This window comes from Zalophus californianus, chromosome 10 (genome assembly GCF_009762305.2).
Source record: "Zalophus californianus isolate mZalCal1 chromosome 10, mZalCal1.pri.v2, whole genome shotgun sequence".
NCBI lineage: Eukaryota > Metazoa > Chordata > Mammalia > Carnivora > Otariidae > Zalophus > Zalophus californianus.
The window spans coordinates 56527878-56763855 of NC_045604.1; the positions used below are offsets into that span (position 1 = coordinate 56527878).

At 35.4% G+C, this 235978-nt stretch overlaps 1 protein-coding gene and 1 pseudogene across 3 annotated transcripts; both read left to right on the forward strand.

Moving 5' to 3' along the window:
• The first annotated feature begins 9259 nt into the window (after nucleotides 1-9259).
• Nucleotides 9260-10445, forward strand: LOC113932592 (annotated as a pseudogene).
• Nucleotides 10446-18716: 8271 nt separating this feature from the next.
• On the forward strand, nucleotides 18717-224470 carry KIFAP3 (kinesin associated protein 3). 3 transcript variants are annotated; one of them, XM_027612528.1, is made up of 20 exons: nucleotides 18717-18818; nucleotides 62101-62232; nucleotides 73624-73778; nucleotides 75780-75835; nucleotides 76377-76518; nucleotides 84369-84468; nucleotides 85499-85623; nucleotides 87628-87726; nucleotides 115205-115383; nucleotides 126227-126389; nucleotides 152278-152378; nucleotides 163731-163839; nucleotides 165101-165213; nucleotides 165759-165924; nucleotides 166527-166652; nucleotides 170097-170195; nucleotides 175522-175607; nucleotides 188912-189101; nucleotides 194817-194916; nucleotides 224022-224470. In XM_027612528.1, exons 1-20 carry the CDS (start codon nucleotides 18739-18741, stop codon nucleotides 224128-224130), a joined length of 2430 nt encoding a protein of 809 aa, XP_027468329.1. In that variant the 5' UTR covers nucleotides 18717-18738; the 3' UTR covers nucleotides 224131-224470. The 3 variants fall into 3 exon arrangements, with proteins under 3 accessions (XP_027468329.1, XP_027468330.1, XP_027468331.1); XM_027612529.1 differs by lacking the exon at nucleotides 18717-18818 and adding an exon at nucleotides 38214-38503; XM_027612530.1 differs by lacking the exon at nucleotides 18717-18818 and adding an exon at nucleotides 38268-38355.
• Nucleotides 224471-235978: the final 11508 nt, after the last annotated feature.

Sequence of the window (235978 nt, forward strand, 5' to 3'; positions counted from 1 at the left end):
ACTCATACAGGAATTCAGTAAGTGGCAGGATATAAAATCAATGCACAGAAATCAGTGGCATTCCTATACACCAACAACAAGACAGAAGAAGGAGAAATTAAGGAGTCGATCCCATTTACAATTGCATGCAAAACCATAAGATACCTAGGAATAAATCTAACCAATGAGGCAAAGAATCTGTACTGAGAAAATTATAAAATACTTATGAAAGAAATTGAGGAAGACACAAAGAAATGGAAAAACGTTCCATGCTCATGGTTTGGAAGAACAAATATTGTGAAGATGTCAATGCTGCCTAGAGCAATCTACACATTTAATGCAATCCCTATCAAAATACCATCCACTTTTTTCAAAGAAACGGACCAAATAATTCTAAAATTTGTATGGAACCAGAAAAGACCCTGAATAGCCAGAGGAATGTTGAAAAAGAAAAGCAAAGCTCGTGGCATCACAATTCTGGACTTCCAGCTCTATTACAAAGCTGTCATCATCAAGATGGTATGGTACTGGCACAAAAACAGACACATAGATCAATGGAACAGATTAGAGAGCCCAGAAATGGACTCTCAACTCTATGGTCAACTAATCTTCGACAAAGCAGGAGAGAATGTCCAATGGAAAAAAGACAGTCTCTTCAACAAATGGTGCTGGGAAAATTGGACAGCCCCGTGCAGAAGAATGAAACTGGACCATTTCCTTACACCACACACAAAAATAGACTCCAAATGGTTGAAAGACCTAAATGTGAGATAGGAGTCCATCAAAATCCTAAAGGAGAACACAGGCAGCAACCTCTTTGACCTCAGCCACAGCAACTTCTTCCTAGAAACATCACCAAAGGCAAGGGAAGCAAGGGCAAAAATGAACTATTGGAACTTCATCAAGATAAGAAGCTTTTGCACAGCAAAAGAAACAGTCCACAAAACCAAAAGACAACCGACAGAATGGGAGAAGATCTTTGCCAATGACATATCAGATAAAGGGCTAGTATCCAAAATCTATAAAGAACTTATGAAACTCAGCACTCAAAGAATAAATGATCCAATCAAGAAATGGGCAGAAGACAGGAACAGATATTTTTCCAAAGAAGACATCCAAATGGCCAAAAAACACATGAAAAAAGTGCTCAACATCACTCGGGATCAGGGAAATCCAAATCAAAACCTCAATGAGATATCACCTCACACCAGTCAGAATGGCTAAATTTAACAAGTCAGGAAATGGCAGATGTTGGCGGGGATGCGGAGAAAGGGGAACCCTCCTACACGGTTGGTGGGAACGCAAGCTGGTGCAGCCTCTCTGGAAAACAGTATGGAGGTTCCTCAAAAAGTTGAAAATAGAGTTACCCTATGACCCAGCAACTGCACTACTGGATATTTACTCCAAAGATACAAATGTAGGGATCCAAAGGGGTACGTGCACCCCGATGTTTATAGCAGCAATGTCCACAATAGCCAAACTATGGAAAGAGCCAAGATGTCCATTGACAGATGAATGGATAAAGAAGATGTGGTATATATTTACAATAGAATATTATGAAGCCATCAAAAGAAATGAAATCTTGCCATTTGCAACGACGTGGATGGAACTGGAGGGTGTTATGCTGAGCGAAATCAGTCAATCAGAGAAAGAAATGTATCATATGATCTCACTGATATGAGGAATTCTTAATCTCAGGAAACAAACTGAGGGTGATAGACATTGGGGAGGGTATGTGCTATGGTGAGCGCTGTGAATTGTGTAAGACTGTTGAATCACAGACCTGTACCTCTGAAACAAATAATACATTATATGTTAAAAAAAAGAAAAAGAAAATAGTAGGAAGGGAAAAATGAAGGGAGCGAAATCGGAGGGAGAGATGAGCCATGAGCGACTATGGACTCTGAAAAACAAACTGAGGGTTCTAGGAGGGGAAGGGGGTGGGGGAATCGGTTAGCCTGGTGGTGGGTATTAAAGAGGGCATGTACTGAATGGAGCACTGTGTGTTATATGGAAAGAATGAATCATGGAACACTACTTCAAAAACTAATGATGTAATGTATGGTGATTAACATAACAAAATTTGAAAATCCCAGAAGGGTTTTTATATATAAATTTATAAGCTGATTATAACATGTATATGAAAATCCAATGACATTAGATTTGTCAAACAATCTTTAAGACAACAAAACTGGAGAACTCATACTACTCAATTTTAAAACTTTTTTTGCCACTAACAGTGCAAGAGTTCCTTTTTCTCCACATCCTTGCCAACACTTATTGTTTCTTGTGTTTTTTATTTTAGCCATTCTGACCGGTATAAGGTGATATCTCATTATAGTTTTGATTTGCATTTCCCTGATGATGAGTAATGTAAGCGTCTTTTCATGAGTATATTGGCCATCTGGATTCTCCTTTGGAGAATGTCTGTTCATTTCTTTTCCTCACTTTTTAATTGGATTATTATTTGAGGGGGGTATTGAGTGTGTAAGTTCTTTATGTATTTTGGATACTATCCCTTTATCAAATATGTCCTGTGCAAATATCTTCTCCCATTTAGCATGTTGCTCCTTAGTTTATTGATTGTTTCCTTCACTATGCAGAAGCTTTTTATTTTGATATAGTCCCAATAGTTTATTTTTGCTTTTATTTCTCTTGCCTCAGGAGACATATCTGGAAAGAATGTTGCTACAACCAATGTCAGAGACATTACTGCCTGTGCTCTCTTCTAGGATTTTTATGGTTTCAGTTCTCGCATTCAGGAACTAGGCACTTATGCTGAGCACTGGTGGATGATGTATGGAATTGTTGAATCACTATATTGTACACCTGAAACTAATATAACACTTTTGTTAACTGTACTGGAATTAAAATAAAATAATAATTAAAAAGAATATATATATTCAATTACTTAATGTATGTGTAGATAAACAATTTACTACTAAAATGAAACAGGGCTGGTCATAAATTCTATTACAATTTGTTTTAATAGGTGTAGACACTGAGAAATAGTTCTCATGGTATGGGAATGGAAGTTTTATTACACTATATCTATATATTTATTTATAGTTATTATTGTTTATGTCAAAAATCCTATATGACCTACTGCCAAAAATTATTTTAATTATATATCAGCTAGTATTTTTTTAATCTTCTTTCTATTTTATTGAAAGCAAAGAAGTGGAAATTTTATTTGCAGATGCAGCTGTTACCCATAGCAACCATTTACTCAATATCATATTAATATTTCAAATTGTCCTATTGATTGGAGCCATGGATATTTTTTACCCTCCAGAAAACTGAATCATAATATTATCCTAAATAGGATATCTAGGTTGGAAAGTGAGAAGAAGACAACTGCATAAAGGAAGGTAGGAAAGGTGCTTTGTCAGGCAGATGAGTTTTGAGAACAAGTACATATCAGAGTCAAAGATCTGAACATCTATTCCTTTGATTTTTTTCAGATTTTTTTTCCTGAGAAGTTCTTCACATACCACCCAGAGTTCATGTATTCTAGTTTGAAGAGTAGAATAAAAGGTGAAAAGCCTCAGAATCCAGACCCAACTTGAAAAAGTAGTAACAAAATTTTGCATTTGCATAGGAAGTTTAGTTTATAAAATGTGTTTATATTCATTATTTCAATTCACTCTTTCAGCAATAACGTGAGATAAGTAAGACAAAAATACAGAACAACAATAACAACAAAAAAAACCTTAAAACGTGGCTTTAGATAGTCTCTTTAAAAATGTCTTTGGCTCAATTGGTTTATGTCTGCTTTCGGCTCAGGTCATGATCCTGAGGTCCCAGGACTGAGCCCCGTGTCGGGCTCCCTTCTCAGTGGAGAGTCTGCTTCTCTCTTTCTCCCCCTGCCCCTTCCCCATCTCATGCTTTCTCTATCTCTCTCTCTCTGTCTCTGTCTCTGTCTCAAATGGATAGATAAAATCTTTAAAAAATATTTTTTAATGTTTTAGCAACAATGTTTAAAGATTTGTCCATTTATTTCTTCTCTATATTTGGATAATATTATCCAATGACCTTCACACAAACAGACGTTGGAAGAAATATATATAGTGACATTTCACTACTTCCACATTGCAGTTCCATTCAGGCCTAACCTACATACCCATATAAAAATACTCATCCACTGGGGCTCCTGGGTGGTTCAGTCCATTAAGCATCTGCCTGTGGCTCAGGTCATGATCTCAGGGTCCTGGGATTGAGCCCCACATCAGGCTCTCTGCTCAGCTGGGAGTCTGCTTCTCCTTCTCACTCTCCCTCTGTGCTCTCTCTCTCTTTCTCTCTCAAATAAATAAATAAAATATTTTTTAAAAGTATTCATCTACAAGTAAAGCTAACATAATAGAAAAACAGATCTCAAGATTAATGTCATCAGGTACACTTAACTCAGAATTTTCCTACACTAGGCAGCTTTCCTGACTTCTTACTAAATGTATTAAAACTATGTCTGAAAGTAAAAAATTGTCCAATAACTAAATTTGAGGATGAATATCAATCTACACAGTAAATCTAATTTTCTTCAATGAAGTTCCTGCCTCTCATGAATGCTTATTGGTACTTGTATCATGATTTGCTTGACAAAGCCTTAATTTTATGAAGTCATATATAGTACTTTCACAAGGAGTTGTGATAAGAGTATGATGGATAACTAAACTCACATTTTAAATCCCTACAGAAAAATGAAAAGATTCAGGAATGATTTACTTCAATCTTCTCTGTATTGAGAAATACTAGTTAGAAATGATAAGTGTTGTGAGCATCGATAGCATTATATAAAGGCAGACGTTAAAATATTATCTATGAAATAAATTAAACTTGCCCTAGACTGGCACTGATTTCATTTTTAAGATGTTGTGTTAGACCATATGGCTGAGATCATCACATGTAATTTAACTCTTCAGCACCATGGCCAGCATCTACTTTGCCTATAAGCTTCTGCATAAGCTAGCAATGAATATCAGAGGTATCATTTATTTTCAGAGGTTAAGGAATCCTTAGGTCAACCAATCAACCATCCATTTAATCCCTCAATTTTCTCTACTGCCATTGAGACTCTGGCTTGGATGATCAGCATCAAGCTATGGTTATAGTAATATGTACAATTCACTTTGCTAATACAATTAATATAAACAAAAAACCAAGACTAATGCAGTTCTTTAGCTCAAAAAGAAGTATCTGTTCTAAATATATAACCTGACTTTAGTGTCCAGCATATGCTGGTTCATTAATTTACTGACTTTATTTATTACTCCAAGCCTCCATTGAGGCAAACTGCTATAGGATGCTAGGAACTGAAATGGGCTAAGAAGGAAAAAAAACAAGTATGTGGAAGATACAATCCTTTATCTTAAAGAATTCATACCCAATGGGTGATACAGACAAGGATACAGAAAGCTATAGCATTGTAATAAATTCTATAATCTAGATAAGAGTGCTGGGAGAGAAGGAGGAGCAATTCATTTTATTTTGAGAATCAATAACTATTATCCCAGGAGAAGTGGCACTGAAAGATGAGTCCGAATTTTGAAAAGAGATAAGCAAGAGAAGAGAAATCCAGAGAAAGCAAACTACTGAGCTAAGTTGTAGAGTAGTGAAAATACACAGTGTTTTGGTGCTTTAGTAACAGTCTGATGTGACTTGAAAAGAGAATATGTGGTGGGTAGACTGAGAAGATAATGAGAAGCCAGATTGGAAACATCTTCAAATGGCATACTAATGTGCACAAATCCAATTACTATGCTGGGCGTTTAGTTTACAGAGCTGGGGCAGAAATCTGTGTGGTAATTAACCAGTAGCCTAAAGAGTAAACATTGAATAGATCAAGAAATCAAAATGTCAAATTCCTGCTGGACACACCACAGAAATTTTAGTTAGCTCAATTAAAAGGAAACTTTAATTATTTTTAGCCAGAATTTCTGCAAATTGGATTTGGTCATATGGAAAGTTTGGTCATGTGGGAAGAATTCACAGTGAATTAATTTGTGAAGTTCCAAAGTTACTTAAATGTAGCAGCAAAAAGCAACCAGAGGTAGTGGCTTACTTAGCATAATTTAACCAGAACTAGAAAGTCTCATGCCCACCAGATAGACTTCCCCTATTCAGGTGTCTTGGTTCCTAAAATTACAAAATTCATTCTTTTGTTATATTCCTTATTAACAACTTAGTGTTAACTACTATAAGACATAATCTCTCAATTCTCTCAATGAAAGAAGCCTGCTGGAAAACCATGAAGACAAGGGGACTATGCACTAAAAGTTAGGAAAGGAGATTATAGCAGAAGAATGCCAGAAACAAACTTCACATTCTGCCTAGTGTCAGCCCTGAAAGTATATTTGGTATATAAAATATAGTATGCATCAAATTTCAATAAAGTTAATAAACATTGACTGAGTACCTACTGTGTGTCAGGAACACTGGAATAAAATCAATAAAGCATGTTTCCTTTCTTTGAAGAGATTTCACTCAATTGGAAAAAATATATGGTAGAGAAAATTTCAATATATGTGGCTTGGGCAATTGTACATGGAAGAGGCAATAGTAAAGCTGGTTCTTAAAGAGTGGCTCTTTAAAAGAATGAGAATGAGAAGGATATTCTAAGTAGAGAAAACAACATAAGCAAATTCACACCTGTGAAACAGCATCCTTCGTTTGTATAGAGAACAATACACAGGGTGGGTGGTTTTTTTTTTTTTCCTGTATTATAAATACCTAGATAGGTAGTTTGAATGCAGGAGATCCTGAAACATGGAAAACTTCAGATTACTCTTTGTTTGCTAATGACAAATATTTTGTTATGGTGATCCTTACATTTTGAGCTGCAAATTTGTTGGTCAATACTTCTACTGAAGCAAACTAAACATTACACCTATTTATTTAAATATCACACAGGGTTATATATGATATGCTGAGTTTAGCTATTCTGTAGGTAAATGAGGATGTAATATGTCTGTGTTTAGAAAGAAAGGTTTATTAGCAAATAGAAAATTAGTTAGAGGTGAGGGAACCTTTTAGAAGGCAGTTCTACTTGCTGAAGTTGGTTCCATTTCACTATTAAAAACTGTTTCTTTTGCCCTCAGCACTTTGCACTTTCTCTTCCCTCTGTAGTCTCTGTGCCCTGATATCCCCTCTATGGTGAGTTCAGCCCAGCACTTTCCCAGGTAGTGAAAATTCATTGCCCACTAGACTATAAAACCAATGAGGGTGGGGACTGGGCCAATCTCATTCACCATCAAATTCCTATAACATGGCACATAAAAAGTTCTCAATAAATGCTTGTTAAATGGATGAATGAATTCAGAAGTTTAAGAGAGAGAATCATCATGATTCAGTGATCAATTACCTGTGAGAGATGTGAAAGTAGAAGGAATGAAAAGCAATTCCATTAACTGAGAAAAGTAATCCAGATGAGAGAATTCTTAAAGAAGAAAATACATGTTTTGCTTCAGGCATGATGACAACTAGGAATAAAGCAGAAAGAAGGTGAGAACAAAGAGAAATTTAGGGGTAAATCAAAGGAAGTGTGTGTAATAACTGGTGGCAGGACCTAGGAAATTTTTTTTCAAAGGATCCATGATTTAGGAACCAGGATGGACTGAATGACTAACTTGAAGTGCTAGGGAGTGGCCTGAGCAGGAAATTTTACCCTGATTTGGATTTTTTACCTAATACTCACCAAAAGGAATTTGTGTTTCTTTGGGAAAAGAGTCTAAGACACAAAGTCTAATGGACCTGGAAGAGACAGGGTGGAAATTACTAAAAAAGGGTCCCAAATTCCAGACGGAACAAAACTGGCTTCTATAATCATGATGTGTAATTGTAAATGGCCTGTCCATATTCAGCTAGAATTCTGGGATTTTCATGATGGAGTGTGAAGCTAGGTTAACAATATGATGAACAAGATGATTTCCTCTGAAATATTCTTAAAAATCCCATTTTAGAGAGAAAGAGAATTTAACACCATAAACTATTTCATCCTGTGTGTAGTAGCAATGGAAAGAACCAGCCGCAAAAATGTGAAGTCTTTCTAGTGGACAATATCCAACACTAAAAAGCAGAAAATTTAACTCCAAAATCTCAGATGATATAAATTTGCTTCTTGTTCTACTATCTCAATTTAATAAATACACAGAATAAAATTGTTTAGTTAAAATTTAAATTTTGAACACTTAACATGGTTCAGCCCTTTGGTAGGCTTTGGAAAGAAATTCTGAGGGGCGCCTGGGTGGCTCAGTCGTTAAGCAGACGCTTTAGCTCAGGTCCTGGGATCAAGCCCCACTTTGGGCTCCCTGCTCAGTGGGAAGCCTGCTTCTCCCTCTCCCACTCCCCCTGCTTGTGTTTCTGCTCTCGCTGTCTCTCTCTCTCTCAAATAAATAAATAAAATCTTAAAAAAAAAGAAAGAAAGAAATTCTGGGCAGTATTATCCTCCTTTTCTTTTCCTTTTTTTTTTTATTATGTCATGTTAGTCACCATACAATATATCATTAGTTTTTGATGTAGTGTTCCATGATTCATTGTTTGTGTATAACACCCAGTGCTCCATGCAGAACGTGCCCTCTTTAATACCCATCACCGGGCTAACCCATCCTCCAACCCCCCTCTCCTCTAAAACCCTCAGTTTGTTTCTCAGAGTCCATAGTCTCTCATGATTCATCTCCTCCTCTGATTCCCGCCCCCTTATTTTTCCCTTCCTTCGCCTAATGTCCTCCATGCTATTCCTTATGTTCCACAAATAAGTGAAACCACATGATAATTGACTTTCTCTGCTTGACTTATTTCACTTAGCATGATGCCCTCCATTCCATCCATGTCAGTGCAAATGGTAGGTATTCATCCTTTCTGATGGCTGAGTAATATTCCATTGTATATATGGACCACATCTTCTTTATCCATTCATCTGTTGAAGGGCATCTCGGCTCTTTCCACAGTTTGGCTGTTGTGGACATTGGCCCTTCTATTCACTACATCTGTATTTTTGGGGTGTCCTCCTTTTCAAATATAAAGTAATTGTTCTAGTAACTTGGTTTGTGTCCCCTTAGATTCATATGTTGAAGCCCCAACCCCCAGTATATCTGTATTTGGAGATGAGGCCTCTAGGAAAGTGATTAGGTTAAGTGAGGTCATAGGGTGGGGCCATGATCTGGTGAAATTGGTCTCCTTATAAGAACAGATGCCAGAGGAACTTTCCAGAACTCTTGGTGTGCCCAGCAATGTGCTCCTCCCTGCTCCCCCACACTGGCCTCAGCCCTCTCACTGGCTGTAGAAAATGGTGAAAGAAACCACTTAATATGATGTTTTGGGGGTCAAACCCAATGCCACGCAGGAAGAATTGAAAAAGGCCTATAGGAAACTGGCCTTGAAGTACCACCCTGATAAGAATCCAAATGAAGGAGAGAAGTTTAAACAGATTTATCAAGCTTATGAAATGTTCTCTGATACAAAGAAAAGGGAGTTGTATGACAAAGGAGGAAAACAGGCAATTAAAGAAGGTGGAGCTGGTGGTGGTTTGACTCCCCCATGGATATCTTTGATATGTTTTTTGGTGGAGGAGGAAGCATCAGCTCTCAGTAACCTTAGAAGATTTATATAATGGTGTAACAAGAAAACTAGCTCTGTAAAAGAATGTGATATGTAATAAATGTGAAGGCCGAGGTGGTAAGAAAGGAGCAAATATTGTCCCAATTGCCAAGGTACTGGAATGCAAACAAGAATTCATCAGATAGGACCTGGAATGGTTCAGCAAATTCAATCTGTGTGCATGGGGAACAGATCAGTCCCAAAGATAGATATAAAAGCTGCAGTGGAAAGAAGCCAGTTTGAGAGAAGATTCTAGAAGTTCATATTGACAAAGGCATATGGCCAGAAGATAACATTCCATGGTGAAGGAGACCAAGAACCAGGACTGGAACCAGGAGATATTATCATTGTTTTAGATCAGAAGGACCATGCTGTTTTTACTGGGTGAGGAGAAGACCTTTTCTCGCGTGTGGACCCACAGCTAGTTGAACCACTGTGCGGCTTTCAAAAGCCAGTGTCTACTCTTGGCGACCGAACCATCATCATCACCTCTCATCCAGGACAAATTGCCAAGCATGGAGAGGAGATATCAAGTGTGTGTGCTAAATGAAGGCATGCCCATTTATCATAGACCACATGAGAAGAGTCTCCTAATCATCGAATTTAAGCTAAACTTTCCTGAGAATGGCTTTCTTTCTCTTGATAAACTCTCTTTGCTGGAAAAACTCCTACCTGAGAGGAAGGAAGTAGAAAAGACTGATGAAATGGACCAGGAAGAACTCGTGGACTTTAATCCAAATCAGGAAAGATGTCGCCATTACAATGGGGAAGACTATGAGGATGAGGAACATCATCCCAGGGGTGGTGTTCATGTCAGACCTCTTAATGGGGCCAGTGAATAACACTGCTGGCATTTTATATGCAGTAGTGAGTGAGTGAAGGACTATAATGATAGCTCACTACTTGCCCTTGTTTTTGTTTTAATATTCAACTATAGTAGTGTTTTAAAAGTTAAATGAAGAATAAACTAAAAAAAAAGAACAGATGCCAGAGAACTCCTTGTCTTTCTCTTTCTTTCCATATGAATGGGAAGACCATATGATTTCTCTCTCATTCTCTCTCTCAAATAAATAAATAAAATCTTTAAAACAAATAAAAGGTGGGGGGCGCCTGGGTGGCTCAGTTGGTTAAGGGACTGCCTTCAGCTCAGGTCATGATCCTGGAGTCCCGGGATCAAGTCCCACATCCAGCTCCCTGCTCAGCAGGTAGTCTGCTTCTCCCTCTGACCCTCCCCCCATCATGCTCTCTCTCTCAAATAAATAAATAAAATCTTTTTTTTAAAAAAAAAGAAAGACCATATGAAGGTTCAGTGAGAGGTGGTTGTTTACAAGCCAGGAAGAGTCCTCACTAGGAACCAACCCTACCTGACCTTGATCTGGGATTTCTAGCCTCTAGAACTGTGAGAAAATAAATCTCTGTTGTTGAAGTCACCCCACCTGTGGTTTTTGTTATGGATGTCCAAGCAGCCTAACATAGCTTGTAAGTCATAGACTTAGCACATATGCTCAAGTCCTCTGTCCAAATTTCAAGCACATGAAATAGAAAAAGACAACAAATGATAAAATGTTCAACTAAATATAATCAAATGCAAGGAAGAGGGTAATATTGGAGATTTCACAGAAGATTGAAGGACAGGTACAACTTTGACTAGGTAGTCAAAAGATGGTTGGGTGGGGATAGTGGAGAAAATTATAAGAAATAGCAGAAACAAGCCTGGACAATTGGGCAGAAGGCTCTTTACTTCATGGGAGAACTGGGATCTGAAGTTGGGATTAGTGCAGCAAGTGAGGCTAGTTGTGGTTAGAGATAAAGCAGAGCCTAGGGCAGGTGCAGCCGAGAAGCACATCACAACTAAACTCATCTCTACCCCTGAGGGAGAAGTGGAGATTGGGTTATGCCTGGCAGGATGGAGCACCTTTACCCCAAAAGCCAGGGGCAGGCTGATGTCTAATTGCCTGTTAGTTCAAGGAACTCCTCTGGGATAGGAGTTTTATAAGAGGGCACCTCCTCAGAAGAAGGGTGGTAGCCTACACCAAAAAGCAGTAGCTAGGGTCCAGAGTCAGAAAGCTCTTTAATAATAGGAAAAAGGGGGCTAGAGACAGGCCAAGAGTCTACAACAGGAATGGGTGCCAAAGGGTATGAAAATGTCCCCCGAATTTGTTTAGATCAGGTATGGCGAGGCCACAGATCAGAAAACTGCTATTGAAAAGATAGTTTATTATCTACAGTTCTCAAGAGAAAGGGGCACTCCATGGCTTGCCAGGCCACAAAATGAAGCACTTGGGTCAGTTAGGAGGCAGAAGGAGAAAAGAGAAAATAACGGACCAGAGCCTTTATTTTTGTTTTAAGGGAAGGAATGAGCGAGACAGAGTAAGAACACTGCATAAGTTTAGGATTGGATAGTCTGAAAAATTTCTGCGGACTCTGGGCTATACAGGTGGTCCCTGGTTGTCTGGTACTTGCCCCTAGGGTGATTTAGGGTGGGGATACTACTGGCTTGGTATGTGAAATTTGAAAAAAGGAGAGGATTGGAGGGATGGGCTCTGATTGGTTGATTTGCATATCATAGGTGTGCTCACAGGCAAGATGTTTGCTATCTTGATGGAACCTTGGGAGGGGCAGTCCCTCTCTGGGTCCCCAAGCTGCCCAAGATGTCAAATATAGAAAATAGAAAATATGATTAATATCTAAAACATTATTTAAAATATGTAGAATGAAAAAGTAAACTGAAAGATAATAAGGAGTCAAGAAGCAACATGAACCTGATATCTGGATCTTGAAACACTTGATTTAGCCACTTGGATTCAGATATTTAGATAGATGATAGATAGATGATGATGATAGATAGATTGATAGATGATAGATAGATAAATAGATAAATAGACAGATAGATGATAGATAGATGATGGCGTTTTTTTCCCTTTTGTCTTAGAGAGTCCAGAGCATTACCAAGCATTAGACAGTTTCTCAGTACCCAGCATTATCAAGGGGCTTTAAATATACATTTACCTTCTGCTGCTAGCTGCGTGATCTTGGGCAAATAAATTTACCTCTTTGGGCTTCAGATTCCTTACCTATAAAAAGAGCACCTGTAGGGGCGCCTGGGTAGCTCAGTCGTTAAGCGTCTGCCTTTGGCTCAGGTCATGATCCTGGGCTCCTGGGATCAAGCCCCACATCGGGTTCCCTGCTCCGCGGGAAGCCTGCTTCTCCCTCCCCCACTCTCCCTGCTTGTGTTCCTGCTCTCTGTGTCTCTCTCTGTCAAATAAATAAATAAAATCTTTAAAAAAGGGGGGGGCACCTGTTATAAGTTCTAGAAAGATGGTAGTGGCAGCATGATTTGGGGGGTTCCTTCCAAATTACATTAAAAAGACAGCATCTCGATAGCAAAAACCAAAATCCAACAAAACTAGGAAACTAGGTACAACACAAGCCTCAACATACAAGCAGGTAGAGACAAATTACCAATAGCCACTAGATTTGTGTGTCATTGGCATCTGTGTGGGGAAAGAGCAGGGGGAAATAGCAAGCCATTTGATGATGTTCAGAATAAGAGAACCAAAAAACACCCAACAGATAATATCTGAAAAGTACAACAGGTCAATTTGAGAAGAGTGGCAGACATTGAGATGGGTATGGTTTACTCCAGCAACATGTGAGTATAAAGCACCTGCTGTAAGCTCTATAAAGGTGAAGCAGGGGCACCTGGGTGGCTTGGTTGGTTGAGCATCTGGCCCATGTCGTCCGGCTCCCTGCTCATTGGGGAGTCTGCTTCTCCCTCTCCCTCTGCCTCTCTCCCTTCTTGTGCTCTCTCTGTCTCTTTTTCTCTCAAATAAATAAATAAACATCTTAAAAAGAAAAAAAAGGTGAAGCAGTTTACTGTCTGGGAACTCTCAAACCTGACCCATCAGGGCACGGGGCTCCACACTGAGGAGAAATTACTGGGACTGGAAGCATTTAGCAAGAAAGAGACTAGAGAGGTAAAGGAAAGAAGATACAGATAAAAGTGGGGAAGGCAAACAGAGCTAGGAAATCCCAGAAAGCAAAGTGCAATATTTTTTAACACTGATGCTAACTGCAGAAGAGCAAGGTCTATGAAGTTAGAAACACTACTACTTTCTAAACATTCAGGAAAACTAATTTCAAAGAAAATAAAATAAATGTATCGAGGTCGAATTCCAAACAATTACACTAGAAAGACATGAAAAAGAAAGAGATCAAAACCGCAACTTACTATTTCAAAAAACCCCAACTATATTAATGACATAAAACATGAAATAACAACACAATCAAAATTAGAAAAGTCAGAAATAAGTTGATACAACTCAAAAAGAGAATTAGAAGTTTAAAATCCTAGAATACACGAGTAATAAATGTGAGAAATAATGTATTAATAACAGAAAATCAAAAGAGGAAAACATTAAATTACAAGATGAAGAAAGATAAAAAAGAATTTGAGAAAAAATGACAAATATTGAAGAGAGGCAAAGAAGAGATGAGTCCCTGAAAATGAAAACCCAAACAAGAGAACAAAATAAATTTTAAAAACTATAATTCAAGATAATGTTCCTGATATTTTTTAAAAAGAATGTGAAACTACATATTGAAAGAGCACACCATATAACTGATGCTATCATACAGAATATCCGACATCAACATATTTGAGTAAAATTATTGAACTTTATAAAAAAGAAAAAAATATTTGGCTTTTTAGGCAAAAAAAAAAAATGTGACTTATACAGGAAAGGAAATTAGATTAACACATTTTCACAACCCTTCATGCAAGAAGAAAATAAGAGCAACATATTGAAGATATTGAAGGAAAGAAAATGTGAGCCAAGGATTTTATATCCAGTAATACTGAACTTCAAGTAAAAAGCACAGACAACTGTTATCAACAGGAAAAGCCTCTAGGAATATTGTTCCCATGAGCACTTCCTAAGAAATATACTTGAGCATAAGTTTCAGACAACCAAAATGACTAGAGAGACATTGAACAAACACTGGTAGCATCAAGCACTGGTGGTTACTGACATCAGGAAGAAGTGAAAACCAGGTGCTGTGTTCCCTGAGTAAATAGTCCAACACCATTTATTATGTTGCCAAAGGAGTCAAACACAAGTCTGATCAAGCTCTGGATTTAGCTGCCAATTAGCACAAAATATATTTTTTCAGGATGAAGATAATAAACTCCATTATAAGCATGCATTCAGCAAATCTGGAATGTGGAAAACCTACAGGTAAAATTCTGCTGACTCTTCAATAGGTATAATGTAAGGCAAAGAAAGGGATAGAATAGAAATCTGTAAATTGATAGAGACTTAAGAGACATATCAAGTTTTAAGAATGGGCAAAATCAAACTATAGTGTCTAGGGATACGCAAACAAGGATGTGACTGCGATCACAGTTAGCATAATGATGACTTTTGGAGGCAAGAAAGGGGCTGATGTTGGGAAGAGCTTCTGGGGGGCTGGAAAAGTTCTCCAACTTGATCTGAATACATGGGTGTTTGCCATCTAATAACTCACTAGGCTTTGCATCTGACTTGTGTCTTTGTCTATATCTGTGTTACTTTATAATAAAAAGGTAAAGATAAAACAGGAAAATTTTACACAAATAATCTGGGTTCTGCTCACTTGTACTATCTCTATTTCCTCATCTATAAAATATAAGTATCCCTCTTATAATTTTGTTTCTGTTGGTACCTAGCCCATAGTATGCCCTCAATAAATACTCATCCCCCTGCGGTGCCTGGGTGTCTCAGTCGGTTAAACGTCAGGGTCCTGGGATCCAGTCCTGAATGGAGCCCCACAAGGAGCCCCACATTGGGCTTCCTGCTCAACGGGGAGCCTGCATCTCCCTCTCCTTCTGCCCCTCCCCCTCCTCCTCCACTCTCTCTCTCAAATAAATAAAATCTTTGAAAAAATAAAATACTCATCCTTTCCTCCATATGACTACATAGAGTTTTTTCTGCAATAAGACAAATTATCTTTCAGCCAGAAGAAACCAATAGAGCAGAAACAAAATAAATGTATACTAAGGTAGAAGTAAATAAAAGACAATCACCCAATCTTCCCCTTCTTGACTACTGTCTCCATGAGGGAATAGTATTATTTATGAGAAAAAAATGCAGAAGCCCCAATTTCTATATAGTCTTCACCCTAATAGCCTACATGCAAAAAATTAAATGCAGAACTTATTACTTTATGACAAAAAACCAGTAAGTTTCCATTTATTTGGTGATTTCTCTCCTTGTCTATATGTAGTCATTCCCAAAACTCATTTATTGAGCACTTCCTATGGCCTGTTTAGTTTTTTCTTTGCTCCAAGTAAATTGACCAGCAAAATGAAAAAGAATAAGTGTTCCTTAGGTGATATTTGAGTTTCCAGTTCAGGTTTTTCATATTTGTTCCATTTTAATGATATTATAAACTCAAATGTATAGGCAACAGAATAACCTTAGAATCAATCCTGGCTCCAAATCTCAAGATCTACAAGCAAAAGTTATTCTGGTAACCATGAAGATATTTTAATAAAGTAAAAAAAAAAAAAACACCAATCTTGCTAAAAATATTTAAGTTGTTCAGGTTTCCTTAGTTCAGATGGAGGAATATCCATCAGCCTGTCCCCTTGGTTATGGGGGGAGATTATTTCATAGAGTTCAGTGAGGATAAGACAGAGCAGGGACTAGAGTCAGTTCCTCTCAACCTTGACTACAAAACCAAGTATTCTTTGGCTGCCTCCACAAAGAAAACAACCACTACCACCACCTAAAATTCTATGTAGTTGAGTAGCATATCTTGCATGCTTACCACAGAGATTGGAGAAGACGGGGCCAAACCAGTCTGCTCCAAGGTAAACCCCAGTGCTGAACTTTCATTGACCTTTTCCCTCATTATAATACTAAATATCACACCCAAGACCCATGGGCTTGGTTTGGTTTCAAGGGCCTGGTTCAGTATCAAGGAAGTGATTGAAAGAGAAATATACATCACCACACCCAAGGAGAACAATTTAGAAAAGTAGAGAAGCAGCATTTTCTTTACTTTGTTTTTACTTTGTTTTGTTTTTGTCGTGGCATACTAACACCTTTTATTCAGAGAATGTTGGCATCCTCAACTGACTCATTTGGAAAGAAAAAGAAGTTCACATGCCAATGAGGGGGAGACGCAGGAAGAAGACTGATTTGAGAAAAATATTTTACAACTTGTCAAGTTTGGAATAGGAGCATCTTATTTTTCACCTCTTCCTCTTTGAAAGAAATAAATTGGGCAACGTGGACAAGGTGTTGAAGGGTGAGCTAACATGCAATGAGTTTTAAATCTGTTCTGTCACTAACATGCTCAGGAAAGAATTTTACTTCATTGCAACCATTTCTCAGGGTTATTGATATATCTACTCTCTTCCTTGATATAGCAAAGACTACATTGAAGAGAGATGGATTTGGTGGGAAATGCCCCAAATTGGATACAAGTCTGTTTCTGATGTGCAGTGACTTTTATGACACATGTGCTATCTACACACGAAAAGAAAGAAAAGAAGGATAGAAGGGAGAAAAAAAATGGAAGGAAGAGTGGGTGTGAAGAGAAGGGAACAGAAATGAAAGAAAAGAAAAATTGAAATTCAAAGTTTTAAAGTCAAATAACATGTGATTGAATTTCAGCCCCTACTTGTGGGATTATGTCACCCATTTCGACCCTAGGAGCACAAATTCATTTCACACCCAACTTCAAAGTTGTTATTATTGTTAACTGGTTGTTGCTAGGAACTGGTCTGGAATGAACTGACAAGCTCTGATTCTGTTCTTAATGACCTGGAGGGTATGTCACACTTATGCTATGGCAATGCCTTTCTTAGAGAGGTGAAGAAGAGAGGTGTTTGGTAGTAGTTGTCATATGCTTTCCAGGTCTAAAAATTTTCTAATTCTGTCTACTAAGAATAGACAGACTACTGTCTGAGGAAACATCTGGTTGCTAATATAGCCATTGCCTGCATTTACCCGTCCGGACTACTACCATTAGCTCTGAATTGTGTGCCTGGAACACATAATATGTATCAAACATTACTGAAGGAGAGATTGGATTCACTTAATATCTCCAACTCAAATGAAATTTCTATCATTGTGAGAGATTATGAATTGAAGCAATAAACTGAAAAGGGATAGTGTGGCATCTTCTTACAAGAATAAAATTAATAGGTAAGACAGTTTAAAATAACATGACCCTTAAGAAAAGAAAAACTTGACGTGGGATATAGGTGTGTGGGAAATATGACTGAGACCCCAATTACTTGTTCTTTGATTGCCTATTCATAGACTTTGAACTCCTTTCAGGTAGGTCTGTATTTCATTCTTTTAATAGCCTTAATTCTTAGATGAATGCCTTATGTGGGATAGGCATTAAATGTCTGACTAAGGATTCCATAGTCATCTTGGTTTCTACAGAGATACATTGTAGCTTTACCATAGAACGTGTTACTTTGAATTTCATTTATTCACCTCTGTGTATCCCTTCTAGATTTAGATACAATTCTTCAAGTCAAGAACTATGTCTATTCATTTTTTGCATACTCGAGTCTAAAGCAATGTCTGCTCATAAATTTTGGTTAAATTAATAAATACAACTAATCTGGATGAATAAATTTAGAACCTCTACCTCCCTCACTGTACCATGTGCATCTCTCCAGAAGCATAACAACAGCTACGCTCTCTTGCAGAGAATTTCCAATTGAACATGAATGTCCATATTTGCATATACAAATTCGCAAACACAGGGGTTTTGTGTGTGAATGAATGTGTATGGATACATGTATGACTAAATATGCACATCTTCCACTTATACTGTATTGAGTATTCATTTGACTGCATGTCTATAAGAATCACCAGGTTGACACACAAGTATTTTCTCAAAGTATGGTTCAGGCTGTAAGAGAAGCTAAGGAGAAGAAAAGCGGAGAGATTCATTATTTATTGTCCTAGTGGGTCACCTACCTCCTTGTCCTGACACTTGGAGCAACCCAATGATGTCATAGTTGTTGTTTGATGTCATACTGGTTGAAAACAGAGGTTACTACTTTAAGAAGAGGATGTATTTTAAAGGGCCCTTTTAACTAAAATCTCCTTTACCTTAAGATGTGTATCGTGAGCTCAAGTTAATTTGAAAAGTGAGAAGATGACTGCATTAATAGCCAGTGGATGTGGACTCTTTGGACCACAGTGGCCATTTGATGATATCCCAAAGGCAGTCACAAGGTAAGAAATGATTTCCTACAGATTCTTGAAGCCATATCAAGAAATTTAAAAGCAATATATTTGGAAAATAAAAATATAATTCTTACACCTCTGTTCTATGTTGCTGTGTGCTAAAGTATAGAATAATTGATATTGCCAAAAGTAATAAATTTCAACATGACTTTCCTATATTCAGACAGTTCTGTGGCTCCCCATGCCTGCAGAAAATATCCAAATATCATATTCTCTTATACCAGACTTTCCATGATCTTTCCCTGATGGTTTTTCCAAAGTTATTTTTACTGCTCTCATTCAAACCTAATTCTCTAAACATCTCAAACTACTTGCAGTTACTTAAAGATACCGTAATGTTTCAAGATTTTGTGTCTTTTTATGTACTATTGTCTTTTCCTAGAATATCCCAATTATGCTCTCTGCTAAGAAAATTTTTATTCATCCTTTGTGAGCCCTACCCTGAACTCTACCCAAGAGGATGAATAGATTACTCCCTTCTATATGCCAACATTCCACATGTCTCATGGTGCCATTATGACATGGATTAATATGTTCAATAGTTATTTGCTTACATACCTAGTGACTATTTTATGTGCTCCTTGAAGGTTGTCATTATATGATACAGCATCAGTTACCATTTATTAGTTATGACTATGTGCCAAGCACTATGATTAGAAATGTAACTGGAAATCCATGATTTTATACCTTTTTAATCACTCTTATTGGAAAAGAGAGAAGTATAAACAAATTATGTCCATAATGTACAGTAAATGCAGTAGGAGAACAGAGAAGGCATTTTACTAAGTCTGGAGTTTAGAAAAAGCTTCCAAGAAAACGAGTTTTGCTTATAGAGGCAAACTGTAGTATTAACAAGCAGGCTTTCCAAAGCAGTGCAGCCTGACTGTTAATAGCTCCAAAGCCCTCCAGAAACCATCCTTGGAATGCTGATGTATCACTGGGGTTATTTGTATTTAAATGGTTCTTTCATAGAGGGGTTTATGTATCTTTGTATTCCTTTGTGTTGAATTATAAGACCAAAAAGTAGCAATTACTTTTCTCTATACTTTTAAGCTCCTCACTGCAACTAGTACAATATCCAAAATGCTGTTGAACAAATCTAAGGGTGAAGTTGAAATCATAATGCTTTTCACATAACTTTACAGTCTACAAGATTTTCACAAATATTAATTAATTTTCTACTCACTCCAATCTTTTATATTTGGGGTATTTATCCCAATTTTTCTAAATTAAGAAGACACAGCTTAAGTGATTTCTTCAGAGTCACATGATTAACATATGGCTTTCAAACACCTAGTTTACCTAATAACAATTACTAACATTTATGTCATGATCACCCTGGTATAAATTTATGTATGCTACCTTATTTAACATTACAATAACTCTAAGACATATAAACTATTCTTATTCTTATTTTAATGGATGAAAAAATTGAAACATATAATTTTTAGCTTGCCCAAGGTCAAAGAGTAAATAAATGGTGGATCAGATACTCTACACCCAGTTCTGACTCCAGAATTTAGGCTCTTACCCATCACGGCAAGTTCCATATGCTGAATGGGATTGGTTTCTTCATTCGAAAAATTTATAATCAATTTGGGAGGGGGTTGGAATAAGAGGGGAATGTTAAATTAATACATATAAAAGTATCTAAAGACATCTGAAATCTCTCTATCTTTGGAATTATGTAATTTAATGATGTTATATCTAAATATGAATTTCTCATTTCCTTGTTTGTTATGCCTTTTAAAAACAACTAAATTGAGAAATAATTTATATACAATAAAACAAAGGCATTTTAAGTATACAGTTTGATGAATTTTGACAAGTGTGTTCACATGTATAAATAACCATTACCCCAAATTCTTCCCATCCTGATTACAGCCTGTGTGTCTCCTATGCCTGGCATAAGCAACCACTTGTCAGCCTCCCATCATAATATTTTTTTGGTTTTTGTGGGTTTTTTTGATTTTGTATTCAAGAATTTCTTTTACATGGAATCAAACCATATGTTTCTTTTATCATAATGCTTTTAGATTCATTCATGTTGCTATATATATCAGCAATTTGGTTTTTTAATGCTGAGTAGTACCCATTGTGTGGATATCCCACCATTTGTATCAATTGACATCTTAATGGACATTTGGGTTGTTCCCAATTTTATATTATTATGCAAGCAGCGGTGAACATTTGTAGACACCAATTTTTGTAGAAATATGTTTTCATATCTCTTGGGTAAATATCTAGAAGCGGAATTACTGAGTTATGTGGTAAATGTATGCTTAGTTGTTGGAGAAACTGCCAAATTGTTTTCCAAAATGGTTGTGCCATTTTGCATTCTCACAAGCAATGTAGAGCTCTAGTTGCTCCATATTCTTGTGAACATTTGGTATTGTCTGATGTTTTAATATTAGCCATTACAGTGGGTGTTTTGGTAGGCAAAATAGTACTCTCCCCTTCCCCCCCCCCGTCAAATGCCCACACCTTAATCCCTAGAACTTGTAAATATATTACCTTATACACAAAAAGGGACTTAATAGGTATGACTAAAGTCAAGGACTTATCTTAACATAGACAGTCTATCCTGGATTATCCAGGTGGGCCCACATGAATCCTTAAAATTCCTTTGGAAAACCTTTCCTGGCAGTGGTCTTAGAAAGGGTGATGATGGAAGGAGGTCTACTAAAATGGCAGGATGAGAAGGACTTGGCTACCATTGCTGGCTTTAAAGATGGAGAACAGAGGCTGTGAGTAAAGGAATGTGGATGGCCTCTAGCAGCTGAAAAAGACAAGGACACTGATTCTCCTCTAGAGCCTCCAGAAAGTAATAAAGCTGGGCTGACAACCATGAAAATATATAGTTATGAATATATATGCGCCCAACATGAAAGCACCTAAATATAGAAAACAAGCAAATATTGACAGAACTTGAAGGAGAAATAGACAGCAATACAATAATAGTAGGAAATATCAATATCCCACTTTCCTTTTTTTTTTTTTTTTGAGAGAGGGAGAGATGGGGGTGGTGAAGGGCATAGGGAGAGGGAGAGAGAGAATCTCAAGAAGGATCCATGCCCAGTTAAGAGCCCAACATGGGGCTCGATATCATGACTCTGAGGTCACAACCCGAGCTGAAATCAAGAGTCAGACGCTTAACTGACTGAGCCACCCAGGCGCCCCAATACCCCAGTTTCAGTAATGGATGTAAAATCCAGACAGAATCGATAGGGAAACAGTAGACTTGAACAACACTGTAGACCAAATGGGCCTAACAGATATATATATATAGAACATTCAATCTGACAACAGCAGAGAACACATTCTTCTCAACTGCACATGGAACATTCTCTAAGATAGATCACGTTAGGTCACAAAACAAGTCTTAATAAACTTAAGACTGAAATCATATATAGTATCCTCACAGTATAATGAAACTAGAAATCAACAGCAGAAAGAAAACTGGAAAATTCACAAATCTGTGGAGATTAACATAATCCTGAACCCCCGATGGGTCAAGTAAAAAATCAAAAAAATCTTGAAACAAATGAAAATGGAAACACAATATACTAAATGTATGGGATATAGCAAAAGCAGTAAGAATGCAATTTATAGTCATAAATGCCTGCATCAAGAAAAAAGAATGTTCTCAAACAACTTAACTTTATATGTCAATTAACTAGAAATAGGAGAACAGAAGGAGAAATTAACAAAGATCAGAGCAGAAATAAAAACTAGAAAAACAAAATCAGTAAAACTGAGTTGATTTTTGAAAAGCTATCCTAAGATTGAGTCAATAACCCAAAACCTCCCAACAAACATAAGCCAAAGATCAGATGACTTCATGGTGAATTCTACCAAATATTTAAAAGATAATTAACACCAGTCCTTCTCAAACTATTCCACAAAAAAAAATAAAAAATTAAAGAGGAAGGAACACTCATTTTATGAGGCCAGTATTATCCTGATGCTAAAGCAGATGAGCACATTACAAGAAAACTACTGGCCAATACACCTGATGCATATAGACACAAAAATTCTCAGAAAAACACTAGCAAACTGAATTCAAATGCACATTTGAACTGGATCATACAACCACAATCAAGTGAATTTTATCCCTGGGATGCAAGGATGGTTCAACATACCCAAATCAATAAATATGATAAATCATATTAATAGAATGAAAGATAAAAATCACATGATCATTTCAACATATGCAGAAAAAGCATTTCACAAAATTCAACATCCCTTCATGATAAAAAGTTTCAACAAACTAGGAATGGAAGGAAATTGTTTTAACATAATTAATTTCATCTATGAAAAACCCACTGCCAACATCATACTTAACAGTGAAAAACTTAAAGCTTTTACTCTAAGATCAGGGACAAGGCAAGGCTGCCCATTCTTGTCACTTTTAGTCAACATAGTCCTGGAAGTACCAACCAGATCAATTAGGCGAGAAAAAGAAAGGGCATCCAAATCAGAGAAAGAGAAAATAATTTGTTTGCACGTGACATGATGGTATATATAGAAAATGCTAAACACTCCACAAAATCTGTTAGAACTAGTAAACAAATTCAATAAAGTTGTAGGATACAAAGTCAACATAAAAATTAATTGCATTTCAATATGCTAACAATTAATTATCTGAAAAAGAAATGAAGGAAACAATCCTATTTGCAATTAAGCACAAGAATAAAATGCTTAGAAATAAACTCAACTAGGGGCACCTGGGTGGCTCAGCCAGTTGAGCATCTGACTCTTGGTTTCAGCTCAGGTCATGATCTCTTGGGTCATGAGACAGAGCCCCATGTGGGATTCTGTGCTCAGCAGGCAGTGTGCTTGAGATTCTCTCCATCTGCTCCTCCCCCCACTCGTGTGTGCTCGCTCTCTTCCTCTAAAATAAGTAAATAAATCTTTTAAAAAAAAGGGAAATAAACTGGTCTTTGGGGGGGCAGAGCAAGATGGCGGAAGAGTGGAGACCTGGATTTCATCTGGTCTCAGGAATTCAGCTGAATAGGGATCAAACCATTCTGAACACCTACGAACTCAACAGGAGATCAAAGATAAGGAGAGTAACAACACTCTGAACAGAACAGCGACCACTTTCTGGAAGGTAGGACGTGCGGAGAAGTGAATCCGAGGCGATATTCGGGAGGAGAGACAGTGGGGGAGGGGGCCTCCATCAGCCTCTTCTGGCAAGTGATAGAGCCGCGGAGCACAAAATCAGAACATTTAGAAGTTGGCTCCGCTGAGGGACGTCGCTCCACTGGCTAAGCGAGGGGTGGAACCCTCGCGGGACAGTTTGGTCTCAGGACCCTCGGGGTCACAGAATGACCAGGGCAGAGCTCCCAGGTATCGGAGCAGGGAAGCTGGCTGCGGAGACCGAGCCGAGGCGCGGGCTCTCAGCTCGGGGTTGCCATAAACTGTGATCCGCGGCCCAGTCGGGCCACTGTTCCTCCAGCAGGGACCCAACAAGCAGCAGAGCCAGGGAGACTCCCCTTCCTCCCCTGGGAGGAGCGGCGCGGAAGCGCACTGCAGGGATCTGCTGGGTTTGGAGACTCCACACGGGGTCGGGTGCCAGACATAGAAACGCTCAATCACAGGCCCAGTGAGCACAGAGTGCGGCCGGAGCCCGGGGAGTTGGGAGTGACTGGTTTTCTCTGGGGGCGCACTGAGAAGCGGGCCCCGAGTTCTCAGCTCCTCTGGGCAGAGATTGGGAGGCCACCATTTTCACCCTGGTCCTCCAAAGCTGTACGGAGAGCTTCCAGGGAACAAAAGCTCCTGAGAGCAAACCAGAGCAGCTTGCTTAGCCTGGACCGACAAGGGCAGGGCAATTCTGCCTCCGGCAAAGACATTTGGAAACCACGGCAACAGGCCCCTCCCCCAGAAGATCAGCACGAAGAGCCAGCAAGCCAAGACCAAGTTTACCGATCAAGGAGAACAGGAGAACTCCAGCGCTAGGGGAATACTGCACATAGAATTCATGGCTTTTTTACCATAATTCATTAGTTTTTCAAAGTTAATTTTTTTAACTGTTTTTTTTTGAATTTTTCTTTTACCCTTTTTCAAACAACATCTTATCAATCCCTTTCAAAAAAAATATTTTTTATTTTTCATTTTTAGAGTCATATTTTTATCCCTTCATAGTAGTTACCCTTATTTTTGGCATATATATATAAGTTCTTCTCTCTTTAAAATTTTGAGATACAGTTTCTTCTAACAGATCAAAATATACCCTAAATCACTAGTGTATGGCTTTGTTCTATTCTCCTGCCTGATCACATTCTCACCCTTTATTTTTCTTTTTTTCTTTTTTCTTTTTCTTTTTAAATCTTCTTTCTTTTTAAAAACAACTTCTTATCTTATCAATTCCTTTTATAAAATCTTTTATAATTTTCATCTTTACATCAATTCCTTTTATAAAATCTTTTATAATTTTCATCTTTACATTTTTATCTGCCATCCCTTCATTGTATCAACCCTTATTTTGTACATATATAAGTCTTTCTTCCATTAAAATTTTAGCAGGCACTTTCTTCTAACAGACCAAAATATGCCCAAAAGCTAGTGTGTGGCACTGATCTATGCACTAGCCTGATCATATTTGATCATATTCTGTTTTTTTTTGTTTTGTTCTGTTTTTATTTGTGTTTATCTTTTTCTTTTTCCTTTTTTTTTTTCTCTTCTTTCTTTCCCTTTCTTGTCCCCTGGTTTCAGGTCTTTTCTGATTTGTATAGAGTATATTTGCTGGAGACGTTGTTAACCTGTTAGCATTCTGTTCTCTCATTCATCTCTTCTCCTCTGGACAAAATGACAAGACGAAAAAAATCACCTCAGCAAAAAGAACAAGAGGTAGTACAGTCTGCCAGGGACCTACTCAATACGGACATTAGTACGATGTCGGACCTAGAGTTCAGAATCATGACTTTAAAGATACTAACTGGGCTTGAAAAAAGCGTGGAAGTTATTAGAGAAACCCTTTCTGGAGAAATAAAAGAACTAAAATCTAACCAAGTCGAAATCAAAAAGGATATTAATGAGGTGCAATCAAAAATGGGGGCATTAACTGCTAGGATAAATGAGGCAGAAGAGAGAATCAGCGATATAGAAGACCAAATGATGGAAAATAAAGAGGCTGAGAAAAAGAGAGATAAACAACTACAGGATCACGAGGGCAGAATTCGAGAGATAAGCGATACGATAAGATGAAACAACATTAGAATAATTGGGATCCCAGAAGAAGAAGAAAGAGAGAGAGGGACAGAAGGTATATTGGAGCAAATAATAGCAGAGAACTTCCGTAATGTAGGGAAGGAAACAGGCATCAAAAGCCAGGAGGCAGAGAACCCCTCTCAAAATCAATAAAAATAGGTCAACACCCCGACATCTAATAGTAAAACTTACGAGTCTCAGAGACAAAGAGAAAATCCTGAAAGCAGCTCAGGAGAAGAGATATGTAACCTACAATGGTAGAAACATTAGGTTGGCAACAGACCTATCCACAGAGAACTGGCAGGCCAGAAAGGACTGGCATGATATCTTCAGAGCACTAAACGAGAAAAATATGCAGCCAAGAATACTATATCCAGCTAGGCTGTCATTGAAAATAGAAGGAGAGATAAAAAGCTTCCAGGACAAACAAAAACTAAAGGAATTTGCAAACACAAAACCAGCCCTATAAGAAATATTGAAAGAGGTCCACTAAGCAAAAAGAGAGCCTAAAAGCAGCATAGATCAGAAAGGAACACAGACAATATACAGTCACAGTCACCTTACAGGCAATACAATGGCACTAAATTCATAGCTTTCAATAGTTACCCCGAATGTAAATGGGCTCAATGCCCCAATCAAAAGACACAGGCTATCAGATTGGATTAAAAAACAAGACCCATCAATATGCTGTCTGCAGGAGACTCCTTTTAGACCCAAAGACACCCCCAGATAGAAACTGACGGGGTGGAAAACCATTTACCATGCTAATGGACACCAAAAGAAAGCTGGGGTGGCAATCCTCATATCAGACAAATTAGATTTTAAAACAAAAACTGTAATAAGAGATGAAGAAGGACACTATATCCTACTTAAAGGGTCTCTCCAACAAGAAGATCTAACAATTGTAAATATCTATGCCCCTAACGTGGGAGCAGCCAATTATATAAGGCAATTAATAACAAAAGCAAAGAAACACACTGACAACAATACAATAATAGTGGGGGACTTTAACACCCCCCTGACTGAAATGGACAGATCATCTAAGCAAAAGATCAACAAGGAAATAAAGACTTTAAATGACACACTGGACCAAATGGACTTCACAGACATATTCAGAACATTCCATCCCAAAGCAACAGAATACACATTCTTACCTAGTGCCCATGGAACATTCTCCAGAATTGATCACATCCTAGGTCACAAATCAGGTCTCAACCGGTACCAAAAGATTGGGATTATTCCCTGCATATTTTCAGACCACAATGCTTTGAAACTAGAACTCAATCACAAGAGGAAAGTCGGAAAGAACTCAAATACATGGAGGCTAAAAGCATCCTACTAAAGAATGAATGGGTCAACCAGGAAATTAAAGAAGAATTTAAAAATTCATGGAAACCAATGAAAATGAAAACACAACTGTTCAAAATCTTTGGGATACAGCAAAGGCAGTCCTGAGAGGAAAATATATAGCAATACAAGACTTTCTCAAGAAACAAGAAAGGTCTCAAATATACAACCTAACCCTACACCTAAAGGAGCTGGAGAAAGAACAGCAAATAAAGCCTAAACCCAGTAGGAGAAGAGAAATATTAAAGATCAGAGCAGAAATCAATGAAATAGAAACCAAAAGAACAGTAGAACAGATCAATGAAACTAGGAGCTGGTTCTTTGAAAGAATTCACAAGATTGATAAACCCCTGGCCAGACTTATTATAAAAAAAAAAGAGAAAGGACCCAAATCAACAAAATCATGAATGAAAGAGGAGAGATCACAACCAACACCAAAGAAATACAAACAATTATAAGAACATATTATGAGCAACTCTATGCCAGCAAATTAGATAACCTGGAAGAAATGGGTGCATTCCTAGAGATGTATCAACTACCAAAATTGAACCAGGAAGAAATAGAAAACCTGAACAGACCTATAACCATTAAGGAAATTGAAGCAGTCATCAAAAATCTCCCAAGAAACAAAAGCCCAGGGCCAGATGGCTTCCCAGGGGAATTCTATCAGACATTTAAAGAAGAATAAATACCTATTCTCCTGAAACTGTTCCAAAAAATAGAAATGGAAGGAAAACTTCCAAACTCATTTTATGAGGCCACCATTACCTTGATCCTAAAACCAGACAAAGACGCCACCCAAAAGGAGAATTACAGACCAATATCCTTGATGAACATGGATGCAAAACTTCTCACCAAAATACTAGCCAATAGGATCCAACAGTACATTCAAAGGATTATTCACCACGACCAAGTGGGATTTATCCCTGGGCTGCAAGGATGGTTCAACATCCGCAAATCAATCAACGTGATACAATACATTAACAAAAGAAAGAACAAGAGTCATATGATTCTCTCAATAGATGCAGAAAAAGCATTTGACAAAGTACAGCATCCTTTCTTGATCAAAACTCTTCAGAGTAAAGGGACAGAGAGTACATACCTCAATATCATAAAAGCCATCTATGAAAAACCTACAGCGAATATCATTCTCAATGGGGAAAAGCTGAGAGCTTTTCCCCTAAGGTCAGGAACGCGACAGGGATGTCCACTCTCACCACTGCTATTCAACATAGTATTAGAAGTCCTAGTCACAGCAATCAGACAACAAAAAGAAATGAAAGGCATCCAAATCGGCAAAGAGGAAGTCAAACTCTCACTCTTTGCAGATGATATGATACTGTATGTGGAAAACCCAAAAGACTCCACCCCAAAACTGCTAGAACTCATACAGGAATTCAGTCAAGTAGCAGGATGTAAAATCAATGCACAGAAATCAGTGGTATTCCTATACACCAACAACAAGACAGAAGAGAGAAAAATCAAGGAGTCGATCCCATTTACAATTGCACCCAAAACCATAAGATACCTAGGAATAAATTTAACCAAAGGGGCAAAGGATCTGTACTCAGAAAACTATAAAATACTCATGAAAGAAATTGAAGAAGACACAAAGAAATGGAAAAATGTTCCATGCTCATGGATTGGAAGAACAAACATTGTGAAGATGTCAATGCTACCTAGAACAATCTACACATTCAATGCAATTCCCATCAAAATACCATCCACCTTTTTCAAAGAAATGGAACAAATAATCCAAAAATTTGTATGGAACCAGAAGAGACCCCGAATAGCCAGAGGAATGTTGAAAAAGAAAAGCAAAGCTGGCGGCATCACAATTCCAGACTTCCAGCTCTACTGCAAAGCTGTCATCATCAAGACAGTATGGTACTGGCACAGAAACAGACACATAGATCAATGGGACAGAATCGAGAGCCCAGAAATGGACCCTCAACTCTATGGTCCACTGATCTTTGACAAAGCAGGAGAGAATGTCCAATGGAAAAAAGACAGTCTCTTCAACAAATGATGTTGGGAAAATTGGACAGCCACATGCAGAAGAATGAAACTGGACCATTTCCTTACACCACACACAAAAATAGACTCCAAATGGTTGAAAGACCTAAACGTGAGACAGGAGTCCATCAAAATCCTCAAGGAGAACACAGGCAGCAACCTCTTCGACCTCAGCCACAGCAACTTCTTCCTAGCAACATCGCCAAAGGCAAGGAAGCCAGGGCAAAAATGAACTATTGGGATTTCATCAAGATAAAAAGCTTTTGCATAGCAAAAGAAACAGTCCACAAAACCAAAAGACAACCGACAGAATGGGAGAAAATATTTGCAAATGACATATCAGATAAAGGGCTAGTATCCAAAATCTATAAAGAACTTATGAAACTCAACACTCAAAGAACAGATGATCCAATCAAGAAATGGGCAGAAGACAGGAACAGACATTTTTCCAAAGAAGACATCCAAATGGCCAACAGACACATGAAAAAGTGCTCAACATCGCTCTGCATCAGGGAAATCCAAATCAAAAACTCAATGAGATACCACCTCACACCGGTCAGAATGGCTAAAATTAACAAGTCAGGAAACGACAGACGTTGGCCTGGATGTGGAGAAAGGGGAACCCTCCTACACTGTTGGTGGGAACGCAAGCTGGTGCAGCCACTCTGGGAAACAGTATGGAGGTTCCTCAAACAGTTGAAAATAGAGCTACCATACGATCCAGCAACTGCACTACTGGGTATTTACCCCAAAGATACAAATGTAGGGATCCGAAGGGGTACGTGCACCCCAATGTTTATAGCAGCAATGTCCACAATAGCCAAAGTGTGGAAAGAGCCAAGATGTCCATCGACAGATGAATGGATAAAGAAGATGTGATATATATACACAATGGAATATTATGCAGCCATCAAAAGGAATGAGATCTTGCCAGTTGCAACGACGTGGATGGAACTGGAGGGTGTTATGCTGAGTGAAATAAATCAATCAGAGGAAGACATGTATCATATGACCTCACTGATATGAGGAATTCTTAATCTTAGGAAACAAATTGAGTGTTGCTGGAGTGGTGGGAGGTGGGAGGGATTGGGTGGCTGGGTGATAGACATTGGGGAGGGTATGTGCTATGGTGAGCACTGTGAATTGTACAAGACTGATGAATCACAGATCTGTACTTCTGAAACAAATAATGCAATATATGTTAAGAAAAAAAAGAAGAAGATAGCAGGAGGGGAAGAATGAAGGGGAGTTAGTCGGAGGGGGAGACGAACCATTAGAGATGATGGACTCTGAAAAACAAACTGAAGGTTCTAGAGGGGAGGGGGTTGGGGGGATGGGTTAGCCTGGTGATGGGTATTAAAGGGCACATTCTGCATGGAGCACTGGGTGTTATGCACAAACACTGAATCATGGAACACTACATCAAAAACTAATGATGTAATGTATGGTGATTAACATAACAATAAAAAATTATTAAAAAAAAAACAAAAACAAACAAACAAACAAAAGACTTTTCAAGAGTACCAGAATCACATAATCAGAAAATTTGTGCATGTATGTAGCATTGTATCATGAGAGGGCAGATTAGAGATTATGTTGATCTTGTGAATGTCTGAAAAATATTGACATCAGAGTTAAAATTTGTTCTCTTGAAGTAGTTGCTTGTAAAAATAGAACATACGAATCTGACACCACATGATTTGTGAAATTTAATACCAGGAGATCTTAAATTGTTAATGTTTATGTATCTGTTAATATTTTAAAACCTTTTCTAAATGTTGATTTTTAACACCACCTCATTTACTTAGAACACACAGGGAGAAGGCCAATCTGAGTTAGTGAGAATCCTGAAAAATGGATACGTGTGACTTTGTGTATACTTATTTAAACACTTAAGTATATACACAATAAGTGCTACCAAAACAGCTTTTAAAAAATCCTGCTGAGGGGCACCTGGATGGCTGTCAGTTGAGAGTCTGACTCTTGATTTCAGCTCAAGTCATGATCTCAGGGTTGTGGGATCTTTCTCTGTGAAATAAATAAATAAAATCTTAAAAAAAAAAAAGGAAATAAACTTAGTACGTAAAAGACTTCTACTCTGAACACTATATAGCATTGATAAATTAGAATAAAGAAGACATAAGTAAATGGAAAGACATCCTGTGTTCATGGATTGGAAGAATATTGTCAAAATGTTTGTACTATCCAAAGTGATTTTACAGATTCAACACAACCATATCAAAAGTCCAATGATATTTTTTATAGAAACATAATGACATAATTAAATGAGTTGGTAAAAATTCCTTCATTCTCTATTTTCTGCATGAATATATAATTTGACATCATTTCCTAGGTAGAATTCATCAGTGATGCTGTGTCTGGAGTCTTCTTTGTGGGAAAAACTGCAATTAGGCATTTGATTTCTTTAAGAGATATGTAAGTCAGACTGAGAAAGACAAATGCCATATTTGTCTTTCTCATGCTTATTTTACTTATAATACCCTTTAATTTCATCCATGTTGTCACAAGTGGCAAGATCTCATTCTTTTTAATTCTTTTTAACAGCTGCATAATGTTCCATAATATTCCATTATATACACACACACACACACAGAGCATTACCATTTTCTATTTCCTCTTGTCTCAGTTTTAGTAATAAGCATCTTTCAAGATATTTGTCCATTTGAAGTTGTTAAATTTATCAGTATAAAATTATTTGCAGTATTTCCTTATTATCATTTTTATGTATACCTGTAAAATCTCAGTGATGTCCTTTCATTTCATAAATCAATAATTTCTCTACATCTCTATCTATCTGTTGCTATCTCTCTGATCAGTTTGATCAATCCAGCAAAAACATAAAAAGTGAACAAAATATTTGGGCAGAGACTTCAAAAATGGTATATATATACGAATGGTAAATAAGAACATGAAAAGATGCTCATATCATTAATCACCATGGAAATACAAATTAAATCAAATGAGATAGCCCTGCACAGGTTAAGATAACTAAAGTAAACAAACAAACCAAAAACACTTGACAATACTAAAGTGCTGGTGAGAATGTGGATCAATCTAAACTCCTACATTGTTAGTGGGAATGCATAACAGCACAGTCACTTTGGAAAAGAGTCTGGCAGTTTTATAGAATCATTCATGTATTTACCATAAACTGAGCAATCTTATTCCTAGGTGTTTGTACAGGAGAGAAGAGAACTTTGGTTCACACAGAAACCTGTATGTAAGTATTTATAGTGCTTTTTGTAGTGTGGTACATTCATACATAGAATATTACCTAACAATAAAACAGGAATAAGTTACTGAAAAAAAAAAAAAGGAATGCATTACTGAAACACAACATGGATGACTTTCAAATGTATTATCTAAGTGAAAGAAATCAGGCATAAAAAGCTACATCATGTATGATTATATTAAGACAACATTCTGGAAAAGGAAAAGTTAAAGGAACGGAAAACAGATCAGTATTTACCAGAGCATGGGGTTAGGGGAATTGGGTGATTCCTAAGGAACACAAAGGAATTTGAAGGGATGATGGGATTGCTTTATATTTTGATTATGTAGTGGTTACACGACTTACACACTAATCAAAACTCATAGAACTGCACACCAAAAAGAATGCATTTTATTGTAAGTTACATTGAAAAATGTTGAAAAGTTATCATACTGTATGTAATCACATGCAATTTGCTCTTTTCATTCAGTGTAATGTTTCTAATATTCATCCATGTGGTTTGTGTAGTTCTAGTTCATAAACTTTCTCTGCTGCTTAATATTGTATAGTACAAGTAATTCAGATGTATTTAACCATTTTGTGAAAATACTTTGGAGTTCTTTTTCAGTTTTTCTTTTTCTATTATTCACAATACTGCTCTGGTAAGTCTGGAACAAACCTTAATGTGCACATGGGCTTGAATTTTCTGAGGTATATACATATAGGAGTAGAATTGCAGAGAGTTAGGGTTATGTGCCTGTCCAACTTTGCAAAATAATACAAGACATTTTATTCGCAAGGGTAGTCACAATGCACTCACACCTGAAATGTTTACCAAGCAATTTCCAGGGCTTTACACTTTCACCAGCACTGGGTGTATTCAGACTTCTTAATTTTTGCAACCTGGCCAGTGTAAAATAGTATCTTTTTATGGTCTTAATTGGCATCTTCCTGGTTACTATTGAGGTTGAGCACTTTTCATGTTTTGTTTACTTTCTTGCTATTCCTATTTCCTCTTTTTCTTCTTTGTCCATTTCACTGGGTTTTCTGTCTTTTCCTTTTTGATTCATAGAGGATCTTTTTTTTTAAACATTTTATCCATTTATTCATGAAAGACACAGAGAGAGAGAGGCAAAGGGAGAAGCAGGCTCCCCACGGAGCAGGGAGCCCAACGCGAAACTCGATCCCAGGGCGCTGGGATCATGACCTGAGCCAAAAGCAGACGCTTAACTGACTGAGCCACTCAGGCGCCCGATTCATAGGGGATCTTAAAATAATCTTAATTAAATCTTGCGATTTAAATGTTGTTCCTAATGTGGATCTATCACCTTTGTGTTCATCGAGATTTCGGTCTGGACCTCTTGGAGAAGAAGCCCAAGTGGCTAGCCAGTTCATTGCAGACGTCATTGAAAATTTACAGATAATTCAGGAAGAAGACACGCATTTCTCCAGGAAAGCTTTCTTGGTTTCTGTATTGTGATATCATTTGCCTTGATTATGATGGGAACATCTTGGATGTTTTGTTAGCAGCTTTAAAAAATGTACAGGGGAAATCTTGCCATTTGCAACAATGTGGATGGAACTAGAGGGTTTAATGCTAAGTGAAATAAGTCAATCAGAAAGATAATAATAATATGATTTCACTGATATGTGAAATTTGCTTTGTTAGCAGCTTTAAAAAAATGTACAGGGGAAATCTTGCCATTTGCAACAATGTGGATGGAACTAGAGGGTTTAATGCTAAGTGAAATAAGTCAATCAGAAAGATAATAATAATATGATTTCACTGATATGTGAAATTTAGGAAACAAGGCAGAGGATCATAGGGGAAGAGAGGAAAAAAATGAAACAAAAGAGAGAGAGAGAGAGACAAACCATAAGAGAGACTCTTAATCATAGGAAACAAACTGAGGGTTGCTGGAAGGGAGGGATGTGGAAGGATGGGGTAACAGGGTGATGGACACTGGGGAGGGTATGTGTTGTAATGAGCACTGGGTATTATATAAAACTGATGAATCACAGACCTGTACCCCTGAAACAAACAATACATTATATGTTAATTAATTGAATTTAAATAAAAAATTATTTTAAAAAATAAAAATAAAAAATGTACTGCTGCCAGAAGTTACTATAATGAAGAAACTGGTTTAGCAGAAGTTAATTTAAAGAAGAAAAGCTATTTGAATATTAGAACTCATCAGTTTTTTTACTTCTTCGTGTCTCGTAACTGTTCAGTTCATACAGTCCTGAAGTTTAGCTCTAGTCTGCCCACTTCCACCTGGTTTTTATGTGATGGAAATAGGTGTATCATTTTTTTAATTTATCTTTTCACTTTCTTTGTGGTGTCTTGTTGATAATCATAAGTTATTCATTTTAATGCAGTGAATTTATCAATATCTTATTTTGAGTGCTTTCTGTATCTTGTTTTAAAATGTGTCCTTAACTGGAGGTCAAAAAGATAATTTATATTGCTTCTGAATGTTTTTAAAGCTTTGTTTTTTACATTTAAGTGTTCACTGGATATGGAATTAGTTTTTGCATGTGGTATGAGGTAAGGATCCAATTTAATTTTTTACATATGCATAACAAATTGCCTCAAAATTATTCATTGACAATACATTTCTTTCCATAATGATCTGAAAATTCACTTGTGTCATATTTCAAGTTTACATATATGCGTAAGTCTGGTTCTCTTTTTTGTTCCATTGGTTCTATTCCTATGCCAATACTATACCTTGTAATTATTATTCTCATAATGTATCTTGATATCCAATTTGGAATATTCTCCATTTTTCAGGATCATCTTTATTTAGTACTGGATGTGAGAGCTAACAGCTTGGTTAGATTCAGATTAATTTTTGGCAAAAATACTTACTGATTGACCTTTTGTGCTTTCTATTGCATATACTGTTAGGTATGCCACTACTAATGATGCTATCTGCTTATTTGTTTATCATACTGACAGCCAGATTTCTCCATTGTAAAGTAACATTTTTTCCCTTTGGAATTATCAGGTAATCTATGGGGTGAAACTTTGCCACATTTCAAATCACTTTGTAATAAATCAATGAGGTGTAGATGAATCCATTATTTATTGGGGCTTGCAAAATAGTAGCTGTCTATAATTATTGTTCTCTGTTACTAGCAGGCATTTTATGTACAGAAAAGATTTCCTCTATCAAGAGGAGGTAAATTATAGTTCTTTTCCCTGGATTAGGAATAACCTGGATCAAATGCTTAATTCTTCCCTTTAATTACTGATTTTTGGAGTAAGGATTTAAGGTAGTGGTTGCCTTCAATGAAAGTGAGGGTTTTTCTGTTTTTCTATCCATTGTTGCATAACATCATAGATCCCTGGATTATGTGTTAAATCAACCACAGTGATAATTCCCTTTTTAAAAGGATTTATTTATTTAACTGAGAGAGAGTGTGGGCACACAGTGGGGGAGGGGCAGAGGGAAAGAGAGAATCTCAAGCTGAGCAGATAGTCCGACACAGGGCTTGATCTCATGACCCTGAGGTCACGACCTGACCCAAAATCAAGAGTCAGATGCTTAACCAACTGAGCCACCCAAGTGCCCCAGTAATTATCCCTTTTGATGTAAATTATCACAAAATTGACCAGTGTCATTTGGACCCAATCCCATTGTCATCGAGTGTTTCTTTACTTTCAAGCATAAAATGCCCAGGTTCATTTGTACTTGTCCTGTTACGGACTGACAGCTCCTCTAGTTCAGTCCCAGTTTCAGTTTATCTCCTTATTGTTCTAATATTCAGCTATATCTTCCTTTATATACTTTGGGCATTTCCTCTAGATTTTTGTTGTTTTTCCAAGCTCAGGTATGCATTTTTTTTTTTTAGCTCTAACGATTTATTTAGTGCCAACTACGGGCCAGATGCTGTTCTAAGGGTACAGAGGTTAACACAGCAAAATAATCTTTGATCTCAAGAAACTTACTTGGCAAGAATGCTTGTTATATTAGCTATGCATTTTAATGGATATTGTGATCTGGCAATTTTAGATACTGTGAAGGTCTTAAGGTAATCTAGTTATGAGTGATAATTTGTAAAATTTCATATCATTTATTTATTTATTTATTTTTATTTTTTTAAAGATTTTATTTATTTATGAGAGAGAGAGAGAGAGAGAGAGAGAGACAGCGAGAGAGGGAACACAAGCAGGAGGAGTGGGGGAGGGAGAAGCAGGCTTTCTGCTGAGCAGGGAGCCTGACATGGGGCTGGATCCCGGAACCCCGGGATCATGACCTGAGACAAAGACAGTCGCTTAACCAACTGAGCCACCCAGGCGCCCCCATATCATTTTTCAGAATGAATATTTGGAAAAAACAGAAAACAGGAAGTTCTGTTAGGAAAGAATTGCAGTATTCTAGGTATGAGGTGGTGAGATGAATAGAAGTGAGAATGGAGAAGAAAAGCTGGATTGCAGGAGTATCTTGAAGGAAGAAATGATAGAACTTTGTAACAGTTTAATAAGAGGGCATGACAGGGAGGAAGATGTTAAATTAGTTCCAAATATTCTTCCCTGAAAGACTGAGAGAATGACTACAACACTGACAGAAATAGTGTAGCTGATGTGAATGGGTAGACAGATAAAAAGAATACCTCTTGGCAGGTATGGACTGTGTCTCTATATTTAACATTCCATGCACTGCACTGCACTTGAAAAAAACAATGAAAACAACTACAGAGACATGGCCCAAGGTGACTGAAAATATAGAACTAAAAGGGAGTGAGTGAGGGACAAGATTACAGGTGAGGGAAGGGAGTAGAGGTGTTTTCTTTGTAATCCTAGAGCCTGGTTTGGTGTTTGGCACAAAGCTGACCCTCATTTAATATTTACTGAATAAATCAACGTAAGGCATTTGCATAGATGTGATAGTTGAGCCCATGAGCACAGAACTGAAAGCAGAGGATATTTACTTGCAAAGGTTCAAAACCAGCTCTTCTTTCCTGTGGCCTGCATTGCCAACAGTTGCCTGCCTCAGAGGAAACAATTCCAAACGTACCTTGAGTTAGGGATAATTAGGGTAGGAGTTGGCATTTCAGGAGCTAGTTTGTATCTATGTGTGAATAGACCTGGGGGGGGGGGCGGGGATGGAGCAGTGCATTCTAGAAGTAGAAATCACAGATTTGCCCTGAATCAAAAGTGATATTAATTGTATTCATTTTAAATGAGGGTCAGACCATCTCCACAAATTAAGAGCTTCTCAGTGCAATCAGTGCAGTTCCTTTTCCACCACGCCTCCAAACACAAATCTCACTTTACAGGTTATCAGACGAGGGCTGAGCTGCTCTACAGCATTCACTAATTAAAAAGTTAATGGATTCCCTTTCTCTTATTTTAAGCTAAGACCTGCTACTCCAATTCGGCTGACTGGGATGACTCTTCCAATTTCCATCCTCAAGGGGGCGGTGATCAAGAAGCCATTTCTTGACCACACATGCGGAAATCTGCCGCAAAAACCTTCACGTTCTGCTCCTGGGTGCGTCAGATTAATCCCAGGGGTCAGCATCTCACACTGAGCCTGCGCATAAGGCACGGCGGAGCGGGCGCATGCGCCTTGCGGCGGGGCTTGCGGAGGCGGCTCTGGGCGGGTCCGGGTCCCTCCAGTGTTTTGGGGCCTAGGTGCTGTGGGAGGAGCCGGCGGCCTCACCGTGGTAACCGCAGCGCCGCCCCGCCGCCGCCCCGCCTTGCAGGTCTCTGGACTGTCATCGCCTTTGGGTGTGGGGATACTTTGGCCACCGTCCGCGGAGATAGCTCCGCCGGCTTTCTCAGATACCCCCATCCTCCCCACGCTGCCGTCGCCGCCGCCATGCAAGGGGAGGACGCCAGATACCTCAAAAGGTGACCACTCCCCAAGGCTCGGTCCTTCCTTCCTTCCCGGGCCCCGAAGATATTCTTAGAGGTCCTTGGATTGGCTTTGAGATGTCACTGGGCAAAGCTAGAAGCCTAGAGGAGGGGTGGAAGACGGGGAGAAGTGACGGAAAGGAAAGGGGAAAGGTGCATTGGGAAAAGAAGACAGGGCCTTCGCGGGGGGGGGGGGGGGGGGGGGGACGAGGCTCTCCAGCCTCTTACCTGGCTCAGCGGGACCCTGACAGCATTAAAGATGGTTTCCTTGCTACGTACATCACATTGTTCACGGGAGAAGGGCGAAGGACCGAGTAAACCGCGTCTTCCTCCCTTCCAAGCCCCCACTTGGACTCTCCATTTTTCCTTAGTAGAGTAAATCCCTTGGGAGCCCGGGAATGAAGTCTTCTGGTGCCTCTGCTGTCTGTCTCCTGTTTGGGGTTCGCTGCCATGGGATTTTTGAAACGATGAAGAGAGAAGTGGCTTTTAATTTATGGGAGGCTGGGCTGAGATTCGTTCCTTCCAGCGTATTTCTGCTCTCCTCAACTATTTTCATCCATTTGATTGCCATGTATACAGTATAATTTTTGTAGGAGGTTCATAATTATCAAGAGGTCTGTCCAGGAGCTTGTCGTGGAACGGGCCATAATATATTTAGCTTAAAAATATTTGTAGTACCAATTACTCTTTAAAGAAAATTGTATCTGTTGGGATTATTTGACTCCTGTCAAATACAAGATCATCCCTGATGAAAAGGATACCTGTCACTGGACCAAGAGTTATCAGTGATCCAATAGAAAACAGTCTTAATTAGGACTCTCCATTTTTAGTTAAGTCACTGTTACTGATAGGTTAAAGTACACAGGGAGAGTCACATATATTTTTTTGGACACAGTTTCCTTATTTGAATATGGGGCAAATATTACTTTATGAGAGATATGCCAAAAATACTGAAAATATTTTTAAAAGATAAAACATGCATGTAATGTGGCATTATTTCAAGTCGTAATATACTTTTACTGAATATGTTCATCCTGGCTTGGCACGGCCTTAATCATCACAGAAAGAGCTAACCGTTAATCGATTCTTTTAAAAGGGATTCAAACAACTGTAAGATCAGTCAGCCAACCAACTGCACTGTCTTTGCAGGTCTGAGGCGTTTATTGCCTGCGTTTCTCATTGTATATGAATATATCTGAAACTGTCACCCAGGTTTTATCAGTAAAATTTTTATAGCAATGTGTAGTCATGACTAGTATATAGTATTTGTTTCCTCACTGAATTTTGCTTACATTGATATTTTAAAGTATCTTGATTGAAAATTTTATGACAGGGGACACCTGGGTGGCTCAGTCCGTTAGGCGGCTGCCTTCGGCTCGGGTCATGATCCCAGATCCTGGGATCGAGTCCTGCATCAGGCTCCTTGCTCAGCAGGGAGCCTGCTTCTCCCTCTGCCTGCCATTCCCCCTGCTTGTGCTTTTGCTCACTCTCACCTGCGCTCTCTCCCTCTAGCAAATAAATAAAATCTTTTTTAAAAATATTTTACGACAGAAGAAAATAACAAATTATTTATCTTTCCACTTTAGATTCCAGATTATTCTAGACAAAGAGCCACTATTATACCATCAGCTTATTTTCGTGTAATATAGGTGTGCCAAAAGATAGTTTTTATTAGGATTCTTGTACCTGTATGGACCCTTAGGCATAATTCTCAACCTATTGCTTATTTTTAAAGCCATGTTATCTAGAGTTAAAAATAAAACCAAACAAGTCACTGTGATGTTTGAAGTAAAATAAGGTCAGAATTTGGAAAGGTTCAAACATGCTATCTTCAGTTTTATCTAATTTGACAATATAAATAACAAAAAGTTTGTATTGCTTGTTGCTGGTATATAATCATACAGGCCTGATGGATTATGATGTCTGGCAGAACCTTCCATTTTAATTGTTGGTTCTTAGATAATGATTATGTGTATTCCTTTTGTAATATTTTTACTTTTAGATTTCGTTTTCAACAGGACGGCAACATGTTTTCAATCTAATAGATTCACTCTAATTTGAAGTAGCTGATTTCAGTGGTTTCATTGTAGTTATCACTGAGGAATCTCTAATCTGTTTATGTTCAAATGTGTAGTAGATTATAGAATCAAATCCAGTTTCATTTTTTGTTCTACCAGTTTTTGATTCAGTAGCGCTTAATGAATACTTACAAAATACCTAGTATATGCCTACCATTGTTCTGGTCACTGGGGAAATGATTAAATGGACATAGTTCATGTCCTCAATCAGATATATACAAACATAGACAATTATTTGTGATTTTGGGTTTTTTAGCCTCCTCTTAAAACTCTCCAATGGCTTTCCATTGCTTTTAGAGTTAGAGCACCTACCTTTTCAGCTTTCTCTCTCTCTGCTTCCCTCCCACCCCCAATAATTTTCATACCTCAGCCTTACAGAAATAACTTCTTTTAGATCTCTGTGTTTCAGTGTTAGGTTCCAAATGCCCTTCTCATTGTCTGGAACTTGCCCTGTTATGCACCTAGCTAACTCCTCATTTTTCCTATTTTTGCTTAAATGTCACTTTTTCCAAAAAGTCTTTCCTGAGCTGCCATTTTCTCATCCCACAATCCACAATCCAGGTCAGACACACCTGCTAGGTTCTCATGATACCAAATACCTTGTCTTTACCCACTCTTACTAGTATATTGTTATTGTTTGTTTTCCTTCCGGTCTATAAAATCCAAAAGGCTAAGGAGCTATATATCTTACTTCTCATTGTATCCTCAGCACACAGCACAGTGCTTGGAACATAAGTACTCACTAAATAGTTATTAAATGAAGTGAAAATAAGGCTACAAAGAAAAATGGGCCAAATCATACAGGAATTAGGAGCCATAGTAAAAAGTTGAGAATTGTTAAAGCAGTGGGGAACCATGGAAGGATTTTAAGAGTAAATGGCATTCATTCATTCATTCATTCATTCAATAGTTATTTGAAATTCTATCATGTAAAAGTCACTCAGCTGAGTGACTAAAAGTATTGGATGAATGATACATACTTTTTCTGCTTTATGGTGCTTATAATGTAGCAAGGAATACAGACTTTAATATACAATCAGAAGTAATTATTGTATTTATGATAAGTGCTATAAATATATGATAAACAAAATCAATACATGGCCTTTGTGTAAAGCTTTTTTTTGTATACTATATAATGTTTTCAACATCCATCTATGTTTTAGCATTCATTAGTACTTCATTCCATTTAATAGCTGAATGATAATTGATTGTGCGGATATAGCACATTTTGATTATCCATTCACCTACTGATGGACATTTAGAGTGTTTCTATCTATTTGCTACTGTGAGTAAAGCTGCTTTGAATGTTCCTGTACTAGTTTTTGTTTCAATACCTTTTTTCATTCTCTGGTATATCCCTAGTTGTTGCAGGGTATTGTACTAATTCTATATTTAACTTATTGAGGAACCACCAAACTGTTTTTCACGGTGACTGCACCATGTTACATTCCCCCCAGCAGTGTATGAGAGCTCCAATTTTTGAATCACCAACAGTTGTTATTTATTTTTTTAAATTATGGCCATTCAGTTGATGTGAAGTAGTATCTTATTGTGGTTTTGATTTGCATTTCTCTAGTTACTAGTGACATTGAGCAATTTTTCATATACTTCTTGGCCTTTGTCTATCTTCTTCGGAGAAAAGAGTTCTTTATATGTTCTAGATACTACTCTTATCAGAAAAATGGTTTGCAAATATTTTGTCCCATTCTGTGGTTGTTTTTTTCATTCTCTTCATAGTATCCTTCCTTATGCAAAAGTTTTAAATCTTGAAGTCCAATTTAATTTTTTCTTTAGTTGTTTTTGATGCCATTATTTAAGAAACCATTAGCCAAATAGTTAATTTCTGCTTTTGTTTCCCTTGCCTCAGGAGACCTATCTAGAAAGATGTTGCTAAAGCTGACGTCAGAGAAATTATTGGATATCCACACATAAAGGAATGAAATTGGACCTTTACTTCATACCACATAATTAACTCTAAGATTCTTATGGTTTCATGTCTCACATTTAGGTCCTTAATCCACTTTGAGTTTATTTTTGTGTATAGTGTAAGAGAGTGGTCCAGTTTCATTCTTTTGCATGTAGCAAAATAAAAAGCTTTTGCACAGCAAAGGAAACAGTCAACAAAACTAAAAGACAATCTACTGAATCAGAGAACATATTTGCAATCAACATATCTGAAAAAGGGTTAGTATCCAAAATATATAAAGAACTTATACAACTCAATACCAAAAAAACAAATATTCAAATTAAAAAACAGACAGAAGACGTGAACAGACATTCTCTAAAGAAGATATACAGATGGCCAAAAGACACATGAAAAGATGCTCAACATCACTCATTGTCAGGGAAATGCAAATCAAAACTACAATGAGATATCACTTCACACCTGTCAGAATGGCTAAAATCAAAATCATAAGAAGCAAGTGTTGGCCAGGATGTGGAGAAAAAGGAACGAATCTTTATGCATTGTTGTTGAGAATGCAAACTTGTGGTGTCACTATGGAAGACTGTGGAGGTTCCTCAAAAAGTTAAAAATAGAACTACCCTATGATCTAGTAATTGCACTACTAGGTATTGATCAAAAAAATACAGAAACACTAATTCAAAGGGATAGATAACCCTGTGTTTATTGCAGCATTATTTATAATAACCAAATTATGGAAGCAGTTCCAGTGTCCATCAACAGGTGAATGAATAAAGGAGAGGTGGTGTGTACATATATACATACATGATGAAATATCATTCACCCACCAAAAAGAATGAAATCTTGCCATTTGCAACAACATGGATGGATCTGGAGAGAGTCCCTCTCTCTCTCTTCACTTATGCTAAGTGAAGTAAGTCAGTCAGAGAAAGACAAATACCATATGATTTCTGTCATATGTGGAACTTAAAAAACAAACAAATGGAAAAAAGAGAGACAAACTGAGAAACAAACACTTAAATACAGAGAACAAACTGATGGTTACCAGAGGAGAGGTGGGTGAGGGGATGGGTGGAATAGCTGCTGGGGATTAAAGAGTGCACTTGTGATGAGCACCGGGTGATGTATAGAACTGTTGAATCATTATATTGTATACCTGAAACTAATATAACACTGTATGTTAACTATGCAGATATTAAAATTTAAAAATTAATAAAAAGAAACCATCGTCACATCCAAAGCCATGAAGATTTGCCTCTATGTTTTCTAAGAGTTTTATCATTTTAGCTCTAAAATTTTTTTTGATCCATCTTAAGTTAATTATGTGGTATAAAGTAAGGGTCCAATTTCATTCTTTTGCATGTGGATATCTGGTTGTCCTGGCAACATCTGTTAAAGGGATCAATCTTTCCCCAGTGAAAGATCTTGCTACCTTTGTTGAAAATAAATTGATGGTAGATGTAAGGGCTTACTTCTGGACTCAGTTCTATTCCTTTGATCTATATGTCTATTTTTATGCTAGTACTTCACTGTTTTGATTTCTGTAACTTTAGTATATTTTGAAATTGGAAAGTGTGTCTTCCAATTTTCTTTTTCAAGATTGTTTTGGCTACTGAGGGTCCCTTGTGTTTCCATATGAATTTTCAGATCCCTTTCCCATTTCTGTAAAAGAGGCCTTTGGGATTTTGATAGGGATTGTATTGAATCTGTAGATCACTCTGGGGAATATTGCCACCTTAACACTATTAAGTCATCCAATCTATGAACAAGGGGTGTCTGCCCATTTATTTCTTATCAGTTTCTTCAACAACATTTTGTAGTTTTCACTGTATAAGTGCTGCACCTCTCTGCTTAAATTTATTAGTATTTTTAGTCTTTTTTAAAAAAGATTTATTTATTTGAGAGAGAGAGAGAGCACGCACGCACACAAGTGGGAGGGTCAGAGGGAGAAGGAGAGAGAATCTCACTGGATGTGGGGCTCCATCTCCAGACCATGAGATCACAACCTGAGCCAAAACCAAGAGTTGAACGCTTAACCAACTGTGCCACTCAGGCGCCCCTTAGTATTTTTTTCTTTTTGATTGTAAGTGGAATTGTTTTCTTAACTTTCTTTTTGGAATTTTCATTACTAGTATATAGAAATACAACTGATTTTCTGTGTGCTGATAGTGTATTCTGTAACTGCTGAATTTATTAGCTTTAACAGTTCTCAACATATGAGATCATATCATCTGCAGATAGAGATAGTATTCTCCTTTTCCAATATGGATGCTATTATTTTTTTTCCATACCTCAGTGCTCTGGCTTGAACTTCCAGTACTATGTTGAATAGAAGTGGGTAAAAGTGGGCATACTTGTCTTATTCCTATTCTTAAGAGAAAGCTTTTATCTTTTACCATTGAGTATAATATTAGCTGTAGGTTTTTCATATATGCCTTTTATCATATTGACTTTGTCGTTTTAATTTCCTTGTATTCCTAATTTATTAAATGTTTTTATTTGAAAGCGTGTTAGGTTTTGTCAAATCCTTTTTCTGCATCAATTGGAATAATCATGCACTTTTTTTCTGTGTTAATGTGGTGTGTTACATTGATTGATTATCATTATGTATAACTTCCTTGCATTCCTAGCATAGAACCTACTTGGTCATTGCTTGTAATCCTTTTAATATACTGCTGGGTACTGTTTGCTAGTATTTTGAGGACTTTTGCATCTATATTCATAAAAGATAGAACTATCCCTTTATAAAGGGTATTTATAAAAGAGTCTATTTTTGTAGGTTTTTGTCTCACTTTGGTATCAGAGTAATGTTGACCTCATGGAATGAGTTAGGAAGTATTCCTTCCTTATCTAGTTTTTGGAGGAGTTTGAGAAGGATTGATGTTAATTTTTCTTTGCATATTTGGTAGAACTTACCAATGAAGCCATCTGATCCTGGACTTTTCTTTTTTGGGAAGTTTTTAACCACTTATTCAATCTCATTACTTATGTAGATCTAGTCAGAATTTCTGTTTCTTTTGAAATTATGAGTTAATCATGTAGTTTGTGTATTTCTGGGAATTTGTCCATTTCTTCTAGGTTATCTAGCTGTTGGCTTCCAATTGTTTATAGTATTCTTTTTAACTGTGTAGGTCAGTAGTAGTGTCCCACTTAAATTTCCAATTCTAGTAATTTGAGTCCTCTCTTTTTTCTTAATTTAACTAGAGGTTTGCCAATTTTGGGGTTTTCAAGCAACTTTGGATTTTATTTTTTCTTTTGTTTATCTATTTTTTTTAAGATTTATTTATTTTAGAAGGAGAGGGAGACAGCCCAAGGGGAGGAGCAATGGGAGAGGATGAGAGGGAATCTTAGGCAGGCTCCTGACATGGGGCTTCATCTCATGACCCTGAAATTAGGACCTGAGCCAGAACCAAGAGTTGGATGCTTAACTGACTGAGCCATTCAGGCACCCCTCTATTCTCTATTTCTTTTATCTTTATTATTTCCTACCTTCTACAAGCTTGGGATTTAGTTAATTCTTTTTCTGGTTCCTGAAGGTGTAAAATCAGGTAATTGATTTGAAATGTTTATTGAACTATAATTGACATATTAGTTTCAGGTGCATATCTAATGATTTGTATGTAGTCATATATATTGTGAAATGATCGCAATAAGTCTAGTTAACATCCATTACCGTAATGTTTTTTCTTGTGATGAAAACTTTTAAGATTTAGTCTCTTAGCAATTTCCAAGCATACAGTACAACGTTATTAACTATAGTCACAATGCTGTACATTATATCCCCAGGACTTACTTATTTTATAGCTGGAAATTTGTACCTTTTGACTACCGTCACCTGTTTTTCCCACCTGCCACTCCCTTCCTTTGGCAACTACCAATCTATTCTGTGTTATCTGTGAGTTTGAGTTTGTTGTGTTCTTAGATTCCACATAAAAGTGAGATCATACAGAATTTCTCTCTCTCTGACTTACTTCACATAGCATAATGCCGTCAAGGTCCATCCATGTTGTCACAAATGGCAATATTTTGCACATATACACACATACATACACCTCATTTTCTTTATCCACTTATCCATCGATGGACACTTAGGTTGCCTCTATGTATTGGCTATTGTAAATAATGCTGCAGTGAACATGGGGGTGTGTATATCTTTTTGACTTAGTGTTGTTTCCTTCGGATAAATACTCAGAAGTGGATTTGCTGGATCATATGGTAGTTCTATGTTTAATTTCTTGAGAAGACTCTATATGGTTTTCCACAGTGGCTGCATTGATTTAAATCCCCACCAGCAGTGTACAAGGGTTCCTTTTTCTCCACATCCTTACCAACACTTGCTGTTTCTTGTCTTTTTGATAATAGCCATTCTAATAGGTCTGAGGTGATATCTCATGTGGTTTTGATTTGCATTTCACTGATGACTAGAGATTTTGAGCATCTAGAAATTTTGAGCATTTTTTCATGTACCTTTTGGCCATCTGTATGTCTTCTTTGGAAAAATGCCTTTTCAGATCCTCTACTGATTTTTTAATCAGATTGGATATTTGATTTTTTTTTTTTTTTTTTTTTTTGCTGTTGAACTCTATGAGGTCTTTATATACTTTGGCTATTAACCCATTATCAGATATATTATTGGCAAATATATCCCCACATTTAACATGTCACCTTTTCATTTTGTTTCATTTTGTTTCTTTTAGTGGGATTTTTAGTTTGATTTAGGCTCACTTATTTATTTATTATTTTGTTGCCTTTGCTTTTGGTATCAAATAAAAAAAAATTGCCAAGACCTATGGCAAGAAGCTTACTGCCTATATTTTCTTCTAGGAGTTTTATGGTTTTAGACCTTAGGTTCAACTCTTTAATCCATTTTGAATTAATTTTTGTATATGGTGTAAGATAATGGTCCAGTTTCATTCTTTTGCATATAGCTGTCCAATTTTCCAAACACCATTTATTGAAGAAACTATCTTTTCTCTGTTGTATATTCTTGGTTCCTTTGCTGTAAATTAATTGGCCATGTATGTGTGGGTTTATTTCTGGGCTCTGTATTCTGTTGATATGCAAATGTCTGTTTTTATGCAAATACCAGACTGTTTTGATTACTGTAACTTTGTAGTATAGTTTGAAACCAGAAAATGTGGGGCACCTGGGTGACTCAGTCTGTTAAGCATCTGCCTTAGGCTCAGGTCATAATCCTGGGACCCTGAGATCAAGCCCCACATCAGGCTGTCTGCTCAGTGGGGAGTCTGCTTCTTCCTCTGCCTCTGTCACTCCCCCTACTTGTATTCTCTCTCTCTGTGTGTGTCAAATAAATAGATAAAATCTTAAAAAAAAAGAAAAAGAAAAAGAAACAGGAAATGTGATGCCTCTAGCTTTGTTGTTCTTTCTCAGAATTGCTTTGGTTATTCAGGGTCTTTTGTGGTTCCACACATTTTAGGATTATTTGTTCAATTTCTGTGAAAAATGCCATTGGGATTTTGATCAGGATTGTGTTGAATTTGTAGATTTCTTTGGGTGATTTCTAGATTACTGACATTTTATCAGTATTCTTCCAGTCCATAAGCACAGAGTGTCTTTTCATTATTTGTATTGTGTTCAGTTTCTTTCATCAGTATTTTACAGTTTTCAGTGTATAGGTCTTTTACCTTCTTGGTTAAACTTATTTCTAGATATGTTATTCTTTTTGATGTAATAGTAAATGGGGTTATTTTCTTAATTGCTCTTAAGAGGGTCATCATTAATGTATGGAAATGCAACTGAAATTTAATATTGGTTTTTGTAACCTGCAACTTTCTTGAATTTATTAGTTTTGTTTGTTTTGTTGACAGATTTTAAAGTCATTGTATATTTTTTTAAATTTTAGAAGTACACATTAACTTTCCCTTAGCACCTATAAAACAAAAATTACAGCACTAACACAGCCTTAACAAATAACAGCTTTTAACAATGTATTTTATTTTCCTTTTTAAGGTTAAGTTCATTTAAATTGTAAAATGCAACCCCAGGCTGATATAAAGAAGACTGGTAACCTGGCTGGAGGAAATTTTATGCCAAAGAGTAGATCTTTTAGCCAGAAAGAGGAGATACAGAGGTAATGAAGCGATTTTTAAAAGGAAGTGATAGGAAAGGAAGGAGCAAAGAAATGTAGCAACATGTCTGGAACTAGAATTACTGCTGTGGGCTGCAAAACCTCAATTAAACCAAATATCTAATAGTTTTTTGTGGAGTCTTTAGAATTTTCTCTATAATAATATGTCATCTGCAAATAGTGACAGTTTTACTTCTTGCTTTCTGATTTGGATGCTGTTACTTCTTTTTCTTGACAAATTACTCTGGCTTGGCTTCTAGCACTATGTTGAATAGAAGTGGTGAGAGTGGGCATCCCTGCCTTGTTCCTGATCTTTGAGGAAAAGTTTTTAGCTTTTCACTGTTGAGTATGATATTAACTGTGTGTTTATCGTATACAGCCTTTATTATGTTGTGGTACATTCCCTGTATATTCATTTTGGTGACAGTTTTTATTGTAAATGGATGCTGAATGTTGTCAAATGCTTTCTGCATTTATTGAAGATAATCATATGACTTTTACACTTCACTCTGTTAATGTAGTATATCATATTGATTGATTTGCATTTATTGAACCATCCTTACATCCCTCAAATAAATCCCACTTGATCATGATGTATGATGCTTTTAGTGTAAACTTGAATTTTGTTTGCTAGTATTTTGTTGAAGATTTTTGCATTTATGTTCCTTAGAGGTATTAGCCTATAATTTTCTTGTGGTGTCTTTGTCTGGTTTTGGTGTCAAGGTAATGCTGGCATCATAAAATGAGTTTGTAAGTATTCCCTCCTGTTCTGTTTTTTGGAAGAGTTTGAGAATGATTGGTAGTAATTCTTTGAATGTTTAGTAGCATTAACCAGTGAAGCTGTTTGGTCTGCACTTTTGTTTGTTGGGACATTTTTGATTACTGATTCAATCACTTACTAGTAATTGGTCTGTTCAGAGTTTCTGTTTCTTTATGATTCAGTCTTGGTAGGTTGAATGTTTTTTAGGATTTTGCCCACTTCTTCTATGTTGTTAAATTTTGTAACGTGTCTTTTAAAACCAGTGTTTCCCTACTGATTTTCTGTCCGGATGATCTATCCATTTATGAAAGTGGGGTATTAAAGTCCCTTACTACTATTGTATTGCTGTTTATTTCTCCCTTTAGGTCTGCTAATATTTTCTTTATATATTTAGATGATCCTATGTTGGGTGCATAAATATTTACAGATTTTATATCCTCTTATTGGATTGACCCCATTATTATTATGTAATAACCTTCTTTTTCTCTTATTATAATCTTTTTTAAAAGATTTTTTTTTTTATTTGAGAGAGAGAGTGAGAGAGAGAGCAAGCACTAGTGGGGGGGCAGAGGGAAAGGGAGAAGCAGACTCCCTGCTGAGCAGGGAGACTGATGTGGGGCTCGATCCCAGGACCCTGAGATCATGACCTGAGCTGAAGGCAGACACTTAACCCACTGAGCCACCCGGGCGCCCCTTCATTCTTTTTTTCTTTTTGCTTCTCTGATTGGGTGAGTTCCACTGCTCTGTCTTTGAATTCACTGATCCTTTCTTCTGCTTCACCTAGTCTGCTGTTGAACCCCCCTCTATTGTTTTTTTCAGTTCAGTTATTTTTATTCTTCAGCTCTGTGACTTCTATTTGGTACTTTCTTATATTTACTGTCTCTGTTGAAATTCTCACTTTTTTCATCCATTCTTCTGAGCTCAGTAAACATCATGATGACCAATACTTTGAATTCTTTATCAGCTAGAGCGAGCATTTATCTCCATTTTATAAGGTCTTATTTTATGGTCTTGTTCCTTTGGAACATATTCCTCTGTTTCTTCATTTTTCTTTGAATCTCTGTGCCTCGTGTAGGAGATGAATCTTGTCATTTAACCCTGTCCTAAATCCTGATTGTCTCTCAAATCTTTGTGATTATACAAGCAGTTGATTAGAAATAATCAACTGTGATTATTTCTAGTGACTCTCAGTAGTTTAGGGTATGCCAAGACCTGTCAATGTCCTAAAGGGGAGGATTCAGTCAGCATGTAGATTCAGGCTGATTGAAAGCCGGTCAGGCAACACCTTTTAAAGTATGCCAATACACCTCTTTCAGGGGAAAGACTGGGAGATGGGTGTTTCTACTCCCTCTGTGCTGATACCTAGAGCAATAAGCCAGTTAAGAACTGATTCTTTGCTGACATCCCTTTGAACTCATGAACACAAGCCCTGCTGGCCACCAGAACCAGGCAACCACGGGGCATCCCCTGGGTGGTAGCCACAAAAACCAGAGCACCAGACAAATATACAAGCTTCTCTCCAGGAGATACCGGCACTCTGGAGCATAGCAGAAGGAGAATGTGAAGATAGCAGCTGCCCTCCCAGATCCCTGATGAGGATTGCAACCAGCCTTCAGCTGTTTGTTTATTTAGAAGCCTGTCCTTCAGGCCACAGCTCTGAAGATAAGCTAATAGACCTCTTTCACAGATAGGTTGGGTACCTCAGTCTTCTGCCTCTCTGCTGTGCCCTGGGGCTGGTAGTGAGTTAAGAACTCTTTCTCCATTTGTTACAGTGCTGTGGGACCTGAATGTGTAAGCCTGGATGACCATCAGAGCCAAGTGATCTAGAGGTGACCCCCTAGGTGGCATCTGCAGAAATCAGGGCACCAATCAATGGTACATGTTCTTTTCTGAGAGATACTGGTTAGCTGGAGCAAAGCAGAGGGAGAATGCAAAGATGGTACCCACTGGCCTCTGTCTTTGGAAAGTATTTCATTAGGCCCATACATGTATATTAAATTAGATGCCTGCTCCACAGGTTGACTTTTTAAGATAAGCAAATAAGTCTGTTTCACAGAAATTCTGGGCACTTGTCATCTGCCTCTGCACTGGGCTTTGGGGTGAGTCCTTACACATCAGCCCTTTAAGAACTGTTTCTCTGTTCACTATAGCCTTATGGGTCTCATGGACACAAGCCCTGTTGGCTTACAATGCTAGATATATTAGGGCTCATCTCCCAGGTGCAGGTATTAAAATTTGAGGTGTTAGGTGTGGGGTTCAAACCCTTTGCTCCTCAGGCTGAAGCTCAGATTTGTGAGTTCCCTCCTGATTGTGGGTCACTGTGGCAGGGATGGGATTTGTGGTGAGATTGTATCTCAGCTTCTCCTTCCCATTTCAGTGTGGATTTTTTTTTCATTCACTTAATGTGTAGGAGTCACACAGCTAATTTTTAGGGTTTTTTCCCAGAGGAAAGTTTTTTCTATGTAGCTACAGATTTGATGTGTCTGTGGGAGGATTTTGAGTTCAGAATCCTCCTATGCTACCATCTTGAATGGAAACTTGTAATAAATCCTTTTGACAGCAATACTTTTTTAAAAAGTACCTGTTTAATGAAAGATTAATGAATTTTTGTTTTTCTAGAAAATTGATCAATGTATAATGTAATGTGAGCATTTTTTCTTTTAAGGATCATAATGATATCAACTGCATAAAGTCTAGAAACATCAGGGTATACTTCAGAAATTATTAATTAAGAACATTGTACCCCAGGATGACAATTACCACATGGAGTTATAGAAAGTGTATTTTATGTCACTCTGTGAAGCATAGACTTCACATTGACATAAAAAATGATTTTTCTAAATTAATTTAGCATATTTTAGGTTCTAGTTTTTTATGCATATAAAAAAATAAAGCAGAGCTGTTACTGAGAAGGCTCCATTAGTTGAAAAAATTTAGTTAAAAGATAGCCATTTTGATATGTCATAAGATGCTCCAAATAGATAATCAGTTAATTCTAATAATCAGTTATATTTTTTTTAAATCTAATACATGGGTTCCAGGTAAAGCATTTGGAAGCTCATTCTCTTGATATTTAAACATCTGACGTCATTATGAATTCCATGTTAAATACAGTTTGAAAGTTCAGCATTTAAGGTAAAATTATTCATTTTGTGGTGATAATTCAAATATATATTTGGTGAGGCACATTGTTGTGGTAAAATCTTCACACTAAATCAACCATCAACAGCAGATATGTACTTGTTATAGGTGCGTTCAGACATAATTCATAACAGTATCCAAATAAGCAGGACTATTTTACCAACTAAAATAGAATTTGAAGCCTTGGTTGTCAATGTTGAAATATTTGTATCATACATAGAGTAACTGAGTTACAAAATGTTTTGAGCCTTTATAGAAGTACTTTGTAAATCAGCAAAGTGTGGTTTTGAATGTTTTGTAAATGAATCCTGTAAATTTTTTCAATATCAGTTAGAAATAATCAAGGTGTTCAACAAATGGAGAATCTGGAATGTATGAATTTCTAAAGGCAAAGCATTGTCTTATAAAGTGACTATATAGTAAATTTTAAATATATGTTACTATATAATATAATATGACCTTAGTTGTACTATATGTATTTTATATATTCAGTCACAGTGCCAGGGAGAATGGGAGGGGTTTATCCATCTATAATTTCCATCAGCCCCCACGTTGATATAAACAATAACTTGTGTTACTCTCATGGAAAGTGCTATTCAATGTAGTTTCAGCCCTACCAGGTTGCTACCCTTATGCCTTTCCTATAAAGAAATTCTAGAGCTGCCACTCTTATTTATATGTGGATAGAAAAATATCTGAATGTATATGTGCTAAATTTATAACAGCTTGTTTCTTCTAGGTTTTTGAGTTTCTTTCTTTCTTTGTAATTTCTGTGTAATACTTTTCCTATAAAAACATAATCTGCTTTAGTGATAAAGAAAATTTAAAAAATTTGACGAACTTACTACTGTCTCAAAACACACGGGCACATAAAAGCAAACAAAAACTGGAAAGGAGTGGTGAGATTCTTTGATCTATTTGATTTCTTTGGGAAAGGCAAGATATCAGACCAGAAGACAACAATTATGCTTTTATCTCACTTCTTAATGTGCGGAAGACCTACTGTGAAAGTGGTGGTTGGAGATTCCTCTTAGGATCTGCACTTACATTTTATCCTTCTGGTTCTCTTCATTGAATTGGATACAGCGGTTACCCCCTTCTGTATAGGAAATTCAAGAGTGGGATTGCTCTCCATCTCATCAGGAAGCAAATAACTAGTTTACTTTACAATTAAGATAGTTTGTGTTGTGCTTCCTATATAGTACTTCTTTTTTTTTTTTTAAGCTCTTCTTAGTTCTTTTGAGTCCCATGATTTCTTTAGTTTTTGATTGCTACCCTCAACTTATATACATTTATCTTACCTTTTGGACTCTGTAACATCATGTTTAGTATATTTGTGTTTATCTTATTTCCTAATTATTTTTACTGGCCTGCCTCGTTTCTAGTTGCTTTCATTCCTTACAAGCTCTGTTCTGTACATCTTACTGTCAGTTTAGTTGCTGACCTACCTACACTCTAGCATTGTTGTATTTGATTTCCCGCCCTGTCTCTGTATTTGACTCTTAGTCATGACCTATACAGATTCCATGTTCTTGCATTTTTTGTTTTCATAAAGAATTCTGATGAAAAGATCATTTTAATTATTACATTGAAATATGAATAATAAGCCATTTATTTCTTTTTTGTGTCACTTTAGTGAGGCGACTAGGATTTTTTTTTACTTTATGATGTTATGATAACCACCATACATCATTAGTTTTTCACATAGTGTTCCATGATTCATTGTTTGCATATAACACCCAGTACTCCATTCAATACATGCCCTCTTTAATACCCATCACCAGGCTAACCCATCCCCTGACCTCCCTCCCCTCTAGAACCCTCAGTTTATTTCTTGGAGTCCATAGTCTCTCATGGTTCGTCTCCCCCACCGATATCCCCCCGTTCCTTTCTCCCTTCCTACTATCTTTTTCTTTTTTTCTTTTTTTACCATATAATGTATTATTTGTTTCAGAGCTACAGGTCTGTGATTCAACAGTCTTACACAATTCACAGCAATCACCATAGCACATATCCTCCCCAATGTCTATCACCCAGCCACCCCATCCCTCCCAACCCCCACCACTCCTGCAACCCTCAAGTTTGTTTTCTGAGATAAGGAATTCCTCATATCAGTGATCATGTGAAACATGTCTTTCATTGATTGACTTATTTAACCCAGCATAATACCCTCCAGTTCCATCCACGTTGTTGCAAATGGCAAGATTTCATTCCTTTTGATGGCTGCGTAATATCCCATTGTACATATATACCAAATCTTCTTTATCCATTCATCTGTCAATGGACATCTTGGCTCTTTCCATATTTTGGCTATTGTGAACATTGCTACTATAAACATTGGGGTGCATATACCCCTTTGGATCCCTACATTTGTAGCTTTGGGGTAAATACCCAGTAGTGCAATTGCTGGGTCATCTGGGAGCTCTATTTTCAATTTTTTGAGGAACCTCCATACTGTTTTCCAGAGTGGCTGCACCAGCTTGCGTTCCCACCAACAGTGTAGGAGGGTTCCCCACTTTCCGCATCCGTGCCAACATCTGTCGTTTCCTGACTTGTTAATTAGGCCATTCTGACTGGTGTGAGGTGATACCTCATTGTGGTTTTGATTTGGATTTCCCTGATGCAGAGCGATGTTGAGCACTTTTTCATGTGTCTGTTGGCCATTTGGATGTCTTCTTTGGAAAAATGTCTCTTCCTGTCTTCTGCCCATTTCTTGATTGGATCATTTGTTCTTTGGGTGTTGAGTTTCATAAGTTCTTTATAGATTTTGGAAACTAGCCCTTTATCTGATATGTCATTTGCAAATATCTTCTCCCATTCTGTAGGTTGTCTTTTGGTTTTGTGGACTGTTTCTTTTGCTGTGCAAAAGCTTCTTATGTTGATGAAGTCCCAATAGTTCATTTTTAGTTCATTTTTCCCCTTGCTTCCCTTGCCTTTGACGATATTTCTAGGAAGAAGTTGCTGCGGCTGAGGTCGAAGAGGTTGCTGCCTGTGTTCTCCTTTAGGATTTTGATGGACTCCTGTTTCACATTTAGGTCTTTCAACCATTTGGAGTCTATTTTTGTGTGTAGTGTAAGGAAATGGTCCAGTTTCATTCTTCTGCATGTGGCTGTCCAATTTTCCCAACACCATTTGTTGAAGAGACTGTCTTTTTTCCATTGGACATTCTCTCCTGCTTTGTCGAAGATTAGTTGACCATAGAGTTGAGGGTCCACTTCTGGGCTTTCTAATCTGTTCCATTGATCTATGTGTCGGTTTTTGTGCCAGGACCATACTGTCTCGACGATTACAGCTTTGTCTTGAAGTCCGGAATTGTGATGCCACCAGCTTTGCTTTTCTTTTTCAACATTCCTCTGGCTATTCAGAGTCTTTTCTGGTTCCACATTTCTTCACAAAATGTGTTCTTCCAATCCATGAGCGTGGAACGTTTTTCCATTTCTTTGTGTCTTCCTCAATTTCTTTCATGAGTATTTTATAGTTTTCTGAGTACAGATTCTTTGCCTCTTTGATTAAATTTAATCCTAGGTATATTATGCTTTTGGGTGCAATTGTGAATGGGTTCGACTCCTTAATTTCTCTTTCTTCTGTCTTGTTGGTATAGAAATGCCACTAATTTCTGTGCATTGATTTTCTATCCTGCCACTTCACTGAATTCCTGTATGAGTTCCAGCAGTTTCAGGGTGGAGTCTTTTGGGTTTTCCACATAAGTATCATATCATCTGCAAAGAGTGAGAGTTTGACTTATTTGCCGATTCAGATGCCTTTTATTTCTTTTTGTTGTCTGACTGCATGGCTAGGCCTTCTAATACTATGTTGAATAGCAGTGGTGATAGTGGACATCCCTGCCGTGTTCCTGACCTTAGGGGGAAAACTCTCAGTTTTTCCCCATTGAGAATGATATTCGCTGTGGGATTTTCATAGATGGCTTTTATGATCTTGAGGTATGTACTCTCTATCCCTATACTCTGAAGAGTTTTGATCAAGAAAGAATGCTGTACTTTGTCAAATGCTTTTTCTGCATCTATTGAGAGGATCATATGGTTCTTGTTCTTTCCTTTATTAATGTATTGTATCACATGGATTGCTTTGCAGATGTGGAACCAACCTTGCAGCCCAGGGATAAATCCCACTTGGTCGTGGTGAATAATCCTTTTAATGTACTGTTGGATCCTATTGGCTAGTATTTTGGTGAGAATTTTTGCACCCATGTTCATCAAGGATATTGGTCTGTACTCCTTTTGGATGGGGTCTTTGTCTGGTTTGGGGATCAAGGTAATGGTGGCCTCATAAAACGAGTTTGGAAGTTTTCCTTCCATTTCTATTTTTTGGAACAGTTTCAGGACAATAGGTATTAATTCTTCTTGAAATGTTTGGTAGAATTCTCCTGAGAAGGCATCTGGCCCTGGGCTCTTGTTTGTTGGGAGGTTTTTGATGACTGCTTCAATTTCCTTAGTGGTTATAGGTCTGTTCAGGTTTCCTATTTCTTCCTGGTTCAGTTTTGGTAGTTGATATATCTCTAGGAATGCATCCATTTCTTCCAGATTATCTAATTTGCTGGCATAGAGTTCCTAATAATACGTTCTTATAGGTGTTTGTATTTCATTGGTGTTGATTGTGATCTCTCCTCTTTCATTCACGATTTTGTTGATTTGGGTCATTTCTCTTGTCTTTTTGATAAGTCTGGCCAGGGGTTTGTCAATCTTGTTAATTCTTTCAAAGAACCAGCTCTTAGTTTCGTTGATCTGTTCTACTGTTCTTTTGGTTTCTATTTCATGGATTTCTGCTTGATCTTTATTATATCTCTTCTCCTGCTGGGTTTAGGCTTTATTTCCTGTTCTTTCTCCAGCTCCTCTAGGTGTAAGGTTAAGTTGTGTATTTGAGACCTTTGTTGTTTCTTGAGAAAGACTTGCATTGCTATATACGTTCCTCTTAGGACTGCCTTTGCTGCATCCCAAAGATTTTGAACAGTTGTGTTTTCATTTTAATTGGTTTCCGTGGATTTTTTAAAATCTCCTTTAATTTCCTGGTTGACACATTCATTCTTTAGTAGGATGCTCTTTAACCTCCATGTATCTGAGTTCTGACTTTCCTCTTGTGATTGAGTTCTAGTTTCAAAGCACCTTGGTCTGAAAATATGCAGGGACTGATCCCAATCTTTTGGTACCAGTTGAGACCTGATTTGCGACCTAGGACGTGATCTATTCTGGAGAATGTTTCATGGACACTAGAGAAGAATGTGTATTCTGTTGCTTTGGGATGGAATGTTCTGAATATATCTGTGAAGTGCATTTGGTCCAGTGTGTCATTTAAAGTCTTTATTTCCTTGTTGATCTTTTGCTTAGATGATCTGTCCATTTCAGTGAGGGGGGTGTTAACGTGCCCCACTATTATTGTATTGTTGTTGATGTGTTTCTTTGCTTTTGTTATTAATTGCCTTATGTAATTAGCTGCTCCCATCTTCGGGGCATAGATATTTACAATTGTTAGATCTTCTTGTTGGAGAGACCCTTTAAGTTTTAAACCAAAACACAGTCTTTGGTTTAAAATCTAATTTGTCTGATATAAGGATTGCCACCCCGGCTTTCTTTTGGTGTCCATTAGCATGGTAAATGGTTTTCCACCCCCTCACTTTCAATCTGGGAGTGTCTTTGGGTCTAAAATGAGTCTCTTGCAGACAGCATATCGATGGGTCTTGTGTTTTTTAATCCAATCTGATAGCCTGTGTCTTTTGATTGGGGCATTTAGCCCATTTACATTCGGGGCAACTATTGAAAGATATGAATTTAGTGCCATTGTATTGCCTGTAAGGTGACTGTTACTGTCTATTGTCTGTGTTCCTTTCTGGTCTCTGTTGCTTTTAGGCTCTCTCTTTTCTTAAAGGACCCCTTTCAATATTTCTTGTAGGGCTGGTTTTGTGTTTGCAAATTCCTTTAGTTTTTGTTTGTCCTGGAATCTTTTCATCTCTCCTTCTATTGTCCTTGACAGCCTAGCTGGTTATAGTATTCAAGTCTGCATATTTTTCTCATTTAGTGCTCTGAGTATATCATGCCAGTCCTTACTGGCCTGCCAGGTCTCTGTGGATAGGTCTGTTGTCTATCTAATGTTTCCAGCATTGTAAGATACAGATCTCTTTTCCTGAGCTGCTTTCAGTATTTTCTCTTTGTCTCTGAGACTCGTAAATTTTACTATTAGATGTTGACCTATTTTTATTGATTTTGAGGGGGTTCTCTGTGTCTCCTGGATTTTGATGCCTGTTTCCTTCCCCACATTAGTGAAGTTCTCTGCTATAATTTGCTCCAATATGCCTCTGCCCCTCTCTCTCTTTCTTCTTCTTCTGGGATCCCAATTATTCTAATATTGTTTCATCTATGGTATCACTTATCTCTCAAATTCTGCCCTTGTGATCCAGTAGTTGTTTATCTCTTTTACTTAGCTTCTTGATTTTCCATCATTTCGTCTTCTATATCACTAATTCTCTCTTCTGCCTCATTTATCCTAGCAGTTAGAGCCTCCATTTTTTATTGCACCTCATTAATAGCCTCTTTGATTTCGACTTCATTAGATTTTAGTTCTTTTATTTCTCCAGAAATTGTTTCTCTAGTATGTTCCATGCTTTCTTCAAGCCCAGGGAGTATCTTTAAAATCATCTCTCTGAACTCTAGTTCTGACTTCTTACTAATGTACATATTGATTAGGTCCCTGGCATTTGGTACTGCCTCTTGTTCTTTTTTTTGAGGTGATTTTTTTTCCATCTTGTCATTTTGTCCAGACGAGAATAGATGAATGAGAGAACAAAATGCTAACAGGCTAAAGACAACCCCTGAAAAATATACACTAAACAAATCAGAAGAGACCTGAAACCAGGGGAAAAGAAATGGAAAGAAAGATAAAAGAAAAAGATTAAAAAAAACAAACAAACAGAATATGATCAGATATGATCAGGCTGGTGCATCGATCAGTGCCACACACTAGATTTTGGGTGTATCTTGGTTTGTTAGAAGAAAGTGCCTCCCAAAATTTTTAGAGAAAAACTTATATATGTACAAAAATAAGGGTAATTATGATGAAGGGATGGATTATGACTATAAAGATGAAAATTATAAAATATTTTATAAAAGGAATTGATAAGTTGGTTGAAAAAAGAAAGAAGAGGAATTTTTAAAAAAGGGAGAGAATGTGATCAGGCTGGAGACTAGAACAAAGCCATACACTAGAGATTTAGGGTATATTTTGGTCTGTTATAGGAAACTGTATCCCCAAATTGTAAAGAGAGAACAACATATATATATACCAAAAACAAGGTTAACTACTATGAAGGGATAGAATATGACTCTAAAAATGAAAAATAAAATAGATTTTTATAAAAGGGATTGATATGATTGGTTGAAAAAGGGAAAAGTATTCAAAAAAGAAGGAAAAGAAAATTTAAAAAATTAACTTGGAAAGAATAAAGAATCAGGGGGAAAAGCCATGAATTGTCTGTGCTGTATTCCCCTAGTGGTGGAGTTCTGTCGTTCTCATTGATTGGTAAACTTGGTCTTGGCTGGCTGTTCTTGCTGATCTTCTGGGGGAGGGGTCTGTTGCTGTGGTTTTCAAATGTATTTGCTGGAGACAGAATTGCCCCGCCCTTGCTGGGTTCCGGGCTAAGTAATCTGCTCGGGTTTGCTCTTGGGAGCTTTTGTTCCCTGCAAGCTTTCCGTACAGTTTTGGAGGACAAGAGTGAAAATGGCACCCTCTCAATCTCCGGCCAGAGGAGCTGAGAACTCGGGGCCCCACTCCTCAGTGAGCCCCCAGAGAAAAGCAGTCAATCACTCCTCTCTCCCTGGTCTCCGGCCGCACTCCATGCTCACCTGGCCTGTGACTGAGCGTTTCTATCTCTTTCACATGACCCCGTTTGTAAGCTCCAAACCCAGCAGATCCCAGCAGTGCACTCCCGCGCAGCTCCTCCCGGGGGAGGATGGAGAGTCTCCCCGGATCTGCCACTTGTGGGGTCCCTGCTGGAAGAGCAGTGGTTGGACTGTGTCACGGATCATGGTTTATGGCAACCCTGAGCCTGAGAGCCCACTCCTCAGGTCTGTCTCTGCAGCTGGCTTCCCTGCTCTGATACCTGGGCACTCTGCTGCACTCAGGCACCCCCAGTCTTCCTGTGACCCCGAGGGTCCCGAGACCACACTGTCCCAGCGAGGGTTCCACATGGCGACGTCCCTCAGCATAGCAGACTTCTAAAAGTTCCAATTTTGTGCTCTGCTCTCTATCACTTGCCAGTAGCGGCTGACAGAGGCCCCCTCCCCCGCCATCCATCTTCCCAAATATCGTGTAGGATTCACTTATCTGCACGTCCTACCTTCCAGAAAGTGGTCGCTTTTCTGTTCAGAGCATTGCTGCTATTCTTTTCTTCGATCTCCTGTTGTGTTTGTAGGTGTTCAGAATGGTTTGATCCCTATCTAGCTGAATTCCTGGGACCAGACAAAATGTAGGCCTCCTACTCCTCTGCCATCTTGCTCTTCCTTTCCAAGCCACTTATTTCTAATGGAAGGAAAAGCTTTGAGTTTCTGATTATTGGAATCAGTTTAGGACATTGTTATATTTATGTTCCTTCTCGTCAGTCTAAGATGCCCACTAGCCAACTGTGTGACCACAGTGAGAAATTTATCTTGTTTCTATTGCTTCATCTCTTTGAGTACAACTTGTTTTGTCACCTGCTAATGTGGCCACATGACAAGTAGTGGTTAATTTGTCATTGGTTTACAATAATTAAACATTCATTGTATAACTAGGAGTGTGGGAGGATAACGTATATAGGAACTTTCTATGGGAATTACTAGTGATGCTATAATTTGAGATGCATAACTAAAACATAACCCTTAAATTTTTTTTGTTATGTAACATGAATGTGATTTTGAAGAATGATTAGGTACTAATGCCACAATTTACACAGTTATATAAGATGATACATGATAAATATTGTAGTTTAGATAATTTCTTCATGTCATTCTGTGATACATGTAACAGGCTAATTGTTAGGCAGATTGATTTTTTTTTTAATATAAATTTTGGGGGTGTGCCCGGATGGCTCAGTCGGTTAAGCCTCCAACTCTTGATCTTGACTCAGGTCTCCATCTCAGGGTCGTTGAGTTCAAGCCCCGCAATGGGCTCCATGCAGGGCATGGAGCCTACTTAAAAATAAATGAATACATACATACATACAAACAATAGAATACAATAAATAAAATATGAAACAAAATAAATTTGGGGGTAGCTATCTTTTTTTTTGAATTGCTGATTTTTGTTTGAGGTTACTCTCTCCAAAACATCTTGTTTATTTTATTGATTTGCTTTTATGCATGATTCTTTGTGTAAATGTATTTTTTCCCAGGTATAGCTATTTATTAAGGTACTTTCTGTAAAACTGAGAATTATAAGTATAGTACAGAGTTTACAGAGTTGGAGAAAAAGATTTATTTCTTGGTCCAAGTCAAAAGAAAATCTAATTTAAATGTATGTGTTAATCTAACCCACATGCTTTTGGAACTAGAAACTAGATAAAAACCATGAATATTTTGTGAACTTTTAATATATGTCTATTTTTATTTTATATTATAGGAAAGTTAAAGGAGGAAATATTGATGTACATCCATCAGAAAAAGCACTCATTGTTCAGTATGAAGTAGAAGCTACCATTCTTGGAGAAATGGGTGATCCCATGTTGGGAGAACGAAAGGAATGCCAAAAGATGTAAGTTTTCTTCATTTGTGTATGTTTTGAAAGTAGTGAACCTTATACAAACTGTAGAAATTTGATGTTATTTATATTGCATAGATGATAGAGGTTACGGCATTCTTCTAGATATACTTCATCATAGTGAAGCAGAGACTGTATTGAACTATAAGTACAGAATCTGTTTATTCCAGAGAAGATCAGATTTACATAAGTATAATGGGAACTTCTGAAAAATATCATTTCTAATTTATCCCATTTAGAAAAGGCATATAATAGAATATAAACTACTACAACTTGTGAAATCAGTAATAAAAGATATGTTTATATGAGACTTTTAGCTTAATTTAGGAAATTTCTATTTTAGGAGATCCCTGTCTGTATTCTTTTTTCCCTGGAATTGTAGAAAATAGTATGAGTTCCAGAATTCCCACATGGGGCATGTACTTTGAATTCATCCCTTAAGAGTCTAGCCTTGTGAAAGATGTTAGTATAAAATGAGCATTTTCTGACTCAATGAATTGAGTTTACATTTCCTGACATCCTACACACTTTCCTTCCTGTTTTTGCAATACTTTCAGGAGCGCCTTGGAAAATGGCCTTTCTCATTAGCCTATAGTTGTGCTGGTGATTGTTTTGCCCTCTTTCCATAATGTTGTAGAAGTAGAGAAGGTCTGAGATCACCTAGTATTCTCTCCTAACTTTTTTCTCTCCCTCCATTAAAAAAAAAACTTGATTTGGGAACTAAGTAAAAAGAATTTTAACTAGTTAAAAAAAGTGTTAGTGTGTCCTGGTGGCGTAGCACACTGAAAAGCACTGTATTTTAAATATATAGCAGTGGTTCTCAATTGGTTGTGATTTTTTTTCCCCCAGAGAACATTTGGTAATGCCTGGGGACATTTTTGGTTTTTGTAACTGGAGGGATCCTATTGGCAGTCTAGTGGATAGAGGCCAGGGTGCTGCTAAACATCCCACAATGCACAGGATAGCCACCTACAAGCAAAAAATAATTTGGCTCCAAATTTTAATAGTGCTGCAATGGGGAAACTTTGGTGTATAGCAACCTGGAAAGACAAGCTGCCTAATATCTTAGAAAGATCCCTAATCTGTCTTTTTTTTGTGTATTAGGAGACTAAATTATATAGATAATTCATTAAAATAACCAAGTCCTTGGATAATTCACTAAATTGAAGAAAAATAGACATATGCTCACACACACATACTTACACTGTATCTTCTTAGACTTTTTCTCTTCCATTAATGTGTTTTTGATTTCTGCCTGAGTTTTGTACATTTTGAGAACATGTGAAAATCTCTTGAGATCTTATTAATTTTATTTCCAAGAAAAAGCTAGCAGATCAGAGTCTTTGCCTTTAGAATCTCAAATATCCACATTCAGGTGAGAGATTTCACTTTTAGTTCTTAAGAATGCAGTTAGTAGTGTCATTCAGCTAGAATTAAATGAGAATGTTGTTATTGCTTGGAAATCCATGGACTTTTTAGACAAAGGATACATTCACCTGAGAGCCAACCACTTGGAAAGAGTTACTACCAGCTGTGGCTAGAGTATGTGGATTTAAACTTCAGTAAAGGAAAAACCTGAGTAATTCAACCTTGTGATACTCAACTGCACAAGGTTTGGAGAGGAATCGTTGAAGGAGCAAAAGGAGAGTGTGGTTTGTTGATAGTTCGAGGTGTTAACAATGGCAGCTGCTGGGGATGAGGGTTTTGGGAAGGACACTCAATGTAGGCTGAGATAGATATGAAGTGAAAATTGTCATTAAATTGGGGTAGTCAGTGCTATGGCCCAAGTCTAGAAGACTTGTACTATATTTCATTTTCCCTTATTAGGCAAAGAAATATTTAAGCCCATCTTCAACAGAGTCCCAGTTTTCTGAAGATTTCTTTATGAGATACTGATGATTATGGTCCAGAAATACTAGGAGTATTTTTCTTGTGAGTTTTTGGTCTTCTTAATAGGTATGGACTGCCTAATGAAGGTTCTGATTTTTGACTATGGGTATAATCAGTAAGTATATAGCTGACGTTTTCTAAAAGTTCTAGCCCTATTTCTTCTTTGTCTTTTTTTTTGTTTAAGATTCTATTTATTTATTTGAAAGAGAGCGAGAGAGGGAAAGAAAGCACAGAGGGAGAGGGAGAAGCAGACTCCACGCTGAGCCGGGAGCCTGATGCAGGATTCAATCCCAGGACACCGAGATCATGACCTGAGCTGAAGGCAGACGCTTAACCAACTGAGCCACGCAGGCACCCTCTTCTTTGTCTTTTATAAGAAGGGAAGGATTTAGGAGAGAGACCTACATACTGAAGAAGAAAATCTCGTACCTTGGATGGAAAGAAGATGAATCAGATTGTTTATATATATGTTGGTGGAAAATAGATCTGAAAAACGATAGAGCTGGGGAGCAAGATGGCGGAGGTGTAGGAGACCTAAATTTCGTTTGGTCCCAGGAATTCAGCTAGATAGGGATCAGACCATTCCGAACACCTACGAACACAACAGGAGATCAAAGAAAAGAATAGCAGCAACTCTCTGAACAGAAAAATGACCACTTTCTGGAAGGTAGGACATGCAGAGAAGTGAATCCGAGGCGATATTTGGGAAGATAGATGGCGGGGGAGGGGACCTCCTTCAGCTGCTACCGGCAAGTGATAGAGAGCAGAGCACAAAATTGGAACTTTTAGAAGTCCGCTATCCTGAGGGATGTCGCTCCAGTGGCTAAGCAGGGGGTGGAACCCTACTGGGACAGTGTGGTCTCGGGACCCTCGGGGTCACAGGAAGACCCGGGGTGTCTGAGTGCGGCAGAGCTCCCAGGTATCCGAGCGGAGAAGCTGGCTGCAAATATGGAGCCGAGGAGTGGACTCTCAGCTTGGGATTGCCATAAACTGTGATCCATGGCACAGTTGGGCCACTGCTCCTCCAGCAGGGACCCCACAAGCAGCAGATCCGGAGAGACCCCCCCCCTTCCTCCCCCAGGAGGAGGGGCTTGGGAGCACACCGAAGGGATCTGCTGGGTTTGTAGACTCCAAACGGGGTCGTGTGCCAGAGATAGAAACGCTCGGTCACAACCCAGGTGAGTACAGAGTGTGGCCGGCAATCGGGGAGACGGGAGTGATTGACTGCTTTTCTCTGGGGGCTCACTGAGGAGTGGGGCCCCAAGTTCTCGGCTCCTCTGGGCAGAGATTGGGAGGCCGCCATTTTCACTCTTGTCCTCCAAAGCTATACAGAAAGCTTGCAGGGAACAAAAGCTCCCAAGACAAAACCAGACCAGATTGCTTAGCCTGGGCCCTGGCAAGGGTGGGGCAATTCTGCTTCCGGCAAAGACATTTGAGAACCACTGACAGGCCCCTCCCCCAGAAGATCAGCAAGAACCTTCAGCCAAGACCAATGTTATCGGTCAATGAGAATGGCCGAACTCCAGTGCTAGGGGAATACTGCACATGGAATTCATGGCTTTTTTCCCATGATTCTTTAGTCTTTTAAAGTTTTTTTTTTAATTTTTTTTCCTTTCCTTTTCTTTTTTTTTGACTATTTCTTTTTCCCTTTTTCAGCCAACATCTTATCAATCCCATTAAAAAAAAACTTTTTTATTTTTCATTTTTAGAGTCATATTCTAGCCCTTCATAGTAGTCAACCTTATTTTTATTATACATATATAAGTTCTCTCTAAATTTTGGGACACAGTTTCTTCTAACAGACCAAAATATACCCTAAATCTCTAGTGTATGGCTTTGTTCTTGTCTCCTGCCTGATCACATTCTCTCCCGCTTTTTTTTTTTAATCCTCTTTCTTTTTTCAAACAACGTTTTATTAATTCCTTTTATAAAATATTTTATAATTTTCATCTTTACAGTCATAATCCATCCTTTCATTGTATTTACCCTTATTTTTGTACATATATAACTTTTTCTTTCTTTAAAATTTTGGGAGGCACTTTCTTCTAACAGACCAAAATATGCCCAAAATCTAGTGTGTGGCACTGATCTATGCACCAGCCTGATCATATTCGATCATATTCTGTTTTTTTGTTTGTTTGTTTTTATCTTTTTTTTTCTTCTTTCTTTCTTTTCCTTTCTTTTCCCCCAGTTTCAGGTCTCTTCTGATTTGTTTAGTGTGTATTTTTCTGGGGTATTCGTTACCCTGTTAGCATTTTGTTCTCTCATTCATCTATTCTCATCTGGACAAAATGACAAGATGGAAAAAATCACCTCAAAAAAAAAAAAAAAAAAACAAGAGGCAGTAACGACTGCCAGGGACCTACTCAATACAGACATTAGTACAATGTCGGAACTAGAGTTCTGAATGATGATTTTAAAGATACTTGCTGGGCTTGAAAAAAGCATGGAAGTTATTAGAGAAACCTTTTTTGGAGAAATAAAAGAACTAAAATCTAACCAAGTAGAAATCAAAAAGGCTATTAATGAGGTGCAATCAAAAATGGAGGCTCTAACTGCAGGATAAATGAGGCAGAAGAGAGAATTAGTGATTTAGATGACCAAATGATGGAAAATAAAGAAGCTGAGAAAAAGAGAGATAAACAACTACTGTATCATCAGGGCAGAATTCGAGAGATAAATGATACCATAAGACAAAACAATATTAGAATAATTGGGATCCGAGAAGAAGAAGAAAGTGAGAGGGGGCAGAGGTATATTGGAGCAAATTATAGTAGATTTCATGAAGGAAACAGGCATCAAAATCCAGGAGGCATAGAGAACCTCCCTCAAAATCAATAAAAATAGGTCAACACCCCAACATCTAATAGTAACACTTACGAGTCTCAGAGACAAAGAGAAAATCCTGAAAGCATCTCGGGACAAGAGATCTGTAACCTACAATGGTAGAAACTTTAGATTGAAAACAGACCTATCCATAGAGACCTGGCAGGCCAGAAAGGACTGGCATGATATATTCAGAGCATTAATGAGAAAAATATGCAGCCAAGAATACTATATCCAGCTAGGCTGTCATGGACAATAGAAGGAGAGATAAAAAGCTTCCAGGACAAACAAAAACTAAAGGAATTTGCAAACACGAAACCAGCCCTACGAGAAATATTGAAAGGGGTCCTCTAAGAAAAGAGAGAGCCTAAAAGCAACATAGACCAGAAAGGAACACAGACAATATACAGTAACAGTCACCTGATAGGCAATACAATGGCACTAAATTCATATCTTTCAATAGTTACCCCGAATGTAAATGGGCTCAATGCCCCAATCAAAAGACACAGGCTATCAGATTGGATTAAAAAACAACACCCATCAATATGCTGTCTGCAAGAGACTCATTTTAAACCCAAAGACAGCTCCAGTTTGAAAGTGAGGGGGTGGAAAACCATTTACCATGCTAATGGACACCAAAAGAAAGCTGGGGTGGCAATCCTCATATCAGACAAATTAGATTTTAAGCCAAAGACTGTAAAAGAGATGAGGAAGGACACTATATCCTACTTAAAGGGTCTCTCCAACAAGAAGATCTAACAATTGTAAATATCTATGCCCCTAACATGGGAGCAGCCAATGACATAAGGCAATTAATAACAAAAGCAAAGAAACACATCAACAACAGTACAATAATAGTGGGGGACTTTAACACCCCTCTCACTGAAATGGACAGATCATCTAAGCCAAAGGTCAACAAGGAAATAAAGACTTATATGACACACTGGACCAAATGGACTTCACAGATATATTCAGAACATTCCATCCCAAAGCAACAGAATACACATTCTTCTCTAGTGCCCATGGAACATTCTCCAGAATAGATCACATCCTAGGTCACAAATCAGGTCTCAACTGGTACCAAAAGATTGGGATCAGTCCCTGCATATTTTCAGACCACAGTGCTTTGAAACTAGAACTCAGTCACAAGAGGAAAGTCGGAAAGAACTCAAATACATGGAAGCTAAAGAGCATCCTACTAAAGAATGAATGGGTCAACCAGGAACTTAAGGAATTAAAAAAATTCATGGAAACCAATGAAAATGAAAACACAACTGTTCAAAATCTTTGGGATGCAGCAAAGGCAGTCCTAAGAGGAAAGTATATAGCAGTACAAGCCTTTCTCAAGAAAAAAGAAAGGTCTCAAATACACAACGTATCCCTATACCTAAAGGAGCTGGAGAAGAATGGCATATAATGCCTAAACCCAGGAGGAAAAGAGAAATAATAAAGATCAGAGCAGAAATCCATGAAATAGAAATCAAAAGAACAGTAGAACAGATCAATGAAACTAGGAGCTGGTTCTTTGAATTAATAAGATTGATAAACCCCTGGCCAGACTTATCAAAAAGAAAAATGACCCAAATAAATAAAATGATGATTGAAAAAGGAGAGATCACAACCAACACCAAAGAAATTTAAACAGTTATAAGAACATATTATGGGGCGCCTGGGTGGCTCAGTTGGTTAAGCGACTGCCTTCGGCTCAGGTCATGATCCTGGAGTCCCAGGATCGAGTCCTGCATCGGGCTCCCTGCTCAGCAGGGAGTCTGCTTCTCCCTCTGACCCTCTTCCCTCTCGTGCTCTCTATCTCTCATTCTCTCTCTCTCTCAAATAAATAAATAAAATCTTTAAGAAAAAAACATTATGAGCAACTATATGCCAGCAAATTAGATAATCTGGAGGAAATGGATGGATTCCAAGAGATGTATAAACTACCAAAACTGAACCAGGAAGAAATGGGAAACCTGAACAGACCTATAACCACTAAGGAAATTGAAGCAGTCATCAAAAATCTCCCAATAAACAAGAGCCCAGGGCCAGATGGCTTCCCAGGGAAATTCTGCCATACATTTCAAGAAGAATTAATACCTATTCTTCTGAAACTGTTCCAAAAAATAGAAATGGAAGGTAAACTTCCAAACTCATTTTATGAGGCCACCATTACCTTGATCCCCAAACCAGACAAAGACCCCATCCAAAAGGAGAATTACAGATCAATATCCTTGATGAACATGGATGCAAAAATTCTCACCAAAATACTAGCCCATAGGATCCAACAGTACCATTAAATGGATTATTCACCATGACCAAGTGGTATTTATCCCTGGGCTGCAAGGTTGGTTCCACATCCACAAATCAATCCATGTGATATAATACATTAATAAAAGAAAGAACAAGAACCATATGATCCTCTCAATAGATGCAGAAAAAGCATTTGACAAAGTACAGCATCCTTTCTTGATCAAAACTTTTCAGAGTGTTGGGATAGAGGGTATATACCTCAAGATCATAAAAGCCAACTATGAAAACTCACAGCAAATATCATTCACAATGGGGAAAAACTGAGAGCTTTCCCCCTAAGGTCAGGAACACGGCAGAGATGTCCACTATCACAACTGCTATTCAACATAGTATTTGAAGTCCTAGCCACAACAGTCAGACAACAAAAAGAAAAGGCATCCGAATAGGCAAAGAAGACGTCAAACTCTCACTCTTTGTAGATGATATACTTTATGTGGAAAACCCAAAAGACTCCACCCCGAAAGTGCTGGAACTCATACAGGAATTCAGTGAAGTGGCAGGATAGAAAATCAATGCACAGAAATCAGTGGCATTTCTATGCCAACAATAAGAAAGAAGAAAGAGAAATTAAGGTCAACCCCATTTACAATTGCACCCAAAACCATAAGGAATAAATCTAACCAAAGAGGCAAAGAATCTGTACTCAGAAAACTATAAAATACTCATGAAAGAAATTGAGGAAGACACAAAGAAATGGAAAAACGTTCCATGCTCATGGATTGGAAGAACAGATATTCTGAGGATGTCAATGCTACCCAGAGCAATCTACACATTCAGTGCAATCCCTATCAAAATAGCATCAACTTTTTTCAAAGAAATGGAGCAAATAATCTTAAAATTTGTATGGAACCAGAGAAGACCCCTAATAGCCAGAGGAATGTTGAAAAAGAAAAGCAACGCTGGTGGCATCACAATTCCGGACTTCCAGCTCTATTACAAAGCTGTAATCGTTGAGACAGTATGGTCCTGGCACAAAAACCGACACATAGATCAATGGAACAGAATAGAGAGCCCAGAAGTGGACCCTCAACTCTATGGTCAACTAATCTTCGACAAAGCAGGAGAGAATGTCCAATAGGCAAAAGACATTCTCTTCAAATGGTGTTGGGAAAATTGGACAGCCACATGCAGAAGAATGAAACTGGACCATTTCCTTACACCACACACAAAATTAGACTCAGAATGGTTGAAAGACCTAAACGTGAGACAGGAGTCCATCAAAATTCTAAAGGAGAACACAAGCAGCAGCCTCTTCGACCTCAGCCACAGCAACTTCTTCCTAGAAATATCACCAAAGGTGAGGGAAGCAAGGGCAAAAATGAACTAAAAAAGAACTGTTGAGGCTTCCTCAAGATAAAAAGCTTTTGCACAGCAAAAGAAAGTCAACAAAACCAAAAGACAACCGACAGAATAGGAGAAGATATTTGCAAATGACGCATCAGATAAAGGGCTAGTATCCACAATCTATAAAGAACTTATGAAACTCAACACCCAAAGAACAAATGATCCAATCAAGAAATGGGCAGAAGACATGAACAGACATTTTTCCAAGGAAGACATCTCAATGGCCAACAGACACATGAAAATGTGCTCAACATCGCTCTGCATCAGGGAAATCCAAATCAAAACCACAATGAGATATCACTTCACACCAGTCAGAATGGCTAAAATTAACACGTCAGGAAATGACAGATGTTGGCGGGGGTGCAGAGAAAGGGTAACCCTCTTACACTTTTGGTAGGAATGCAAGCTGGTGAAGCCACTTCGGAAAACAGTATGGAGGTTCCTCAAAAAGTTGAAAATAGAGCTCCCAGACGACCCAGCAATTGCACTACTGGGTATTTACCCCAAAGCTACAAATGTAGGGATCTGAAGGGGTACGTGCACCCCAATGTTTATAGCAGCAATGTCCACAATAGCGAAGCTATGGAAAGAGCCAAGATTTCCATCGACAGATGAATGGATAAAGCAGATGTGTTGTGTATATATATATATATATATATATATATACACACACACACACACACACACATATACAATGTAATATTATGCAGCCATCAAAAGGAATGAAATCTTGCCATTTGCAATGACATGGATGGAACTGGAGTGTATCCTGCTGGGTGAAATAAGTCAATCAGAGAAAGATGTATCATATGATCTCACTGATATGAGGAATTCTTTATCTCAGGAAACAAACTGAGTGTTGCGGGAGTGGTGGGAGGTGGGAGGGTTGGGGTGGCTGGGTGATAGACATTGGGGAGGGTATGTGCTATGGTGAGCGCTGTGAATTGTGTAAGACTGTTGAATCACAGACCTGTACCTCTGAAACAAATAATACATTATATGTTAAAAAAAAAAGGTAGTAGGAAGGGAGAAATGAAGGGGGGGAATCGGTGGGGGAGACGAACCATGAGAGACTCTGTACTCTGAGAAACAAACTGAGGGTTCTAGAGGGGAGGGGGTTGGGGGGATAGGTTAGCCTGGTGATGTGTATTAAAGAGGGCATGTACTGAATGGAGCACTGGGTGTTATATGCAAACAATGAATCATGGAACACTACATCAAAAACTAATGATGTCATGTGTGGTGTTTAACATAATTTTAAAAGAAAGGATAGACAAATCTATTATATTTAGATACCATTGCACATCTGTTAGATAAAATCCAAAATATTGACAGCAAGTGCTGGTGAGGATATAGAGCAGTAGAAACTCATTCATTGCTACTGGGAATATAAAATGATAGTTTGGAAGACAGTTTGGCAATTTCTTACAAAGGTAGACATAGGCTTTCCATATAATCTAGCAGTTGTGTTCCAATAATATGAACTCAAATGAATTGAAAACAATATCCACACAAAAACTGGTACATGAATGTTTATAGAAAATTTATGATTGTCAGAAATTGGAAGCACCCCAGATATCCTTCAACAGGTACATGGGTAAACAAATTGTGGTGCATTCATATAACCAGGTATGATTCAGCACTAAAAAGAAATCAACTATCAAGCTATGAAAACACATTTGAGGTACCTTACTGTAATAATGCATGTAAGTGAAAGAAGCCAGACTGGAAAAGCTACATACTATATGATTCCAACTATGTGACATTCTAGAAAAGGCAAAACTAAAGTAGAAAATTAGAGGCTGTCAGGAATCCAAGGGGTGCAGGAGGGGAGAATGGGTGACATACTGGGCAGTTTTAGGACAGTAAAACTATTTTGTATGATAATATAAAGGTAGATACATTTCATATGCATTTTTCAAAGCCCAGAGAACTATACAACAGAAAGAGTGAACCCTAATGTAAATTGTGAACTTCAGTTAGTGATAATGTATCAGTATTGGTTCATCAGTTGTAACAAAGGCACCATGTAATGCCTTCTTTATGTGCAGCTAAAATTACACAAAAATAAAATAGTTTAAAAGATTTAAAAGGTAGGAACATAAAGAAAAAGATGGACCAAGTATTGCTAGGTTTTTGCAAACATTAGAAGCCACTCTAGCAAATTTATGCGTAAAAAGAATTTATTAAAGGCTATTAGGTGACTTGTAGAATACCAGGAGGACCAGATCTGGAGATGACTGTTTAGCTAGGAATAATATGTAAATCACTATGCTGCATTTATTTCAGGAGATCATCCCTATCTGAATAATGATTTCACAGGTATTGAATATAAGACATTTTTTTTGAGATCTCTGTCCCTACTGCCTCTAATCTAATACCTTGATGTCTCTTCAAAAATTGTCCATCTTCACCAGAAAAAGAATTCCACACATTGTCTACTTTCTTATGTTTCTCTTTTTGAATATATGCCTTGCATGGGTGCATCTGCTTGTAAGAGTCTTTTGCCTCCAGTTGAGTTTCACCCTGAACCTAATTTTATGTCTTCATGGCTCTCCCTGGTACCACGAATTCATGTACATTTGTAATGGTTTTCATCAGAACAACTGAATCTGAATATACTGATATTATGTGTTGACCCTATTTAAAAAAAAAATGATTGTGAATATGGTCAAGAGAGTTACTCATTTTTGGCAGTATGGATTCTCACATCCAACAGTGACTAAAGACTTTATATATATTGTCAGAAAGACTGTTTTAAACCAAGATCCCTGAATACGCTGTCCTTGCCTAGAAGAGTCAGATGTAGATTTTAATATTCTTTTGTTATCTGATTTGTCCAGTTCAAAGAAATCATTTCTTTGCATATTTTAAGCCTAATTATATCTAATACTTTATTATATTTTACTGAAAGAGTCTGTGTCAGGTACATTTAACTGCATTATAAACTATTTAAAATAAGTATTGTGTAAGTTATCACTTTGATATTACCTGAGTTGGAAAATTCTGATATGCTTACAGCATTCGTCTTAAGAGTCTCAATGCCAACACAGATATAGCTTCCCTGGCACGGAAGGTGGTTGAAGAATGTAAACTTATTCATCCCTCAAAATTAAATGAGGTAGAACAGCTGTTGTACTATCTACAGAACCGCCGTGATTCATTGTCAGGAAAAGGTAAGTAGAATTCTTCACTTTTTAATGCATAACCAGAGTTGTTTAACTATAGTTTGTGCTTTTTATTTTTGAATGGTGGGGGTTTTTTTTATTTTATTTTGTTTTGCCAGTATTATAAATGAGAAAGTGAATGAAAAAATAAATCTATTAGTTTCCTGTGTACAAGGCTCTATATTAGATGCTTCCACACAAAATGATCTGTTTCTATTTCATACTGTGGTATGTGTGTATGTTTGTGTATGTGTACACATGTGCTGAAATCAGGAATGAAGAGCAAATGTCTGTCATACTGACTCTAGAATAATAAAAGAAGAGAATTGGGGCAGAAAAATCCATTTTCTCTACCCCAACTAGATTTATATTTTCTAAATTTCTTCTTGACACTTAATTTATAATTTGAATTGATTACTCAGGTATTTAAATGTTAAGATATGTGTTATATATTTTAGACTATCCTTTAGGATAGTTTTATGACTCTTTCTTAGGAAAATATTGCTCTTTCATTCTTAATGTCTTCCTTGTTGCCATTCTCCTAGCTTCAATTTCCTCATAAAGAACCAAGCCATTAAAATATTAGAGCTAAGCAATTGATTATTTTTAGAAGTTATCATCAAATAATCTAAACCAAAAATGAAACAAAATAAAAATACAGACATTTCAATGGAAAATCATCTAAGATTATTGAATGCTATATTCTACTTCATAGTACTAATTAAGTTTACATGTCTTTCACCATTGTGAGTTCTAAAATATGGTGCCTTTGAAATAATTTATAAGTGTTTAAGATTATACTAAGTAGAAAAAAGTAAGAGAAAATTTGGACATTTTTCAAATTATTTCAGTCTTTTCTCTATCCACAGCAAATAAAATGCCTTGTGTCTAATACATTTTTTTTTAGTTAACCCTGAATATAATATCTAATGTGATCAATATGTATTTTTGAATTAATTAAGTGATTATAAATTTATTTGAAAGCAAAAATAAGCAGTTTGAACTTGATTGCATCCAACTACATCACTGGCATTCAATGTATAATTGTTAATTATTCATAATAAGTGGTATAAGGAAAAATTATTAAATGTTTCATGATAGAATATTCTGGTTAAGATCTTTGTAAATGAGGGAGATAACTTCTTCAATAAGTTAAATAAGTTCAAAGTGAGCAAAGTAAATCCTGTACTCTAATAAGATGTGTGTATACTTATTTTGAGTTGTACAGTGTAGTTAAAATTGATCTTTCCTAATGCCTAATTAATATAATCTTGAATGCATTTATATTAAAATTACTAATAAAACCCTTTAACTGAGTTTTCAAGGTAAATTAGTCTTCTCACTTTCTTTCCCCCAAATTAAAGGAATATGAGGAAATTTTCATGTCAAAATATATGGATAAATCCATTAAAATCAATCTGTTTATATAGATAATGTTTGAAGACATAAATGAAATAGTTACTATGTTAAATACACACTTATTTTTAAAAAACTGTTCCATTTTTCTTTTTTAACTTTTTTACGTGGTATTCACTATTTCAAAGCCAAAAACCTTGCCCCCTAAAAGTGATTGAAACAAAACAGTAATACTTTATTTTTGTGATTCGTTACCTTAAGTGATTTTTTATTTCAGTTTTTATATTAATCAACCCATTAATGTATCTTTTCCTCCTCCCACCTTAAATGTGAATTAGGAAGGGACTATTTTGCTGCTTGTTGGCAAGTCTGGCTATTTACATACCCAAGAAGTTAATGTAGGAGGAAACGAAGTTATGACTTTGGGATCATTTATAGATTTTATTCATTTATATCCTTGATATCCTCATTAGAACAGATGGATTATAGATGAACATTTTTTATTTTTTTATTTCTTGGAAAAAAGATGATTTCATAAACTTCAGTTTTAAGATCCCCAGCTCAGCCATAATTAAACTCAGCTGCTGAAAATAAAAATTACCCAGAAACTCTAAAAACCTAGTTCTTCTCATAAAAAACAAAATCTTTTTACAGAAAAAAAAGAAAAATCAAGCAAGCCTAAAGATCCACCTCCTTTTGAAGGAATGGAGGTAAGACTATATTCTGATCTACTAGAGAACTGATTGATTATAAGGTTGTTGCCTTTTCCCATCAATAATTCATACCATAACATTAAATAGATAGGGATATTTTAAAAATTATTCAACTTAGAAGTACCTAGAAAAGGTAGATATTCAGTATTTCATACAGGGAAAAGTTAGTGGTATTTTTTTAGATATAATTTATTTTGATAAGTAAGTTTTGAAATGTTTTAAATATTCTTATTGCCTTATGTTTTGAAATATTGTTTAACCTATTGAAGTAGATATAAATTATTTGCATTAAACTTAAGATATTTTATATTAATAGGCCAATTTTAGAGTTTATGGACTTCCTATTTTCATATGGTTTATAACTACTTTTGTATTGGAGTCCTAGCACCCAAAGGTCTAATTTTCCCCTCTACAAAAGGATGGCTACTATGAGTCTTTAGAAAATTTGTCTGTTATTAAAAGGGCAAAATGTCATTCTTTTAACAGTGGCTTTGTTAAATATTGTTCTTTTGGAGTACTTCCTTTTCCTTTCTTTCAGATTGATGAAGTTGCTAACATTAATGATATGGATGAATACATTGAGTTACTATATGAAGATATTCCTGACAAAGTTCGGGGTTCTGCTTTGATCCTGCAGCTTGCCCGAAATCCTGATAACTTGGAAGAACTACTATTGAATGGTGATTTATATCTATAAATATTAAAAATAGAAAAATTGTTGTATAATATGGTTTTTAAGGAGAAAGCTAAAATTATACCAAAGTTAGGAATGCATTTGTTTCCCAGAACTTTGTTACCTTCTTATGAAAAATTTTTAACTTAAGAGCATAACATTTAGGGCGCCTGGGTGGCTCAGTCGTTAAGCGTCTGCCTTCGGCTCAGGTCATGGTCCCAGGGTCCTGGGATCAAGCCCCGCAACAGGATCCCTGCTCTGCGGGAAGCCTGCTTCTCCCTCTCCCACTCCCCCTGCTTGTGTTCCCTCTCTCACTATGTCTCTCTCTGTCAAATAAATAATAAAATCTTTAAAAAAAAAAAGAGCATAACATTTAAATATTCTCTGAAGAATTCAGAAATCATTTAAACAACAAAAATAAAGCATTAATGATACTGTATCTTTTTGTTCTTCTCTCTGGAAGACTTTTATCCTTTCAGTTAGGATACAATATCAAACTTCTGACATTTGCACACATGTATATGCTTTTATTAAATTGGTTAGAGTTCCAAAATTAGTTTTTTTCAGTAGCGCAGCAAAAATATGTATTAATCTTTATAAGTTTATTTTGATTGAATTTGATGCTCTCCTTTCATTAGATGTGCTAGGTAATAAAGAAAAAGGAGATACAATGCTCTTAAAATCTTTTCTTCTCAGTAATACATTATGGAATTACTTTAAGTTCACAGTTTTCTGACTGTACTTCTGCCAAAAATAAAATATGGAAGATGTCATTATTATCTGATTTTCCATCACATGATAAACAATACCTTTTTTTTTGTTTTCATAATTCTTCTATGGAGGCTGCACAGTACACACCTATACTTTGTAGCTTGGAAAATATATACAAAGAATTGTCCAGGAAGTCCTAGGATGTTACTAGTGTTCTATGTAGGAAATTTGTACATTTTAAGTTAAAATTACACAACTCATATATTTTTTAAAAAGATTTAGAATATTATAGATGAAACCCCCTTTGACCATTACTCTATAATCTGAGTTTGGAGTGCATTCATTCTTCTAGATCCTTTTCATATATACCTTTATATATATAAAATATATATATATGAATTTTTTATAGAGTATTACTTTGTAAGAATTTTTATATTAATAATATCATACTACTTTTTTGTTAATTTTTTCCATGTAATAATGTTTTGAGATTACATGCAGATAGAAACATATAATGTAATTAGTTTTTTTTTTTTAAGATTGTATTTATTTATTTGAGAGATAGAGATAGCGAGAGAGCACAAGTGGGGAGGAGAGGGAGAAGCAGGCTCCCCGCTGAGCAGGGAGGCTGACATGGGGCTCGATCCCAGGACTCTCAGATCATGACCTGAGCCAAATGCAGACCCTTAAGCAACTGAGCCACCCAGGTGCCCCATAATGTAATTATTTTTAAACAATTTTGATTATTGCTTTTTATGAAGCTTTATATAGCTTTAGCCATTCCTCTACTGATCGGTCATTCGCTTGTTTACAAATTTTTCAGTAGGGAATATTGCTTCAGTGAATATCTTTGTACATATCTTCTTCCTTTTTTTTTTTTTTTTAATAGACATAAAGCCATTTATTTAAAGCATGGATCCAGGATACTTACTGACACTTGTGTTCCCGCAGCAGGGACCAGAATCCTATTGCATTTTAACTGAACAGAAGTGATTTTGTGTTTATTTTTCTTATGACTAAATTCCATGAATCCCTTAGCCTATTTAATTTATTGAGTTTACTTTTTTTCCCATTAATTAACATATATTATTTGTTTCAGGGTACAGGTCTATGATTCATCAGTCTTCTATAACACCCAGTGCTCATTACAACACATACCCTTCCCAGTGTCTATCACCCAGTTACCCCATCCTCCCACCCCTCTCCCCTGCAGCAACCCTCAGTTTGTTTCCTAAGATTAAGAGTCTCTTACGGTTTGTCTCCCTCTCTGGTTTCGTCACAAGCAAGGAGTTCTTTACAGTGTGTACACAGAAACAGAGGTCACACAGAAATACAGGTCATAACATTTTAAGGGATTTTGCCAAACTGTCTTCCGAAATGGTTGTACTGCTCTGTCCCCAGACCAATGGAATGTGAAAGCCATCAAACTTTAAATTTTTTGACATTGTATTATGGTAATGAACAAGTTCTCTTTGTTTTAAGTTGCATTTGCCTGATTTCTAATGAATTTACTTTTTTCCTCATGTCACTAGACTTTTGGAATTTCTACCCTGTTTTGAAGTTTGTATTCCTTTGTATTCGTGTGTGTGTGTGTGTGTGTGTGTGAGAGAGACTATACGTATATTTGCATTTTGCATAAATATATGTATAGTCTTTATATCCTTTTTTACATGTATAATTTAGTATATAAATTTATATCATTTATATCCTTTTTCTTTTATGTGCTTAGAGATAGTTTCTCTCAATCTTTTCTCTTTTTTGTATCATATCTTTTTCCATCTGTTTACTTTCACCCTATTTGTGCCTTTGAATCTAAAATGTTTGTATTAAAAAAATAAAAATAAAAAATATAAAATAGTTTATATTGTAGAAAGTATATAGTTGGATCATGCTTTTTCTTTAATCCATTCTGCCAGTCTCTCTCTTTTGATTGGAGTGTTTAGTCTATTTACCATTAATGTAATTACTCATAAAGTGGGATTGTTATTTAACACTTTGTATTTGTTTTCTACATCTTTTATCATTTTTGTTCTTTTAGCCCCTTATTACTGCCTTCTTTTATGTAAAATGGATATTTTTTAGTATACCGTTTTAATCCTTTTGCTGTTCTTTTATTATGTTTTCCTGAGTGTTTGCCCTAGAATTACAGTTACCATCTTAAATTAAAATCTAGTTCAAATTAATAGTAATTTAATTTGAATAGTATGTAAAAACTTTGCTCCAATATACCTTTATTCCCTCTCCAGTCCTTTGGACTATTTTGGTAATACAAAGTACATCATTACATTATTTGCCTGTCAGCACAGTAATATAATTATTGATGTATGAGTTTTTTTAATCAGATAGAAGAGTACAGTCAGAAATATGTTTATACCATCTTTTTATTTATATGGTTATCTTTGCCTTTGCTCTTTATTTCTTTGTGTGGATTTAAGTTCTTCTCTGGTATTTTTTCATTTAAGCCTGAGGATTCTCTTTAGTATTCTCATAGGGAAGATTTAATATCAACAAATTCTTTAAATTTTTGTTTACCTAGGAATAGGAATGACTTAATTTTTCTTTGGTGTTTGAATGGGTAGTTTTGCTGGATGTAGAATTCTTGTTTGACAGTCTTTCTTTTAGTACTTTGACTATACCATCCCATTGTCTTCATGTCTTCATGGTTTCTGATATGAAATTGGCTGTTAATCTTCTTAAGGATCCTGTATAACTATTGAGCTGCTTTCTTGCTGCTTTCAACATTTTCTTTGCCTTTGGCTTTTGCCAGTGTGACTATGATGTGTTTAGGTGTCGATATTTTTTAGTTTGTCTTGCTTGGAGTTCATGGAACTCCTTGGACCTGCAGATTAATGTTTTTCATCAAACTTGGGAAGTTTTGGGCATTATTTTGTTAAATATTCATTTAGCTCCTTTCCTTTCCTCTTGGGACTCCCATGTTAATATGCTTGTTTGGTGCCCCATTGGTCTTTGAGGCTCTTATTTTTCATTCTTTTTTCTTTCAGTTCCTTAGACTGGATAATCTTAATTGACCTACCTTTTAATTTGTCAGTTCTTTCTTTTTCTAGTTCACATCTGCTATTAAGACCTTCTAATGAATTTTTCATTTCAGATGTACTTTGTAACTCCAGAATTTATATTTGGTTCATATTTTTTAATTTGTATCTCCTTATTGATATTATTTGTTTGATGAGACATCATTCTCCTACCTTCCCATACTTTTCTTTAGATCTTTAGATATGGTCTCCTTTAGTTCATTGAATGTATTTACAATAGCTAGTTTAAAGTCTTTGTTTCATAAGTTCAACATCTGAGCTTCCTCATGGACAATTCCTATTGACTCCTGTGTTTACTGAGTACAGGACATAGCATCCTGTTTTCTCGCATGTCTTTTAGTTTTTATTGTTGTTGAAATAATATTGGGGCACTCCCTCCAGGGCTTATTTTTACTGTTGGTTTAATGAGTTTCTTGGATTAATTCTGAAAAATCTGTATTCTTTGTGCCGCCACTGAAGCTTTCTAATTCAGTTAGTTTAGTGTTTAATGATTGGATAGAGGTTTTTTAAATGCCTGGCCCTAAGTGTCCCAACCTTTGCTGAGGGGCTGTGTGTGTGTGTGTGTCTGTTGGAGCATGTTTTCAGTATTTAAGCAGGTAGTTTACAAGATCTTAGCCTTTATTTTTTTTAACTTTTTTTTACTTATTTAATTAATCTCTACACCCAACGTGAGGCTCAAACTCATGACCCTGAGATCAAGAGTCTCATGCTCTACTGACTGAGCCTGCCAGAAACTCCCAAGGTCTTAGCCCTTAATTCCTGCTGGTACATTGCCTCAAGATTGGCCAGAGATGAGAGAGTAGGTCTTTCTTAGGTCTTTCCCGGGCATTAGCACATTTCTGCACTTGTACATGGCCTTCTGGTTTCCCAGGAATATATTGGAGCTTTTCAAAGACCTTGTAAATATCTCATTCCCGGTTTTTCCTTTTAAGGTTGTTTGATTAGACTCTTGTTAACCCCAACTGGCAAGGCTACCACCTGCAGTTGCAATGTTGCCACCAGTGGTTTTCAACAAATGCCCTGGGTATAAACCTGTACAAAGCAATTTCTGAGTCAGGTCAAATAAATGCAAACCCTGGGAATGGAGCTTTCCAGCAAATATCCAGATGGGTCACATAGTGACAGCTCACTGAAGTGGGGGTTTTCAGGAGTGCCGCATTGTTCCGCTTCCTCCAGTTGGCTGCTATGCTGCTGTTTTTCACAGACACTAAAATTGTGATGCTGTTGGTTTTCAAGGCTTCCACAAAGTTATACAGAGGGGATAGAATTAGGGCAAGTTGAAACATTTTCTCTTACTAAGATTCAGCCATATTCTTATTGTTGTGAGATGTAGTTAATTGCCAGGGTTCTAAAAAAGTTGATGACAGTTTTTTCCAGTGTTTTAATTCACTTGTGGAGGAATGGATTTTTGGAGGTCCTTACTTTGGTTGTTTCAGAAATGCTTGGCTCTGGAATTCATTTTTGTTGAAAGTAGGAGGTAGAGATGTAAATTTGTTGGATAGTCATAGCCAGTTAGTGAATACTCCTTCTTCCCCCAAAGATTTGAAATGCCTTTTCTGTTAAATGCCTGGCATTCTATTATTCAATACATACTTCTTGAAAGATTGTGCCAAGTACTGTTCTGATATATTCATAGGTATGTTTTAATGCTTTATTTTCTTTTCTGTTGATCTATTTGATAATTTCCATGCTATGTTTTGTTTTGTATTTTGACTAGAGTTTTAGAATAGGTAGAAGTGTTCCAACTTTTTTTTTCCAACTTGTTTTTTTTTTAAATAGGTGTTGCTGGTCTTTACATTTTTTGAATGTATTATTTTGAGATCACTTTATCATATAAATTATATCATAAAAATTATAATGGAATTTTAATTATGATTATATTTAACTTATAAATTCATTTGGGGGTTATATTTTGACCTTCAGTAAACTTCATAATTTTCTTTTGGCTATTTCTTAATAACCTATGTACAAATCCTACAGCTGTGTTTTTATTGAGACACTTTTCTATTTTATACTAAAGGAGAAAAATGAAATAAAATTTGGAAAATAGGTCACTAGCCATCTACCTAAATTCATGACATTATAGTACATCATCTTCCAAAGCACAGTGGACTCTTGAACAATGGAGAGGGTGGTTTAGAGGTACACCCCCACAGTCAAAAAATACATATGTAATTTTTGACTCTCCAGAAACTTAACTATGAATAGTACAGTAATAGGACAAGGCACCACATCTCTCCTTGTCCCCACTCAAAGTTAACAAAGCTGGATCCTAGAGTGGTGCCTGTTCCTTGCTTCCATACCCAAGAATATGGGAAATCTTTTTATACATGAAATCTGAGGGAAAGCAGAACACCTTTACCTGTCTCTCTAGATTGCTTGTTCCATAAGACCCCCTTTATGAAGTTCTAATGCAGTTTCTGCTTATAGGAGATGCTGTCAAGTGGTGAACTGCCAGTTAGTTCCCTGGAGGTATTAGCTCCCCACTTCGGAGAGCTTTCAGCACCATGGACAGTGCCCGCCTTGCTGTCAACTCTACAGCCCAGGTTCCTGCTTGGTGCTCTTGGCTCCAGTTTTCTGGACTTGTTACCCTGGGGATGGGGAGGTGGGAGGACTGGGAGAGGTTACGGCAGGTTATTCTGTGGTCCTTGGCCAGTTTTAGCCCGTGACTGGCCCTGCCCCACCACCTCGCTGAGAATCTCTCCCCAGAGCCGGTTCCTTTGCACTTCTCAGTTCAAGACCTCAGTGGTATTGAGTAGGGTGAGGAGTGCCAGGAGCAGGCAAGAGCCCTACTGTTCCAGGCTTCACTGCATCTTTCCTTTGCCTTCCCTTCTAGTCATTTTGGCAACTTCTACCTTACTTTTCAATCATAATATAAAATACATATTTATTGAAAAAAATCCCCATATAAATGGACCCACACAGTTCAAGCCAGTGTGTTCAAGGGTCACCTGTATATTCTAAGAAATACTGTTCCCCCTGGATTATAGTGGTGAAGTGCCTTTAGTAATACTGGATAAACAAAGTTAACCAGATTCTTTATTAAGTAGAACTTTGTGGAGCCTTTACATATTAATGTATATTGCCTACCTATTTACTTCACTCCAGAATAGTTTTGTTCAAAGCATATGTGAGTATAAATAACATTATGAAATGATATTATAGGATGTTTTTTAGTTTGAAAAATTCCTCACTAAGATTAATAATACTTGTTTCATAATCTGAATGGCCACAGAGCACAAATAAATTGAATACTTTCATTACCATAACAATTACTAATAATGCAGTCCATGAAGTACAGTAGATTCTGAGTGCCTATTATAGAAAGTTGAATTATGATCTCTGTATAACACACAGATATTTTCTTTAATGCTTTAATATTTTAAGAATCAGTAAGCCATGTAACAATTCTAATTTGAAACCAGTCTCATTATGTTTACTTAGCATATGGTAATTCTCATTAATCAGTTCATTAAATTTTTCCCTTTCTCAAGATAAAAATCTAGCAGAGATGTTTATTCTACCCTGAAGCTAATTTTGTGAAAGATTTTTTGTTTTATTTATGTCTGTTGGCGTTAATTTAACATAATATTAAAATAGATTTATTTTTGTGTGTATAAGCTTTATTTGGTTATTAATTTGCTTCAGTGGGGCTAGTGTTAGCCTGTTAAACAGCTCATTATTTTTTTAGACTTATTCTAGTTTTTTCCTTCTTCACAAACATATTAAATCAGATGTTAAAAAACAAAAAATGGCACTGCAGTAGCAAGATTACAAGTGGAAATACAAATCAAGAAAGAAATGGTCTTTTTATTTTGTCACCCATAATGTACTTATTATGTTACTTTATCTAAATCATATTTTACTTTCTGTTTATAGTTAGAGACTTAAAGTTACATGTTATGGGTTTTTAAGTAAAAGTTGTATTTCAGTTTTAAAAATAGCTTTCTGTGTTGGAAAGAAGCACCCTCCTTTTTTGTCCCAGTTCTATCTTAGCTTTGTTATTTATCAATAAGTAGGCGTTTAAAACCAATCACCCTTTATACCACAGGCAAGGTGAATGATCATTTTTACATGTTCCTTTTTTCTTTAGAAACTGCCCTTGGTGCATTAGCAAGAGTCCTAAGGGAAGACTGGAAACAAAGTGTTGAGTTAGCTACAAATATAATTTACATCTTTTTTTGCTTTTCCAGGTAAGTATAAAAATAAGGAAATAAAAGTAAAAGTCTATCTCTGTTTCACTCTGTCAATAGTTTGATTGTGGATTACTGGTTTGCTCAGTCTTCCTGTGTGTCTGCCCATGCTCTGACTCTGAACTCTTACTCTCTTTCCCATTCTCTGTCCTTTCTATTGTTCTGTCCTTCATTCAGTCTCTATTGACCCATGCATGTACATGGATACACAGAGAGTGAGATAGTAAATTGGTTTAGATTTTAAGAGTGTGGACTCTGGAAATAGACTGGATTTGAATTCAAGTACTGCTATTTACTACTTGTGTGTTCTTGATTACATTAATTCTGTGCCTCAGTTTCCTCATCTGTAAACTGGATAGTAACACTGTTTTTGGATAATTTTTAGAATAAAGCATGACCCAGAGTAAGTGCCAGTATATATGCATATATACATGTGTATGTATATGTATATATATATAACTTATGTATCCATATATGCTATTTATATACATATATTCTTTAGAAAGATATTTATTGAGACATTTTGAAAAGTCTAGCCAATTCCCAGAGAACTGCCTCTGTTCTAAAAATGTGCCAGCATTAGCAAGTAGGTATTTATTGAATAAATACTCGGATGAATGAATTGTGTAGGAAACATATGCAAAAACCTGATTACTAATATTTTACTGGCTTATTCTCTGGTAATCCATTTTATTTAATATCAGTATTATTATGTTATTAGTTTTGTTTTACAGCAGTCTGAAAGTTTATTTTTGAGAGTATCTGCATAGTTAAAATAGTGGTTGATTACAAAAAATGCATTTTATTTCCTTTCTAACTTAAAAATTTTATTTCAGGTAACGGTAATATATATAAAGTATATATCTTATAATTTCAGGTCTTCATAGTATACCCTGGGTGTATTCATTTATTGAAATATATATATCAAATTTATTTTCTACATTAATAATACATGTGTTTACCCAAAATAACTTTCCTGAATCTACAAAACATAATGCTTCAAATACATACTAAAATCTCTTCTTTAAAGCTTTTCTCAGTTTCATGGACTTATCACTCACTATAAAATTGGAGCTCTATGTATGAATATCATTGATCATGAGTTAAAAAGACATGAGCTGTGGCAAGAAGAACTCTCTAAGAAGAAGAAAGCTGATATCCTTTGAGAGTGGCATTTCACTACAGTGTTATTGCTAATGAGCTTTGGATGGGTGGGATAGTTTTGGGTTTTTTTTCCATTTATGTTATTTGGAAAAATAAAAGAGTGTTGAACGTTAAGATGAAGAGTGAGACTATCAGAATGAATATAGTTTGACATATACTTTTTATCTCTTTGATTAGTTGATAAGATAGAAGGAGCAGTAATAGTGGTCCTAGATAATTGAACTGGTGAGTGCTTAAGTGGCTATATCAATATATTCCCTAAGATCCTTTGGTTAGCTGAAGTCTGGCTCACCGCTGTTGTTTATGTAGTTCTGTCTATGTCATAAGGTGACTGATTGGAATAGGTGTGAATTTGGTGAACATAGTTTTAAATTCTATTTTGCTAATTAAGTGCAAAAATTCTTTTCTTAATACATATACATTTGAGATGCCTACAGAATGATAGAACCTATGAAAAGAATCTTAAAAAATGATCCATTTTAACCTATCCTTCAATACAGGAATCTTTTCTGCAGCTTCCCTTACAAATTGGTTATTTACTCTCTTTGACAGTGTCACTGCTTATTGATTTAGTTCATCCTGTGGTTTGACATCCTATTTATTGTGTTCTTTTGCTTAGTGTACTAAAATGCCTTGTCAATAACTTCTGTCCCTTGAATCTAATCTTGCATGCTAAAGCAATATAGACTAAGGGTAGTCCCTTAAACATCACTTTTCTTGTATTTGAAGATATTTATCATATTGCTTCTACAGAGTAATTTTTCTACATTGAAGGCCCTTCCTTTTTCATAAGGCTTATTCAGCAAACATACTGGTAATTTTCCTTTGAACCCAGTATATGTCGATCTCTTTTAAAAAGTAAAAATAGTATTCCTGTTGTGCAGAGTATCATATGTTTATTACCTCTCCATCATGGAATCCCCAAGATACTCTAAAAATATACCCTAACACACACACAAGTTTTGACTTTTCTTTGTTAGGATCTTTCCAGATTTAGAAATTTTCTATTTGTGCTATGAGCTTTGGACATCTAGATTGGTGTTGACTTAAACTCTGTGGACAATTCAATAATCCTGGAGACTTTAGATCATTTCTGGAGTCATAAGTCTCCTAAATATACCCAAAATTCATTAAATAGGAGGGATATGGAGAGAACTACTAACAGAACTTTTAGCAATCATTATATTTTGTGATTGTTGGGTGACAGGAACTGATATTTTAGGACATAGCACATTCCTATAAGTATCAGATACCAATGATCATAAGATGAATCATTATTGATGAACCACTAAGAATGGAAAAAAAATGCTTCAATTAAACTATGACATATCATGGATTATAAGACATACTGAAATGCAGGAGATTCCTTGTGTTTTGATACAAGTAGCAGTCAACAAAGAGGAAGTTTTTAAGTGCTTTGGGGATCCTAAGGTCAGACTGAAATAATTGATTATTTTTGCAGGTGTCCAGGGGATTATTTGGGACCATACGATGTAATTTAAAATTTTTGGTGGCCTCTAACTTTGGGATATTTCTCTTTTGATATCAAGTCTGAAGAAGGTACTAAAGAGCTTTAGATCTAATCAACATTCTTTGAATATTCTGGGCATCTGTCTGAGGTGAAATTTAGTATTCTTATTAACTAAAACACTCTCTAAGGCAGTAATCCTTTTGGTTCATGGATCCACTTGTTAATATGTTGAAAGAGACTTGTGTACATATGTAAGATATTTGCATAAAATTTCTGGGGATTCATGTATTTGGTAACAACCCAAACATATGTTCACCCAAGGTCTCCAAGCATATCCTTGAGCCTTTGGTTAAGAAGTTCTAACAATTATTGTGCAGAGATGAATATTTTAGTTTTAAACTACTGGTTAGAGAAAACTAGATAATACTGCACATAAAATATAATAGTACTGTTCTTCATAGTATTTTTCAGTAGGTTTTCTTTGCTTCTGTAAATATGGATGATCCTTAACTTAAGTTGCTTACTTGATGAAGACCCTGAAAACCAAACCTTGAAAAAAGATTATGAAAAAACCTTTAAAAAATACCAGGGGCTTGTGGTAAAACAAGAACAGCTCTTACGAGGTATGATTTCCTAAGGAATGAGAAACACAACAAAGTGCTTACACTACATTAATTTTGTTCAGTTTTTTTTTTTTTCAGATCGGTAAAGCTAATATCAGAATAGTTGAAAAGTCTCTAAATTTTAATATGCTGTAAATTCTTTTATTTTTAGCTTGGGTAATAATGTTTTAAGTTTCATTCCACTATTTTTCCACCAAAAGGCCCTATTCAGCTTTTAAATGTGTATATACTTGTAATTTACTTACTCGGAATTTTTTAATCCAGTGTTTGTCCTTTTCAGTAATGACAATCTGATCCCTCGAACACTAATATTAACTAATATTAGTTATAACATAATAGTATTAATATCTTATTTAACTTATTTTGTTGCCTTCCTAGGAAATTGTTATAAAATTTTTCAAAATATTTCTCTTGATTAATAAAAAATAGTCTCTTCTTTCTGAGGTTTATAGAGAGATCTAACAATTCAATAGTGTGGTTTCATAGTCATTGTATAAGATGCAAAGTCTTATGAAGGTTAGTGAGAATGTGGGGATTTTAAGTGTGCATTCCACTCCTGCTTTGTAGTTTACTATTAATTTTTTTCCAGTTTTGTTGAGATATAATTGACATATAACACTGTGTTAGGTTTAAGGTATACAATGTGATGATTTGGTGCACACATATATTGCAAAATGTTTGCCACAATAAGGTTAGTTAACATGTCCTTCACCTCACATAATTGCCATTTTGTTGTTGTTGTTATGATGAGAACATTTAGTATCTATTCTCATAGCAGCATTCAAATATACAATACAGTATTGTTAACTGTAGTCACATGGTGTACATTAATTAGATCCCTGCAACTTATTCATCTTATGACTGAAAGTTTGTACCTGTTGACCAAGGTCTTCCCCTTTCCCCCACAACCCAGCCTCTGGTAGGCATCAGTCTACTTTGTTTTTAGGAGTACAATGTTTTTAGATTCCACATATTAAGTGAAAACATACAATATTTGTCTTCCTCTGTCTGATTTCACTGAAAATAATGCCCTCAAGGTCCATCTGTGTTGTCACAAATGGCAGAATATCCTCCTTTTTTATGAAAGAATAATATTTTGGGGTGTGTGTTTGTGTGTGTGTATGTGCATGTGCCACATCTTTATCTATGCATCCATCAATGGACAGTTAGGCTGCTTGATGTCCTGGCTATTGTGAATAATGCCTCAGTGAGCACAGGAATGTAGATACCTCTTTGAGATCATGATTTCATTTCCTTTTACCCAGAAATGGTGTTGCTGGATCATATGGTAGTTTTATTTTTAAGTTTTTGAGAAACCTCCATACTGTTTTCCATAGTGGCTGCACCAATTTACATTCCTACCAAGAGTGCAGTTTAAATTCCTACCAATTTACATTCTTCTTACTCCACATCCTTGCCAGCATTTATCTCTTGTCTTTTTAATAATAGCCATTCTGACAGGTATGAGGTGATCTGTCATTGTGGTATTGATTTGCATTTCCCTGATGATTAGTGATGTTGGGTACCTTTTCATTTACCTATTGGTAATTTGTATATCTTCTTTGGGAAAATGTCTATTCAAATCCTTTGTCCATTTTTAAATCAGATTTTTGTTGTTGTTACTAAGTTGTATGAGTTTCTTACACTTTTGGGGCATGAACCCCTAATCAGATACCTGATTTGCAGATATTTTCTCCCATTCTGTAGGTTGCCTTTTCACTTGGTTGATTGTTTCTTTTGCTGTACAAAAGCTTTTTTAGTTTTATGTAGTCTCACTTGTTGATGACAACTTTTGTTGCTTGTGCTTTTGGTGTCATTTCCAAAAAATCATTGCCAAGACTAATGTCAAGGATAAATCCCTTTATTTTCTTCTAAGAGTTTTACATTTTCAAGTCCTTAATCCTAAGGATTATTTTATTTCAGTCCTTTTTCTTTTTTCCTTTGTAAGTCCAGTTAATTTTTGTGAGTGGTATTAGGGGTCTAATTTCATTTTTTTTTTTATGTGAGTATTCAGTTCTCCCAGCACCCTTTATTTTGAAGAAACTATCCTTTCCCCTGTTGAGTATTCTTGGCTCTCTTGTCAAATATTCATTGACCTCTATATGTGGATTTATTGAGCTCTCAATTGTTTCATTGATCTATTATGTCTGTTTTTATGCTAACACCATACTGTTTGATTACTATAGCTTTGTAACATATTTTAAAAACAGAAAGTATAATGCCTCCAGCTTTATACTTTTTCAAGATTGCTTTGGCTATTTTGAGTCATTTATGGTTTCATGTAAATTTTTGTATTTTTTTTTCTATTTCTGTGAAAAATGACACTGGAATTTTGAGAGAGGACATGGCTCTATAGATGTCTTCGGGTAGTATGGACATTTTAATGATAGTAACTCATCCCATCCTTGAAGCACACTGTATCTTTACATTTATTTGTGTCTTCAAATTTCTTTGATCAGTATATAGATCCTTCACTTCTTTGGTTAAATTTATTCCTAGGTATATTATTGTTTTTGATGCTATTGTAAATGAGATTGTTTTATTTCCTTATAGTTGTTAGTGTATAGGAGGAGTACAACTGATTTTTGTGTATTGATTTTTTTATCCTGAAACTTTATTGAATTCATTCTAATAGTGTTTTAGTAGTCTTAAAGATTTTCTATATAAGATTATATCTTCAGCAAACAGAGACAATTTCATGTCTTCCTTTCTAATTTGTATACCTTTATTTCTTTTTCTTGCCTAAATTCTCTGGCTAGTTCTTCCAGTATTATATTGAATAAAGGTGTCAAGAGTGAGCATTCCTGCCTTTTTGCTAATCTTAGAGTAAAAACTTTCAGTTTTTCACTGTTGATTTTGATGTTGATAGTGGGATTTTCATGTTAACTACTTTCTATTCCTAGGATTTTAATATGGAAGGATGTTGAATTTTGTCAAGTGCTTTTTCTGCATCTATGCATATGATTTTTGTCTTTTATTCTATTAATGTGATGTATCGTATTTTTTGATTTGTGTATGCTGAACCATCTGTGCATCCCAGGGATAAATCCTACTTGGTCGTGGTATGTGTGATCCTTTTAATGTGCTATGCATTCAGTTTGCTGGTATTTTATTGAGAATTTTTATATCTCTATTCATCAGGGATACTGGTCTATAGTTTTTTGTTTTATGTTTTTCCTTGTAGTGTCCTTATCTAGCTTTGTATCAGGGTAACTCTTCGATTTTTGGCGAGTTTGAGAAGGATTGGCATTAATTCTTTAAATGTTTGGTAGGAGTAGCCTGTGAAGCCATCTGGTCCTAGGCTTTTCTTTTTTCAAGGTTTGTGGTTATTGATTCAGCCTGCTGACTCATTATTGGTCTATTCAGATTTTCTTCATGATTCAGTCTTGATAGGTTATATGTTTCTAGAAATTTATTCTTTTTTCTAGGATGTCCATCTGGCTTGTAATTGTTTATATTAGTCTCTTAAGATTGTTTGTATTTCTGTTGTATTGGTTGTTATGTCTCCACTTTAGTTTGTAATTTCATTTCAATCCTTTTTCTTTTTTCCCCTGTAAGTCCATTAAAAGTTTGTTAACATTGTTCATCTTTTTAAAGACCCCAACTCTTAGTTTTGCTGATCTTCTCTATTGTTTTTCTGTCCTCTATTTCATTTATTTCTGCTTTGATCTTTGTGATTTCCTTCATTCAACTACTTTGGGCTTCATTTGTTCTTTTCTAGTTCCTTCAGGTGTGAAGTTAGGTTGCTTGAGATTTTTTATTTTCTCTTTTTCCTTTTTGTTTTTTCTTAATATTAGTATTTATGGCTATACACATCTCTCTTAACACTGCTCTTGCTGCATACTTTAAGTTTTGGTATGTTGTGTCTCATTATTGTTAGTTTCGAGGTAGTTTTTTATTTCCTTTTTGATTGCACTTTTGACCCATTGGTTATTCTAGAGTGTATTGTTTAATGTCCACATATTTGTGAATCTTCCAGCTTTCCTTTGGTTATTGATTTGTAGTTTTAAGACATCGTGTTTGGAAAAGATCCTTGGTATGATATCAATTTTTTTTAATTTGACATGACTATTTTGTGACCTATCTTAGAGATTGTTCCGTGTGTACTTGAGAAGAATGTGTTCTCTGCTGTTATTGGATGGAATGTTCTGTTTATGTCTCTTAGGTCCATTTGTTCTAAAGTCTAGTTCATGTCTTTTTCCTTATTGATTTCTGCCTGGATGATATATTCACTGTTAAAAGTACAGTATTGAAGTTCCCTACTATTATTATATAGATGTCTGTTACTCCTTTCAGATCTGTTAGTATTTGCTTAATATATTTAGGTGCACCAATATTGGGTGCCATATATATTCACGATTGTTATATCTGCTTGATGAATGACCCTTTACCATTATAAATGACCTTCTTTGTCTCCTGTTACAGTTTTTAAGTCTGTTTTGTCTGAGTATAGATCAGTATAGTACCAAAGTATAGCTACCATTTTTTGTTTCTCTCTTTTGGTTTCCTTTTGCATGGAACATCTTTTTTCATCCCTTCACTTTGAACATATGTGTGCCCTATCATATATCATGTTACTAATTAGCATTCTTTCATTTCAGCTTGAAGAATTCCTTTAGCATTTCTTTTAAGGCAGATCTAATGGTGATGAACTCCCTCAGCTTTTATTTGAGAAAGTATTTTGCTTTCATTTCTGAAGGACAACTTTGTTGTGTAAAGTATATTTGGTTGGCTTTTTTTTTCTTTCAGCACTTTGAATATATCATCCCACTTATTCCTGGCCTGTAAGGTTTCTGCTGAGGAATCTCCTTATAGTCTTATGTGAGTTCCCTTGTAGGAGATAATTTTTTTTTCTTCCTGCTTTTAAAATTCTTTCTTGGGGTGCCTGGGTGGTTTAGTGGGTCAAGCATCTGACTCTTGGTTTTGGGCTCCACACTTAGCGGGGAGTCTCCTTGAGATTCTCTCCTTCTGCCCCTACCCCCACTCATGTGTGCTCTCTCTCTCTCATAAATAAGTCTTTAAAAAAGAAATAAAAATCTCTCTTTGTCTTTGATTTTACATGATTTTGTTATAATGTGTCTTGTAGAACAGCGTTCTACATGTAGATTGAAATTTTGGGGTGAATTATTAATTTCATGAGGTCCACATCTCTCCCCAGACCTGGGACATTCTCAGCCATTATTTCTTTAAATTTTCTGCCCCTTTCTTTCTAGTCTCATTCTGCGATTCCAGTGATATGTAGATTGCTTTCTTTAATGCACAAGCTTGAGGTTAGCCTCTCCTACTGTGCACCTGCATTTCCACTGCCTGTGACAACACCATGGAACCTGAGGAATGCACACTTACAGCATAATTAGAGATTCATTCATCTTATATCCGTAGTTCATTTGTTTTTATTATTGATGGTATTTCATTGTATTCATCTATTAAGGGTTATCTGGGATGTTTCCAGTTTTTCTCAATTAAAAATAAAGTCACTGAGCATTAATGTGCGAGTCTTCATATGGGCATTTGCTTTCTGTTCTTTTAAAAAAATACTTTGTCGTGGAGCACTGGGTGTTATGCACAAACAATGAATCATGGAACACTACATCAAAAACTAATGATGTAATGTATGGTGATTAACATAACAATAAAAAATTTAAAGAAAAAAATTACATAATAGAATTCTTTGTGAGGGTTGGAATAAAGTATTTGAAAATCACATTACATTTTCATGTACAATAAAATAGAAAACTGTTTCTTAAAAGATGCACTTAATACTACATGAATAATATTCCTCTCGGTTTATTTGTCTTGTAAATGTGGATTTCTTTGTTTAAGGGAAATTCTGTCTGTATGTGTACAGCTAAACCCATGAAGCCACCCATATCAGACGTATAATCATATCCCCAAAATGCAATGCCTGTGAGATCTTTTATTTACACCTTAATGGTTGGTTATGTTTTTTCAATAAACATTTTATTGAATTATACATTCAAAAATATAAAAAATAAATTAAAAAAATAAAAAAATACTTTGTGATGGAATGCTGAGATCATATGGTAGGTGTATGTTTAACTTTTTAAGAAACTGTGAAATGGTTTTCTGCATGGTTGTACTATTGTACCTTCTCATAATCAGTATATGAGAGTTCTAGTTGTTTCACATCTTCTCCAACATTTGATATGGCCAATTGTATTACTTTTAGCCATTTTAAAATGTATGCAGTAGTATCATATTGTGGTCTTAACTTTCATTTTCCTAGTGTCTAATTATATTGAATATCTCTTCATGTGTTTATCTGTCATTTTTATATCTTTTGTTATATTATCTATTAAATCTTTTGTTTATTTATTTTAATTGGATTGCCTTCTTACTGAATTTTGAGAGTTGTTTTTTTTTTTATTTTTATTTTTTTTTTTTTTTTTTTTATCATTTTTTGGAGAGCAGTATTTAAAATTTTTATGTAGTACAATTGATTTCATATTTCCTGAATTACAATTTTGGTATTATATCTAAGAAATTCTTTTCTAACTAAAGTTTGCAAAGATTTTCTCCTCTGTTTTCTACAAGTTTTATTAGTCTTAGGTTTTATAGTTAAGTCTATAATAAATTTTGAGTTAATTTTTGTATATGGTGTGAAGAATGGATCAAAGTTCTTTTTTATTCTTTTTGCTTATGCATGTCCAATTATCCAAGCATTATTTATTGAAAACACTATCCTTTTACCTTTATCTATTGGATTGTTTTATATGTTTTATAAAAATCTTTTATCCATGTATGTGCATTTCATTTCTGTACTCTAATTTCTGTTGTCCACCACATTTGTAACTCTTGAAACCAGTAGGACAATGTCTTCAGTATTGTGGCTTTATAGAAAAATCTTAAAAATGAAGTAGTATTAAGACTCCCAACTTTTTTTTTCAAGGTGTTCTAGATATTCTAGGTATTTTACATTTTCGTATTATTTTATAATCATTCATTTCTATAAAATTCTGAGGTATTGAGTCAGATTACATTGAATATATATATCAGTTTGGGAAGAATTGATACCCGAACAATATTGAGTCTTTTGACCCAAGGAAAGGATCTCTCTTTCCATTTATTTAGATTGTTTAATATCTCATAGTGGTGTTTTATATTTTTTCAGGTTTTTCACATCTTGTCAGTTTTATCCCTATCCCTAAGTGTTTCATATTTTTATTGCTAACTCTGAACACTTTTTAAAAAAATCTCAGTTGATTATTTGTTGCTTGTATACAGAAATATAATTGTTTTTTATATTGGTTTTGAATTCTTCAACCTTGGTAAATTCATTTATTAATTAGTTCTAGTAACTTTCTTTTAAAGATTTCATCATATTTTCCACATAGATGAACATGTTATCTATAAATAAAGATAATTTCATCTTTTCAAATCAGGAAACCTTTTAATTATTATTTAGTTTGTTTATATGGTGAATTGCATTGATTGGTTTTTCAAATGTTAAATAAACCTTGGGCTTCTGTATTAAAATCCCTCATATTATCCTTTTTATATATCAGTGGATTAAATTTCCTAACTTTCTTTTGCCTCTGTGTTCATAAGGTATATTGTGTGTAGTTTTCTTTTGTTGTAAAATTTTCATGATAATGGTGGTTTCATAGGTTGACTTGGAATATATTCCATCCTATTTAACTTTCTGGAGACCGTGTGCAGAGTTGGTATTATTTCTTCTTTAAATGTTGGACAAGATATTCCAGTGAAGCCACCTGAACTCTTATTTTCTTTGTGGGAAGAGTTTAAACTGCAAATTCAATTTCTTTAATAGGTACTGTTCACATTCCCTATTTCTTCGTGAATGAGCTCAAGTAGCTTGAATCTTTAAAGGAATTTCTACATTTCAGGTTGTTCTATATTTAATATTCCCTTATTATCTATCTTATTAATACCTATAGAATCTATAGTGATATAACCTCTCTCAACCCATAAATTGGCAAGTTATACCTTTCTTTTTCTCCTGAGCATACTAATTGGAGGGTTATCATTATTTTTTATCTCAAGAACCAATTTTTGGTTTAATTGATTTTCTGTATATTTGTATTTTATATTTCGTTGATTTCTCTGCAGATTTTTATTATTTACTGAACTTACTTTGGGTTCGGTTTGCTCTTTTTGTAGTTTCTTAAGGTGGAAGTAGGATTATTTATTCAAGACCTTTTTTCTCCTATATTAAAGGTGTTTAGGGCTATAAATTTCTCTTTAAGCACTGTTTTAGGGATATCCCATAGATTTTGATATATCCTGTTTTTATTTTCATTTTTATTCTGTCCAAAACACCATTAAATTCCCCTTTTATTTCTTCTTTGACCCATAGGTTATTTAGAAAGGAGTTATTTTATTTCTGAATATTTGGGGATTTCTCAGTAATATAATCCCATTACTGTTAGAGAATTTTTATTGTTATGTTAATCACCATATATTACATCATTAGTTTTTGGTGCAGTGTTCCATGATTCATTGTTTGTTCATAACACCCAGTGCTCCATGCAGAACGTGCCCTCCTCAATACCCATCACCAGGCTAACCCATCCCCCTACCCCCCTCCCCTCTAGAACCCTCAGTTTGTTTTTCAGAGTCCATCATCTCTCATGGTTCGTCTCCCCCTCTGACATACTCCCCTTTTCTTCCTCTCCTGTTATCTTCTTCTTTTTCTTTTTTCTTAAAATATGTTGCATTATTTGTTTCAGAAGTACAGATCTGTGATTCAACAGTCTTGCACAATTCACAGCGCTCACCGTAGCACATACCCTCCCCAATGTCCATCACCCAGCCACCCCATCCCTCCCACCCCCCAACCACTCCAGTAACACTCAGTTTCTTTCCTGAGATTAAGAATTCCTCATATCAGTGAGGTCATGTGATACATGTCTTTCTCTGATTGACTTATTTCACTCAGCATAACACCCTCCAGTTCCATCCACGTCGTTGCAACTGGCAAGATCTCATTCCTTTTCATGGCTGCATAATATTCCATTGTGTATATATATCACATCTTCTTTATCCATTCATCTGTCGATGGACATCTTGGCTCTTTACACAGTTTGGCTATTGTGGACATTGCTGCTATAAACATGGGGGTGCACGTACCCCTTCAGATCCCTACATTTGTATCTTTGGGGTAAATACCCAGTAGGGCAGTTGCTGGATCGTATGGTAGCTCTATTTTCAACTGTTTGAGGAACCTCCATACTGTTTTCCAGAGGGGCTGCACCAGCTTGCATTCCCACCAATATTATAGGAGGGTTCCCCTTTCTCCACATCCCTGCCGACATCTGTCGTTTCCTGACTTAATAATTTTAGCCATTCTGACGGGTGTGAGGTGGTATCTCATTGAGTTTTTGATTTGGATTTCCCTGATGCCGAGCGATGTTGAGCACTTTTTCATGTGTCTGTTGGCCATTTGGATGTCTTCTTTGGAAAAATGTCTGTTCATGTCTTCTGCCCATTTCTTGATTGGATTATTTGTTCTTTGGGTGTTGAGTTTGATAAGTTCTTTATAGATTTTGGATACTAGCCCTTTATCTGATATGTCATTGGCAAATATCTTCTCCCATTCTGTCAGTTGTCTTTTGGTTTTGTGGACTGTTTCTTTTGCTGTGCAAAAGCTTCTTATCTTGATGAAGTTCCAATAGTTCATTTTTGCCCTTGCTTCCCTTGCCTTTGGTGATGTTTCTAGGAAGAAGTTGCTGCGGCTGAGGTCGAAGAGGTTGCTGCCTGTGTTCTCCTTTAGGATTTTGATGGACTCCTTTCTCACATTAGGTCTTTCAACCATTTGGAGTCTATTTTTGTGTGTGGTATAAGGAAATGGTCCAGTTTCATTCTTCTGCATTTGGCTGTCCAATTTCCCAACACCATTTGTTGAAGAGACTGTCTTTTTTCCATTGGACATTCTTTCCTGCTTTGTCAAAGATCAGTTGACCATAGAGTTGAGGGTCCATTTCTGGGCTCTCGATTCTGTTCCATTGATCTATGTGTCTGTTTTGTACCATTACCATACTGTCTTGATGATGACAGCTTTGTAATAGAGCTGGAAGTCCGGAATTGTGATGCCGCCAGCTTTGCTTTTCTTTTTCAATATTCCTCTGGCTGTTCGGGGTCTCTTCTGATTCCATACAAATTTTAGATTCTTTGTTCCATTTCTTTGAAAAAAGTGGATGGTATTTTGATGGGGATTGCATTGAATGTGTAGATTGGTCTAGGTAGCATTGACATCTTCACAATATTTGTGGTTCCAATCCATGAGCATGGAACGTTTTTCCATCTCTTTGTGTCTTCTTCAATTTCTTTCATGAGTATTTTATAGTTTTCTGAGTACAGATCCTTTGCCCCTTTGGTTAAATTTATTCCTAGGTATCTTATGGTTTTGGGTGCAATTGTAAATGGGATTGACTCCTTGATTTGTCTCTCTTCTGTCTTGTTGTTGGTGTATAGGAATGCCACTGATTCCTGTGCATTGATTTTATATCCTGCTACTTGACTGATTTCCTGTATGAGTTCTAGCAGTTTTGGGGTGGAGTCTTTTGGGTTTTCCACATACAGTATCATATCATCTGCAAAGAGTGAGAGTTTGACTTCCTCTTTGCCGATATGGATGCCTTTGATTTCTTTTTGTTGTCTGATTGCTGTTGCTAGGACTTCTAATACGATGTTGAATAGCAGTGTTGAGAGTGGACATCCCTGCCGCATTCCTGACCATAGGGGAAAAGCTGAGAGCTTGAGAATGATATTCGCTGTAGGTTTTTCATAGATGGCTTTTATGATATTGAGGTATGTACTCTCTATCCCTATACTCAGAAGAGTTTTGATCAAGAAAGGATGCTGTACTTTATCAAATGCTTTTTCTACATCTGTTGAGAGTATCATATGATTCTTGTTCTTTTGTTAATGTATTGTATCACGTTGATTGATTTGCGGATGTTGAACCATCCTTGCAGCCCATTGAAAAATCCCACTTGGTCATGGTGAATAATCCTTTTAATGTACTGTTGGATCCTATTGGCTAGTATTTTGGTGAGAAGTTTTGCATCCATGTTCATCAAGGATATTGGTCTGTAATTCTCCTTTTGGATGGGGTCTTTGGTTTTGGGGTCAAGGTAATGGTGCCCTCATAAAATGAGTTTGGAAGTTTTCCTTCCATTTCTATTTTTTGGAACAGTTTCAGGAGAATAGGTATTAATTCTTCTCTAAATGTCTGGTAGAATTCCCCTGGGAAGCCATCTGGCCCCAGGCTTTTGTTTCTTGGGAGATTTTTGATGACTGCTTCAATTTCCTTAGTGGTTATAGGTCTGTTCAGGTTTTCTATTTCTGGTTCAATTTTGGTAGTTGATACATCTCTAGGAATGCACCCATTTCTTCCAGGTTATCTAATTTGCTGGCATAGAGGTGCTCATAATATGTTCTTATAATTGTTTGTATTTCTTTGGTGTTAGTTGTGATCTCTCCTCTTTCATTCATGATTTTGTTGATTTGGGTCATTTTCTTTTCTTTTTGATAAGTCTGGCCAGGGGTTTATCAATCTTGTTAATTCTTTCAAAGAACCAGCTCCTAGTTTCGTTGATCTGTTCTACTGTTCTTTTGGTTTCTATTTCATTGATTTCTGCTCTGATCTTTAATATTTCTCTTCTCCTGCGGGGTTTAGGCTTTAGTTGCTGTTCTTTTCCAGCTCCCTTAGGTGTAGGGTTAGGTTGTGTATTTGAGACCTTTCTTGTTTCTTGAGAAAGGCTTGTATTGCTATATACTTTCCTCTCAGGACTGCCTTTGCTGTATCGCAAAGATTTTTGAACAGTTGTGTTTTCATTTTCATTGGTTTCCATGAATTTTTTTAATTCTTCTTTAATTTCTTGGTTGACCCATTCATTCTTTAGTAGGATGCTCTTTAGCCTCCATGTATTTGAGTTCTTTCCGACTTTCCTCTTGTGGTTGAGTTCTAGTTTCAAAGCATTGTGGTCTGAAAATATGCAGGGAATAATCCCAATCTTTTGGTACCGGTTGAGACCTTATTTGTGACCTAGGATGTGAACAATTCTGGAGAATGTTCCATGGGCACTAGAGAAGATTTTCTGAATACGTCTGTGAAGTCCATTTGGTCCAGTGTGTCATTTAAAGTCTTTATTTCCTTGTTGATCTTTTGCTTAGATGATCTGTCCATTTCAGTGAGGGGGGTGTTAAAGTCCCCCACTATTACGTATTGTTGTCAATGTGTTTCTTTGCTTTTGTTATTAATTGCCTTATATAATTGGCTGTTCCCATGTTAGGGGCATAGATATTTACAATTGTTAGATCTTCTTGTTGGAGACACCCTTAAGTAGGATATAGTGTCCTTCCTCATCTCTTATTACAGTCTTTGTTTTAAAATCTAATTTGTGTGATATAAGGATTGCCACCCCAGCTTTCTTTTGATGTCCATTAGCATGGTAAATGGTTTTCCACCCCCTCACTTTCAAACTGGGGGTGTCTTTGGGTCCAAAATGAGTCTCTTGCAGACAGCATATTGATGGGTCTTGTTTTTTAATCCAATCTGATAGCCTGTGTCTTTTGATTGGGGCATTGAGCCCATTTACATTCGGGTAACTATTGAAAGGTATGAATTTAGTGCCATTGTATTACCTGTCAGGTGACTGTTACTGTATATTGTCTGTGTTCCTTTCAAATCTATGCTGCTTTTAGGCTCTCTCTTTGCTTAGAGGACCCCTTTCAATATTTCTCGTAGGGCTGGTTTCGTGTTTGCAAATTCCTTTAGTTTTTGTTTGTCCTGGAAGCTTTTTATCTCTCCTTCAATTTTCAATGACAGCCTAGCTGGATATAGTATTCTTGGCTGCATATTTTTCTCGTTAATGCTCTGAAGATATCATGCCAGTCCTTTCTGGCCTGCCAGGTCTCTGTGGATAGGTCTGTTGCCCATCTAATATTTCTGCCATTGTAGGTTACATATTTATTCTCCCGAGCTGCTTTCAGGATTTCTCTTTGTCTCTGAGACTCGTAAGTGTTACTATTAGATGTTGGGGTGTTGACCTATTATTGTTGATTTTGAGAGGGGTTCTCTGTGCCTCCTGGATTTTGATGCCTGTGTCCTTCCCCAGATTAGGGAGGTTTTCTGCTATAATTTGCTCCAATATACCTTCTGCCCCTCTCTCTCTTCTCCTTCTGGGATCCCAATTATTCTTGTTGTTCGTCTTATTGTATCGCTTATCTCTCGAATTCTGCCCTCGTGATCCTGTAGTTGTTTCTCTCTCTCTTTCTCAGCCTCTTTATTTTCCATCGTCTGGTCTTCTATATCGCTGATTCTCTCTTCTGCCTCATTTATCCTAGCAGTTAAAGCCCCCATTTTTGATTGCACCTCATCAATAGCCTTTTTGATTTCGACTTGGTTAGATTTTAGTTCTTTTATTTCTCTAGAAAGGGTTTCTCTAATAACTTCCACGCTTTTTTCAAGCCCAGCTAGTATCTTTAAAGTCATGATTCTGAACTCTAGGTCCGACATCGTACTAATGTCCGTATTGAGTAGGTCCCTGGCTGACGGTACTATCTCTTGTTCTTTTTGCTGAGGTGATTTTTTTCGTCTTGTTATTTTGTCCAGTGGAGAATAGATGAAAGAGAACAAAATGCTAACTGGTTAACAATGTCCCCAGCAAATATACTCTATACAAATCAGAAAAGACCTCAAACCAGGGGAAAAGAAAGGGAAAGAAAGAGAAAAGAAAGAAAAAACAAAACAAAAAGAAAAAGATAAAAACAGAACAGGACAATACCAAAAAACAGAATATGATCAAATATGATCAGGCTAGTGCATAGATCAGTGCCACACACTAGATTTTGGGCATATTTTTTGTCTGTTAGAAAAAAGTGCCTCCTAAAATTTTAAAGGAAGAAAGACATATATGTACACAATAAGGGCTGATACAATGAAGGAATGGCAGATGAATGTAAAGATGAAAATTATAAAAGATTTTATAAAAGGACTTGATAAGATAAGAAGTTGTTTGAAAAAAGAAAGAAGACTTAAAAAAAAAAGAAAAAAAGGAGTGAATGTGATCAGGCAGGAGACTAGAACAAAGCCATACTCTAGTGATTTAGGGTATATTTTGATCTGTTAGAAGAAACTGTATCTCAAAATTTTAAAGAGAGAACAACTTATACATATATGCCAAAAATAAGAGTAACTACTATGAAGGGATAAAATATGACTCTAAAAATGAAAAATAAAAAATGTTTTTTTTAAAAAGGATTGATAAGATGTTGGTTGAAAAAGGGAAAAAGAAAAATTAAAAAAACAGTTAAAAAATTAAGTTTGAAAAACTAATGAATCATGGTAAAAAAAAGCCATGAATTCTATGTGCAGTATTCCCCTAGCGCTGGAGTTCTCCGGTTCTCCTTGATCGGTAAACTTGGTCTTGGCTTGCTGGCTGTTCGTGCTGATCTTCTGGGGGAGGGGCCTGTTCCCGTGGTTCCCAAATGTCTTTGCCGGAGGCGGAATTGCCCCGCCCTTGTCGGTCTGGGCCAAGCAAGCTGCTTGGGTTTGCTCTCAGGAGCTTTTGTTCCCTGCTTTGGTACAGCTTTGGAGGACCAGGGTGAAAGTGGTGGCCTCCCAATCTCCACTCGGAGGAGCTGAGAACTCGGGGCCCCGCTCCTCAGTGCGCCCCCAGAGAACAGCAGTCACTCCCGTCTCCCTGGTCTCTGGCCCCACTGCGTACTCACCCGGCCTGTGACCACGCATTTCTGTCTCTGGCACTCGACCCTGTGTGGAGGCTCCAAACCCAGCAGATCCCTGCGGTATGCTCCTGCGCCACTCCTCCCGGGGGAGGGTGGGGAGTCTCCCCAGATCTGCCGCTTGTTGGGTCCCTGCTGGAGGAGCAGTGGCCCGACTGGGCCACAGATCACAGTTTATGGCAACCCCGAGCTGAGAGCCCGCGCCTCAGCTCCGTCTCTGCAGCCAGCTTCCCCGCTCCAATACCTGGGAGTTCTGCTGCACTCAGGCACCCCGGTCTTTCTGTGACCCCGAGGGTCCTGAGACCACACTGTCCCATGAGGGTTCCACCCCCCGCTTAGCCACTGGAGCAATGTCCCTTAGCGGAGCCGGCTTCTAAAAGTTCTGATTTTGTGCTCCGCGGCTCTATCACTTGCCAGAAGCGGCCGATGGAGGCCCCCTCCCCCGCCCTCTTTCCTCCCGCCTCGATTCACTTCTCCGCATGTCCTACCTTCCAGTAAGTGGTCACTTCTCTGTTCAGAGAGTTGTGCTACTCTCTTCTTCGGTTTCCTGTTGAGTTCGTTGGTGTTCAGAATGGTTTGTTCCCTATTCAGCTGAATTCCTGAGACCAGACGAGATCCAGGTCTCCTACTCCTCTACCATCATGCTCCACCTCCCAAAGTGTACTTCTTAATCCCCATCACCTATTTAACCCATTCCCCCCATTTACCTCCCCTGTGGTAATCATCAGTTTGTTCTCTATAGTTAAGAGTCTGTTTCTTGGTTCATCTCTCTCTCTCTCTCTCTTTTCCCTTTGCTTATTTGTTTTGTTTCCTAAATGTTACATGAATGAAATCATATGGTATTCATCTTTTTGACTTATTTTGCATAATATTATACTCTCTGGCTCCATCTACGTTGTTGCAAATGGCAAGATTTCATTCTTTTGATGGCTACATAATATTCCATTTGTGTGTGTGTGTGTGTGTGTGTGTGAACACACTCACACATCCCACATTTTGCTTATCCATCAGTCGATGGACACTTGAGCTGTTTCTGTAATTTGGCTATTGAGATAATGCTGTTATAAACATCGGGGTGCATATATCCCTTTGAATTAGTATTTTTGTATTCATTGGGTAGTTAAGTTGCTGGATCATAGGGCAGTTTACTTTTAACTTTTTACAGAACCTCTATACTGTTTTCCAGAGTGGTTGCACCAGTTTGCATTCCCACCATTAGTGCAAAAGGGTTCCCCTTTCTCCACATCCTTGCCAACTCCTGTTGTTTCTTGTGATTTTGATTTTAGCCATTCTGACAGGTGTGGTATGATATCTCATCATAGTTTTGATTTGAATTTTCCTGATGAGTGATGTTGAGCATCTTTTCATGTATCTCTTGGCCATCTCTATGTCTTCTTTGAAAAAATGCCTCTTCATGTCTTCTGCCCACTTTTTAATTGGATTATTATTGTTTTCTGTGTATTGAGTTATATAAGTTATTTGTATATTTTGGATATTAACCCTTTATCAGATAATGTCATTTGCAAGTAGCTTCTCCCATTCCAAAGGTTGCCTTTTAATTTTGTGGATTGTTTCCTTCGCTGTGCAGAAGCTTTTTATTTTGATGAAGTCCCAGTAGTTTATTTTTGTTTTTGTTTCCCTTGCTTCAGGAGACCTATCTAGAAAGAAGTTGTTATGGTCAGTGTCTTAAGAGGTTACTGCCTGTGTTCTCCTCTAGGAATTTTATGATTTCAGATCTCACATTGAGGTCTTTGATCCATTTTAAATTTATTTTTGTGTAGGGTGTAACAAAGTGGTTACAAACAAAGAAAAGAAACAAAACATTCTTTTGCATGTTACTGTCTAGTTTTCCCAACACCATTTGTTAAAGAGACTGTCTTTTTCCCGTTGGATATTCTTTCTTGCTTTGGCAAAGATTAATTGAACATATAGTTTTGGGTTCATTTCTGTGTTTTCTATTCTGTTCCATTGATCTATGAATCTGTTTCTGTGCTAGTACCATACTGTTTTGATCCCTACAGCTTTGTAATATAACTTGAAGTCCAGAATTGTGATGCCCCCAGCTTTGCTTTTCTTCCTCAAGGTTGCTTTGGCTCTTCAGGGTGTTTTGTCATTTTATACAAATTGTGGGATTGTTCTAGCTCTGCAAAAAATGCTGTTGGTATTTTGATAGGGATTGCATTAAATATGTAGATTGCTTTGAGCACTATAAACATTTTAACAGTGTTTATTCTGGGTGCTTGGGTGGCTCAGTCGATTAAGCATCTGCCTTCAGCTCAGGTCATGATCCAGGGTCCTGGGATCAGAGTCCTATATCGGGTTCCCTGCTCAGTGGGGAGTCTACTTCTCTCTCTGCCCCTCCCCCTGCTCATGTACTCCTTTCTCTCTCTCTCTCTCTCTCTCAAATAAATAAAATCTTAAAATAAAGGAAAAACAGTGTTTGTTCTTCCAGCCTGTGAGCATGGAATGTCTTTTCATTTCTTTGTTATCTTCAGTTTCTTTTATCATTGTTCTATAGTTTTCAGAGTACAGGTCTTTCACCTCTTTGGATAGGTTTATTCCTAGATATCTTATGGGTTTTGGTGAAATTTTAAATGGGATTGATTCCTTAATTTCTCTTTCTGCTGCTTCATTATTGGTGTATAGAAATGCAAGATTTCTGTAGATTTTGTATCCTGTGACTTTACTGAATTCATGTATCCATTCTAGCAGTTTTTGATGGAGTCTTTGGGTTTTCTATATAGAATATCATGTCATCTGCAAATAGTGGAAATTTTACTTCTTCCTTGCCAATTTGGATGCATTTTATTTCTTTTTGTTGGCTGATTGCTGTGGCCAGGACTTTCAGTACTATGTTAAATAACAGTGGTGAGAGTGGACATCCCTGTCTTGTTCCTGACCATAGAGGAGACGCTCTCAGTTTTTCCCCCATTGAGGATGATATTAGCTGTGGGTTTTTAATAGATGGCCTTTATTAAGTTGAAGTATGTTTGCTCTAAACCTACTTTGTTAAGGGTTTTTATCATGAATGGATGTTGTACTTTGTCAAATGCTTTTTCTGCATCTATTGAAAGAAACATACGGTTCTTGTCCTTTCTTTTATTAATGTAGTGTATCATGTTGATTGATTTGCAAATATTAAACCATCCTTGCAACTCAAGAATAAATCCCACCTGATTGTCATGAATGATTTTTTTTAATCATTTTATTGAGTTTGCTAGCATTTTATTGAGAATCTTTGCATCCATGCTCATCAATAGAGGACATTGGCCTATAGTTCTTTTTTAGTGGAGTCTTTATCTGGTTTTGGTATTAAGGTAATTCTGACCTCATAGAATGAATTTGGAAGTTTTCCTTTTCTACTTTTTGGAATAGTTTGAGAATAATAGGTATTAACTCTTTAAATATTTGGTAGAGTTTACCATCTGTCCTTGGAGTTGAGCGTTTTTTGATTACTGATTCAATTTTTTTTTTTTTTTTTTTTTTTGCTGGTTATGGGTCTGTTCAAGTTTTCTATTGTTTCCTATTTCAGTTTTTGTAGTTTGTATATTTCTAGGAATTTATCCATTTCTTCCAGGTTGTCCAATTTGTTGGCTTATAGTTTTTTTATAATATTCTCTTACAATTGTTTTTATTTCTGTGGTATTAGTTGTTACTTCTCTCTCATTTGTGATTTTATGTATTCAGGTCCTTTCTCTTTTCTTTTTGATAAGTCTGGCTAGAGGTTTATCATTTTTATTAATATTTTCAAAGAACCATCTCCTGGTTTCATTCATCTGTTCTATTGTTTGTTTTTGTTTTTGTTTCTATATCTTTTATTTCTGCTCTGATCGTTATTATTTCCTGCTGGCTTTAGACTTCATTTGTTCTTTCTGTCTCCCTTAGTTGTAAGGTTAGGTTGTTTATTTGAGATTTTTCTTGCTTCCTAAGGTTGGCATGTATGGCTATGTACTTCCCTCTTATAAACATTTTTGCTGCATCCCAAAGGTTTTGGACCATTGTGTTTTCATTTGTTGCCATTTTTTTTTTTTTTAATTTCTTCTTTGATTTCCTGGTTGACCCATTCATTGTTTAGTAGCATGTTGTTTAACCTCCATGTATTTGTGGTCTTTCCAGATTTTCTCTTGTAGTTGACATCTAGTTTCATAATGTGGTGTCAGAAAAGGTGTCTGGTGTGATCTCAGTCTTTTTGTATTTGTTGAGGCCTGATTTCTGATCTAATATGTGATCTCTTCTGGAAAATGCCCCATGTGCCCTTGAAAAGAATGTGTGTTCTGCTGTTTTAGGACAGAATGTTCTGAATATATTGGTTAAGTCCATCTGGTCCAGTGTGTCATTCAAAGCCATTGTTTCCTTATTGATTTTCTGTTTAGATGATATATCCATTGGTGTAAGTGGGGCGTTAAAATCTCCTACTATTACCGTGTTATCAATCAGTTCCTTTATGTTTGTTATTGTTTTATATATTTTGGTGCTCCCATTCTGGTGTATAAATATTTACAGTTGTTAGATCTCATTGGATTGTCCCTTTATTATGATATAGTGCATTATCTATCTCTTGTTACAGTCTTTGTTTTAAAGTCTAGTTTGTCCAATACAAGTATTGCTACTCCAGCTTTCTTTTGATATCCATTTGCATGATAAATTTTTCTCCATCTCCTCCCTTTCAATCTGCATGTCTAAAATGAGTTTCTTATAGGGAGCATATAGATGTATCCATTCTGACACCTTATGTGTTTTGATTGGAGCCTTTAATCTATTTACATTCAAAGTAATTATCGATAGATGTATTTATTGTCCTTTTATTATTTGTTTTTTCATTGTTTTTGGAGATTTTGTCTGATCTTTTCTTGTCTTTGTCAGTTTTGGTCTCTCTTTTGCACTCAAAGAGGCCCTTTTAATATTTCTTGCGGGGCTGGTTTAGTAGCCATGAACTCCTTTAGATTTTTTCTGGGAAACCCTTTATCTCTCCTTCTATTCTGAATGATAGCCTTTCTGGATAGAGTATCCTTAGCTGCAGATTTTTTCCATTCAGCACTTTAAATATATCACGCCACTCTCTTCTGGCTTGCTAAGTTTCTGTTGAAAAATCTCCAGCTACCCTTGTGGATTTTCTCTTGTAAGGTATGGACTTCTTTTGTCTTGCTGCTTTTAAGATTTCTTCTTTATCACTATATTTTACAAATTTAATTTACAATATGTCTTGGTATTGCCCTGCTTTTGTTGATTTTGATGGGAGTTCTGTGTGCCTCCTGAGTCTGGAAGACTGTTTCTTACCCCAGATTGGTGAAGTTTTCAGCTATTATTTCTTAAAATAAATTTTCTGTTCCCTTTTCTCTCTCTTTTGGGACTCCTATAATACAAATGTTATTACATTTGATGGAGTCACTTACAAGTTCCCTATGTCTGTTCTCATGTTGCATAATTCTCCTTTTTCTCTTTTCTTCAGCTTCATTATTTTCTGTTACTCTGTCTTTGATGTCACCAATTCATTCCTCTACTTCTTTCAGCCCACTCATTGCATCAAGCCTGTTTCCAGTCTCATTTATTGCATTCTTCATCTCTGATTCTTTTTTAACTCTTTTATCTCTGTGATAAGGGTCTCACTGATGTCTTTTATTCTTTTCTCAAGCCCAGTGAGTATCCTTATGATTGTTGCTTTATATTCTTCATATGGCATGTTACTTATATATGTTTCACTTAGATTGCTGGCCTTGGCCTTATCTTGCTCTTTCATTTGGGATAAATTCCTCCATCTTGGCATTTTTGTCTATGTCTCTGCCTTCTTCTTTGTATTGTAAAACCCAGTGATGGCCTTACAATGAAGAGATCATATAGTGCCTAGTGCCTGGCCCTTCAGGGAGTGTTCTCTGTATGTGCTGCATGTGCCCTGGTGTTGAGTTTTGCTGTGTCCTTCAGGCTGGTCATCTTCAGAGGCTCTCCTTGCCTGCTGTGGGCAGCATTTGGTTTCTCACCTGAATATGGCAAGTTTTAACTAGGTGTCATGTGGTCTGTTTGTGAAATGAGATCTGACACCACTTCTGCCAGAACTGAAGGCCTGCAAAAGAACTCTCTGGCTGAGAAACATGGTGTGAGCAGGGGATGTATTGATCTTCTGTGGGAGGGGTCCACTGCACTGGGACTTAGGCAGGTTTGACTGAGTGTGGGCACTGTGCTGCTTCCTACAGGGGGCTCTCTGTTTATGCTGAGGGGCAGAGGTGGGAAATGGCACCATCCAGCCCCTTTGTTCCCAGAGAGGTGTCTCTGTGAATGCTGCCTCTTGGGGACATGCTCTGAGAAGAGCAAATAATCTCCCCACTTTGTGTCCCTAGGATTCTTCAGATTGCTGTTTCCACACTATCTGCCCCTGGGTTTTTTGCCTGCATCTCTCCAGGAGTAGGGTAGTACCCTTAGGACTCTATTCCAGCCAAGCCCATTGACCTTTAAAACTCCAGGCTTTAAGCCCCATTGTGCAAGAACTCAGGAAATTCAGCCCCTCTTGTTTTCCAAGCCAATGGCTTTGGGGAAACATTCTCCTTGTGTGTCCCCAGTTGTCTCTCTCTCTCTCTCTCTCTCTCCCCCCCCCCGCCTCTCCCTTCTCCACAACCATGGCTCCCTCCCCTCTGAAGCACCCACAGTCCGTTTCTCCCCAAGCCACGTCTCTGCACTTCCTACTTTCGATGTGGCCTCTCCTCTCCCTTTCATTGTGGAGTCTGTTCTTTCGGTCTTCAGGTTGATTTCTGGGGTATTTAGGATGGTTTGATAGTTTTCTAGTTGGATGAGACAAGCCTAGGGGACTTCTACTCCACTGCCATCTTCCTCACTCTCTGAGAAAATACTTTTTATGAACTGAATTTTTAATTTATTGAGACTTGTTTGATGGTGTAGAATATGGTTTCAAATGTTGTGTGTGCAGTTGAATGTGCATTCTGATATTGTTCTGTGGAATGTTCTATAAATATCACTGAGAAGTTGGTTGCTAATATGTTCAGGTCTACATCTTGTTGTGTTTTCTGTACTTGTTCTATTAGTCAGAGTGATATTAAAATACCTGACTAAATTTATGGATTTGACTATTTTTCCTGCAGTTATATCAGGTTTTGCTCTATGAATTTTAAAGCTTTATTCTTAAGGATGGAAAGATAGAGGATGGTCATGTCCTCTTGATTAGTTTGTCCTTCTTGTCATTATGAAATGATCTTCATTATCTCTGATAATATTCTTTTGTCTGAAATTACTTTTCCTGGGTGCCTGGGTGGCTCAGTTGGTTGGGCGACTGCCTTTGGCTCAGATCATGATCCTGGAGTCCCGGGATCAAGTCCTGCGTCGGACTCCCTGCCCAGCAGGGAATCTGCTTCTCCTTCTGACCCTCCCCCGTCTCATGCTCTCTCTCTCTCATTCTCTCTCTCTCTCTCAAATAAATAAATAAAATCTTTAAAAAATTGAAATTACTTTTCCTTATATTAATATAGACACTCCAGCTTTGTTGTGACTAGTGTTGGCATGTTGTTTATTTGTCCGTTTTACTTTTAATGTATTTATATCTTTATATTAAATTTTTTTTATATACAGCACATAGTTGAGTCTTGCTTTTATTTATTTTTTTTATCTTTTCCCCTCTTTTTCCTCCTTGTCTGCATTTTTATGGATGAAGGGTTTTTGTTTTTCTTTTTTGTCTATTTTATCTCCATTGTTGGCTTAGCTATGACTCTTTTGTTCCATTGGTTGCTTTAAGATTTATATTATACATCTTTAATTAATCATAAGTTGTCTGCCTCCAAGTTTACATATATAACTTATCATAAGTTAAGTCTGTCTTCAGGTACCATTGTACCACTTCATCTGTGGTATAAGAGCCATTACTGCCATTTCTTCCCTTCTCAACTTTCTGCTGTTATAATTAATATGTTATACATACACCTTAGTTATACATATATATGCAGACATATATATACTTATATACACACATATATACTTATATATTATATACACATATATATACTTATATACACATATATATACTTATATATTATAAATCCTAAAATATAATTTACATAGAAACATTTTTATTTTCAAGATATTTAAATATTAAGAAAATAAAGTTACCATTTCCACTGATATTATTTTTTTTTAAAGATTTTATTTATTTATTTGAGAGAGAGAGAATGAGAGAGAGCACGAGAGGGAAGAGGGACAGAGGGAGAAGCAGACTCCCTGCTGAGCAGGGAGCCCAATGTGGGACTCGATCCCGGGACTCCAGGATCATGACCTGAGCCGAAGGCAGTCGCTTAACCAACTGAGCCACCCAGGCGCCCCTCCACTGATATTATTTTTGAGTAGGTTCATATTTCTCTCTGTTGTTTTTCTTTGTGCCTGAAAGATTTCTTTAATGTTTCTTGTAGGACAGATTTAATGATGAATTATTTTATCTTTTTTTTAATATTTTATTCATTTATTTGTCAGAGAGAGAGAGAGAGAGCACAAGCAGGGAGAGCGGCAGGCAGAGGGAGAAGCAGACTCCCCACTGAGCAGGGAGCCCGATGTGGGACTCAATCCCAGAATCCTGGGATCATGACCTGAGCTGAAGGCAGACGCTTAAGTGACTGAACCACCCAAGCATCCCTTATTTTATCTTTTGTGTGTTTGAAAAAGACATTTTTTTTCTTTTTTGAAATGTTTTCACTGGTTTAGAATTTAAGGGTGACTTTTCTTTCTATATACCAAAGACATTTTTCCATTGTTGACTTGTTTGTATTGTTTTTACTGACAAGTCTTCTGTTATCCTTCCTTTGTTTTCTTTTTTTGTCTGTATAAAGTTTCTTTTTCTCTGGCTGTTTTCAGATTATCTCTTTATCATTTGTTTTGACAGTTTTGATTATGATGTGCCTTGCTTTAGTTTTCTTCATGTTTCTTGTTCTTAGGTTCATTGGACTTATTAGGACTGTGGGTTTATAATATTTATCCTATTGGAAAATTATTGGTTATTATTTCTTCAGGGATTTTAATTACAGGTAAATTAGGCCACTTTAAATTATTCCATAATCCACTGATAATCTTTATATTTTTGCTGGGTTTTTTTTTTCCATTTGTTTAATTTTGGAAAGTTTTTATGACCATGTCTTCAATTTCACTATCTTTTCTTCTCCAGTCTCTTAAACTGCTGTCAATCCCATTTAGTATAATCCCTTCTAACTCATTATAGTTTCCATTGCTAGAAGTTAATTTGAATCTTCTGTATATCCTCCATGTCTCTACCTAAGTTTCAGAACATCTGGAAAACATTTATGTCTGTTTTAATGTTTCTGTTTGAACATTCTAACCTTGGTGTCCATTTCAATTGGCTGATTTTTGCTCCTTATACATTGTATTTTCCTGCTCTTTTGAAGGGTGGATAATTTTTGATTGAATGCCAGACAGTGTAAAATTTATATTGTTTGGTGTTAGATACTTTTTTATTCCTAAAAATATTTTTGAACTTTTTTCTGGGACATAGTTAAATTACTTGGAAGCAGTTTGATCCTTTTGAATGTTTCTATTATGATTTGTTGCTGTGGACATAAGCAGCATTTAGTCTAACACTTATTATTTCCCTACTTCCAGGGCAAAACCCTTCTGAGTACTCTACCTAATGCCCATGAATTATGAAGTTTCTAGTATAGCTGGTAGTGGCTGGTAGAAACAAGCATTATTTCTAGCCTTGTGTGTGTACCATGTACTTTTTCTTCTCTTATTTTGTTCTGTTTTCAGCCCTCAGATTCCTAACTAGTTAGTGCTCTGCTCAATATACAAGGTAGTCCTCTCCAGAAGTTGAGAATTCTCTCTCTCTGTACAGCTTTCTCCTTGATGGCATTCTTTTCTGTGAAATCTAGCCACTTTGGCTTCCTTGGTATCTTGGTTCTCTCTCTTCAACTCTAGGATTCTTTTGGGTTCTACCAGGATTTTCCCTCTGTGTCATGACCTGGAAACTCTCAAAGCAGTATTCTGGAGCAATCACAGGGCCATCTCATTTATTTCTTATGTGTTGGGTCACTGTCCTTCATTATCTGATGCTCATTGTTGTGAAAATCTTTATTTTGTATATTTTCCTCTGGTTGTTGTCGTTGTTGTTTCAGGTAAGAGTTTAAATCTGGTACCCATTACTCTGTTGTATTAATTTTCCTAGGGCTGCCAAAACAAAGTACCACAAAGTAGCTCATTTAATAAGACAACAGAAATTTATTCTCTCACAGTTTCTGGAGATTAGAAAGCTAAAATCACAGTGTTAGCAAGATCATGCTCACCCTGAAGGCTCCAGTATCCTTCCTTTTCTCTTCCTAGCTTTTGGTGGCTTCTAGTAATCCTTGGTGTTTCTTGCTTTGTAGCTGCATTGCTCCAGTCTCTCCCCCCATCTTCACATGGCCACCCTCCCACTGTATTCATGTCCTCTCCTATTCTTGTAAGGACACAAGTCATTGGATTCAAGGTCTACCCTAATCCATTATGATTCATCTTTTTTTTTTAAGATTTTATTTATTTATTTGAGAGAGAGAAACAAAGCGAGAGAGGGAACACAAGCAGGGGGAGTGGGAAAGGGAGAAGCAGGCTTCCCGCCAAGCAGGGAGCCTGATGCGGGTCTCGATCCCAGGACCTTGGGATCATGACCTGAGCCGAAGGCAGACACTTAACGACTGAGCCACCCAGGCGCCCCTCCATTATGATTCATCTTAACTAATTACCTTACCCATTTCCAATTAGGGTCAAATTCTGAGGTTCTGTCGGACATGAATTTTGGGAGAACACTGTTCCACCCATTATATCTCTCTTGGTTGCAAGCAGAAGACTACTATTTGCTTTTTCAATACAACTTCATTAAAACATTTTTTTATAGAACTTGATTCATTGAGTGCAAAAACACTTTAAATCAGAGAACATACACCACAAATTTTTAATTCCCGTTTTTTTAAGCGTATTGCTTGATCTCAGACAGAGAAACAAGCCTTTTGTTGACATGAATATTAGGGGAACAGATCTAAAATACATCAAAGATAGTCAACACCTCCCACAGTATTTACAGGGAACACCTTCTGTCTCTGAAAAGACAGCATGGAAAATGGCATCAGAACAATCCTGCAGCATGGAAAATGGGGCCAGAATGATCCTGCAGAAACTTCCTAATGAAAACAGCCCAGTCAGTTGATCTTAAGGTTGAGCATAGCTGCCACAGAACCCCATCCAGGGCTTCCTTTGCTGCTCCAGAGATGTTGTGCAATGCTTATGTGCAGCCAACACGTAAGGCTGAAAAAGTCCAAGGTCCCTGGAACAGTCTAGGTCCTAGGACACTCCCCTCCCATCTGAAAGAGACTTTAGATTTCAACACAACTTTAAAACCTTTTAATAGTGCCTTGTATGGAAAATCAGCATGATGCAGTAGTGTAAATATGTGAACTTTGGATTCTGATGGGCTTGAATTTTAATTTAGCTCCATCACTTCTTTGCTCTGTGGGTAGGGCAAGTTATTTACCTTCTCTGGATCTGAGGTTGCTCGTCTGTAAAATTTATAATCAATCTTGCCCCATAAAGTTTTCTTAAAAATAAAATGGTTTACTGTTTATATATCAACTAGTTCAGTGCCTGGCATACAGTAGCCCTAATTAGTATGAATTGCCTTTACAGCTCAAATATTTGTTAAGTAAATTAAATATTTACAACTATTGCATATATGTCTTATTTTCATAAAAGTATAGAGATGGATTATAAGAATACATGAAATGAAATGCTAAAATAATGAGTAAGCAAAGGCCATAGGATTGTGTTGATCATAATAGCCTACAAATTCTGACAGAAACCTTTCAGGTCTTTACTCTGAAGCTTCCTGTCAGTCAAGGCAAAATGGAAAACATTATATATTACAAATTCTCACTGTCAAAAGGGAAGAATCACACAAGTTTCTTATGAGAACCTAAGCATTTTTATTACAGGTATCTAAAAGAAATTTTGCTTAGAATTAGTAGCCAGTGCCTTAACTTTGTCTAGTATAACAATTGCATTACTGAATTTAATATGGCATTTTCTGTAGTAACTACCAGAAAATCAGCTTGAATATATAAAATAGATTTTAGTATCCTCATACTTAGCTCTAGCTATACTGTATGTTTTGGATTATAGTTCTTTTTGTTGTTGTTAGTTAACACACAGTGTTATATTAGTTTCAGGTGTACAATATAGTGATTTAACAATTCCATGCAATACCCTGTGCTCATCTCAGCAAGGGCACTCCTTAATCCCCGTCACCTATTTAACCTATCACCCACCCACCTCCCCTCTGGTAACCATTAGTTTGTTCTTAGATTATAGTTCTTTTTAACATAGCAGCTCCTAGTGATTGAAGTTTTACCTTGTTTTCTACATGTATAAAATTACTTTTTCCTGTCTGCCTGTTTTATTATTTATCAACATATACTTTTAATGCCATTTGCTTACTATTAAGCTTGAAACTCCAAGAGGGTAAGAATCATTATCTTAATTTGATGTGTCGTCCTCAGCATCATAAGAAAATTATTTTATATACATATATTTTTTATTTTATATAACATGTATATTTCTCAATAATAACAAATGTTTCCTAATGAGCCAATTAATAAGTTAAAATTTTCAAAATAATGTATTATCTTCTTAGAACTACATCTGTTACTAGTAGAGTAGAAATGATTTATTAAATTGTTGATTCAGTATGCCAGTCATTTAACACTCATCCATTTTACTCTTCTAGTTGCTCTTTATTTGCTTCTGAATCTTGCTGAAGATACACGTACAGAACTGAAGATGAGGAACAAGAACATAGTTCACATGCTGGTGAAGGCTCTTGATCGGGACAATTTTGAGCTGCTTATTCTAGTTGTGTCATTCTTGAAGAAACTCAGCATTTTTATGGAGAATAAAAATGATATGGTAACTTACATTTAAATAGTCCATGTTCACCATTTTCAAGTTAGATATTTTGATAAAAGTAAGCATATTATTCCCCTACTGAGATAATTCTGAATGAAAATTTTACAATAGCAATAATTCACTTAAATGACTTCATTAGGAAATATATTCCTTATTAGTTCTTATTCCACTTAATTGAAACTATCTGTTTAAAATTTTTTTTCTAACATATTACATGGGATGAGTCTTTCCATATTAAACATAATATGTAGAAAGTAATTAATATTTAAGATTGTGCTTCAGAATCATCTGGCTTATTATTTTCCCTTATATCATCTTTTCTTCTACATTTCTGATATCAGTGTGTGGAATTACAGTCTAGCCCAGTCTCTCCTTTTTGACCTGCCATTCCAATTGGTAGCCACAACCTATTGATTCTGCTTCTTAAGTATCTCTTGAAGTTATATCTTCTTTCTATTCTCAGTGCAGTTGTATTAGTTCATGCCCTCTTTCTTTATACCCTCTTCATTTACTTGTTTGAATTATTATAGTAGGTTCCTGTTTGCCATCTTATATTGTGTTGATACAATGGTCTTTAAGAAGTACAAGTTGATTATATAGTATTTCTCCTTCTGAAAAATATACACAATTCAGAAATAATGTAAAGATAGAGTAAAAGCTATCTGCTTTTTTTCATGACACTGAAGTCTAATGTGTTACATTAAATAGATTGTATATTAACCATACCTTGATTTCAGATATTTGAGTTGTTTATAATTATAGCTATTATAAATAGCACCTGAGTGAACACATTTGTACATGCATCATTGTCTGTATATTTTTTTAAGATTTTATTTATTTATTTATTTGAGAGAGTGAGCACCCCTGTAGGGGGAGGAGCAAAGGGAGAGGGAGAAGCAGACCCCCCACTGAGCAGGGAGCCTATCCCAGGACCCTGAGATCGTGACCTGAGCCTAAGAGAGACACTTAACCAACTGAGCCACTCATGCACCCCTCATTGTTTATATTTCTGATTAATTTCTTAGATTCCTAGAAATAGAATTGTTAAATCATTGACCTTAACTACATTGAGGACCATTTTAGAAGTATATGCTAATACAAGTCATTATATGACTGTGTATTATTGGTGTAAGTGGATTCTCCTTCAGATAGTCTAACCATACAGTATTTTTGCCTGTTCTTTTTTCTTCTTTTGAAGTTAATGAACTAGGAAGTACCTTATGCTCACTGAATGACGCAGCATGCTATTTGAAAATCTGAGACTCATTTATCAGATTTAATAAGTGCCTTGAATTCTGATACTTGAAATAAATGAAATTTTATTTTAACCACAGATATTTAGTATCTGTCATTTTCATCATTAGTATATAATCATTGATGATCACTATATGCCTGGTATTGTTTTAAGATTGAATTTATCTAGATTAATAAAACATATTTTTTGTTTTCATTGATCTTAAGAATATCATGAGATGGTGATATATATATATATATACTCTTGAATAGAGTGTAGCTAAATAATTGCTTCCCTTTGCTATAAGTTGAAGTGTATTTTCTTCCATTTACATGTTTAGATTAAGTTCACTTTAGTAGGTTTGCAAAATTCAAATTGATTTGACATCAGCATGTGTCTACTATGTTTTGCTTAGATTTGTATTTAGGAAATAAATTTATGTGTTCATTCTATCAAAAAATGATCTCAAAATTATTATTAAAAATCATTTTCTGATAAGATCATAGATTTGGAAGATACCATAAATTGTTTCATCAAATCTAACTTTTTATTGAGAAGGAAAAACAGAGGTTCAGGAAAGGTCGTTCATCCAAGGTCATAAAAATTATGTGATTAGTCAGATTTTTACCATAGACAGTATGCATGTCATCTTTTATTGTGGAAGAAATGCATTTTATTTAAAGGGATTGTATAGAATCAGAATCTTCAGAGCTTGACTAGACCTTACATACATGTCTAGATTTAGCTAATTTTGCAGATGAAGTAGGAGAAAATGAGAGAGGTTAAGTAATTTGCTCAAAGAAACATCAGCAGGTTTTTGGCTTCCTATTCTTTCTCTATTACCAAAGGGGGGGAAATTGTCTTTGTTTTTAAAAAAAAAAACATTTTAGCAAGATTAATAATAAGCAACTTTTAGATGTTGGCTTCCAGAAACACTGAAAAAGAATTACTTAAAGGCTGAAATAAATTTGCTGATAAATTGTTGATAAACTGTCACTTTTATATAAAACGAATAAAAGTACTAATTAACTATAAATTCCATTTTATAGACATAGAATTGAAAGGGCATTGCATGTTGAGGCAATTACTAAATTTAGTTTTTGGGATTGAGCTTTATCAATCAGAAACAGATGATTCGAAGGCTATGTCTAGTTTTTAACCATCTGATTGGACTACATGGTACATATTTCACATTCCATTTTCTGCAATGGAAATACAAATTAATTTTTTAAAAACTCTCCAGTTACTTACTTTATTATTAAGTTTGCTATAACAACCAGTGTGTACTGTTGCTATTTCAATAGAAAAATAATAACTTGATTTAATTAGCAACAGATGAGGCCTGTGGCCATTTTATTTAAAAGGGGTAGAGGTGAGGAATTGTTGCTCTATTTGTGAGGTTGTGTTATTTGTCTAAATAAAGTGTTCATTTTACTGTTCATGTGAACTGACACTGACCTTGCTTTTTAGAGTTAATATATTTTAAAGGAAATTTAGTTCACTTAAAAAAAAGTCTTTCAGTTATTTAAATTAAGTTTGCATATTTACTAAATAAATACGATATAATAAAAAGGGAGGGAATAAGTCATATTAGAATATGATTTTGAGAGGTATGAGAGAAAGGGTATATATTCCTCATATTGCTTATTTTCCTATGTAGTTTTGAGAGTTTTTTTATATTTTGAATAGGTCTTTTATCAGTTACATATTTTGCATGTATTTTCTCCTTTTCTGTGACTTCTCAAAAAGCAGGAGGTTTTAATTGTTATGAAGTCCCGTATATAAAAAAAAACTTTTTTAATAGATTGCATTTTGGTGTTGTATCTAAGAAATATTTGCCTAACTCAAGGTCACAAAAAGTTCTTCCTATTTTCTCTGAGGCTTTGTAAGAAGTATGTTGTTGTTTTTGTTTTAGTCTAGGATATTCATTTTTAGTTAATTTTGTATATGGTGCAAGGTATGGATCAAGATTCATGTTTTAAATGTAGATGTCCAATTGTTCAGTACCATTTGTTGAAAAAACTGTCCTTTCTCCACTGAATTGCCTTTACAATTGCTTGTGTACCTTTGTTGGAAATCAATTGGCTATATATATGTCGTTTCATTTTTGAACTCTCTCCTGTTTCATTTATCTACTTGTCCATGCTGTCACTGATAAATCTTTGTCTTGATTATTGTAGCTTTATAGGAAGTCTTGAAATCAGGTAGTATAAGGCCTCAAATGTTATTATTTTTTTTCAAATTTTTGTGACTATTTCATATTCTTTACCTTTCTATATGTGTTTAGAATCAACTAGTCTATTTCTTAAAAACAAAACAAAACAAAAAAAACCCTGGAATCTTGACTGAGATTGCATTAAAAGTAAAGGACAGGATTCAATATATTAACCATACTGGATTTCCCCCATAAACATGGTATAGCTCTCCATTTATTTAGATCTTTCTTGATTTCCTCCATCATTTTATGGTTTTAGGATATATATTTTGCACATATTTTGTTAGATTTATACAAGTTTTACTATTAGAAATTTTAGTTTTTACAAAAATAAGTGATCAGTTTCCTGTTGTTGATTAATGGCATACAGAAGTTACAGTTGATTTTTGTATATTTACTTTGTGTCCTTGCTAAATTCAGTTTTGTAATTGTAATGACTTTTTGTAGATTCTTGGAGATTTTCTAAATAGACAGTTATGTTATCTATAAATAGAAAGTTCTATTTCATTCTAATCTGTATGCTTGCTAGCTCTTTGTCAGCTCGCTGCTTGCTTGCTTCCTTCCTTCTTTCTCCCCCCTTTTTTTTTCCCTTATTGTACTGGCTAAGCCCTCTAGTATGATGTTAAAAAGGAATGCTGCAAGTGGATACCCCTGTCTTGTTACTGATCTTAGGAGGAAAGCGCAATGTCTTTTACTATTTAATATGGTATTAGGCGCCTGGGTGGCTCACTTAAGCGTCTGCCTTCAGCTCAGGTCATGATCCCAGAGTGCTGGGATGGAGCCCCGCATTGGGATCCCAGGGCCCTGGGATGGAGCCCCACATTGGGCTGCCTCCTCGGCAGGAAGCCTGCTTCTCCCTCTCCCATTACCCCTGCTTGTGTTTCTGTTCTCGCTGTCTCTCTCTCTCTGTCAAATAAATAAAATCTTATAATATATATATATATATGTAGTCTTATGTAGATTTTTTTTGTAGATACTCCATCAATTTACGTAAGTTCCAGTTCTAGTTTGCTGAGACTTTTTATCATGAATGGATGTTGAATTTTGTTAAATGCCTTTTCTGCATCAGTTGAGATGATCACATGGTTTTTCTTCTTTAGACTGTTGATATAGTGAATTGCATTGATTGACTTTTGATACTGAGCCAGTCTTGCTTTCAGAGGATAAACACCACTTGATCATGATATATTGATATATACATATCGATATATAAAATATATTTTATATATTGCTAGATTTGATTAGGTAATATATTGTTGAGGATTTTTGTGTCTGTGTTCATGAGGGATTACTAGTTTATAGTTTTCTTATGATATCTTGGTCTGATTTTGCTATTAGAACTACTGTGTCCTTAAAGAAGGAGTTGGGTAGCATTCCATTTTCAATTTTTCTGGAAGGGTTTGTGTAGAATTGACATTATTTCAATTTAAATATATAACAAAACTCACCAGTAAGAAAGTCTTCTGGGCCTGGAGTTTTCTAATTTTCTTACCTGTGAGACTATCATGTTACCTATTCTTTTTGAGTGTTAGCTTTGCGGTTTTTATCTTTCAAGGAATGTATCCATTTCATCTATGTTATCAAATGTATGGGCAAAAAAATTTTTGTACTTTTTCCTCCTTATGTTTTTAAAGTCCAAAGAACTAAAGTGATTATTCCTCATTTCATTACTGATATTGGTAATTTGTTTTTTCTCTCTCTTTCCCTCTCTCTCTCTCTCTTTTTTTTGTAGGTTAGTGGTTTACCAATATTAATTGATATTTTCAGAGATCCAGCTTTTGGTTTCATTATTGATTTTCAGAATATATTTTCACTCTATTCAGAATTCTAGGTTGACATACTTTATAACTATCACTCCATTATTTTCTGGGTCTCATAGTTTTTGACAAGTGTAATGTAATTCTTATCTTTTGTCTTCTATATGTAATGGGTCTTTTATTTTCTACCTGCCTCCAAGATTTTATCTTTGCTTTTCAGCAGTTTGAATATATATCTCTCTAGGCATAAGTATGTGGTAGTGTGCGTTGTAGTCTACTTGGGGTTCTTTGAGCTTATATCCTCAGTTTGATTCTTTCATCATTTTTGGAAAATCCTTAGCCATTATCCCTTCAACTATTGCTTCTGTACCATTCTGCACCTCTTCTACTGGATTTCAGTTATGCATGTTAATCCATTTGATATTGTCTCATGGCTCTTAAATACTGTATTGCTGTTTTATTCTTTTCTTTTCTCTTTTTTTTCTTGTAGTTCAGTTTGGAAAATTTCTATCACCCTACTTCTAGGCTTACTTATTCTGTCATTAGCTATATCAGGTCTGCTAATGAGCCCATGAAGGTTTTCTTTATCTCTGTATTGTGCGTGTGTGTGTGTGTGTTTGTATGTATGTTAAAACATTTCCATTTAATTTCTTTTAGTATCTTTCTCTCTGCAAGTTCTCTGTTCATTTATGTTATCCATTTTTTTTCCAATAGAGCCTTTAACATATTAATCACTTTAAATTATTACTAAATAATAATTCTTTGATGTTATTTTAAATTCTCTGATAATTGTACAGGTCATATCTAAGTCTGTTCTATTAACTGCCTTGCTCTTCATGAATCATAATTTCTGATTGAGAGCTAGACACCACATTAGATGAGTTGAGATTGAGATAAATACAATTTATGTCTGGAAATGGGCAGGCCTTATTTTCTAGGCCTTAATGTGGGAGATTAAGTCATTCTTGTCAGGAGTTGAGCTGCATTTGGTTACCCTCCCTGCATTATGAGCTCACACCAATGTAGCATTGCTTTGTCTTTGGTGTGCAGAGGGTTTTTCTCAGTATTCATGTTCCACCCTCCACTTAAGACTTTCCCAATGTATCTGTGCTTCCAAGAGGACCTCTCACTTCATTTTAACCCTCTCCCAACAATGTACTACTATTACTTGTTACTCAGCTTTTGCTAATCTGGTACCAAGGTCAGGGAGGGGGAAAGAAAGGAGACTTTTTTTGTTGTTCTAATTTAGCCTTAGGTCAGTCTTAGCATGGTCTTGTGTCTGTAGTTATAGTTCTCAGCAGTGGGGCTTCCTAAGTCATCTTGTCAACACCTCTCCTCTGGAGTTTTTTGCGGTTTCTTTCCCCCAGCTGAAGTGGGTCTTCACCTGTGTTTTGGATGTGACAGCATTTAAGCTTATTTTAAGTCTTTTGTTTTTTAGGGGAAATAGGAGAAAAAGATCTGGACAGGGTTTATGCCTTTTCCCCCATGGCAGCAGTTCCCCTTCCCCAGGCCCACTCTACTGAGGGGAAGTTTTCTTCCATCTCCTGTCTTGTCCCCAGTATTTCTTGTGACCTTCTGATAGGGTCCTTGGAAAAGACCTTGCCAAGTGGTTGCAAACTCCCTGAGCATCTGCAGCTTCACAGTTCTTTTTTTTTTTTTTAAGATTTTATTTATTTATTTGAGAGAGAATGAGATAGAGCATGAGAGGGGGAAGAGTCAGAGGGAGAAGCCCAATGAGGGACTCGATCCCGGGACTCCAGGATCATGACCCGAGCCGAAGGCATTCGCCCAGCCACCCAGGTGCCCCTACAGCTTCACAGTTGTATAGTCAGGCTACTTCATACTTGACCTTTAACAATTCGTTTAAAATTTTTCATGCATTCGTCTTCTCCAGTTCTGTGGCAACTCCAGGGCTCTCCCCTATATAAACCAGGGCTCATGACCCTTATCTCCTTGAGGGTGCCTATTTTCCTTATACTTGAGGCCAGTTGATTTCCTTGCAACCTCAGCTCTCTGATAGTTATTTTTTAAGTTATGATTTTATATGTGGAATTTTCTTGCAGTTAGGGTGGGAACCACATCCTGTACAGATTTTTACATTCTAAGATTAAGTTTGAGGTTCTGCCTACTTTTCTTTTTTTCCTTTTTCAGAAAAAAAAAAAAGTATTTTTTATTCATCTGTATATCTCCCACCCTATCCAGCATGGGGCTAGACACATAATTCCGCCTATTTTTCTTAATCACTAATGCCTCTGCTTGACTACTTCCATAGCATGTTAATTAATCTCACTATTTCTGTTCTGGCCTCCTTCTAATACATTCTCCACTTTGTAGTCAGAAGGATAATTTTTAAAGAGTCCTTGAATGCTGAATTTTCCATGTCACCTTTGCACATGCTATTTTTTTCATCTAGGCCACTCTTTCCTCTACCTCTTCAATTAACATTAGATAACTTCTGTTCATCCAGGAGATTATTTTTCCTCTGAGAAGCCTTCTTTGACAACTCTTCACACTGAGATTATATCAGATTCACTCATATTTTTTCATGATACTGTTTTTTTCTCTTATAATTAAGTAACTGGAATTACTTCTTTACTGTATTTCACTCCTTCTAGAATATAAGCTCCATGAAGGCAGGAATCATTTCTTCCTTGTTCACTAATATATACCAAGGGCTTCAGGTAAAGAAATATTTGTTGAATGAATAAATAGAGCTAGAAAAGATATTACTCATGGTAAACAATGAAGCTAGTGATAGAATTACAGTTTTGTATAAATTTGACAAATCTTTGTCCCTGGCCTCTGTGGAAATTGTAGGAAGTTAACAAATGAACGACTGACCCAGCCTGCTTAGGGATTAAACTAGGAGAAAGGGAGAACCAAAATTAGAGAGTCTTTGGAGATGGATTTGTACTTTTTACTGAAGAGCTCTAGATATGATTACAGTATGACTGTGGAGTGAAGATAGAAATCTGAAGGAAAAATCATTGTTGGTTTGTCAATTTAGTCTTAAAAAAATAAAAATCAGTGTTCACTCCTTAGCATGGAATGAGAAGAAAAAGGTATGAGGACTCGATTAGCAATGTGATTTTTATGAGGTCAATGAAAGACTGCAATTAAGATATGGCAAGGGTGGGGACACCTGGGTGGCACATTCAGTTAAGTGCCCAACTCTTGGTTTCAGCTCAGGTCATGATCTCAGGGTCGTGATATCAAAACCTGTATCAGGCTCTGTACTCAGCATGGAGTCTGCTTGAGATTCTCTCTCCCTCTCCCTCTGCCCCTCCTGCTCGTGTGCGCTCTCTCTCTAAAATAAGTAAATAAATCTTAAAAAAGGAAAGATATGGCAAGGGTGGTATATATAAGTAAATGCTTTAGACCTCCAGTGCCAGAAAAAGTAGAGCAAGATTATTCATGTCTTTTTTAATGATCAAAGAAACATACATAAGTATTAAGAATTTCTCTCCTTTTTAGCCATTGCTTTGTAACAAAGACGTGAAATACTTTTATAACCAACTTGTTCTGATTGCTACCACAAAGTTTAGATTACCAAATAAGTTCTGTCCTCTGTGAGTTCTCACTTTAAAGCAAGCTCTCTTGAAATAATTTTATAATCATCTAGAGTGGGGGGGTCAACAAACTTTTTCTGTAAATGGCCAGAACTACTAATTTCTGCTATTGTAGCATAATAGCAGCTGTAGTCTATAAACAAATGAGTATGACTGTCCTCTGATGAAACTTTATTTATGGAAACTGAAATTTGAATTTCAAAAATGTTTATGTGTCATGACATATTATTCATTTGATTTATTTTTCAACCATTTAAAAATGTAAAAGTCAAAACCATTTTTAGCTCTTGGGTTGTGTGAAAACAGATGGTGGGCCAGATTAGACCCACTAGCCATAGTTTGTTGACCCCTGTCCTAGAATTTCAGCTGTTACTCATATACCAGCTTCTCTCCTAAGTTTTATGAGATTTTCAAATATCCACTGAATATCAGGTCAAATTAAATATGACAAAAATAATTTTTTGTCCTGTTTGTCCTATACCTGCTTTTCAGTTTATAGATCTTAGTTAATGAACTTACATCCATTTTATTGACTATGCAGAAAAGGGCTTAGGACTGTTCTCCTTAGATAGGCCTTCTCACAAGGGTGACTCTTGGCTGGCATCTGGGAACTTGGATTTCAGGAGTGTTCCCACTGTTCCCTAACTGATGAGGGTAGTTTACTGTGCCTAAATGGTTTGCACAAGCAGTGTGGTATTTGCTAAACACCTACTTGCTTTCTGGGAGTCTAGAATTTTAGTTTGTGCTGGCAGAGGATTCCTATGTGACCAGCCCCCAATAAAAACCTTGGGCACTGAGTCTCAGCCTCAATTCAGTGCTGAAGCACATCCTGTGTGACCATGGAGAGAGGATTCTAGGAAGCTTACACCTCTGGACTTTGCCTCCATGTGCCTTTTCCCTTTTCTGATTTTGCTTTGTATCCTTTCATCATAATAAATCACAGTTATGAAAATGACTACAGGCGGAGTCCTTCTAGCAAATTACTGAACCTTGGGGTCCTGGGGAACCCCAACACATTGACCAAGCCAGAAACCTGAAAGTCATCTTCAAGTGCTTTCTCTTCACTTCTCATTCAGATGCTCTGACCATATCTCCTTAACATCTCTCGATTATTTCCTCTTCAACCTCTTTATCCTTTCTTTGATTCAGACCCTAATCACATATACCTGTCTAATTCAAGATATTCTTAAGTACCTACTTTAGATCTCTGCCTATTCGTCTTTCCTTATACAATGCCCCCTTATTAATTTGTTTGTGTCCTATCCTTTGCATGCATATATTTATATATGTCTGTATGTATTGATATATTTATCTTTATGCTACTCATTTGACCACATCACCATCTGGACTTAAAACCATTCAGGCATTCTTCCAAGAGCATTAAAAGCTTTTTGTGATTTGTCCAATATCTGTTTAGTAGGCTCCTGCCACTCTCCAACTTATACTTTATCCTATGTCCATACCAAAGTATTTGCAGTGCCCCAGACAAGCTCTTTCATGCCTAAGTGCCTATCCACTGGCTTTTTCTTCAGTTGTCATTGCCTTTCTTAACCAGAGATTAAATTATTACACATTTTAAAAAACTTTGTTCCTAATTTGAAATCTTTCCTGTTCTTCTAAGTAACTTAGTAGTTACTTCCATGTTGCTTCCAGAGGACTTTGTGCATTCCATTTTTATTACATTGCATTTTAGTTATTTATTCTATTTCTCTGCTCTCTTTTTAGGTTGTGGAATCCTTACAGGCCAAGATAAGATCTTGTTTGAGCTAGCACAGGGCCTGGCCCTTAGTAGGTGGCATTCAATAATGTGTGTTTTGAGAACCCGATGTAATTTGTCTTCCAGTTGACACTGTTAAGCTGAGGAAGGAAGAGATGATGTGGAAATATGTATTTTTCTCTTTAAAAGTTTGATTTTAGAGAAGTTTATAGATTAAAATGAGAGTAAATAGATTAACACATAAAATAGATATAGATGGGGTAGAAAAATAATGAAAAAATTACTTGTAATCTTTTTTTTGTCTTATTGTACAACAGAACCTCACTGCATTTGTATTATTATATTACATAGGTGGAAATGGATATCGTTGAAAAACTGGTAAAAATGATACCTTGTGAACATGAAGATCTGCTGAATATCACCCTCCGACTTTTACTAAACTTATCATTTGACACAGGACTGAGGAATAAGATGGTACAAGTTGGACTGCTTCCCAAACTCACTGCACTCCTAGGTATTTCTTTTAAAAATTATTGATAGTGTTACTTCGAATTTCCAACACCATTGGAAAATTGAGGTGTGTGTTGAAGTCTACTGAGCAAAGATCATTATGTATATGTTCTTTGATTGTGAACTTAATACCTAAAATAAGCTGAATGAGTGAAAAATGATGTGTGCCAGGATTTCCAATGTGCCATAGAATGACATGGAATAGAAACTTTTAACTCTGACTTCATTTACCCATATGAAAGTGAAACTGAAGTGAAAATATAAAAGTACTACCGAGGAAGCAAGAAGGAAAAATTATTTTCTCTTCAACAGTTTTTTAAAAAGCTGGTATTATTTAAGTTCTTATATTCTGCCATACTTTTAAAATCTTGCTTTTGAACACACATATTGCCACATCCTTTTTGTCATTAAGTACAAAAGGGAAATTTTCCTGAGCTAGAAAATATTGTATTGACAGATTCAGTTAATAATACATTGTTTTCTTTTAGCTGTTAGCACAATATTTATATAGCAAGGATGGATTCAAGAGTGAACTCTTGTGTTCATACTTCATGCTTCTTGGAAGAATATAAAAAAAATCCTTTTATGATCTGTTCAATGTCTGTCTTTATAGGCACCTGCTACTCCCCAACATATACTTTATACTTATGTTTATACTGAACATATACTACACTGTAAACAGTTCCCTAAATGAGTTCTTTTATGTCTATATGTCTGTCTACCTGCTTTTTTGCTCTACATGGAATGCCATTGTTCTTTTTTTTTAATCAGAAAGCAAATTCTTACTCATCTTTTTAAGACTGTTCCTTTGTTTCAGTACTGCAGTTTCATTCTTTTTTTTTTTTTTTGTAGCTTTCTCTCTGTTATCAAATATTTTTTTAACAGTTACCAATAGCAGTGGAGTAGTAGGAAATGATTTAACATTAAGTTTATTCTTGAGACGCCTGGGTGGCTCAGTCGTTTAAGCATCTGCCTTCAGCTCAGGTCATTGATCTCCAGGTCCTGGGATTGCACCCAGGCCTTGGTCTTCCTACTCAGTGGGAAGTCTGCTTGTCACTTTCCCTCTCTCTACCTCTCCCCCACCCACTCATGCCCTCTCTCTTTCTCAAATAAATACATAAAATCTTTTTTAAAAACTAAGTTTATTCTTAGCTATATAATATCTATGGACACAATCTGTCATTGATATCAGTATTTTCTTTATAATATTCGTATTAATGTTTATTGGATGTTTACTGTGCCAGTCATTTTGTTGTGTGCTTTATTTATGTTATCTCATGGAAAAACTATCTGAGATCTTTACTCAGGTTTATACAACTGATAAAAGGCAAAGCTCACATTCAAACTCAGTTGTATCTGCTGCCAAAATTGGATTTATTAACTACTATATTAAACTACACTGTATAGCTATATTAAGTAGGCCATGATTAAGTAGAGTAGGCAGAGCTATAATTTAAAAATCTAGTTCTCCAACTCCCCTTAAAATAAAGGAAGTTTCTTTTTTTTTTTTTTTTAAAGATTTTATTTATTTGACAGAGAGAGACACAGTGAGAGAGGGAACACAAGCAGGGGGAGTGGGAGAGGGAGAAGCAGGCTTCCGGTGGAGCAGGGAGCCTGATGCAGGGCTTTATCTCAGGACTCTGGGACCATGACCTGAGCCGAAGGCAGACGCTTAATGACTGAGCCACCCAGGTGCCCCCAAATAAAGGAAGTTTTAAGGAAACTTATTTCTTACTCCTTTTCTCAGAATAGGAAAACCTTTCATCAGTCAATCCAAGAACATTTGGCCCATTGGCCAGTCCACAAATATTGTGTAGGACTTTTGTTATACATTGTAGAAGAAATTCTATTGAGGAGCACTTTCAAAAATTGCTTTTGTGGAACCAAAAACAAGGAAACAGAAAACTTTAAAAGCAGAATTGATGGGGCTTTGAATTTAATTCATGTGATCCTTTATTTATCATAAATCTGGCAGAATTATGTATCAAACATTAGGTCATATTCTCAGTGTGTGCAGATGAATAAGTTATACTTCTTGTCTTGTCTTGAAGGACTTCATAGACTATTTGGTTTATTCAGTATCCAGTGACCTACTTCTATAAAACAAATGATTTAAAAGAGATTTTGGGGAAATGACTTACAGGATACCCAGTCCATATTTTAACAAATAGTAAGTTTTGTGACATAAGATATAATATTTCATATATAAAATATTTCTTTCTTCTGGAGCTCAATTTCTAGACTCAGACTGTCTTATTAGAATTATGACTGTTTTTACTTCTAACTATGTTATGTTGGGAAAGTTACCCAAACTCTGATTCAGTTTTCTCATCTCTAAAATCGAGATAATAATTATAACCAACTTAAAGTTCTTTTGAAGATTAAATGAGGTATTGCATAGAGTGTTTAGAATAGTACCTGGCACATAGTATTTTCTTAATAAATATTAGCTATAATCATTTTTAACCACCATCATCATCATTACTTGATCACAGTGGACATTCTATAAGTGTTGCTGACTTAGTTTTCTCTGAGTACAAATACCCTTCTCATAGATATTAAATCTTTATTGACAAACTAGGTAGCTTATTTATTTTTACTTTCCTGCGATGTGTGTGCAGTTTGATTCAATTTTAATTCAGTAAAATGTTGAAAATCTATGGCAAAGCACAGTGCTAAGCACTATAGGGAAATATGTTTCAATCTGTGGACATATAGAGATTCAAAAGAGAATGCTCCCTTATTGGTACTTCACAGGCAGAGTGCAATTTGAGATGGACATTGACAGATGTGTCCCTTTAACAAGGTGATCTTTATAAAGAAGAAAAATAGAGGCTGTAGAAAGTATTTCAGGTAAAGTGATCGACATTATCTAAGGCATAGGTGGTGCTAGGTCAGTATGAGGAAAAACAGCTAGGAAGATAGTGGGAGATAACCTTGAAAATAAATGGGGTTTATTCTCTTATGTGGTATTATGAAGATTAAGGCTATGCTAATAAATTATACTTAATTTAGTTGATGGTGGGAATCATTGCAGGTTTTTGAGCTAGTTGGATCACAGAGTACTGCTCTAGAGAAATTAATTTGACATTATTCTGTTGGAGGGACTAGAACTAGAGTCTAAAGATGAGAATCACAGTCTGTTGTTACAGCAAGACCAAAAGTACAGAAAACATGGAGTAGAGAAGAGGTAGTATATCAGGCATGAGGCAAAAGAGGTACATATTACTGAAAGACTTAATATGACATGCTTACTTTTCAAATGTGGGTAATGATAGAGAAAGAACTCATAAAACCCAATGATGGTTAGAATGCTAGTGCCAGGAAGAGAAAGACAGAATTGTGAAAGAAGTCGTTGGAGGGAGTCAGCAATAGATTCAGTTTGAGACATTTTGGAGACACAAAGATGTTCAGTGAGCAGATAGAAACATAGGTCTAGAGCTCAGGAGAGGTAAGGGTTAAAAAAGAAAAACTTGTCTGATAGAATAAAAGTGGAAAGAGGAAACTATTAAAGGAGACATTCAGAGAAATGTGTTTATTTTTCAGCAAATACATTAAAAATACATCACATCTATACATAGATGGCTTTTATGATATTGAGGTATGTACCCTCTAACCCTATACTCTGAAGAGTTTTGATCAAGAAAGGATGCTGTACTTTGTCAAATGCTTTTTCTGCATCTTTTGAGAGGATCATATGACTCTTGTTCTTTCTTTTGTTAATGTATTGTATCACGTTGATTGATTTGCGGATGTTGAACCAGCCTTGCAGCCCAGGGATAAATCCCACTTGGTCATGGTGAATAATTCTTTTAATGTACTGTTGGATCCTATTGGCTAGTATTTTGGTGAGAATGTTTGCATCCATGTTCGTCAAGGATATTGGTCTGTAATTCTCCTTTTGGATGGGGTCTTTGTCTGGTTTTGGGGTCAAGGTAATGGTGGCCTCATAAAATGAGTTTGGAAGTTTTCCTTCCATTTCTATTTTGAACATTTGAACATTTTCAGAGGGGTTGCACCAGCTTGCGTTCCCACCAACAGTGTAGGAGGGTTCCCCTTTCTCCACATCCCCGCCAACATCTGTCATTTCCTGACTTGTTAATTTTAGCCATTCTGACGGGTGTGAGGTGGTATCTCATTGAGGTTTTGATTTGGATTTCTCTGATGCAGAGCAATGTAGCACTTTTTCATGTGTCTGTTGGCCATTTGGATGTCTTCTTTGGAAAAATGTCTGTTCATGTCTTCTGCCCATTTCTTGATTGGATTATTTGTTCTTTGGGTGTTGAGTTTGATAAGTTCTTTATAGATTTTGGATACTAGCCCTTTATCTGATATATCATTTGCAAATATTTTCTCCCATTCTGTTGGTTGTCTTTTGGTTTAGTGGACTGTTTCTTTTGCTGTGCAAAAGCTTTTTATCTTGTTGAAATCCCAGGAGTTCATTTTTGCTCTGGCTTCCCTTGCCTTTGGCGATGTTTCTAGGAAGAAGTTGCTGTGGCTGAGGTCGAAGAGGTTGCCGCCTGTGTTCTCCTTTAGGATTTTGATGGACTCCATCAAAATGACTCATCAAGTTTAGGCCATTACTGAGAAGCAGTGATGACCTTGGAATCTTCTTATGGTAGAGATGAGAGAGCTACTGAAAAGTGTTCAGCTCATTGGAGTCGTTCTTTCAAAGTGTTGCTTCGTTATTTTCTTAGAAGTATAAATTCCTATGGCATCAGATTTTACTACACCAAGGAAAGTAAAAAACTAGTATATTCAACCATTTGGAGTCTATTTTTCTGTGTGGTGTAAGGAAATGGTCCAGTTTCATTCTTCTGCATGTGGCTGTCCAATTTTCCCAACACCATTTGTTGAAGAGACTGTCTTTTTTCCATTGGACATTCTTTCCTGCTTTGTCAAAGATCAGTTGACCATAGAGTTGAGGGTCCATTTCTGGGCTCTCGATTCTGTTCCATTGATCTATGTGTCTGTTTTTGTGTCAGTACCATACTGTCTTGATGATGACAGCTTTGTAATAGAGCTGGAAGTCCGGAATTGTGATGCCGCCAGCTTTGCTTTTCTTTTTCAACATTCCTCTGGCTATTCGGGGTCTCTTCTGGTTCCATACAAAATTTAGGATTATTTGTTCCATTTCTTTGAAAAAGGTGGATGGTATTTTGATGGGGATTGCATTGACTGTGTAGATTGCTCTAGGTAGCACTGACATCTTCACAATGTGTGTTCTTCCAATCCATGAGCATGGAACGTTTTTCCATTTCTTTGTGTCTTCTTCAATTTCTTTCATGAGTATTTTATAGTTTTCTGAGTACAGATCCTTTGCCTCTTTGGTTAGATTTATTCCTAGGTATCTTATGGTTTTGGGTGCAATTGTAAATGGGATCAACTCCTTGATTTGTCTCTTTTCTGTCTTGTTGTTGGTGTATAGGAATGCCACTGATTTCTGTGCATTGATTTTATATCCTGCTACTTGACTGAATTCCTGTATGAATTCTAGCAGTTTTGGGGTGGAGTCTTTTGGGTTTTCCACATACGGTATCATATCATCTGCAAAGAGTGAGAGTTTGACTTCCTCTTTGCCGATTTGGATGCCTTTCATTTCTTTTTGTTGTCTGATTGCTGTGACTAGGACTTCTAATACTATGTTGAATAGCAGTGGTGAGAGTGGACATCCCTGCCGCGTTCCTGACCTTAGGGGAAAAACTCTCAGTTTTTCCCCATGGAGAATGATATTCGCTGTAGGTTTTTCATAGATGGCTTTTATGATATTGAGGTATGTACCCTCTATGCCTATACTCTGAAGAGTTTTGATCAAGAAAGGATGCTGTACTTTGTCAAATGCTTTTTCTGCATCTTTTGAGAGGATCATATGACTCTTGTTCTTTCTTTTGTTAATGTATTGTATCACGTTGATTGATTTGCGGATGTTGAACCATCCTTGCAGCCCAGGGATAAATCCCACTTGGTCATGGTGAATAATTCTTTTAATGTACTGTTGGATCCTATTGGCTAGTATTTTGGTGAGAATGTTTGCATCCGTGTTCGTCAAGGATATTGGTCTGTAATTCTCCTTTTGGATGGGGTCTTTGTCTGGTTTTGGGGTCAAGGTAATGGTGGCCTCATAAAATGAGTTTGGAAGTTTTCCTTCCATTTCTATTTTTTGGAACAGTTTCAGGAGAATAGGTATTAATTCTTCTTTAAATGTCTGGTAGAATTCCCCTGGAAGCCATCTGGCCCCAGGCTTTTGTTTCTTGGGAGATTTTTGATGACTGCTTCAATTTCCTTAGTGGTTATAGGTCTGTTCAGGTTTTCTATTTCTTCCTGGTTCAATTTTGGTAGTTGATACATCTCTAGGAATGCACCCATTTCTTCCAGGTTATCTAATTTGCTGGCATAGAGTTGCTCATAATATGTTCTTATAATTGTTTGTATTTCTTTGGTGTTGGTTGTGATCTCTCCTCTTTCATTCATGATTTTGTTGATTTGGGTCCTTTCTCTTTTCTTTTTGATAAGTCTGGCCAGGGGTTTATCAATCTTGTGAATTCTTTCAAAGAACCAGCTCCTAGTTTCGTTGATCTGTTCTACTGTTCTTTTGGTTTGTATTTCGTTGATTTCTGCTCTGATCTTTATTATTTCTCTTCTCCTGCTGGGTTTAGGCTTTATTTGTTGTTCTTTCTCCAGCTCCTTTAGGTGTAGGGTCAGGTTGTGTATTTGAGACCCTCTTGTTTCTTGAGAAAGGCTTGTATTGCTATATACTTTCCTCTCAGGACTGCCTTTGCTGCATCCCAAAGATTTTGAACAGTTGTGTTTTCATTTTCATTGGTTTCCATGAATTTTTTAATTCTTCTTTAATTTCCTGGTTGACCCATTCATTCTTTAGTAGGATGCTTTTAGCCTCCATGTATTTGAGTTCTTTCTGACTTTCCTCTTGTATTGAGTTCTAGTTTCAAAGCATTGTGGTCTGAAAATATGCAGGGAATAATCCCAATCTTTTGGTACCAGTTGAGACCTGATTTGGGACCTAGGATGTGATCAATTCTGGAGAATGTTTGATGGGCAGTAGAGAAGAATGTGTATTCCGTTGCTTTGGGATGGAATGTTCTGAATATGTCTGTGAAGTCCATTTGGTCCAGTGTGTCATTTAAAGTCTTTATTTCCTTGTTGATCTTTTGCTTAGTAGATCTGTCCATTTCAGTTAGGGGCGTGTTAAAGTCCCCCACTATTATTGTATTGTTGTCAATGTGTTTCTTTGCTTTTGTTATTAATTGTCTTATATAATTGGCTGCTCCCACGTTAGGGGCATAGATCAGAAAGGAACACAGACAATATACAGTCACAGTCACCTTACAGGCAATACAATGGCACTAAATTCATACCTTTCAATAGTTACCCTGAATGTAAATGGGCTCAATGCCCCAATCAAAAGACACAGGCTATCAGATTGGATTAAAAAATAAGACCCATCAATATGCTGTCTGCAAGAGACTCATTTTAGACCCAAAGACACCCCCAGATTGAAAGTGAGGGGGTGGAAAACCATTCACTATGCTAATGGACACCAAAAGAAAGCTGGGGTGGCAATCCTTATATCAGACAAATTAGATTTATAAACAAAGACTGTAATAAGAGATGAAGAAGGACACTATATCCTACTTAAAGGATCTAATAGTTGTAAATATCAATGCCCCTAACATGGGAGCAGCCAATTATATGGATTTTTATTTTTTTAAAAGATTTTTATTTTTAAGTAATCTCTACACGTACTGTGAAGTTTGAACTCACAACCCCGAGATCAAGAGTCACACACTCTACTGACTGAGCCAGCAAGGTGCCCCTGAATTTTATTTTAGCTGGGTTTCCAGGATTACTAGAAGCTCTTAAAAAATACATCCTGAAACATTATAGCAATACTACCATATATAGTATATCTACAACTGTAGTAGCACAGAGCACATTGATTAAAAGCTAGAATTCTGGAGCCAGACTATATGACTTTGAATACTGGCTTCATCAGTTATTAGCTATGTGCTGTTGTACAAATTATTTAACCTATATGTGAATTTTCTCATCTTCAGTATATAGAAAATAGTGCATATTAATAGTGAAGGGTTAAATCAGAGTACAGTAAGTGTTAAGAAATTATAAACATGAGAAATTATATAGAATACAACCGTAGCTATCCAGGAATGGGTCTTTTTGATAGGTAAGTTTTCTTGGCTTATACCATTAAGAGTATTTAATCATTTTATATAAAGGTCTTTAAAATTGATTACATCTTTCTTTTCATTTTTCTTAAATGTACTTTAATGTCATAAATGTAATTTAAATTTTATTGAGAAGTATAGTGTAGGCGAAGACCATGGGCTTTGGAGCCAGAGTACCTGGGTTTAACTGCTTTTATGACTATTAGTTGTGACTGTTTTTTAAATCATTGATTCGAGTTTATAATTTTGAAGATAATTTATTATTCAGGAGTATAAATATTACTGTGCTTAAGTATTTCCCCTTGCTAAATGGTCCCAAAAATCCATGTATTTTAAATTTTTATATACAGGTTTTCTCTTTTCCCCTCTTATTTTTAGCTGTCGCTTCTCATTTCTTCTGTACCAGCAGCAGTTCTATAGCAGCAATTTTCCTCTCCTCTAATGATGTATTTCTAATCTCCTGTGGTCTTGGAAACTGACAACTGAGCTTATTTGAACTGTATATTTTGTTAAAAATGAATTCCAAATGAATGCCCATAGGGTTTTCTTCCCAGTTACATACTCCTCCTAGTAAGTTTTATTGCATGGACTTTGGAACATTTCTTTTAACTGTGAAGAAACCTATTTTGCTTGATTGTTCTCTCTGTTGTGTCCAAAGAAATTGCATTTAATGTATAAATGATTTCCTGATAAATAATTAATAATAGAATAGTCATCTTTACCCTTGTTAATGTATACGTTCATTACTTGTGTATTAATTTTCTTAATTTAATGTGAAAATTAAATTAACTCCTAACACGATAAACTAGACTTCTCAATTGAGTAATTTAGTGATTTATTTAATATTTCTGGTCTTTTTCCACTACAATTATATAGAAGTTGTAGTAAGGAAGCATTACAGAGTGTATAGATTTAAAGGGATAGGATATAATTAGTATAGAGCAGACTTTCAAACATCTTTTATCTGAATCTGTAATAAAGTATAGTTTATGCTACAATCTAGTACTCACATGTGTAATGTGATATGAATGTGTATATATCCATATGTGCATATTAATATACATTATATTTTATATATTACAGATTTTAACATATTAATTTTTTGAACATTCACAAAGCAGTATTTACCATTTCTATGTGTAATGAACTGTATTTTCTATTATCTTCCATTCTTTTTTTATTCTACTTATGACTTACTCATTGATTTTATGTTCTCTGATTGATTTGACATTCATTTGAAAACATTGAACTAAGAGAAAGTGATTAAACTTCTTTCCCATCAAATCTTCAAGAATATCAATCACTGTCTCTGCTGGATTTTTTATGTGTTATACAGTAGATAATCTCAATATTTCTAGGTTATTCTTGGCAAGTAGTGATTGAAGTGATTCCATGGAAATGAAATGTTTTTTAAATGGAAAAAAACTTTTGTAAATCAAATATTTGAAGAATTTGGGGTACATTTTCTTCTTTGTAGTCATGGAGAAGGAATTAAAGACCATAGAGTAGAATATGAGTAGTCAGTTTGTTTTGTTTTTTTAGAAAGCAATTCAATTGAATATATATTCAACTTGATGACTGAATTAAAGAATTGCCTATTTTATATATAGGAATTGCTTATTTTTTTAAAGATGCAAAAAATGTAAAACTACTTTTGTAGGGCTATGCATGTGGTAGAACTTTTTGGAAGTGATTTTTAAGGGATGCTGTTTCAACTGGAAGTCCTATTAGATTTTAAGTAGGTTTTCTTTATTATTATTTGGGGACTGCATAATTGAAAAATCTTTTTATACCTAATGAGAGATTATTTTAACTAGAGTACAATGAATCGTGAATCTTTCAGGTTCTAATAAAGTTGCGCTATCTGAACACTTAATCCCCTTCTTGCATATCCTGAAACATTTAACTAGTACATTGTGACCCCTGCTGTTGTGAGAATTGCCAAATAACTGGAAAAAAATATGTAATTGAGGAAGATTGTGTGATTTGAATTATTATTAAAGGCAGAGGAGAAGTTTTGTTGTAATTCAGCTTTTTTGCCATGTGAGGCTCTAAGTGAAAGGTAATTCAGTAGAACCAAAAATTATTTCATTTAGGTATTTTGAATTTAGCTTTTTCTTTGACATTAGGGATGCATAAAGAGATTAATTCAGAATTTTTGAAATCATTACTTAAAATTTTCTTTCTGCACTTACCCTGAAATTTGTTTAAATAGTTTTGATCTTTTCCTAGGCACTGAGAAGGAAGGCATTAAGTCCCAAAATGTTTCAGAAATTTTATTTGTATCCATGAGAAATCTTGTATCTAAATATTCCTTTATTTTGCTTTTCTTAAATACCACCAAAATTACTCAATTCTTACTTCATTTTTGATATGTTACTTTCCTAAGATTTCATAAGAATCCTAAACTTACCTCTGCTTATTAGTTCAGTATCAATTATAAATCTTTTCAGTTCTATTTATCCCCACACTTGACACATAATTTCTTATGCCTGCTAACTTTGTTACCATCTGGGAGACCTATCATAGCCAATGGTTTCAGCAAATGTAATTATATGAAAATTGAATTGGACCTAAAAAGTTTGGCTTTATTTATCCAATTGTTAGTTTAGTCAGGTTTTTTATGATACTGAATTAATGTTTTTAAGTGTTTAAAGATTTTTTTTGGCTCATCTAAGAATCAAGTCATTAAAAAAAAAATTCCCTGACATAAATCCTTAAGCCATTTGGCTTTGATGTGTCTCAAGAGTGCTTCCTTATTATGTCAGAATATCCTGGGTTGGGAGATGACAAGGAAATTCTTTGTCATAGTGTGTTCTTCGGTTTCCTGGAAAATGCACTGATAATGTTTCAAAAATAACTTGAAAACTAAATTTTCTTAGCTTTTTGTCTGATGCACCAGGCAAATGTTCTTGCACCCCTCAGTTGCTTTGGCTTGGATGTTTCTAAGCTAGTTTTGTTTGATGTGCTTGGAGATGATGTTAGTACAGAAGCAAGCATAAATTCACAACCAAAGTGTATTCTTTGGAAGAGCCTAGATCATAATGACATAGTTCGTGCATGAAGCTTAAACATCACGTAATGGCAGGGACAGTGTATTACAGAATGCATAATCAATAATTTTTTAAAAAACCACCCGATTTCACTGGTGAACTCTTTTGAACAATTTTGAGTTTATTTACAGTATTCTTTCTCCTGTGTGAATGATACTGATATGAATTTTAAATTGAGTAATGTTCTGAGTTTTCATGTCAGCTTTTCAGTTTTTCAGTTTATTTTCAAAGGAATTTAAATTCAAGGGAATAAACCTTATAAAATTTGCAGGTCTTATCTTACATATATGAATTTTTGCAGTGTTAAAACAAAAATGGAATAGGCACAGCCAGCCTAATGGTTAAACAGATTAGATAGCTACCTGTAAATTATAGGTAATCACCACTTTCCACAATTTCTCCACTATTTTGTAAGTTTTCTTTGTTTATTAGGAGACTGTAGGAATTCAATGGTTAGAGCATCGGTTTTCAAATTTTTGGTCTTAGGACCCCTTTAACACTCTTAAAATTTATCAAGGAACCCCAAGGAGCTTTTTGTTTATGAGGGGTTATATCTATGGATATTTATTGTATTCCTGATTAAAATTGAGAAAAATTTTAAATATTCATTTTAAAATAACCTGCTACATGTTAACATAAATATTTTATGAAAAACAACTCTTCCCAAAACAAAAAATTAGTGACAATTAGTGATTTACCTTTTGCAAATTTCTTTAAAGTAGGCTTAATAGACACCACCTGGCTCTCCTAGCACCCTCAACAATCTGTTGTGACAGTATATTTTGTATATGTCTTATGTAGCCTCTTAAAGGAGAATAAGAATTTTAAAAAAGAAAGTAATATATTAATATTATTATAAAAATGGTGTGACTTTGTGTATCCCCGTTAGGGGTCCTTAGACTACACTTTTGAAATCAGTGAATTAGAGCATTCCTTTAAAGCTTTTAATTCCTATTAAATGCAAACACTCCTGACTGTAATAATATACCAGGAGTCTCAAATTAGCAGCTTAAATCCAGCTAGAAGGCATGTTTGGTTTACCAAAATACAGTTGCTTAATTTTATATTGGATTCCTAGGTATGACCTAAACTCTCCCATTCCCTAAGATAAACCTTATTTTCTCTTAGACATTTAATTATATTTCCTGTCTTGCCTTTTAGACATCTTGAGTGTTCAACCACTCACATCTTAGAATCAATTTTATCAATTTCTTTGGCACTTTCTGAGGGAGGATGGGGGATGTGTGACATGCTGTAGGAGGATGGAGATGGAAGACCCTGAGCACAGAAGGACAACAGCATGCAGTATAGTCTGGATAATGCACCAATACTAGACTTCTCATGCTGCCCAGCAATCATACTACATCTTCTTTATCTGGTCATTCTCCCACTCTCCTAAGTGAGAATTTCATTCCTATACCTTCTCATAAATCTAACACCTCATCCTCATCCTCGGATCACTACCTTGTTTTGCATCCTATTTCACTGAGGAAGTAGAAGCAGTTAGAACTTCCATGAGTTCCTATTGCAACACTTACCCCTACTACCTCTGTCTGTGTACTTTGCTTCCCTCGCATTATTCTGGATGAACTTGCTCCTGCTCTTCCCATAGGTCAACATTCCCTCTCCATCCCATTCCCTGTCACCTACTTAAGGTTCTTGCTGCAGCAGTTCTCCTCTCCTGCATTAATTTTTCCCTCTCTAGAAGATCATTCCATCAACATACAAATATGCTGTTATTTATTCCATCTTAAAAAAGATTCTTCTTGACTCTCACGTCACTCTTTTACCTTCCAATTATTATCCCATTTCTTTTCTTCACATTGTTACAGAATGCCTCAGGAATTATGGTCATTTCCTGCCTCCCAGTTTCTCTCTTCCTTTTTGCATACATTCATATCCTTTCTTATCTGCTCTCTGTTCTTTTTGCCCCACCCCTCTTTCTCCTCTTTTCTGTCTCCCCTCTCTCAATTCCCCTCCTCACTGTTCTACACTCTTCTTAACCTTTTCCAGTTAGGCTTTCACATATATGCCCCATCACAATACTCTGGTCAAGTTCCAATGCTAAATCCAATGGTCAGTTCCCAGAATTCATAGTACTCAACCTATGAACAGCACTTGATACAGTTTCTCTCCTCATCTTTTTTCATTGATTTTCCAGGACACAATACTCTTCTGGTTTTGTTCCTGAGTACCCAGTCCTTTTCAGTTTCCTTTTCTTTTGCCACCTTTTCTCCCCAGTCTCTAAGCATCAGAACACCTTCCAGGGCTTAGTCCTTAGAATTTTTCTCTATCTGTACTTACTCTCTTGGTTACTTCATCCATTCTATTTAAATACTCTGCCTATACTGATGACTCCAGAATATAAATAGAAAGATAATTTCAGCCTCTTCTCTGATTTCCTTATTCCAAACATTACCACTTGGATGCCTTATTAGTGTGTGAGATTTGATATGTTCAAAATTAAGCTTCTGTTACACTCCAGCCCCAATCCTTATGCTTTCACAGTCTTTTTTATCTCCATAAATGGCAACTTTCTCTTTCTAATTAATTGACCCAAACTGGGGAATTTCTCCTTGTTTTCTGTTTTTCCCTCCTACCCTGCATCCAATGTGTCTGTGCAGTCAGCTGTCTTCAAAATATAGCTGCTACCACCCTGCTCCTAGACACCATCTTCTCTTTCTTGGTTTAATACAGTGTCATCCTAACTGGTCTTTGCGCTTCTACCCTTGCCCCACATTCTCTTCTTAACACAGCACACAGAGCGATTGCATTAAAATTTGAGTCAAATCATGGCATTCCTCTGCTCAAAAATCTTTAATGACTTCCTATCTCAGAGGAAGAACCAAAGTCCTTATAATGGCCTACAAGTGTTTATATGTTCTCTCCTAGCTCCTTACTTCTGTAACTACATCTCCTAGCACTCTCTTTTTTGTTCTTTCTACTGAAAGCACATTAGCCTCCTTGCTAATCCTTGACCCCAATAGTGACACTCCTACCCCAGGACTTCTGTACTGCCTGTTCCTTCTGACTAGCATGTCTTTCCTAATTTTTTGCATGGTCCATTCCCTCATGAAAGGGCTTTGCTCTCAGGTTATCCTATTTAAAATTTCATCCTTCAGCTTCTGATGCTCTCTTTTTCCTTTTTCCTTGTATTTTTCTCCAAAGCAGTTACTCACCACATGATCTATCTTTCATGTAATTATTTTGTTTATTGTCTTCACCATACACCATCACCACCATTCCCAGCAGGCCCCAAAGACTATAAGCTCCATGAAAATGTGGATTTGTATCACTCTTACTCACTCCTATATTTCCAGTACCTACAACAATGCCTAGCACATTGTAGGTTCTCAATAAATATTTGGTAGGTGGTTGGATGGATTAACGTATGAAAGGAATGAACATTTAAAGAGCTGAGCTTGAGTCTTCTTCCTTCCCTTCACTCCTTATTGGTTAAGTGACATTAGGCAAGTCAATAGATCTGAGTCTTTTGTTTAGAAAATCCATCTCACAGGATTGTTGTGGGAATCTGAGAAGAGAATTGGTATCTACTTCTGTCATAACTAGAAAGCCTTCTACAAATGTTAGTTTCGAAAAGGAGGAAGAAAAGGGAAGGTTTGAGGGGCTAATGGTTGCTAAATGAAAAAAATAAGGATCACAGAAAAGGTCTGTTACATCATAGTTTTGACTGTGCCTGGTTATAGGGATTTGTTTTAAACCTTGAAATAGTACTTTAATTTCGATTACATGATACAGATTTCTTTAATGAATTGTGTAATTCAAGACAGGTATCTTCTAGTACAGTGATAACTCAAAGAGTGGTTCAGCGACCAGTGCACATTTATACACTGTTTTTTACTGGTCTGTAACAAGTAAATCTAGAAATCAAGAGTAAGTGTTTAGACAACTTATAGCAACTTAAATAATATTATGTCTGCGGAATGTAATATTTTTTAACTTCTATTTTGCATATATTGTGCTTAATTTTATTTTTATTATACTTTATAAAAGTATTGATCTTTGATACATGGGAGGAAAAATAAAAACTTGACCCTCCACCACGGATAATTTGAGAAGCACTATTCAAATAGGTGAAAAGACAGGTTTGATCTTAGATTAGCATACTGTTCTTTTAAGGTATTAAAAAATCCATACATGCACCCCTATGTTTATAGCAGCATTATTTACAATAGCCATGATATGGAAGCATACACACACACACACACACACACACACACACGTATACACACAATGGAGTATTATTCAGCCATAAAAAAGAATGAGATCTTGCCATTTGCAACAACATGAATAGAACTAGAAAGTATAATCCTAAGCAAAATAATTCAGAGAAAGCAAATACCATATGATGTCACTTATATGTGGAATTTAAGAAACAAAACACACAAAAGGGAAAACATAAAGAGACACATCAAGAAACAGACTCTTAACTATAGAGAATAAACTGATGGTTACCATAGGGAAGGGGTGGGAGGATAGGTAAAATAGGTGATGGGGATTAAGGAGCGCACTTGTCATGATGAGCACAGGGTGATGTATGGATGTGTTGAATCACTATATTGTACACCTGAAACTAATAGAACACTGTTAATTAACTGGAATTAAAATAAAAACTTTTGAAAAACTCTGAAAAACAAAACAAACCCATCAAATAAAAAAACAAAAAAAAAACAAATGTTGAATCCTATGGATACTTGTTTAGTTCATTTATGAGCAGAGATGAGAATGTTTCCTAAAAAAACTGAGGAATTAGCAGTGTTACCTAGAGATGTTGCTAGCTTTTCGATATTTATAATAATAAAATGGTTAATAATCAAACTCATATTCAATAAATATTCATCAAGTGCTTAACTTGTATTAGGCACTTTCACATGTAATTTATAAATTTATGTGCAAGTTAACTAAAAAAGGTCATTAGCCCAGACTTCTTTCTTCAAGTTGCCCTTTAATCACCAGAGACACCAGGTCACTGATACATGTATAGCACTGAATGTGACTAGTATGAAAGATTGGTCCATAATTTAAATTTGATTCAGATTCCAATTTGTATAAATTTTTATTCTTCTGAATTTGAAAGTTGAGAAGCATGCTAATTTACATGGCTGGTTTGTGCTGCAACTAATTTTATTGGTTATGGCAGTAAAATTAGGATTCTGGAGATTCAGTAGCACATTGTCATGCCTATTTCACAATTCCACATGAATCATTTCAAAAAGACCTACATTTTAGTCAGAGTAATGTTAGACCATATTCTCTTCACTGGAAGATAAATTAGGGTTTCTAAGGTGTTCTAAATGGATATGAATGCTTCTACATTCTGTGAGTAGACCCAGAATAGTTTTGAGAGTAAAAATGGCACCTGATTCATCTTGATCTAGATTACATTAGGTAATCTGGGTTTCAGGGCATTTTCCAAGGCTGTAGAAAGATTTTATCAGCATGTAGCGAGTCAGACCAGGTCAAGAGTTAAGTGATAAATGTTTGATTTCTTCCGGTTGAGACAAGTCTGATTTCCCTTATTGTGGGCAGATCACCAGAGCAGATACTGTTGGACTGTAAACTTTGATCACTTAAAAATTAAGGGTTATTTCCTTTGACCATTCTGTCATATGTTCTTAAAAGAAAATTTAAAAAGTTCTGAACATCTTTGAAATTCCCTTATACTGTTAATTTATTTTTCATTATAATTAATATGACTTAATTTTTATTTTATCAAAAGCATCCTAAAATTAAGAAATAAAATTTGGTAAATGGCCTTTTTTTGGCTTGTTTATTAAAAACTGTTTGGAAATTGTCAAAATAATATGTTTTCTAATTAGGAGGTGTTTTCCACTTTTTAAAAACTAGGTTGTCTTTATGACGGTTTAAGAAACTTAAAGTAGACTTTTAAAAATTTTTCATTTGGCCTGTTTATTACAAAACTGTTATGGAATTTCACACATCTGTTTCAGTATGCAGCTCCTCATAGACTACTGCACTGTTTCTCAATTTTAATAGGCCTCATTTATCCTATAAATAAACCTACATTTTCTTACCTGATCAAGTGAGCAAACAATAGGGGTCAGATGTGGCAAACACTTTAACAAAAAGCACATGTTTAGCCGTCAGGGTGAGGTAGAGTCATATCAAGATTGCTTGAAGTTATTAATGGCAGTAAAATTTATGCTTCCTCCTGTTTTCCCAATTAAATCAAGAAGCCTTTTTTCTTAGGATTCTTCTATCACCAGCTGGTTCCAATACTCTGTGTGTGAATTTTGCCTGGGGTGTCTCCATTTCTACATGGTAAAAGCTGACCAAAGCACATTAAGTCAGCGGTGTGGACCTATAGGCCAGAAAGCAGTCATTGTTAGGGGCTTTATTTTGGTCCCTATCTTTTGTACCATAAGTGTGCACATTTTGTAGGGTGTATTATAAATAAATTGTTGTTGTATGTCCTGGATGTAATAAAAGACTACTACAGACAAGGTAATAATTGAAACATGTTGAAAATATTTGAAAAATAAACTACATGGCTAAATGTACAGTTGTACATACAGAAAACAAATAAAAATGCATCAAAAGTGTTGGATTTTAGAGTACTTACTTAGTAAATACCTCCTAATATGACTGAGCTATTGAGCTTAATGGTACATTTACAATTTCAGTTTCTTATAGTTTTTAAATTAAGTAATTGGACACAAAAGTCATCCATGAAACACTGTATCACAAAACTATTATACTTGTTTTCATACTGATCATTATAAAATTCTGTAATTTTCACCCTTCAGCTCATGAGTAAAAACTCTTGGTTTTTATCTATTCATCTCAAATCTTTACTATACTTGACTGTGAACAAATCTATTCTGAAATAGGCAACTATCCAGTATAGTTGCAATCTTAAAAATTGATCTCTCCAAATTCAAGTTTCAACTAAAGCTGTCTAATCATACTGGACATATAACATCTTCTCATGGGGCCTTTGTGACTTCAAAGGGGGTTTTCTACTTTGAATGAAGACATGGAGTGCAGAAGAGAATGAGAATCTGGCTAATAATGTGGCCCATAACTTGTGTTCTCACTCTGCTTTTACAAAGTGTTGGGCTGGTCCTACTGCAGAAGCGGAAATTTGGCTTTGAGTTCTGGTGTTCAAACTCATATTTCTGCTTGACTGAACTGTGAATGGAAAATCCCAAGTGTCTTACAAAATTAGTAACTAACTGGTGTTTTTACTAATCACTTCAGAGATGAAAAACCGAAGACATTTTAAAATTCAAAACCCATCAGCGTGCGTTTGCCCTTTAATTGGCAGAAAATCGATCATGAGAGCAGTCTGGAGAACTGTTTTTTTTTTTTTTTTTTTCTTCTCCTTCAGCTGCTCCAGCTGAACTACAGCTGCAGATTTTTTAAAAAAGAGGGGAAAAAAAACCCTCTTGAATGTACTTTATAAGTGCAATAATTCCCACAAAATCAGTTACTGGAGTTAATGACCAGTTTGTTAAGGCATTAACTGCCCTCAGCTGGGAATGACCAATTTTGGGGGAATGGCTGCACAACTGCTAAGATAATTCAGTAACACTTTCAAATAATGATCCAGCTAATTAACGGTGAATTCCTGTGGAAATCCTATCGAAGTACTTATGACCTCTGCATTTAATAGCCAGTGAGTTCATCATGATTCATGTTTATTACCATAAATACCAAAGGAATCATAATGACTAGGCCATTTTTTTCCACCCTGGCCTTATTACTTGAACAGATTTGACTAATCCACCTCTAGTCATTAAGGACCTAGTTCTCAAAATATTCAGTCTTTTCACTGCTCTGCTCAAAATTCATAGGGCCTTTGGTGCTATGCCAGCATACAGACTATTGGCAGCCTGTTTTTAGTTGGGAATAATTGATGTCTGTAAGTCTTAAAGGAGTCCTTTTGAAATGCCTGCCATTTGTAGGATGTAGAGGAATCATAGCTGGTTAGCTGCAGTTTATGGTTCTTAGTCATGAATTCTTATGGGAAAATCATACCCTAAGGCCCCAAATTCATTTAGGATGTACAAGATTTTTTTGAGGTTTATTTTTAAGAACTCAGAAATCCTTTCTTCCAATGAATGAAGAAAATGATTAGTTTATAATGAAGGATAAGCTCTTAATTTTACTTGGACCATTTAATCTCTCTTAATGGCTGTTTATTGCTATGTGATCTGCAAATTAGCCTTTAAGTAATAATAAATGTTGACTGCCAGAAAGCTATTACTTTTTGTTTGGAGCTGTGTTTGAAGAGATGAATTTAGGTTATTTCCAGACATCTTCCCATTCCAGGTAGACACTTTTGTCCTAAAATACTTTGTCCTTTTGTTACAGCTCTCAAATATCTGCTAGATGCCATAAAGTTATAGGCTGTATTTTCATGAAGCACCTAATCATTTATATAATCATTAATGATTCAGTCAATAAGACACCTGTGATTTATACTGTAATCTTCATTCATATATTGCAGTTCTTTAGAGGGGAAAGGAAATATGTGACTTGTAACCATAAGATGTGAATTAGAATCGACAAGGTAATATGCGTAACAAGATCATTTATAGAATATTTACATCTTTTTCTGAATAAGAGGACAATGTCAGTTTCTATCTTTTTGAATTCCCTAAATAAATACAAAAAAAGAAGAAAGTCAATTTTATAGATATTTGTAAATTGATTGGATTCTAGGGAAACTTTACCCAGACAAAATCTAGAAGACATATCAACAACCTGTGTTATAGTGACCTCTGAGTACAATATTGTAGTCCCTCAGATGTCATCACCTCCCTTCACACTTTCCTTAAGAAAAAAAATATATCTCTGGTGTAATGTCAGTCATATTCCAGTTTCTTTTGTTCAGTTGTGCTTAGCCCAAACAAGGGGGGAAGCATGGGATATGCTACTTAAAGATAAGTAACGTACCTAATTGTGAAGTTTGTCTTCAGTGTTTTCAGACTTCTCTCTGTGTTCTTGCATCTTCTTGGTAGCTGATCACCTCTATAATTTCCTACTCTAGGGGTGAAATTAAGTTCCATTACAGATAGAGAAACATGGAAGAAAGAAGAGAGATTCACAGTGTGTTTGTGGTAGTGGTAGAGGGGGCACATGTACTAAATCTATACTTTGGTTATTTTCTCAAGTTTTATTTTTATTAAGGAATTTATAATAACCCTGTAAGAATGAGAGAATGATGAAGGGTTCTTATGAGATAGGGGTCACTGAGTGGAGCCTTGTAGTATGAGGTAACTCTCCTAAGTCCAAACTTTGGGAATAGTAGAGCTTTTTAGAAAGTGACTGAGTAGAATAGAAGGACAAGTGGCTCAGCCACAGGCTCAGAATATACCTCTGAACCCTGTCTGGCTCATCTTAGAAAAATCTCGGCTGCTTCTCAAAACTGCTTTTCTTCTAACTACGATCTAATCTTGAGACTAGAAAAACCCACCATATGTTTTAGGGGGACGTGATAGTAGTGTTCTGTTGGTCAAATCAAAAAACATTCTTATTCAGAGTCCATCATCTCTCATGGTTCGTCTCCCCCTCTGACAAACTGAGGGTTCTAGAGGGGAGGGGGTAGGGGGATGGGTTAGCCTGGTGATGGGTATTGAGGAGGGCACGTTCTGCATGGAGCACTGGGTGTTATGAACAAACAATGAATCATGGAACACTGCACCAAAAAACTAATGATGTAATATATGGTGATTAACATAACAATAAAAAATTAAAAAAAAACATTCTTATTCAAAGAATAAGAAACTATATTTATTGAGTAGATTTATTATTGTGTCAGACTCAGTATTAATTGCTTTACCAGAATTCTCTTAACTAATCCTTATATAACAACCCTTTGAGTTAGGTACAGTTGTTCTATCAATTTCATTGATGAAGAAACTGAAGTGCACACACAAACACACACACACACACACACACACAGAAAGAAACTGAAGCACAGAGTTTAAAAACACAGGCTATATAGCAAGTGGAAGAGTCACAAATTGAACCCCAGTGGTCTGCCTCTCCAGAGCCTGAGCTCTTAACCACAATGATATACTACCTATTAACCACTCTACGCACCTTTTAAGCTTCTAAGAGCACCTTGTTTTTCTCATAAAATCAAACACTACTTGATAGCAGTTCTTGTCCAATTTAGTGAAAGTGAGTTTCAGAACTGCTAAAGATCTAGTTCCCAAAACTGCTGGGAGGATAATGCAATTTGTCCCTGTCAGAAACTTCTTTCATCCTTCAGAATCTACTGTATCTGGGCACAGGTCCTCCAATAAATAACTGATTGTTGTTCAGCATTTCATCTTCTCTCTTCTGCTCTTCTGCCACCTTCCCCTCTTCCCCAAGACTCCCAGATCCAATAGAGTCATCCTAATTTTATCTCCTTCCTGTACTGTGTCACTAAGGAATGATGATAGTCACTTACATTTACTTGGCATTATTGATTTCAACCTCTCTGCTGCCTCATGGAAGACTTAATAGGAAGTCCATGAGCAGGCTTTGTAGTTCACACCTAGATTTGAATCTCAGAATCACAGCGGTGTTTCCTTTGAAGGAATATCATGGCTTGATGAATATCATTGCCTCATCTCCAAATCGAAGAGAATACCTACCTCTTCATTTGCTAGAAGAGTAAATGAGAAAATGTATGCTTACCATACAATAAGAACAGTATTGCTTTCTGCTTAGTCCTTTCTCTTTCCTCTTTTCTCAAAGAACTATGGTTATAAAAAGAATGGCTGTCCACAGTCTTTCAGGACAGCCTGGGTCCCCTGCAGCTTCTGTTTCCTCATCCCTTTAGTTTTCAGCATGCTTTAGGGCATGATAATCATTTTAGGTAAAGATTATGGGGTAAACAAAAGATTATGGGAAACTGGGAAGATGTTCAGAGATTTTTTTTTTTTTTAAGAGGATCACAGATAGAGAAGAATTAGGAAGGTATGGAGAACTGCAAGGAGCTTCCATCTTTGGCCATGAGTATGAAGGGAAGACAAAAAGAAAGCACCCAAGAGCAGACTTAGGACTGGCTGCAGAATGAACCATTCTGCTTCTTGAAACTAGATATTTAGTGTTGCTGTGTAAAAATAAGTAATGTAAGTTATTGCTGAGATCTGTTTCTTTTATCTGTTTTTTAGAAATAACTATAATTTAAGGACTCTTCTCTAGACTTCCTATTCTATTGCATATCCTTTGAGTTACCCTTTGGAAGATATGTATATCTATCTACCTATCTATCTATCTATCTATATATCTATATATATCTATACAGATCTTATATATATGTATGTAAGGTAATATATATATATATAATCATTATATATACATTATCATTAGATCTAAAGGATCTTCCTTGTTACCTAGTTTATGGAGTATAGATCTCTTAAACATGAATCTTTCTTTTCTCTCATCTTATGTGAACGATGCACCACCTTAGATTATTGCTTTTTAGACTCATTTTCATTGATACCAGCAATAGACTCTCCTCAAGCATGGAATAGCTTCGTATTTCATTCCTAGTTCCACATTGAATTTTAATTTGTTTGGTGATATACTTTGATGTTGAAGAATCTTTTTATTGGTTAATGATTTCTCTTTGTTTCTTTTACCATTTACTAAGTTGTATGCATTGAAATCCTACTTTTCAGTAAACCCACTACATAGAGAAAATATCTTCAAATAATATTTTGTTAAAAAGATAATATTTTGTAAAAATTAAGTAGGATTAGAACATGCCCACAGCTGAACAACATATAGAAAGAAACTAGAAACTAGCAGGGAAAGAGACTTGCCTTCAGAACATGAGAGTTTGCTGAAGGACCCTACATGAAAAGATTTAAAAGTATCTCAATCCCTGGAAAAAAAGCTAATACTATGAAGTATAATCTGACCAAACCCTAAGGGATACCCTCCTCCTTAGAGAATAGAGTTAGCATTTTTCACTTTTAATCTACATCTTATGAAAAGTTGTACAAAGATTTATTTTCCTATGGCAAATGTGTTTTATACTAGAAGTATAAGTGAATGCCTTCAGCAGTGTAAAAAATGTGCTTTATTTTAATATCTATCAATCTTTTCTATTTAGATTGCTTAAATCCCAAAAACAAACTGTTGGAGTTGGGAGCACCGAGTTTGTCTCTACTTTTCTCTTTTTGGAGTAATTTCACAGTTTTTGCATTACATCTTCCTCCAAAAAAATTATTACCCCCAAATACTTTGTGTGTGTGTGTGTGTGTGTGTGTGTGTGTGTGTGTATTCTACAGTTAACTTGTGTTTCTCATTTACTAAGCTTCATCTTCAAATTAGGTATACTTTCTCTTTTTATTTTATCTTACCTTTTCATCTAAGCCTAGGGTCAATATCCTTAGAGCTTATCTCCTTCATTCAGTGTCTGTCTTCTCCATAGATTGTATAGTGAAGTTTTTCAAGTACTAGAAAAGGCCTGAAATTTACCGAAATGATTTGATGTGGACTCTTTATTCTGCAAATTTTCTATAAATTATAATATAGAGAAAAAGACATTAAATATCAGATAAAATAAGTAATCCCGTTACTTCACATATAAAATGTAGCTTCTTCATGCATTGTATTCCAAGTGGTTGAGTTAGTGAATTCACAGATTTTTAGTTAAATTTGAATGTTTACTAGTATGTTTTCATCTGATGAAGAATGGATTTTATTGTTTTTGTTTTATCCCAAGGAGTTATTTTTATATTGATATTGAAAACCAAAGGCAATAGGCTTTAGCCAATTTTAAAAAATGCAAAAGTCCAGATTTTTAAAAAATCTATTTCAAAAATATGTTTTATTCTATCATATGTCAGTATAGATCAGTCTTTTATACCCAATAGTAACATCTTACTTAGAAGGCCATTTCATCTTATGATATAAAAAATATTTGAGTGGCATCATAACATAACCTGGTGAAGATTTTAGAATCAGAGTTTAAATCCCTGCTCAACCACTTACAAGGCTGTGTAGCGAATATTTGTTTTTCTCTAAGCATTAGGTTCCTCATCTGAAACATAGGGATGATAATATATACTTGACCGATTGTTTTGAAGATTCACTTTGTTCTTCTTTACCACATGACATATTTTTTTATCTAACATATAAGATCTAGGAAAACAAAGAGCTAGAGATAAAGGGTCAGTATATTTTTTTACTTACTTGTGAAGAACCTCCTGTAACTCCTTAAAATACTTTTCTCAAATCTGGAGTTTTTAGAATTTAGTAATTTCTGTCTTTGAATAAATGTGCTATTTCTTCTGTTTTAGCCTCTAATTTTTTTATGTAACACTGCTCTTTTTTCCAGCTTTATTGAGATCTAATTGACAAAACTTTATGTAACTTTAAGGTATAAGATGTAATGATTTGATATATGTATATATTGCAAAATAATTACCACAATAAGGTTAGTTAACACATCCATCACCTCACACTGTTACTGTGTGTGTGTGTGTGTGTGTGTGTGTTTGTGTGTGTGGTGAGAATTTTTAAGGTTTACTCTCTTAGTAACTTTCAAATATACAATACAGGATTGTTAACTACAGTCATTATGCTGTTTAAATACTAAAAATAGAATCATTGAGCAGGTATTTTTTGGGAAACTTCCATGTGCTCTACTAAGCCTTGTGAGAATACCAGTTTGTATCCTCTAAGAATTTCTAACCATCTTAAAAGATATGCCTAATATTTGAAAAAATTCAATCAGAATCTAAAACAATTTTAAAAAACACTTAAGTATTTTAGTAATTTTATGGTATGGTAGACACAAGGATAAAGGTACTAAATTTATCCTCCATGTTAGAACATATTTAAAATCTTCAAACACTATTTATCAATTAAATTCACTTACCTGCTTGATTTTTTTAAACTCCAGATATCTTCAAAGTTTTCTCAGGATATTATTTTGAGTAAAACTTTTTAGTTAAACAACTTATCTAATTCTAGTTCTGTCACTGACTTGGAGATCATAAATAGGTCCTTACAATAAGACCTATCTAAGTGGAAGGATTGCATGATAGATGAGTCCCATTTTATTTTTCAGTCTATAATATATGATTTGCTTCTCTTTTCTCAGTTTCAAGGTGTGTAAGGCTAGGATCACCTGACCTCTGAAGTTCTGAGGCAGCCCTTAATGTTTTATAGTCATGTGTTTTTTAACGTTACAAATACTGTTGTACTTCTTTTTAAATCATTTAGATTATTTTCCAGTTTCTGATTCATAGGAATTAAATACACTTTTTCACTTACTATTTTGCATACATCATCACTGTCAAGAACTGTATTAATCACATATTTTGATGGAACAGTAAGAGTGGGGAGGCCAGTGACCCGATCTATTCTATAGTAGGCTATTGAAAACGATAAATTCTTTGGTTTGTGGTTAATTTTTTTTCACAAACATACCTTGCAAAATACATGTTATCTCTTGGATATTAGTGATATTTCACAGACAGTGTATTCCAAACTTTGGGATTGAAATAGGGAGCTCAAAATATTTCCTAAATTAGGATTAATCGTTTGAAAGTTTTAATGTATTAATTTGAGTGTGTTATATCAAAAAAATTCATTATATCCATGTTTAATCATATCCTTGATTTCTTGTGCCCAGGTAATGAAAACTACAAACAAATAGCAATGTGTGTCCTTTACCACATAAGCATGGATGACCGCTTTAAATCAATGTTTGCATACACTGACTGTATACCACAGGTAAGTGGTTGAAGTTTTTTTTTTAAGTATTAAAAAAATAGGTATATATTGGCTAACTGAACATAATAATAATAAAAAAATAGGTATTTTTCACTTTTTTCTCTTGATTTGCCAGATACATTTTTCCTTAAAAAATTCCCTCTTAAAAATAATTTGAATTTGTGATAGAAAATTGGAATGTACAGAGCAGTGTAAAAAATGAAAATAACTTTCTGTTATCCCAGACCCAGAGATAACCATTTAATATTTTGGTACATTTCCTTCTGCAGAGTTAAAAAAATAATATATTGAGATTAAATGTTATATGTAATCATATAGTACCTTATTTACTTAATAGATCATAGTGTATTCTCCCATTTCATTGAACAGTCTTACAAAATTATTTCTAATAGTTGTATAATATTCTATTACATAAATGTATCATAATTTAAAAATTGTTAAATTATATGTCTAGTTTTTTCAGTTTATCACATAAAAATAGATGTAAGTAAACATATATAAACGAATGAAATAATGTGGAATAAATATCATAGTATGTAAATGTTTATCCACATCTCTGATTTTTTTCTTTAATTCCTAAAAGTAGAATTACGAAGTCAAAAGGTATAAACACTTTTGTACCTGACATATTACCTTCTAAGAAGGCATGTTTGTATTTCCAACTAGCATTTCACTTTTTTCCTTTATTTCATTTTAATTCCAGAGTCGTTAATATAAAGTGTTATATCAGATGTACAATAATAATTCAACAATTCCATACATCACCCAGTGCTTATCACCACAAGTACACTCCTTAATCCCTCTCACCTATTTCACCCATCCCCCCACCCACCTGCCCTCTGGTAGCCATCAGTTTCTCTCTTTGTCTTTGCTCATTTGTTTTGTTTCTTAAATTCCATGTATGAGTGAAATCATTGTCTTTCTCTTACTGAATTATTTCATTCAGCATTATACTCTCAAGCTCTATCCATGTCACTGCAAATGGCAAGATTTCATTCTTTTTGATGACTGATCACACACACACATACACACACACACACACACACACACATCCCTACACACCATATCTTCTTTATCCATTCATCTGTTGATGACACGTGGGCAGTTTCCTAGCATTTCACTTTTAGCAATATGGACTGATATCATTTCTCTAAAAATGGAGTGTCTGTTTTTTATTTGCATTCCATGAATATTGATAAGGTTGAACATTTTTTTGTATGTTTCTTATCCACATTATTTATAAACTATTCATGTCCTTTACCAATTTTTCCATTAGCATGTTAATATTTTTAGGATTAATAAATGAGATCTAGGGGCGCCTGGGTGGCTCAGTTGGTTAAGCAACTGCCTTCGGCTCAGATCATGATCTCAGGGTCCTGGGATCGAGCCCTGTATCGGGCTCCCTGCTCAGCCGGAAGCCTGCTTCTTCCTTTCCCACTTCCCCTCCTTGTGTTCCCTCTCTGGCTGTCTCTCTCTCTGTCAAATAAATAAATAAAATCTTTAAAAAATAAATAAATAAAATAAATGAGATCTAAATATGAAATATAACTATTTTAATTCTTTCTGATATTAAAACTATTTCCTAACTTTGCCCTTTCGTTTTATTTATGCTCAGTGATTTTAAATGCTTTGTGTTCTCAGATGGGAAAATGCTTTATCAAAATTCTTTTATCTTCACAGTACTGTTCTTAAGAAAGATTTTGCTATGACTCAGTTGCTTGATATATTTCATATGTTAGGTCTCTTTGTCTTGAAGGAGTTTAGTGATTTTTTTATATGCATTATGTTGTAAGGGTAGAGATTCTATACATATTAAACACATTTTATTCTTAGGGAATTTACATTCACGGAATCACTATTGTGCCATCAATCTTTATTAAACTGAGCTCCACTAATTTGAATATCTGATGATTGGAATCCTGGTTGGGCAGGTTTTTAATATTACATTATTGTTTATAAAATGGTTTTCTAAAATAGAAAAAGCAAAATTGCAGGATATAGAGTAAACAATAAAAATAACATGTTAAGAAAACACTTTAGAGGCATATGCAAGGTTGGTTCAACATCTGCAAATTAATCAATGTGATACAATATATTAATAAAAGAAATAACAAGAACCATATGATCCTCTCAATAGATGCAGAAAAAGCATTTGACAAAGTACAGCATCCTTTCTTGATCAAAACTCTTCAGAGTATGGGGATAGAGGGCACATCCCCCAATATCATAAAAACCATCTATGAAAAACCTACAGCGAATATCATTCTCAATGGGGAAAAACTGAGAGCTTTCCCCCTAAGGTCAGGAACACGGCAGGGATGTCCACTATCACCACTGCTATTCAACATAGTACTAGAAGTCCTAGCCACAGCAATCAGACAACAAGAAGAAATAAAAGGCATCCGAATCGGCAAAGAAGAAGTCAAACTCTCACTCTTTGCAGATGATATGATACTGTATGTGGAAAACCCAAAAGATTCCACCCCAAAATTCCTAGAACTCATACAGGAATTCAGTGAAGTTGCAGGATATAAAATCAATGCACAGAAATCAGTGGCATTTCTATACCAACAACAAGACAGAAGAAAGAGAAATTAAGGAGTTGATCCCATTTACAGTTGCACCCAAAACCATAAGATACCTAGGAATAAATCTAACCAAAGATGCAAAGAATCTGTACTCAGAAAACTATAAAATACTCATGAGAGAAATTGAGGAAGACACAAAGAAATGGAAAAACGTTCCATGCTCATGGATTGGAAGAAAAACATTGTGAAGATGTCAATGCTACCCAGAGCAATCTACACATTTAATGCAATCCCCATCAAAATACCATCCACTTTTTTCAAAGAAATGGAACAAATAATCCTAAAATTTGTATGGAATCAGAAAAGACCCCGAATAGCCAGAGGAATGTTGAAAAAGGAAAGCAAAGCTGGCGGCATCACAATTCCGGACTTCAAGCTCTATTACAAAGCTGTAATCGTCGAGACAGTATGGTCCTGGTACAAAAACCGACACATAGATCAATGGAACAGAGGAAAGAGCCCAGAAATGGACCCTCAACTCTATGGTTAACTAATCTTCGACAAAGCAGGAGAGAATGTCCAATGGACAAAAGACAGTCTCTTCAACAAATGATGTTGGGAAATTGGACAGCCCCATGCAGAAAAATGAAACTGGACCATTTCCTTACACCACACACAAAAATAGACTCCAAATGGTTGAAAGACCTAAATGTGCGACAGGAGTCCATCAAAATCCTAAAGGAGAATACAGGCAGCAACCTCTTCGACCTTATCCGCGGCAACTTCTTCCTAGAAACATCGCCAAAGGCAAGGGAAGCAAGGGCAAAAATGAACTATTGGGACTTCATCAAGATAAGAAGCTTTTGCACAGCAAAGGAAACAGTCAGCAAAACCAAAAGACAACCGACAGAATGGGAGAAGATATTTGCCAATGACATATCAGATAAAGGGCTAGTATCCAAAATCTATAAAGAACTTATGAAACTCAACACCCAAAGAACAAAATCCGATCAAGAAATGGGCAGAAGGCAGGAACAGACATTTTTCCAAAGAAGACATCCAAATGGCCAAAAGACACATGAAAAAGTACTCAGCATTGCTTGGCATCAGGGAAATCCAAATCAAAACTTCAATGAGATACCACCTCACACCCGTCAGAATGGCTAAAATTAACACGTCAGGAAATGACAGATGTTGTCGGGGATGTGGAGAAAGGGGAACCCTCCTACACTGTTGGTGGGAAGGCAAGCTGGTGCAGCCACTCTGGAAAACAGTATGGATGTTCCTCAAAAAGTTGAAAATAGAGCTACCATGCAATCCAGCAATTGCACACTTGGGTATTTACCCCAAAGATACAAATGTAGGGATCTGAAGGGGTACGTGCATCCCAATGTTTATAGCAGCAATGTCCACAATAGCCAAACTATGGAAAGAGCCAAGATGTCCATCAACAGATGAATGGATAAAGAAGATGTGGTATATATATACCATGGAATATTATGCAGCTATCAAAAAAAAAAAAAAAAAAAACGAAATCTTGCCATTTGCAGTGACATGATTGGAACTAGAGGGTATTATGCTAAGCGAAATAAGTCAGTCAGAAAAACAGGTATCATATGATCTCACTGATATGAGGAATTCTTAATCTCAGGAAACAAACTGAGGGTTGCTGGGGTGGTGGGGAGTGGGAGGGATGGGGTGCCTGGGTGATAGACATTGGGGAGGGTATGTGCTATGGTGAGCACTGTGAATTGTGTAAGACTGATGAATCACAGACCTGTACCTCTGAAACAGATAATACGTACATGTTAAAAAATAAGAAGATTGTAGCGGGGCGCCTGGGTGGCTCACTTGGTTGGGCAACTGCCTTCGGCTCGGGTCATGATCCTGGAGTCCTGGGATCGAGTCCCTCATCGGGCTCCCTGCTCGGCAGGGAGTCTGCTTCTCCCTCTGACCCTCTTCTCTCTCATGCTCTCTATCTCTCATTCTCTCTCTCTCAAATAAATAAATAAAATCTTTAAAAAATAAATAAAATAAAATAAATAAAAAAAAGAAGATTGTAGGAAGGGGAAAATGAAGGGGGGGAAATTGGAGCGGGAGACGAACTATGAGAGACTATGGACTCTGAGAAACAAACTGAGGGTTCTAGAGGGCAAGGAGGTTGTAGGAGGCGTTAGCCTGGTGATGGGTATTAAAGAGGGCACGTACTGAATGGAGCACTGGGTATTATACGCAAACAATGAATCATGGAACAGTACATCAAAAACTAATGATGTAATGTATGGTGATTAACATAATAAAATAAATTTAAAAAAAGAAAACACTTTAGAGGAATATAAATAGTAAGTTACACTTACTAAAGTAGTTCCTCTTAAGACTCCTACTAGGCAATTCCTCGTTAGTCTAATGTGAGTTATTAAGTGTATATTACTTGAAAGATGATATGTAGTAAAAAATAGACCATAATTTCTCTTTTTATTCCAATTGCCCATCTTTTATTCATTCCAAATTAGTGAGATGGTCCTAAGATTGAATTTACTATTCCAGAATTTTATACTTTATATACATGCAATTAAAAAACTGATAAACTCTCAAGGGTAATTTCTTAGCTTTTTATATCAAGAGGATGAACTAATTATGTTTATAGGAAATAGATATTCTTCAAAGAATATACAGCATATCTTATCTAACAAGGCAAAGCTTCTTATAGAGATAACACATGTCAGACTGTAGCCAATGCGAAGTGTAATCAAACTCTTTGTCAAACAAGTTTTCAATAAAAGAGTAGCCGTGTCAAAGGAAGATTACAGGTGATTTACTACGGTCTCACTCCATATGTTCCAAGGGTTTCTGCTTTGCAGTTTCAAAGGGTGTTCCTTTTCCAATCCCATTTAGTGTCAGAACTTCATTGACTACAGGATATGAATTGGAAAGCAGCCAAAAAAAAAATAATATTCTTGTCTAGATTGACTGTTTTCATCCAGATTAGATTTTAAAGAAAATAATGCTAAATAAAAAAGAAATATAAAATAAAAAGGAACAGAAAACTTATTTTGTTAAATCTTCAATTTGGAATTATCCTCTTTTTAAATGTATAATTTCAAACATGAGACATAAAACTTTATTTTAAATAAAGAAGTGGAAATAAGAGCGTGTTTAGATTATTTCTGCCACATTATTATTGCAATTGAAAACTTTGTAGAAAATTCTCCCATACCTTTTCAAGAACAATATTTGTGCATGTTTTTTTGGCATAATTTTCTAACATAAAACATTTCTGCAATGGGAGATTTCAGAACATTAATGAACTATATTTCATGAACAAAATCTTCCAAAACTTATTTAGTAGTCAACATCCTTTATTATTTTTTTATAAAAATTCAACCCTTATAGGAATAGTGAGGTGATGTTACCAAATTACATCATAAACATCCTGAAGCTTTTTAGTATGAGGCCATATTTTGAGAAACGAAATGATACTCTTGAATACATTTGGTCCTAAAGTGCTATCCATCCTGTAACTTGTACTTCATAGGGCTCAGTTTTGACATATTTAGGGAAAACTTGACATGGCTTGATTGCCACTCAGTACCAAATTCATTATAGAGTAACAGAATCATGGAAAGGAAATCTGGGATTAAATTGCAATTTCCAAGCTTCCTTCCCAAGTTAAAAAGATACTCCTTTCAGAGATAGTGGCTACTCAAATTAATGACTTTAAAACTAGTAAAGCTTTAAACTATTTGTTGAGACACCTGGGTGGCTCAGTCAATAGGGTGTGTGACTCTTGATCTCAGGGTTGTGAATTCAAGCCCCACACTGGGTGTGGAGATTACTTAAAAATGAAGTCTTGGGACTCCTGGGTGGATCAGTTGGTTGAGCATCTGACTCTTGGTTTCAGCTCAGGCCATGATCTCAGGGTCCTGGCATTGAGCCCTGCCTCGGGTTCCTACTCAGCGTTGAGTCCGCTTGAGGATTCTCTCTCTCCCTGTGCCCCTCCCCCTGCTTATGCTCTCTCTTTCTCTCTTGGTCTCTCTATCTAAAATAAATGAATAAATCGTTAAAAAATAAAAAGGTCTTTTTTTGTCTTTTTTTAAAGTATTTATTTATTAGAGAGAAAGAGAGCACAAGCGGGGTGAAAGGGAGAAACAGGCTTCCTGCTGAGCTGGGAGCCCAATATGGGACTCAATCCCAGGACCCTGGGACCCATGACCTGAGCCAAAGGCAGATGCTCAACTGACTGAGCCACCCAGATGCCCCAAAATAAAAGATCTTTAAAAAAATAAGTAAATAAACTATTTGTGACAGCAACTGATTAACCTACTTATTAAATAAAGCTGTATCTGAGGTTTGGATCTTAGAGTTAACGTATTACTTGGTTAACTTTGAAATTATGCACATTAATTTTTGTTTAGTAAAAACTGTCAGGTATTGCAAATGATTTTCAAATGAAAAGCCTAAAATAACTTTGAAAGTAGGAAAGCAGTGGTTCAGTAGTCATCCATATTCATTTCAAAAATTTGTGGAGTATGGTCATATTCTTTAATTACATTAGATATTTATGTAAAGGAGATTTATAAACCATATAACACTATACAAAAGTAAGGTACTATTAGTAAAATATTAGATCATTCACATTATTTTCGATCTATTCATAGTCCAGTTTAAATACTGCCTTTCTTATATGCATTTTATAAGATAGATCTATAATTAGAATTTTTTGTAAATTATTTGACACTCAAAGTAGGTGATTGCATGTTCAATATGTTTTATAATCTCTCCCAATTTTATATTGCTTTTCTTCTTTTGTACTGTTGTGCGTCTAATTATCCAGTATATTCTAATTTTTTCCCCTATTATGTTACCATTCTGTAACATTTGGGGTCCAGGGCAAGTCTGACTTTATATATGATCTTAATGGTCTCAGTGGGTGAATTGTTTCAGGTAAGCAAACTTAGGGATAACCAGGAGTTAATAGTCATATTGTAATAATAGTTAAAAGTACACATTAACAGTTCATTGTTATTTAGACTTCTAAGATGCATGTTTTGTTTAAATACGTGTAAATGCCATCCAGATGCATATAAAAATATTTATTGGTGTTCGAATAGCCAATCAAAGTACATGTTTAGGTAATGATGTCATGGTGTTATTTAATATTTTACCGTAGAACAGTGTGTAAGAATCTTCATAGTGATCCACATGTTTTCCACCACAGTTGTCCTATTTGGCCCCTCTTTGATCTACATGCTTCTTTTTAGCTGAATGCTGGTAAACGTCCTTTCTGACAGCCCCCTTTGCTCCTGCCTGCCATTATCTGCTGAAGTTCAGAAACCAGAGCATCACTTCAAACAGCAGAGTTAGGGAGTAGCCAGTCAGAAGAGATTCCTGAGGCATGCAAAGTTCTGCCATAATCATTCAAAGATGTTTGGGTGGGGGGATGGGGGCAGTAGAGGTGTATGTGAATGCAGAGAGCTGTGGGGGTTGGCCTCTGGTCACTGGTAAATAAGTGAAGTCAGGTGCCAGAGAGTCTAGACACAGTGATTTCAGTCATGGGTCTTTGGTATCTGATACTCAATATGGGACTTGTCTGATTGAACGCTATTGCCTCTTCATTGCACAGGCTGAAGCCCTTTTAGTGCTTTCCTGTTAAATTAGTAAAAGATGACAATGGACATAGTTAAAACAGAACAAATCTAGTTTTAATATTTCCTAGTTGTCAGCAATTACACTTAGCTTTTGAAGTGCCATGGGTAGCAATCAAATTAGAGACATAATGTTGCACATGGAGTTTGAACAAAACTATTATTTTAAAATGTGAATGCTTTAATTAAAATTGAAGTGTTTCTCTTTCCTATTATGAAAAACTAATTCTATATCATGATACATTTCATTCACATTTAGTCCTGATTTCTCTTGATTTGGCGGGGGTGGGGGATAGTTGGATAAGATTTCAAAACTGTGCATTATTTTTTAAAAATCTAGTTTCTTATTACTTCACGGATATAACATGAAAATTACCAGAAACAAAACAAGAAACAAAACCCCTCAGCTTGTAAACAAATCACCTCTAACCCCATTTGTAAGGGCTATTTTCATACTACAAGGTTAATTTCAAGTAAATAGCAACATATTTTGCTTGTAACAGATTTTTGTTATTGTAAAGAAATTTCTTGCCTAAATAAAAGTTTGGAAAAATCTATAGGAAGTTTTTAATTCGAGTATGAAAAACATACTAATTATATTAATTGGAGGATTGCCATCTACATTTTTATTAATTTATAATTTACTTTTAATTGTTAGTTAATATATAGATAGGTAGCAAAATCTGGTAAATGTATATCCTATAGATTAAGATTATTTTAGTTTTGCCATAGAATTTATTCTGTAATATTATTAGTGTTAATGATTCTTTATATAAAAATTCCATTAGTAGCAACATTTGTGGTTAAAGAGCTGCCCTCTGGAAAAAAGTGTGATACATTGCCAGCTATTCACCTGCTATAGTGTTTGGTGGTTTTCAGCATATAGTATATATATAAAAGTATAGTTGGGTTTTTTTTTAAAGATTTTATTTATTTATTTGACAGAGACAGCGAGAGAGGGAACACAAGCAGGGGGAGTGGGAGAGGGAGAAGCAGGCTCCCCGCTGAGCAGGGAGCCCGATGTAGGGCTCAATCCCAGGACCCCGGGATCATGACCTGAGCTGAAGGCAGACACTTAATGACTGAGCCACCCAGGTGCCCCAAAAGTATAGTTTTGTTAGGATTATACCTACCTAGGTATAATTTTTTGGAGCATTTATTAAGTGGATCTGTGTTTTTATCTTATTTTTTTTTTTTAAAGATTGATTTATTTATTAGAGAAAGAGAGAGAGAGTTATGGGGGAAGCAGGAGAGGAGAGAAACTCAAGCAGACTCAGCACGATGCTCGATATCACGACCCTGAGATCGAGGCCTGAGCTAAGACCAAGTCAGACGCTTAATGGACTGCGCCACCCGGGTGCTCTGGATCTGTGTTTTTAATTTTGATTTCTAGTTGTTCATTGCTAGCAGACAGAAATGCAGTTGATTTTTTATGTTAACCACACATCCTTTTTGAAACTTAAAAGTTATCTGAAACTAACACAGAGAATAAATAAAACAAGATTTAACAGAATAGGGTCTAACCAGACAACAAATAGTTATTATTCACTTACTATATATAAGGCACTGTGCTGGAGTCACAAAGGCATGTTGATCTAAAAAGGTATTGCTCTGAGACATGACATAAATTCTAAGGTAATAAATTGTAGGATTGACTTCCCTATGTCTTAGCAATTTGACTTAGAGAAAAATATCTTTTTTTTTAAAGATTTTATTTATTTACTTGATAGGGAGAGACAAAGCAAGAGAGGGAACACAAGCAGGGGGAGTGGGAGAGGGAGAAGCAGGCTTCCCGCTGAGCAGGGAACCCAATGCAGGACTCGATCCCAGGACCCTGGGACCATGACCTAAGCTGAAGGCAGATGCTTAACAACTGAGCCACCCAGGCGCCTGAGAAAAATATCTTTGCATAATGTACACTAAGTTAATCTGCTGATTTACCAATAATAGAAGACTAGCTTCTCAAACCTATAGCATAAAGTTTGTTCATTTCTCCTTTAATATAGCAACTGTCTTTCATCATGACAAATCTAGGTTACTGATAGATGGCTTAGGTAGCCTACCTTTTCCTAGATTTATACTTTTCTGTTTGCTGCTTTTCAGACCTACCTTCTCTTTCTCTTATCATTAATAGAGTTCTTTTCTCATTTTCTACCCATGCCCAAATGATTGGATCTAGCCTACAGCTTCAGTCCATCAACCACATATGACAATTCCTAAATCTCCAGGGCAAACATTTCTTCTAAACTCAGGGTTGCATTTATAACTTTTACTGAATATCTGCACCAGACTATCACATAAGCAGCTTATTAAACTCAACATATTTTAAACCAATATTACTATCTTCCCTTTAAAGTTCTACTCTTATTTCTCTTGTTTGGAAAATGTTAGCACCACTATCCATGTTGCTGCTCAGTACAGAAACCTGGGAGTCATTTTTGACCCTTCCTCTCCCTTAACCCCAACATCTAGTCACTTATTAAATCCCATTTTGATTCTTGTTCCTAAATATATCTCTAATCCAACCTTTTATCTCTATCCCCACAGCCCCACCCAGCACAAGTAGTCATCATCTTACCTGGACTTTTCCTCTAGTTTCCTAGATGGTCTTCCCACATTTTCTTATTCTGTTTCAGTCTATTTTCCACACTGGCCAGATCATTTTGAAACACAAATCTTATCCTGACATTTTACTTATTTAGAAGCCTTTAATGGCTTCCCAGTATCCTTAAAATGAAGCCCCACATCTTTAACATGTACTTCAAAACCCTTCATGATCTGGCTTTAACCTTTATCTCTGAACACTGTTTGACTCACTGCAACCATGTTTGCCTTCTTTTGTTCTTCCTTACCTTATAACCGTGCACAAGCTATTTTCTTTGCTGAGAATACTCTACTTCTACACAATATTTTAAATTTCTTAAATGCAATGGCTATATCTAATATTCCTCTTGTATTCTCCACTGTACTCGGTAGTTTATACTTAATGCCGAACATCTTGTAGTTCATTAGCCATTAATTCATTCAGTTAGTCAGTAGTGACAGCCTACCACTTCTATGAGTAGAAATATAATTGTATTATATTATTCCCAACCTAGGATCTAAGATAATACATTGTAATAAAATACTTCTGGTGTTTTTGTTTTTTTGAATAAAATATTCCCTGTGCTTTTTGCTAGTTAATGAAGATGCTGTTTGAATGTTCAGATGAACGAATTGACTTGGAACTCATTTCTTTCTGCATTAATCTTGCTGCTAACAAAAGGAATGTACAACTTATCTGTGAAGGTTAGTGCCTTTGAGCTTCATAGATAACCTCTATCATAGCAACTGGCAAATAATGGAAAAGAAATAATTAGGAATTAAGAATTATACTAGCTATGTAAATCCTATTTTTAAATTGTTTTAAAAATTTATAGCTCTCATCTTTGAAGGTCGTATAGATTCAGAATAAATACTGTTATGTCATGTGTAGAAACACCCTTTAGTAACATTTTATAAACCAGGTTGTTATCCTTAATTGAAATTTGAATTTTAAAAACATTAACCAAAACTTTTTATTTGCAAAACAGTGTGTTACAGTGTAAGATAATTAATTCAATAGAAAAAATATATATTAGGTATTTGTTTCCATAATAACTTAGTAAAATAGCTTGTCATGCATTATGATATTTTGGAGTCTGCTAAATAGTTTTTTTCTTATTTGAAAAGTATACGTGTTTGTTTTAAAAAAAATGACAAATGAGCAAATAGGAAAAAATTAAAATCTTTACTCTTGCTATCCAGAGATAATGATAGGTAAAATATTGGTGAAATGCCTCTGTATATTTTTAAACTAAAGTGGGGTTTTTCTATCTATATATGGTGACTTTTTTTTTAAGTTAGTAATATCTTAAATCTCATTCCATGTGATTAAATACTTTTATAAAATGTAATTGCTAATAGCTGCAAAATAACCCATTAAGGGATTTTCTAGAATTTAATCAGATATTTTGGATATTTAGTTTGCTGCCACTTTTTTTCTGTAACAAACAAACCATGCTGCAGTAATTTTCCTTTCTCTGAAACTTTTCATATTTCCATTTTATATTTTTAGAATACATTCCTAGAAGTACAACTTTTCTGGGTCAAAAAGTATTTACATTTTTAAAATTTGTGCCTATTCCACACCCAAAACAGCACATACTGTGTAATACCATTTATGTGAAATTCTAGAACAGGTAAGATTAATCAATGTTTAAAAAGAAGAAAGAGAAGGAAAACAGGTGGAGAAAGAGGAAAAGGAGAAGAGAAGCGATCACATTTGAGGAAGAGAATTGACTAAGAAGGGGCACTTTCTGGAGTGAATGGAAATATTCTATATCTTGATACGGGTATGAATTACCCAGGGGCATAAATTTATCAAAATTAATTTATTATACACTTAAGATTCATGCATTTTACCATGTGTAAATTGGGGTTTTTTTTGAGAACTATAAACAACAACAAAAAATCATTAAACTTAAATGAACCTTAATTCTATTGGAGGAGGCTTCTGTTTTTTTTGTAGGAAATGGGCTGAAGATGCTCATGAAGAGGGCTCTGAAGTTCAAGGATCCATTGCTGATGAAAATGATTAGGAATATTTCCCAGCATGATGGACCAACTAAAAATTTATTTATTGTAAGTATAGTTTCTTTGTTTCTGTCTATTAAAATAGCCTGAGAATTAAAGCTTTAAAGTGCTACATTTGGAAATAAAACTCTTACTGAGCTCTTATCCAATATTAACTCATGACCCAAGTTGCTTCTTCTGTTACCAACTTCCTTGTAAATTTAGCTTCTAGAAATCCCAATCTAAGTTTTAAAGTTGTTTTTGTTTTATGATCCCTACCCCTAACCCTTCCATCCTCACTCCAGTTTTCTTGCCTTTTAAACCATTGGCTTCTGGGGCACCTGGCTGGCTTCATTTGGAAGAGCATGCAACTCTTGATCTCAGGATTGTGAGTTTGAACCCCATGTTGGGTGTAGAGATTACTAAAAATAAATAAATAAATAAATAAATAAATAACTTTAAACTAATGGCTCCTGTAGCAATTTGGCTTAAGATTATTAAAACGAGAATCATGTTTGATACTTCTTTTTTTCTTCCTGTGGTTTACATTATCTGATTGGTTCTTCTGCAGAAATCATATTTTAAAATTTGTATTAAAATTCTCTTTTATTTAGGATTATGTTGGGGACCTTGCAGCCCAGATCTCTAATGATGAGGAAGAGGAGTTTGTGATTGAATGTTTGGGAACTCTTGCAAATTTGACCATTCCAGACTTAGACTGGGAACTGGTTCTTAAGGAGTACAAGTTAGTTCCGTACCTCAAGGATAAACTAAAACCAGGTCTGTGCTTAGTATTTCCCTTTTGCATAATTATTAAGTTATTTCTTTCTATTGTGGATAAGGCTGCTTGAGCAGTTTTTTGTGACCAGTATTATACTAGGCTACACGTTTTCTTCCTATACCTTTTGAGTGTCAGCTCCAGTTCGAGTTTCTTCTTCCCAGAAGGGTGGTCACTAGGTCTCCTCTTATATGTATGTATGCTTTTTTGTGACAATACGTTTCCTTAATATTAGTTTCCCTTCCCTATCCTGCTTATTTTTTTATCCTGTCTTTTTAAACTTACCAAATACCGTATCTAATGCACACAGAAAGTTCTTTGAGCCATTCAGATGACTCTTCTGTTTTCTGTGTTTACATTGTCATTCATTTGTATTTTCAGAGATGTATCTTTACTTCTCTACTGCCCTCCCCCACCACTATGAACTGTCTTCATTGAGCTTAGAAATGTGGGGAAGAGGACAAATTTATAAGTATATTAAGTAAGGATTCATAAGAACTGATTTAGTAGCTTACAATATTCTGTGCATTGAAGTTTTGGTAATATAAATGGTTTTAGATCAGGACATTGCAGTGAAAATTTTCTGTGGTTTTGACTTGACTAGGTGCTGCAGAAGATGACCTTGTCTTAGAAGTGGTCATAATGATCGGAACTGTGTCTATGGATGACTCTTGTGCCGCACTGCTAGCCAAATCTGGGATAATCCCTGCACTCATTGAATTGCTAAATGGTAAATTATAATTTAATTTATTTTTATGTTAATATATAAACAGGATATTAGTTTACACTTTTAAATATAAAAGGTCTGCAATCATGAAATACTAATATTCTATCTTCTTTCTGTTGAGCTTTGTGTTGATTGAATCAGATCTCCTATCTTGTGCAAACCCTTTTTTTAATATCTTGAGTTCTGATCAGGAAGGTTCATTTGGAAGCTCATTCAAAGCATCCTATTCCCTCCTAGGTCCATTATTGTCCTCTAAACTTTCTGTATTGAAGAAAATGTTCTCTATTTGTGCTGCCCAACGCATGTGGCTGTTGGGACTAAGAATCTGTATTTTGTATTTAATTAGCCACAGTGGCTATGGTTACAGTATTGGACAATGAGGGCTGGATAGAGTTTTTCCCTCACATTTGTGTTGTTTTTAAGGGGCCAGGATTCATTGTTTTCCACATTGTATACAAAATCTATCTGAATCTAATGTTACTCTGTTATCGTCAAGTTCTCTAGAACCTTGTGTTAGTGTACTTAGGCTGCCATAACAAAAAGACTGGGTGGCCTAAACAAAAAAAATATATATTTTTTTCTCATAGTTCTGGAGGTTGCAAAGTACAAGATCAAAGTGCCAGCCAGTTTGGTTCCTCCTAAGGCCTTTCTTCCTGGCTTCCAGAAGCTCACCTTCTTGATGTGTCATCACAACCCCACAGGGCAGAGAGCACAAGCGATAGAGTACAAACACACGCTTGATGCTCTGGTGTCTCTTCTTATAGGGATACTAATCCTGTGGGGTCAGGACTCCACCCTTATGACCTCATTTGACCTCAGTTACTTCCTTATAGACCTGTCTCCAAATTTAAGTCACATTTGGGGTTAGAGCTTTAATATAGAAATTTTGCAAAGTATGGGAAGCCTAAAAAGACACTCTAATCTCAATCTTTCCTGTACAGGTATAATATATGTGCATTTTGTATTATTTTAATAGACTTTTTTGAAGTATAGCATACATAAAAAAAATAGAAACATATAGCTCAATGATTTTTCAAAATGAGCACACCCATGTTACTTCCACTCACATAAGGAAATGAAACATCACCATCACCCTAAAAGTCCTTCCTGTGTCACCTCCCAGTCCTTATCACCCTCTCCAAATTGGTTTCTGTCCTTTCTTTTACTGCATATAGATTACTTATGCCTGGCTTTGAACTTTATAGAATCTAGTTTTTTTTTTTGCCTTGCATTATAGTGTGAGATTCATCTATGTTAAAAAGTGTGTTTCTTCTCATTGCTGTATAATATACTATTTATCCTTTCTACTATTGGTAGACAATAGGAGTTTTTTTGGTTTTTTTTTTTTTTTTGATAGGAGAAGGGCTATTATAAATAATGTTCCTGTGAACATTCTTAAACCTTTCATTTGGTAAATATATGTATTCATTCCTATTAGACATATGCCTAGGACTAGAATTGTTGGGTCATAGGGTCCACATATGTTTGGCTTTAGTAAATAATACCAATATGTTTTTCAAGGTAGTTGTGCCAATTTTCAGTCCCACCAGCAATGTGCAAAAGTTCCAGTTCTTCTATATCACCCCAATATCTGGACATTATTGGTCTCTTTAATTGTAGAGTGGTGGTTTTAATTTGCATTTCCCTAATGACTAATAATTGAGTACCTGTTTGTATTTATTGGCCAGTTAGCTATGGCTAATAAAGTTAAGTACCTATTTAAGTCTTTTGTCCATCTCTCTCTTTTGAATTTTTAAAAATTTGATTTGTAAATTCCTTAACATAATACATTTTAATAGGTTATCTAGAGATAATACCTCCATATTTGAAGTGTTCCTACATATAGTATATATATATTTACTTTGATCCACCCTTCTCACAGCCAGGAGTTTTCAGATTAGAAATAATTAAAAGAGAGGTAGTTGGAAGATGTAAGTGAAGACAATGTAGTTGGTAGAGTGAGAATGGGGATTTTCTGATGAGCTGGAGAAAGTTGAAACAAATGACCCATCTTCTTGAATTGCTGTTCCACATTGATTATGATTGAGAGAGCTGAGATATGTATAAAGCAAGCTGACAGAGCCAGCTCAGAGTGTTTTACTATGTTTTAATGTTCTGTGCCATGAGGTTATCATAAGTAGAAGCTGTCTACCTCTCTTTTTAAGAGATACATGGATTTCTGGGAATATAGTCAATAATACTGTAATAACATATGTTGACGGGTGGTGACTACTCTTACATGGTGAGCATTGAATGATACATAGAATTGTCGAATCACTGCTGTACACCTGAAATGAATATAATATATGTCAACTATACTTCAATAACAAAATAAAATAAAGAAATATATGGGTTTTCAAGATTAAAACTCGGGTTTAAGTGAGGGAACCCTGTATACCAAGAGAGTAATTAATGGAATTTTAGCCCAAGTAGTCTGGGAGAGTGGTACCTTGGCAAGAAGGTAAAGGAAATCCTTTGGACTTTAAGGGACCCACAATTTATTCTACACCACTAGTTAGATGCTCTGTTGACCCGTAAATCTTTGTCTGACAGATATCATTGAACTGTTGTCAAGAGTTGACAAAAAAACTATTAATAAATCAAATTTCATAACCAGTACCTAAAAATTAGATATCTGTAAGTGTTGCTTTTGCCATTGCATGTTAATCAGTGGACATAAGCTATTCTGTTAAACTATTCTCTGTATGATATTAAACATTTATTAATTACTTGTGATTATATAACATTTTTACTATTATAATCAATTTGATTAAAACTGTAATAATTATTTCATGACGATAAGTAAAATTTAATTTTGTTATTAAGAACTGTTTTTCTCATGTAAAGTCAATATTATACAGACAGAACCAGATTTATTTCACAAATTAGAATTGCTTTAGAAATTCTTATGATGGACCAAACCAAAAACAAACAAGTGTTAGTAAACTAGTGTTGCCATTTCACATTAGGGACATAGAAGTTAATTTAATAATTTCTTTATACCTGTTGGCAAAATATAGTGAGAATTACAGAGAAGCACTGTCCTTCCGTTCTTCCGAAGTACAACCTGATCTTTTAAGACAGTCTCAATTAGTCTGGTTTAAACACAGAGCTGATATAATTTCTCTTTTTCAAAATCTTATTTTTTATCTTTGTTTTTCAAAGTATTTAACCTATTTAGTTGAACTGTAACCAAAATTACTAAAGCTTCTGAAAATATGTTATAAATTTCCTCACTGATCATCATCATGAAATTTAGAAAAAATACCTAAATAAAGATATAAATTGCATATGCCACCCATGTATTATAAATAATGTAAACTGGTTGTCCTTTACCTGTCTCCTGTCACTTTTAGTTTTCTCATTCTCCACTATTCCAGTCAATGTTTTTCAGTTTTATATATAACTATAGTATTCTTTCATTTGAAGTGTTCTGCTTCCTTTCAGCTCAACAAGAAGATGATGAATTTGTATGTCAGATAATTTATGTCTTCTACCAGATGGTTTTCCACCAAGCCACGAGAGATGTCATAATCAAGGAAACACGTATCCTTTTAATGTTTTCAATAGATGATGACATTTCACATACTCAGAAAAAAATGCATCTTTAGGTATTTTTTCTAGCATATGTTCAAATAATGTAAAAATATCAAGCTTCAAAATAATTTTAGAAGGCAAGATATTTTTCATGGAAGCTGTTGACCGCAAATCAGTATATAGGTAGAATCTTGCAAACAATTCTATTAACTTGTCAGGGTGTGATTCCCAAGAACTTAACATATCAGAACTTCCTTCTCTATTAACTTAAATATCAGATGTTCCTAGGACTTTCCTTAGTACTCTTTCAATCTTATCATATTCACTCTACATGGGAAATACATCTGTTCCCATGACATCAGGTACCAACTATCTACTAAGTTTTTAATATCTTCAAAATGTCTTTCTTGAGTCCTAGGCATTTGTTGCTAACTGTCATCTGGATGTCTTCCACCTATCTAAAGAGCATTATAATCAAATAGTCTGAATTTTAAGTTACCTTTTGCCACTTAAAAGCTGCAGGACCTTGGATAAGTTACCAAACCTCCCTTGAGCATAAAATCTTTCATCTATAAAATGGCTATAATATTAAAATGAAAAGAAGACCTCCTGCCCTATATGATTGTTGTTAAGTACTGATGGACTTAAAGTGCCTATAGTTGTTTCCAACAGAGACAGTAAGTGATAGTTTATCATTATTATGTTCAAAAGGATACTCGATAAGACCAATATCCTCTCCTGAAAAACAGTCTACCTTCTATATTCATAGTGGATAATAAAAGTACCATCCACCCGGTCTCATAGCTGAACGTTTTGTGTATGCAGTCTCTTTTACTACACATAATCATTCATAATGCAAACATCTGCCAAGTTCTAATCATCTAACAGATACTGTTAAGTGCTAGATATATAAAAAAGTCAGTCCCTATACTCAAGGAGTTTATAGTCTAATTGGAGAAATAGACAAGTAAATAAGAAATACAAAATTATAATTCAGTGTATTAATGTCATGAAGGTATGGGCACTGGGACAGGAGAGGATATATAACCAGATCTGGGGATGTCATGAAATGCTGGCAGTGGAAGTGGTATCTTAGATGAATGTGTGTGTGTGTGTGTTTTATCGTGATGATCTGCTTGTTTGTGTACAAAAAAAAAATCTACTTTTGAACTCCACTGGTAAAGTTCTTCATTACCCATGTGAAAAATCTAAATTTAACTTGACCTTAATCTATTTTTCCAAAGTTCCCCCCTTTAACTCTACAATACACAGTTTTCTCTTAACACACCAAAATTTTTCATCATATCAGACAGGACCCATCTGTAGCCTCTTCGTGTGCCTTAGCAGCCTCAAATGCATTTGTCTCTTTCTTAACCTAATAATCTCAGCTCATCAAAGGCAGATTTATAACCCATCTTCCCAGTTAAGTCTTTCTAATGCAGTTAAGCCTCCCTCCTTCCCAGAAAGACCTTTAAATTGTGAATTTGTATGCCTATTTTTACCAAAAGATTTTGAGCTCTTCAAGCTTAAGGACCAGCTTTGTCTTCCTCATCTTTGTCTATCCTCAAAAGTTAACATAGTACCTGCCATGTGGTTAGTACTTGTTTGGTCAATGAACACATGTGTCTAAAGGTTAATACCCTTTTAAAATTAATACTTTGGGAGACTTTTTTTTTTTTTTTAATGATCTGGGTCCTTGCTCAAAACATTTTACAACTCCTTCAGTGTTATATTCAAAGCCAATGACACATGCTTTAAGTATCATCTTTGGAGGAAATTGCCTTGCTTTTGAGGATATGATTAATTTCTGGAGCCATATAAAGTCTCCCAAGTCAAGTCTGAAGAATAACAAGTCTAACTGAGAAATATTTATTTTGATATGGGCTATCAATATGCAAATACTGTTTTGCCTTAACAGCTACATTAGAGAGATGATCTTTTATCACAAACTAATATTTTTAAAATGTGGCTTATAAACTGACTTCCTCAGGAAAATAAATTCCAATACACTCTTTTCAGCAGTGTTAACATCATTGGAATAAATTCACTTTCCCCAATGGTGTTCCATGGAACTTTTTTTTTATTAATAGTTGCTTAATGAAAAAAGGTTCTTTGATAAGTGTGTTGGGAATACACTGAATTAAACAGGCCTTCCTGCTACAGGGTCTTCTTGAAAACTTTAATATGCTTTTCTGGGTTGAGCATCTCTGAACATGAAACACATGTTAGTAAACATTAAAGAGAAAGCATAGCTTTCCTAGGTAACTTCTTTGAAAGAGAACCTTTGTTTACATACATGTCATCACACTGGGTTTTTTCTGAGGATTAAAGAAGAATGAAGTATTTATAGTACATATTGTGTGCTAGTACATAGTGAATAAGTATGCATAAGTGAATAAGCATTTCAACCCTGGTCTGTTTAAAATGTACTCTCAGTACCTTATTATCAAAGGTCACAATATTAAGACAACTTCCATTTGATTTTCCTTCTCAGTGTAACTTTATTTTCTCCCAAGTTCGATTTTTGTTAAGCCATTGGAGCTGAAGTGAGTACTTTTAAATAGTTATTCTGAAGAATATAATATGTTGATAATGGAGGGAATGGGGCATAAAAAATCTGCTGATTTAAAATTTTTACAAAAGCACCAAGAATACTACTTAGATCTGAGGCTTTCATCCATGCCTTAAGATTGTAAAGATTGCTAGAGTGCTTTTGCCCAATGTTTTGGTGTTCAAAAACCAGGATTTTTGTTGATGTCAATGACATTTAAATATGTCTTGTTGTCTTTTGTCACATAATTGGAAATTATTATTAAAATATTTCACCATAATTTTAAGCATTTTGTGATTTTTGCTATGACTGATATACTTAAATTTTTAAATAAAGATTTATTAAGCAATAAACTATTTCTTTTTCCCATTTTTTAAATTTAGAGAATTTGATCAACACTATTTCATTTTAAAATATTTTTTTTAAGATTTTATTTATCAGAAAGACAGAGGCAGGCAGAGGGAGAAGCAGGCCCCTTGCTGAGCAAGGAGCCCGATGTGGGACTCGATCCCAGGACCCTGGGATCATGACCTGAGCCGAAGGCAGATGCTTAACCGACTGAGCCACCCAGGCGTCCCAACATTATTTCATTTTAAACAGAATGAAAGAATCCTGATGTTTGAGATGGCTGGTGTAGACTTATATTAAGTAATAAGAAGTTTGAAATATTTAAAATAGATCTCAGCACGATTCATAGGAATTGAGAATCTGAAATTGAGAACCAATGCTATTGTAACAATTAATTTTCATACAACCCCAAAAACTGCAGAATGGGAAAATGAGCCAAATTTGACTTGGTCCTTTTTAGAGTCCCCCTGAGAATATATCATTCTGTATTTTAAATATAGCCTTTTTTTACCCCAAGAAAAATACTAAGTAGCCCTGGTAAGTAGAAGATGTGGGCTAACCTCTGTCTTGCTACTTGCTGTGAAATTTGATAAAAATTTTTTTGGCATTTTAATCGGTCCTACAAAGAATGTCATTTGCTTATACATATGTGCTAAAGTTTCTTGGTGGAAACCTGTGGCTTCTGTTTCAAATATAAGTTTAACCAAGACCGACTGTATTAGAGATCCTAAGTTTTTCTTCACTGCCTTTTTTAGATTCACTGAGGTTTCTTGATTGATTTGAGTTTTCTTTATTCTTCCCTTTTCCCCTACTTATTTGTTATTTATTCCATTTCTTTTCTTTTGGGAGTTAAACCCAAATTTCAACATGTATCATCTCCAATTTTAAAGGACTGTATCCTTCTACTTTTAAGTCTAATGTTTCCACTTCCATCGTCTATGTTATTTACTATCTAGTATAATTATTTCACCTCATTTTTATAACATTTTTATAACATTTTTATAACATTTGAAAATGAATTATTGTTTTAGTTATTGCCTTTTAAAAACCAGTGCTTATTTAAGATTTAGAATGTGTTGACCTATTCCCTTGTTTACTGTTTTTTTTCTTGAATTCCATTTCTCTATTTCTCTGAGTTGATTTTCTTTCATAATTACATTCTCTTATACTGCTAAGTGAATATCTATGGATAATAAAATATATCTCTATCTGAAAATAGCTAGCATCTTTTCTTTAGTAATAATTTAGCAGAATATGAAATTTTAGATTGCTAGTTATTTTTCTCAGCAATTGAAAGGTATTTTTCTATTGTCTTCTTTCCTGAATTGATGTCAGTGTGAAGTCTGTAGTCTGCTAATTATTGGTATCTGTCATAAAGTCTGATGACAGTTTACTTTTCTTTCCTTTATAAATGACTTTGATTTTTTGCCAGTAAGACCAGAAGAATGTTTGTTTTTTTTAAAGCGAAGTAGCTTTATTAGAATTTGACTTGGTATTCATCATCCTTGCTTGATTTTTCCAAGTATCAAATGTGATCTTTCAGTATGTAGTCCTTCCCCCCCCCTACAATTTTAGGAAAGTTCTCTTGAATTATAGTTTTTAGTTATTTGTTCTGTTTAATTGCTTTTGTTGTCTCCTTTGGAATTTCTATTATGTTGGATCTTCTTTGCCTCTCTTCAATATTTGTCATCTTCTAATATTTTCTCTATTTATTTTTAAATTTTACAAATTTTCTTTCTTTTTACCTTCTATTTCTCTTGGAGTTTTATCTGTTGTTTTTGTTTACTCATATATTACTATAAATTTAGTTCTTATATATCTGAAATGATTTTCACTTTTATTTTTAGTTCTTTTCTGAATTACTTTATTTCTTTGAGTTTTCTAATTTTGATTTATATTGTTCTTTTACATATATTCTATTGTTTTCTTAAATTCTTTTATTTCTTTTTGAAATATTAGGTTATAGCTTCCATTTTTATGTGAAAATGTCTTATTTTTCTCATAATAACCATATACAAAATATGACTGTGATTCTTTTCTGTTAAAATTTTGTGTGAAATTAATTTTCCTGAACCTTTAGGTGGGCCAGCACCTAAAGTTTTATAGCGATACAACTCTACCGCTCCTTCTTCAGTTATTTTCATGATTTTCATGTTTTCAAAAATAGGACCTTGTACTTTCTGAGATTTACTGGCTTTATTTTCCTTTATCTATTTTTATTTAGTGTTTTTTTTTCTTTTTTATTTCTGTTATCCTTGTCTTTTAAACAAATGAAATATTAAATGTTTCTGGTCATCTTTTATTAATGATTCTATTTTAAAATTTGAAGTTAGATTTCATGGCAGCATTTGAATTTAGAGAAATGTGGGATTTTCTTATATGCTTGAATAGCCTCAATCTCAAATGCAGTTTGTATCTTTAACCACTTTTATTCAGAGGCTCCAGCATATCTCATAGATCTGATGCATGATAAAAATAATGAAATCCGAAAGGTCTGTGATAATACATTGGATATTATAGCGGTAAGTAATTTTTCTTATTATGCAAAGTGTAATAATAGTCTTCATTTGGGAGAAAAGAAGACTTTGTACACCTGTTTAGAACTTTGCATTTCATGTAAATGCAAACTTGTATTTTGGTAAATCTCTGAAAATACAGTGATATTAAATTCATGCTTTAAACATTAAGACCTTTGCTTTCAAATTTTTAAGTTTAGGCTCCTTAAGGTTTTATACATATTCAGAGTTTTAGCTTTCGTCTACATGTCATCTCAGAATCACCTGTTTTGCAGAGAAATTATTGCATAGGAGCAGGGGTTTGATGAGAATTCCTACCAAAGCTCAACACAGTCAGTTTTACAATTTGGCCATTAAACTCTTTTAATAAGTCAATTATTATTTCAGTGATTTGATTTTTGTCATATGCATATACTTGTTTGTAAGTTGCTTTGGAATGGAATGATGAAACATACAAAAATAATGTTATTCATAACTGTAGAACTCTATTTTTTTAATATTTTATTTATCTATTTGAGAGAGAAAGAGTGCATAAGCAGGGGGAGCAGCAGAGGGAGAGGGAGAAGCAGACTCCCCACTGAGCAGGGAGCCTGACCCATGGCTCAATTCCAGGACCCTGAGATCATGACCTGAGCAGAAGGCAGATGCTTAACCTACTGAGCCACCCAGGCACCCTCTGTAGAACTTTTTAAAGGACATATAACTGAAGGAATATAATCAGAAGGGTAATCTGAGTCCTGGATTAGCAACATGTTCTCTGTGTACACTTTTCTTTAGAAATCATGCTCATGCTGCCCACCACAGTCTTCTGCCTAGATTTGGGCCTTGCACCTGGGATATGCCATATACTAGATTACTTTAAATGTTTTTTCACTTATGGCATATACTGCTGCACAAACTTGCTTGCTTCCTTCTTTGAACTGGATTAATACTTTTTATTTTGACTCACTTATCACTTCTCAGCCTTTTGGCTAAGATCAAGTGTATTTTGACTCACCTAAAAAGCTTCTCGAATATAGCCTATTCAGTAGTTTTCGAAGTTTAACTTAAGCTTTTTAAAGGATCAGAATAACATTTTAAAGAATCAGTTAACAACTTTATTAGAAATTGCTAGAGATTTCATTAGGAAATCAGACAATCACTATCAGGTACCTTCTTGTCAGTTTCCTGCATTTTATTTCAGAAATTGATCTTATTTGATATCATCTGCGTTTTGGATTTGACTGAGTATATCATTACTGGTTTAAACATTTTTTTTTTCCTTAGAGAGCACATGTGTGCGGTGGGGGAGAAACAGAGTGGGAGAGAGAGCAAGAATCTTAAGCAGGCTCCACGCCTAGTGCGGAGCCCAATGCAGGGCTCGATCTCACAACCCTGAGACCATAACCTGAGCCAAAATCAAGAGTCATACACTCAACCAACTGAGCCACCCAGGTGCCCCATCATTACTGATTTAAAACTAAATGAGTACGTTGGCATTTTAGCTTTGATCTCTAAATTAAAATAAGGAAATTTTACATGTTAAATTCTTACTCCAGTAAGATGTTTCATACATGTAGGCCCCTGGTCACAGGGCTTATAAATAGAGAATATTTATTACTCCTAGAGAATAATTTCATGGCTCATATACTATTTTCTTTTTTTTTAAGATTCATTTATTTATTTTAGAGGGGAGGGGCAAAGGGAGAGGGGGAAAGAATCCCAAGCAGACTCCCTGCTGAGCATGGAGCCCAACCCATGGCTCAGTCCCAGGACCCTGAGATCACAACCTGAGCTAAAATCAAGAGTTGGACACTTATCTGACTGAGCCAGCCAGGTGCCCCTCATATACTATTTTCTAGTAGATTACTAATGTCAATGTTGTATATAAAGTATATAGTATAAGAATAAAAAACTTTTTAAAGTTCTGTTTGTGATTATCTTACCTTAAGCAATGAGGAAAGGAAAAAAGATGTCAGTTTGTTATGGATAGCTTTTAGCATACTTTTAAAATTACCTTCTTGTTTGAGAAAAGGTAGATGGAAGGCAATAATGTTTAGATTTACATATTAGGCATGTTTGGTTTAGAACATAAATTAGTGATAGTTCCAAATTGTCAGCTCAGTCTTATTATAAAAATATTTAGAATAAAATAAGATAAAAAAATTTTACTCCCAATTATTTTTAAACTCTGAGCTCAAGTCTCTCATCTTAAACAGGAATTTTCCCCACCCTGTGTCTACCTATTTTTTCTAGATGGCCATCCTAGCACGTGCTCTCTCTCTCTCTCTCTCTCTCTCTCTCTCTGTAGAACCAGTGTTTTGGGAAAAACTTGTCTACATATTACTTCCTTCACTTCATTTCCCCTCATCCTCCTTTCAACCTATACCAATTCTGGCTTCTGCCTCCCTTATTGCACTGATATGGTTCTCACTAAAGTGACCCTGGCCTTCATTTTTCTAAATCCAATGAGCATTTTTAATCTTCATTTTACTTTGTTGATCTTACCATCCTTAAAGGAATTTATAAATCCTGATCAGAGTTAAAATGTAAACAAAGAAAATTATTTAGGTAATTATTTTTTACAAAGAACCTTGTTGATAAGATCTTCAAAGAAGAATAATCAGCAAAATGAAACTGGTGACATATGGCTCCCTAAGCTGCCATCTGATCACTTGACTTAGTATTAAAAAAATTTGAACAAGGAATCTGAAGGTTCACCTAGTCTCTCTATGACTCTCCACATGAGACTTAACAAAGTAAGTACTTGATATGATGCCAAGTAATTTTGGATTGTTTCATTTCACGCATTGGAAAACTTTAGTCTGACAAGATATTTAGAAATAATAAACTTATTAAATTCAATATTTAAAGATATTCATGTTTGAATTATGTGATTTTAAAAGTCCTGCTGTGCTACCCAACTGAGTCATATTCATAGATAAGCTTCTTACATGGAAAGAAGTGGTCTACAGCTGATAGAAGTGCTAGAAACATCCCACATTCTGCTGGAAGAATGTTTCTTTACCTTTCTGCTGTTATACACTTATGAGTGTCAAGGCCTGGTTCGGTTTTAGTTTGATAGTAAGGAATTGCACCATTGGGAGCAGCTTCTTCCCAAAACTTTTTCTCCAGTTCTCTGTTGGGTAGGGTTTTTGATCTTATATTCAACTTTTGGCTTCTATAACATGGCAAATTGGTCTAACAGAGTATTGCTCTAGAATACAACTGATTCTAGTTCTCTCACCTGCTGAATAATCTCAGACAATTTATAACTTTTTGAAGATTCAGTATACAATGATGTTTCTGAGGATTAGAGAGTTATTGTTAGTTAGGGTTAGAGAAAATATGAAGCATCTACCACATGATGGTCACTCTCTGTTTTGTTCAAACTAGACCAAAACTCAGACCTTGTTGGGAAGTTTATATGTTGATTACATATCTGGACCAACATTTTCTTTCCTTGGTACAATTAATTATCTACATTATTTTCTGATCATTTAAATTTTTTAAATGGTATTAGAAGATACTCTCTTCACTGTTTGGATTAACTATGGAAAGTTATTTGGAGTATTATTTTGGCCAGACATATTACTATTTACAGTTTACTTTAAAATTATTCTGCAAAATGGCTAAATTTGGCATTTTAAAACTCCATGTCAGAGCAGTTCTAAATAGGGTAATTAACTGAAAGACCTTGATTAGGACAGTGTGGTAAACAGGAATCTGCCTTTTCTAGTGTAGAAGTGCCTCATCTGTTAAATTACTCATGTTCTGAATCTGTGGTGACTTATTTTAATTTGGACTCAATTTATCCACTAACCTTAGACCAGAGTTATACTCCTACATTGCTAGGCCTCCTTATTTGGGAGAAATTTGAGGAGTGGGCCTTTTTAATGCATTAGTAAAATGACAGCTTCTCAGGTTCACTTGGGACATGACATAGCTGCCAGTCTGGTTCTTTGAGCTCAGACTTTATTACTGATCATGACTCAGGCTGCTATTTGCTTGTCCTGAATCTTTTTCAAGAGTAAAACAAGAGGAAATTGACTTAATTCGAAACAGGAGAAACTTTGATTAGACACAGCAAAGATGATGAAGCACTAGAAATAAGCTGTCAAGGGAGAATGTAAAGCCTCTGTCCAGTTAACATTAGTAATAACTAAATATCCAACTTTCTGCAATAGTTAGAAACCTGCCTAGAATGGGAGTGGATGATCTCTTAAGATTCTTTTTACCTCTTATATAGACTTATATCTAGTATTCTCAGCATGACTATGTACTATAATAATAAAAAAATTTTTAAAAAAAAGAGCTAATGAGAATATTTGTAGCTTAAGACAATTTAAGAAAGCAAACTTCTTTTTTATTCAAGACAGCGTGGAATAATAAGAAACATTTAGATACTTTGCAAGCCTTAGGGAAATATGCCTTCTGCAGTAAAGAACTTGTCCCCCAAATTATGGAAATGTTACATTAGTGATGATTTGTTTAATGTGTCTGGGCCCAAGCTCTCAATTGGTGACTTGAAACAGATGTGTGGTAGTAGTACTTTTTGTACCCTAGAGGATTATATGGTGATGCGGTCTCTCTGGGCTCATCAGCAAGTTGTCACCTGTCTGACTAGGCCTTACATGTAGCTCTGGGAGGCAGGGACTGGAGGAGATGCAGAGAGGAGTGGCAAGAGGAGGAGAGAGGAGCCTAGGTTCTTAGTCTTCCAAGGGGATATGTGGCAGGTGATTGTTGTCTCTTCTCCTCCAAGCCTTGGGAATCCTGAAGGGAAGAACAGAATCCTCTAATCGTAGAGAGCTTCTAAAAACCGAATTAGATTTTTGTCCTTCAGTATTTCCTCAACTTTGCATGAAGTATTTGATAACCTCATAAATTCTTCCCCAGTTGGTAAACAAATTCCTCCACTGACATTACTGGGTTGTAAAACATTTAATTTATTTTATTAAGGACATACTGTGTTAAAACACTAAGACACAGGGAATACAAAACTCAACAACACAAAGTCCCTAGAATGTAAAGTTTACATTCTAGACTTTAGAAAATAGCAGGATACTGTCATCTAGACTTGAGCTTGCCGTCCAGGAGCAGTAATACTCTATGGCCCTATCAATAGATGTTCCGTACAAATGGCATATTGTATCTCTAAGGTATTTATGGGGAAAGGGACATACCTAGGTTTTCTGGTAAAAGACAAAAAAAAGTTGTCTTTCTAACTAGGCACAGGCCATGTGATTTGATACTAACAGATTTTGAATGGCGGCCCTTTTTTTTTTTTTAGTAAATCTAATTATGATCATGGGCAGATTGTGTATATTTTAATAACCTGGAATTAATACCTAGTTTTAGTATTTTAAACTTGGAAAGCAAGGCGCTATCTTTATTCCTGGATAGTCAAAATTATATTTAATCGACTGATGTTTTGGAATGAGATAAACCAATGTAGGTTTACTATAACCTCTAAGACATCAGTTGGTATGGTCCCCACAAAAATTACCAGACAAGCCTGTGTCCTACAGAAGTTTATTAATCTTACCAGCAAGGGAAAGCACTTTAAAAAGATGTCTTATAACATCTTAGAAAGGGAAGTTATAGAGAAACTTTCATAGGATTAGATTAAGGTTAACATTAGAACTCAGATTATTTTGGGACAGGCTTTCAAAAGCAGAGAATGGGTAGGGATTGGGTAAAATGGGTAGATGGCAGTCAGTTTTAACTGGCTTACAGGTTGGGCACAGGCAGAGAACAGAGACTTTTAGGTGAGTTGTTGACAGAAAACTACTGAGGTGTTCTTTCCAGAGCAGGTGGTGTTGGTTCTTGCTTGATAGTCTTGGTACCAATTTTCATTGCTCAGGCTTGTAAGTTAGATTTTTCTCAATTCTATACAATCGAATTGTGTTTTTTTGTTTTTGTTTTTTTTTTAAGATTTTATTTATTTATTTGACAGAGAGAGACACAGCGAGAGAGGGAACACAAGCAGGGGAAGTACGAGAAGGAGAAGCAGGCTTCCCACCAAGCAGGGAGCTCAATGCGGGGCTCGATCCCAGGACCCTGGGATCATGACCTGAGCTGAAGGCACACGCTTAACGACTGAGCCACCCAGGCGCCCCTCAAATTGTGTTTAGAGAGATGAGTTTGGTTAGCCCTCTTCTGGAGTTCATTTTGATACTGTGTAAACCTGAAAGACAGAAATTTAGGATATTCTTCTAGCTTGTTAGAATATAGAATATATATGTATATATATATTTGATATGAATGTGATCATATGTATATGTATTCCTTGCTAGTTTTATGCATGTTGCTTTATTGGTTTTTTTAATTGGCAATAGTTGGATTCGAAAGAATCCAAGCATAGTACGAAAGATAAAAATCAAGATTTCTTACTTAAATAAATTTCATTTAGTTCTATTTTTAACTTTGTGTCCCTACTGAACATGATATTTGAAATGATATTGCACAGATGAGCCTCCTCAGCACTTTAAGCAGAGGTTGAAGAGATAATTAATTATATTTGAGGTCTGGTTAGAAAATGTCATAGTCAAGACTACAGGACAAAACTTGGGATAGTACTGTTGAGAAATAGGTAGTATGTGCATAAAAGTCAACTTTGTTATGTATGTGTAAACACAATTATGTGTATATCTATATTTACTTATCCTGTACATATAATCAGATAAGTTTTTCTAAGCTATAAAAAAGCATCTTTTTAGCAGCTATTACCTTAACCTTAATGAGCAACTAAATTACTCTAGATCTGCTTTAATTTAGTATGAAGAAGTGTATTAAATAAACCATATTACATTCTCAATTAGGGGGCTGTCACATTAAAGGAGAAAGGACAATCTGTTTTCCATCAGTTATGTTAGAACACAAAGCAGATCTATGTAGCTCTATGTTATCCTATAGTGTGTTAATCAGATACAAGGTGTGACGGAAGCCAGTTACAAAGAGTTCTCCTGATAGTGAACAGGCTCTGATAATAGGTTGGTTAAGGCTTCACGATGTTTCTGTGGTTAAGTAGTAAACAAAATGATGTAGGACTTCAAAAAGGATGGCACATTCCATTTAAAATCAAACCATAAGTCTTTCATGACGCTTTAGTTTTTATGGAAACTGAGTGCTTAAGATCATGTCAGGAGCTGAGAAAAGAAAATAAAAAACAAAGCATGTGTACCTTTAAATACAAGACAAACTCGAGTCTCAAAGCAAGGATATCAGGGTATCCTTGTTGTAAAAAGAAGCATTTCAAAAATGAAGAAAAAACAACTATATTACTGGAGTATTTCCACAATGGCTTGATAAGTTTTTATGACGTATCTTGGCTGTGGTTGAGCTATGACATCCCTGAATTCCAGCTATTTCCTGACAATGGGGGAAAGGGTGTTTAAGAGAGAAGGAGAGATTTGGGGGAGAAGGGTTAGAGAGAACAGATTTTAGTTGATATATGTTGACTTTATTAAATTTTTGACACTGGATATTCTTTTAGAGTTGCTATTTAGTTTTTTAAAATAAACTCCTTAGACTGCTAGTATTCTTCAGTTTTGGGGGATAATTATTTCAACAGCTTTATGAAATAATGGTATTAATCATAGATTTTTATTTATAGAATGTTAGAACTTCAGTAAATCTTAGATTTGTTTCATTTTAGAAATGAAGAATCTGAGACCAAAAGGTATTAAAATACCTGTAGAAGGTTGCTTATTTCTATCAATATCAGAGCTAAACACAGAACCCAGGCCTCCTAACTCCTAATCCAATGTTCTTTGAATTATACCTTACCATAATATCATTAATACCTATAAATTCAGACTCTCAGACACAAAGAAACTGCCTTTGCTATGGCTGCTAAACTATACTCATTGTGGATAGATAAAGAAGATAGTTGAGGCATGATAAAGCTTTTACTGGTTTTCACTAAAATGGAAGAGAAAGGAGAACAAAAAAAAAAGTGGGAGGAGGTCATGGGAGAGGAGCACACATAGAGACCAGGGCTGGGGAAGAGTTACATGTGGTAGGTTGTTAACATGATATTAGGAAAGTAGATCTTCATTTTGAGATTGTCTTTTTTACATTTTTGGTCTTAAAATAGTATTTTCTAGACAATAATAGTAGGTGGCAGTTGATTTACATTTAGCATCAGTCCCCAAAATTTGTTTTTGAAACTTTCCCAAAATCTAAAACTCTTGGGACCACTGTCCCAGCCTGTTAGTTTAGTACTAAGTAGACTCTCAACAGCCATAAGCTAAAATACTTCATATTCAAGAAACCTGGAACATAAAAATCAGTGTTTCAGAAACATAAAGATCAAAAGCCAGCATTGCATAGTGAAACAGTACTATCTCATTTGATTTTCACTAATGTTTACTACAAAGGAAAAGGAGAAGTCAATTATTTAAACCAATATTGTGTTCCTCATAACATACTTCATTCCAAAATGCTATATTTGGTAAACATTCAAATACCTGAAGCTGTATTATCACAACCTAGAGGAAATTTTTATGGCACAAGTACAATATATTAATAATGTTTCATATTTAGGTTCTAAATCTTAAAAATACATATTTTAAAATATTTCCTAAAGTTAGCAATTACTATTGGAATTAAGAAAGTCATTGAAAATCGATAGGATATATACAGTATTTATTTATTATGATTCTAGCTAGGTAATGGTATGGGTATTTTTTCTACAGTTTTTAGCTTTCAATAATGAAATAGTTTTACTGTTATAAATATTTTCACAAAGTCTTGTTATAACTGCTTGAGACTTGAAGGCCTTAATACTGGTTGGTCAAGGCTTTTTTTTTTTTTTGCCATTTTCTTTGCTATGATCTATAACAACAAGCCACACATATTTACTAAATCTTAAGATTACCTCTCATGAAAACTCCTCTTGTCATTGTAGTGGATTAACTATAGTGGGAATCTGTAATCTTTGGATCATCTGCAAAACATAATTTTCTATATCCTAAATGATTACGGTATAGAATAACATATTTTTTTCTACTATTTCCTGAAGGAGAAACTGTTGTTTTCTGAAGAGCTAAGCAGGCAGCCATAGTGTTTTCATTGTGATCCTGTAAACAATAATGCACACATTAATCATTATGTTAGTCATAGAACATTAAGCCTATAGTTTTATAGTACAGAAATACTTAAAAGTTAGAATAATTTTTTTTTAAAGGGCAGTACAGGGATGCCTGGGTGGCTCAGTCATTAAACATCTGCCTTCAGCTCAGGTCATGATCCCAGGGTCCTGGGATGGAGCCCCATATCGGGCTCCCTGCTCCACGGGAAGCCTGCTTCTCCCTCTCCCACTCCCCCTGCTTGTGCTTCTGCTCTCGCTCTCTCTTTCTCTCTGTCAAATAAATGAATAAAATCTTTAAAAAAGGGGAGGGCAGTAACAGTCTGCATCATTGCTACTGTACTTTTTGGCCTTGTAATGTTAAGATATGCCTTGGTTCTATGAATTTATTCAGTCATAAACTGATCCAAAAAAAATGGTAAAAACTTTAGAGGAATTCAGATTGCATAAAAGTAGTCTAATTACATTTAGTGCTAGGTCTGTGCTAACTCACTGCCTTGGAAAATCAGCTTCCCCAAGACACTAACAAATCAAGCTTTAGTGTCAAAAGTTAGCCATGGATGCTCATGGATTTTTTAGCTTGTGTGTTTGGACTTCTGTCAAATGGTTAGATAGTCTGTGGATAGATAGTCTCTTTTTAAAATCTAAGCCTTGTGTGTGCACGTTCATTAATAAGAACATTGCTGTAAGCTTGAAGGGTGATAAGAAGGCTTAAGATTGAAGAAAATAGCATCTTTGTTACACATTTCTACATTACTGTATTTTTATTATTAGAATAGTAAAATCTTATGAGAAGCATGTAAGATAGTAATGCCTAGAATAAGCATGATTTTTTTTCTTTGTGCAGAGCATTACTCACTAGGCTAAATACATTTTATGGATATGTGATTTAAAGATTTTTTTAATGCTTTTGAGATTTTATTTATTTATTAGAAGAGGGAGAGAGCACTCGAGTGTGTGCTAGTGTGAGCAGAGAAGGTGGAGAATCCCAAGCAGATTCTGCACTGAGCATGAGCCAGACACAGGGGCTTGATCTCACAACCCTGGACTATGACCTGAACTGAAAGGAAGAGTCGGATGCTTAACTGACTGAGCCACCCAGGCGCCCCAATTTACTTTTAAAATTATACCTATTTCTGTAACATTTCACAAATATTAGTAAGAAGCAAGTTTTACTCTCAGTGGAATAGCAAACCCCATCTTTTCTATGTTTTGAGCACTTGACTGGGTTTTATCTTCTGTTCCTACACTAGGAATCCATATGCTTGAACCTAAATGATAATAAAACAATCGTCATATGTTTTTTTGTCATCTTTCTTGAATACTTCTTCATTCAGATAATCAGATTTAAAATTTGTCTACCAAAATAAAAAGTTTGTTTCATACCTCTTGCTAAGTGAAACAAGCTAGTATTCACAAAAGAAACAATACCTATCAAATTAGTTCCAGTATTTAATGTAGATTTAATAGAATTTCTGGTATTATAAGTATATTCTGGATATTATAAGGCATATTATAAGGCATATATTGATGACCTGTAACTAACTTATCTTTAAGGAAAAAAGCCAATTAGTATGGAGAATTTCTTGCCCCAAATACCATTTACTTTTTGTATATGCATTATTTTTTTTATCTTAACAGATAAGTTCATCCTTTTCTTCTCTAAGTGTATATGATTAATTCTTCTTAAATTATCTAGCCACTTCTAATGTGATGGTAATATATTTGTGTAGCCAACTTTGCAGCTAACACATACACTGTGCCACATAGAGAACCAAAAAGTATACTTGCAAAGTCACACATTTTAAAGAGGTTCAAAATTATATTTAGCATTTGGGCAAAATTATTTTAAAACTAATCACAGTGCTCATACTGCATAATTAGCACCACTTAGTATTACATCTAGTTTTGGAAACCCAAAGTGAACCATTCAGATCTGTAGCCAATGAAACTACTTGTAACAACATCTCTGTGCTGTTATTTTTTTAATTCCCTCTTTCCCTTATACCCTCCCATGTGCGGCCAGGTCAGACCGAACATGACTGAGAATACCATGTGTTATAAAATAAACTTACCAGACCAGAAGCTACTTCCTCTCAAATCACTGCTTGGTCAACAATTCAACACATTTGTAGAACCTTAGAGCTGAAAGGTGACCTTGGAGTTCATTTATTATATTCTCATTACTAAAGAATCCATTCTATAGTGACCCTGACAAATATTCATTTGTCCTGTGTTTCATTACCTTTTCCACATTGCTAGCCCAAGGTTTACAATGCTGTCATAGCCACAACTAGCTGTGTGCACTTAAGTTAATACAGTGTTCTGGGCCTCGTTTTCTCATTTATAACATGACAATAATTATAGTACTTAAATCAGAGAGCTGTCACTTCAGTTAATTAACAGTAATGGCTAACATTAAGTGTTTTCAATATGGGTTTTCTAAATGCTTTATAGGTATTATCTCATTTTATCAGAACAACTTATGTGTAATCAGTAAATGGATGATTGTATAAATTATCATCATATCTCTTCACTGTAAGCGTACCAACAAGATGGGATTTGGTTTTAGCATTTATTGTTTATATCTAAATTGTCAATTTCAAATGTAGGTTAAAATTGTAGATGTAACTTGGAGTAAAAAAAAAAAAACTCCTTTGGGGCACCAGGCTGGCTCAGTTAAATGTCCAACTCTTGGTTTCAGCTCAGCTGGTGATCTCATGGGTCCTGAGGTTGAGCCCTGCCTTGGACTCCAAGTGCTGAGGGGGGAGTCTGCTTGAAAATTCTCTCCCTCTGCCCCTCCCCCGACTCTCGCAGGCATGCACGCTCTCTCTCTTTCTCTAAAATAAATAAATCTTTACAAAAAAGAACCTCAGTGATTTAAATATTGAAATTATAACAGCTGGATTAGTAAATGTTTATTATTTTAAAAGTAAAATGCAATAATGTTTATAATCTATCTTTTATACAATTAAATTTTAAATAATTATATCAGGAAATAGATTGAGAACTAATAGGAATGTTAATATTTAACTATTAAAAAAAGAAAGCTTAATAATTTGGCAGCAAAATTGCCATTAGTAGTATCATAGCCAAAAAAATTTTCTACTTACCCCTCAGTCAAAAAGGGGCATCTATTATAGTTTCAAAGATGTACAGTATAGAACACACGTCTGACAGCTGATACTGCTAAGAGATTTATCAATAATGTGAAACTTCTAAAATTTAACAAGTAAAATTTTAACAAGATAATAATAGTTACAGTCTTATAAAATTTTAGACTTATTCTTACATCCCAGAAATTCCTTCTGTGCTGACAGTTTTTTACTTTGACCCTCAGCTTTGGATGAAAATTGCTCAGTATTTAACTAAAACGTATATTTGATCCATCTGTTAATTACCATGATCATCTTGACTATGGGAGGACAGTACTATTGCCTGGCACCTTTCCAACTCCTTTTTAGATAACTAAAAAATGTTATAGATGTGACAGAGGAATTTAAAACTAGGATCCTAGAGTTAGAATGACAAGAAATACCTTGAAATGTTTTTTTTTTAATCTATGCCATCAGTGGTACTGTCCATTAATTGTAAAGTGAATACACTAGTCAGAAGTAGTCACAATCTGTGGCAAAAGTCGAGAGCTAGATAGGTTCAGCTGTAGCTAGCAGTAACTTGCCAAAAAGTCCTTCAGAAATGTTCACCAATATGTTCACTCTGTGAACAGGTATTAGAGATATAGCAGTAAAGAGGTCACAATCTTGCTCCTCAGGAGTTCATGATTGGAGGAGGAAATAGACATTTAAAGAAGTAATTATGAACAAGATAATGTTATTTTATCCTTTAGAATTTAATGTGAAATTAAATTCTATTTGTTTAGAATTCAATTTAATATTTAATATTTAATTTAATATAATAATTTAATATAATTTGTTTTCCCTGGTAAACCATTTCAGTAGTTGGGAGACATAGCTTTCTTTCCTTCTGAAAAGTGTTTATCTCAAAAAAGATGTAATGAAAGATGTCATTTTAATGCTTAACTACCTATCATTAGTGCTGCAAGTAATTATAGCCACAAATTTAAGAGTTGAAGTCCGATTGCTTACCTAAATTCTGAACAGGTATTTCTAATGTTCCCTTTGACCCAAACAAAGAACCTCCAAATTAGTACTATTATCTGACGGCGAGATAGTTCCTTTATAAGCTTACATAATAATACTTGACTATTTGTTTTCAATAGGAATATGATGAAGAATGGGCTAAGAAAATTCAGAGTGAAAAGTTTCGCTGGCATAACTCTCAGTGGCTAGAGATGGTAGAGAGCCGTCAGATGGATGAGAGTGAGCAGTACTTGTATGGTGATGATCGAATTGAGCCATACATCCATGAAGGGGATATTCTTGAAAGACCTGACCTTTTCTATAACTCAGGTAAGATGATAACCAAAGCAAAATTAAACAGTTTGTGTGCTATCAATAGGGATTTTGGTCGACCAACCTTGCTCATTCCCAAGCTTTGGAAGTACTTCTTGTAGTATATAAATGGACTTCTGCAAATGATTTCAGAATTACCATCCACACACACCATGCAAACCTATTAACTCACCATTTTTTTTTCCAAGTTAGTCTTTGATGTGATCTCCATAAAAAAGGTACCCAGGAAAATCAATTACTCTTAGTTTATTACTTTCTAGAATGTATAACTTAAAATGACATCCTCAAGGTTTCTGACTTCTGTTTGAAAACATGATATTCATTTTTCTCTATTTGGGGTTTATTTAAATGTATAACTTAACTAATTTATGTTTTGTTTTCCAATGTATTTCATTTTGCCATGGTTTTGCTTTAATTTCGAACTAGTAAACTCTACTTGGTTGGGAAGATTCAGACACTTTACAGCAATAGTTTTATCTTTTTAACTCTGCTAGTGTTTTCAGGGTAAGATTTAATTTTTACATAAATCATACATATATTATAACTGTTGATTCCACCATCCTGCCTTTTTCCAAGGATGAGTTTGGCACAAAGATTGGTAAGTTTTTGCATATTCTGGCTTTCAAAGTGTTGCACTGTTGCCAATATTAATATTACTTCATTGAACTCATTTAGTTGAGAGGAAGAAAAGGATTTCTAATTAAGATCTGTAGCAGGTTGGATATGAAAAGCATTAAGATATTATGTCTGAATTAATGGCTTATTTTTTCACCCTGCTATATATTCATTCACACTTTGTTTTCATAATTTTGTTTTGTGCAAATTGCCCATAAACACTGTATTATTTTTATACTTAATATAGATACTAGAATCTTGGAAAATTGATACTTTACTTTAAAAATTAAATGGATATCTTCCTAACTGAACTTTACAGTAGTTATGAAATACTGTCTTGTGTTTCAAACCAGATGGAGTAGATCATTAATTTCAGCCAACCAGAATATCTTAGTTCAGTAATGGCAAGCAGCTGTTCCTTACATACTCAGATATTCATGAAGTAAAATAATGTAAAATATATATGATATGAATTTTTTTGTTAACAGGAATCAGAATTCTATGGAATCAGGTTTCTTGCTTTGAAGATTGATAGCTACTTTCCAGTGTGAATCAATTACTAGTTTCCAAAACTGAATAAAACTTTTAACCATCTCAGTATTCAGCTTTGTTGTTTAATATGATTAGAACTAAAGAACAAACTTCTAAAAAATTATACCACATTCCCAAAATTAATTCACTTAGGTTAACCTCTTAAAATGAAGATCATAAACACTTTTCTGATATTTTATAATTAAAATGTACAACTTATGCTTTTGTGAGAGATCTGAATTATATATATTTTTTATATATCAAAATCTAGAAGCAGCCACAGCTGATGGAAAAATAAATAAATTTAAGCATTTGAAGAGTGGAATATTATCATTAGATATCCTCATATTTTTTTTTTAAATCTCTGTAGACTGATGATATAGTAGACATTTTTCAGTGGAAGTTACATTGCTATTAGTTTAATAAAGATAAAGGTCTCATATCAAGCCATCTATATTATTTTAGTTTATTAATTATTTTACCTAGTTCATTTTCCATGAATAATTCAACTAAATGAATCTTTGTGGTATCTCTTGATATGTGTCATGGAAATCTAGAAAATAGCAGCCTCTTGTCTTTCATTGTGAGCAGTTGCATCTTCAGAAACACCAGAGAAATTTGTAAAACTGCAGATTTGTTTGAACACTTGAACCATCTTATTTAAGTCCCTGGTCCCCATGAAACTGTAGGCTGCTTCTGATAAGAGCAGCCTTAGTAGCTTTTCAGCCGCAAAAGTTAAGATAAATGGCCCGTGATTCCTTGGGTCTTATCTTTTATGTTAAAATGAAATAACATTTGTTGCTTCCTAGTCATCAGTATTGCCCTCTATATTTTCAAACTGTTAAATATGTCAAAATATAGGATTCTCTCTTGCTTTCATTTTTAAAAAGGATCTTAGTATTGTCATATGAAAATAAGAATCTAGCATCTCCTTTAGTTACAGTACTTTTTTCCTTAGAGTCTAAAATTGTGATTGTAGTCACTGAGTAATTTCCTGTTGCATCATAAAAATGATACTGTTTGCTTTAAACATGTTTACCCACAGAGGAAGTGTAATTTATAAAGCTGTATTGCTACTACATATTTCTAAATGACTTTTTACTTTTTGTTGTTTTTTCATCACCTTGCTGAATCTTATTCTTAGCATTTAATATGTAAATACATTTCTGGAATATGAAGCTTACAGTGCTTTGTTTCTGTCTCAGGATTATTGTAAAACCATAGTTTTCGTTTACCTATATGTTTCTCTGATATCTCTTATTAGGTGTAGCCCAGTAAATTATGATTTTTCTATTTTAGTAATTTCTTTTGCTCATTTTCTTCATTATTGATATCTATTTTCTCCCACAAGTCACAATTTCACTTTTGGCTAGTTCACTAAAGAGCCCAATATTATGTTTTCATTTAACTTAAAAAAAAAAGTTTATTTCAGTAACAATGTATATAAGAAGATAATGAGTTTTTGTATTTTTTACCTTTATTCACAATGTCTATAAGCCAGTTTTTTAACTGACTTGCAAAAATCAGAAGGTTGATAAATTACCTGTGCTCACAATAAATTTGCTTTGATTTCATTCTTGCTCCAGTATATAACCCATTTTACTCATTACCATATTTATCATCATTACTGGGAGCACCTCAAAAAGGTGTGTTGTATAACTATGGTCTAAAAGTTTCATATAATTTAATAACCTAAATGTTTATAATGCTCTACAGCTTACAGAGTGCTCTGGTGTATATCATCTCTGTCTTCTGTTTGTTCTCTGGTAGTTTAAATGTTCCATAAAATTCTTTGGTTTGTTGTTGCTATCAAGGGTAGAGTAGGAGCTTTAGAAGGACACTCTTAGATTTATCTAGACTTTATAGTCAAGAATATACGATTCCTTTTTATTACTTCTATAAAAGAATTAACTTTGGATGCAGAATGCTAAGAAACAAATAGATAATTCCAAAGAAGTTGAGGTGTTTGAGCTGAGGATTTAATTAAGGTGTAATTTAACTTTTATTCCTCATTCTAGTAAAAGGATTGTTCATATAGCAGAGCTGCCTAAATTTTGTCAAGACATTATAAAGGACACACTAGAAGCTTTGGTTTACTGAATGAATTGCTGTGCTCTCGGATTATTAAAAATTAATTTCAGAAGAATAAATTTACTCTTTCTTACTTACATAATGTCAGGTTTATTATATTATCCTAATTGTATTCTAGGTTTATAACATTGCTGGCTGAATTTTTAAACTTAGACAAATTTTTAGTTTGATCTCTTTTTCATGACCTCCTAGTTTGTAGTTCTCTGTATTCCTTTTATCCTTTTGCTACTCATTTTCCCTTTGAAGACAATGGGAGCTCCAAATCAAAATGAAGATTTTGAGAAATTGACAACAGTTTTTCATTTAATTTCTTCTTAATCTGGCTTACTTCATTAGGTCATATTTCATGTATAAGCTTTTAAACTATAATTCACGTATCTTTTTATTTGGTTTATTTATTTTCTGGATGTTAGAATCTTTTATGCTACTGGCATGCTGAATATCTTTGTATTCACTTTCAAAGTGTGATGAATATTTTATTTTGTCACTTTGCTTAGTTGTGTTCCTCTAAAAGTGGCAGATTTCTTAAACTTTGATCTTCAATCATTTGGTTGTAATTTAACAGAGGAACTTACTGATTTTTGTGGTCTTAACCTTGTTAATTTTAGCCACACTCCTAAGAACTCTTCAATTCCTATAAAATATTATTCTAACTGTTTAACTCTCAATCTGTTGTGTCTTGGCATTTCCCATAATTTCACTTTTTGTAACTTTTGGTGTTTTGCTGGTCTTTTGATTTATCAACTTTTCAAAGACATGGAAACTGGACATAATATTAGATACTTTTAAGCTACCTCTTAAGTGTTTAAAATTTACTAAAGTAATGAGAAAAATACCGAAGATATTCGTTAGCAATTCAACAATTATATAATAATACAAATCTTTAGTGTACAATATGTAACAAATAAGTGGTACTGGAGTCATATGGAAATACAAATCACCTCACTTACTCACTTGCCAACATTATTACTTAATTTTACCATTCACTTGATTTGTAATAATAATAACTTTACTCCTCAAATAGATTTTATCATTAATTGCTACCTATCTTTCAAGACTCAAATCAGTTCTCTGCCTCCCTCCTCCCCAAGTAAGATTTTCTACCCCCTACAGAACACAGTAATCTCTTTATACCATCTTCTGCCTCCAGTACTCATTCAGTACATAACTTTCATTCCTGTTGTATATCATTTATTAATGAAATGTATTATTTAACTGTATCTTAAGTGTTTGTCTTATATTTCACTTAATCTAAAATTCTTGAAAACAAATTATATATTGCAACTTTTTGTATTTCCCACAGAACCTAGCAGAGTATTATTATGCAAATGGTAGGTGTAAAATGATCATCTGGTGATGATCTAAATAATTTGCTTACTATGTGCCAACTTTATAAACAATGTTGTGAGTATGACCTAGCCAACATTTATCTATAGGTCACTTAACAACCCAGAATACTTTCAGAAAAGGAAACTTTAAAAGGCCTGAGAGCTTTCCAAGTAATTATTACAAAAGCCACATACTGAAATACATTTCTTCTATGCCTACGTTAGCCCAGAAACCATTACTTAGAGCTTTTTTCCTCAAATTCTTTTCTTATTCTTAACTTATTCATAATTCTATCAATAATAGGTTATCTAGTTTCTTAGATTAGAATAAATAAAAAAGTAGTATCATTATAAAATCATCAGGAAGCAATAATAAAGACTTAGATAAAGGAAAGGAGCACTTTATAAACAAAGAAAAGAATTCCTCGAAAGCATAGTGGTGTAAAGCCAAATTAGCATAGGTAGTCAAATATTTCTAATAACCTAGGGCATGACAAAAAAGTAATTTATACTTATAATGAAGATTAAGTCATCAAGAAGTAACAAATTATGTTCAATATACTTTTTAAAAACACAGAGAATATAAAATATACTTACATTTCTAACCCAAGTTTGTGTGTGTGTTTTAAGGTTGGCACTGAAAGTGTCAAGCATTGCTTATTTAGAAATTAACTTACTTGAAATATTTAATTTCTTAATTATTCTACACAAATGAAGCTGTCTGGGTATAAAATGTTGCTCTTTACTGACACCATGCTATTTAATGTCTCCTTGTCTTTATTCATTGTTTCCTTAGCCTTGACCATCCTTACTATCCTACACTACCTCACCTCACCCCTTATCTTTTATCTATTTTTTACACAAGACTGTAAGTCCCCTGAAGGTAGAGATTGTCTTATTTATCTCTGTGCTAGTATAGTACTACCACATAGTGGGTGCTCAATAAATGTTCACTTGTTTTGCTGCATTGTTGTGAACACTTAAGTATGTACGGTCTTCTGCTCATATTCCCAGAGAGAGTAGCATGTCATGCTAACATTTCTCTTTTAATATATAGATTATTTTTTATTGTGTTGCTTGATAGAGTAGTTTCCTTTTTATTCCCTACCAATATGTTTCACTACTTAACAATTTTCCTTCTTTCTAGATGGATTAATTGCTTCTGAAGGAGCCATAAGTCCAGATTTCTTCAATGATTATCACCTTCAAAATGGAGATGTAGCTGGGCAGCATTCATTTCCTGGCAGGTAAATACTTCCAAGAAAAATCTAATATATGGTGTTTCCCTTGTTTTTGAAAAATGGAATTCTCTTCACTCCCCCATTTCTCTATTTTCATTAAAGAGGAAAAAATCCTCAACATTTTCAAGAACGTGCTTGTTTGATATTAAATTAACTTACGGAGTCACATTTTCTGTATTAAAAAAATGGAGATTGCAGATCTGGAAAAAAAAATGCTTCATCGCTTTGGAAAATACAGGCTGTCCGTTGAAATAGACAGTACCTTTGCCAAATTAATGAACTAGATTGTTTCCTAAGTATTTTCCAAAGCCAGTAAAATATAAGAACACAATACATTATTTTAATAATTATTCAGACATCACTGTTTTTCAAAGTTGACATTTTGATTCAATTAAAGACTATTCTTCCCTGCATGGTATTCAAATAAAAGATTTAAAGAAAAAAAAATACGGCATTTCGGCATTGTTGTACAATTATAGTAAAGTTTCTCCCAGCAGATATCTCATTTCATTACTAGTGTCATAGATTTTTAAAATTTTATCAGAAAGTGTGTACAGTATTTTCCTCTTCATATCATTCTTAGAGGTATAATATTTTAATTTAGTCTGACTGTTGAAATTTCACATTATACTGGTTCGATGAATAGGTGGAGTCTTAGTTGCCCTTAAGACTCTTTTTTTCTTTAAAAAAAATTGCAACCAATATGTTATAATTCTTAATGATCACTTATAATAAGCCATTTTAATCCAATAATTATTGCAAGCAATATTGATCATCTATTGTGTATAATCTATTTTATGAATATTCTTCATTTATTTTAACGTACACAGCAACATTTTAAAGCAAGTATTATTATAGCCATTTTACAAAAGAAGAAATCAAGGCTCTAATAATTTAAGTTTAACTTGTCAACTCACAAAAGTAGGGTGGTAGAGAAAAAATTTGTACTCCCGTCTATATATCTCCAAATTTTAGGTTCTTTCTAGTATAACGTGATGCCTAATTTGGAAGGAAACATAACATACTATAGTGACTTTTTAAGTGTTTTTGTCTTTTTTTTTTACCACAACTCACATGAAGAAATACATTTCATATTGCAACCTAGTGCATGCACAAAGATATGTTTATATATATGTTTATATATTTGTTTATATACATATATACCTATACATATAATAAAACAAAAAATTTTTTAAATGGTAATTACTCTTAGTACCTGTAATGCACTATTCTGTTTCATTTTTGAAATGCAGATTGCAACCTACTATATGATTTCATAGTTCATTGATGGTTGTGACCCAGAGTTTAAAAGCATGTTGAAAACTTAGGAGTATTACATGAAACACAGTATAACCTTATATATAGTTAAGTATTCTGTAGTGGACTTTAAATAAATAATAACACTTCAGAAATAGTTTCATTGGTGTACTGGATTTTCATGGTAAGAAACTCTTGCCTCAGGACATAAAAGTTAAACATGGTTAAATATCAGAAAGCATATGGCTTTTGATTGCTTCTGATGTTTCTGTCTATATTAGCTATAATTATTTAAATAGAGGCTCTGTTTAATCATTGTAACTACTATACTCCATCATGTGACAATTCACTGTAAAAATGTTTTCTGAAACATAATTGGAAAAGGAAGAAGTGATTTGGGTGTATAATCCTAATTATTTATATTGAAATTTTTGCCGATAACATTACAAAATTAATTATTGTGCCATTTATGTTTCACTATGAACAAAAACATTATTTTGGTATCTCTGGCAGATATTGCCAATCTAAAGAAAGCAGACTAATACTAGTCATGCATTACTAATTTCAGAAAGACTTGCTTTCATTTTTTTATATAATTATATGATTAAGAACCTGAACACTTCGATTAAAATTGAGTATTCAAAACAGTGAACTTATGAGCTCAATTCAACAAAATCTCTCATTTCTGGTTTTCAAAAATGGTCATTTTATAAAACAATAAAAGTGTTTTAAGAGATAGTGGTATCCAATGAATAAATTATACACTGTGTCCAAAGATTTCAGGATTTTATTCCCCAGTTCTGTTAATAATTTTTTTTAAAAAAGACTTTGGGAAAGCCTCTTACCTTTGTACTTTCAGTTCCTTCTCAAGGGTAGAAATATTTCAGTTGCTTCTTTTACATCATAAAAGACACATCACAGTTATGTTGGCTTAAAGGATTAGCTAATAAAACATACTATAGACTATTTTTTTCAAATCAAAGGAGTGAAATACTTACTTATTATAATCATTTTGATTTGAGAATTGTTTGACCTGTAAAAAAAAAAAAAACTTCCCCTGAGAAAGTTAAGTCTTTCATCTCTTGTCTTCTGTAATTTTTCAGGCCTTAAATCACATAACTGTATCCTTTTCTCTTTTTATTTCCAGAAGAAATAATTTACAATGAATTTCGTTAGTTTTTTTGTAAGTAATCAAATAAAAAGGGACTGTAAATTGTATCAGCAGAGATACAGAGAAAGTATACAGTATAACCCAATACTCATAGTTGCTTTTTGCTATAGTTTGTTTTATTGACCTACTCTGGAATCATTTACTCTTTCTTTTATTCAGTCATTTTTGGTTGGTTAGGATTCTCTTTTAATAGGATTTCTGTGCTCTTCTTTGATAGTAACAAACTATGGATCTTAACTCTGGCTTACTTTTTAATTCTGCAAAGATTTAAGTATTTTAAATTGCTACATAATTACTCACATATTTGGCATGATCATTTTGCTGCATACTGTCCCAGATGTGAAATTTTAAACTAATGGCTACCTTTCAGCTTCTGATATCCAATAGGTAAATTTAAAGCCTATTAGATCACATAACATTGCCTTAAAATACTACTTTTGAAACTTTTTACTTTAAATAGGAATATTTTAAACAAAATAGGAATATTTTTTGAGAAATGTGAACAGAGAATATTGGACTCTTATTCTTCATCTTCTTTGGAAAGATGAGAATATGTGGACTTAATGGGCAACATGAAAAATTTGAGTTAATAATGAAATTTGTAAGTACAATGTCTTGATTGAGTTCTGAATATTGAAAAAAGTTTCTTTAAATACTTGTAAAAAGAGGAAATGTTACCTATTTTGAGGGTTTTTTTCTTTAAATCAAGGAAATTGTCCAGATGACTTAACAAAAATTTTCCCTGTTCTTTGTCATATGTCTTTTATAAATAAGCACTGTCAAGTTACTGGGAAGAAGAATTTTTTAAAAATTAATGTATAAAATGTGAATTTTTTCTTTACCATTGTTTTTAATGATTTGAGAACGTGAAACGATATGACAGTGCCAAGTGGCATGCTCTTCAGCCAGTATGCATGGCTTCTCAGTCCTTGTGGTTTTTTAATATATTAGTTTTAGTGGGTTCAGGTAAAGTAGATGATCCCAAGTTCCTGAAAGGTAAAAAATAAATTTCTAATTTGTATGATGAGGGTTTTTTTTTTAATTATTCAAAGAAAAATTCTTCACTTTATTCCTAAAATGACAGAGTTTAGTAATAGGACAAATAGGTCTAAAAATGGGGACACTAAGCCAGATTTAGAGAATGGTTTAAACCATTTCAGTTGGTATTTTTCTTAGTGATTTAAACCATTAAATTGGTATTAAAATCCAAGTGATCCTTCTTAATCTGAATGCCTACACTTTTGTAATAAACCAAGGCAGTTTAATTGGAAACAGTAAGTTAAACTCATCTATCCCATTCTGCAGAGGAGACTGGATGTTTGATAAAATAGATACTGGCAGTTGGACAGCAAATCCTGGGTTTTAGACATGTGTCACTATCAGTTAGAACCTCTTGGTGCCAGAATTTTCCAACGTTTAGAGGTGATGCAAAATCCATTAGGGCTCCAAGGCATTAGCTATAGAGCTGCCAATCCCAGAGGGTTAGATGTAAATCTCCCCCCCGCCCCCCCGCCTCCAAAAAAAATCTGAACTGGTGTTAGAAAGTAAAGTGGAACTTGCTATTGAAGCTAATTAAAAATAATAGGAGTAGGACTAGCTTTTTTCCCCCTTATATACAATATATCCACACCATATTTTTGGACCGTTTTTTTTATTATAACTCTTACTTTTCAAGACTAACAAGAACCTCATGTTGAGTATTTTTAAACTGCTTCCAGCTTTTACAAATCAGTTTTTGTTGCAGTAAAAATGGTCCATTTTTCTTTTATAGGAATCCAATTTTCATAAACTGGGAAAAAAATTGCAGAGACTGCTTAGGTTTCCTTGGGGCTTTGAAAAATATTTTTCAGAGGGCCTGGAGTTCTTTGTGGTTGGCACAGTGATGTCATTTACTGACCGTTTCACTGGAGTCAAAGATGAAATAGATGTGTGCTTTATCTGAGCCATCTGATTCTTACACTTTCATTTTCTGTGTGTGTTTTAGATAGCCTGCTTCATTCTTTCCCTTTCTGAGAATACTTGGGCATTAACTATTCTGTCCATTATATGTATTATATATTATACATACACACTTTTTATTCCATTCTTTCTAATTTATTTTTTTCAAACATTAAATCACAGTTGAAATGATAGTTGCACTTTTTAAAATCATCCTGAGTAGAACTAACAAATTATTTTCTTAATATATAAAAAATAATCTTTTATCCAAATTTTTAAATGTGTAATTCTTCCTGAGACAATGATTCTACATGTCAAAATTAGACTTATTTCTTTAGCTCTCAGGCCACTTTAATTATACTCAGCTATTTAGTCCGTTTTTTCATTTGAAAAAAGTAACCTCAAAATTACATATTCTCTGTCTAAATGTCATTGTGTAGTGTTTACAGAAGTACATATTATTCTTAGAACAATATATTAGAGTATTTCAAAGCAGTTATTCAAAGGAGAAATCAAATTATTATCTTTCTTAGAACCCTTCATTTGGCTTGTCAAGAAGTTCTTTTATATTGAGAGGAATGTAAATATGCTTATAAAATACCTTCTTTGATAAGTCCCATATCAACTTTCAGTGATAACCCATACTCTTCTCTTCTAATAAAGTTTTAGTGACCTTCATTACTGAGTAAGTAGTATAGAAATCATATGGAAGGATCAAAAGAAAATGAAAAGAACCTCCTAGAAATAGCTCCATTGATACACATTGAGACCAGCCATTTGTTCAGCAGCATTTTAGGAACTAAATGAATTGGTATATACTTATGAAATCTCTTAAAGATATTCATTCAGTAAAATACTGCTTTATTTACTGTGCTATTAAATTTTTATCAAAAATGGTTATAGTTTATTATTTATTCATTTATTTACCTATTGATTTTTCTCAGAGGAGAACATTCATGAGAAGTCTTAAAAAAAAAATCTCCCGACTTTAGTAATTTTTTTCAGACATGGTGGTTACAAAATAAAGGAAGCAGATTCCATTTTCACCTTCAATTGCCAAAATTTTTTTAATCCTTATACCCACCCATAGGAGCAAAGTAGTACTCGGATACACCTCTGTGGGAATTTAAATGGATAAAACCTTTGAGGAATGTATTTGGTAATAGAGAACAAGATCCTTACATTGTTCACTTCCTATAGCTCCATAATTTCATTTCTAATGATTTATCCTTATGAAGTAATTAGAAGTAAACACTAGATAAATAAACTATTAAAAAATAAGTGTTTGTGTCTCAAAGTGTAAGTGTAGTGAATGTCGTGTACACCTATTGTGGAGTAAATGTTATTTTTAGCATCTGCTTTTGTGCCACATGATTTTATTCACAGATTAGATTACACCAGTGTTCTGATTTAAGAACATAAATATGAAGGTCAAAATAGGTAAAAATAAATATATTTAGCAATAGATAATCACTTTACATAAATTCTCCACTTTTTAAAGAATTGATCACAGAGATCTTTTAATTTGATTTTTCCTTATTGAAAATTCTTTTAAAAAATTGTTATTCACCCCTAATGTTTTGATAGCATAAAGTGAATATACCACTGCCACATCTCTGATTTCTAGTAATGAAATTGGACAGTATGTTTGGAGTGTTTGGTCATTCCATTTATATTTCTTTCCATGTATTAAAACATTAAGACAAGAGATTCATTGATTTAATATGTAAACATATTTTCATTTTAAGATAAGCCTATTACTAAAGAGTATATAATATTAAAAAACAAAAACTTACTGAATGCTTTGTATATGCAAGGCACTTAACTATATATCTTATTGACTCTCTGTTCCTTTCATACACATTTGCATAGGTCCCTAATAATTTGTTCTTGACTGTATCTAGTTTCGGGTATTTGCAAGAGTTACTTCTCAGTTTAAATGCAATTTTGTGAAGTCATGATTAAAACACTTAGAGTAGAACCTCTGTATAGAAGCTGATGGAGGTTGGGTAACAGACAATATTCTATTTACTTTTTAAAAGTTGCTCTGTGTCGGTATTTGATTTGGTCTAAAAATATCTAGATATGTGCAATTTTTATTATAATTGTATTAGGTTATCCAAATAGCATTGTTCTTAATATATGTAAACATGTATTTCAAGCCTAGTAATTAGTGCTATAATAATAATAATGTAATTATAATAAGAATTTTAAGTTCTTCCTCCTTTCATCAATATTAACCAACCAGAAATGTATGGTGAAATATCTTAAAATGAATAAAACCATTTATAAGAAATAATACCATGTGACAGGTAAAATTTTATCTAAGGTAATGAAATTTTACTTTTAAACTTGTGGGATGGTGAAAACAGGAGAACAAGAGTGGCAATAGCTATGTAACACATTCTGTTGAGAGAATTAAACCAATGCAAATAAGTGATTTTTACACTATGAGACTCTTGCTGTAACATAATTCTTACATTAAATTTCATTTTTCTTTCTAAATACTCCCATAGCAATTCTGCCAGTTATTTTTTTACTTCAGAAGATGGAATGTCTTAGGACCCTTCTAAAAGTTTCAAGGAATAAAATGGTTCAAGGTGTTTTTTTTTTTGTCTAAATCAAAGTATACAGACTAATAACTTGCATTTAGTTAGCATTTATATCATCATGTATTTCTTTTGATCATCAATAATGTGTGAGGTAGATAAGGGAAAGAATAGTATCGTCCTCATTTTAACATATGTAGAAAGGAAGGCTTAGAGATTTTTAAGGGACTAGTCCAAAACCACATAGCTAATAGTGAAGCCTTTACTGTTATACCATTATGGCCTCCAAAAGGCAAGCAAATTTGTTAGTCTAACAGTGAACTGTGCTTTAGAGTGTCTTAGAGTAAATGTTATTAAAATTCAGAGTAAGATATGTGCTTTTTGTTATGCAGTACCTTGTTTACCTACTTTATTTTAATACATTTGACACTGTTTATTACAAATTGGTGCTTCAGATTGCTTGGAGGCAAGTTGCTAAAAATGTATTAACACACACATTTAAAAAAAAGAAAAAGTGTATTAACACATTAACTAATTAGTTCATTACTATTAAATTCTCATAGGTACTTACTAGTTCATTAGGTTCTCCACACAGAATAATCTACTCATGTAAAAAAGGAGGATGAAATGAGTAAAATAATCTCAGGCTATAAGTTAGTATCTCTTACAAATTATTTATTTAGCTAATTAACCAATGTAAATGTTTATATACATGATGCTATTATTTTATGCCTATACATGAATCCTCATATATTAGTATTACTTGTCTTATTTGTTTAGACATTTTATAGAGACAGCTTCCTTCTAGCCTTGAACAAAGGCAAGGAAATTTGGTTCTGCTACTCGGACACTAATGATTTGCATTTCCCAAGGAGAATTGAATTAGGTTTTATTAGTAATTTGGGCCCATAACTTTTAAGGCCAGATTTTATTAGATTATCACACATCAGCATTAGCAAATTGTAAACTTTACTGAAATATAGAAATACAAGCCAAAATTCAAGGCTTAGAATCCTGGAAACTTGGGAAGATGTTTTATCCTAGAGAAATTATACTCCTGACTTGGAAAAATATTTTAAGTGATTTACTTTCCTTTGGAAATTTAGAAGCAAGAGAAAAAGTTGGCAATAAAACTACCCTCGTTAAGTTTGTGGTAATTTTCAGTCTGGTGATCTGAGCAGAGTTTTTGGAGGCATACATGTTAGCTGTATATAAAGTCCAAAGATGCTCCCAAAGAAAACCAAATTTATTGTCACTTTATTTCGGACTTTTATTTAGATGAAATTCAGCGTGACTGAGTCTATAAATTAGAAAAAAAATAATCTGACTATGACTAGATCCTATAAAAATGTTAACACATCAATTATGGTGTAGCTTTGTACTAGAAGAAATGACATGGGAGTTAATCCAGTCATGACTAGGAAGTTAATTATATCACCACCTTTTAAGAGTGATTATCTAGTGTTAAAGTTTATACATTTTTTATATGTATTAATCACATTTTTGTTGACTCTACAGATATATAAAAATTAGTTGTAAATTTAAATGGAAAGAAAGTAGAAAGTCCATCAGCAGATATGACTGCTTTTATGACATGCTCTTAGTTTCAAAAAAATGAGGGTTTTTTTTGAGGAATGGGATTTAAATTAACATTTTAAAGCCTTGCTTAGTGACATTCTAATTAAAATAACAAAATTGTAAGCAATTTGTTTGATAAACACCACCACCCCCTCCAAAAAAAAAAAAAGAGAGAGAGGAAAACACAGTGTGTCATCTCTTATTTCCTATAAATCTGGATTTGGTGACATTGAGTTTACTCCTAAACTCAGAGATATTTTCTAATTTAAAGTTGATTTATTGTAGGTCATCTGTGTTTTGATTAACAATATGATTTAAGTATTCATGAACAATTGTTAAAAATTCCTTATATTAGAAATGTTAAATCAAATATTTTTTATTTATTTAAAAAATATGAAGTCTAGAGCCTATAGGTTTTTAAACAATATTAATTAATTCCCATATTTCCCATATTGCCCATAGTCCTTCCAGATGTGCTATTACAAATAGCTTACCCTTCATATATGAACCATATGGGTTCTGTAAACTGATTTGCACTTATTTTGAATAGGAATTGTATAGATTGCAGATGAATTATTAAAGTATATGTATAATTGCCAAATAAATCTGAAAGCAAAATATTAAATTGTAGTAAATGAGAAAAGAATGTGCAAATGAAGACCTGCCTGCTTTAATAACTTTAGTGGTTACCTTCTCAGTTTCAACCAAAAGAAAAGAGTTGCCTTTTTTAAAAAATTTTTTTGGTTATTGTGTTTAAAAAAAAAGGGGGGGTCTATAAAACTGCTTACAGAAGTATCTAAGACAAAAACAAGGAAATATAATGTTCTAAACTCAGCCGGTCCAAACCACTTGAGCTGCTATGACAGCTCATAAAACTGAGAGTAGTTTTTAACTGGGCTCTGTTTTACATTGCCAAAGTGAATTTTCCTTGCAGGAAGTAGCCAGAGGGTTTATTTAGTTTCCAGTCCATGGCTTTGATCTTTCTGTACTGTCACATCTCGGGTTACATAGCCCTTTTTCACTGCAGTAAATCTGCAACAGTTAATGAGAATAAAATTTCCTCCTCCTTACTGATCGCATGCTGTTAAATGCCAAACCACAGCCAACTGCATATTTGCAAAATTTTAGCTACAATATATGAAAACAGTGCAATCAATTTAATCTTGTTGTCTTTGTAATTCATTTTATTGGGCTTTCTTCCTTTTTAAGTGACCTACTTTATCAAGTAAGTGGTTGCAAAGCCAAACCTGGGAGAAAGATTTAGAATGTTAATAAACTGAGAGGCGAAAGGTGTGCATGTGTTGAGGAGGGGTGAAGAGGTGGGTGCACATGCATATATACCACCATTGAGATTCAAATTGAGTCCCCTTTAATGCTTTTGAAACACCAACCCTTCCTTTCTCTTCAAATAAAATAAGCTAATTTGTTATTACTTTATGTTGTATGTTCCATTTTAACATAAATTTTTACCTAATGAGTTTATTTAATAAGTCAGAACATTATTTTTCACTTTTGATTATAGAGAAGATTCTATAGTATTTAGGGGAATTTAAAGGATTTCAAAAAAGTTGATGTCTATAAGAGCTGTTCTCAAAGTAAAAACTTTTTTTAAAAGATTTTATTTATTTATTTGACAGAGAGAGACACAGAGAAAGAGGGAACACAAGGAAGGGGGGAGTGGGAGAGGGAGAAGCAGGCCTCCCATGGAGCAGGGAGCTTGATGCAGGGCTCCATCCCAGGACCCTGGGATCACAACCTGAGCTGAAGGCAGACGCTTAAGGACTGAGTCACCCAGGTGCCCCAGAAATAACATTTTTATAAGCACCTACTGAACTATCTTAATCAAATGGGTCATACTTAGTAATATTATAAATATCTGTTGAGTAAACCAATGGAAATTCAAAATCACATTAAGCAAGCTGAATTTTATACATTATTAAATGTATATATCTGCATACTGAAGTATAATAAAATCTTATATTTTTTTATTTTCTTTTTTGGCTACAGTGAAATCTCAGTTGAGGCATTATTTGACTCAGTTAATATATGTTGTTAACTTTATTTCACTTACACCTTTAATCTTTTAGTCTGTCTTATTTTGTAGTTGGCAACTGGAATTTAACTTCCCTCCCAAGAAATTCAAACTTAGAGGCCATTTTAGATGATAGCCATTGATAAATATACTCTATTAATACTATATGATTATATAGATCATATTTAAATATGTAAATATGATATATTATAAAATAAATTAGATAGAAAGCTGCCTTTAGTTTCTCACCATTGAAGTCACAGTTACTGTTATAGCCATCTGCTTTCACAGAGTAAGGCATTTCTACTCTCATAAAAGTAAAAATGTTGGGCATAATACACATTCATTGATTTAGATCACTATCATAAAAACCATGACTAAAAATGAATTGAAACTCAGAATATTTCTAAATTGGAGGCAATAAAATCACATCTCCTGATAAAACAGAGGGAGGACCCACTTTGGGAAAAGTGCCAGTTGTTAGTTACCCCAGTAAGAAAGGAGGGTAGGAAAGGAGTGGCTTGAAAATTTTAAATGGCCCTAGGCCTTTCCAGCAGGTGTTACATATAATGTAGAAGTGTTGAACTTTAAAATTTTAGTTTGTTCTCTTGGAATTACCGTGTTTTCCAATAAACCTGTCTATGTGTACTTAAACTGCAACATCATAGTTTGCAGGTGAAAAAAATGATTGAGACAAATAAAATTTTAGCTTCTGTATCTGGTAGGGAAGGCTGTTCTATAGTCTGTTTCTTTGTTTTTCTGCAACTTTAAATCTGCATGAGACCATTAGTCCATAACCCACTCAAAATTCTCTATTTGAAAGTCCACAGAAAATTTCTGCACAAAGTAAACATTAATTTTTTTCAAGTTTTTGTTGTTCTTTAAAAAAGAAAATCTTAACTAAGTGAAGCTGCTCAAAAAAGTTTGTTTCTAGAACATGAACAGTCCGGTCCAGTTTTAAATGAAACTATTGGAAAGGAATAGAAACAACACAGCCTTCAATACCATACAGACTTAATCTTTATTCGAATTGTCTTATTTGAAAAGTTATTCTCTGAAATGGTTTCGCATCTGTCTACAGTCAGATATGTCGATTAATAGTGATGGTATTTATTGAAAAACATTTGCTGAGTGCCAGGCAGTATGCTGATTGCTGCTTATTACATTCCTTATCTAAAATAACAGCTCAGGGAAGAAGACATTATTATTAAGAAAACCAAAGCTTATCAAGTTAAGCAGCTTGCCCATGGTTATCATTCCACCAGTTAATCTCTTATTTTTACCCATCTTTTTTTCTCCCTTCTGTTACAATTAAGGAAGTGTCCTTTTTTTTCAAAGTCCAGTCCGTTTATTTGCTCTGAATTCCATCCCTTCTTGCCTCCTCAAGGACTTCTTCCACACCACCCTTCTTTCCCCTCTCCTGGGTCAGTCCTGCCAGTTTATAATCATAATCTGGAATCCCCCTAGTGAAATTCTCTTTGGCCCCACATCACATTTTACCAACTGCTCATTTCCCACTGCTTTCATGTAATACTCCTCAAAAGACTCCCATCTACCCTTCAGGTTCTTCAGTCTAGTGGAAATCACCAGTAACCTTCATAGTACCAAGTCCAGTGGACCTTTCTTGTCTTTAACTCAGCTGTGTTTGGCACAGATGTCAAGGCCCTGCTTTTTGAATTATCTTCTTTCATCTCTCAAGATACCCCATTTTTCTGATTTTCCACTGAGCCCTTCTCCATTCCTTTCCAGTGTTCTGTACTGGATAGTCCTCTTCATTTTCACTTTTTTTTTTAAAGATTTTATTTATTTATTTGACAGATAGATAGAGAGCATAAGTAGGCAGAGTGGCAGGCAGAGGGAGAGGGAGAAGCAGGCTCTCTGCTGAGCAGGGAGCCGGATGTGGGGCTCAATCCCAGGACCCCAGGATCATGACCTGAGCCGAAGGCAGCCGCTCAACCGACTGAGCCACCCAGGCACCCCTTCCTTTTCACCTTTTAACACTGCTTACTTCAGGGCTTTGGCTGTGTTCTCTATGACACCCACTACCTAAAGGATTTCATCTAGATTCCATGGCCTTAGATACAAACTATAACCTTACATTTCATCTGAGACCTCTTCTCTGAGTACCAGCCATTCCTGTCACTGTTTAACATATCCAGTTGAATGTTTCATAAAATCATCAAATGTAACTTTGATTTCCTACATGCAAATAGGTCCGTCCCCTAATCTCCCATCTCAGTGAATGTCACCATCATTCAGTAGGTCAAGCCATAGACTTTGGAGTCTTTCTTGGTTCCTCCCTTTTCCTCAAATACTACTTCCTCAGAGAGTCTTTTTCCGATGAAACTATCAAAGCAGCTCTTTCTCCCCCATCCTATAGTTACTGTTTTAGCACCCTAATCATCTGTTTTGTGGTTCACTTGTTTATCAACCTCCTTCCACAAGAATGTAGTCTCCAGAAGACCAGACTTCTTACTCAATGTTGTTATCTACAGTGCCTGGCAGACTCTAGTTCTCGGTACTTGTTTAATAAATGAGTTATAAGGGTCAGAGCTGTTACTCAAACACGTATATGTCTTACTCCATTTTCCATGCTGTATTTTGTTTTCAGTGTTAACTTTCAGTGTCTTAATTTTATATTTAATCTTTACTATTTCAGTAATCTTTCAAATGTACAATGCATAGTATTTATTATATATGTAATTGATATATATAATATGCTTGTATTATAAAATTTGAGATAGGAACCTATGCTATAGGAGAAATTTTTGAATAACATATATAAGATAAAAACTGTCTTTTGAACTGCAGTATTTTATACAGATAAAGATGCTTGCCTTTGTAGTTAGGATTGAATTAAGAAATTCTTAGTACCCACATATTATACTACTACATATCTATTTGAATCTAAGAAATACTCATCTATACTGAATGTAAGCATTCTCTACCATAAAAAAAAAAAATTGCCAAAAGGGATATTATAAGTTTTACATTAGTTTTCATTACCAAATAGCTTATGTTCTGTTAGAAACAAATTCTATGTCATACTTAAATTGAATAAAAGGGGGTTTCTTTGATATTTCTTTCTTATTACTGGGTCTTAAATAATGACCTGTTGGTAATCAGTAAATCAGAAGTATAGCATATGTGCTGTTGGAGGTTATTTTGTTATTTCCAAAAGATACCTTTAACTTTTACTTAAAGAGATTTAATGAAATTATAGAGTAATGACAAATGAAATTAACTTTATAGAGTATAAAATAAAGATCATCAAGGCAAGGATGTGCATTAAATGTTTTAACACTTAAATTTTCCTTTACTCAGTAACCTTTTTAATTGACAAGCACTTGAATGGGCTCTAGGGATATAGAGATCAGTAAGAATTAATCACTTTCCCTTTGAGAAGCTTATGGTTCAGGGTTAAAATATAATTTTTTGAGATGTTATTCTTTATAGCAACTTTTTTTCTTTGAAAACATTTAAGGGTAATGTGTTAACAGACCTAGAAAGGGAATTAATGAATTAATACTAAGTATATTGTCAGTATTTGGACATGGTTGGTCTAATACATTCTTAGGTTATTCCCACACCTTGATTAAATAAATAAATGAATAAATGAATAATTAATATATTTAATTGATTAAACTGATTAATAAATTTAATCATTAATAAATGATTAAATAAATGAATAAACAAATATATTATACATTTCTGAATTGTCCTTAATCTTTAGAGGACACAGAATTAATCTTTAGAAAAGAATGTCACTCGGGTGCCTGCCTGGGTGGCTCAGTCGTTAAGCGTCTGCCTTCGGCTCAGGTCATGATCCTGGGGTCCTGGGACCGAGCCCCACATCTGGCTTCCTGCTCAGCAGGGAGTCTGCTGCTCCCTCTCCCACTCCCCCTGCTTGTGTATCTGCTTTCTCTCTCTCTCTGTCAAATAAATAAATAAAATCTTTAAAAGAAAAGAAAAGAATGCCACTCTATCTTAATAAACAGTTTTTTAAGAGTATGCTATTTGGAGTATTGCAATTTCTTAACTTCCATTACAAAAGATTATACACCTTTAGTATTTTTTTAAAGAGAAAAAAACAGATAATCTGATGATGTTATATGTCAGTTATCTCTCAAAGCTGGAAAAAAATAAAATTAAAAAAATTTTAAAGATGTGCTGAAATTTTCTTAGATAACAAAGCAAATAGAGTGATAGATTCAGATATTTTCTCATTTTAAGCTAAGCAGTGCAATACTTGACAAAGAATCACATTATTATTGAAATACAACCTCTTGAATTATATAGGCTGTTTAATAAAACATTATACTTTGATGGTCTGGTAATTCCCTAGAATTTAATTACTTCATAGAACAACAAGCACTTTGGAAGGATTAGCCCAGATAGCAACTTGATGTGGCTTTGTAGTAGAGACAATGCCTCTTTACAAACATATCAATGTCCTACAAAACATAATTTGAATAATTGCGAGGTTTGAGGAGAGCCATTATATCACAGTTTGATGTGAATGTTGATTTCTGATGCTTCCCATCTCATGAGCAAGGTTTACTGAGTAGAAACCTTTCATTTTACATAGTAGGTAGGTAAAGTAGGTAGGTGGGTAGGTAGGTAGGCAAGCAGATAGATATTCCCAAGGGAACATATGACACTACATTTTAGTCTTTGAACTTCTTTTAACATTGACAGCATAACTATTGATGAACTCTCAAAACTTTTAATTGAAAGAGTTTTAGATTACAAAGATTTGTATCAGGTTTTCTCATTTAAAAAAAAAGGGGGGGCAGTAAAATTCCATTGGTGGTTATTTGGAAATGGAGGAGATGTCTGGACTTAAGGAGATTAATTATAGACTATAATCCTGTAGATTATAATCCTGTAGGAATTTTAGGTCAATATGCAGTCTTTCAGTAGTAGCCCAAACCACTTGGTAACCTCATAACTGCTTAGTGCCTTCTATTAATTAAATAGCTCAGATCTACTTCAAAGAGACAAATGGGACAGTCTGTAGTGGAATCAATTTTCAAATGTTGCTTTGTTTTTATATTTCAGAAGAATGATTAGTAATTTTCTAAACTGCATATACTTCTATTTAATAGTTAATGGTAGGTAAATGTAAAATCTGTGTATGTCTCTGTTGGTTTTTATGGAAAAGCTACATATTTCTACAGTCTCATTTCAGACTAGAGAGGCACAATCAACAAATGCTTTCTTATGTCCTTTGAGTTAAAAATTATAAAATAGTCTTTTGAATAGACTCAAACAGGGCCATAATTAATGATTTCCTGAATATCTTCTCTTTTGTGGGCATAAATCTGCATTATATTCAAGTAATATCATATAAATTGAGCCTCTTTTCTTTGTTTATCTCTTTTATTATTATTGTTATGTTAATCACCATACAGTACATCATTAGTTTTTGACGTAGTGTTCCATGATTCATTGTTTGCGTATAACACCCAGTGCTCCGTGCAGAACGTGCCCTCTTTAATACCCATCACCAGGCTAACCCATCCCCCCACCCCCCTCCCCTCTAGAACCCTCAGTTTGTTTTTCAGAGTCCATCATCTCTCATGGTTCATCTCCCCCTCCGATTCCCCCCCTTCATTTTTCCCTTCCTGCTATCTTCCTTTATTTATTTATTTTTTTTACTAAAGTTAATACATCCCAGTTTTTCAGAAATTCTTTCCATTTCAGGTTTTTCCAGCCAAAATCAAAGCACTTTCATTTTGGCCTGTCAGAAAGTAAAAGACAATACAGTCTTAAAAAGGAATCCAGATTTGTGTTGACAGTATCAAGTGGCTAATTAGGAGCCCCTCAGATGTGAAAGGATGGGAGGAGGCCTCTATGAACATAGTTAGGCAAGTAAATTTTTAAATTGCAACTGTAACCTAAAAATTACATCTTTTCAAATTGATACAAGAAACCCCATAAAGCTTTATTTACATGGGTGTTCAGACATCATGCTAAGACCTTTTTGGGGGTGGTAGAAGACCAGGAATTCTTTAAAGTCTCAAAAGTTTAAAAAAAAAAAGTTCTGGGTTTTAGGGGCTTTATAAATATTGGGCTATTATAATTTAACTTGTTCTCTGTATATACTAAAGGGAAAAAAAGAAACTATTACAATTTCTTACAGTTGCATCTTGCCTTTTTCCCCTAAAGTCTTGAGGGTGGGGAGTACTAACTGCCATCAGCAAGTGGACACCATGGTCATTTAAAATAAGTCAATTTGTAATCTTTCCTTGTCCTACATACTTGAAAAAACTAACATAGATATACCTATATGCTAGTTTGAAGTATTGCCTAAAACCCTATACTGCCTTATAATCTCAAAAATGTATGGTTGGTGCATTCCCATCTCCCTGAAGATTTCTCCTCATAGTTGCCCAGCTTTGCTTATAAGTCCCAGATTGTCAGGTTGGCACAACCCCAAGATAATGAACATCACAGAATGAAAATACCCTGTCCTAAACACATGCATGACCTGTGCCCTTTTCAAACGGCAGTAAACCTGAGTACAGAAATGTGTGCAGTTTGGGAAGTGATGATTTGTGTGGAATAACTAAAAACCTTACCCTTGATTTACTACTTTCAAAATAAACTCACTGAATATAAAATAAGGTAAAGAAGCATATAAAGAGACGTTCCTGGTATTTTTCATTCCTACATGTGTTGTATCATTTGCATCAATCATGATATAGAATCTGAAGGGTTTTGATTGAATAACCTTATTTATACAAGCAGTCTAGTCTCACTATGGTAAAAGGAAGATATGATTGGCCATGGCATTACTCTAGTGCAATAACAATTAGTTGCCTATGTGTAGGCATAAATCTCTATGAATTATGTAACAGCCCTATAAAAACAAACAGAAAGCATGTGTAAGAAGCATGCCAAGTATGATAGAGTATCTCTTAACTGTCTAGATTTTATGGCAGGAGCCAGAATTTCATAAGTATTTTTAGGGAAGTCTCTATCATTTTCATATGTCATAACAATAGCAACACCAAATATATAGGAGTCTCTGTACTGTTCTTGGAAGAGACTTGGAAGTATAATAATCTCAAGGCAGATGTTAAAAGGGATAGCCATTATTCTTATTTTACAAAAAAAAAATTATGACAGTTACAAATATAGACTGTAACAAGTTATATCATTAGAAGCAGAAATCATATCCAGATATTCTGGTTTTGAGGTCATTGCGCCCCATTAACTTTAATAAAATTCAGGAATTGTTGATAAGTTCATACTTAAGTTAGTTTTGCTAATAAACATAATTTCCAATTCTTAAGAGAGAAAAAATGTCCATGTATGTCAGTAATAAAGAAAAAAAAAGTATGCTGTTTTCTTATATTGCTTTAAAAATAACTTTAAAATATGGTAATAGGGTATAAATCAGAAAGGTAATTGTTAGAATCATATACATTCCAGTCTACACTGAATTTGCTTGGTCTCAATGCAGCATGTGCCCAAAGGGTGCTTGGCCCCATTCTGTGAAGATGACATAGAAATACCTTTGTTTTGTCATCAGAAGATTACAGTCTGGTTAAAGAGAATGACTTCAATCAGTCCATAGCTTGACAATCTTAAGATTGGCCTTAGACAAAAGTAGAACGTGAATTCATTTTTGTTTTGGTTTTGCAGACCCATAATATAACAAATGTATTTTCAAGGACAAGAGAGCTTATGAAATTTAAGAGTAGAGATTTACTTTAGTACCTGTTCTTCTAGTGATAAAATGCAATGTTGAATATTCTACAGTATACTGAGATTTTTAATGCTCCAGAGGACACTAAATAACTAAAATATTTATCTGACCTGTAGTGATTACTGAAATTACTGAATTAGTGGCTGAAAGTATTTATATAACACTGCCCAAAATAGATGTCTTAAAATATCATAATAATGTAAGTCAATGCATTTTAGTTGTATAATTAATATTATAAATATTACTTTGGATCAAATTTTCACATTTTCATGCTTAGCTATTCACTTTCAATTTATTTAAATATAGTTTCTATTATCCATACTTGTGCCCTCAATTTTAGAAAAATACCGCTTGGTTTGATTTTAGGTACCAAAATAAGTCTTTACTTATCAACCAGTATTTTATTTTTATTAGCCTAAAAATTATTGAGACAAATGAATAAGTAGACTATGACATAAATTGGAAACTTTACATTAAGCTTCTTATATTTGATAAGATTTTTGAGATTGTTTTTTTTTTTATAACAAACACTTATCCACCTCTTATGTAAAGTAGTAAAAGAAAGTGAAAGCTTTTAAAACCATATCAAAGTATTCTCAAACTGTACTATTTATTTAAGGATTTGGGAGACAAGGTTTTAACAGAAGCTTAATGTTAATTTTTCATTTCTGAGAGAGTGGTATATAGCATTCATGCTAGATAGCCATATTTACTCTGTGTCCATATGTCAGATTTCTGTCTGTTTCATAAAGAAAGATGGGGAGTTGATATAGTCCATTTTGCATAGTACTCATGATAATTTTAGATTCTCTTCCATTTCTTGAACTTGTTCATTTTGGTAATATATTATCACTTTTAGATTCTGAATGATACTTAAATTACAGTAACTGAGCCTGAAAAGTTTTTAGTACTAGTATTAATTTTTGAATTATGCTCGAGGTCTTAGACTTTGCAGCATGTTTAGTTTCTTTTCATTTCTTATTAGTATTTTTCAGTACTTAATATTCTCCTGCTCCCACCTCCAACAAGAACTTCTCTCTGTTCAACATCAGAAACATTTTCCTATTTGGCTTGTGCTTTCTAGTTCCCCAAGCAGTATAAGCAAATTGGAAAGCTCAGCTGTCATTCTTGGAAGGTCATAGATCACACTAGCAGCCTGAGTAATCCAAGAGGTTTTAAGTATCATAGCATTTAGTTTAAAGTGAAATTTGCTCTGACAGGGCTGGCAGACCAATAGGAAAAAGAAATATTTGTGCTTGGAGAAGTGCATATGTAGAGACCAAGAGTATAACTGATGGCTGGAAGTGATTTCAGTCTAAAAAAACAAATCATTAAGAGAGTGCATAGGGGTAAAATACACAGTTCATATTTTAAAGAGTCTCAAAATGAACCAGCAACTAAGGTTAGCATTACATAGTAATTAGCTGTGGTGTTCAGGCTTTAACTCACTCAGTACCAGACAGTATGGTTAAACTATCACTGTGAAAACATTGCTACTTATGTTATATTCTCTACTTTAAGCCTACAGCAGTAATTTTTGTACCTTAAGAAACCAAGGTATTATGACAGATTATATAAATGTTGAACCAGTAACAGACAAACAATTATTCAAAGGAGGTGCTAATGACTCAGTTTATTGACCTAGGGGTTACTTAAGCAGCTCAGTAAGTTCCCTTAACATTTGGTGGTATGAAATGAGGCATTGCTTGATATTATAGAACTGCCAATTTCAAGAAGTCCTTGCACTTAATTGAAGAAATGTAAGTTAAAGATGACTAGATGGTATACTTTCATTAAAAGAATTATTATAGAAAGTTTGAGACCATTATAGCTTTGAGTAAATGTCACTTCAGCTTGATAATCACATCTGACAGCTTCCATTAGGCACCTATGAGAGTATTTTTTCTGTTAATTGCTACAAATTAGGAAAAAGAAAATATCTTCTCATGGCTCCAATTATTTCTTTCAAGTCATTGTTCTCTTCAAGCAAGCCAGTTCTGAGTCACAGGAGTACAAGATTGATAAATTCTTTTCTTGAACATGCAGAGCAGAATAAGAGTAAAATGGAAAGGACTTCCAGCAAGATGGTAAACTGAGCTACTTAGAAGTGCCCCCATATATATATATAGAAAAGATGGATAAAATGTAACAAAATTTTATAATTCATGGCCAGATTCACAAAGATAAGAAATGTACCAAGTCACACACCACCCACAAGAATACACTGGACTAGATATAGGTTATATAGCATAGGAAAATGAAACTGAATTCCCTGTATAAAGCCTGAAACTTCAGTGGGCTGCCTTTTTCTCATTGAAAAAAAGACTAGAACATCTTAATTCACAAGCCTGGAAAAGTGACCAAAACTTATCTTCTGCCCCAAAGAGAAATCGCAAGCTTTTTCCATGTGCGTGAGTGGGTTCAGAATTTTTTCATCTTTTCAGGGAACCCCAAATCAAGAAATTATCATTAAAATTGTTGCAGGACAAGACCGATTCCCGGGGTCTTGATATATTACAAACAAATACAGAACCTCTCTGTAGAAATATTTCCAAGTTCAAGGGCCAACAGACAGGCAAAAATAAATGAATAAATTAAAAAACCTGAAGTTGAGGGCGCCTGGGTGGCTCAGATGGTTAAGCGTCTGCCTTCGGCTCAGGTCATGATCCCGGGGTCCTGGGATCGAGTCCCGCATCGGGCTCCCTGCTCCTTGGGAGCCTGCTTCTCCCTCTGCTTCTCTCTCTCTCTCTCCCTGTCTCTCGTGAATAAATAAATAAAAAATCTTTAAAAAAAAAAAAAAAAAAAAAAACCTGAAGTTGAACACAGTAAAAAATTGTAAAGCTCATGAAGAAAGGACTGTCATGAAGTTGAATTGTCAGGTACAACAGTAAGAGAGGATGCCCAAGAACTAGAGTTAATAGAAGAGTCTCAATTACACTATAACATTTTTAAAAATAAAAAGGAATTTAGAAAATTCATGCAATGGTATAATATGAAAAAGTGCCAACTATAATATCTCCACATTAAAAAAATAAATAAAATAGTCCCTGGAGATGGGTTAAACAACAGATTAAGATGCATTATAAGAGAAGTGTGAATTAAACGAAATTAGAGGAGCATCAGTGAAATGGAATTTCTTTACCATTTGGAATAAATCAGTGACTATTTTATACATGCTTCTTCCATCATTACTACAAATTAGTTTTTGTCTGAAGCATCTTAGTATAGTAACTAAATTGAAAGGATCTGTCCCCAAGGTGGTATATTTCCCCTTAGAACTGACAGATGTTTTTAAAAAAAATTTTTTTTAATAAATTCCAGATGAATGCTTTAAATACAGCCTCCCACTACTCATATCACTTGCCCTTGATTTTTGGAAAAATATTACCTCGTTTGATTTCACTAAAATGTGATTCTTTAAGATTCATTAGCCATTTAGTTTTATCATAATAAAAGGAAAATTGATACTCATGTATATAAAAGATTAAGAATAAAAACTAAATGGAAAATGACAGCTAAATTCTATATATATTGGTAAAGTTCATCAAAAGACTACTTAATTGTGCTCATCTATTCACTAATACAAAGGCTCAAGTTCAATAAGTAACACCCTTCAGCAACCTAAAATAAATATGTATTACGTACAAATTTATAAAAAGAAGATGCTTTTGACAGGTTCAATGAAAATTTTAGAAGTTGTCGTATAGTAGTAGTACCTTAACAAGCATGTGCATTACATCTTTCCGTGTCCAGGATGATCAGCATCTTCCATCATTTTCATAGGCCCCCACATTCACAAAACTTTTTTGCATGTGAATATTCCTATTTAGCTCTAAGTAAATTATTTCACATTTATAAGAGGAGAACTCTGACTATATGAGAAAGCAATGGAAACCACATTCTGTCAATGTTAAATATGCTCAAGAGTTTAAATTTGATAAAACTTGCTTAAAAACTTTGTAAATGATACTCAGTGATAAGACAAGCTCTCCATCTAGTGGTTGGTTTATAAATTACAAGCATTTAGATCTCGATTTAAGACATCTAATGATAGGTATAATTTTATAGGCATCTCGTTCTATCTATACTTATCTTGTTACTATGTATAAGAATTTCAAGAAAAAAATGTTCTCTTCTGCCAGAATAGTTCAGCCCTATCTATTGAATACAAAGATGAACTACTTCTACAGTCTGATTTCTTCTACCTGGAATACCACAGCCTCTTAGTTAACTTTGATGAGGCGTACAGTAAAGGGACAAAATTGTTTCATTCCAGTTAACTATAACCTCTAAAATTTCAGCCAGTTTTGAAATTCTTTCCCTTCACTCTCAAATGGTAAAAGTATAGGGACACCTGGGTGGCTCAGTTGGTTAAGCATCTGCCTTCAGCTCAGTCATGGTCCCAACGTCCTGGGATCAAGTCCCACATGGGGCTCCTTGCTCAGAGGGGAGCCTGCTTCTGCCTGCAGCTCCTCCTGCTTTGTGCTCTCTCTCTCTCTCTCTCTCTCTCTCTCTCTGGCAAATAAATAAATAAAATCTTTTTTTTTAATGGTAAAAGTATAACTAAAAAACCCATTTCAAAAGAGAAAAGATACCATTTTTGTCAGGAAAGGTAGCATATTTGATTGTTATCTCTGCCATTGCTTCTACAGGCTCTCATTACTTCACGTATGGACAACCATAATATTCTCTTAAATGTTCCCCATGCTTTTGTCTCTTAACACCCATAGTTACCATAGTTATCTTGGTAAAACACAGAAGTAAGTTTTCCCCATTTTTAAAAAGCAGAGACAACTCTCCAAAAGTGTATAGTTAGCATGGCATATGAGGAGCTTTCAAAATCTAGTCTTACCTTCCATTTCTAGCCTTATCTCCTGCCACTTGCTTTCATTGTAAACCTACGACTTTAAGCATAACAAACCAGTTGCTGTTCTTCAGCGCCTTCTCTCTCTTGCTCAGGCTGCCACATTAGGAGTTCTTTCTCTTCACCTGTGAAGTCCCACTTGTCCTTTTACACTCATCCATTCATACAGTAAAATACTTTTTGAATGCCGGCTCCATGTCAGATTCAAAGTTAGCTGCTAGTGATATAGCAATTAAGAAGACAGTGAGAGTCTTTACCTCTTTATGGTACTTACACTTTCATGGAAAATAAAGTAAAAAGATATATAAATAAAAATAGATATAGTCAGGAAGTGACAGATGCATTAAAATAAAAGTATTTTCGGGGCACCTGTATGGTGCAGTTGATTAAGCATCGACTCTTGGTTTCAGCTGGGGTCATGATCCTCAGGGTCGTGAGATTGAGCCCCGCATTGGGCTCTGCACTCAGTGCAGAGTCTCCTTGGGACTCTCTCCCTCTCCCTCTGCCCTTCCTGCTGCTTGCTCGCTCACTCTCTCTCAAATAAATAAATAAATCTTTAAAAAAAAGTATTTTCTTTAAAGACTTTCTAGCACCCTAGATTCGTTTGTAACAATTTATACATACCTCTAATATACTCTCACCTTATATTAAATATCTGTTCCTCTTCTATTCTTCTGTAGTAATTTATAAATGTACTAGGGTAATACAACATATTATGGGAATTTTGTTCCATGTTTAGTTGCCTCCAATCCATGGTCAAGGACCATGACTTATTGCCTTCCCAGTACCACATTTTTTTTAACATTGACTGCCAACACTATACTTAACACATTGTAGGAACTCATGTACTATTTGGATGGATGGATGGATGGATGGATGGATGGATGGATGGATGGATGGATACAAAGGATCCATTACGTTGTGCTACTACAGTTTTATATTACTAAATTTCTCATGACAAATTATAGTTAAGCTGAAATTACTCTGATGATCAATTTATAATCTTAGGAAAATAAAAATACTGATTTTGATTCTATGATCAAGATTGGAACAATTGATAAAAAGAATGAACTGTTCTAGAAAGCTATTATAGGATCATTTCATGCAGCTCTATAATATCCTGGAAAGATAGGTAGTTAATAAGAATCACTACCCTCTATCAATACAAATATATTTATAAATATAAATATTGTCATAAAGTTTTTTATTTTAGGGAGAATAGAATTCCTAAAGAAAGACCCAAACCAAAAAGATGAAATTCAACGTGAAAATGTGTATACACAGACACATAACTACACACACACACATACACATTCAATGTGAGCCATTTTGTGGTAAGGACTCCTTTAAAAATTTAAGATCTATGCATTTTTAGCCTACATTATTAGAGAGTTAGAAACAGGATCTCATTCTATGCTGGTTTCAGACCACATAATAAGTGCAGTATCACATTATTTTCACTTCTTCATTTTAAGATAAACATTGAAAAATATCAAAGTTAGAGAGCAAATGAGATGGTAAACTTTCTAGAGACCATGTCATGAGGATTGATTAAATGAGTGTTGTGAAATAGCCATATTAAAGAAGAATTAGATTTCTTCTGTGGTTCCAGAGGGTAATTCTAGATTTTAGATCAAGATAAAGAACTTTCTAATAGTTTGATGGGCCCGTAAATGGAATGAACTGCCTTGTGAGCATTCCCATTTATAGAGATGTTCTGCAAAGAATTCAGTAGACCCGGTCAGGGATGTTGTGAATGGAAGCATAGTCTAGATTATTTCTAAAAATGTTTCCAAGTCAAAGATTCTGTGAACCTATGATAAGAGAACTTGGTTTGAATTTACTTTTTATTTTTTGTAACATCCTCTAATATATTCATTATTTGCTCTGCATTCATTTTGCTGACTTGGGAATTTCAAAGAAGATAAAGACTTGTGTTGCTTTTACCTAATTTTAATAAAATAATGATAATACTTTTCACTTATGCAGCACTTTTCATCCAAGGATTTCAAAGTGCTTTACAAATATGCACTAATTAAGCCTCACAAACAGCTAGAGGTAGGTGATTTTCTTCCCTCTCTACAGGAATGTCAACTCTGGCACAGAAGTCCAATAAGAGCCTCAGAGTGCCTAGGATTCTTTACTGGCTGCCATTCCCCTTGTAATGTGCTGCATGTGAAGTATCACTTGTCATGCTTGGATTTCTTTTTCTCCCCTCTCTGAATTATTGCAAGTTTAGAAATACAATGAATGCTGTTAAAAATTTGTTTGAAGCCTTGTCACTATTACAGAAAATTCTGTCTCCTGCTTGCTGAATGCTAATTAGATTTCCAAATGTTTGTTTAAAGATAAAATCTAGATGTGATTTTATATTTGTTGTTGAATTTTAAATATATTTTTTTTACTCATGAAGAATTTGTCATTTTCCTTTCTAGGTACCCCCAAATCACTGTTCTTGGGACATAAAACTTAGTAGCAGAAGGATTTGGGGGCCTTACCTTTCCTGGTTTTCTTTTCACAACAAACAGGAACCATTTTCTTTGAACTAGAGATATATATTTTTAAGAAGAGATTGCATTTTGTTATGTTTGCTAATTTAAAGGTAAAAAAATGATATCTAGACATTGAGGATGATGGTTAAATGAGACTACATAGTCCTATTTTAAAAGTGGTCTAGTAGTGGTATATTCTGATCTAGAGGGACACACCCTTTCTGTGTAGGTTTGGAGTACCAGGAAGAAAATATGTACATACAGAAACACACATGCAGTGTTAGATTAAATTCCAGTATAAATAGCCAAATATACAAACGCTCATCTGAGAACAGTCACACAGGATAAAAGCAGGAGTAGCGGGTCACAGCTCAGTTTCCCTGGGTCCTTGGGGTTCCTAGTGAGGGCATGCTAGTGCCTTTGTACCGTGTGCTCTAAGTCCTTAGTGGATCAAGAAAGCAGAATTTTCGCTGCCACACTTCACTTTTATAGTCACGATTTCTACCCTTACATAAAGAATCTATCTGCTCCTGCTTACAGGAAAACTTATTATTTGGCTCTCCTCATTTTGAACCAGATTCAACATTAACAAGGCTACATCTTTATTCCAAGGAAGAAAGTACAACAAATGTCCACATATCCCAAAAGAATATCTATCTGCAGGTTTCAGCATCTTGAAAAGTCCAGTTTCACCTCTATATTAGAACCAAATGAGAGTTTAAAGAATCAAGCTATTCTGTTTCAGAGTGAATTTTATTTAAAAGATACTAATTGTGTAGATATAGCTGATCTTTCATAATACAAAAGGACCGAGGGCTTACATCAAAGCACCATCCAAACTGGTCATAATGTTTCAGACCTTCTTTTCTTTAAACAGCAAGTTCATCTGTGATACATGATGGATAATTACAGAAAAACTCATCTTAAGAGTTTCTATTTCTTCTCCTTAAATTTTTTTCCCAAATGATATCTATGGAAGTTCAAAAAAATTTGGCCTGAACACACAGATGTCTCTGGGTGAACTGTTGACTGCATAAATAAAACTTTATTACAGTAAACTTGCAGGCTCAGAAACTCAAACTCGTCAGTGTTCAAGATTTGATCTTACTTTAATTGACTTGGGGGTGCCAATTCTTACCAACAATGTGACTAACAAATTTTTTAAAAAACAGCTGAATATCCATTTGTCAATTTACACCAGGCAGATTGGTTAATGTCTAAGTTTACCCTTTTCCCTGTTGTCAAGCCACCTAGGAATACAATAATTGGAAGTTTGCCTATCAGTCATAGAAATAAAATACAGTTTTGCAGTTTGAATGTACAATTACCTCTCAGAACCTTTTTTAAGACCCATTCCTCAATGAGGACAAGCCTGCCAAAAAGGTCAGATATTCCTTATAGTGTTACAGGTCATCCCAAGGAATTGTTTGGGTTGGTTACCAACAATTGCCTCTAAGGAGTATCTTGTTCTGTGCCAACATGGCTGATAGTCTCCCTTCTGAGGAGTCTCTTCTTTTAGATAGAACTACAGTACTATTGCTGTGAGTTCCTCTGTAAGATGTTCTGTTTTTAAGGTGCCTTTGCATGTTTCTTTACTGATCTACTCTGCCTCTTGTTCCCAAATTCCTGGAAGCCTCTAGATTGAGAAAGACAAAATTAACTTGAGGTCAACCTAAGTCTCCTGCTATTCAGCCTGAGAAGAGATGCTAAAAAATATTAGCAGTGTCCAAAGGCAGGCAGTAAGTAGATGAAAATGGAAGGAGTTGAAATTCATAAGCTATACAATCAACCTTTACATAACTGAGAGTTGTTTGGATATATGAGTATTTGTTAGCCTTAGTGCTTCAGGAGAAAAATGTCAACAGCCAACTTTTCCTCTAATTTTAAACTGATAAGGTGTATCTGAGTTCATAGGCTGTGTTACTTTCTGAAACCTCTTTAAAGCTGCCTCTAGAGCAATGTTTCCCTTCATTATAAAATTAAAATTTCTTCCCAGGAAACCAAAGTAGGAAGGACATGCCTATATTTTGCCATTTCAAAATAAAATTCAGACTTAAAAATTTCAACCAACTTTTAGGAATTATAAACACAGTTGATTTAGAAGGAGCCCAAAAAGTTTTTCTTCAGGATCACTAACAAGTGCTAACGTAAAACTTATATCTCAGAAAACCCATTTCCCTGAGCGTGGATTTACATGAATAATTTGCCCTATATGTATTATAGTTACTTACATTAGTATTTAGTCCTATCTTAGTACACACATGGCCATGCATGTGCACACTTACACAAATTATTTAAAACCTTAACATTTTAATAGTTACTTCTATCGTGTTTTAACTCAATCTCATTTTGAGTTGTGACAGGAAGTTAGTGCCTATATAATTTTTAATCATATTGAGATTTTGCTGATAAAGAAAAAGTATCTTTCCATCTAGTATACTCTCAAATCTTAAAACATTTAAATATATTTATTTTTTCAAAGTTTATGTTTCTCCATTATAAATTGTTTCCTTTGACTGGAAGTAAGCTCACTAGCATTCACTGCATGAGCTATGCATGAGCATGTCATAGCTTCCATCTTTGCCCGGCAAGATAAATCTCTTGTCATTTTGCTAAGTGTTGGATAATTGTCTGATCCTTAAAAAGTGCTTTGGAGAACAGATTTTCTTTTAAATTTATTAATAGATGAAAGAATAATTTTTTAGAGTAAAGTTTACCCATGCTTCAAATATCTTTATAACTCTGAAAGTTATCTTTAGGCTTCTGTTATTTCCATAGAATAAACTGAAACAAAATTTACAATTATCTTGTTGTCATTCAAAAGAAACATGTACGATTTATTTGTTTTATTGAGGAGTCAGAGAAGAATTGCAGATCAAATCTGGCTAACTTAAATATTGTAAAAGTCCTTGTCTTATTCTTTCAGTTTAGGCTTATAGTATGATTTGGCCCTAAGTGAGAGTTTACTGCTAAAATTCAAAATGTGTGTCCTTATTAATAATACTATATCTTCATATGAAAACATGATCTTATTATAAATAACAAAACTCATTTTACTACAGTTTTAGTTTTATTATTCCCTAGCAGTGTATTACTGATACTTGCTAGCACATAAAATCTTTTCATATTCTGGCATAAAAGCCATATATGAATGTAATTTATTAAAACTTTTCTGATCTGTCCTCCTCTTTGTCTTGAATAGTACCTGATGATAGAGATTTCCAATATTTTTAACACATTGTTAGAAGTAAATATTTATTATGCACATATTTGTGGCTATATTAATTTAATTAATATTATACATATATAATGTATACGTATATTTGTGTATATTTCATATATATGTGTGTGTATACAAACACACACAAGAAAAAGGCCTAATGATAGCCACATAAATCACTTTTGCTGCTAGGAAGAGAATCCTGGAGGTGTAAAGTTCCCAGCCTCCTCTTGGCCCACATTGTGGATGGGTGATGAACAATTATAACTTATCCTTCCTTTTTCTCTTTTCAGCCTTGGAATGGATGGCTTTGGCCAATCAGTTGGCATTCTTGGACGCCCTGCCACAGCTTATGGATTCCGCCCTGATGAACCCTACTACTATGGCTATGGATCTCGATAAAGTCACACCTTTCCATGTGTACTCTCAACTTAGAAGAAATCTGTGTGGGTTGGGTTAACTTTGAATCTTGGCTAATAATGCATGTTGATATTATTGTGGGTCTGTATTTTTTTTCCATGCTGTTAGCTACAAATTAACTGATCCCTCTGCCCTCTGTTAAGTACAGTTGATGTTTGACACTGTTCACCGCATCTTGATGCTGAATAACATTTCCCGTGTTATTCAAAGAGACGCAAAAGTAAATGCTGAAAAGCAACCAGACTGGAAAACAAACACTACATTATGTACATTAAGTGACTAATTTAATTTCTATTAAAAAGAAGGATAAAGTACAAATGAATTAGCGAAAGTCATGTGTTTCTATTTAATGTGTTTCATTAGGAGTTTCATGCTTATATAGGGTGCATATGAATTTTCTTTTTCCCTGCCCTTTTTCCCCCCCTTGTAAACCCTTGAGTATTTCATGTGATGTGTATTTTAAAATTTATAAAAAGAATATCACCTTTTTTTTTTTCCATGCCATCTGCCTTTTCAGGGTTGCTTCCCAAAGTGAACTAGTTTTCAGTTAACAATGGAACATGTGCCATAGATTATGTTACATATGCGTAGAGTCTCTTCAGCAATTTGAATTCTTGTCTTTCTGATTTTAGGTAGAAAACCTGAGACATCTGTTAGTGCACATGAAACTAGATTCATATTGGGTTTTTATATTTTATTATTCATGAAATCTAAAATATGGAAAAGCTGTCTCACTGAGGAAAACTAAGGAACAGAATATTTTTCTCGCCTGTTTCCCATTTGTTTACTTGTTTTTATAAGATTTGGGTGGTAAGAAGTAGACATTATAATTAATAATGAATTTTGAAAGGAACTCTTTAATGTTACAGTGTTGGAAATATACTTGACAAACAAAGCAAAATAAATAACTGTAATCTAGAGATATTTCCTTGAGCACCTTCTATGAAAGGAGTTATATGAGGCTTTGAAGGGAATACATAGATCAAAAATAAGACTTCTGTCCTTGAATTTTAAAACCTCAGTGATCTACTACACTATTTATTTGGCTTGATTTATATTTTAAGCATAGAATAATAGAGCTGGAAAGGGCCTTTTAAATAACTCAGTCTATCTATGCATTTGAGAGACCAAACACTTAAAAATTTTAAATATCATAAACAGATTTTTTTAATTACCTGCTATGTATCAGGAAGTATATATGCCCCTAGGGAATATGTGAATCTAAGATACGATTTGTGTCTTTGAACTCACAACCTAACTGATCTTTCTGAAAGTATACATTCATTTATTGTAGTTTCCATTTTAACCACAGAATATTAAAGCTGGAAAGGGCCTTTGATGCCAAACCCTGTCATACTCTTTCAGTTGAAAAAGCTGTGGCCAGGAGAGATGAAAAGACTTGCCCAAGCTTATATATTTGGTCAGTACATGACCTGTCTCCATGTTTCCAATCCAGTAATCTCAATACTAAATATCTTGCCTTATTATTTATTATACATACTAAGTATAAACACTTGGAATAAGTGACATTAATAGAAGGATAAAGCAAACATTCTAAAGCATAACTTTCCTCATACTACTGTAAGCTGATTTTAGGAAGAATGTCACCCACAGTTCACAATGTTCCCAGGGCTGTGCTCACTGAGGTTCACGCGCACACTCACTCTCCCTGTATACTTTTTTTCATTATTTTAGGACTTCAAAAATTTTGAAATTGTGAACTTTCCACTCAGGCCTGAACTGGTTTATCTTTATTTATGAAGGAAAATTTTACTAAAGGAATAAGGAAGAATATCTAAAATTCTTACATACTTCAGAGTACAAAAGGTTTTGGCCTTGGGCACTTAAAAAAAAAATATATATATATATGTCAAATATCCTGGCCCCACTAAATTTTGACTGCAAATTAAAGTCACATTTACTTTAACAACTAAATTGCCATGGCTTTAGGCCATGGTGTATAGCTGGAAATTATTTCTCCTCATGAGCCTTTTGCTCTTTCTGAGAGTTCCCTAAGGTGCTTTCTCACTTAGGGCCAGGAATAGCTTCCTCATGTTCTGTTTCCTCCCTTTGTCCCCACCCTACTGCATCTATGTTGGTCATCTTCATTAGATTAGCACTGCCCTACACATGGGAGAGCCACCACTATGTCCAGTCAGGACATGGGGAAGAAGACACTCTCTACCCTTTCCTATCCCCTTCCAAATGTAGGCTAAGTACCTATTACTTATTTCTGCACAGCACAAGAGAACTGAAACTATACATTTTACCGTGACTTTACAGAAGCTCCAGAAATGGTATATGACGTGACGTACATGGCACAAGATAACTTGCCACTATTACTAGTTGTAACTACCATCAGAGCTGGCGTCAGAAGGCTCTCACTTGGCCTTGCATGGGGGGGCTTGCTCCATGCCACCAGGAGTATACGAAGAACCTTTAGGACAAGTCTCAGCCAGATTGTCAGAAGGTCCCACAGAAAAGAATGGTTTTTCTTCAAACCAGCTGAAGGCCTGCTTTTAGAGTCTTTGTTTCTTGTAACAAGATTAGTTTTTACTAGCTGTGTGGTCTTCAGTCATGAAATAGAATACAAGAAATATAAACTGACTTCCTACTTTTTTCAAGTGTTACCTGGAGGTTTTTTTCTAAATCCACCCAACTGTCTTGGTTATTGGCAAGTCTTCCCAAATTCTATCATTGAAGATACATTGAGGTTTTCAGTGAGGTGAGTTGTTAGGTCTTTTGTGTCTTTGTTGCTAGTGTAATGGGAATGTGGAAAATACTGGTATCTCCTCAGATATCAAAAAATCACACATATATGTTCTAGCCAGGTTCTTGAAAGTCTACTAAACTGAAGTGATAATGCATTAGGCTTCAATATTATGTTCTCTGGAATACAGCAGAACCTCCCTACTTGTTTGGGATAAAGACTTGCCTGAAATAGACAGGCATTAAAGAAATAACACTGAAAAAAAATCAGTAATCTGGAAGAAAAAGTCAAGAAGCTCTCTAAGAAGGCAGAGGACAAGAATGTAGATTAAATAATAATATAGAAGATAAAAATCAGAGCACCAACATTTGGCTGGTTGGTTAGGAATGGTGAGCCTGGGTGACTCCGTCGGTTAAGCATTTTGGCTCAGGTCATGATCTCAGGCTTGTGAGATGGAGCCCTGCGAGCACTGGGCTCTGTGTTGGGCATGGAACCTACTTAAGATTCTCTCCCCCTTCCCGCCCCCCACCTCTCCAATAAATAAATAAATAAATAAAAATTTAAAAAAAAGTTACAGGACCAATAGCCAAAATAGAAGAAAACATCTCTGAGCTAAAATGGATTTTTCCCTACAATATACTAATCATTTTTAAAGATGATTGTGACATCTATCTTGACGTAATCTAGAAAAATTCTTGAGAAAAATGAATGAAAAATTCCATAAGAATCCTGAAAGGAGATAAAATGCCTTCCAAGAAACAGAGTGTCCTCAGACTTTTAACAGTAAATGGCCCTAACTAACGAACATTCCCTGGCCCCAGAGTAAGGGCAACTTTACAGGTTGCATGTGTGCCTGGCAGGATATCAGATTTGTGATGAACCAGTAACTTCTGCATATCTCCCACTGCTCCCCGTTTGGAATGAGAGTGTCCTTCGTGATTACCCTGTCCCAACCATGGGGTGTTGGGTGGGAGAGGACAAGGGAAAGTGGCAGATAACTTCTTGCACTTCACAAGTCTCTGGATCAAGAGGAACCATACTAGAGGAGAACATGAAAACCATACCCCAAAAGCCTCATCCCCACCTGAATATGATTTTATGGTGATATCTTGCACTTCAAGCCAGAGCCTAATGACATAATGATATGAGACTTTTGGGGTAGGAAGTGAGCGTATTTTGCATGTGAACAGAATGTTAATAATTGTGGCCAAAAGGCAGTATGTATTGATTGAAAAAGATGGTCATGATACTCTTCAGCTCTTCCCATCATCAGATAGACTCTGTTTAATTATGTCTTAAATTTGGGTTCACATAATACATTGCTTTGACCAACACAATGTGGCAGAAATGATGTACGAGTGTAGGGCCCACACCTCAAGAAGACTTGCCACTTCTACCTTTGCCCTTGTGGTTTGCTCCCTGAGACTGACATGCTGTAGAGAACTTGGAAGAGAAGCCCAGCCATTTCAGCTGTCTTATTGGGGCACACCTCCTCCCTGAGCTGACATGTCACCAAAATGCAGTCTTGTCAATGAGTTCAAGGAAGACCAGAAGAAGGACCACCCGGTCAATCACAGAAAGTTGACTTCTTGTGAAAAATTTAGTGCTATTGTTTTAAGTTTCTGAGTTTTGGGCTGATGTGGCAGGTTGTATTTTCAAAAGATGGCCACCCCCACATATTCCACCTCACATGCTCATCTTAGAAAGTAATATTGATACTCCTCCAGTTAGCAATGGAATCTATGTCCCTTCCTCTTGAACCTGGGTGGACTTTTTTTTTTTATAACTGTTTCAACCAATAGAGTTAAGCAGAAGTCATAAAGACTTAAGGCTAAGTCAAAGAAAGCCCTTTCAATTCTGCCTTGTTCTCTTGGGATGCTCATTCTTAAAATCAGCTGCCATGATGTGAGAGAGGGCCAAGCAACATGGAGAGGCCATGTGTAGGGGCTGCAGTAGGTGGCCAGAGCTGAGGACCCAGTAGACAACCAACCAGTCAACTGCTAGAGGTGAATAAACCTCCCGAAGATTCCAGCCCCCAGCCCTGGAGCCACCCCAGCTGAGGCCATAGGAGCCAAGATGAACTGCCCTGCCACGCCCTGCCCAACCCCTGAAAATTCATGAGCAAAATATGTCATGTTTTTTAAGCTACTAAGTTTGTGATGGTCTGTGATGTGGCAATTGATAACTAATATAAATTCTGCCAGAGAAGAATATATCCAAAGGCCTATAGGAATCCTCCAAATCATAAGTACTATGTATGCCTTCCTCAAACCTCCTTACTTTCTCCTCACATCTATCACCACCATAAATATCTTCTGTAGACACAGAGATGATGAGTTCATGAGAGTTATTACCTAAATGAAGAATAATGGAAAACAATGTATCACTCTGAAGTGTGAATAATTTAAATTCATCTCCATGCAAAATTATGTTACTACAAATCATGATTTCTCAAGGCATTTAGAAATATTTTGATTACCAGAGGTCTAATATACAAGAATTTGCAGTGTCAAAAAAAAAAATACTTTTACTTGATCCTTATGACCACTCAATATAGAAACCCCTGAGTTAATTAACCATGAAAAGAAATGTTTAATGTGAACATCACCTCCTCCACTCCTTTCCTCTTCCAAGACTTCTAATCTTGCTAAGTCAGTAGTTTAGGGAACTAAGTAAGTGATTCTGGAATCTGGAGGATGGTAACTGCTACTTAAAAGCAGAATAAATATCTCTTATGAGTCAGCTTTTTTTCTCCCTTGCCTACAATTTACCAGTATTTCAAGTCTGCGTAATGAGCACTGGGCTAGTGCATCACTGTGAAGTCGAACCCCACAGAGTGGGGGTTTTCTCATTGAAATTAGTTGAGTCTAGCTACTTGTTTTGTTTCTGAGTATTTCTAATGCTGTCTTCCTGACTATTCCCAATTGATTTTCCATTTTTCTGACACTTGATTTTTAATAATGTCACCAGCTAGACTCCAAGACCTGACCTTTACTGCCCACCTGCTTGTACTCACCAACCTTTGTCCCGCATTTTTCCTTAAGCTCTTCTTTCCAGCTGACCTCCTAACTCAGGCAAATGGAAACTGAAACTGCCCCTCCAGGGATAGTGACTGCCCTGACAAGGCCTCCAGCTGGTCCAGACCACCCAGACCAGTTTGAGTATAACCTCTGACGCCCACTGCACAGATGGGCCATGGAGTGACTTCTCGAATGACCGACAACTACCTTTACCCTCAATATAATACTAAAATCTCCACCCAAGGAAGAGCGCAAGCCTCATTCACATAGCATAAAATGTGTATATAGGCATGTCTCCTTAAGGCACACGTGCAACTTTATGCCCACCTCTCCATCCCATGACAAGGTTTCCCTATCTGAATATTCATCCTAACCCTAAATACAAGGAGCCCATCCACCCTTGCTCTGGGAGTCACAGCTTTGGAAGCCATTCCCATGATCTCTCTATTTGCTGCACATTAATTTACTTTGTGCAACAACTTCACCTAATGTGATTTCTATCTGCAACTCACCAAGGTGGGAACTCCTGTTACTTCGGTTACAGTAACAGAATATCACACAAGGCACCTGCTATTGATGTAGAGTTCTCCTTTGTTACAACTGTTGCACAGTGACTTGATGAAAATGATATCCATGCGCCCTCATGTACACAGTGTGCCTGCTCAAACACGTTACATGGGATTTTTTTATTGAGAAATAATTCACATGCTGTAAAAGTCCCCATTCAAAAATGTACAATTCAGTGTTTTTTAGTATATTCACAAGGTTGTGCAACCACCACAACTACCTAATTCCAGAACATTTTCACCACCCCAAAAAGAAACTCCATACCAATTGGCAATTCCCATTTCCCCTCTACCCTCAGGCCCTGGCAACCATTCATCTGCTTTCTGTCTCTGTGGATCTCCCTGGCCTGGACATTTCATCAAAATGGAATCATACAATATGTGGCCTTTTGTGTCTGACTTCTTTCACATAGCATAATGTTCTATGGTTCCTCCAGGCTGTAGCATGTGTCAGTATTTTGTATATGTCTTAATAATGTCCCATTGTATGGATATGCCACATCTTGTCTATCCATTCATCACTCTAGCCACTGGGGAGCAGAAGAGTTCCAATGCATCGAGCCCTGCTCCGAAACCTGACCAAGTCTTATTCCCCAGCCCTGTCTTTGTTGTGAGAGTTCATCTGATGGCATCTTCCTCTGTTTTAGTTGTTCTCTCCCCAAACTCTCTTAGTGTGATCACATTTTCATATAATACGTAAGTGCCCTTCCTTTGTTCTGATTTCCTGTTATTAAAATGTCCTGTTTACATACTTTGTGTAGGGTTACTCTGATTTCAGTACCTCTCTATCTGATTCCATTAGGTCTCTCTTGCTTTCCTGTTTCTCAGAGAAAGTAAGGAAGGCAAATAAGCCTTTCCTCTTCTGCTCCTGCCTCTTACCAAACAAGCAGGAAGCAGCAGGGGTGTCCTCCCGGTGCCTTGTGACACAGGCATCTTTCCTGTCTACTTGATACACATTGGTGTGGCCTTTACCCCTGACAATGTCCCTAGACTCTATTTACCCCATACAGTGCAAAAAAGAAATAAATGAAGGAATCAAGAGGATCGGTGAAGAAAATAGATGTTGTGAGAAAAAGGGAAAATAATTTTTAAGACCTTTGGTGCCAAAAGTGAGGGCAAAAGCTTGTAGGAGGAGCTCTGAAATCTCTGGGCTCTGTTTGTGCACTTGTTTTTAAAAATGTCTGCTGACCACGGGACAGTCTCTTTATGGAATCCCTTTGCCCCAGGAACACTGAGTTGCTCCAAGTAGCTGCTGCTTCCTCGATTTAGAACACAAACTGCGGTGAGTGTTTGCAGGGAGCAGGGGGAGTAACTCAGGTAACCTGTGGGTCACTCTGGAAGACACGTGGGAGTGGCAAGGAACAGGGACTTTTATTTTTAGGGAAACAGGTCGAATAATGTTTAACTTATCCTGAGCTAGAAGTGCAGCTTTGAAAGATACCTGAGAAAATAACAGAATCACATGTCACTATTTCCTGGCTTGAGTGTGTGACATTAACTCAAATGCCATCTAACCTTATCAGGAAATGTGCACATGCTGGATCCTTTAGTCATTCCTATCAAATGCTCTGCAGCTGCTATTACATGCCCCACCTCCAACATTGTTACCACATAAGGAAGAATCATGAGCACTATTTTATACATGTAAGACTGCAAGAGCTTCCAATCCAAGTTTACATTTCAGCTCCTAATTTCTCTATTAAATTAACTTCAGAATTACAGAAGTAACATATGCTCATGGTAACACATAAAACTATATGCAGATACATAATGCAAAAGAAGTAATCCTCTGTCCCTACCCCACACAGGGACTGTGTGCATATCTTTCCATACCTCTATTCATTCTGTCAAAAAACAAAATTCAATCAAGTAAATTTGGAGACCTAACTGGCTTTGTTAAAGGATTCAAGAATGGAGTAGCATCCCATCTAGCAAGTAGAGAGGAGCTCTGAGCAGTTGTATAAAGTGGTTTTTATAGGAAGGAGGGTGGGGCAAGAAAGTTATTACTAAAAAAAAAAAAAAAGATAGTTTCAGGCAAGGGCACTTTCCTTTAGGGAGAATGGTGGGGAAGGGGGGGGCCTTTTTTTAAAGATTTTATTTATTAATTTGACAGAGACATAGCAAAAGTAGGCAGAGTGGCAGACAGAGGGAGAGGGAGAAGCAGGCTCTACACTGAGCAGGGAGCCCAATGCAGGCCTCAATCCCAGGGCAGATGCTTAACTGACTGAGCCCCACAGGTGCCCAGGGTGGGCGGGGGGCGCTCATCACGCAGATGATCTCAGCTTCCTCTGAAGGATGGAGGGTCCATGTGGCAGACTCATTGACACCCATCAGAGAATTTCCGACTAACTCCTTAAGGCTACTTTACTGGGGAAGGTTGAAACTGCAGCTAGATTAGGTAAAGGCCTGGTTTGGGGACTCAACCAAAGTGACACCATTTCGGGCCTGTGGTTTTCTTTTGCAACAATTAATTTATCAATACTGTTGAGCTCCTGTGCTAGGCATTTTTCTAGGCACCTAGGATCAAACAATGAACAAAGCAGAGATTCTTTTCCTTGTGGAACCTATAGTAGAGGAGAAAGAAGCCAGTCAAACATAATTTTTTAAAAAGGAAGAATGAAGTCTCTCAGGCAAATAGCAGAGTCACAAGTTGATCACCTTTTCCGTGATGCTCTCTTTGGAGGTCCATCCTTCTAAAATAACTCCCTTTCCTCTCCTGTCTTCTCCCTACCTTTGTGCTCACTAAAACATTAGGGCAGCAGTATGCTACCATGGTTAAGAATACAAAATCTATAGGCAAACTACTTTATGACATTACTAGCTGTGTGACTTGGTTAGACTTAACCGTTAGTGGTGGGTTCCTTCCTGGCCTCCATGCTGACCTTGGTTCTTGAGTTCAGCCAAGAAAGAATTCAGAGCCAAACTCTCAAGTAAGCAAGAGTTTATTATAAAATCCAAAAGTGCAAGTACACTCTCAAGATGGCAACCATACTGAGGGTCTGGGTGTCTTTTCTTTTTATCCTGGCATGGCTTATGGGTCATAGCTAGGGTGGTCTCCAACCAAAGGTGCTTCCAATCATCTAAGGGACTCCTCCTAGCTGTTGAGAGCATGAGTTTTGGCCCTATCTGGCCTTTGTCAGAACTGTCATGGCAGCCATCCTCCCTAGGAGGGGTCAAAACTGCAATGTAAAGGTATTATCATGAAGCTATAGGTTACCATAGGGCTGCTGGTTATAGGGAAGAATGTGTGCATATCCTCCAGGGGTCTTTTCCAGCTCTTTGTGCCCTAGTGGTGGTTGGCAGTTTCTTGGATTTTTGTCTTTTTAATGGTTGGCAAGTCTTGGGGCACCTGGGTGACTCAGTCCATTAAACATCTGCCTTCAGCTCAGGTCAGGATCCCAGAGTCCTGGGATCAAGCCCCGCATTGGGCTCCCTGCTCAGCAGGAGTCTGCTTCTCCCTCTGTCTCCCCCACCCCCCGCTTGTGCTCCTGCTCTCTCTCTCTCTCAAATACATAAATAAATAAAATCTTTTAGAAAAATGGTTGGAATGTCCTATTCCCTGATCATATCTAGCTAACTGCCTACTCTATCATAACCTCTCTGTACATCAGTTTCCTCATGTGTGACATGCTGTTGATGCCTGGCTTAAATGAATTAAACTCCAAGATATGCCTCTTTGGCATATTTGATTATTCTAAACTGATTATTTTTAAGAAACTGCAGACCCAGGAGAAGTTCTGAAAACTGAGTAGAAGTTACCCTTTTGTAAGAGATATTTACATGTAGAAGGGAAATTTCCATTCACAAAAGAGGGATGACCCTACATCTCTAGAAACTGTTATCAGTGGAAAAGGAATGGATATAAACCTTATCCTTGTTTACTGGGCTTTTCTTGGTAACCTTCCAAAAATGCCCCCCACCTCCACTCCTTCTGTCTTTAGCTGGAGATAGCATTTAAGGTAGTGGTTTTGGTCATTTGGTGAGTTACTTAGTTTTCCTGAGTCTTTCCCATGTGTACAGGAGGTATACATGTTATTAAACTTTTGTTTGATTTTCTCATGACAACTTAATTCTTAGTACAGCTAGAAGAATCTTGAAGGGCAGAGTAGAATTGCTCCTCCTCAACACCTTGTTTTCCTTTTTTTTTTTTTAAGATTTTATTTATTTATTTGACAGAGACATGGCGAGAAAGGGAACACAAGCAGGGGGAGTGGGAGAGGGAGAAGCAGGCTTCCTGTGGAGCAGGGAGCCCGATGCAGGGCTCCATCCCAGGACCCTGGGATCATGACCTGAGCCAAAGGCAGACGCTTAACAACTGAGCCACCCAGGCACCCCCACCTTGTTTTACTTTTTAATAGAACTTACCATTGTACAAACTGACTTTTGTTCATTTATATGCTTAGTGTCTATTTCTCCCCTTACCCATCAGCCCCCTAAAATTTGAGGCCTGTGAGAACAGGGAATTAATCTTGCTTTGTTTGCTGATGTTTCCAGTCTGCAGAACAGAGGTCAGCACACCAGAAACATTTATAAAGTATTTGCTGTATTGAGTAAGTAAACAAGGAGCAAATGTCAGGAAAGCCTTAAGAGGAATCAGGAAAGTGTAGTCATTTAACTCATGTCCAGCTTCAGAAAACAGTGGCTTGAAACTTGTAGGTTGTTGGTGGTGGGGCAGGGTACTTTGCAAAACCAAGATAACATTTCTAGCATTAAGCTACTCACACATCCTCTATCACTTAAAAAGAAAAAAAAGTTTTATTTGGGGCCCTTGAGTCCACTTTTTTGCAATGATTGTGACTTCTTCCTTCTTTTCTTAATGGTCAGCACAGTACCTGACACAGGAAAGGTATATGTTAAATATTTGTGGAATATTTAATAATAATTTAATAATTTAATATGTTTATAAGTCTATAACATGAGGTTTATGTTCTGCAACATTTGTATAGTGTTTAGAGTTTACAAAGCAGGCCAATATTCTGTACAACATGGATATCATGAGGTCTGTTGCCAACTTTAAATTATTTCAGCATTGACGGTGTAATGTTCTGTGTGGGTTAATTGGTTGAAGCTATGCCCTAGAAGCAGCTAGCATTCTGGTAATCAGGAATCCACACTCCAGAGGTAGCTAGCTTGAATCATACTAGAAAGGCTACATTCTAGAGATGGAACTACAAATACTTTAGCCATTTGGATTTCTGATGACACCAGATGTTTTGTTAATTATCATAATGAGTGTCAGAAACGGGTATTTATTGGCAAAAATAACAACTTATTAATTATCATGATGAATACTAGAAATGGACTTTCAAAAAAGAATTAAAGATAGATGAATTGTTTAAAATATTTTAGAAAATACTCTCCACATCTGAATAAATGGGGTCTGAAAATTCAAGGTGTCCTCAGCCTTTGGAGATGCCATTTGAGGCTGCATCCCTAATGGTCCTGGCTCTACCTCTGGTCTGGAAGACTTCTGGTTGCCAGATACTGACTACACTGATAACAGAATCCGGCCTCTGGAGCACTGCTCTTCTGGT

Coding starts and splice junctions, on each gene's coding strand:
- KIFAP3 (XM_027612528.1), top strand. CDS start 18,739: ATGACTGCATTAATAGCCAGTGGATGTGGACTCTTTGGACCACAGTGG. Junction 75,836..76,376: donor CTCCTTTTGAAGGAATGGAG/GTAAGACTATAT, acceptor CCTTTCTTTCAG/ATTGATGAAGTTGCTAACAT. Junction 84,469..85,498: donor ATCTTTTTTTGCTTTTCCAG/GTAAGTATAAAA, acceptor TCTTCTTTAAAG/CTTTTCTCAGTTTCATGGAC.